At 44.2% G+C, this 283,834-nt stretch overlaps 3 protein-coding genes and 4 long non-coding RNA genes across 19 annotated transcripts; 4 read left to right on the top strand and 3 right to left on the bottom strand.

Moving 5' to 3' along the window:
• Positions 1–1,283: 1,283 nt before the first annotated feature.
• LOC116216423 (uncharacterized) lies at positions 1,284–59,341 on the bottom strand. Of its 2 annotated transcripts, XR_014882306.1 has the most exons (5): positions 59,148–59,341; positions 56,818–57,371; positions 51,188–56,096; positions 27,022–27,146; positions 1,284–1,576 (listed from the first exon to the last, which is right to left on the bottom strand). It is a non-coding gene; the product is annotated as an uncharacterized LOC116216423 (long non-coding RNA). The 2 variants fall into 2 exon arrangements; XR_014882305.1 differs by lacking the exons at positions 1,284–1,576; positions 27,022–27,146 and adding an exon at positions 41,699–42,295 and having other exon boundaries at positions 43,703–56,096.
• A 2,267-nt stretch (positions 59,342–61,608) lies between these two features.
• Positions 61,609–66,684, top strand: LOC146544601 (uncharacterized). 3 transcript variants are annotated; one of them, XR_014882174.1, is made up of 4 exons: positions 61,609–61,786; positions 64,258–64,442; positions 65,147–65,321; positions 65,901–66,684. It is a non-coding gene; the product is annotated as an uncharacterized LOC146544601 (long non-coding RNA). The 3 variants fall into 3 exon arrangements; XR_014882172.1 differs by having other exon boundaries at positions 65,147–66,684; XR_014882173.1 differs by lacking the exon at positions 61,609–61,786 and adding an exon at positions 62,004–62,090 and having other exon boundaries at positions 65,147–66,684.
• A 15,101-nt stretch (positions 66,685–81,785) lies between these two features.
• RREB1 (ras responsive element binding protein 1) lies at positions 81,786–205,111 on the top strand. 7 transcript variants are annotated; one of them, XM_085220257.1, is made up of 12 exons: positions 82,131–82,548; positions 133,545–133,670; positions 137,812–137,931; positions 139,227–139,429; positions 143,976–144,065; positions 145,422–145,585; positions 163,369–163,513; positions 164,662–164,798; positions 178,625–178,814; positions 179,751–182,490; positions 197,256–198,002; positions 201,418–205,111. In XM_085220257.1, the coding sequence occupies exons 4-12, from the start codon at positions 139,316–139,318 to the stop codon at positions 201,936–201,938; spliced, it is 4,848 nt and encodes a 1,615-aa protein (XP_085076383.1). In that variant the 5' UTR covers positions 82,131–82,548; positions 133,545–133,670; positions 137,812–137,931; positions 139,227–139,315; the 3' UTR covers positions 201,939–205,111. The 7 variants fall into 7 exon arrangements, with proteins under 7 accessions (XP_085076385.1, XP_085076386.1, XP_085076383.1 ...); XM_085220258.1 differs by lacking the exon at positions 82,131–82,548 and adding an exon at positions 82,619–83,217; XM_085220259.1 differs by lacking the exons at positions 82,131–82,548; positions 133,545–133,670 and adding an exon at positions 81,786–82,021.
• Positions 205,112–216,662: 11,551 nt separating this feature from the next.
• SSR1 (signal sequence receptor subunit 1) lies at positions 216,663–226,353 on the bottom strand. 2 transcript variants are annotated; one of them, XM_010708389.4, is made up of 8 exons: positions 226,156–226,353; positions 224,577–224,695; positions 222,993–223,080; positions 222,548–222,810; positions 222,024–222,100; positions 220,776–220,854; positions 219,903–219,996; positions 216,663–217,421 (listed from the first exon to the last, which is right to left on the bottom strand). In XM_010708389.4, the coding sequence occupies exons 1-8, from the start codon at positions 226,232–226,234 to the stop codon at positions 217,354–217,356; spliced, it is 867 nt and encodes a 288-aa protein (XP_010706691.2). In that variant the 5' UTR covers positions 226,235–226,353; the 3' UTR covers positions 216,663–217,353. The 2 variants fall into 2 exon arrangements, with proteins under 2 accessions (XP_010706691.2, XP_010706690.2); XM_010708388.4 differs by having other exon boundaries at positions 224,577–224,698; positions 226,156–226,352.
• A 510-nt stretch (positions 226,354–226,863) lies between these two features.
• On the bottom strand, positions 226,864–234,347 carry LOC146544600 (uncharacterized). The gene is made up of 3 exons (XR_014882303.1): positions 234,268–234,347; positions 232,585–232,733; positions 226,864–229,953 (listed from the first exon to the last, which is right to left on the bottom strand). It is a non-coding gene; the product is annotated as an uncharacterized LOC146544600 (long non-coding RNA).
• RIOK1 (RIO kinase 1) lies at positions 234,322–248,843 on the top strand. Of its 3 annotated transcripts, none has more exons than XM_003204751.5 (17): positions 234,322–234,481; positions 235,002–235,203; positions 236,389–236,479; positions 237,549–237,618; positions 238,043–238,085; positions 238,760–238,852; positions 239,769–239,881; positions 240,011–240,091; positions 241,282–241,368; positions 241,852–241,989; positions 242,303–242,406; positions 243,759–243,865; positions 244,390–244,455; positions 246,139–246,258; positions 246,435–246,488; positions 247,166–247,306; positions 248,639–248,843. In XM_003204751.5, the coding sequence occupies exons 1-17, from the start codon at positions 234,411–234,413 to the stop codon at positions 248,747–248,749; spliced, it is 1,692 nt and encodes a 563-aa protein (XP_003204799.2). In that variant the 5' UTR covers positions 234,322–234,410; the 3' UTR covers positions 248,750–248,843. The 3 variants fall into 3 exon arrangements, 2 of the variants coding, with proteins under 2 accessions (XP_003204799.2, XP_019469303.2); XM_019613758.3 differs by having other exon boundaries at positions 234,342–234,481; positions 235,013–235,203; XR_014882302.1 differs by lacking the exon at positions 248,639–248,843 and having other exon boundaries at positions 246,139–246,318; positions 247,166–247,307.
• A 26,048-nt stretch (positions 248,844–274,891) lies between these two features.
• On the top strand, positions 274,892–279,504 carry LOC146544599 (uncharacterized). Its single transcript, XR_014882304.1, has 2 exons — positions 274,892–277,347; positions 279,045–279,504. It is a non-coding gene; the product is annotated as an uncharacterized LOC146544599 (long non-coding RNA).
• Positions 279,505–283,834: the final 4,330 nt, after the last annotated feature.

Raw genomic sequence — 283,834 nt, 5'->3', positions numbered from 1 at the left:
ATGTCAGGGGGAAGTTTTTTACAGAGAGAGTGGTAAGGTGCTGGAACAGGTTGCTCAGAGAGGTTGTGGATATCCCTGGAGGTTTTCAAGGTTTTCACTTTGGATGGGACCCTAGGCAATCTCATCTGGTTCATGATCTACTGTCTGGGTAACTCTGTGGCAGGGGGGCTGGAACTTGACAGTCATTAAGCTCCCTTCCAACCCAAGCCATTTTATGAAAATGATCAGATCCATGGAAGAGAGAAGAGACAGTAGCACTGTGGGGCAAGAGGCAGGAGAAGAGAGAACCCACATGTATGAGAAGAGTGAGCCATAGCTGAGGTCTCCAGGAAACCAAGTGAGAGAAAGGATGATGACAATGAGTGTGGGTGCAGCACTGAGGCTGAAATGAAGGCTGTGAGGATGTGAGAGGTTGCCTGGTGGGGTTAAGGAATTCACCCAGCCTTATAGAGATGTTCGATTCACCCAAGAAGCAGAGATGCTGAAGATGTGACTCATCTTATCATGAAGCAATGTCAGCTAAATGGTATATCTACTCCTCTCTGAGAAGAGGACCTACTGTAATTATGCCAGAAGGCAGCAAATGCACAAAATGAACTAACACTTTTGTCTTCCAGCCCTCTGCTCCTGGGTGACAAGCAGAAGGGCAGACCTTTGGGATGAAGGCTGTGTGTGTGTTTGAGGGTGATCTCCTAGGAGATTTTCCCCAGGCTTGGGTGTTGCCCAAGGAAACATGAGCTGGTTTCTGCATTGCTTCACTCCCAAGCTCATCAGCAGGGAGGGCTCTCCTGAGCAAACTTCTCAGGTGGGTTTCACTTCTGCTGGCAGCACCTATCTGCACATGGATCTGCCAGTATCCTCAGTGTCACTCAAGTCCCCATAGCCTGCAGTAGTCCTGGTCACAGGACAGTCAGGCTTGATCTCCTTACAGAGATTAACAGCCACCCTCCATATGCCTTGAGGTCATGGGGAGCCTTCCTACAGGCTTGGCTCCAGCCCTAGAACTCATGTAGGTGAGCAAGGGGGAAATCATCACCCTGAGCTCAGACCTGCTGCCCCCCCAGCTTCCCACAACTGCCCACTTGCAGCGCAAAGGGCTGCTGCAATACCAGCCAAACCAGACCATCTCATCTGCAGAAAGCAGGAGGACCCCTGTGTGAATGAGGCACGAGCAATGCAGTCAGTGATGGCTCAAAACCTCGGCACAGCTCTTCGAAAATAGTACAAGGGAGTAGAAAGGGCTATGGAGGTAGAAGAAGTGTTTTTGACATTCCTTTATTAATAATCTATGAAGGAAAATATCCTGAAATAACAGCCAAGATTGGCAGTAGTTCTGTGGCACTTGCCAACTCCTCCTCCTGATCCTCTGCACAGATAGCAGCAGCAGGCAAGAGGTCAGCAGCTCGGTCCTGGTGGCTTCTGAAACACGCTTGGTGCCATCATAGGGCAAACTCAGCAGAGATGCTGGACTTCCAGGCAAGTAGAATGTTTAGTTTAGCACAGGCTTACATCTTGAAAGGGTCAGGGTCTTTTGGTCCAGGCCCTGGGTGCAGGCAGAGGTCCTGTGTATCTCCAACTAAGGCAAAAATATAAACCAGCTCACAAGATGTTGCATAAAGTTGCCAAAACGTGAGCTTTGGTACTGGCTCACCATCTGCATCTAGGTACATGTAACAACACAGTAAATACCGTTTGCATGTATTTGCAGATATAATGGTGAGATAAATGGTAAGGATAGTATGGAAAAGGTCTGGTTAGGAACAAGAAATGTTAAAAACAGGCATCTCCATTTTTGTTACTACTGCTACTTCATATAGAAATAATGCTTTCATTGATTTGACCAAAAGTGGTCATCACAGATCGTAGAAATAATCAAAAGAGAAATTAATAGGAAGGTTGTTATTTATTTTTATAAGTTTTTCTATAGCCTGAAGAGGCTGAAGAGCTGTCCCTGAGCATCACAGTATGATCTGATGCAGGATGAACTCCTTTGGAAATGCAGCAGCATCAGCCTGTTCAGATTGGAGTAGAAGGGAGAGTTTCAGAACGAGTCATGTTTGAGACACCGAACGGGAGACAAGGAGAGTTAAATCTTACCACAGGCATGTCCAACCAGTTACCCATAGGTAGCATGCCACCCAGCACTGCTTGCACTGCAGCTGCCCCCTGCCCCGCACCATCATGGTGATGGCTTTCCCTGCCAAGCAGCCTGGCTTGGCCCACAGCATGCATTTACTGCTCACAACAACCACACACACAGCAGTGTGCAATCGGCACTGTCTGAGCTGAAACCGAGGCACAGAGAGGGTGCAGCACAGCACTGACTCAAGTGATAGCATAATAATTGTATGCATTGTGATATACTGCCTAAACTCAGTTGTGTAAACAGTAAAAAGTGTGTGTTTTCTGTTTTGATCATGAATTTGAGAATGGGCTTCAAGATTGCTTTTTTTTTTTTTTTTTTTGCAACTCCTTTTTCAATTGACATAAATACATTACTTGTGAATTTTCAAATGGAATGTTTAGAGCTGCTATCAAAAATTTGACCATGTCTCTTTACCAGACTTTTATAAGCCCTCTCTTGCCAGAGAGAAACAGCCGTCACTTCATAACTACATCTTATTCATATCGTCACTTTTTGGCAGCGCATTTATGAACAATTGTTTTCAAGAATTAAGTACAAGAACAGTAAAAGTTCATCAAAAATCTCAAACACCTTGAGAGTTCACTAAGAATGGCAACCACTGCCACTGAACCAGATTGAAGCATTGATTTCACAAAAATGTGGTGAAATATCCTACTAGTTTTGTTTTCGTTGCTCTCTTTTTCATATGTTCTAATTAAAAAAAAAAATGCTAATTATGTAGATTAACTACATTATATATTTTATGAGGGCTTTGCTGAAAGTAATGCTTTCTATTTTATGATGCTGGCTCATGACATCAGAGGTGAATGTTGGTGGTATGGCAGTAGAGGCTGAATCTTCCCAACAATAACCCATTACATTTTGTTGCTGTGTGACAAATGGCAGCAGTGGGACAGTCTGACAAAATGGTGACTGACATGGAAGTGCATATGAAGCAAAGATGCATCATTACCCCTCCGTGCAGAAAAAGAGGCACACATTGACATTCATCAATACTTGCTGAACATTTCTGGAGACCAAACAGTGGATGTGAGCACAGTGAGGCAGTGGGTGGTGTATTTCAGCAGCAGTGACAGCAACAGTGGTCATCTCCACTGGTGCAGATGTTTACAAGTGTGGCATGCAGACTCTTGTTCATCACTGGCAAAAATCCAGATCTAATGGTGGTGACTGTGTTGAAACATAGTGTTTTGTATCTGAGAATCTGCTCTGGTAAGTAGTGTTACTGTACTGGTTGCCATTTTCATGGAAATTACTAGGAGGAATTACTTCTGGAGCAGCCAGTGTGGCCCTGAATGATTCCTCTTCACTCACTGTGGCCCAGGAAAGCCAAAAGATTGGAAAATCATCTTACCATCTTTAATGTGGGGTTGTAGACAATGCTTCTCTGTGATGGCAAACAACATTTTTCAGGCTTCTGCTTAAAACGCACACAGTCAGAAGAAAAGGAGTCAAGGACCATGACTGAAACTTATCTGTATTGCAGTATTACCTAGGCTAATAACCATCATAATTACTGCTCACTTATCCTCATTTCTCTTGAAGAAATGCCCTGCGTACAAGAGGGTTTTATTGTGTGGCAGCATATGACTGATTGTACACTTTCAGGATGTGATTCTACTCTAGATGTAGCCAGATCCTCAGAGAGAGGAGTTTTGTTCATCCCTCATATTGCTCCAGGGGCTCTCTTTGGTGTCTGGCACTTCCTGCCCCTGCAAACCATTGCTTCTTTTTGCAGCTTGCTTGTAACTGCTTCCTTTTATGCCTGGCTTAGCCTAGCTCCCAAATACAGGGGGCCAGTTCCCTTTCTGCTGGGGGATACTTCCACCTTCACATTCTCATGTGCTGGCACACTCTGGTTGCATTTAGGTTCCCAGCTTTGCACAGAGGAGTTTAAAGACCTTAAGATGTCCCCATGGAAGCAACACCACGTTTCAAGGGGATGCTACTATTCATGCAGTGCAGGGAAGCCCTTATTAAAAAAGTAAAAACAACTACATCTTTGTTCCTACTTCTCGACAGTGTCCCTTTAACAGCACTCAACAGCTGTTAAATGGGATAATCGCCTGTTATCCTCATGTCATTAATTCAAATGCTAATGGCTGTCAGTGCATAAGAGGTTATTCAGCCATCCGGCACCCCAGGTACGCTGTGCATGAGAAGGATGCGATTAAGCTTCCTTCTGGGACTCTAGAAACATTTAAAAGAAATGCTTCCAGATGAACTTGGAGAGGAGATAATGGCCAAGATGGAAAGAGAAACTGGGCAGGGAAGATGCCAGCAGGAAGGACTTGTGCATTTTGATCCTCTCAGGTGCTCCATCCATCCCTAAGCTGAGTACGCCAAGCCTGCTCCAGCCTGAGCACAGCCCCCTGTGCCAGCAGATATAGTCAAGGCTGACTTGGATTTCCAAATGCTTAACCCATGCAGCAGCAGTGTTCAGAAAGTCCAGCCAAGGTTTCGCTGTCCTGAGTGAACTACTGTCCCATTTGCACACTGTTGCAGCAGTGCAATGCTTGCTATCGACATGGATTAATTTACCCTGTGGATTTGGTTTCTACCACATCTGCCTCACCAGTACTTTCTGTTTGAGGGTGCCCTGATCCCAGACATTGCCATCACAGGTCTAGCGAGTGGTATGGAGGAGGAGAAAAGAGATGTTAACAGATTGATGTGATATCCTGGAGGAGTACACACAGAAGGAAAGGGGGGGTAAACAGCTGGGAAAGAGGGCAGCTTTTCCATGGCACTCAGCCATTCTCAACAAAAATGCCTATGACCACATTCCCCAGACAGATCAGTCATCAATTAGCACTCACATTTTTTGATTTCAAAGAATCTGTTTTGACATCAAAACAGAGGTGCATTTCTAAACCTGGTCTTAACCCCTGAAGGCTGCTAACTGTTAGGAAAGTTCCATGGCTAAAGCACATCCTAAGCTTCAGCGCCCATTCTCTGCTGTAAGTGCAGTAATCCTGAGCTCAGCTGCTCTGGCCTTGCACCTCCAGTCCCCTCAGTGCATCATTCCCAACAGTACAAACTCCACTTCTTCGCCAACATGTTACTTACGCCCCAGGAAAGCTGTTCTTCTTGCACATTCAAATATATATACATATATCTGTTGCTATGACAGTGGTGTGGGTTACAACCAACAATTTTAGCTGCACTAAGCTTAAAACAGCAACAGAGTTAACAACTGCTCTGCTTCCTCCCGGGACACGCAGGGCCGGATGCAGGCTGCCAGCTCACGGGTGCAGCCAGGCCTCTTCCCTGCGGGCTCAGGGCGGCCACCATGCTGCGGCATTCCATGCGGCCTGCGGGGCTGACCCAGTTTCTCCCTGGAGCTGTCATGGCAACCCGCACGGTTGGATCTCCTGCTGCATGGAAGCAAGGCCCTGAGAAGTGCTGGGGGATGAACGGGAGGGGGCTTGGCTTTTTGCTTCTCCTGCACGCAGCCTCCTTGGCCTGCCTCATTAGCGTAGCTAAGGGGCTGCCTCTCCTTGCTCCCATCCCTGTGAACATGGGGCCGTTGCCCACCCAGAGCAAACACAGATGTGAAGGCCGTCAAGCTGAGCTTTATCCTCAAAACCCATCAGCCTGAGTGGGAGGAGAAAAATGCTCCACACTGCGGGGCAGACACCCAAAAATTGCTCCTTTGTCATAGAGATGAGGCAAAGAAAAAAAAAGCTGGCTGTGAGGTTTGATTTATAAAGGGAAATTTTAGTTGCCCAGCCTGGCTAAGCAATATCAAGAACAAGGAAAGTGAGAAGCAGCCAGCAAGTGCCGGAAGGGCCCTGGCAGCAGGAAAAAAGGCACCAGTGTGCTTGCAGACAGCAAGAGGTGCAGAAAGCACACACTAAGTGGGAGCACAGGGATGACATTTGAAAAGGGGGAGATTTAGGCAGAACAGCAGGAAAGGCTTCATGACAGTGAGATCTATGCGCTGGAGCCGTCCCTCAGGAGCAGCCCTGGAAGCCTCATCACTTGGCATCCGAGAAGCGAGCCGGAGGAGAGCTGCAAGCCCTGGAAAAGCCTCAGCCAAAGCTTGCTGAACTCAACAGCCAGGCGTGCATTAACTGCAGGAGGCTTGGCTCAGAGAGAACTCTGCAGATAGGTTTGAGCCTGCAGAGACAAGAGGGGCTTTGGGAGATGACAGGGCGATGGAGGATCTGAGATGAGTGGCTTCCCCATGACGGGAGCTGGGAAGCAAATGGGGATAGGGAAAGAAAGCATCCCTTCTCCTTTAAGAGAGCATATCTGCCAGTGAGGAGCTGCTCTACTCTGGCCATGGCACAGAGTCAGGGCTCAGGCTTCTGTTAGCCTGGGCCCCTGGGAAGGCCAGCTGCCAAAAGGAAAAAGAAGGGCAATTTTGCTTTAGTCAGGAGGTAGAGCATGGGTGGGTGGAAAAGAAAATGAGGGAGAGAGGGGGTGAGTACACACAAGAGAGAAAACACATGCACCGTATGTCTCTGGATGCTGAGCAGCAAGCAGCCAGGTAGGAAGGAGTTTGGATGTGGGAGCGGAGGCAATGGATGCAGGCAGGAGCCACAGCTCTACTTCCCTCCTACCAAGGAACAGCCTTGCCCCAAAACTGTGCTAAAGATCCTCCTGAAGCTAAGTCACCAGCCTTTCCCACCACAACAGGAACTTCTTTCATAGGGAAAATCCTTGCTTGGATTGCCCTTAGGACTGGCACAGCCTCTAAAGCTTGATGCCAGCTTCCCATCCCAAGTGTTCCTCCTGTCTCCCAACAAAGGCACCTGTGCATGAAGGGCAGCCACTGAGTCATGCAGTAGACGGCCAGGTGTGGGCAATTAAAGGACTAACCAAGCTGTGTGTACAGAAGCCCTGAAAGTGCTTGGTGCCTATGCTACCCATCACTGCTTTTGTTGCTGTATCCCACTATTTCAGTGTGCTGTCCTGTCCATCTAAACAGCAAAATCCACAGGGCAGGAAATGACAGCCTGCACTATGGCCAAGCCAACAGAAATAAATGGCGTTAAAGCGGAAAGCCTAATTTAAGAGGAAAGCACGGTGGAGAGGTTACACTTATTTCCAGTCCAAGCATTGCAAACCCAGGGAAACCAGAGTTAAAGTTATGCCTAAAATAAACTCAAACTTGTAGAAGTGTGGCAGTGCAAAACCAAGAAGTACAAACAGCCTGAATTCTGCCCTGCAGTGACACATAACCATATGACTGTGATTAAAATGTTTTAGTACTTGTGCTCCTACACTAGATTACCCTGATAAATACAGCGTTTTTTCATATTCCCTTCTCTTGTCCCTGCTCCTGCAAACCTCTGCCCCAGATAGTGACAGCAGCACTGATTTTCCTGCCTGCCAGGAATGGCAATACATGTGGGGGGTACAAGGCATCTGCGATGGGAGCCTGGGGCTCACATCTCAGAGATTACATCCCTGCTGCTACTGAGCCCTGGGCTGTGGGAGGGGAGCTAAGCCCTGCATCAAGGCTGCGGAGAAAAAGGGAAGGCTTTCCCTCACACCTTGTGTACCACTGTATTCTACACCCACATTGTTATTTTACAAGCCCATTAAAACCTGGGTTTTAAAGTGCCGAGAAAATAAAAGGAAGACAAAGAAAAATCATCTGGATAAACAATTATGGCTTTTTGTCAAGGACTTGGGAGATAATCGAGTCCAGATATGTTCCATGCTCATATTTACATGCAAAACTGTACTTACTGAGCTAGAAAAAATGTCTGATTAGTATCAGGAGCCAGCTGTGCCAGCAGCTGGGTACATGCAAGCTCTGAGGAGCTAAGAGGGGCTTCCCATGCTAGCAGAGGGCATCACCTGCCCCGCAGTACCTGCAATGGCCATGTAAGGGCTGCGTCTGCCCCGGCTACCCTCCAGTTTGATCTGAAATGCCTCTGCAGAAGTCCTATTTAATAGGAGCGTGGGTGGCCTGAATCGTCCCCATGTGTTTAAATATTGGGCATGAAGTTACAGCCATTCCCTTGTTTGCACTTTGGCTGCTGGGCAGCAGGAATACCCTTGGCATTACTCAGAAGCAGACATATTAATAAGCTGGCAGATATTTCATCGTTTACAGTTTATCGTTCTATAGTTTGCATAAATACACACACGCACACCCCATCTCTGCTTACTCCTCTGTTGACTTCCTGCAAGTTATTTTAATTGGCCTTTCTCTATCATTTTACCAAGTTTTCTGCTGAGTAGAGGAGCAGGTCTTGTCATCAGCAGGCCTTTTGTATGTTACATGAATCCCAGTGACAGCATTGGTAGTATTATTTCTTTGCAACCTGTATGCCTAATGGATGCTAATTGTGAATAATTTTTATTAAACGAAGCATTAGAGCTTTTACCAAGATAATGCTCTAGAGTGGACTCAATGGGAGCCAGTTTGGATGTCATTTTTTAGTGTGTGAATAAAGCAGTTTTTCATCAGAGAAAAATGCTTTATTTGCTGACACTGAAGTTTCTTGTGGGAATGCATCACTTTTTTAATTAAATTTTCATCTGGAAGTTTTTTTTCAGGTCAAAAAAAGAATTTCTGGTCAAAACCATAACGGGAAAGAACACACAGGAAGCCAGGCTGTGATCTGAGCCCAGCAGATCCTCTCATATCCCAGAGATGGAGCCAACAGCTGCCCTGCCACACAGCCACCCATCAACTGGCCTCCCACACCCTGGGCACCAGGAGCATCCCCAAGCAGGAAAGGATCCTCTGCTGCAATATGATCTAGGAGAAGATGCCTGGTCCCACCCACCTTCCCTTCCATATTGGCAAACTGCTTTTAGGTAAAGCATCAGTCGGGCTTTAGCAGTGCCCTCCACACAACCATCCACATGGCACAGCTCAGCCAGGATGCGGGATGTGGGAAGTGGCTGTGACCTGCTCCTCGGTTCACCCTAGTAAGAATAAGTCATAAGCGTTGCAGCTCCTTCACTGCAGTTGAAAGAGAATTGAACATTGTCAGAAAGGATCAAAATCAGGCCTGGAGCATGTGTTTGTGCGTGTGTGTGTGTGTGGTTTCACAACACCTCCCTCTCCACCCCAGCAGCCACACCAGTTTCCTCAAAGAAAAGCAGAACAGTGGAGCACAGACCCAGTGCTCTGCCGTGATGTATTAGAGCCTTGTTTTTCCCACTGCTTGAAGAACTGACCCAGCCCCCTCAAATGTTCCCAGCATATTTGGATTGTGAGTCAGAGACCACAATGGAGATACTTGCCTGGCTTGACAAAGTTTAAGCATCTACTGCCAAGTAGTAATCGCTGATTTTTGCTCTGTCACTCATAAGCCCTGCTCCTGCTGCCCTACCCATGCAAACATATGGCCTCATTGAGAAAGCAAGGGCTGCCTCTCAGGTGCTTATCTGCAGCATCTGCAGGTCCTCACACTGCCTTTTGTGCAGAGCAAGATGGGAACCTGCAGGTATCCATGGTTAAAGCAAGTAAGAGTGAACATAGAAAAGAACAGCAGCAATACCGAAAAAAGAGGAAAGCAGGAAGGGCCTCACCTTGGCAATCAGGGTCTAACATTCAAAATAAAAAGAATCAAGATGGATTTCTTGCTCTTTGTAAGCAGTTCGCTTAGCAAAACATCCTAATGCTGAAGAGTTAATCTGTGAGGGACCATACGAACTCCATTTGGCCACCACGAGCAGCACTGCAGTAACCTCTGGCAAAAGGGAGCAGCCAGGAGCAGGAAACATTAACTGTGTCATTCGCCATAGATGAAGCCACCTGCTGCCATAAGATAGCATCCAAAGAATCAAAATATTTTTGCTGCTCTTTGCCCTGCAGATGCAAGAGGGCTGCAGCTGTGAGTAAGCCTTTCCTCCCAGCCATGCTGGGCTGCGGCGCTGCCACTCATCAAGAAGGCATGCAAGGTCGCTCTGCCTTCCAGCACATTAACCCAGCAGTACCCAAAAAACTTCATCTTCCCCGGCGTTTTTTCCTCATTGCCGTTTTTCCTTGCAGCACCAGCAGAAATGCTGCCATCCAGGGGCAGAGCTAAGAGCAAACACAATGTGGGGCTGGGCAGATAGGCTCAAGCACGTGCCCTGTCCAGAGCCAAGTCCTTTCAGTATCTAAAGGGGTGCTATAAGAAAGAAGGGGACAGACTCTTCAGCAGGATCTGTTGCCGTAAGACAAGGGGAAATTGTTTCCAATGAAAACCAGAGAGATTTAGATTAGATATAACAAAGAAGTTTTTTTTACAATGTGGCTGGTGAGGCACTGGCACAGGTAGCCCAGAGAGGTGATGAAAACTCCATCCCTGGAGACATTCAAGTCAGGCTGGACAGGGCTCTGAGCAGCCTGATCTCACGGTAGGAGACCCTGTTTGTTGCAGGGAGGTTGGACTAAATGACATTTAAGGGTCCCTTCCAACTCAAATGATTGTGTCCCATGAATCTGTGATAAGTCTTCTACTTTTTTTTTTTTTTTTTTAATTAGCTATTTCTCTTCTCTTTCTCTGTCACTGAAAGCCAAGATTCCCCAGCTATCAAACTCAGTGCTCTGTCAGGGAGGCACGAGGCCTTCCAGGAAATTCCCGTGCATCACCCTGCGAGGCTCCAGCTGGCAGCACCGTGCTGCTCCTTGGCACCCAGCTGTGGGGCTGTGCTGGGAGAACTGGGGGCTGAGAAAACACTCAAACACAACCAAACCCTCCAGCACTGCAAAGAGCTGTGTGTGTGTGTGTGTGTGCTTGCTTCCTTGTTTGATTTTCCTTTTCTTTCCACCACAGCTAGAATTAGTATTTCTACAGTGGTGCTATGCTCTTTCTTGCACCAAAAAACCGTGCCCATGCCCACTATCTCTTTCATTGTCAGGCCCAGCACAGCGAGCAGAGGCTGCCTGTGTTTTCAGACAGCTGGGCTGCAAGATGGGAGAGACATGGGAGCTTCTGGGTTCTGAGATGCTTGAGAAAGATGGAGGCGACTTCGGGTGTTCCTTGTCTTGCTTCACAGGAGCGCTGCTTTCATCTCTGCAACACCTGCTGTGGGGAGCACGAGGGTGCGACATTGGAGCAGCAAGAAGAAAAACTTTAAGCAAGATCTCAATTCTTTAACAGTTACCCTCGGGGAAAAAAAAAAAAGAAAAAAGAAAAAAAAAAAGCTATGGAAATGTGGGGGGTGAACAGGTCCAAGTAGACTTCATGTAATAAATGCAAACATTGCACTTTGACATCTCTCAGCTTTTCAGGAGGGGGTGTGTTTGACTGAAGTCATAGCTGAAGCCACAGACAGAGACCCAGGAACTTTATGATTTCCTTTCCAGCTGCTCCTCAAGCCTGAAGTTCCAGGGCTGCAGTGTCCTGATGACAAATCTGAGCCTTGTTAAAATGAAGATAAAATATTAATGACTCGTCTTAACCTCCCACACCCCAAGCATGTGCTGCCCTGAGCTGTGCACACACACTTGCCTCTCCCATTGCAGTCCTGTGATACCCAGACTTGCACTCCACCCCACAGGCTACCCTATAACGCAGGAGAACATCCAGAAGGAGCACAAGAGAAAGCAAAAGAAACTAAGCTGAACTCTGTAATGTGCAATAAGAGGCCGGATCCTAAGCCATACAACTCAGGGGGTTTCCAAAGCCTCTACTGGGCTTTGTCTGAAAACAGTAAAAACAGTGTTAAATACTGTGGCAGCAGGAATGGATCTTGCAGTCCTGGCTGATGGGTCAGAGGCTGGGCTGAGTGCTGAACAAGCCCACAAAGGGAACTTTGCCAGGATGGCTACATTGGGAAAGCCACGGAACCCTGCTCACTGACCTGATTACTGTGCAATCTGGTATCGTCCATGAGCAACAAAATGTGCCCAAGAAAAACTGCACTAGCTAGTGCTATTATCAACACCAAGCTGAGTGCTGTAGTACAACAGGAGGAAGGGATGCCACCCAAATGGACTTGAACAATCTGGAAAGGCAGGCTCATGTTAACCTAATGAGATTCAAGAAGGCCAAGTGCAAGCTGTTGCACTTGGGTAGGGGCAATCCCATAACGTGTACAGACTGGGAAAATAATGCCTTGAGAGCAGTCCTGCTAAGAAGGACTTGGGGGTCCTAGTGGATGGAAAGCTAGACACGAGCCAGCAGTGTGCTTGTAGTCCAGAAGGTCAATAGTATCACTGGGCTGCATCAAAAGAGGGGTGGCCAGCAGGGAGAGGGAGGGAATTGCCCCCCTCTGCTCTGCCCTCATGAGACCCCATCTGGAGTAGTGTGTCCAAACCTGGGGCCCTTAGCACAAGAAAGACATAGAGCAGGTTGAAGCAGGTTGAAGCAGGTCCAGAGGAGGACCACAAACATGATCAGAGAGCTGGAGCAGCTCTCCTATGAAGATATACTGAGCAAGCTGATCTTTTTCAGCCTGGTGAAGAGAAGGCTCTGAGGAGACCTCACTGCACTCTTCCAGTACTTAATGGGAGCTTATAAGAAGGAAGGGGAGAGACTTTTTACATGGTCTAATAGAGAAAGGATAAGGGGGAATGGCTTTAAACTAAAAGAGGGGAAATTTAGGTGAGATGTTAGGAAGAAATTCTTTATTCCAATGGTGGTGAGGCGCTGGCTGCCCAGAGAAGCTGTAGGTACCCCATTCCTGGAGGCACACAATGCCAGGTTGGATGGGGCCCTGGGCAGTCTGATCCACTGGGTGGCAGCCCTGCCCAAAGCAGATGGTTGGAACTGGATGGGCTTTAAGGTTCCGGCCAACCCAAGCTATTCTATGATTCTGTGATTAGAGGCAGGCCGAAACGGGAGGCAAACAGGTGTAGCATAACAGCCAAGCAAGAGGCCTTGAAGTTCCTTGCATCACAGCTCAAACAAGACTTGAGCCAACCAACCTAGAAGGAGAGCCTTTGCAAAGAGGTCTTCTACAGCCATCAGCATGAGACCACCCTCATCTGAGCTGAAGGGAAAACCCGTCTGTGCAGCCACAGTGAAAGACTGGGCCAGCTCCTGTCAGGGGATGCGGTGCATTTTTAGAGTGCACTATTCTGGGCAATGAGATTTGGAAAGAGTGTCTGGTGTTGGAGCCAGCCTCACAGTGCTGGCTCTGAAAACATGCAGTTCTTGAAAAAAATGTTTTAAAGAAATTTGGATTGCAGTCTGAATGCCAGCAGCTTTCTTTTCTCCCTCCTCAGAGGCAATGCAAACAAGACCAAGCAATGCAAGGGGCATCAAGTGGCCCTGGAAGAGCTTCAGCCCAATGCTTGGGCTTGTTCCTTGAGCCAGAGAGATTCACCCAGATTGTTCTTGGTACTGTCTGCAGAAGCAGTGGCTGCAAAGTTCTTTCCCAGGTGGCATCCCCCCTCTGAGCCATCGGCAGAGCAGAGAGATGGGCAGCTGCTCCTTAGCCAACCAAGTGGCTTCTGTTATAAAGTCTGGAAGAGAGATGGAAGCTGAAACCAGAGAAACTGCAAACAAGGGCTAGCAGCCTCCGGCAACAGAGCAGGAAAATCTGCCGACCAAGAGAAATGCTGGCACTTGGGAGAGTTTTTCAGTGTTGGGTGCTCAGGAAACAGGTGAGCACGGGCTCGGTGTGCAATGAACCACTAGCTCCTTGCGTCTGGTATGCAGAAGTGAGGACATTAGGGACCTGAAGCAGCAGACACACCTCTCTCCTGCCCTGCAAGCAACAGAAGTCCCCCCTCCAAAAAGCCACTGCCAGCACATCCATCCCCCAGTCATCTGCAGCAGCAATATGCCCTGACAGACGAGCTTGGCAGAGCAGCCTCCCCACCAAAGCAAGTTTTGTATCAGGGGCTAAAGATCAAACTCTATCTCTCTGAACACACCTTTGTTAGTTTTGGCTGCACCTTTTCAGGTATCACCTGCCTCCCCAGGCAAACACTTTCCTGTCCTGATCTCTGCCGGCCTGCTGCACTCTTCTGAGAGACAGTTCTGCCGTGTGGGCATCTCTGCACCCACCACGTCCACAGCAAGCAGCCAGAGAAGAGGGTCCTCAGAGCACAGCAACCTCAGCAAGGGCGGAGCAGGAGGAAAGAGAAGGAGCTGGAACAAGCTCTGCTGTCAGGCTGAGGCTGGAACCAGGATGGAAAACTGGCAGCGACATCCTGTCACCCCAACAAACAATACATTCATATACAGAGCCACAAAGCTGCAGAGCTACAGCGCAAACGATACGCCAGTCGTTCATCTGGAGAACAGGTTTCGCTAGCCTGGATTAAATGATTACGTTGCTGCAGCATGTGCTGCTTGCTGCTTTAGGAGATAAAGGAAGCAAAGCAAAAAAGAAAGGCCCGACCCAAAAACCCAGCTCCAAACTCCTTTGCACTCCAAAAATTAAGGCCCGCATCGAGCAGCGTGGTGTGGAGCAGGTGCCATTTGAAGAGAAGCGTTGCAGTGCCGATGCACTAATTGCCAATGCAGGGGAAAAAGTTTGAATTACAGGAGGCATCTAGTTTGACTCAAGTTACTGCCTCCAGATGTGCAGCAGGCTGAGCCTGTTCCCCAGCCTTCTGCTCCCAGTTCCCACAACACACAGAAAGCTGAAGGATGAGTGCACTTGAAGTCCAAAAGCACACATGCAGCAGTGACAGGCTCCACAGAGCACTGTGTCTGCATCCACAGAACCCCTGCTGAGTGACTCCAAGGATGTGACTGCAGTCATCTCCATTCCCAGCTGTGAGCACAAGTCTGGCTGTGGACATTGCTGCACAAGGAGGAAAGGAGCATACAGGAGAAAGTGCAAAACAACACTCTTCCACTCCCCATGCATTTAGAGTAAGGGAGATTTCCTCTCTAGCAAAAATTTCCTTGGCTGCCTCTGGCAGCCCTGTCAGTTTCCTCACATCAGTCTTTGGCAATGAAGAAAGGCTCACACCTGCTTAAGGCTCAAACTACACCCACGGCCCCTGGCAGCACCTCCAGAGCCTGCACAGGCAAATAGAAGATGCCCAAGGAACTGGCATAGCAGCTTTGGGTCCCCTAGGACCCAAATGGGCCGAACTCCAGCACCAGGAGCTGGCAGCGTCCTTCCTGCCCCGCACTCAGGAGAGGATGCAGCTGCAGCATGGGCAGTGGGCAGCATCCACCTCCCTCTCCCCCACCACATTTTGCAATGTGAATAGTAGATATTGCTTTTGCATGTGTCTATTTTGGGGGGATGGGCAAATCCACACAGAGGCCCATAGCTTGTACACGGGAACAGCCCAAAGGAAGATTTTAGGCCAAGCAGCTGCAGGCCGACAGACTTCTCAGGTATATCAAAAGTAAGGTCTTATCAATGAGAAGTGTCAGAGTGGCTTAAGCAACACCAAGATTTGTCCCCACATACAGTGGCCATGAACATGCACATAACACATCCAGTTGGGCTGGCTCCCAATTGGGCATTTACTCTTGCAACTGATGAGCAATTTTTTAAAAAATATAGCCACCAGATACACACAAAGGTATACTTAAATCCACAGCACATGACCAAAGAGGTGGGTTCAAGCTCAAGTGACTCAGTCTCCCAGTTACAGGAATAAAATTAGCAACCACTCATAGAAGCCTTAAGTCTGAAATGGGGCTAGATGGCACTGTAAGTTAGTGAATGCTCCAGCCCTTCACCTCAGGAGGTTTCACTTTGGTATATGATCAATGGAAAGCCAGGAAAGCTGGTGCTCCTGGGGTGTTTTCCAGAGCTGGACTAGCAGTGTGTGCTGACAGACTAATCCAACACGTTTCCTAGGTGCCTAGTTGGGAGCTGTGTCCAATAGTTTAGTCATTCTCTGGAATTTACTTATTTTATTTTTTGAGCAAATAATTCTTGGCTCACAAGCATTTAAACATGTAATATTTATTATAAAACATATGTTTTTCCCCAATACTGAGCCTACAGTTTCCCTGCTTTAATTTATCCCATTTCTCCTGCTTAACCCCTGCCCCCACCCCCGTTGTTCCCATGCTAGATGCCTCTACCTCTCCCAGGAGAACAATGATGAAATGACATTCGCCTCGCAGGCTTCCTGGCACATCACCCCTTCTCACTGGGATCAGCTCTACGAGGCAGAGAGCCCTCTGGCCTCAAGCCTCAGAATCACTTAAGGATGCACGGCTGAAACAGAGCAAGGCACAGCCACAGAGGTGCTGGCTGCAGCTGCCTTCAGGTTGGGGCACTCAGATCCCTGCAGCCTCCAGCCTCCACATGAGCTGCTTACGAGACACGAATGAGCAAGGAGCTGCTGCAATTGGAAGGCCAGACCTTCCGCAATCCCCTTGTGCTCCCTCCTCAAGCGAGCACGCTGCGGCTGATGGCAGCCTGCCATGGCAGGGAAAGGCAGCCACGTGCTTGGGGAGGGAGAGGGGGACGTGCAGTCCTGCTCAGCCTCCCGGGCCGGGAGGGGAACGGCTACCTCCTTAGTAGAGACCACATTGCCAGCATCTCCTCCTCCGATGAGTATCTCTCTCCCGTCATTTAACGAGGGGACCATCCCTCTGAAAAAACTTTTCCCAGCAGTGAATCTCATTGGCTTCCTGACAGGCTGGGTCATTCATGTCTGTGAGTCCGCCTTCCCTGTTCCTCAAGTAACAGATTAGTCACGTACATTTGCAATGGCAGCGAATCTGCCAAGTTGCTGGGGAGCAGGAGGAGGAGAGCAGCAGCATGGTGAGCACAGGCAGGGGAAGAGAAAGAAGAAAACCAATTTTTCTTCCTCTTCTCCCATGTCCCGTCAGTTCTGAACAGTGTTTGCGTGCAGAAGCTGCAACACAGCTGCATCCCATGCTGAGGGTAAAAGGCAGGCATGGTGGAGCTGGGAGGCTTGGGCATCCCTACCCCTGCTCCTTGCCTGCTGGCTGCAGGCCACAAGAACAAATAGCTCTTCTGAGGCTGTGACCAGAAGCATACCTACATATGGGTGGTATCTGGCAATGGGGAAAGGACTTCACTCGAGTTCCCGCCTTACAAGTGACTGACAAACGCCAGAGCCCATGAGGGCTGACAAAGTTTGAGCCTCACAGCGTCCTACTTAGAGGCTGATCCCTGCGAGAGGAACACATGCGTGTAAAAGGGCCCAAAATTCCAGCTCCTGATTAATACACGGCTGACGGGAATCAGCTACTTCCTTCTTCAGCATCTTGCTGGAAAAGTCACCCTGGCTTTCAGAACAGCAGTGCATGCATGGAGCCTGCGAGCAGGTCAGCCTGCACCTCGGTGCTAAGCGCTGCCCACGCAGATGTCAAGCTGCCCCTGCCCACACTGCCAGACAGGAACACCCCAGAAGGTAACAAAGAGGGAGAATCAAAGCAAAAGAGCACCTGAGCAACAGGGAAAAAAAAAATAAAAAACCGGGCTGTTTCGGGTCATGTGAGGTGTACACACATTCCCAGACATTCAGTCTGTCCCCCATAGCACAGGGAAATGCTTAATGGGCAGCATGGCCTGGAGGATTGTGCAGAGGGGCAGAGCAGGGTGCGCCTGGAGGGAGGCAGATGGGCAGGTTTTTGAGGCGAGCGTTTGCTGCTGCAGAAACAGATAAGGAAAAGGGCAGGCGGTCCTTGACCTGCTAATAAAAAACATATACTAACTCATAATACCTCTGAAATACACATTGGTTCTGCCAGCCTGTCGAGCACAAAACCACTTGCAGTGTGTCAGCGCCACAGGACTCACTTCAGCTATTCCATGCAAAGAGAAAAAGCATTGCAGGCCAAGTCCCAGCACCCCCTGTGCCATCCTTGTTATCTCAAAAGTGATGCTCCTTCCCTGCATCCCCCACTATACGGTGCAATGCTGAAGAAGGAGATTATTACTATCTCACAGTAACAATCTACTGAGCAGTTTATGCTAAAACACATGTGGCACTACAGTCTGGTTTTAATGCTAACTGGGGAGGTCCTGACCCAAACAACTACCCTTTCTAGTGAAGCAGTGTATTTTGGGAGGATTTTTTTTGGTTAGCAATTTCCAGAAATGCACTAGAATACTGTTTTGCTTAGGTTTTTGCCTCAACATATATTTTTTGTCTGTTTACTTTTCAATCTCAGAGTAAAAATGCAGAGCAGTAACCAGCGCAGCACATATTTAACATGCAACACGTGTTTACCCTTCCAGCTCACCCATGTCTTGTTCCTGTTCTGGGTATTTATTTTTGTCCTCCTGCGAGGGCTCAGATGTTCAGGAAAGATGCCGTTTTTAGAATCACTGGACCTCAGGCACTGGAGGTACAAAAACAAGCAGTGTGCTGAGGCACAGGGTGCCAACAACTTTCCTAGGTGGGTGGTTATCTCACAGAGCCAGGAGCACACAGCGCAGAGCCAGCGCAGGGGATAAGAGCACGTCTCTGTGGGATTTTTGTGCTCCACAGAGGTGCCTTCCTTACACAAAATCATAGAATCAGAGTCATTAAGGTTGGAAAAGACCTCTAAGATCACCTGATTCAACCGCCAAATCATCCCCACCATGCCCACTAACCATGTCCCTCAGTGCCACATCCACACAGCTCTTGGACACCTCCAGGGACAATGACTCCACCTCCTCCCCAGGCAGCCTGTGCCACTGCCTCCCCACTCTTTCTGGGATGGGTTACTGGAGGAAACTCCTTTTCCCCCAGATGCACGCTTAGCGTCTCCCTTGCTGCATGCACTGAGAAGGAGGTGTGTGCCACAAACTGAACAAAGCCAAGCAAAAAAGACAGTGCAGCCCTGCTCTGGCCTCTGCTTGTTTCACATGCCAGTGAGCAATGAAAACACGGCACTAAAAAATAAACCACACTTTTTCAAAAAGCCCTCGGGAGGCTATATGCAATGGTATCATCTTTTTTTTTCTGCTTCTTTCTGATTCTTTTTTTTCTGTCGGAGTTGACATCTTTTCCTCTTGCTGAACCAGCATTTCCTGACAGCAAACCATTGTCAGAAATTTTCCATCCAGCTCTCGAGTGGATTTCAACACCCAGTGTTTGCACATATGTATGAGAAGAGGCTAATGTCAATCTCAGAAAATTATCTACAGGATGTGCACAAGGGTACCAGCAGCAAGGAGCAGCACGTTTGTTTGGAGAAGTTCAGACACCAGCTGCTTTCTTTGCCTTAAAGTTGGTGTCAGCTCTGCTCTGCTCGATTACAGCTGTAATGGTGATCCTCTCTCGTGTGTTTACTGCCCAGCTGACCCGTCATTAGGAAAAAATCCTTCCGTGGTCAACACTGCCTTTCGTGACACAGCAAAGCTCCTTTCAAAAGCCCTGGGACATTCTGATGGTTTTGAAAGAAAACAGCTAGGAGAAGAGCTCTGCTCTCCCAGTGAGCAGCAACACAGGCTGGCCTCAGAAGTTAGACAAGTGAGGCAGGAGCTTGGGGGGTGACGTGCTAACTAATGCAACAGTGGGCTCTTTAATCACTGACGAGATCACTGCCTGTGTTGCCTGAGGACAATTCCTTATAACAGCTGCCCACTGAATAGCAGCAACAGGACCAGTCTCCACGTCTGAAGAACTTTAACCAGCAAAATCTCTCCAAAGATAACAATGTGCTGGGAGCGTATGCATGCCCAGGCAACGTTTTAAAGAAGTTAAAAAAGAAACATTCCCCACAGTGTCACAGATCTGCCATGCACGGTGCAGCCCAGGGTCATCAGCCTCTGCTTCTGATGTTGGCATTCTAGGGATGTGGACAAAACCCCAAGTCCTGAGGCTTTTAAGGGACCAGGAAGGGAAACAGTCTGTTCCCATTCATATTTCTGCAGCCAAAGCTGCATTCACATGCACTTACAGGAAGGGTGTCACAGCATCCCAGCAGCACATCCAGGAGATCACCTTTACTAAAGGGGAGGGCTGATTCATCACCCTGCTGAAGTATCATGAGCAGCCTCAGCTGCAGAGGCCCAACCTGTTTGGCAGCAGCCAGCCTGCATCAGCTGCCTCCTGGGGAAGGAGAGGGAAAAAAAAAAAAAAAGCTTTGAAATGAGAGAGTGAGCAGAGGAATGGAGGGGAAAAATGACTGGAGGACTGGAAGAGGTGGGCTTGCAGCCTTTGGTTTGGTAACAGGCTAATTCCCTCCTGTTCCCTGCCCTGACTCCATCTAATTACCTTGTTTCCTCTGAGCTGATTGGAAAGCAGCCTTGTGTCTGGAAAAGGCCGTAAGCATCTTATGTGCATCTGTTCCCTCTAATCCCCAGCAACCAGTGCCTGTGTGCTGGGAGAGGCCATGAGGGAACCACACGCAGCTGCTGCCACCGTGCCCCATCCCTGTGCCATATCATGCTTATTGGGGCTGGGGGCTTCCAGACAACTGCAGTTGTTCCTCTTCTGCCCATTTCACAACCCAGAGGCCTTCTTTCCTCCTTCCCCTTGCAGGAAAATAATAATAATTTGGAAAAAAAAAAAAAAGGGTGGCCAGGCTGGGGTGGAGAGAGGGACACATTTTGCTGAGCCCTGCTGCACTTCAGAGCCTTTTAAGCCACTCATTTTCCCCCTGTCCTAATCCTGCATTATCCTTCAGGAATGACGTTCAAGTCCTGAGAGCGAGGGGAGGCGAAAAACTGCTCTCCAGGGCCCTGCCTGGTTTGCCCAGGAATTTGGATTGCACTTCTGATGTACTGCTCTGGGAAGGGGCAGAGGGACAATTATGCAGCCGCTTGGTAGCATGCAGGCATATTTTCAGCAGGCTTCCATTAGCAGGAGCTAACTCAATGTAAGGAGAGCGTGGGGATAAACAGCTCCCTTCACCAGCAGCAGGATTGTCACATCTGGAGTTTACACAAGTTACGAGGAGTCAGGAGCCTCTATTTTGTTTCACTCGCACTGCATCGTAAAACATGTTAGCACGTTAAGAGCGCTGCAGCACCGACGCACGCAGGGTTGCATGCATCTGAAGGGGACATCTCTGTCTCACAGCCCCGCTGTGTCCTCACCCCACCTCCTTCACAAGCCATCTGCATCTCATTGAACTCACTCAGCTTTGCTCCGACCCCCAGAGTGTTGAGGATTTGGGCCTCCGGTGAGTCCTGGTTGGGGCCCCACTTCACGCCTCCATATGATGGCCCGGGGTCTCCTCATGTGGGATGCCAGCAGGCCCCTGCAGCTAGACAGCCGCCTCACCATCTAACCCAGGTGGAGGCCAACTGTTTTAAACCTGTTTCAGAAAGATTGCCTGAACCTCCGTGGGGCACTTATTTCCAAGCATCTTCCATGTTTAGCCAGCCAGCTTCCTGCTGCTTTCCTTTGGGATTTCTGCAGCTGCAACCACAAGCGCTCCTCCAAGGAGGCTTCCTCTCTCATCCCTCAGCAACAGCAGAGGTGGTGATGAGTCCTGTGGACTCAGCTGCATCTGCTCTCCATGGGAAGTCCTCATCCTCATCCTAATAAAGATGCTGGGCACCACTCACTCAAGTGGGGAGATACAGTCTTACACAGGCTGGGTCGATCTTGTCACTCCTCCCCGGCCTCAGCTCCCTTTACTGCTTAAATGCTGACTACAGGCAGTCATGGACTTCTCTGCCAAATTCTGCTCCTGGGAAGGTGGCCAAGTTTCCAGCAAGAAGAAAGCTGAAGTCCAGTGACGCTAGCTAAGTTTTAGGTCTTTGGAGCATCACACCTGCATGAAGCCCATAAAGATGAGCAAGCTAAAACTCATCAGCCCACCTTTCCTAATCCTTTTTTTTTTTCCTCATTTGTGTCAAGTACCAGCTACCCAAGAAATCTGCTACCTCCCAACAGCTGGCCTGAAGCAGGACATGCCTTCCCTGTTGATTTTGGGTCAGACTGTGGCACAAGCTGCCCTCAACTGCCATTCCTCACCAGCAGCTCTGGTCAGAGCCCCTGAGAGTAGACTCAGGAATGGAAAGCAGGGAAGCCTACACCTTCACGCAGACACAGATGTCCTCAAACCCCATGTTGCGGTCACAGTCATGAACTGTATTCACAACTGCAGATTGTTTGGGCCAATGAATTTTGTTGAAAAGCTAGGCTGGCCTGAGTGGGAAAGCAAGCAGTAGTAGAAAAACCGTCTCTTGGCCCATGGCAGGGGTTTTGAAACCTTGTACAGAGGTCAAGACCTGGAGGCTATGGTGTGGGAAGCAGGCTGTGAGCTATTTCCCTATCTCATCCTCCAATCACAGGACAACGAGCTGCCTCTGGGAGACACATTTCAACTTACAGAAGTCTGTGATGGCTCTCGGCCCACCTCTTCCATCAAGGAGGAGACACATTGCCCCAAGTCCCAGCAGCACTCACAGTGCCCAGGGAGGATGGCATGAAGCTGGGAGTCTGCTGCCCTCTGCTCCAGCTCTCGTGACTGGCTTAAAAAGTGAAGTGAAAGAGAGCTATGGGAAACTGCATAGTAGCACTTGGCCTTTAATGCTGTCCTCCCAGTTTAGTCTTTATTCATGTGTTTTATCATAAAGTTTTGTTTTCTATTTTCTCGCAGATGTTAACTGCATGAGACAGTTGCACTGTTTTAACTTCAGTTTTGTTAGCATGATGCAGAAGACACTTCACATCACTTGAAGTAAAATTAAAACCCTTGCAACAAACTAACAAACAAACCAACGAACAAACTAACTCTCTAAAACTTCCATTTTTAGGTACCTGGTAGGTGGCATAAATACTGGAAGTACCCAGAACCACCAGCAGTTTTTCTGTTAATTCAGCCTGTAGCACTGTGAAACTGGAGATGTGCTCGGTCATGTTGTTCTGGAGTTGCAAAGACAGCTTTGCTTAAGACTTTAGAAAGCCAGGCCATAGACACTGGGTTCTAAGAAATCACTGTAGATTCTGGCTTGACCTTTTCTTTTCCTCCATTCTTAAAAGAGAGAAAAAGTCTGAAGCTTCAGTTTGAAACTGATGTTGTTTGAGGATGGGAAAACAGAAGTAACCAGGGCATGGCTGCATATTCCCTCCAGCTGCCTGAAACCACACGTCTCTGTTACAGATGCTCTACTGCTAACCTTTCCTTTCCTGGAGCTTTTCAATCACAGTTAAGGCCAGAGGTCTGTGCTTACAGTTCTGATGACAATCTCACTCCTTCCTCCTCAATATCCGGCCAGCACCAGGTAGGACAAAACCAGCTGTGCAGCAAGCCGGAAGGTCTCCAGCCCCATGAGTAGCACAGCCTGGTAAACTCACACTTAGAAAAAAGAAAACAAACAAGCTGTTCCTCAAAAGCCCCACTGACAAGAACTCTGTCCTCTATTACATCTCTAAACGACCAGAGCTATGGAGGGTAAGTGGGAAGAAAGTTTGGCTTTAATTGATTTCCTCTATTAAGGAGACGGCACGGGTGAGCATTTACTTACATCAGGACACCTACTACCTGGTATTTCCATGTTGCAAATGGGCAATTCAACAGATGGATCGAGTGAGTAGTGCTCAGCTGTATTTTACACTCAGAGCAATCTTGGATCTCAAAACACTTCAAAACAGCTTTCTGTAGAAAACTTCAAGCCATCTGAGTGCAGGAAATGGGAAAAGTTGAAAAGAGAGGGTAGGCTTGGCTGGTCACAGTTAATGAGTAGTCAGCTGACTGTTCCCAGCAACTCTGAAGCTGTGTTTACAGTGCAGAGTTGTGATAACTGAGCCATCTTCACACAAACTCCTTCAGATGGAAGAGCAGTCAAGCTACAGCAACACAAACTTGCATTGGCAGTCCTTCTCACAGAGGCAAGAAAAGATAAATCCCTTGCACCCAATGCCACAGCAAGGAAGCTCATTTCAGGTTACTTTGAGAATCTCTATTTTGCTGCACTTAGAGCCATTAGAATTGGACCCTGTGACAATGTTCTCCAAGCTATGAAAATCAGTGGGGGAAAAACCAAAGACAAACTAGGTATCCAAATACTTTTGAAGATGCAGGCTTTTAGAGCTGGTAAAAAAACATTCCTAGCAATTACTTGCAGAGCTTGGGGGAGATATGCATGCACAGCCATCTGCACTTCCCATAGGAAGTATCTGTAGCAAAAGTGACCACAGCTGAGGAGCTGTGGTTGATGGTCCTGTGCTTTATGTAGAGATTTTCAATTTCTCTGAGACTAAGGCATTATACTACTTGACCAGACCAAATTTGCATGAACATGACCTGATCCAGATTTTGGCTGTGGTACCAGATACCCGTCTGGCTGGAGATGCATTACTTTAGGGCACATCGACTTGCCAGAGATCCACTATCCCCTTTGGAGCTATTGATAGTCAGCCAGGTGACCACTCTTGAAGTTTGCAGCTGAAAGAGCTTGCCCAGGGCTACACAATAAGTGAGTTGGCAGAAGCACAACATGAGCCTCCATTTCCCAATTCCACAGATCTCTTCTTTAGCCACAAGTTCTGTGGTAAAAACTTAACTGTTGTAACTTTATATAACAATTGTGTCACCACAGCACTCCAGAAAACACCTGCAAGATCCAATTAACTTACCACACCAATAAATAAATAAATGAAAAAAGGGAAAGGAAGGAAAGGGGATACTTAAGGTGGAAAGGTAAAGCAATGGCATTATATTTTCAAGTAGCCTTTACAGTTTATATTTTAATATAAACCTCTGGTTAAGCTATTAACTGAACCTTAATGCAGATGCTTGAGAACTTTAATATTCTTAAATGCGAAAATGTAATTGAGAAATTTCTAAAGCAAATATCAAACTGCTTTACAAATGATGAAGGGTATTTAGAGCATATCACAAACATTACAGACTACCCAACTGAGGGCCTGAGAAGACACAAACCCTACGCATCTCCATTTCTCTATGAGCTGGTGCAAATGATTCAGTTGATCATTAGCACAACAGAGGTCTAGGTGTTCTGGCTGCAGCTAATTCTGCTATGACTTAAATGTTTTTTCCACACCAGGGTGTGGGGGCTCCCAGGCAGTGATACAATGAGATAAAAGGGCAATTTGAGGGCTGTTTGACATTTCATCCTTACTTCTTCTTACCTTGCCTTTGCGGGTTTAAAACCTAATCTTTTTACTAATTAAATACATATGAATATTCTGTTGTCTGCACAGTGAATATATAATCAGACTCAGGAGAAAGATTACGTGTTCTCAAGCTGATGCTAACACTTCAGCATAAAGGTACCCCAAATACCAGTAAAGGAGTAACCTATGAGCTTCTGCTAATAACACACTGTCTCAGATCTCTAGGGGATTATCTTACTCCAGAGCTCTTACAGGAGCATATATTGAAAGGAGCCTGAAACAGATATCCTATCATTTACGACCATACTCATTCCCTTGTGAGAAAAGATGGCCATTGTACTAAATTGAGAGGATTTCTTCCATTCTCTTTTGGGGGGGGGCTGAAGTTAGTACACGTGATCTTCAGAGAACAGGAGGCTGCAAAGAACCTTTGGGTATTTTGTTGTTCAAGCTCCATTCAGGACCACTTTTCCTCCTTAGAAACATGGAGAAATATCTTAAATAAATCATACTAGTCGGAGACCTTTCTGCAGCTCACAAACTGAAGAAGCATGATGCTGCTTTATGCTCACAATGCACATACTTTGAAAGTCATGCTACCACTTGGTGCTATTATTTGCTATATCACATAGATATCACACTCCTATTACTTTCCTCTCTTTGGCATTCTTCCCATTGTTTTCAGGTTGCTGGTTTTGATTTTGTTGATTTTTAACAGAGGTTACCTTCTCAGCTCTCACATGATAATGCCTTTCTTTTCTCCTGTGTGGTTCGACCAGCCTAAACAAGTAGACAAATACTGTGGGGAACTGGCCCCTTAAATATCAAGTTTGGTTCGTTCAAGACTTTTCATGAAGGTCTTTATTTCTTTAAAATGTAGATGGTCTCTTAAGACAGAATGGAAATAAGCCTGTTGTAGTGAAATAGGAAAAAAGAAGAAAAATCCCCTCAGGATATTTCCTGTGGTAAAATGGGGTAAGGAATATTTCAGGACAGTTCCAGACAAATTCAAAACCAAATCTTCCATGAGGTTCAGTGAACTCTGCAAATTGTGTTTCCTCCAAAACCCCAAACCAGGCAATTTGAACTTGATTTTGGAATGGGTAGCGGATGCTGGCACTTCTATGCCCCTTGGCAGTTGTGAAGAAGGTAGGATTTTCTTAAGACGTGGCTTTTTTTTTTTTTTTTTCCAGAGCAAAACTTGCTTATAAAAGCAAAAACAAAAACAAAAACACAGTGGGCTAGCTACTGAAAATCAGCTTGTATCAACTGGTGTCAACCCAAGATTTAGACAAGGAAAGGAAAAGATTTTCCTGTTGTAGAGGTACAATCTCAGTGCAAGCAACACTCAAATTTCCTGTCATCATAAAAAGAAAATAATAGCTAGGCACCTCAGAGAAAGGCCAAGAAATAACAAGAGATGCAGCCTCAGTGTCAGCAGTAGCGATGACATTACTAGCATTACCCTCAAGTTAGCACAGTGTAATCTTGATGTGAAGAAGCAGTTTTCAACACAGATCAGCTTCACCACAAGAAACAAGCCTCCAGTCAGAAGTGCAGTTACCAAAACTTTATCTCTGTAAACCCAAAATGCAGACATTTTACCTGTTTGTGGGGGGCACAGACCTCAGTTCACCACTTTCATTTGTGTCAAATTACTGGCTGGACCAAACTCAGAAAGTCCTGGGGTAACACTGCAGTTCACACAGTGTTTGGCTATTTGTCTATAGGTTCTAACTCCTTAAGGAACTCCCTTCAACAGGAGACTGAATGACTTTAAAGAAGTTTACACTGTGGATAAAACATGTTCTCTGCTGTCAGAGGTTGACATGAGCTCAGGTTTAAATATGAAACTCTGAAGTTGAGGGAGGGGTCAAGAATGAAGCATGGATGTCCTTTACAGCCCCAGACGAGGCAACCTGGAAAGCACTGGGATGAAACAGGTATTTTAGCTTAAGAGCACTGTTCTCAGGTCTCATCTAATGTCAACTAAACCAAAATAAAACCTCTAGCCTTGGTGGTGCCACTCCATGCCACTCACCCTGTGCTGCTTGCAGGAATTTGATGATTGCAGGTACTGACTTGCATCCGCCTGTGCATCCAGGAGCCTTCATTCACTTTTCCTGAAGTCCTTTCCTTTTGGGAAGGAAAACCCAAAGTGTCTGCCTGACAACATGAAAACACACCACATAGATATCTCAATCAGAGCTGCTGAGGCAGGTTGCTAAACTTAATTACCAGTTCCAAGGGCTGAGGTTGTGAATGACAGGTCAATTCATGCAGTGAGTTAGCAAAGATTGCTGATAAATGCTTTCTAATTGGAAGGATGATAAAACACCTATTAGTCACCAAGAATACTGAAGGATGAGTTAGTCCTGGGGATTTCTTATTTCATGAAGATCAAGAAGTGCTAATCTCATCAGCACTCTGCCATCATTTCCTACCCACCTTGTCACTCACATGGTTCAGGAAGGATGGTGATACTGCAGAGTGCTGCTTGATCACTGCTCACTCACTCCTATTAAGGAGATGAATGGAAACAGGCAGGAGCAGCATGGCTGAAGTCTATTGTACTCTGGAGGATAGCTGACATTTTTGTGAGCTAGAAAAACAACGAAGAATAAAAACAACCTCTCTCATAAAGCTCCCTTGGAAAACTGGCTGTATTAACAACGTATCTTATCCTTTGCACAGTATCTTTTAGCCCAAAGAGGACTGTGCAAGCTAATAGGCATTAAGAGGCCTACCTCCTGCTATAGCAGCAATCTGCTGAATGTGAGCAGTTTGGATCTGGAAGGCTGGACTTTGCTCTAGAAAAATCACTACATAGGTACGTGTGCCTTTTTCCACTGACCAGGGCAATAGGACAGTAACTCTGGCAGTAGGACATGGCAAACTTGCAGGAAGAGGAACACTCTTGAATTGTCTCAGTGGGAAAGGCCCTGAGCATAGCTCTGACCCAGAAGTCACCTTCTGCAGCATTAAGTGACACAAGACTTGCTGCTGGGAACGCATGAAAACACCCACAAGCAGGAACCTACATTGCCTTGTTTCCATGCTGTGTGACCCTGGATGCATTTCTCAGCTCTTTCTGTTTCTCTTTCCCTTCTTGCTTTCTGATGGCCTTTCTATACCACGAGAGCTTTAGAGTGAGGTTGTCTCTTGCCGTGTATTTGCACGGTGCATGGTGCACAGCGGGGCAGTCTGGGTACATGCTGTCATGTAAATAATTACTCACAACACTCATGCATGCAATGTTTAGCTGACATGCAGCCACGCTAGAACTAAGGCTAGGGCAGGGCCAAGTGACACAAGCCACAGAGCACATATGAAATGCAGTTTTGTCATGAGTGGAAGGTCAGGCCATTTTCAAGTCCTTGAACAGCAGACATCACCTTACCTATTAGGATGCTTTATTTTTCCCTTTCTCTCCCACTAACATAAACAGTTTTCCTACGTGGTGTTTAACATCTACATCCTGGAGCTCAAGGTTTTCCAGGGGGTTGCAGCACTCCTGAAATTGTGCTTAACACATTTAACTGGTGACAGATTTACTGGCTCTACGTCTACAAAAAATCCTTTATACATAGAAAAAGAGCATTTCCCCTTTCAGCCTGGAAATGAGTGTTCCACGCTGAAAGGTCTGAGCAGACACTGGCAGGAGGAGAGAGATAAAATAGTTACATTAATTAAAGTGTGAAGGTGGTCTAATGACACCATGATTAGCGATGCTTGTACTTATGGACTCAAAGAGTATAGAAGCTTGTAAAACTGTTAGAATTTTTTCTTTTATTTTCAGACCCCCCAAACTCTGCTCAGCCCATATTGTTCTTGGTCAGATAGCTCTTATTGTATCTGTATGATTTGCCTCAGGCCAAAAGCCTCAGGCTATGGACAAACACCCTCTCTGATGGTCAGATGGACAGGTTAGATAATGTGACTGAAATGCACAAGGCAAATCAAATCAGCAGCTCTGCCAGTACATCTTAAGAGATGTAACTTGCAGAAAAAGGACAGTGATGACCAACTGTGGGCAAAAAATTATTCCAGCAGTTGGATCCAGGTGACAGTATAGTGACTACAACATTACACCGGAAACGAGCAGTCTAATTTAGTGCCTTGCCACAGCCAAAGGTCATCACATGCTACTTGCTTTACAGTGCACATCTTAGGCCTGTCCTCTATATACTCTCCACATGTTATAATTATGTACCGAATGTAGGTGGATGCTACTATATATATACATTTATAATTGATGTGATCTCTAAGAGTATTGCCTTTGCTTTGCAGGTACTTACACTGTTATAAAACTGCCTTCAGCTGATGAAATACAATATCTCTCTAACTAACTTGTGAATAAGCCTTGCCCCTATGGAAGCATATGAACAGTCAAGCTCACGCTCTCACTGCAAGATTTTATACAAGACATTTGGTATAGTACCCCTGTTGAAGTCACCCAGTCTGTATTTGATATGGTCACACAGAATTTTAACAGAGGCTCCAGTAAAGGCTGCCCAGACATTCTCACATATGCTCTTGACATATCTCTATGAAACAGAAGCTCTTCTTACCTCCACGCTCTTATCATCAGTGAGCATCCTTCTGATCAAAGACTGTTCTCAGATCCCAGGAAAGGGCTAAAAGCCTTACAGCTTCCTTTGCTCTGCCCTTCCCTGTGTCATGGTGCAGTTTAGGCATTTGATCCTACAACTATTAATCGGGCTGTATTGTAAATCAGATCAGGAAACCAATCTTTTTCTAATTTTCTTTTTTTTAAATGAAAATACCTTTCCTTCTCCAGGGTGTTTCTTTTTTTTTTTCCTTAAAACACTTTCTCAAGCCAGCTGCAGCTGCAGCCTCCATTTCAACAAACCACGGGTTGAATTAGCATCCATTCAAACGAATTAGAAAGATATCCCAAGTTTTATGTTTCATGCCTACTGCAAAGCTGAGCAGATGTGAAGCATGCTTACAAATGCAGAGACATTTTGGGTGTTGCCCTGTTTGATGTCTGGACTTGTTTTGTACACACTTCCTATATTGCTGCAAGTTCTCAAATGAGGATCCTTCTATGGTGACTTTAGTAAATGAAATAAAATGAGGCCTCCTTCTGTTTGAGCCAAAGGGAACTTGGCCTCAAGCTTTCTTTGCAGTTGCAAGATAGCTCTTCTTGCTTATATCTTACTGTGTCATCAGTAATTAGACATGTACAGGAAATCAATCTCAACAGGGATGTGAGAGTCAAAACCTGCCAGTAAGCGTTAGATAACAATTCTTTTTAAACACAAGCTCTTCAACTGGATACTTATTAGTGAAATACAGCACCCGAGCCAAGCTCCTAGAGAGCCTGACGATTATTAATTTTGTGCAAAATAAGCCTAAAGGGTTTCAGTGACCATCAGGGTAGAGACCACTAAGATAAAACCTGGCCATGGCTCCTCTAGGCTGAGAAGTATGAATAGGCAGCATGACAATTGCTGCCAATATAAAAACAAGCTCTTAAATGAAATTTAGGCCTGGAAAATTAATGTCAGCTTGTACAGAACTGTTCCCGTTAGCCTGGAGATTCAGGATGTACTTATCCTGTACAAAGCACAAGGGTTGCCTTCAAGGCATTTGTTTACTCTGATTGTTTGCATCAAAAAGCTTTCTCAGGTAGTTACTATAGCTAAGATTTCCCACCTGAGCACACAGGAAAACACAGGAAAGCACAGATAATTTGCGTTCATAGATGTACTTCCATTTCTCTAGCCTGACACTACAAATATTCACAAGTACACAGGTCAAATGCTGAGCTGCCAGGAGGGAGTGTCAATCCACTGATTGCATGCTTACACACATAACACTAGGTTCAAACACAGATGATGTAAATTGGAGATGCTATGTTTAAGTCAGCAGAGTTAGGCCTCCTGATGTTGATCTAAAATACCTGTTGTGAGTATACAGGTAGATCATGCCCTCATAAGTCCCAACAGATCATAGAATCATAGACTGGCTTGGGAAGGGACCTCAAAGCCCATCCAGCTCCAACCCCCTGCTGTAGGGCTGTCACACACCAGCTCAGGCTGCCCAGGGTCTCATCCAACCCGGCCTCGAACGCCTCCAGGGATGGGGCACCCATAGCTTCTCTGGGCAGCCTGTGCCTCACCACCCTCTGAGTAAAGAATTTCCTCATAACATCTCACCTGAATTTCCCCTCTTTTAGTTTAAAGCCTTTCCCTCTTGTCCTGTCACTATCAGATCACATAAAAAGTCTATTTCCTTCATGTTTATAAGCTCCTTTTATAACTGGAAGCCCGCAGTGAGGTCTCCCAGAAGCCTTCTCTTCTCCAGGCTGAACAAGATCAACTCCTTCAGCCTGTCTTCATAGGAGAGGTGCTCCGCCCTTTGATCATCTTTGTGGTCCTCCTCTGGACCTGCTCCAACAGGTTCACATCCTTCTTGTGCTGGGGGCCCCAAGCCTGGAGGAAGAGCTACAGGTGAGTCCTCATGAGGGCAAGGAAGGGAAGTATCCACTGAATCAGAGATAATTTACAGAAAGCCAAATCTGCCCTTTTTTCCTTCCACCTGCAGCCCATTAATCCATAAAATCTGGAAAATAATGAAGACTCACTGCAGTTTATTATTAGATCTAAAAAGTCTTGCAGATTGCTGGATTACTTGCAGGGGTTATGCTAGGGAGTTTGCTCCAACAACAGTTCTTGAGCTGTAGTCAGCAAACCAAGATTAAAAAAACAAAGAGCCCACAAACCAAGTCCCAGAGGACACCCAGCTACTTTCATTGCTTCTGATAGTAAGGTAGCTTAAGCCATGCATTCATCTGAGCATGTGTCCGTAGTGATTTTGTAACTGGAAAGGACCTAGTAGATATGTTGAATTGGGGTACTGCCAGTAGCTATTGCTTTCAAGACCTTTACACACTGAGATGAGAAGAATGTGCCCATGAAATAGATACTGGACTGTGTGTGTTTGTGCATGTGTTTGTGTGTCAGCTTCAGAACCAGAAAGATCTGAATGAGTTAGATCTGTAAACCTAGCTTCCTTTGGGTAAACTCTTCCTTCAGAAACCTAATACTTTTTCAGAAAACACACCTTCTTATTATTGCAGCTCCCTATTTTATAAACTGCGTCATTCCAGCATGCAGTGAGATCAGTGTTTACGCTGGATAAAGGATCCCTGCAATTATGGCATGAATGAGAAATAAAATAGCAAGATCATCCCACAGACACATTGAGATCTATAGGTAGGCTTAATAAACTAACATTCATGAGTAACAGTGCATGAGTACTTGGATACATCTTCCTTGCTCACAACAGTTTTCACTTAATGAATTATTTAAGCAAAGCTCTTCTATAACCCAAAAAGAAACACTAGAAGACACTCAAATTGAATGACATCACAATGCTCTCCCTTTCTCTTTCCATCTTGCAGCCATATCCTGTGATTTCGCTCTCACCTCAAAGCTGGAAAGAGACAAGACGCAGGGAGAAGATAACAGTCACTACGATGGAAAGATGTGGGTGGGATGGAAAGTGGTTCACAGGACATACAGCTGAACACAGGCCCCTCTGTGCTGACTGCAGCACCCCTGTGCCACTTCCAAATATTAGCTGTGGTTCACAGGCCCTTTCATCACGCTTAATTTCCAGCAACAGTCTGTCCTCGTGATTTTAGAGCTATCTGCTAGCTCTGCAGTAAAGGAGGCAGCCAAGAGGCTGGAGAGAGGCAAGTCGCGACCCTCCCATCCACTTCCAAAGCTCTCTAGACCAGCAGAATAAGGAGGAAAGAGTTCCTACCCCTCGTCCAGCCATGGCAGCTGAGATCAGCTGGGAGGCGCCTGCAGTCAGTGCTGCGTTCGACCCCTCCAAGTCCAGCAGCAGGGGTTTCTCAGATGAGTGCTCCTGCGCTGGAGCTCGCTCCCCTTGGCAGCTGCTCAGACCTTGAGTCTAATGACCTTCAGGGCACCATGCAAGCCTCATTCGTTTTGTTTAACATTCGATTAACTGTTTCTGGGTTTCTCCTGTAATTTAACCCAAGATTGAGGCCACCATAGCAATCGGGAATGAGAAAAAAAAAACTTTTTTTTCTACATTTTTTTTCTACAAAATACAGCATGACAGCACAATAAATAGAATGTACTCAGCTCAATTTAAAACAAAAAGCAATACTGAAATGCACGCAACAGAACAATCCTAAAAGTGACAAGCCTAAAAACACTGCTAGGGGTCTGCAAAAAGTTGGCTGGCTCTGTTCCAATCCTGGCAAAGAAACAGCACCGAACAGAGATACAGCAAAGGGCCAAATGAAAATGAACAATTAGTCTTTTTTGTAGAAACACCTGTTACGCTAGGGATGCCATAAATGTTTTTCTATTTCTTTTCTCTCTGAGCAGTTGCTAGAGCTGCTACAGAGCTATTTTGCAATTTCAAGTACAAAAGGAGGTGGTTCATCTGGCAGTCAAGATGTAGCTCTCATTATGAAAGAGTGAAGACTCTTGCATTGGCATGCGTATACCAGCTACTCCCTCATGTGATTCTTGGTGCTGCAGTTCACCCATTCTCCATTTTTCTTCCACGTAGAACTTTTTCCTAAAGTCCAAACTACTTGCCCAAGGCTTCAGATGCTCACTAACCACAAACAAACTGCGTCAAGGAATGACAGACTAGCCAAAGACTCATGTACTAGTTCCTAATAACAAAGAGGGGGGGTGGGAGAGATTTAAGGGAGTTTCAGTTTTACTTGTAATTTGACAGTTACTAATCATGTTCCAGCTCTCCAAATGCTTCCATCTCCTTCATAACTTGGTATATATCTGCAGAACTGCATGGGTTTCCAAGCAGCTGCACAAGGGGAAGAGGGAGAGGAGAGAAGGAGAGGAAGAAGGGAGAAGGAGAGGTTTGTTGATCTTTTCCAATGGTACTTACAATTCACATGTACCAAAGCAGTGCAGGGTTTGCTTTCAGAGTCAACAGGGCTGGAGTGCACTGCATTTCCTCAAAGATAAGAAGGAGGATAATTTGACACTTTACCCAAATTTGCAGTAATACAGCTAAGGTGTATGAATCATGATAGTAAATCTTGTAGTTCAGAAAAGACTACTAATTCAAAGTCTTCTCTGTAAGAACTTTCTCTGTCTCAAAAAGAGCATTATGGATCCCCTAGGTAGATCCCAGATAGCAGAAACCTACAAATTTTACCTAGCTGAAAGCATGTGTATACCCCTACTCTGAGGCAGCATTTCCAGACAGACATCAAAAGGCTTAAATGAGGAACAGAAGCCATCAATGAATGTGAGAAGGAATAGGCACACAGCTGATGAGAAAAGGGGAGGGAGGAGGAAAAAATTCAGCAGGAGTATATGGTGGAAATTTGAGTGATTCACAGGAGTAGCAGCTTTCACTCATTACAACTACTGAAATACACTCCTAGTGCTCACACCACAGCATGTCAGTGCTTACAGGAGGTGTCTTGGAGTTCACATGGCAGGTTGAGTGCGGGGCACCTTGACATGCCTGGAACTTCTCCCTGTTCATTTGATCATAGAGTCATAGAATTGCTGAGGCTGGAAAAGATCATCGAGTCCAACCATGACTTAATCATACTACCCTAACTCTAACAATCTTCTGCTAAATCATGTCCCTGAGCACCACTTCCAAATGATTTTTAAACACATCCAGGGATGGTGACTCAACCACCTCCCTGGGGAGCCTATTGCAGTGCTTAACAACCCTTTCTGTACAGAAGTTTATCCTGATATCCAACCTAAACCTCCCCTGGAACAACTTGAGGCTATTTCCCCTTGTCCTGTCACCTGTCACCAGTGAGAAGAAACCAGCCCACTCTCACTGCAATTACCTTTCAAGTATTTAAAGAGAGCAATAAGGTCTCCCCTCCCCTCAGCTTCCTCTTCCCCAGACTAAACAGTCCCAGTTCCTTCAGTTGCTGCTCACAGGGGATATTCACCAGCCCTTCACAAGCCTTGTTGCCTTTCTTTGGACCTGCTCCAGCACCTCAATGTCCTTTCTGTATGGAGATGCCCAAAACTGAACCCAGTACTCAAGGTGGGGCTTCACCAGTGCCGAGTACAGAGGCAGGATGACTTCCCTAGTCCTGCTCACCACACCATTCCTGATCCAAGCCAGGATGCCACTGGCCTTCTTGGCCACCTAGGCACACTGCTGTGATCTCCTCCTGTGATTCAGTCGACTGTCCATCAGTACACCAAGGTCCCTTTCCATCAGGCAGATTTCCAGCCACTCCTCCCCAGGGTTGATTGGGGTTGTTGTGACCAAAATGCAGGACCTGACACTTGACCCTGTTGGAACTCATACACTTTACCTTGGCCCATCAATCCAGTCTATCCAGGTCCATCTGTAGTCCCTTTCTCTCCTCTGGCAGATCAACACTCCCTCCCAACTTGGTGTCACCTGCAAACTTACGGAGAGTGCACTCAATCTCATCATCAGGATCACTGATAAAGATTTTGAATTCACCAAATAGCAGCACAACCCACAAGTGGAGATCCAAAGTGCTGCCTGCATCTCTTTGCTTCAGGGCTAGTCAATGGTAGGGATGGCTCAGGAGTGTGCTCCCACAGGCCACAGCTGCAATGGGATCTCGGCCTCTGTGTTGCTGCAAATACGACTTCGATTTTCTTTAATTTTCTGGCAGAAGTATGGCAGTGGGAAGGACAGAGAGGAAAGAGGAGATCACAGAGCGTATAAGCAGCCAGAGGTATCACTCATCACCTGGGAATCCCCAAACATTTGCCAGAAAATTAGCCAGCTCTCTGGGGCTCTGGAGCATCTTTTAGCCTGCTCTTGTTTTTATTGAGGACTTAGTATTCACTCTTTTAATTCACTTAATAACATCTTTCATTCACTTTCCACACCCAGTCATGCCCTAAAATCAGACTGACCTTTGTAAATATGTATCACTCTTTTCCTGGAAAAGCTTGGCATTATTTCCTAGTAATAACTGCAGAATCCTTATGGAAGAAGCCAATTAAGCAATAAAGCACAATAAAGTACAAACTATTATGCTGGCATTTCTATGGAGACATAATAATTCACACCTACAGTTTTGCTACTAGATTCACACCTGCAGTATTACGTAAAGCCAAAAGCCAGGAACTATTAAAACAAGCCAGCCAGTTTATTATTACAATATAATTTGTGCCTAGGGATACACTACAGATATTTATAAAATATTGATATGTATTTTTATTTGAGTGCGAACAAAAATCTGAATTTTAAAGGGGAAATAATCAAGTGGTTTAAGAGTAATATCAGATGTAGCTTGATTCATTTGAAACTATACAAGACAAAATGCTGAAAAGCAGCCTGAAGGCTGAGGGTCTGGAGGAAGAGAAAAAGGGAGCAGGTGAGGTGACGTCTCATGTCTCGCACCTGCTCTATGGCCCACTCTGACAGAACAAGTACTCAGCTGATGTGAGCTGAAGGATCTCATTGAAGTCAACAGAGTTATTACGTACACTGAGCTAGCTGCTGGGCTGGAAGCAGTTTGATGGAACAAACTAAGTGCTTAGTCACAATATCTAGCGTGCATTCCCTTTGAAATGTCCCCCAGTGATAACTATCATAATTATACTTCCTCACTCAGATTAGTTACAAAGCAACTAGACTCCATCGTCCATTCTTGCTCTGTGAATAGTTTCAGCTGAGTTGAAGGCATGGAACAAGGTACTATTCAGCTGTGTCAGCAGCTGGCCTCCCTATGCTAAAGCACTTCCAAACAAGGAAGAATTTAAGCCAACAAATCCAGAGATCGTCAGGACTCCTTCTCTTATCCCCAGTTCTTCAGAAAACAAGAAAATGCTGTTGTCTTAGGCTCAGTGCATGAGCAGGGCTGGACTTTCACTTTTCCCTTGGTGTTGACCCTAATTGAATCAGTTACAGAATATGAATGAGGCAGCTGATTGGCAATACGGATACTTGGGGCATTCCTTAGCCATCTAAAATGGCAAGCCAGAGAGCAGAAGCAGCCTGCTGGTGTTCTAACGCTTCTTAAGTACTGGGGAGCACTGGGGAGTTACCATGCCAGAGTTTGTTGTTTGTGCAACAAACCTGTAACTCAGTGCCTGAAGCAAGCCATGGTCTTGCAGGCAAAATGAGGTGCCCGTTCTCATGCAATGTCTCAGAAAACACAAGTATTAGCAGTGACTCCTATGACAGGCTGGACCGTAACTAATGAGCCCCATAGCTTCCATGTCTCCTCACAGATCTGCCCCGCCTGAGGCTGGTTGCCTCTGCTTGGCTGCCGCATCCTCCTCCTGCCTGACCTCCCTGCGTTCTCTTCCCCCCATCTGCCTAATGAGCTGCCACGAAAATAACCTTTCCCTCCTGCCGCTCCAGCCTTGTCCCCGGGTGCCCTGGGAGGCGAGGCACACACCAGCTCTGCTGTACCTTGGCTGGTAACACTTTAACTGCAAGCAGCCAGGCGGGCAGGGGAGAGGTCAGGGTGGTCCCCGTGCATTGCCTCTGCTGACCAAGTGAACCTCTCTCTCCCGCGTGCCCCCCACCTACAGCTGCAGTGTTGCAGAACGCTAACACCCACCCTAGCAGTAACCCTGCCCTTGTCTCAGCAGGGCAGGGGCCTGCAGGGGTGTGAGGGCCTCAGGTGGGCCCCCTCGGAGACCTCCAGGCCTCTCCAGGTCCCTCTGGGGGCCCACATGCTAAAACATTTGGGCCCACCTTTCTGGCAGGGAGCTGAGCACAAACAGCAGAATGTGGTGGGAACCCCACAGATTACAACCCACAGAGCTGCTTGGGATTATGCTGATTAGTTCAAAAAACCCTTCCCTGCTGGCATTTCTATGGAGACTCGTGGCCTTCGCCTCCACCGGGGGTGACACTATCCAACTGCTTCAGCAACGGTGTCCAGGAACAAACCAATGGCTTTGGGGATAAGTCTATGAAGGGGAGAAAAAGAAGGGAAAACAACAGTGGAAGCTGATGGACTTTGAGAAGAGCCTGGAGCTGCCCAGGGCTGTATTAAAATGAAAATTAGTGAAAATGGCTCAGATCTTTTTTTAATTTGTACACTACCTGTTTATGGGATTCCTCGAAAACTCATCACAACTAGAAGTGGGAGTATTTAATGCCTCTGAAAATAGAAAAAGAAAAGTAAACTCTTCTTTCTCTGCCTTTTCTGTGAAATGACATCCCTGTATAAGCACACTGTTCAGTAACTATGTCATTAAACTACCAGACATACACACAACTCTAAAACCTAGAAACACAGAGGAGAGGGGGGAACACGCTATTTTTTGAGAGAAGCCATTTGTAAAGATGTGGCAAGGAAAAAAAAAATAGACAGAAAGACACATTTTATATTAGGACCAGATGTGGAAAAGGGTGTGTGTGGGGGGGGGGGGTGGAAATTTGGTCTGTGCCAGCCAGCATCAAGCAGGATTTTTATGCTTGGTCTTCAGAGCTGAGCCTGCAGCACGCCGTGCCACATGCTGGTATCAGTCAGTCTGAGGGCTACGGCGTATTAGGAGCATAAGGCTCTTGCCAGCAGAGAGCAGGGAGCTGGTAAACTAACAGCAGCACTTCTCTCTGTGTAGCACTCGTAACCTTTCGGACAGTTAGTGAAAGGCAGTTCAAACTCTGTTGCAGTCCAAACTTCAAGCCCATTGAAAGGCTTGCTCTGGCCACAATCCAAAGTCCAATGTTTTATTACCAGGCTCATGTCTTTCAGTCCCTGCTCTTCTATTATCCACTTATTTTCTTAGCTTTTTAGAGAAAAAATTAATAAAGCATCCTTATAGTACAACTATCCTAACAAATTCTGGTACATGCCGTGGACCTCGTTAATTGATTCCACATCCAAAGCGCAAGACTTTGGGCTATTTTTGTTGTTCAGTGCTGTACATTGGCCAACATCCTCTGCATATAATTAACCCCCTATTTCCATGGAATCTCTGCATTAACTTATTACAGGCTCAGCTAGTAATGAACTCCCAAGAAAAGTCTGCATACAAACACTGGCCATTGGCTTCATTGCCCACATGTATTAAACAAAAATTAATCTCATCTATTTGGTTATTCATTTGATGTCTTTAAATTGGAGGCGTTTTTCTGCTTCGTTTGATGCACACAAAGAAAGAGGGATCTGGCTACTGAACTTTATCCAGAAACATCCATGTGTGGAGCAGATTAATGGGAACTTTTCATACCCATAATAGCTTTACAGCAGCAAAGTAGAACATGCAGTTCTCCCCGGGTGACTATAATGCTCTGGGAGACAGAGAAAACAAATGTGGCTAGAAGATAGTAATGTTTTGCTCATCAAGCACTGCGTAGTTTAGACATCATTAAAGTGACATGTTTAGAACCGAGCCTGGGAGGAAACTCAGCTACTAGGAGGTTTTTTTTTAATGCCTTTTTTTTTTTTTTTTTTTTGTGGTTCTCTGAAGCTTTTGGACACCGCAAGAAAAAGAAGGATGTGACAGATACAGATGTCCCAGAGCAGCTGCTGGTATCAAGTGACCATATGTAAAATGGTAAAAGGGAACTGACAGCAGAACTAGTAAGGAAAAGCAGCCCCAGCATCAGGGCTTACCCATTCCTCCTCTACCTGCTTCCCTCTGGAAGTTAGGCCTTCTAAATAAAGAGATCAGAACAGCTATTTTTATACCACTTACAACTTAACATGTTGCGACTACCTGGCTGGGACCCAAGACACCAAGATCCTCCTCGAAGCTTTACAATGAGAAAGGATAAGTCACTGTACAGCTGTGCCTCGGTTTCCCCATTGTTAAGCTGCAGTAACAATAACTGCATCCCCTGGAAAATGCGGTGAGAGATACCAGGGGAAAAGGCAGTAGGAGTGTAATGCTAAACAGACTCTTTTCTCCCCTGCCTCCTACCCTCCTCAAAAAGGGGACGGCTCTTGGGTTTTGGGGTTACCGAATGTACCACAAATGGTGATCAGGTGGGTGGTAATTAATTTATCAGCTTGCATGCCATTGTCCTTGCTGTTCTCACACCACCAGAGAATGCATTGCAGAGATCTTCCCTCTTCCTGCAGTTTTGGACAGCTTGCTTCATTATACCATATGGCCATCTCTAGTCCATTAGACTTACACAGAGGTGGCCTGAATGGATGTCATGGGACCTTCTGGTCTCCTCACTGCCACAACCAGAGAAGCTGACTCTTGGCAACATTTACTTTGATACATTAACATATCAGTTCAACTATGCTGAGGAGCTTCAACTTGAGAAAAACCAAATTCATGGCCTATGTTTAGTGGTCGGTACTAGCCCAATTTCTCAACTAAGGCAGCAGCGTAGCAGACTTGCCTTTTCTGCAAACACTCCCTCTCTGCTTCTTGTGCAATGTTTGTTCAAGTCAGAAAAATCTCATTACTTGAGAAAGTATTTATGCAAATTTTCAGTTGACAGCAGGGGCCCACAGTCCTATTTAAGTCAACTCCTTGTATAAAAGATGCTGTTGTTGTAGGCCCTTCTGGAAGAGGAGCAGACCTGGACATACACTTTGAGAACTTTCCTGGCCCAGATCAGTTCTACTCTTCTTCTTGCAAGAACCCATCAGAGAGCAGGATCTTGAGCTGACCTCAGAGGTAGCTTGAGCAATCTGGAGGACCAAAACCAGAGTGGAGTAAAAAGGGTATGCATAGCCCTGCTGCTGTCCAACCCAGCTGTGACAGGACACACAGACCCAACTCCATCACCTTTATACTTGCAAACAGGAGTGATAAAGACAAGGAGACTGCAGTGCCACCATTTTCAGGGTTAGCTCTCTTCAAGCTCATGTGGCAACGTGGGGACTCGTTCAGGTGGTTGGAGTTGGGGCAGCAATTCCCAGTCTGTAATCAGCAGAGCCAGCTGGATTACAGCCTACATGCCTCAAAGTCTCTGACGACCATACAGCCATCGCCTTTGACAAGCAGGAGCAGATGGGCCCAGGGGACAGCAAATGCGGTTGCCCAGCTCATTCTCTGAGGCATCACTCCCTGCCTGTCCCTACCTTTCCTGCCAGCATCTCCTATGTGTCGTGGGGCCAGGGCAGGAGCCAGCTGTTCCCCTGGCTGCTCATCTCTCCATAGTTTTTGTTCAGACTGACAGACTAATGACAGGACCATAAGTGGACACCTCATGCCTTCTGTGAGGTTATAGGGCAGGCTTTGTTTCCCTGACAGAGGTCTCAGTTTACTACTGAGTGCCTCCCACAGCCAACTGGCCAGCATCTCCTGCCAAACAAGCAGAAGAGCAGGAAGCAAAGGGTGTCCAGAAAACGGAAACCAGTCTTGAGAGCACAACACAATAGCAAGCGGGGAGGTGCCTGGGGCCCACCCATTTCTTCAGAGCAGTTTCTCAAGTTGCTGTGCCATCAGTATTTAGTCAGGCAACAAGTTCATCTCACCAGCTGAATCAGCAAGCATCTCCACTTAAACTGCACTGCTGGTACATTCTGAGCTTCCATGCAGCTGCTGTTAGGGCATTAGTACTGCTGAGGCACAGCTGGAAACTCAGGGCTCAGGGACCAACTGAGGCTATGCAAATGTGCAGCAAGGCACACAGTTGATCCAGATGCTGCAGGGCTGACTCAGTTTCTCCAACAGAGCCACCCCACTTGTCTTTTTCCAAATCCAAAGCATCCTTGCCTGGTAACAGCAAGCAGAGAACAGCTTTGAACAGCCTAAGGCACAGCAAGAAGACAAAGCAAAGCAGAAATGGCACTTCTGTTTACTGCATCAAAGTCAACACTGGAAGGACATTGCTGTAGTTGACTGTAAACAGCACAAGATGGTTTCTGCAGGTTGAACGTATCCAGGCCCGTGTTCATTACCAGCGTGGAGATGAAGCTGGTGGGATTCTCATGGTGCTGAAGTATTTGGCTTGGTACAAGTACACATTCTCACATATGAGCTTTTTAACAAAGTACAAAAACAGTACAAGAATTGTGTCTGTAAGAGCAGGATTGTAGCTAATCTAGCAGCCTTACTTTCTGTTAAAATTCCCATGAGAACAACAGTGTGATTGCCCATTCTTCAATATGTACTAATGCCTCTAAAATACTGGGAAGAATTTCATAAATCATTAATTTCCCTACACTTTATAAAGCAGATGAAATAAAATCTTAAAAATTATAAGACATGCAACAACCAGAGAAGGTCTATATGAAGTTAAGTAACCAGCCAGCAAAGTACAGCACAAAATTTTTTCAAAGGAAACTCAATAGCAGAGCATTGCTGAGGATGTGATGAATGAAGATGGCTGAGATGTCTTTAAGAAAGGATTTCGCTTCCACTGAAGTCAACTAGATCCTAGGGGAAAGATATAAGGAATTCATTTCTCATTCAACCTAAAGTGTTTTCAAAGCAACGTGCATATCCACACCAATACCCAAAACCTACAACTCAAGCACCTAAACTCAGACCACCCACAGCAGTCACACATGTTCAGGTCTCTCCAGCTAAGTTAAGGATCATCAGCTGCTTTGTTTCTTACTTCTCATATTCCCTGACTCTACAAACCACTCTCAGAATTGGAGGGAGTGAGAGGTGACCACCATACATCTCTGAACCAGGCACCTCATGATCTTCATCCACTTTTAACAAGATAATAATCAATCTGTAATCAATCAAAAAGTACTATTAGGCAGTTCTGGTGAGTTGTTAGGACCCAGTAATTCGTATAAATCACCCTTTGCTGTTTAAATTTGGGAAATAAAGGAAGAAAGTCTATTTATGGTAAAAGCAGGTGATGCTGTCTCAGGAAAGACTAGAACTTCCTGAACTTCAAAACATTTAACAGAATAATGTCAGCAGGGTTTTTAAAATGCAATCTCTCTATGTCAAAATTGTAAATTTACAACAGATTCAGGTACTTTTCCAAAGGTTTCTCCATGCACTCAGAAGGCCTCACACGGACACAACAAGTAAGTTCTACCGGCTCAACAAATAACACGATCTTTAAAGCGAGATACTCAGGCCAGTCCAGGCTCTGTGAACATTTACTTCACTTTTGGTTTATTTTGGTCTAGCTTTAAATTGACTTCAAAATCAATTATTCTGGTTTAAAACAAAGTTGTCCATCCATGACTTTGTAATAATTTTAAACTTTGTTTTCAGTCATGGAAAGCAACTTTCCCACGTATCAGAGGACACGACAAGTTTTAATTCACGCCCTTATTTATTTTAGAATTCCTGAGTGGAACTATTCTTCTTTTGGAATAAAAATAAAAGCACTCATGCACAGACTCAAGTAACGAGAGAATAAGAGCCCATATAATTATTTCTGAACATTTTGTGTGTACACCAGCATTGTAACAGAATGCCTGTTCTGAATGCCAATTCCGATGTAGTGACATAACACACTGTAACAAATTCTTTCAGAATTAAGACCAAAACAAACAGGTATTATAAGGAAAAAACATTGCCACATGAGGGCATGCTTCGTCTCTTTCTAAAGCTTTCCTTTTAGTCTTGGATATTTGAGGCACCTTATATTTCAAGACCTAGTTTTAGGAAAAAAAAACTCAGTTTTTAAACATGATTTACTAAGTTTCTCATGTATGAATTAAGTGCAAAAATTATCACAAACTTTGGGAAGAAATATTCTTCATTCCCAGCCATGAATATACTGCTTTTCCAGGCTGACAGCAGCACACACTTTGGTTTAAGAGCAGAGGAAATGAGCTATCTGGATTCATTTCAATGTGTAGTACTCACGTTTTGTAGAGTTTGGTTCCCTGCAGTAATAATAGGAAACAAAAACACACAGCTACAAAGGATCTCAGTTTCACCTTTTGCCCAATGGGAATGGTTTCCTGGTCAGTCAGCTATAAAACAAGAATAAGAGTGACATCTCTTTCTGTCCTCTTTCAAAAGAAAGAAAGAAAGAAAGAAAGAGAGAAAGAGAGAAAGAAAGAGAGAAAGAGAGAAAGAAAGAGAAGAAAGAGAGAAAGAGAGAAAGAGAGAAAGAGAGAGAGAAAGAAAGAAAGAAAGAAAGAAAGAAAGAAAGAAAGAAAGAAAGAAGGAAAGAAAAAGATAGGCAGGGCTGAAGAGCTCCCCAACTTTAAATCTATCTGGACCTGTCTCTTCCTAGGATCTATCATCTTTGAGTAAGCACACCGACAGAATCTTCAAATCACGAGATCATTCCCAAACCTGCACACCACCACTGAGGAGTCTTATGAAGACTCCAGAAATCCCTCTGTAATTTTATCAAAGCCCAAGTGTCCTGCACCATTAACTTTTAGGCAAAAGTCTCCACTTTTTAGGCAAAATAAAAGTCCCTCTTTCAAGCAAAACTGCCACCATCAGACTTCTGGATCCCTGGGCTGCCAATTCATTTGTTGTAACAACTCAGAACTGAATTAGGCTATACTGATGAGGCAATGAGAGGTTAATCTCTCCCACCAGAGTGCTGCACAAGGACAGGGAGGATCCTCAAGGTTGCCAACTTTCTCCAGTCCTCAAAGCAGGGTTTTGGGCCCATGGTGGAATACAGAGACAAACTAGGAAACATCAGCACACAAGCTTTTGAGTCACTAGAAGTAATTCTTCTAGTGAGTCACAGTATCCGCACATCCTTTCTTCCTGGAAACTCGGAGTACTTAAATATGCAATACCTCACTTGAGTATCATGTTGGTATCACAGAGATGATTCTTCAAAACATGAGGGATTTCCTGCAGCCTCGCGCTCCAGTCAATGTCCATGAATGCTCAACACACTACAGGCCTCGGCCTTGTCATTATTTTTTTAATTCAAATGGGACATTTTCCAGCAGCTTCCAGAGGAGCAGGGTCATGCATTCAGCTTCAGATGCCTGACACTTATCTGACCTGGGCTCAGTCATTCCTGCCAGAGGAACAGGAGCTCCTGTAGGATTCAACCTTAGCTTAATCCAGGTAACCAGGAAGCTGCAGAGGTTGTGGCTGTGACAGCACACAGCTTTGAATTTTGGCAGTCACAGATTGTGCTGACTCAGATGTTAGCGCTGATTATAAGAGCCAGCTTGTGGGGGAATCTTTCTTCAGTTTCCCCTTAATCCCAGAGATGGAAATCCACCACACTTGTCTTTCATCATCATGCTTATACTCCCAGATGATTTCATGTGACCACAGAAAAGACAGATGGAACATGAGTGCTCCAGCGCTTGTGGAAACAGGTGCAGGAAAAGCCAAAGGTAGTGGGATAAAAAACAACTGATAGATGGGTTTTAATCCAGTGACCTGGACAGTATTAACTTTACTGATGTTTTTGTTGTTGTGAATGTGTTTCTATTATAAAATTGAAAGATGCCAGGCTTCATGGCTTCATCATAAAATATCAATGGAAAATGCACAGTGATGTTGGATGGGAGTACCAGTCAGCATTCTGGGTTAACAGTGACTACAATTTTGTTCTGAGATTTTAACCAAGAGTAGTTTTGAATTTATGCATCAATACTGAAGTAACCGAATATTTATAAGCATCCATGGGCCTAGATAAGTTGTTTCTTCAGATAAGCAAAAAACCAACCCTGGCAGTTTAGGGAGGCCACCGCAATGGATTCTGGGTCTGCCCATGGAAGGGGCTGCTCCTGCTGTGAAGGGGCCTCCCTGCTCAGCACCAGGCCCATACAGGCAGGATCATAGGCGTGAGCTGACCCTGATCCAGGCTGATGCTGCCATTATTCAGGCAGCCTTGGCTGGGTGTCAGCAGAGGCACGACACACCCCTGTCAGAGGCTGGGGCGTTTTGCAGGCTGTGTGGGCCTCCCTGCAGAGTAAACAAGCAGGGAGATGTAGGAGTGACTTCAGTAGAGGGAAAGCTCTTCTTTGTCCTGGTTAGGCAGGACAAGGACATCAGGTGTTCCCTTTCCAGCAAAGTGCCTGCCACCTGGCACGAAACCCCTTCAAGGGTGCAGATATCCTCCTTCCCAGGCCTGTGACAGCTAAGGCACTCGCTTCCCCGAGGGGCATCAGAAGGGCTGCCAGGAAGAACCTCACACTGCTCCTCCTCCAGGAGGAGTCACTATGCTGATATGTCGTAAAATCTCCAAGCAACTGATGGCATCCATGTTCTGGCAGCCTTCTAACCAGCCCTCACTTCAGTGAGTGGAACTCCTGCTTGCAGGCCAGTATGTGCATTTGGAGATCTCTCTTGCTTTTTCTTAATCTTGAGAGATTCCCTGATGACTAGAGAGGATGGGAAATCACAACACCCTGAAGGTTTTAAAGGCAAAGCTTTGTCAGGAACTGGGTGCTGAAGTTCCTTTTGCATGCCTGCAAACCCCAGCCAAAGCCCTCAGGCACAGCGCAGGTGGGTTACTCCAGCTCACGGGGTGAGTACACCCTTACGCAGCCAATGCCGTCAGGAGGATATTTGCCCCACTCAAAACAAAAGTCTTTTTATGAAGCCCCAACTTCCTGATGAACCTTCACCACCAGTGCTGGAAGTGCTGACAAGCATAGCTCCAGCTCATCCAGCTATGGTGAGACCTCCTTATAGCCTCCCTGGCCACAGGAGAGCCAACCACCAACCATCCACAACCTGGCTGCATCACAGGCTCTCATGAAAGACTTCACCTTGCCACCACAGAGGCACAAGCATGCGTTTTGTTTGCCTGGCGGCTGTGGCACAGTGGCAACAAACACCCAGGTTGAGATAGCCACCACTTGCCAAACATAGGTGAGTCAAAGCCCTGACAAAAGAGTACATAAATGCCAAATGAACACCTCATGTTATACGAAGAAGCATAAGGCAAAAATCACCAAATTAAATGCTTGGCTTTCCATGGAGTCAGAGCTAAGCATGATCTCTTGCATCAGACAAGGAACAACTGTGCCCAGGCTCTGCAGAGGAGAATTTCTCTTTGACTGGGGAAGAACACAGGGAGCAGCACAAGGGGAAGAGCACATGGCAGTAATCACAAGAGAGTGGCAAACAGCCATCCTGACTGGTGGTCACAAAGCTGTCCAGCAGCTGCAGAGGAGAAAAAAAAAGGAAAAGAGCAAGAGATGGAGTGGAGGAGGAGGGGAGGAAGTTTTAAAGACAAACAAATTGAGGGCAGTCTCTCAAATAAGTCAAAACTCACAGAGATGAGTACGTTCTTCCTCTAAGTAAAAAAGTCCCAATAAAGCAGAAGGCAAATGAATAAAAAAGGAATAAAGCCTGGACAAGTAGGAAGCTGCAGTCAGTCAGCTTCATACATATTTAACAGGGATGTTCATCCAAATAGAGGCCTGCCTGTAGTGCACTGGAAGTGAGTCCGCTTCACAGGAGGGACACAGAGGAAGCCTCACTCACAGCCAGCCCAGGGCAGAAAGGGAAAGGATGGCTCACTGCAGTCAGAGAGGCCGAGAAAAAAGCAATCCCAATGCAAACGGAGGAGATGGTGGGGGACTGGGAGGCCCCTGCTCCTGTGTTGCTGAGATGGGAAAGGACATGCTCTCCAACCCAATTCAGGCGGACAGGAGAGACCGTGCCCTGCTTTGCAGAGGAAACCCCACTCTTGGCACAGGCTGTAGAGGACAAGCGGTGCTGCTACCTGTGGAACTGGAGCGGCTGAGTTGTGTCCCAAAACACAGCACAGTTACCCAGGCTGTGACAGTCCTCAAAAATTCTACAGCTTTATTTTCTTAGTGCAGTACATGTCAGAACCAATGTCTCTGCAAAGATGTGTCTTGTATCAGAGCAACTCCACTGGCAGCCCTTGACAACCCCTCAGCACAGGACATCACTCAGCAGATTGGGATTGCCCCTCTCAGTACATAAATGAAAAACCCACTTTATTAGCTTGGGAAATGTCATTGTGGGATTTCCCCTGCTTATTGTTCTCCAGCAGCATCCCTGTGAAACACAAAGACAATTCCTACCAAGACAAATTACCTCTCTGGCCAGCACAGCCTGTAATAGGAGTTCTGCAACCCCAGCTACGTCCTTGCTGACACCTGCTCAGCCTCAGAGCCCTCCAGGGGTTTGCACAAGCACGACTGGCTGAACTTTCCAGCAAAGCACAGGAAAACAGGCAGCCTCATCCTATGGGAATCGCTACAACCCTGTTGACACAGCTCATGGGGTTTCCAGGGCAGACTTCCCTTTCTTTGAGATGCAGAGGCTCTCTGTGGGGCAGAAACAATGGTTTCAGTCCCCCCTGTCACCTATGGCAAGCAAGCATCAGCCAGTCAAGGAGAGGCTCTCACCTGGCAGATGGGAAGCAGAACACAGCTAAAGGAATAAGGGAGCACACCTACAGCGCGTGATAGTAGTACGTGATATGTTCCAGAGATACATAAAAATGACAGTTATGAAAGAGACGGGAGAAAAAGAAAAAAAAAAAAAAAAGAGAGAGAAAATAGTTTCTTGGCTCATGTCCAGGGCGAAAGGTTCATTTCTGTCACCAGACTTAATGGTTGAGTCTAAGGAGAAATGCAAATGCCATCAGGTCCTCTCCTCTCATCCCAGAGAAAGAGCAGAACCAAAGACAGCCCCACCTTCCCTCCCTGAGTGCGTGCCATCTGCCTCAGCCTGACCTGAGGCTGGCGGTTGTCCTGAGCTGCCACTGTAGCCGGGTTTAAGGCAAGCAGCAGCAGCCCAGTAATTACTGCATCATGCAGGGAATCAGAAGTACTTTTGCCTCAGGCACCACGGTAAGCTCAACGGGAACCCATTTTCATGCGTCAGATGTATTACATGGATGCCACACATCCCATTTGGCAACTACCTTAACTTTTGCAAGCTTCTGGACAAAGGGACTCCCAAACTCTCAGGATCTGGCACAGTACTCGACGACTTGAATTTAGACTTACATTCTTGGCCAGAAGCCCTGACAAAGCGCTGCGAGGGAAGTGTCCTCGTCCCTCTCCCTCCTTCCCCTCCTACTCCCGAACGGAAGGCACATTGAATCGCTCCTCTTCATAGACCAGGAGGACTCTTCTCCTGGAACAAAACCCTCCGCGCTGGGAGCTCCTCCGCTCCTGCACTTCTCAAGCCATCAGAAGCAACACTGCTAGGATCCTGCTATGCTGGAGCCAAACTCATCACAAAATCCAGCTGATTTTGCCAGGATTTCATTCAGGAAGAAAACCAGGAAAACAAAGAGTTCCAGCAGTGTTGAAACATTTCTTTTCAGCATGTTTCCAGCACAACATGGCTTTTTTTTTTTTTTTTTTTTTAAAAAAAAAACTTCAACACTGCTGTCGTTTTAATTTTGTGTGTCATTTTAATTTGGTGTGTATGTATTGCATCAGGTAAGCTGCAAAACTCAAAATAAAAACTTGCAATTGAGCCAAAGCAAACAGAGGAGCTGGGAATAAAAACACAGGACACATTTTTAAATATGCCAGTTCAAATTCTGAAAAATAAAAATCTACAAAACTACAAAACTGAACTTGAAACTGAATTTTCATCATCTGTGCAAATGTTAAACATTATTTTAATATCAGTCTCAATCCATGGACTCTGCTGGTGGAGATAAGCCTCTGATACTAGGTAGGATTGGAAAAGTGGTGTATTGTGTAAAAAGCTGTTATAAAGGTGTTATAAGTCCAGTTAGGAGTTCTAGATGCACATCTAACATCTAATCTTATTGTATTTTTTTTTTTAAAGAATGTCTTCATCAGTAAAAGTATATAACCAGGGAAAAATATATCTTTACATCAGGATTTACAGGTTCAGGAATTAGATAATCCTAAATGACATCTCTCAGCATCAGTCCTCTAGGCCATGTGCTTTTCAAAATGGTGGAATTATTTCAGCATCCTGTGTTCTCATGTGCAGAGATGTAGTTCTATTCCTCTTACAGACTTAAATTAGTGCAGGATTTGGTCCTTCACATCTGTTGCCCAAACTGAAAATTGCAAATGCTTTGAGGAGAAAGTGAGCCAAGAACACTGAGGTTAAAGACACAAGAAAATCTCATAATACTGATAGAAGCAATGCTACGTGTTAACTTAGATCTAAATAAAGTATTTGGACTTCAGATGCCTGTTTGGTTAAGTACTGTGTAGGAATCACTGAGCTGAGCACTAAAATAAAGCCACTTCAGAGGAGGCAGCAACTTTAAATCTACAGAAAGCAGCTTTACATTCCAACTGCAGAGAAAGAGCAAAGAATACTATACTTAAGCAGAAATTGCAGGAAGCACGTGGGAGGCAATAGGCATCCTCCACACTAGGGTTTAGTGGAGGACAGTGACTGGTTCAGGGAAATCTCTGCTCCACAGTGGGATGTACCATCAAGGGGAACCCTGCTTCCCAAGGGCTTGCAGCCAGTCCAGGGGTGAGCTCCCTGGAATTGTGGGGATGGACTCAAAATTAGAACAGCCAGAAATAAAACACAAGATCTTGGACCCAATACAATAGGCCTTAAAGGTTGCAGAAGAGTCATAGGGATCAGATGTCACCCACTGATTAGGGGAGGGTGGGATAATGTCAAAGAGAAGGCAGGCTAGCTATGTAAAGAGGAAGAAAACTCCTTCAATTAAACCCTAGATCTATGAGTCAGAAGATCTAGTTTATACACTTGGCACAGCTGAAAACTTCCTGTGACATCTTCAGCAAATATGTCTTGCTCCGGGATACAACTGGATAATAATTTAGAAGGTCCAAAGCTTTAAATCAACTGAAGCTCATAGACTGCTTGGAGCTCCTGCTAGGAAGCACTCTTACCTCAGAACCCAGCAGTGAAACTCTCCTGCTGCCCATCTGCTGCACACAGTGCAGGCAGTCCCAGTAGGACATCATACGCAGCAGTGCTCACACTGATGTAAAACATGCTTTAGCATTTGCTGCTCAGTGCCATTAACAACAATAGCCCAGCATACTGCTTCCTCCTTTGCTTCCTGTCCCTTACAACTAGCTATATCCCACCGCATTCTTCATGAACGGGAACTGTTCCTATCATAATACCAGGTATATCCAAGTAAACAGGAAAAAAACAGATTTGTTACTGGGGGCTGTGGGAAGGGGAGAGGATGGTGACAGACAGTTTTGGCAGCAATGTCAATGGCGCCAGGTTTGGCAGTTTTGTTAACTACCACCCTATCAAAAAAGCCAGATCTATGGGGATTCCTATTTGGAGAAGACTCTTCGACTCTTATCTTGAACCAACATTGCATGCTGTTCATCACAGGCCATGACAGAAATTTTATCAGCATCAGCAGCAACCAGAGTAGCAGAATACCCTCTGTGGAATAAATAAACAACCAAAAAAAAACTTGCTGTTTACCTTGAATAACATCAGTTGTTGTACTGTTTGTAGCTTCCAGTTGTGGTTCTTCGGCTCTGAGCTGAAGAGAGCAAGTTCACAGTATCGGCAGGAAGGAGTACAGCATCCAGATGTATTTGACAGAAGTAAAAACCTATGTAAGCCCTACATTTCTTGTCTGAAAGTCATCACCCCAAAATAGCTTGTGATCAAGTTATTTTTATTTAGAAGAGCCTGTGCCTTGAGTTTGGATGCTAGTCCAAATTCCAGCAGAGTTTTGGACTGTTGTTAAGGTAGGATGCTTCATTCTGGCCCAGTTCAGAGACAGAATGGCCATCAAGGATGACCAATATTCTTGCTCTGTTTTGCCTGTGTACATGTGAAGGATTCTCCAGCAGTTCTGTGTTTTTGGATCTGGAAAACCTGCAAGAATTCCAGGATGTCTTAAAAACACCCACAGGTTTTCATCCCAGTTCTTCCCATTCCTCCCATTTCTGAATGAACATCCAAATGCATGAGCTTTCTTCTTTGCCCCAGCTTAAACATTTTATTTTAACTTGCTGGTTCAGTTTTAACCATAGTGGTATTAATATATTAATAACAATTTCTTATAAGAGCTCTGTTAGATATTATCTGTTGGATAATAAGAAACTCTTGGTTACTTGAGCTTTTGCCACATGAGGTACGTGACCCTGTAGGAGGCTGACACACATACATCATTTCAGTCACTCATGTAAGAAACAAGCATTTTATATATATTTTAAGCACAAGATCTATACAAAATATCCAAGCACATGTTCACTCATAAAAGCAAACCCCAAAACAGCAGCTGTTCCAGAAGATGTACCTAGCCCCACACACATGCCTCGCCCATCTTCAGGCCCTCAGGAGGCAATGTAGAAGCTGCCTGGGGCTGTGGGAATGCTCTGTAGGATGGGCTGAGGTCTTCTTTTCTCCTTTCTCTCATTTCCAAAACTCACAGTAATGTGAATGTTCTCTCTTGTAAAGGTAATGCAGTTTCAGCTGTTTTAAATAATACCACCTTTATCAGCACTTACAACTATCTGAGAGACTTCACCTGATAGATCAGGAAGACTTTGGACTACCTTTTCTATCAGCAGAGCAATGGGTATGGCAACCATCAGCAGAGGGATGGTAGCAAGCATCTGGAATGGCTGAAAGATCTCCAGCCAGCTCAGCTGTTTGAAAATAAATGCCTGTCCACAGCCCTTTGGAACTGAGCTGATACGTCTTCAGACATCCCTTACATCAATCTCCAGTAAGCTCAAGAGATTTATGATAAGCACTTGCTCTTTCCTTAACCTCCAAAACCTTTTCCACCTGCTGAATAACATAAAATTCTTTCCCCTCACCCAGCCTGTTCAATATCTATATAAAGCCTGTAGAGAAGATTCAGTGGCACCATGGAGTGACTTGTCAGCAGTACACATATGACACCCATCTCTCCATCATCTTCACCTCCCATGCAAATAACACCGTTACCCAGCTCTACAAGGGCTTGGCTGAATCAGCAAATGAATGAAGAGAAGTTGGCAGAAGCTGAATTGTTGCAAGAGCCTGGGCTGAAGATGGTAGAGGAAAGCATTTCACATTTCCATAATGTCATTCATTCTCCATCACTGGCATTAAGACAAAATGGAGATTTAATGTTTATCTGAACTCATTCCTTCTAGAAATCCTAACAGCTGTTGTTGCAAATACCTCCATTCTTCACTGCTATTTCTGATCAGATGACCTGCTAGATTGAACTTGTTCCTTACGCTTGATTTCTACGAACACGGTGGGTTTAGAAATGATGCCCCAAACAAAAATGTCAGTCTGTTTATTCAGCAACACAAGACCTCCAAGCAAGTTCAAACTCTGATCTTTGCTCTGCTCACCGCTTAGTCCCAAAGGCCTTATTTTCAAATCTTTCAACACCTCAGCAAAAATTGGTGTAAAGACAGCCACAGCTATGTTGAAATCTGGCAGTCATACTGCTCTGTGACACAGTAAATACCCAATTTGAAGGATAGGTGCACTAGGGACAGATTCTCTAGTGCCTAGGACATAACTGCAAAATTCTGACTACATACAGGGGAAAACCATAAATCTCAAAAGTCTAGAACAAAAGACAAAACTCCAGGTTTTCAACCCAGCCTCCTCTCCTCTATTCTAACTGTACCAAAACCACCAGTACTAACAAGTAATCCACGTCTGACACGTGTTGAAGACTGATTTCCAAGGGCCCACTCCCGTGCAGTTTCACTGATACACGATAAAAGGTGATCAGAGCTGACAGCACCAGGGTGGCTGTAGCACAAAAAAAGTCCTCTCCTGTACCTACCTAGCCCTTCTTTTTAAAGCATTCTTGGAACTTCGGTTTGAAATCTCAATTATTTTGCCAAATTCAGTCAAAAAACCAACCAGCAGGCCCATACTTTTGGGGAGGTTAGGACACAATGAAATCACATACACAGACAGACTTACACACAGAGCATGAATTCAGACACATTGTTTTACTGGGAAGCAAAATCATTGGCAAAACTAAGAAGTCCCTCAAGTAGAATCTAGGAGAAGTGAGAGAAACGCTGAAGATGCTTTGTGTTCATTTTTATAAGCATGTAAAATCATCTGAGGCACACAAATTAAGGTATCCAGGAACATCTTACAAGTCAGTGCCTTCCAATACACCAGCTACAGCCAGGCAATCACAACCTAGAGAATCACACGACCATCTTCAAATGAGCCACAGCAATATCCTAGATTTTTCAGAACTGAAAAAAAATGTATTTCCTCCTAAAGGAAATGCAAAGGCTGTTTTTCAATTATATGATATGCAACCCAAGGCAACGAGTCTAGGAGATACAACTGAAATGCACCTGAATCTGTGTTCTTAACTCAGTTTTACATGAGAAGGAAAGAGGCTTGTATGAAGGTCACATTTCCATGTTACTTTGAGTTACCTGATCACTGCTCAGTTGCAATGTATCTAACTATGTTTAAATTGCCTGCCAAGGAAAGTAAAGCAGAGGAACCTCAGCAGAGGAATCAATGAGCAGATGTTCTGAAAATGCAGAATCCTCCCAGCACATCTAGTATTGCATGATTCCTCCAGTTGGTTTCACTTGGAAGGGAAAACATGAATATATCAACAGGAATAGTATTCAGATACAGCACAACAGGCCTGTAATCCATCCTGTTTTCTTCAGCACAAAAAACAAGCTCTGAAGAATACACAAAGATATTTATTTCTGACAGCAACTGGCAATAGCTTGTGCACTTCAAATGCAAGCCCAAGAACCTTTCAAATGGTTAAAGGTTTGCAAAGGCTGAAAAGCTTAGAAGTCTTGCCAAGGATGATACAACGGATGAATTTACTAACCTCACATTGCTGTGAATTTTTCACCACAGCAACCATTCAACATGACATCTGCCTAAGTCTGCTCAGACCTTTGGGCTCACCTGACAAGAAGGAAATTACCAGGTGGATTGTCTGAAGAAGAAACTTGGAATGACCAAAGAGGCCCACTCAAAGCCTGTGCCACTGTGGGGTTATATCTCACCAGGCTCTCACGATGATTGATTTCCTCAGCAACATTTGTGTTGGCACACAGTGCAAGTGAGTCAGCATTTTTAAGTTACAACTGAGAAAACAAGTTAAAAAAAAAAAAAAGAAAAAGAAAAAAAGAAAAAATGTAATACTGGTTTCATTATTTGGTAAGGCAACCAGCGCATCATAGTGCGAGAGCCCAAACTTCTCTGCCATCCAACCTCCTCCCTGTTCCCTCCTAAAAGTTTGCCTTATTTTCCTAAGCTGAACCAAAAAGCGTGCTGCTGCCTTCTGCCTCGTGTCCTCTGTCCTGCTCACACATGTGCTCACCCAACAGCAGGCACCCAGAGCAAAACGGGATTACGTTCTTCTATTCTGGAGTGTGAGCACAGCCCGGGGTGGGGCTGTCGGAGGATCAGCTCTTAATAAGGTGTCCAATTTATAGTCTAGCAGGGTGAGGAGCAACTGCCTCACAATGAATAGCTCTTCTGTCTTACCATCTCCTGAGGCTGGCTGCCTGGCCAGCCTGCCTCATCCTTTTCTCTCTCTCTCTCTCCCACAGATGTTGCATTTGCACAAACTTTTTGCTGTTTCCCAGGCTGGAAATATAAAGAGGAAGGAAAACATGAAGTATCCACCCGTATCTGGTTGGAGACAGCAAACTGCGGCTAAATGCACAAACTGCCTTGCTAGCTTAATAGGAAATAAACCCCTGGCATTTGCTTATTCCAAGAAGGCAGAATTTCAACCTACAGTCGTGCTCCCAGGGAGTGCCTTCATGCCAAGAGACGTCTGTATAAGGAGAGCTCTGTACAGCAGTCCCGGACGTGTGGGACAGCAGGCACCAAGGCGTGCGGCTGCTGGGGAGAGCGGCAGCAAAGGAGATAAGCAGAGGGATGTGATGCCTTCTGCTAAAGAGAGACTAATTCTCTCTCACGGCTGGTTACACCACAGGAGTGCAAAGTTAATAAACCAACCCTTTTAAGTGCTGTTTTCTACACATGTTGCCTCGAGATGTACCAACCACGTTATCTGTGATGTCGACGTTTTTCTCCTTGCACATCAACACGGCCACAAACGTTTGCTTTCTCCAGAGGTTCATCAGACGGAGCTAACTAGCTGCGGGGCAACCAAACCAAGCAGCCTGGCAACCACAGCAGGGACCGGCAGGCATGGAGCTGCCTGGGGCCGCAGCCTCCCGCGTCCCTCTCGCATCCCTCCCGTTCCACCCGTCCCTGCCGGCCGGCGGCACGGCGCAGCACCCTCTGCTGGCACTCGGCAGCCGGCGAGGCTGGCTCGCACGCCGGGCTTCATCCTCCTCTTCCTCCACGGAACACCTGCTGCGGCCACTCGGGTGGGGAAGTGCTGGGGAAATGCCTGAAAGTGAATTGGGAGCGAGTTTAGGGTTGGAGTTGTGCCGCATCGCATCTCTTGGCATTTATAACTGTAAAAAAAAAAAAAAAAAAAAAAAAAAAATCTTCTTGAGATAAAAACCTGTCAGGCTGCTGGATCGAGCAGGGAGTTTCTGTTTCATCCCCAAAATAATTCATGAAATGCGTGTTAGGTACTGGTGTGAGCAGGATTCAGATTATGAGAGAGGGAAGGAAAAAGAAGATTTTGTTGCAACACTGCAACGAACGGTCTGAATAATCTCTGCAAGCCCTACGTGGCACTTTGAAGAAACATCCCGACTTACCACCTGGCTCAGAAATGACCCAAGAGCGGTTGCAGGAAGAATTAGTGCTTTGGTTCTGCAAAGACTTGCGGCTCAGCTCAGCGTCTATTCCTCCCTTCTCCGATCTGCAAAGTGACTGCCTGTCCAAAACTCACCCCGTGCCAAAAGACTTGCAGCACAGCCTCCTGCACCCCCCAGAGATACATCCAATGGATTTATTTTCCATGCTGATGATCTGACCTGACCTCTCACAAAGCATAAATCCATGGCACCCTGCATGTGAAAATTACAGTAATTGCATGCATTCTCAGACACCGATAGTCCTCCTTTTTGTCCCTACACCGGTGCTGCTTTGCATAGCACAACTCTTTCCATCTGCATCACTGAAGCAAAAATAAAATGCATCTCCACCTGAAAACTCACCATCATTCTGTGTTTCCACCCTTGCCAATGAGCACTGAAAGGCGATACCAGCAGCCACCTGATCAGTCTTTGTCAGGGTAGGGGGCATCTGGCTCTCGTAAGGCTTTTTATAAAAGCAGTCTGTTCCCAGGGCCATTGGCTCTTCTGCAACAGGATGCTTTTTTCTGCAGCTGCTTTAAGCTGAACTCTTGAAGATCATGTAAAAAGAAGAAGCAGGGAGTATGCACTCGACTTCCTGGAAAAAGACACGCAAGCCAACCTGATGGCCTCCCACAACCACAGCCTATCCTCACTGTGTGCTGTGGCTCGTCCCTGCACTGTGGGCTCAGTGGTGGTGGTGAGCAGCCCACAGCTGGCCAGGGAGCCTGTGAGACCGAGCAGTGGAGTGCACAGTGTTTCCAATTACCAGCCAGCTCAAAAGCTACGCTGTGGGCTGTGATCTTTAGCTGTTGGTCCCAGCTGTTTGGAAGTTCTACCCTCATGCATCTTCATGTATTCATTGCAAGAGATGGAGAGCACAAAAGGATGAGCTAGCTGGAGTACCCGTTATGTCACTGGAAAAAAAAAGAAAAGAAAATAGGATGTCAACAACTTCTACAGCCCTAATTGTTTCTTCTCAAACAGATTGTTAGCTTATGTGAATGGGAGCAGCTCTGCTGAGTAACCCAAAGAATGGAAAGGGGGAGGGGAATAGCCTTGGGTTCAGAAGGACACAATGTAGGCCTTCATCCACAGCAACCCCCTCACCTTCTGGCTCCTGAGTCACATTAGCTTGTTGCCACCTCCAGGAGATAGCGGAGTGAAAGACAGAGAGACATGGAGAAACAGTAAGGCTCCCCACCTGGAGAAGCCTGGCCTCTCCTCCCTCTCTCCCCAGCTCCTCTTCTTTGCCCTGCTGTTAAGCCCTGTCATGAAAGGGAACCACATAAAACAAATGTGATTACAAGACAGAAACAGCTATTTTCTGAGCCAGATTCCCTCCCTGATCTGGTCCATCTTACAGCCACGTGCACCCTGGACTAGATACAAGGGAACAGGTATAAAGAAAACATGACTGTTTCTTTCAGCATCAGTGCCAGCTTGAAATGTTCATCAAACGGCAGCCTTGTGAAACACTGGGAAATCCCACAGTGAGCAAAGAGAAGAAAGCTGTGCTTTAATTTCAGCAAAACATTGCACACAGACAAAGAACAGGCAGTGAGTGAGTGATGCAAACGCGCCCAGTCGGATTTCTCCACTGGACCTTCAAGAGAAAAAGAGGTAGAACATCGAGCACAAAGGGCAGCCCGAGTTCTCCAAACACAAAATCAGGACAAGCCAAATCCTGTCCAATTGCACAACATTAAAGGGTGATTCTGTGCTCTCTTACTTTGTGTTAAGGCAACAGCAATGTTCGGACCTGCAGTGATTTATGTGTAGTAAATTCATGCTCATAAACAAGTGAGAGGAACCAAAATCTCATGCCCTAATCCTTCCAAGTAAAACCAAACTCTTCGTGGGCATATAACCTTTAGCTGAGCTTTCTGTGAAGGAGGTAATGTTTATCCTCATTTGATTCTAATAGAAAGACGAAAACAAGAGAAACAGTGCTCAAAGAGCTCTTTTCCTTTACATGTGCAAGCAACTCTGCAAAAACTAATTAATTGCTTCACATCCTTTGCTAACCTTAATTAATTTAGCCTGATGTCTCTGCAGCTGGACAGGTGTTATCATCTCCACTAAACACATAAGCAAGCTGAGTAAGACAGGGCAGGCCTTGTTTTTCTAAGTAGCATCTAATTTTCTGTGCACTTTTGTGTATAGGCAGCTTCTGTTAATTTTGGCTGGAGCTGTAAGTATTAATACACGTGCAGGACAGATTCTGGATATCTTAAGCCAGAGGGCTAAAATTAAAGCCTGAGCTTGAAAATGTGCACCTAAAAGACTTACCCATGGCTGGGCAAGGCAGGAAATCTTTGCAGGATCAGGAAAATAAGCCAAGTCTTCAGATTCCTTGGGGCTTGTCTCCACAAGAAATGTAGGTAAGCGCTGTAAAACTGCAGCACGCCAACAACTGACTCCCCAGGTGGACCTTTTGGTGCTCTCTGCTTTCAAAGAGCAAATTTTAACCCCTCTATAAATTCATTCCTCACACACAGACCCAGTTCACACTGCTGAATACTATGTCTCATTGCCACTTTCTAAACTGAAAGGTGGAGGTGACAAGAGAAGGATGTGGTGACTCAGGAGGCAGCAATAAGAAAGCCCAGGGTGAAGTTTCACTTTGATTTAAGCAGAGAAGTTCCCTGTGAAGATGCTCCCTGTTTGCAGTCAACAAAGAAGCAGCTCACCTGAGTTTCATGGAGGGACAAACCACGCTGAGTGTACAAAAAGCTTACACCTGCCCCCTGTCTTCAAGGCAAACATAGATGAACCGAGTAGCTGCCCTATAAGCAGGAGCACAGTGGCAGCTGGAGGAGGAGCTGCGTGGTTTCACGCTACAAACGAGCTGCAGGTTCCTCTGCAGTCATCTCCCTAGAGATAATCTAACAAAGTCCACACAGGGGGCTGGGCTACAGATGCACGTCCTCCCAAGTTAATGTGCTGGTGGAAGAGGTTATCCTCCGTGCCTGTGGTTACAATCCCTTCAGATCTGCTTTGCTGAACTGTGCTTGAATGTTTTTTGCATTTTCTCAGCCAGAACAGGGGCAGGTTAGCAGAGACATACATTTTGTGTTTACAACGTCCCTCTCTATGCATGAGAGGAAGCTCTCACCCCACAGCCTGGACTGAAGTAGCAGAAACCTCCAGCACTGGGAGAAAGCCAGCGATGGTGGCTTCTGCCACAGCCTGCATGAGTGTCTGCTGCCTACGTGCACTGTGACAGTGTACAAAGCGTCCATGCTTTGCCTTGTCATACACAGGCTTTCACGTGGAGATAAGCCTGCTGCTAACACATCCAACTTGGCTAACATTTTAAATGTTGCAGGCTTAGCTTTGCCGTTATTTAAATTCTCAAATCGGTGTGATAGAGCTTCAGTAGCAAAAATCAGCATAGATGTGGTCTGCCAAAACTAGTGGATCCAAAGGAAGATGTTCAACACATCTGAAGCTGGGCTAAGTGTACACTGGTCAGGATTCCTGTGTGCCAGCCCACCTGTATGGAGAACAATCATGGTTTGTGTCAGCTGAGCACAAAGTGACCAGCCAGTACAGAAGCAGGAGCAAGGTTGCCTGATGGCTGTGGACCTGAGAAAAGTAGGAACACCACAACAGATGTAACACAGAGACATATTTTTGCCACTTCTGTTTATGGACACACCATCACTGAACCATGGAATCGCCAAGGTTGGAAAAGACCTCCAATATCATCCAGCCCAACCATCCACCTATCATCAGTATTTCCCCACTAAACCATGTCCCTCAGTACAACATCTAAAAGATGCAGACTGCTTCCTGTACTGCAGAGACTTACATCTGCAGTCCCAATCCACTGAGTCAAGAGTTGATACAGCTTTGCACTGAAGACTTTGTTGAAGACTTTTGGGTTAAGAAAAAAAAAATCACTTATTTTAAGCGGATCATTTCACAGACTTTGTTTAAAGGGCAGCTAAGCAGACAGCCAATGAAGCAATAACCTGAGGAAGCAGAGAAGAAACCACACCAGCAAAACAGCCTGTCTCAGTTGTAAGCTGGAGGACACCTAACTGCAGCCCAGCTCCATCGGTATTTTCCAGTGCATGTGGATTTGTTTTCTTTTTTCTTTCTTTCTTTTTTTTTCTTTAGGTTTTCTAAGGACACAAGGTTTATGCAATTGTTCTGCCTTCCTGCAACCCCTCCCAAACCTCCTAACTAATCTCAGGTAAAACTGAAAGGGTTTGAGCATGGCATGTCCCTTTAAACTGGCCTACTAGTTTTAGTGGGACATGGAGGATGCCAAGTTGATGAACTGGACACTCAACCTAAGAAGGAAGGAAGCATACATCAGTTTGATTACTCACACATAGCCTGCTTTAATTCTCACTTAAAAACTTTGGGCATGTAGACTTCAGTGTATGGTGGCGTTTTAAAATTCAGCATCCTCTCTGAGGTTCCTTCTGGAAGCTGCTGAGATGTTAACTCCATTTATTTATTTCTATGATATGATTAATTGTTTGAACAACACAAGTATTACAGCCATCTTTAGTGCACAAAAAGTGATATTTTAGTGCAAGGACTCAGATATACCATTTCCACAGTATAATGCCTGATACCTGTATTTATATTGCTTAAATGTGTTTTCTGGAGGGAACTCAAGACAAAGATGAATTCCATCTAACACGAGAGGAAAGAAATAACTTGCCATCCAGATAGGTTATTCATTGATTCATAAATCAGAGAGAAGAACCATGCATACTATATTCCTGCCTATTCCCACAGCCTCCTTCTTGTCATCACAGTGGTCTTTAGTATCCTGAAATACAACTTGACAATAAAAATTAATTGAAAGTGCACTAGAATCATTGACTTTTGCAGTTTCACAGTTTGCCCATCCTTAAATAATGCTGGTTATAAAATCCTGTTTGTGCTATAATTCCTTGGCTCTCTGCCACGTAGCATGTACAGAAATCAGCAGTGTGTGCAGCAGGGACTTAGCCGGCTGTATGAGTGCACATAATGGACTTTCGTCTTTAGCTCAGCAGCAAAATACTGACTCAGATCTAGAGACTGGTTATAGTCCCAGTGGTGTTTACTCCATGTAATTAACAGTATCAAGTGTGTTGTCTTTTGGGTAGTCTGATTGTTTCCATATGCACGAGTACCTTCGGTGAATGCACACGGGGCAAAAGGCAGACAACACTCAAAGTGCACACAGCGCTGCGGGAAGCACATATGTTTTAAATATATTATCTCTGCAATTAAAAGGAGATTATAAATTGGTCATATAAATCTTCAAGAACAGGGTCAGCGGGGAAAGGAAAAGATCTGTCTAAGGAGGCACTGCAGCTAGGTAAGAGCTTGCTCTGCAGGTCCTGCCATGGGGCAGATGTTTCCCCACTTGCCCACTAGTGAATGGCGTGGGTTGGTGTCTCAGGCTGAGCAGGAAACCTCACTCCTGAGCTGGGGCACGTTGCTGCGGGCAGGAGGCTGCTGGTGCTGTGCTGGGGCCCAGAAGAAGATCAGCCGTGTTTGTGGCGGGGCGTGCCTGGGAATGCTGCGCAACATTAATCTTAGGGGCAGGTACTTGTTGAAATTCCAGTTACGGAGGGAGATGTCTGAGGCAGAGCTGGGCCTTGCCTTCACAGCTGAAAGAGGTGAGCTTTTTTACCTCAGGGTAATGTTTCTGACCTATCCCAAGGTGAAAAGCGACGAAGCCAAGGAGCTGCAGCTCTCTGCAAGGCAAAGGAGGCAAGGTCAGGAACCCCAACTGGAGTATGCTGCTGGAGGAGCCTACCTCACCATACCAGCAGCAGTTACAGCAAGGTTAAAAAAAAATCCTTGAGAGTGAAATAGACAGGCCCTAACACCTGTTTGGAAATGTAAGGCGTAAAAGGTGTTTTGTCTGTGTTTTGGCCTCTTGTACTCCCTCTCCCTTCTTATGTTCCATCCTCCCCAGCAGCCAGCAGCATTGCTGGAAGACACAGGAAGGAGGAGAGGCCAGCAGGGCAATTCCTGCTGTGGCCTGGCTGCTCTGGCACCATGCTGCCTCGCGGGGCCTTCTTTGGGGTGCTCCCAGCTCCGCTCCCTGGGCAGGCACGCACCAGGCCTCACCTATAATGGTAACCTGCCTCACACTCTGGGGAACGCTGTTTTAGGTTGGACCCTCTTGTGCCCATCTCTAGGGCTGTGGCGGGTGTTTGAAGAAAGGTGATTTTAGATAACTGCCTCAGGCTCCTGCCCCAAGCGCAGCCCAGGCTGTGTGCTGTCCCTCATGCGGTCTCTGGGCTCACAGTCACCGTGGTGGTCACAGCCAATGGAGGAAAGCCCACTGCATTCACCTGGCTTAATAAACCATCACCAGGGAGCAAAAGCTCTGGTGCAGCCTTGTACTCCCATGCCTGCCAGTGGGCAGCTTTTCCCCACGATGAGTGAACTCATGTCAGGCAGAAATACCTGAGGAAGGCCTGAGTGCCATCCGTGCTTCCGTCAGCACTGCCAGTTCAGTGCTGGTCATACACAGTACATCAGGTCATTTAAACCCCACGTAATTAATACCTAAATGTGTTTCAAGGCATTTCTATATATGAAACATTACTTTAAATGAGAAGTATAAACATTTAGTTTGAATTTAATAATTAAAAACATAAATGTACTACATGTTCATTATCTAGAACATTGCTACATGCACATTTATAGAGAGAGTATCTGGAAAACCATGGTGATGGAAACAGTCTCCTGCTTCTGTGTCATGTTATTTTGAGTCATTATTAATCTATTACTCAACTAGTTTTGTTAATTTAGTCCAGCTCTGAAGATTTGGGGTCACATTATACACTAAGTCACCCCTCTCCTCTGATGCAAGCATGTGTGTACCATGTGCTGAAGCACTTACAGGAGCAGAGCAGAAGTATGTATCAAGTCCAAACTTGAAAACAGGTGGTTTTAAGTTATATAAGCACGAAGAGCAGAGAACTTTTTTTTAATTTTTTTTCCATGCAGTGTCTCAGGCCAGCAGCCTTGGGGCCACGGGCACCTCTCTAGGGATAGGCCGTACACACTGCATTGGCCAGGGCCCTGCAGCCTTGTGAGGAGGCCAGGGATGTATGGGGAGCCTCAGTGGTGGGGCAAAGCAAAGTGGGGCACAAAGGCTCGCATCTGCCCCTGAATGGCGTGAAATCCCTCTGCACTGCCTGCGGGGAAAGGGAGTGTTGCTTACGGAGTAACAGATGGGTGCTGTGAGCAGCCACCAGGATACAGAGCCGGTCATGGGCTCCCTCCTTTTACTCGCCCAGCTGCCCACCATGGGTAGGAGGGGGTTTTGCAATATCTGGGGAAAGGGATGAGCCCCGGGAGGATAAGAGTGGGAGCGAAATGGCGAGGTTACATAAAGGAGGTGGGCGAGGAGAGCAGGGCAGTCAGACAGGCACACTGAGGCTAATCCAAGGAGAAGAAGGAGTGCTGGGGAGGGAGCAGGGTGCACGCCCAGCTTTCTATGCACCCACCAGGAGAGGAGTGAGGGGGAGCAGCCCTACACTGTGTGTGGTGTGGGTGTATGAAAGGCCTGGGCAAAAGAAGCACCATCACCACACACACAGGGCCTGGCTTGCTGCCGGGGAAACCTGCGCTTCTGCCGCTTGCTAGGAGACAGCACATGGCTCGGTGGCTACGGGTGTTGGGAGCTTTGCTAAATGGAGGGAGGCTCCTGCTGCCCTGCTGGTTGCTGCTGTGCTCTCTGAGAGAGGAGGAGGAGATGGAGGAGGAGGAGGGAGGGATGTGAAAGTGGGTCAGGAATGTAACCAGACTCTGCCCCCCTTGTTGCAGGCACAGGCGGCGCTGCCTTAGCGATGGAAAGCAGGCATTTCACTGTTGATGTTCCACAGTCATATGGCTGACGGTTACTAGGGGATCCTGAAGGATGTGTTTCCCTGTGACCCTTTGAGAAGAAAAACTTAGTTGCCGCAGTAACCAAGTTTGGCTTGGATGCAATGATGCAGTAAATATCATAGGTGAGCCTCGCTTGTGGAGGAGGAGAAAACTGGAGCTGCATTGGCTGCCTAACTCTTGCAGTCAGTTCAGGAAACATTTACAAAATATCCCAACAAACTGTGTTAGTTAAGTTCAAGGCTTACATTTCCTGCTGCAGTAAAATGTTCAGATTTTATCCCCCACGTACTGTAAACCATTAGGAAAACAGAGATAGAAATTAACTGCCTTACTGTGTAGCAGGAGGTGCAGAGATCACCCACAGTCTGTAGCAGCACAGCCTCTTTGCAGAATCAGGATGCAAGTGATTTTTGCTTGATAGCCTTACTTTCTGAAAGTGAAGAGGTGCAAAGGAAGAAAAATATTGACTGAAACACTTAATTTTGCATCCATCTTCTTTTCAGTATTGCTACTTTACATTAACAACCTTCAGTATTTTTACTAACAGAGAGAATTATCAACTCTCCTGCAGGAAATCCTCACACTAAATACTTTCAAGGTGGAAAACAAACTAAAAGAGCAAGCAAAAAATAATTCAGCATGAGGCCCAGTCACACAGCGTTCAACCCTATTCCCTCCAGCTTTTGTTGTCTGATTGTCATCTTCCTCTTGTGGAGAAACAGAAACAGTTATTCACTAGGGTGGGGAAGTGCTGTTCAGAGTGAGAATTAAGAACTGAAAAGAAATACAGAGGGCAGATACTGTGATACATCATTTTCTTTTTTAGCTTCTTTCCAGCATTGTTTTTCCTGAAGCACTTCTCTGAAGAAAATCCAGGTTGCTGTATGGGACCTATTCTGCTTGCAGCCTGAGCATCAGCAGGGGAGGACTGAGCAGTCAGACCCACATCAGGAATCAGGAGATGCACTGTGCATCAGTGGGGGCCACACAGCAGCAGATAGGTATGCATCCAGTCTGTGGAGGAGGGTATGCATGTACATTTCTATGGGAACAAGGTCACTGAAGTAAACTGCACAACTATTCCTTTGTTACCCGTTTGAATTATTTGTCAAGGAGGTATTGCTATAAATAAAACAAACATCCCTTCAGCCTCATTCATCTCTGAAGGCTATTCAGTTTTCAAAAGTGAATCTTACTGTTTCGCTCTTTATGTGAGATAATGTATGATGTTGATTTCCCAAATCATGCGCTTCTAGAAGCTAAATGTAATAATTAAAGCTATGTAGAAGTAAGCAAACGATGGTAAAACACAGCTAGTCTATTGTAACATTACTCCTGCTTTAAAAAAAAAAAAAAAAGTAGGAAGGGATAATGATTTAAGTGCTGTGGGGCACAAAGCTCTTACAAAAAAATCAGTGGCCAACCTGGGTGGTACATCGGAGATGAATGTAGCCCATTGCCTCCAGTAATGGAAAATATTTTGACAATTTTATCCACAGTTTTAAGATCAGTAATTGTTTTGGTATTTTATGCTTATTGTTTGTGGACAAACCACTTGGTTTTATGAACTCTCCTGGCAGTAGACACAGTCCTTCACGCCACCTGCTTGCACAGGCCCTTGCCTCCATGGAAGCTTGCAGATCTGGACATGTGGATCCCATGAGCATCCCTCGTTACTGGATGAAAATGAAAGGTTAGAAAGTTTCCTGTTCGGACACAGCGACAGAAAGTCTCAATGGTCACACCTCTAATCAGCAAACTTCAGTGTGAGCTGAGGCAGCCTAGAGAGCTGGGAAAACGAAACACGACAGAGAAGTGCTTGTCTTAGCAATCATTCCTTCACTTACTGGAAAGGAGGATCTGATTTCATTGTTATGCTGGGCCTTTTTTGTGCCTCTCTGGGCAAGCAAAGGGGGTGCTGAGCCTTACGGAAACAGCCATGAGAAAATTCTCCTGCGCTCACAGTGGGACCACAGTCTTTGCTATCTACTCCTTTCACTCCTTTCTGTAGTGATGCACGCTATGGTGTGCGGAGGGAGGTGTGGCCAGCAAGTTGCTGCTTTCTAGCTATTCTTGGCTCTAGCAAAGGCCTTTCAATTCAAGGGTAAATGGCAGGGACCTTGACGCTGCTCTAAATCTGTGTTGCTGCCTTAGCGATCCCCAGAAGGACCAGATAATACAGCAAGACATGGAACACAGTGTAGGTATAGTGGAGAATTAGGCCCCTGGAAGCAATTTGATGGTGGCATCTGGGACTCGTCCTTTACTGCCCAACTGTGTGTATGAGCCTCATCCACCGTGGGAGGCTTGTTAATGCAAAAGTATGGAAAGGAAATATGGAGAAATTAAAGCTCTGCTACCAGAGTCTGTCTGTCTGTTTGCTTTGTTTTTGCTTTGTATACTGAAAAAAAAACAGGAGGAAAAAGAAAAGCCTAATTAAAAAGGCTTTTTTTCTAATTGTGTTCAGTCAAGTCCTCATGTCTATTAGAGGGCAAATAAGATGTATGACGTTTTACCACATCATGTTAACACTGTGCTTGGTTATACTTATTCACTCCATAACTTTTCTGCACGTTTTGGGTCCAGAAACCATCATTTCCAACACAATTAATATTAGTGACAAGAAGAAAAGTCATTAGCTTGTCTTGTTTCCACCTTGCAGGGGAATAATTTTACATCAAGTGGCTGTTTCGTTTCAGGAAAATTAAAGATCGGGTCCTATTAAGATAGATTTAGAGATTTGGCCACATTGCTATTTTTGGAGCTTTATTTCCTTAGTTAACATCTTGTTTTTACCAGACGGAATTGCTGAAACTTCTTTGTAAACAGAATGAAACAATAGCAGCAAAGGTAGGATTCCACAGAAGGCTGAATAGGGACCTCAAAAACCTTTTACCATTTTGATGATGGCATTGTTAAGCAAAGTAGACTCAAGACGCAATCGTTTACTTCATTAAGAAAAGCACGCTGTTTGTTGAATGCTTTACCTTTAGCTACCAAAATACAGCAGTGTCTGCCTTTCTTCGGAAACTCGCTCGTGTAGTTTCAAAGCTGTTTGCAGCTGAGGATTGTCAGCCACTCGCTGTACTCACAAAACAGGTTTAAAAGCAGACACGGTTAACAGGATGTGACAGAGGCTCTCTTCAGAGCACTACGAGACACATCCCTGTTCTTTTCTAATACCTTTGAAAGCGTCTGTTAGAGCTTGCGATGCAACTACTCTCCTCCAAGCCTGAGTTCAACTTCAAGTTTTCAGAAAGGTATATTCCACGTGCATCTCAGAATTATTTCAATGAACTTTTGCTTATCAGCCCTGAAAAGATGTGTTAAAACCAGTCTGACGACTTTTTTTTTTCGTAACACCGTGTGCTGCAGGGCCTTGAGAAAACAGTTTGGAAACAATATCAGAGCTGAAGTACCGAAATGCTTTGAACAAGAAGAATGTTCATTAAACACATTTCCATGATTTTTGTAGTGTCCCAAGCAACAAAAGCCAGGCATTTAATGATTTATAGCCCCTCTTCCAGTGAGATGCTTCAGAAGGAGAGCAGAAGATTTGCATCTTGCAAGTAAGAACATGGTGGACTTAAAATGCTTAACCTACCCTAGTTTTTCAAAACGTTAGCAGTGGATCCCGTTTCAAAACATGCATACTGAAGTCTTAATCACCCACCCAGCTCCCTTATCTTAATTCACTCCAATTCAGCCGACACCCACGGGAGAGGCTTTGCAGTGACTGGACCACGGGAAATGTAGGGTTTTTGTACTTCAACAGTCAGTGTGTTATAATCCTCCTTTCTCTGAGGCCCCATTAAATAGAACTCCTTGAAGTGAAATACGGTTTCGTTGCCCAAGGTTGTACTCTTTCCCACAAAAGGGCTGTGCTTCAGGTCACAGGGCTGAGCATAGGTCCTCCTGCCCCAGCCCAGAGCAAAGGTGAGCACTGACAGAACACTTGCTCTGCTGTGTGGGCTTGAGGAGGAAAACTGTGGATGCATACAGTCTTTGCAAAGCATGCTAGCATCATCTTCCACCTTTCCAAATGCAGATCACTCAGTACTTCACAGCACCTCTTTTTTTGACATGTAGCAAAGCACTTCAGATCAGAATGCGTTATTCAGCACTCGTGAAAAACAGTTGCATTGTACATGGCTTGCTCTGAGAAATCAGAACTGAATGACATAAAATGGCGTAAAAGTATTTCAAAGAAATCGCTGATGTCATTCTTCAAGATAAACTCATTCTAACACACACACACAAAAAAAATGCAAACAAGTAGCAGCATCATGTTAGAGCATGAGGAACTGGGTTTGATTTAGCCTGAAACATATGAGCTCGAGACAAAAAAACATTTGCTAAAGATGAAATGTCTTGCATTGGCAGTAGTATAAGATTAAAATAAAAAGCAAAAACAAACAAACAAAAAAACCCAACAAGGTATTGGGATAACTGTACATCTTGTGTTAAAAACATACAGAGTGAAACTCTGGCAATGTACGTGAATCACTGGGGATGCTTCCTGAAGTAGTTACCCAGTAGGGAATGGTAAACGTAGAAGATTCTATGTTCAGGGCCATGTTTTGAAGAGCTGTTGCTGCTGCTTCCTCCTGGCCATTCCCAGGAGCTGTGTCTAGCACTGCTTTGGTAAGTGGAGAATAGATGGATCCTGGTATTGACACGACCATTTACACATGTCTTGGTATTTTCTTTGAAGTCTTAGGTAATAGCAAACAAGAGTCTCTGTAGAGGTGACTTTTGCAACACAGGAAACACCTGTACACCCTCCTCAAATTATTTCTCTGCGTAACAAACGCACACCAGCTCTGCTGTGTCACAGGGCCCTCTCACCCCCAAAGCCGGGGTCAGGAGCTACTGCAAGAAAAAAAGCCTGGACAAGGCAAAATCTTTCCCCTAAACCTCCCCCTCCCCCTCTCACCTCCCACTCTGTTTTAAATTCTGGTTCCCAGCTTTTTTCCTGTGTATACCTCAACCCCCAGCTTGCTTTCATAAAAGCATCAATCCATCATTCCCTATATTTATCTCTCTATCTATTCCTGAGTGTCCGAGGCATGGCAGATTCTTCTTTATTACCAGTGTGCATAGAGTCCAGCTACAGTCTGGTTTGCATTCAAAAGCTGTAAAAGTAGAAGTGTGTCAGCCAGCGATGCGACTTCTGTAATTTCTAATTATTTTTTTTTTTCTTTTAACATGGTTGTATGGCTGACAGCTCTTCCTCCTTTAATGACAGCCTGTTCTATTTCCTGTGCTGAAATGAGTGCTATTGATATAAGCAGGTCTGGAGCTAGGAGAGGCAGCTCTTGTTCCTGGCCTCTCTACATCTTGTTGATTAGTTCCCTTCTCATTGCTTCAGTTCCTTCAGCTGCAGAACGGGGCTCACAGAACTGACCTTTTTGTTACAACGTACTTTGAGATTCATCACGAAGAACATGATGTGAAATTAGGCAGCGATAGCTGTTGCACAAGTATTATGCACCATTGTCACTTCATGGGGGAGTTCTGCCACGTTATATTAGTATACAGAAAGCAGCAAAACTTTTTTCACAGTTAGCATCTTCCACTCTCCAACCTGGCAAGGGTACAATAGCATCTCAGATAAGAAAATGTTTGTGTGGTGTGATATCTTTACTGTGGTCTTCTTAAGATCTTGTCAGGATCCTGGCAGAAGTGAGGATCAGATATTTTATTAAGGGAAGAAAAGAAAAAAGAAATTTCTCTTTTAACTGATTATTAACCTTAAGATAGTCTGTATTTATGAGGAGGTAGTTAAATGCCTTAAGCATAGTATCTTTTCTCTTGATCTGTGAAATCAGGGTGGTTTCTAATCATTTATGCCTTGATATTTTATTACAAAGTGCTACTGTATTTCTTTCAGTTTTTTTGCAGAAAACCGATAGAGAGTGAACTGCATGGTTCTGGAATTCCTTACAGTTGGGTATGTCAGCATTTTTGTAACTTCATGTTTTTTCAGAGCAGGAGTGAGAAGCTATTCTTGGAGGATGTCGCTGACATTAAGTAATTCGGAAGCAGTTTAATGAGCATTTAGACCACTCAGCCACACTGCCTGATTTTCTTGCTGATGAACATGCCCACGTTGAAATTGAGTTCGTTTTGAGAGAAACTCAGAGTAACTTAGTGTGAAAATCCATCCAATTAAAAATAAATTAATTAATTGCGCTGAATCATGGGCCAGTACAAAACTCTGAGTCTCTGGTCCTTAATCTGTTATCTCAATTTACTAACTGACAGCTTTCATTTTGGTTTCAGTGTAACTTGAATAGAATCATAGAATGGCCTGGGTTGAAAAGGACCACAATGACCATCTAGTTCCAACCCCCCTGCTGTGTGCAGGCTCGCCAACCAGCAGACCAGGCTGCCCAGAGCCACATCCAGCCTGGCCTTGAATGCCTCCAGGGATGGGACATCCACAGCCTCCTTGGGCAACCTGTTCCAGAGCTTCATCACCCTCTGTGTGAAAAACTTCTTCCTAATATCTAATGGCCTTGGACTGGGTCAGACACTCATTGTCTAAAAGAATGCCCTGGAAAGCCCTATGTGGGTGATATTACCATTCCGCATATTCCTACAATGGAACAGTGTGTCTGTGTAATGGGACTGGGAATTTTGCTATGGAGAGTTAATGCAAATGCCAAAAGATAAATAAAATGCTGAAATGGAAAATAGGCCCTAAAGAAAGCATTGTAATAAGACAACATTTACCTTTCTAACTGTAGGCCCTCTGAAGTCTGCAGAAAGGGTTTATGGATGAGACAATGACTGGCAGAGAGCACGTAGGATCATCGTTAAGAGCAGATCACCAGAGTTTTGTAGAGACTCTATCACAAAACACAAGGCTATTTAATGTTCAGGTTAATAATTCATAGAACCTTGTGATATTCAGAAGCATTTGGCAAACATCTCCTAATATTACTGGATTGTTTAAAGATGTGTGCAGGTCACATTTACAAGTGGATGTCTGTTACCTGGCATTTTTTATATGCAATATTTTTAACAACTCTCTTTGCTGTTATCTGCACACTACCTCCTTCTCTCTGCACTGGGAAACAGTATTCCATTCCATCCCCAGACAGCTGACTCCATCCTCTCACTTTTCTTGCATAATAGCAAAAAGTCATTTTAGGAGACCATTTTGTTATCCTGTTTCCAAATCCTTATCATAGGTGCCTGATAATCAAATAAAACATTTCTAATCATATTTATCTTGAAATTATCTACATAAATAGTTCTTGTGTCACTCCTTTAAATTTCAATCTCTTACTCCTTTACATTATTTTCATGAAAGCTGTTTGTTTCATGCGCTCAGTTAATTGCAGTGGCCTCCATCACTTTTCCCAACTATTCAGAATCCGCTGGGAAGAATTTAACTTATTTTCTTAGTAATAGTTTTTCAAGTGTTTCAACATGCTGCAGCACATTTGACAAACTGCACAGGATTCTCAGAGAATACTTCTTACCAAGTTTCACTTTTAAACTAACTTCCTGGTATTATTCAGAGCACAGACTATTGGTAAGTAGATTTGCTCTGGAATTTTTCCACAAATTTTCAAGGTGCAATTCTTTTACATCCCTTTTTTTTTTTCTTTTCTTTTTTCACTTTAATGTTTGAGTGCTTATTAAGCCTTTCTTGGGAGGATTTCTTGAGTCAAAGCTGACTCATACGATATCCCAGGAGTTTGGGCAGTTACCTGGGTTGCAGAAAAGTGTTTCCATTCATTTTCATTCCATTTTCATCAGAGATCTCATGACTAGTTGTGAGCATTATGGCATTTTTTTTTTTAATGGAATGATTTTTTTTAATGGATAGATTTAAATTGGACATAAGGAAAAGATTTTTACAATAAGGGTGATGAGGCACTGGAGCGGGTTGCCCAAAGAGGTGGTGGATGCCCTGTTCTTGGAGACATTCAGGGTCAGGCTGGACCTCTGAGCAACCCGATGTAGCTGTAGTTGTCCCTGTTCATTGCAGGGGAGTTGGACTAGAGGTCTTTAAGATGGTCTTCCAACTCATATGATTCTATGATTTTATGATTCTCTGACTGTAGTTTTGTATCTAACCTGTACTTGTGAACTTCTGTTTCAGGGTTGCTCAGCAGCCATAGAAGTGAATGTGCTCAGCATCTCTGAAAATCAGGCTGTGTAGGTGCCTAGAGAACGTAGAATCAGATATCTAACTGCCATTATCCTATCTGGAAAAAAAAATTGCTGGCCTTTTTTTTTCTAATTAATTGAATATGGCTAAAGTATTGGTTCCCACCAGAAGTGGAACATATGACCTAGTGGATCTCTTGCTCTTTTGGGTATGATAAACCTGATACATACATTTATGTTGTCCAGCAAATGTCATGCTTTTGCTATTTCAGAGCTAAAATGTGGTTACTGAATTCTGGAGTCTGATTTTCAACATATTTGTTCCATTTTCTAAATTCTACAGAAGCTAGTGCTACATTATGTACAATTTGGGTTGGCAGTATGAGTTGTGACATGACATATTTTCCTGAATCTGAAACCTTAGTTTAGGGCCTCCTAATTAATTACGTGAAGTTCCCTCTTCTCACGTAGCCCTGGGATAATTGGGTGGTATGGCAGCCTAAAGCCTCCGGGATGCTAAAATAATCATACATTAACCCTACAAACATATTCTTGCTTTGATGTTATCACCACTAGCTGCTAGAGGAATAATTACAGTTCCCTTGTGATCAGCTTTCGTATGATAAGTGTGATAGCAACGATAAAAAGGACGAAAAAAATTGCAAGACACTTGGCATGGTTTTAGTTTATATGAAGAGTGGACATAAATTCACAGAAACTGATGTGGAGGATGCCATGTAATGAAATCTTTTAGTACCATTTCATTACTGCAGGCAAATGGGGCTCCCAGTGGTGGGGAGCAGCCACAGGTTCTGGTTGTGGCTCACTGGCTGAGATAAGTTTATGCTGTTCCCTTTGGCAAATCATTGTCTTTTAAATTCCTCAATGCTCTGTTCAAAGTACAGCTGTGTTTCAATAATAACTTATTTCTGTATAATTCCAGTTCAGTGGTTTTTTATTACATATGCTGCTAACATTTTCACACGAGTACTCCAGCTGTACACCAGTTCTCTGCAGTCAGCACTAACCCAAAATCATGCCAGGAACTGTCTCTATTCGTTTCCCTGTTACTAAACTTTTGTAAGCTGAACTGTTATACACCACTCTCATCTTATTTTCCCTTCATTCCACTGTTGTCTTGACTCTCCAAACCTCTGTTTTTTCTTCACGTTTAGCCCCAGGTTGCTGCCACAAGGTTTTGCTGTAGCTTTTTACACACAGTATTACCCAAGCACCAAGATTTAAAAGAACTGTCCATTTCCAAATATGAAATCTTGTGCCCTCTCCTTATTTTCCAGTATGATTGGGTAATGTGGTGTTCATAGTAGAACGGGACTAACGATATCAGCTCTGTTTAATCACCACATACAAGTAGGCACGGTGTATATTTCCTCTGCTTTGCTGTGTCAGTAACCGAGCGTCTAGACCAGAAACGTCATCTGCAGATCTGTCCTTAAGATTAAGCCAAGAAGAAAGTTCAGACTGTGGTGAATTGTGTCCATTGGCTGATGGACTGAGAGTTTAGCAAAAACAAGTGTTTCTGTTGTTCAAGCCTGTGCCCAGAGAACGACAGGCTAGATCTTCTGAGGTGAATCATTCCTGCTGTTATAACAGAAACCACAGTTCAGAATGCTTCTCTTTATCTGTTTTTTTATTACATGTAACTACAACCATAGCAAAGCCTCAATAAGTGTAAGTTAAAAATGAACAGGGAAAGAAAAGAAGGATTAGTTTTCAGTTTGAGACCTTTAATGCAACTTTCCAGCCATATGTGTGGGATAAGCAATTGTGGAGGACACTGGTGTCCTTCAACAGATTTTATTACATGTATTTTAATACGTGGACCGCTGCTTAGAAAACACGACAGGGAATTCATCACATTCATTTTTATGTGTATAGAATCAGGCTTTGTACCCATGTCTCTAGAGGTAGAAAGCCAGTGCTGTAATCCACTGTACTATCAGTGTTCTCCTCAGTGCTTCTCTTGGGTTGCCTTCTGTATAACACTTACTCTAGTGAAGTTAAGCTACAACCTCAGGTCTTTTCTGTTTGTTTCGATGCATTTTATGATTTTTTTTAAGGTAATTTTGCTAATCTATTCAGACTGCTGATTTGCACTCTAAGATACACTTTCAGCTACTTCTGAGAGGGAAATGACATACAGCAAACCAGCTTAATCAAACAAATCCAGTAGGACAATGTGAACTGAATACATCAGATACACAATTTTAAGAATGGAGTGCCTTAAAGTATATAATTTAATGAACTGAATTCATAAAATTTATTAGAGAAAACTTTATTTGCAGTAACCATTTAATCAAATGCAATAACCAGTGAATGTAGAAAGCCACAGCAGTCTGTTATCAGTTTGCAACAGGTTGCAGGAAAAATTTTGCATGACTGTTAGGATCTCAGGATGTTCTTACAGACACAAATCTCAAATAAATCCTTTGTTGTAGGGACCCAGACCACTGATTGCAAGCTGAAACTGTGGACTTCAAATGTCTTCTGGCCTTTCTAATCACTCTGAGTTCTCTTGAGGAAGACGCAGATGTCTGTGCACTATGCTTAGAAAACATTTCTTTCAAGATTCGAGATTTCCACTCAGTGAATCATTTCAGGTAACAGCTCTGTTATGCTCATTTTAATAATAGTGGTTTGGGGTTTTTTTCATTTTCAAGTTTCAGTTTAGATAGAGCAGAGTCCCATCTGACCACCAAAGTCATTGAAAGGGGGGAGGGGGAAAGATGTATAGTAGCATATCTACCCAATCTACCCTCTACCAAATCTTCCCTCTCTCATTAAGAGAGATCTCATCTTACTTGTATCTCACTGAAGGAAACAAGAATGTGAACTTATTATCTATAGTATAAGTTGAAGACCAAAATGAAAGAAAATTAAAAAAGTTTTGAAAATAGTTTCTTCTTGATTATCCTTTATTTAAAAAGCAAGACAATTGAATGATAAATGAAAATAAAAGTTTCAATAATATGACTCAAATCCTTTCATCCACATTTTCTTAATGTTCAGATACTTTGCAAGTACTGAGTCTTCTTTTCATGGCTAAGTATTTTCCTATATGAATGCTCCAGAAATGATTGAAACCACTTCTCTATCGTAGGCCCCTCTGGTCCACAAACTGGTGTTGCTCTGCCATGAGAAACCTTCTGCTGACAGTTTTTTGTGGTGGCTGTGAAAATAATCTCATCGTATCAGCAGAAGAATTCTTTTTACCTGTCTTAATCCTACCTCTGCTATGGGCAGTCTGATTGTACCTATGTGGGTGACTGTTTTGACAAGCATAGAGCTCTACCAGCGTAGTCACATCTTCACGTGCTGCAGCACAAGTATATCTACCCTAGTTATAATTTCCATCAGCAATATTGTGCTTTTGCCAATATGGCTTATCTTATCATTGTCTGAATGCTGATGAAAGTGTAGCTCTGCGCACATAACTGTGAACATAAGCTGCTTTTGGTAGTGTAGCTCAGTTTTAACACCAGCTGCAAATCATACCCTTTTGTACATCTGCCTCTTCTAAGTAGGCCTGCACAACTTTACAGCAGAGACCTGGCCCGAGGCAATTTTGCCTCTGGTTTAAGGAGGCACAAATTTAAGTAGGTACAAAGCACAAGGGGCCCTTTTCATGCTCATTTACGGGACAGTTTCTTCTGCTACCCCTTGATTCTTTGTTCACTGCATCCTCTGGCCATTTTTTCCCTTTTGTTGTGTTCCTCTCTTCTCTGTCACTGCAACCTCTCCCAAGTTATATTAATCACTGCCCTTGAAAGTTGTCCTGCTTTTCCCCCCCCTGCAGGATAACTGCTCCCTTGCATACTTTCTTCATGACTGCTGCCTCACTTCCTATTTCTTCACCTCTCTGCTGCTTCCTGGCCCTGTCTGTTTTCTCCTGCTTTGTGGGCGCATCTCAAAGCACCGTCTACCGTATTTCCCCTGGGCTGGTTGGGGTTTCCTTCTTCCCCACACAGTTTTCTACTAGCAGCTTTTCAGCTATATTTAGCTATGGCATGAAGTTAAGAAAATAAAAATGTAGGCTGAAGCGATCAAGGAAAACATCCTAATGGTGGCATCTGCAAGAGTATGGACCAAGCTCCAGAGGGAAGCTGCTGAATACTCCGTAATTGAGGATACTTTAAACTAAGATGGTATTGCATAGAGCTATACTGTGGCAGTCACATGGAATGAACAGCAGGTATTCTTAATTTTAGCAGGGGGTTGAACTTGATCTCCAGAGGTCCTTTCCAACCCCTATGATTCTGTGACCTGCTATAATGCCAACAGATAGTAAATAATACTTTAGGTGGATGTTGCTGCCTTCCTTCAGCTCCTGGTGTCTCTGCTGGTGCTAGAGCAGCTTTTGAACAGCTACAAAATGAATAAATGGGCATTTGTTTTGTTTGTGGGGGGTTTCAGAATCGGCTCTCCATAACAAATTGGACATAGGGAAACACACAGCTGGCTCACTACTTGCCTACACTAGGGAAAATAATCACATTTAAACTAACAATCAATTAGGTGTGAGAAGCTGGGTGGTCAATAAGATTGAAATATGTCGTGCTCACTACCAAAGCACAAACTGGGCATTAAATGTTAACTTATTTTTCCACGCGCGTGTTTTTTGCATTTCCTGGCAGCAAACACTTCTCAGCAGCAATGTAGAGTTTAAACGAAGCAGAAGTATTGCAGTGGGTGGCTTTGCTTACCGCTGTTCTTTTTTTCCCACTCCATGGGAAAGTTGTATAGCACGAGGGCTATATAACTTGTTTCTGAGGCTGTACAGTAGTGATCAGAGAACTGTTTGAGACTATAAATGTCAAACATCTGCTTGTTTGTTTGTCACGCTACAGTATGGAGCAGTTTAGGCAATAAGTAGGCTGGCCATTCCAAAATTTGCTAGGCAATTAAGTATGCACAGGTAGATTTTACTTGGTTTTATCCATGTAAAACACTCTATTTTTTAAAATCATCCTCTTTTGAGAATTTCAGTTATTAAAATTGTAATAACACTCTTTTGTGCTCCTGCTGTTCTTTTTCAGTGACAGAGATCAAGGACAGGCTATTTGCTTGCACATCACTGTAGCCTGTCTCTACAGTTACCATTTTTATATAGGAAATAAATCTTAAAGTTTCCTGAAAGAATGGGTTGCATCTTCCCCAGAAAGGATTTAGAAACATTAACTATTGCTAAAATGGCTTTGTGGAATACTTTATGCAACTTTTTATGCCCTGAAAAGAATGGCTGGGGAAGGGACTCCTTCATCAAGGTGGTCCAGTCCCGGGGCTGCTCTGCATTGCATCTGCCAGAGACTCCCACAGTGAAAGGAGAGGAGACGGGACAGCAATTGAGGCAGCCAGAGGCTCCCACCAGTCCTACAGTATGCCCTACACTCAGTGGTACATGGGGGAAAAAGCAGTCTGGGTTTCATGCTGCCTTTGTATTTCCAGATGAGTCCTCAGGCTAGAGGTGTTGTTCTTAGCTGGCTAGGTGAGTCAGCTGCAGGTCTGCTTTGCACTGCTGAAATGGCTTGAAGCAAACAGGGAGCAAACACTTCACATTCGAGCTCTTCTTTTTGCTGTGTGTTATCAGTAAAATGCCGTCTGCTGAGGATAGGACATAAAGCAGTGGGGATGGCTCTGTACCTGAGAAAACCACACTAGGATTTTGAGGAAAAGATGAGTCTTATTTCCAGTCCTGCAACTGCTATCCCGTTGAGATGTGAGGCAAACTGCTTAAACACTGTGCTACCCTGAGTTTTCTTTCACCCGCCAAAGGGTGATAGTAAGATAAATTTGCACTGAAGCAGTGGCCTTGACTTTCAGATCATCCAAATCTGCCCTTGGAGATATGGGTGGAGTGGCTGCAAGAGCAAGTTTCACTGCTCTGCCCGTATCTCCCTGGCTGCAGGATTTTCAGAGGCCAGGATAGCTGAGCATGGTGGTGCATTACATTTACCCACATATGGAAAATGGGGATGTTGTATGATATCGTGTCATCTGACAAATGCTGTGAGAGTGTCTGCTGCTGGTACTGCATGGTGTGCCATCTTGTGTTGTTTTCCTCTGCTGGAATTCATCGAGCTTAGCCTTCCAAGCATTTTGCAGGAAATATGTTTAATTGAACTTCCCACTTTTTTTTTTTTTTCCTGGATAATTACCCTGCCTGTATGGTGGACACACTTGACAGTTCTGCTTTTACTCTCAAGGAGTTTTTGATTTAAGAAACCTATATTTCACTTGGAGAAGCAGCCTCTCAAAGCCAAAACAAAATCCTAAACCTAGAGGAGACCTAACAGTGGCATGTTTATTCATTTCAAGAAATACTCGGTTGAAATGTAAAGGAAATTTGAGCATTTCTTTTGGTCTTAAGGTTTATAAAGACTTATTTCTCAATGCCCTTGGGGCAGCATTCTCTGTTCCTCCAAGTACGCTTTTCCTTGTGTTAGGATGTCAGCTGAATTCTGCCTCCTGGCAGGAGCGAGGCTGTCAGGAACAGAACAGGGGCAAGGGGACGAGGAGATGTCAGTTTTGCTGCACCGGATGCTGTGCAGGCGTAAGCTGGAGCAGCGGATGGGACCTCTGATACTGGTAATCTCCTCTGCAGCTGGGCAGGGAGAGGAGCTGGACTCACCCAGCCTTTGGATGCAGCCCTGGAAGTCAGGGCCTGCTCTGACTCCTGCAGCATGTACCTTGGCTAGTAAGAACTGACTTACACATAGCTGTTTTGGCTGAGAGTGATAAGTAAGCATTGCAAGAAATTAAAGTAACTTCTCAATACTGTGATCTAAAGCAGAAGACACTGGCAATGTCTAAGAAGAGCAGAAAAAAAACTGATGTTCTAGTTAATCTTAACCTCCTCTTTTAATGCCAACATTTGCTTTGGTCTCCTCACTTTAAGACATCATTTTATCCTCAAGCTGCAGCCTTCACGTAAGCTACACATCCTGTTTGTCTTCTCTCCTTGATCACCTTTAATCACCATCTCTGATATTTGAACTGTAGGTAGGGGAAGAGTTGTCCTTTTCCTGGGACTGCAGCAGGTGATATTCCTGTCAGCAATATGGCTATGTCACCCCGTGTTTTTAATGAAACTAATAATACAGAAAATACCATCACTGAGCAACTTCTTGTGTATGCACTGTTGTTAATGGTATTTAACAATGCAGCGTAGGAGCAGAGAGGTGTGTGAGGATGTGTAGGAGATGAAGAAAGTCTTCTTGCTCCTTATCATGTTTACCATCACTGCTGAGAATTGCTGTCACGATATCCAAAAGTGCACTCTTAGGAAAACAGCGACTTGGTACTTTGGTTGTACAAATAGAGGAGATGGGATGAAACACAGAACGCAGATGGAAGGAAACACAGAATGAAAGGGTTATCTGTATCACTTAAGCGAAGCAGTAACATTTGAGGGAGTCATTTTACTCATAAAAGTGGTTTCTATTAGGCAAAAGTTATATCTACTTTCCCTTTCGCTGGAATGAAAAAATGAAAACTTTTGCTCAAGATTTCACATGCAGTCTGAGACCGCAGTGGGTTTTGACTTCTGTAAATGGTTCATAAAAGTTCAAATGATGCATTTTAATTTCTCTTGCCCAGTGATAGCCCAGACTCAATTCCTAAGCTGTTAAAGACATAGAACTTTCGGCTCTTTCATAAACTTTGATAGTTATTGTTTTCCAGTTATTACATAACTTTTTTTAATTTACAACATTAACATAACATGCACTGATTCACTTTTCATTATTACATTTTTTTTTCTGCAAAAGAAGAGGTGCTTGTAACATAAAAATGTGTGATTTAAAAATTCATCACATCTTTTCCCCAAGCACTAAAATCCCGTTTTTCTTTCCAGCAAGAGATTTACAGTACTTGCATTATTTGCATTTCCATGCTTCTAGGGCAGATTTGAAATGCTGAAGTGAACACAGATCCAGTTTCCCTGGCCAATCCTCCTGTGCGGGGTCTGCCTGAGCACCTTGAAGGTAAGAAATGCAGAGAGGGTGGGTCAGAAACGTGACGGAGAGATGGCCTGAAGCTCTTCAAGGAGCGTTCCAGAGGCTTTAGCCACAGGTGAATTAGATGTGAGGTGCCAGCCTCTAGAGAACACCGGTTGAAACGACAGCAACATATGCAAATATCTGTGCAAACAAGGCCTGAGGTTGTGAACTCTGGGCCTAACCTAAGGCTGGTTTGTATGAATGTGCATCTGAGCTGAAACCATGGCAGTCTTCTAATGTGAACATAAACGTTCTGAGGGCCAAACTTGCAGTGGACAACTGCAGTTCAGTTCTGGGTTTAATTTGATGCCTGAAAGCAAAGATAACTCAAGTAAAGATGTGAGACACCTGCAGTGCTGTTAGATTTACTTTACACCTTTACAGCTGCAGGTTGGCAGCTGGAATAGGGATGAAAAAGGTGAAGGCACTTTGCACTGAATTTATTTTTGATGACTTCTCTTCGTTGTCTTTGTTTGTTTGTTTGTTTTCATAAAGTGAGAACCTCACAGCCAAACAATCGCACTTTCTAATGCCTACTGTCTGGTAGGGTAAGCTGCACACAGCTGTTCTGTCAGTCATCAGTTTGGCTCTGATGGATCTGCTGGCACTGAAATTTGCACACGAAGCTCACAGGTAGCACTGCACAAAGCCCAGTTGGCAGCAGTTCAGCTTGCTAACGTGGCCACAGCAAAGACCCATAAGGTAAAGCTGAAGTTCTGTCTTCTGAATACACCTGTGTGCCTTTGCAGTTTTGACATTTCCAGATCACCAGAACAGCAGATGTTTTACTTGCAGCCTGAAAGGGAGGATGGTTATCCCTGGCACAAAGCACAGCTCACGTCTTCAGTGTGGGCTATGCGTATTCCTGACAGGGTGCCTTTATGCGGGATGGGCAGAGTTAAGGCAAACTTAACACCGATGCCTCGCAGGCAAAAGAGCTGGTACTTGGGATGCCTCCCCCTCTCCATGTGAATCTCCTTGCAAACTGAGCTAGGCTACCAAGTCTCTGGCACAAGCCGCGTGCCCCCAGGCCACGCCTGGGCTCCCTTAGCACCAGCCGGTGACTTCAGGTCCCACCTCCCGAATAGCAGCGCTAACAGGCCAGGCTTTATTAGCTTAGAAATAGCGTTAATAACCATTTCCTTGAAGAGAAAGCCAGCTCCTCATTGAGGCACTCCTCACAACCGGTTTTATTTGACTTTTTTTTTTTTTTTTTTTTTTTTTCCCATCGAGCTCTCGGGATGGAGAGTTTACACATTGTGAGTGCATAAAACTAAAGTATTTGCCACACAGCTCTGGACTGGCTTTCCAACCAGATCCCCGTGACAACCTGCCTCCATCACCTGTTGAATCTTCCAGCTCACACTGCGGTACCAGCGACAGAGAGGAGCACACCCCGCTGCGTGCACGCACTCTGTAACCAGGTGTACCGCACAGCCCCCGCTCACACACAACGCGTTCTTGGAGTGAGGTTTTGTTCAGCCTGTTCTGTTTCATCTGAGAGACTCCTGGCCCCCGCGAGGACCCAGAAACGTGCAGGATGAGCGTTCCGTGAGGTAAAAAGTTAAGAAAAAGGGGACGGAAGGCAGCCGGCCGTGCCCGGGAGCTGCCTGGCGGCGGCGGCCGTCACCTGACGAGGTGCGGGGCCGCGCGGGCGCGTTGCGGGGGGGCCCCGCCGAGAGCCGCGTGGCAGCGGCTCCCCCCGCCCGGGGCACCCCGCGGGCCGGGCCGGGATGCTCCGCGCCCCAGGCGGCGACGGCGGCGCGTCCCCGGGAGGGAGCCGGCCGCCACGTGATGCGGTCCTTATCGGGCCGCGCGGGGCAGCGCGGGGGCGGGCCGGGGGCGGGGGCGGCCGCGCAGCGCGGCGCGGCGGGGTCCCGAAGCGCGCCCATCGCTCCCCTGCGGGGAGGCGCGGAGGACGGGAAGTTAGCGCGGAGTTGATGAACTTTGCACATCCCCAGAAACGCCATTTTGATTCCTTTTTCCGGAACAAGTTCGTGGCTCCCCGGCGGGCGCGCTGCCCCCGGCGCCCATCCCGGCGGCATGTCGCGGCGCAAGCAGCCCAGCCCCAGCAAAGTGCGCCGTAAGTACCGCGGGCCGCGCGCAACGCGGCGCTCCCCGCCCGCTGCTCCCCGGCGGCGAGGGGAAGAGAGGAGAGCAGGAGTGCAGAGAAGGAAAATAAACTTTTCTTTTTTTTTTTTTTTTCTTTCTTTCCCCCCCCCTTCGGGTGTGCGGGGGGTGGGGAGGGAGGAGCTCGTGGTGGTGCGAATTTGCAAGCGCTTGTCGGGGGGGAAGGAAAAGTTTCCTTTTAAAAAAAAGGGGAGGAAAAAAGTTTGGCTGCCAGCGGTGGAGATGATGATGAGTTCGTGCAGCCTCCCTCTTCCCTTCCCCCGCTCCTCCCTCTCCTCTCCTCCCTCCGCGGCTCCTGGCTTTTTTTTTTTTTTTTTTTTTTTCCCCTTCCCTGTTGCAGACTTTCTACCAACCAGCGGCACCGGCCGCGGCGTTCTGCCTTCGGGACCTGATGCTCATCCATATTAAACCGTCTGAGCTCAGGAATCCGGCCAGATCATCCCCCCCTCCCGCTGCAAAGTTTATTTTTAACCAGCCAGCGCCGCGATTGGGATGGGGCTGCGAGGAAGCCACCTCTCGTAGCCCGGCGCCGGCAGCCCCCGGCCCGCAGCCCTTTAACTTCTCCCCGGGGCCCGCCCGGAGGCCGCAGCGAGGAGGCCGGGATGCAGGCGGCCCTCCGCAGGTACCGCATCCCCCCCCACAACTTTCCGTCCCCCTCCCTCCCTCCCTCCCCCCCCTAGCTCCCCCCGCACCTCCTTTCTCCCTCCTCTCTCGCTCTTTTTTTTCTTTTTTTTCTTTTTCGCTTTCCTCCTCTTCCTCCCCCCCCCCCCCCCCAGCGGGGACGTGTCTGTCCTTCCCCCCCCCCCCCCCGGGGAGAGGGACGCTAAGACGGCAGGGTGTCCCCCCGCCCTCCGCCGCCTTTGTGCGGAGCGGGGCCGCATCCGAGCCGGGAGGGTCCCGTTCCTCCGACCCAACCCGAGACAAAGTTTTGGGGCAGCGCCGCCTCAGCCTCCCCCCGCCGCCCTTCCACGGTGTCCCCGGAGCCACGCGTTGTGGGACACGGGGGGGTCCCGTGCCGAGCCCCGGCGAGGAGGGGCCGCGCTGTTGTCGGGCAGAGTAGGGCCGCGGGCAGCGAGATGCTGCAACCGGGTTTTTTTTCTGCGAGCAGAGGAGGGAGGGCGGTGGATTGAACTTTGTCATGTCGCAGATAACTTTCCTCTGGCTTCTTCTCCCTCTGCTTCTCCCTCTACCTCTCCTCTGCACGCACGCGGCTTTTTTTTTTCTTCTTCTTTTTCTGTATTTTTCATTTCATGTTATTCTTTTCTAAACTTTTTCCCCCGTCCCACCTCTCAGCTTCATCCTGGTGGGGGGAGCCGAGCCCTCCTCAGACCACCAGGCCCAACCGCTGATGCCCTGCTGCTTCCCCGAGCCGCCAGCATCCTGCCTGTGGCAAGCTGCATTCGGGGCGAGTGGGGAACAGCAGTGCCATCCCAACTCCTTTTTGCCTGCCTGCACCTCGCCATGGAGAACAGAGTCCTATGGCCGAGTTTGGGGCAGCACGCAGTTGCTGTGCGCTGCCATTCCAGCGCTCTGCCTTGGGGAAAAAAACTCTGCTTATTAACAACAGGAGCAGTTGCTAACTAAGGCCGTCTTGTCACCCTGCAGCGCGCAGCTCACAGCTGTTAGGGTGGCTGAGGCTCTTGCATCGAGGTCTGAAACGAGCCCTGCGTTTTGTTACCGCAGTTCCTGTTTTCCGCCGGGTCAGCGTGTGTGAGAGGGATGCGGTGACTCAGGGTCAGGCCAGCCATATTTGTTTTAGGTTCTAATTTTCCCTTTGAAGATTTAGGGGTATACAGTCTTCTCTTGGTGTGCCTGCATAATGCCCATTAGCCTTAACGGGTGTTAGGTATGTGCAGGGAAGAATGGACCCTTTTGTTTGTTAGAAACCTAGGAACAGCAGGAGCTCATCATCCCATCAGCCCAAGGACCAGGGCTGCCCTCACCTGCTGGTGGGATGCAGCCCCTTTGCTGCTCCACCTTCCTGCTGCCGGCATCCCACCCCTGGACAGCACTGCATCAGTGGTTGGAAACACACCATCCTCTGAGTACAGTGCAGAGGACAGCTCAAACCTTCCCTTTAACTTTCCGTCTCCTCAAAATCCCAGGCTGGATGTGGCTCTGGGCAGCCTGCTCTGGTGGTTGACGACCCTGCACTCAGCAGGAGGGTTGAAACAAGATGGTCATTGTGGTCCTTTTCAACCCAGGCCATTCTAAGATTCTCTGATTCTACTTTGCAGGAAGCTGATAGTTGTCGAATGGTTGTTCGTCTGCCAGTATTGATTGTTTTCCTAGCCGCTATTTCCCATTGCCTTCGATAAGTAGTGACCCTAAAAAATAAGTGTTTTAAGGCAGAAAGTGGCAGGGTGTCTGCTGGTGTTTTTTTCCCTCACCCAGAGCTGGGCTGTGCGGATGTTGGAGCAGGAGCTCTGACTCAGCTCTCGCAGGTTGTGCAGCTGTCCTTAATACCTTGCAACACGCACTGCCCCCCTGCCCTTCGTGTTGTGATTTTGAGAGTGCAGGAGAGGCTTGATGTTTCAAAACTGGGCAAGCCGAGTGTCTTAATGATCTTTGAGTAATATCTGTAATCTTCTTCGGTACCGAAGGCAAGTGCAGTGTTTCCCAAGGCAAACAGACACCACCGTGAGTCCTGCTTCTCTCGGTCCTTAAGGATGTTATCGCTTCTGCATTGAAGTTGCACTGCAACCATAACAATAGCTTGGCTTCAGCCAACAAAAGTTTCTTCTTAGGCAGAAATGCAGCTTGGATTGCTTTCAGTAGGATTTCTTATTTAAGTATAACCTGTTTGTGTACTTGCATCGTATAGATTAAAAACATATAGATAAATCCCTTTGGTTATATTCATTATCCCTTGTAAAAGTAGGTGGTGCTTAGAAGGTCATAGGATAAGTGTTGCTAAGCAGCTAAACAGAAGGATGCTAAAATTAACCTGAGTGTTTTTGTAAGGGATTCACTTTTTAAGTTGCAATGGTTTCTTTGATTGACTTCAAATACAAATTTTAGATAGTAAAACATCGGACAGGAATTACTTAAAAGCACGAAAAAGGCTTTCCAGAGGACTGCGTCGAGCAGTCAGGTTATCCAAGCACAGAAGTAATTCCACCCTTCTCCAGTACGCCTAAATGTGACCAGGATTGGGCTCTCTCTGCCCTTTGCAAATGTCCTTGCAGAGTTATCTGCTGCTCGCTTCTCCAGGAGCATCTGATGCATGTTGGATAGCAGCCTGCAGGGACTGCGGAGGCTCCCCAGGAACGGGCAGAAAACAAGTAAATCCTGTTAGGCTCAACTCCATGCGCGTGCAGAAAAAGCCCCTTTTAGCTTTTTGATGGATGATGCCTGGGTTTGGAAATGTGTGTTTTAGGTGTACGCTCTTGCAACGTGTGAAATCATGCCTGCTGCTTCCAGTGCAATGCAGGCTGTTGTAAAACGAGCGCATTGGTGGGCCGCGCTAGCAGCGTGAGTCGGCCGCCTCGCCGACCTGGTGCTTTCTGTCTTGGAGGTAATTGTCCTCCGAGGGGGATGGCAGCGCTGCGTGCAGGTCTCCCGGCGGCAGTGGGAACTCCTGTTGCTCCGTGTCTTTTCCCTTTACTTCCTTTCTGAATCTGAGCGAAGTGTGGGATTGCAGCTTTAAAATACTCTTTCTTCAGGAGTGTTCGGCACATTGGAAAGGAGCCAGGAGCTGTTGCACGTTCCTCTGAGTGCAGGTTTATCGTGGATGTAGTGCTCAGGTACCCTGCAACTCTTTGCAAAAGGATCTAAAGGAGCAAAAGTAAACTCTGGGGGTGAGAAGAGTTGCGTTTTGAAATGACAGACAGCGAGTTGCTTGCTGCTAGGTGAGAGATCTGACTTGTCAAGTTGTTGTTCAGAACTTAACGCAGGTTTTCTTTGGGGAGGCATAAGAGGAATCCTTTCTGCGTGTGTTGGTTGGTTTTTAATACTCTACGTAAAAGAGCAGCTGTGGGAGCTGCCTCTCCCCGCCTTCCATTTAAGAGCATCTCTACAGGCAGGGCTTGGGTACCCTCAGTGCATCACCTGAGAGCGATCTTTCCAAAAAGTGAGCTGCTGCGTAGGGCTGGGAAGGGCCTGGGGCTTGGAGAGCTTTGCCGGGTCAGGTTTGGTTATCAGTGTTCCATTACAAATGAAAACAGGTGAGGTTGGGATGGGAATTGCTGGTCTGGCTCTGGGGTACTTCTGAACAGGAATTTCAGGAGCGTTGCCTCTTTGCTTTTCAGTGCAAGAGCTCTGGTGGCTCATCTTTGATGTCTGCCAGCTGTGGCATTTTCCCACCTGAAGACCTTCCCTCCCCTCCGGCCGTCCCTATCGCAGCCCTGAGGGCCCGGGACATGGCAGTGAGTGTAGGGCAGCAGCACCAGAGCATCCCATTCTCTTTCCCCTTCTGTCTCACTCCCAGCAGGGTGACAAAACTTGCTTACAGCTCCTGCTGATGTTTTGTGATGAAATGTTACAAGTGCCAATAATTGCCAGTTGGAACATATGCTGTGGCTTCGTGTTGGATGGCTGGTTTGTCTTGTGCTGCTCTCTTGCAACAGTGGGAAAGGGTCAGAACAAGGAAAAGGGCCTGGACAAAAGGGAGAAGAATCAGTGGGATCCTGGGCTCACAGCTGTGCCTCAGATACTTGCTGCAGACAGAGATGAATTGTCTGATGTGACTGAGCGACACCTGGACCTGTGCTTCCTTTAGAAATTGCACGGGTGCTCTGCTGTATCCTGTTGTGCTTTTTTTTAATAGTGGTATTTCTGCTTTCAGGTTGGCCAGCCTAGCAATCAATAAAGGTGGCTGCCTTTGAATAGGTGCTTTACACAAAAGAAGGAGTTGATGGGTGGAGACTGTTTATTCAGAGTGATTCAACTAAGTAATGCTAAGGGACTCTGAATGCCTCTTTAAAGATGCAGAGAAAGGCAGCTGTTTTAACAGCAGGATTCACCTGAAGAGCCCTGGCCATCCAAGAGATGCTAGAGGGAGGGAAAAGAAAAGCTGCCAGAATCCCCCAGGGGCGTTGTTAGGCTCCTGGACTGAAAGAGGTATTCCAAGGACCATTAGGGAGAGGGGCCTTTAACACCTTGATGGCCATCTCCTTTGCTGCACCTGGAATGCAACTTTGAAATTCCATCGTTCTCCTGCATCTAACCTTCCTCGACAAAAAAAAGTTTTGTCTTCAATTTATTTACTCATTTAATCTCATATGTTTAATCTTAGGATCTTGATGGACACTTTTGCCTTTGAAGAAGGCATCCCCTGGTCCTGGTGCCTGGTGTTTCTGTAAAGATCTGTTTGCACAAGGGATGTTACTTTGTGTAGAGCCCTCAGAAAGTGCTGGGTGAGCACTCTATGGCTGAAAGACTTGACAATTCAATTGCTGTCGGCTTGGAAAAATGAATTTCTGACTTTTAAGTCACTTTTTAAGTAAAAAGTTAAGCATCTTGAGATATCTTCTGTGCTGATGTGTCTGGGTGACTTGCTAATTTGCCTCTGAAAATAAATGTATGTTGTGGTTAATAATGGAGGTGCCAGTCCCTGGTAGATGTAAGACTTTTCCAGTTGTCATCTTCTGGTGGAGATTTTAACAGGTGCTATAGCACATGCCTTCTTGATACAGTGCAAACTTGCTTGTAGGTGTTGTAGGAAGGGGCTGTCAGCATCATCCATCCTTGGAAAACAGGATGATCAACCGCTGACAAAGTTTTTTTTTTAATTTAGGTATATACCTGCTCCCTAAAGATGAGGGGGACGAAATGCTCAAAGCACGGCTGCCTTTCTTTTATTGTGTGCGATTAGCTGGTTTGAGTGAGAGCCCCTGTTAGTCCCGTTCCATACAGCAGGTGATGTCAGTGTGCAGATGTATCAGTGCCTGGGAGTGTTCTGCTTGGAGTACTTGCATCACAGCAATAAATTCCATTCCTGTGTTGAGGCCGTGCTCCTTCACACTGTTATCACTGCTGCTTGGACAAGGGAGAACTGCTTTGTATTTTGCACATTAAGTAGCAGTACTTCCTTTCATTTCCTTTAGGGAGCAACGTCACTTTTAATTTGGTCCACTTGCAGCTTTGGGCAGGGGAAAGAGCCTAGCTTAAGTTCCTTGTTCACTACACAGAATGTGTTTTCTTCATCAAATTAAATTCAGATGATTAAAATCATCTCTCAGCAGACGTGGAGCACCAGGATGTGAATTCCAGTGTGCTGTTCTTCCTCTGTGTGTGCTTTTTTTTCTGATGGTGATGAAGTTGTGTGTGTATTGAGGACAACGGGTGGCTGGGGCATCTTGTGCATGCATTTGCCAGCTTTGTCCCTTCCTTATTTCCAAAAGCCTGAAGATATCCTGAATTGATGTTCACATCAACTTGTAGAGCAACACAAATATTTTGCATTCTATAGGTCCTAATGCTTTTGGATAGGAGGAAGGAGAGCTGTGGGAGGAGAGTTGCTTTTCAGGTGAAACACTGCTGGTCCAGAGAGTGGAATTGCATGCTGTGGGAGAGATTAGCTGTGTTACTAAAGGCTCCCTTTTATGAGATTTGTCTGTACCTTCCAGGGGAAGAAGTGTGAGTGCAATGACAAGTGCTTCTCAGTGAAGATACAACTTGTGCCTTGACTTGGAGAATGTATTTCTTTTGGCCTCTTTTTCTAACAGCTGCAGGTGTTGATGGTTCTTCCTTATCAGGTGATCCAACCAGGCATCAGTACAACCTACCAGTTTCCAAGTAAGTTTCAAAACTGTGGTCCTGGGCAGCTTGTGGAAGAGGTCTTGGCTCAACGTCCAGCTTTCACAGCAGATAGATGGCTTTTCTGCTCAGGAAGGTCTCTTAGCAGTACTTGAACTGGCAGAGCCTGACTGCCTTGTTGTGAAATGGCTGAGAGCTTTATCACCACGCTCCTAATTCCCTGGTGTAAATGTAGGTTATTGTTGGAAACTATGCTTTTCTTTAAATTGTGAAGAAGTGGTTATTTTTGTATCAGCGTTACCTGCACTTCGTGGGAGGTCTGTCTCCACTTCCTGGGGGTGGGTGAGGTGATCTGTACCTCCCCATGGATGCCAGTTACCCTGGGAACAAGCCATGCCCATTGTGAACTCTGCAGGAAGAAACTGGGGGATTCCATGAGCTCGGCAGCCCTGTTAAAGACACCTCAAGCCATTCCCAGGCTCTGCTTTCCAAGCTCCTGGAACATGTAAGCTCTTTAAATCTAGTGACTGAGGATTTTCCATGGTTCTCCAGGCAAAAAAAAAAAAGAAAGATTGGAATAAGTGGTAAGGTTTCTCATCTTAAATGCTCAACAGTCAGCAAATGAAAGTTGGGGTGTTGGCAGAACTATCAAGCGGGCCAAGCTGAACACAGATTGTGTCTCATTCTGGCTGCTTTGACGTGTTTAATAAATCAATAGGTGTGTAAATAGCATGTAGAGGTGGAAAACATGGCTTCATTCGAATCAACGTTCTTTCAGATTTCACTGGATGAAGGCTTTATGTGGGGTATATACAGCTAACAGCTCCCGAGCATTCGTAGCATGAAAGATGCCAGGAAACTTTAAAAAGCTGAAATACTAACAGTACCTTTGTATTTTTCTGGTGCTCGAAATTCCTACAGGTGTACTTATAAAATCAGTGCATCTATTTTAGGACTTTGATAAACAGCAAACTGACTTTGAGCTATAACAGTTTTTTGATGAAACTGTCTTCTATCTTGGGTTTGGATATCACCAAAACAGCATGGGCATTGCTGCATCCCTTTTCTAAATTGTATAGGCTATGCTTTAGTTTTTGTGAATGCATTCCCCCTGATGAGAGGGAGGAGACTTATCCTTCCCAGGCCTATCCTTCCCCCCCAGGAAAAGGGGAATGTGGAGAATTTTCCCCGAGGATGCACGTGGGGCAGACGGCCCCTACATGTTTGGGGGCAGAGTTTTTATTTACACCCTTGCGTAACTCTCAATCTCCATAGGAAAAGATGTGGGTCAGTAGATGGGGAATGCCACGGGCTTGCCTGGGGCTGCAGTTGGCCCAATAGCCAACATGTGCTGGTGCCTCCCTGGGGTCAGCCAGAGCCTCAAGTGACCTTGTGCAGGAGGAGCTGCTGATGCCTGGCTTGTGACTGGGCGCACTGGCAGCCCTTCTTGCCAGCACTGCCTCAGTCGTGTGACTTGCATGCAGTAAGTGCTTCTGTTTGTGTGCTCACTGGCTTTCTTTTCAGAATGATCTCTAAAAGATATTTGGGCCAAAAATGATTTACTCTAAGCAAGAAGATGTCAGCACACTGCACAAACTGCACACAGTGTTTGCTGTCCCGGCAGGTACGTCAGACACAGCTCAATAGCACAGATGTGTAGTAGGAAAGTCCAGGGTGCTGATTTAAAAATTTCCGCTATTTCTGGTAATGGATGTTTATACGAGGTGTAGTCCAGAGATCCTCAAAGTGGTGGTCTTTGTTTAATTCCCAGTATACAGATGCCAAGTGTTACGCTTTGATTTCCTACGCTGTAAACTCTTCGGGGCAGGGATCAGCATTCAATTACCGAGTTTTGAAAAGCCACCTAACACACTGTGGAACTGACCTGCTCAGCACTACCTCAGTATAAATGTTTAATTGTAACTATCTTCTTACGTCCTAGCGAAGGCTTTCCAGATATCAAGGTTGAGGCATGCTGGGAGCCTGCACTGCTGCTGCTGAGGTGTCTGCCTACGGACAGGGCTTTGGTTGCAAGGCAGAATTCAGAAAGCTTTCATCATAAGTGCCTGGTCTGCACACGAGGGACAAAGATTCAGGATTGTTTTCTAGGTAGTACTACACGTATATATTCAGGAGATGGTGTGTTGCTTGGTTTAGAAGCAAAAATTCTCTTCAATTTAATACTTGTCTTAAGGTATCGTGATCAGACCACGTCCTTCTCTTTCATTTTAACTATACATCAGTATATAGAAATGGCAAATGTTATGATTCTGAAATGCAGAAATTAGAAGAAGAAACTGAGAATAGAAAGGAATCACCCCCCTTGATACATCATGTTCCCAAGAATGAAATGAAGTGCGGTTTCTGGCTCTTGCTGTTCAGAACGTAATCTAGTTGTCCTGCCTTGAGTGACTTGCATTGTAGCTTTAAACTGGATTCTTAAGTCACCCCAACAGTGATGTATGTATCATTTGTTATGTTTATACATCATGGAAGCATATGGAGTAATGGAAACAGCTAGAAGTTAGACCTCCAGAGAAGACTCCCATTTTAATCAGGTTTCTTAGATTCTTGGATTAAACCAACCCAAATTTAAAACACGTGGCTCACGTAGTGAACTGGTTGCATTTTCAACACGTTGGGGGTCCGTCTGGGCGACGTGGGTGCATTGCAGTAGCCTGTTGCTGTCAGCCTTGTCGGAGCACTTTGGTGTTGCTAAGGTTGGAATAAGCTGATGTCAGATTTTTGTCCGCAGCACATAGCAAGTAGAGGTCAAACACTCGCACAGCCGGTGATACTATGACTTGTTAAGAATGTACACAGCAGGTCGCTTTTCAAAACATCTTTTGAAAGCAGCCTCTCAGAGCAGTGCCATGTGTAAGAGACATGCATCTTCGTCTGGCATCAGCAAATGGATGCATCCTATCACATTGGGCTGCTGAGCATGTTTAGTCATGTTACTGTAATAAGCTCTGGGAACAGGAATGGGTTTTGCCCTGCTGCACTCCGTGAAGATTTGAATGAATTTGACTGGTTTGTTCCAGAGGAACTCGTGCTGGTATCTGCTGTGTTTGTTCGGGGTACGTAGAGGAAGGTGATGATTTGGTTTCTTGGCTGAAGAATGTTTCTTTGCAGCTTAGGACTGCTGACTTTGCTGCACTTAGGTGTACCTCTTCTAAGGATTAATAACTTAAAAAAAAAATAATCATAAGTGACACCTAAAGTTGGTTCTGGGGCTGATGGTGTACGTGTCTGTTCAGCTTTGAGGCTCAGCTTTATGCCTCCAAACCAAGGGTTGGGGTCCCTCCTCTTGCTTCCAGCTGTAGCCTTTAGACATCCCTACTTCTCCTGTCCCAAGGAACCGTCCTGCCTCACGCAAAGATAGAACATTTGCTGTGGAGGGACTTGCCATCTTTTTTTTTTTTTCTCCATCGTAGCACAGCTCATCCTAGTGGCTCTTCGGGTATGTTTAAAATGTGCTGGTGTGCGTGTACGTCGGAGGCAAGCGTGGATCATGCCAAGCGCTGATCCTGCAGACACTTCAAACATAGATATAATTCTACTTAAGGAGGTTGTTCCATTTAAGTCAAAATACTGGCATGGGTGAAGCGAAGGGAAGTGTTTCAGGACTGGGGCCTGTGTTTAACTTGCAGAAAAAGTATTCATGACACAAGCCAGAATCTTTAACCCATGTGAGCTGCAGCTCAGAGCGCGTCTCTCTGGCTTTGGTTTCTGACCTACTTGAGAAAGCACTGCTCAGCTCGAGGCCGTGCGGCTGCTCTCGTGGCCAGAGAGGGGCCGGCTTGGAGGAGACGCGGTGACAGCAGTGGCTCTGAGCTCAACTCCATCCACACACGGTGCCTGCAAGAGTTAAAGCCGAGCGCTGGGGCAGCTCATGTGTTCTATGTGTGTGCATACTTTCCTAATCTTGACATGGGGTCTGAGCTGCAGGCTCTCAGGGCGTTCGCGAAGTTGGCTGCCACCTTTCTTCTCCCCGAATCTGGCTGCGGCTCAGCGCAGGGATGCTCCCCGCTGCTGGGATTGCTGGCTGCTGAAATCTTGTGCCTGTGGGGTCAGCCGGGCCAAAGGGTGCCCTGGCACAGCTCACGCTGCCTTCGCAAGGGAGTGGCAGAGGGAAGGAGAAAAGCTGCAGTGCAGCCCCTCTGCTGCTGCTGGAAGATGGCTGGCACACAGGTCGCGCTCTTGGGCGAGCTCTACTGCTCTGCTCTCAGCATTTGCCTGGGGAACAGCTGCCTCTGAGGATGGGGTCTGGTTTAAGACAGGGCAACAGCTGTACGGAGTGGGGCTCTGGGAAGAATGGGGAGAGAAAGAGTGTGCATTTCTCTCCTTTAGGTGGCAAAGTCCTAAGGGCAATGTGGGCCTCAGCCATCCGGGAAGGAGAACTGCCGTTCCTTCACCTCACAGCATGGCTGTCAGAAGTCACTTCTGGACCAGAGTCTGGAAATGAAAGCTGCTCTTTTTTTTTTTTTCGCTTTCGGTCTGCTCAGAGAGGCTGCCAGTGACCACCTCGCCCCACCCTGCAGACGTGTGGGTGGGAGGGGGGCAGCCAGCAGGAGGGAACATCACCAAACGGCAGAGCAGCGCCTTGGCTCGCCGCCACCAACAGGAGCAGCAGCAGCTGCTGGGATGGCCCCCGGAGCCTCACTGATGTCAGCAGAACCAGCGCTCCTTAAAGCCCGCACCGCATGCGGGGGGCCGGGGGGCACAGCTGGGAGCTGCAGTAAGAGGAGAAGGCAGGGTGTAAAAAACATTACTGCCTTTTTTTTTTTTTTTTTTTTTTTCTCTCTGAAACAGACCTCTGCTTTCTGTAGGGATGGGAATGTTTTGCATGAGCGAGTGAGAGTTAGGAGAAATGCGTAAAAGCAGAGCAAGTTACCAAAAGCAAGAAGCAGAAAGAAACACTGTAAGGTTTGTGTGTGTCTGCAGTGTTTGCTGCTCGCTTGCTTTTTTTTTTTTTAAGAGAAATGTGGTTGGGAACAGTTGGGTGCTGTTGGGTAAATCGTCAGTGCCATTCCCTTCTCTCTGTCCCACATTGTCTGTGAGAAGTTGCCATACTGTGGCAGATCGTACTTTCAAACATCACGCTGTGTTTTAGAAGTATCTGGCTTGCGTCGGGATGCTGAATGAGATACGGCAGGTTGCAGTCCTGCGTGTGCTCTCTTTCCCTCCTGCCATTACTTGAGCAGGGGAGAGGAGTGCACATCAATCACGCTGCTGTTGGCAGCTCCCTTCCGCTCCCCTTTGCTGCTGCAGAGATGGCACCCGCACCGCTGGTGTGGTTTACTGAAGCTGTCTTTCCTTGTGTGTTAATAGCAAGAGTCCCTGATGGTGAAAGGCTCTGCGAGTGAGGGCTGTGGGGCTGTCTGACCTCTCAGAAGTGGGATTCACGGTGCAAAATTTCCTGTGATTGGTAATGAAGTGAATGCAAGTTGCTCTCAGGCTGTAGACGATGACTCCTGGTTTAGCGTTCGTGCAGTTTCCCAAAGTCACAGCATGTGGTTTGAAATGCTGAGGGAAGAGGATACCAGCTTTTCCAGAACTGTGCTGCTCAATCACAGAACAAGGTTGGACTGGACGTGAAACTGGATTTCAGGGTGACGTGGTGATTGCTGTCTTCACTGGCTTTGCTTCTTCCCACAGCTGGGGAGTTGATTTTCCCAGTAGGGCTGTGCCAGCTCAGTCTTGCTGCTCGTATTGTGGTGTTACCCCTGCACAGAAGTTGTATTTGAATGGCTTACAAGGGCTATCCAGTGCACCAATACAGTTGACAGGGGTAAGCCAGCCTATCCAGGCTTGTGGCAAAGCTGAATGTGCAAAACACTGTCTCCATCAAGGCCGAAGTAATAATAAGTTGCAGAGAGTCTGTCTTGAAAAACAAACAGCGTAGCACAGGCATTTGGGAAGGACTTCGTGCTCTTTTATATGGCCAATGCTCTTTGTTAACTCAGGTTAACTTACAAGTTGGATTAACATTTCCTATGTCATTTGGGTATTCTTGGAGTAATTAGCAGAAATGACACAGGGTCACAGCAGTTGTATGAGACAGAATAAGCATCTGCTTGTGTTCTTTTCAATCCAGACAATGGGATGAAAAACACGTTTAATGAAGGTGACAGAGACAGTAACAGAGTCAGCAAAAGAACCCAAATGCTGTATATTCAGTGCTGTGTCTTCACCATTAGATCACGCTTCCTGTCTAGGCAGATGAACCCACATAAAACCCCTGGTTCACAAACAGATGACTTTCAAGTACTACAGTGTGGTAAAATATAGCTAGGGCTAATATATTTGCTCTGACTTTCATCTTGAGTGCCTGGTGGAACACCTGTAAGTATTTACATTTTAACATGAGCTTTTGTGCTTGTGAAAGCAGACAGTTTGACAGCAATGACCCCTCACACAAAAGCTTGAATAAGCGATGAACTTCCAACAAATCCATGACCTGAACTCTGCTGGGTGCATATTGAAGGCGACAAGTTAATATGGCCTGTGGCCATATCAACAAGGGGCCTGGCTTTGTGTTGGAATCTTCTGATGGAGGTGGTCTGCAGACGTGTCTCTCACCACTATCCCTGCCCAAAGGTCTTCACATAAGCTCTGGAAAATAAGAGGCCCAAACTTGCTACCCAGGTGAGGGCCTCAGGCAAATGTTTGGTGTAGAACTGACTTCAGTGTTTCTGGAGGTTTCTCATCCTGCTGCTTGCTCTGGCCCCAGGTGAAGGGCTTGGTTAGTGTAGATGAGAAGACAGAAGGATGAACGTGTCTTGTGCCTTCCGTGTGCTGCACTTCAGAGTTTGCTGTGCTTGAATTCAGCTGAGTTGAACTGGCAAGCATTGTAATCTGGCCATCGGACGGGGAAGACAGCTGTGGTATGGTAACCTCTGGATTCATCCTGACCTGAATAATGCTGAAGCTGCAGTTCTAGTGATGCTTCGCCAGCTCTGCCCTGTCCTGGAATGAGCAGTTCCTGGTACCTGCTTCTCCACTGAAACTTGGGGTCAGAGCAGGGAATGCCTCTTCGAGCTGGTGCTGGTGCTGGAAGAAATGCCTCTGGATTTTTGGCTGAAGGGTTTCCGGCCTGTGGAGGAAATCACGCTGCATTCACCTGCAGAATTGAAAACTGGAGGGAATCCTGTTTGTGTCTAGTAACAAGTTAGTCCAGAATCCCCTCTAGCTCAGGATGCCAACTGATGTGGATTTACCAAGATAGAGCGTGGCAAAGGGACACCTGTTGTTGATGCTTTTCTGGTGTAATCTTCCAGGCACAGCTTGTGGAATCTTGAACCAGTGAATTTTTAAAGAAGTTCGGTATTTAGGTTCAAGAATCCTTTCTCCTGAACTTGGCTTTTTGAACCTGCACAGACACTTGGCATGTTGTGGTGGTGAGCTTTGCACTTTAGCTACGTGCTTTGTTGGAGAAGGATAAAAACCCAATTTTCTAAACCTGCCATTGAATACTTCCACTTGATATCATTTATGACTGTGGGAAATAATGAGTAATGCATCACTGCTGACCTTCTCCATGCCTTTCAGGACTGTGTGGATCTCTGTTGTATCAGCTCAGTGGCCTTCCTCCCATGCTGGAGTCTCCATCTGAGTGTCAGTGATTATACAGAAGCTATTCCATGCTCTTGATTACGCTGCTTACTTGTAAAAGCTATGGTTTGCCTTGTTAACATCTATCACAGACACATGCCAAAAATACTTTATTTGCCTACATATTTATTTCTGTAAGACATATACTTGGACAGGCTTAAAGATTTACAGGTGCTGCCAGGATTCTTTTCTTCAGCAGTTTTTTTGGGGGGGAAACTGTGTCAGTACTGGCACGTAACAAACAGGAGGTGCTGACTGGTGTTTGAAGATCTGGCTCAGTTGCTTCCATCCTGATAACTTGAGAGCTGCTTGTTTAGATGATGCTTTGCTCTTTGCCTTCCTCCCCATGTACACTCCTGGATTCTAAGAGTAGTGTCCCTGCATCCCTCCACGAAATATCTTTTTACTCCTACAGATGGCAGCCTGAAGTGTACCCTGCACATCTGAAACTTTAGCGAGTGGAATTCATCCAGAGACATGGGCATCAGTCCTTGCCAGCTGTGAGCGTATTTGCAACCAAAAGTTAGCCTGCTTTCCTTGTTCATATGCTGTACTGCTTACTAGGAGTGGTAGCTGGGATTCATCCGTCTGTATGGTCTCAGCAACTGCCAGAGGAATTGCTTTGTGCTCCTTCAAGTGAATTGCTTATTGCTGTAACTGTTATATTCTTATCCCCTTCTTTCGATGATCTCCCGACCTATTTGTCCACCTGTAGGATTGCTGCCTGTTGCTGAACCTGACAGTTTTAACATTTTGCAACCAGAAGAATTTTGCTTCAGCACTAAGCATACTGCTCATGTTTACTTATGTTAGATTGCTCCCAGGGCACTTTGCAAATCGGTGCCTCCACTGCTACTGAAATGCAGTCACTTCTGAAGTAGAAAGTAAAAAAGGAGAGGTTGAGATCAGGTCATGCTAACCCTTTTCTCTGTGTAAAGTGCTGCACATTCTTCAGTACTGACAGCCTGAAAGGGAACCACGGCTTTTAAAGCCCTACCTTACTTAACCTGTGTACCAAATTATGTGTGCTACTTGATTTGTGTTTAGTTTGTGAAAAAATTTTATTCCAGCTTGCCAGAACTGAGAACTTCATTGCAGGTAATATGAACGGTGACGATGGTGATTTCAAACCTTTTAGTAAAGAAAGCATCTCGCAGACAGAAATCAGATTTGTCTAGGTTACATATTCCCTTTATTAAGCATCTCCAGATTTATGAAATATAGCAATCTTGTGAGAAACCCTATTCATCATGTAATGCTGGCTTATAATGATAATCTTTCAGTGTAGCTGTGTATAAAACCATTCTAACGAGCTGTTGAGCACTTAGTCCTGTGCTCTGTGGGCCTTGTGATTTATGTTGTGTTTGGAAGTAGCTAGCATATCTGTTCAGAGAAAGGAGGCTGGGGCTGTCCTTTTAAACTATCAAGCTGTGTTTGTAGCTCTGACTGTTGAATTTGAAACTCATCTTGTAGTGCTCCACTGCTGCTCTATGCGTTTACTATCCTACATTTAAATATAGCATCCAAGGCGTTGCATAAGGACCAAGAAACGTAGCTCCAGTGTGCCATATACTTTGCAGGCCCTTTCTGCTCTTGGGTGTTAAACCAGGAAAATCTAAAAGCTAGTGTGAAGTCATGTATATTTGAACAGGAGAGCATGACTGTGTTACTTTGATTATAATCTTGCAATCATAGAATCGTTAAGGTTGGAAAAGACCACTAAGATCATCTAATCCAACCATCAACCCTTCACCACCATGCCCTCTAAACCGTGTGCCTCACTGCCACGTCTGCGTGTTTCTTGAACACAGTGCTCAAACCATTGAAATGGCCACATCTTCTAACAAAGCAAGGGGCAGGAGGATAAGTGGAAGGACCAAGGAGAATTTCTTTTTGCCAGTTTATCTTTGCTGGGTTCTCAAATCAACCTTAGATGAACCAGAAAGCATTGCTTGCTGGGATGGATCCTGGACTCCATGCAGCTCTGCTGCTGGGTTGATTAATTCCTGCTCACAGAGCCTAATCCAGGCTCTGCTCCATGGGTGGGGGATCATTAGCTGTGTCTGTTTTATCTGTCTTGGTGTATAGGAACTGCATCTGCTCTGTTTCTCTTGCTGGGCTTAAACCTTTAGTGGCTTGGAGTTGCAATGTGGAAAGAACTGTATGGTCCTTTTAAAAAAAAAATATCTGGAAGGTGTTTTATTTTTAATTTTAGTATATTCTTATCTTCACTGTGGCTTCCAGCCTCACTGAAGGTAAGTGTGAGCATCCACTCCATAGTTGTTATCAGTAAAGCACCGAAAGAGTGATAGGCTTATGTTAAATAGTCACTTTCCCCTCTTTTGCCCCTTTTCTTTTCCCACTTGGCCCTGTCTTTCAGGTACATTGTGGTATTTGCCTTCAAAGATTGTATTTAACACCATTGGTGTTTAACGCTTTTCCCCCACCACCACTTCAAGGCAAGTATTCTTCCAGGTATGTGACTGCAAACAATGCAAAGGGAACAGTCTCAGCAGAGATCTGCACGTGATGTTTGTTATCTCTTTGAAGCTACCTTTTTCTTACGACTCTTTTGATATTTAGGTATTTCCTTCCCTCTTTCCCTTTTCTGGTGCATCTTTGCCAGCATAACTAAAAGGCTAGTGACAAACTAGTGTCGAATTAGTAACCTCAGAATTATTTCCTTGGCAACATGAGTGCGCATTTGACATCACAGCATGAAGAAGCAGTTTATAATCTACAGCAAAAGCAGCTTAAGCAGGGGTTTCTGTTTCTGTTTTCCATCATTTATCTCCTCACCTCTAGCTGTTTGTTCCTGCCCATGTACTCTAGCTTGCATCCTCTTCAGAGGTGCTGATACAAGTGGTTGTGGGCTTTCCTCTGGAAGTGAAATCACGGAAATGGTCTGAGTCGACAGTCCTCTTCCATTTTTTCTGTCTTACAGCAGTCACACCCTGCAAACTTTTGTTTTGGTTGCTAAAAGGGAAGCAAACTGTAGGCTTTCCCACTATGGGAATGAGCAGCTGGGGAAAGAGGAAGAGCTGCTGGGAGGTGTTTACCCTCAGTACAGGGATCACAAAACTGTGTGCTGTTTGTACAAATAGGCTTCAGAGTTTCAGCTGTGAAGCTGCTCTCTTCTTCCCACTTTACCATGCATTGATACAAAGCTCTTTATTGCATTAGCTGTGTAAAAAAAATTTGTTGCTTCTATAAATTGTGTCGTCTTTGGCTGTTCTTTCTGCTACCAGAGTCATTTCCATCATAAGAGAATATCTTTCTTAATTACGCTTGATATTGTGTAAGGAAATCGTGTTTCATCATGTCAGATTGTGGTCCAGGTTTTGTTCTGGCTGAGCTGGTACAAATCTCACGCATCTTTGCCAGCATTGGTGTGTAGTGGGGGAAGTCAGTTTGCATAGAGGATCAGGAGCAGAGTATCAGTCACTGCAGAGAGATTGTACTGGTGGAGTTGAATTAACAGTGAGGACTGACAGAGATTTTATCAGAGTCCAAACTTCTCTTATACATTTAAGTTAAAGGCCAACTAAATGCTGCGACAGCACATTTCCAAGTAGGTTGCCATATTGCGAATGAAGATGGACTGTGAAGGGACTTTGTGGCATATACACATTTGGTCCAGGCTCATTCAGCTCCTGTCATCAGTTCCAATAGTCCATTTGTTTTTAGATTTCTGAAGTTAAAACTTTTCCAGGGAGCAGCATGTAAAACAGGACGACCTGTAGAAAGCTAGAACTCCAGCCAAAAGACACCTCCTTTTTGTGTCTGCATGTTGCAGCTGTCTATCTCTTGGCAGCAGGCAGCATGGTGTAGAATGTGATGTTTCAGCGCTGAAGCATGAAAGACTGAATTAAGGAGTCCAGGACTTAAAATGGTTTTCTTCTCTAGGGGATTTCAGCCTTCATCATCACTTAATTATTTGGAGGCTATTTGCAGAGGTGTTTATTTCTTTCAGTAGTTCTTTATACTCAAAATATGAGAAACTAAGACAGGTCACTAACTCTTTTCTCAGTTGTTCTACAGTCTAGTAATCAGATGAATTGTAGTCAGTTGCATTGGTACCCAGCTGGGAGGAAATAAGAAAAAGAGGATGTGTGTATTTCTTAAGGGGAAGAGAGGAGGAAAGAGGAGGCTTCACTCTCTTGAGTGTTATCAGTGAAATAGACTCGTGTATAAGCCAAATACCGTTTTGGTTTTGGAATGTCAGTGCAGGTAATGTCATTTCAGTGTTGGTTATGTTGTTTCTGTAAAAACTATGGATGGCATCATAACTCCTTTAATCTCCTCTACTTACACCTGGAAAAAGAGAAAACTTTGCAAAATGAGCCAGCATAGATTCACTCAGTCTGACAACATGACACTGGCAACACTTGTGTTCCAGGGCATGTGGGTGTCCAGCAGAATGGTATAAGAGAGGTGAGATGACCCACTGCAGGGTTTCCAGGTGAGAGCTGTTTTTTTGTACAAGCAGTCAGTTAGGTGGGTGTTCTTGGAATGCTGCATGGACACGGTGTCTGAGGAGTCTGAGTCCACCATTCCTGCACAAAGGGCTGGAGGAACATCGGCCATCCATGCAGTGCATAATCTTGCACCAACTCCTTGCCTTTTGCCTGGGCTTTTTGTTATTCCAGCCTTGTCCGGGATACTATTTCCTTTTTTTTTTTTTTGTAGAGGTACAGTTACCCACCTGCACTGTTGTAGTCAAGTAGACCTGAGTAGGCAGGTGGGGGCTGGTTGTGCTGCCTTTGTGCTGGCCAGGATCGCACATGTCTGCTTTGAAGATGGTCGCTCAACTTCCGTGAAGTCTGTAAGTCACCTTGGAGAGATGAGAAGGATGAGCACTTGGTGCCTGAGGCCCAGCTGTTAGGCTGCACTTCCCTTGCGCAGTGCAGGGCTGCCTGGCCACGTTCTTGCGGCAAATGGAGGAAGTGGTGCTGGCAGCAGCCCTCATGCTGGATCTCCTTGCACCGGGGGACTGAATACATACAGCACCAAGACGGAGACAACAGGAACAATCCAAATTTGTGGGCTATGGGTGAAGTGAGACCAACTTTCCAGAACACTTCACTGTGGAAGGACAGAGATTGTTTCTGCAGACAGGCAGCGTGGAAAGTACCACGGGAAGGAGCCGGGGAAGGATGGAGGGGGCCGGACGCTGCTCTGCCTGCTTGCTGACTAAACAGTTATGTCAGCTGGCAGTCGGAGCAGCCTGGGGATTTGCGATAGCTCCTGGAGGGTGGGGGCGGGTGTGCGGGGGGAAGGGAGGGGAAGGGAAGGGCCGGCCAGCAGCAGCAGCAACTGCTGCTCCTGCTTGCCTTGACGCAGGGGACAGAGGCCTGGCTTCAGGCCTTGCTGGGAAGCTTTCACAGCCTTGCCCAAGCAACAAGGAACGTGCTTGTTGAAACAGTCACAGCATCTCAGAGAGCAGCCTGCCACAAAGTGCAGGAGGGCCTTCCAGCCTTGCCTGCTGAGCTGCACACACGTCACACGTGGCACAAGGAGCCCAGCGAGCTGGGTGCTGCTGCCAGGTGCTGCGGCAGCACTGTGGGATGGAGCAATCCCTGTGTCCCCCTTTCCGTGCTCACAGCCATCCCAAACAGTGGTGTTGAAACTGCACAGAAGTGCTACCTGCTGTCCTGCCGCAGGGACAGCCCTCCCCGTGTGAGCTGCTGGAAAGTGGACTGTGAATCCTGGCTGCCATTCAAGTTAAGTGTTTCCTTCCTTGGCCTTGAAGGCAGATGGAGTCCAGGCTAGTCTTTGGGCAGAGCAGGAGGCATTTATAATGATTCCTGCAGGTTGCTGGTGTTTAAATCCCGTTTTTCTGTTCTTGTTTTGTTTTCCATAAATCGGGTGCTGTAAAACTGGAGTAGCCTTGGAGCAGCTGTGGCTTTTCACTTGTGTGCTTTCCCCTCCTCCTCCTCCCCCCACCAGGAGTTAAGTGAAGGACGGGTTGCATGTGAATCACCTCTGCGCCTACCTAACTTCTCCTGTCCCAGCAGCAAAAGACAGAGAAGGCCCCTGTCCTGACAGGCAGAAAGGGTGTGTGTCTCAATTGTGTGAGGTCAGCTGAGTTAGCTGAACGCAGTAAAAAAACACAGAGCCCTCCAGATGCTCCTTAGGTATAGCCTGCCGTGTCTGAAGCCGTGCTTGTGGCTGTGTGAGACCATCTAATGTGTTAACCTGCGTCTTAATGAACATTAAGGTGGATTTTTAGAAATGTTAATCTGACTCAACTGAGCTAACATGATGGTAGTTCTCAGCGAACTTGTTTTGCCCACATGGACAAGCTTACTTAAGTTAGCAGGACAAGCACCAGCCTTTCTAATGGCCTAGTTAAAATGATTTAAGATGATTTAAGATGATTTGTCCCTTTTTTTTTTTTTTTTTTTCTTTTCCACAAAGGTAAGTGCACCATGCGAGATGAGCGAAGGCCATAGGAAAAATGTTCATATTTGTGATGTTGAAATCTATGGATCTAAACCAGGAGATGCTTTGTTTTTGCCTTTGTGCAGCTCTCATCACCTTGGTGCAGTTCTCACATGGGTGTGTTGTGCCTGGCACTCCTTCACAGCACACCTGAATGCTATTCTATGCACGAGTTAAATGGCAGCATGATTGCATTGTACCTTGAAATGCTTTGCTGAGCGGTCTTACAGATGACAAGGGCAGCTGAGCTCCTGGCAGTTTGTTCAGAGCTATTTAGGAGTTTGCTAGTTAGTGTGGCAAGGGTAGAAGGCACTAAAATACCTATGTGATACCTCAGTCTTTCTTCTTTTAAATATTCCACTTATGACAGACCAGAAGAGCAAGCACTTGATGAGAGAGTATTAAATATAATAAAATTTGAACCCCTAAACATCTAGCTCTTTTTCCTGCTTATAGTAAGTAAAAAGGCTTGGTCTTGTTTTGGTTTTATTTTGAAGCTGGGGAAAAAGTCTTCTGGAGATAGGAAACCACTCAGAAGTTACTGTTAAGCCAGCTGCATATTGTCTGGTTTTAAAACAGTCAGGTGGTCCATGGTTCTATGAAGGTGGAATGACTTTGAAATGAGGGGTGTGTAACTGCTTGAGTACTTGGACACAGGGCCTGAAATGCTGAATAACTGCAATTCCTGGTAGCTTCACAAGGAACGCTTCTGGAAACGGCTCTTGATGCACTAGGTACGAAGCACTACAAGTGCAGGTAAATAGTTCTCTGAAATATTTTGGCACGCTGAGAAAACTTCAGTGAGTGCTACTTCGAAGCTGAACGCTGGACTTTTCGTGGCTAAGATCAGTTTAAATAGGTGAGTTTTTCTAACTTCTGTGTGTACAAGAGAGGGGAACAGAAGGGCAAATTAAAAAAAAAAATTGGAGGGAAGGCCTCACTGCTGACTTGGGAGATGTGTTTGACCTCCTTAGCCTTACGCTCTTGTCTGTGGTTTTCAGCCAAAGGCTCCCACTTTGAGAGAGGCTTGCTTCTTGTGCTGAACTATTTTTTGACGCAGTGAATGAATGCAATATGTTAACGCTCCTGTAAGCCCCAGAATTGCTTGGCTGCCCCTTGCCCTGCCTGCCTCATACTGGCTGAAAAGGTACCATTGTTTGTTCTGCAAACAGAGGGTGATGTTTGTTTCCAAGGTGACTGTGGCTCTGTTGCTGCCCTCTAGTACAAAATTAAAATGGCTTTAAACACCTGAGAGCATCCCACTGTCACCAGGGATGGTGGGAGGGAGAAAAGAGCTGTTTGGTATTGATCTCTGGACTGTTTATTAGAAAAAAGACAGGAAATTTCAATTAGCTAAGAAGTGGCAATTTATGCATTTGAGTTATATTATAAAACATTATTCATGAATAGTACACAGACACAGCCATTGAAACACTTGTTAATACTAGGGATGCCAATGAACGTAAGATCTTTCAAACATACTGGTCAAATGTTCATTATTGTTTCAGTTTACAGTAGGAATATTCTGCTTTTTCAGTTACTTAAATCAGACGGTGCATCGAAGATATTGCTCAAGTGAAGATGTATCAGCTTCCTGAAAGGAAAGCTGGAAGGGAATATTAGCAGTTCTGCTAGACTTGTGGATTTTCAGATTGTTTTGGAAAATGATTATTTGGTGATAAAATATGTATCCCCAGAGAGAAACTCCCAGCAGTCAGTTCTTCCGTTGCTTTTGTGCATTCTTGCATTCCATCATTCTACGTATATGATTCTCAGAGTAGTGCCTTGCTTTTAAGCATCCAGGTGGATGGATTAGAAGCATTTTAGTGTGCTCTCCCTGTGCTGCCTGCTGATCTACTGACATGTCTGTTCAGTATAGGGGAGAGTAGGTTGAGGAGAAGGAAAACCAAACTTTTTTTAATTGGTCACGGATGCTGCTAGCAGAACTTTGCCTTCTTCCCCATCAGGTTTAGTACAGTTCATACACAGGTTTCAGTAAACATTAACCACTTTTATCAGGGCTCACAGCATGCTGAATGGTTAGCAAAGAGCATGTACTGAGAGGGACAGAGAAAATGAACAAGTCCAAGGTCAAAAGGATGGTAGGTTTTTCCTTCAGTAAAGTACATGGTGGAGAAGGTTGGTGATACTTGGTGAAAAAAGTAGGTCTGTGTAAGAAACCTGGTTCTTGTCCTTTGGCTTTTGTCTGAGTTGGGTGTTCTGCAAGGAGGATGTGCATCATCAGTATTTTCTCTGCTCTAATGGGATCCTCAGAGGTTCAACTTTCTTCGTGCTTATACTCAGGGCAACACGAACTCTTTATGCCTTGGACCAATCCCGAGCAAAGTATGATCTCTGCTATCACTGTCATATCCTTATATAGACCTGCTCCTGCCCAGCATCCACAAAACTTGCATTGACTTCAGCAGGAAGTCACAGGCAACAGGAGGTTGTGATTTCCTCCCCTCCCTGTCTGCATGAAGCAGTGATACAAAGCCATCCTGATCAGAAGAGTTGGCTAAGAAACTGTGTGGTTTAGCAGTCTGCCTCACCTTTCTTTCTAATGGGTGGCTTGGATGTTTTGTTATTGCTTCTGAAGGGTACAGCATGCTAATTTTGTTGCAAAGTGATTTGCTGTAGTGATGAAAAAATAGTTGATCAGCTTAGCAAAAAAAATGGGAAAAACTGTAGTTAATTAAATGATTTGAAGTTGAGACGTGAAAGTTTTGTAAAGAACATGTGAGCTACCTCAGTGAACTTTGTTGAAGCATCTCATCACAGAATCAAGAGTTGTAGGGGTTGGAAGAGACCTTGGGGGGGTCAACAAGTCCAATTCTCCTGCTAAAGCAGGTTCCCTGCAGTACATTACACAGATAGGTGTTCAGGTGGATCTTGAGCATCTCCAGAGAAGGAGACTCCACAACCTCTCTGGACAGCCTGTGCCAGTGCTCTGTCACCCTTAAAGTAAAGAGGTTGGTTTTTTTGTTGTTGTTTTTTGTATTTTTTTTAAGTTCAAATGGAACTTTCTGTGTTCCAGTTTCTGCTCATTGCCCCTTGTCATGTCACTGGAAAGTGCTGAAAAGAGCCTGGCCCCATCCTCTCGTCTTCTATTTTTCAGATATTCATAAGCACTGATATGATCCTCCCTCAGTCTTTTCCAGGCCAAACAGTCCCAGGTCTCTCAGCCTTTTCAAGGCTCCCTTTACAAGGGAGATGTTTCAGGCCCCATCTTGGTGGCCCTCCACTGGACTCCAGAAGTTCCCTATCTTTCTGGAACCGAGGAGCCCAGATGTGGACTCAGTACTTCAGCTGTGGCCTCAGCAGGGCAGAGTAGAGGAAGAGAAAAACTTCCCTTGAACTGCTGGCATATTCTGTAGTTATTTTTAATTGTGCAAATCAACATATCCTGTCCCTCCTAACTCCAGTCAAATAACGTTTTGCAAAAGAAAGAAGGAGCAGCGTTCACCTGTGCGTTTCCTAGAAGATAAAATTATTGAGAGGTTGTACGCACTGGAAAAACACAGATTTCCTCAAATGACACATCAAACACAAAAGAAATCCAAACCGCGTGTGAATAATCTGACAGTAGTTTGAGAAACACCCTCTGCTGCATGCCCCTCAAATCAGAAACGTGTGCACACAGTTAAAAATCTCGTCTTTGTGGTGACACAGATGATTCAGTGCAGGAAATGAGAAGAATCTCATTCAGCAGCTAAGCATTTGTGGGGTGGGGGTGTGAGGTTCGTGGTGCTCAGCACACCCAGCTAGAGAGCTTCGGGCTCCTTTCTCTCCTGAATTTTCTGCTGATTTAAATCAGAGCTGCTACCTGAAGCATCTGTGTGAGAGGCAAATCTTTTCTTCTTCATTATACTTGGATCAGCTGAGAGAGCAAAGAAGGGAATCTGTAGCTGTTGCTTTTTAAATTTTAACTGCAGGTGTTAGCAATGCCTTGTGATGAAACGTGCAGAGTGGGCAAGCTGGTGGATGGAGACTGCTGCTGCTGCACAGCTTGTGGCTCATGTCCTTCCTCCAGCAGAGGCCACATGTCCAGCACCAGCCCTGTGCTAGGGGTGATGGAAGGAGAGAAGCTGTGGGTGAGGGCTTGCAATTGCAGCCTCTTCGAAGTTGCTCTCGTTCATCTAAATATAAAATATGGACTGTGGTTTTGGTCTTAAATATTTGTGGGATTTCAACAAACCACTACAAAGTAAACAGCAGCTAAAAGTGACACATTTAAGGCAGGATTTCTTTTTTATTTTTCTTTTGTAAGGTGATGTGGACACTCGTATCCTGTGACTCAGTGTTCAGATTGGAGACATTTTCTGAATTTGAGAAATTCTTTGTTCATCTCCTATTCGCAAAATTCCCTTAAAGAGCTTTACAGTTTTTCAGAAGGCCGGTGTGTAATTTTCTTTTTAACTCTACTTTTGTTCTTCCATAGCTGCCCAAGTGATTTCTCCTCCCTCTGTGAATAACACGAAAAATCTCCCTGCCTTTCTTAATAAGCAGGTCATGTGTGGTATTAACAGCTTTTGTGTAAGTCTATGAAGAGAAACTGAATCGTATGTGCAAGGTGATTGTCCCCCTGTAATCAGCATTTCAAGTACTGTGTTCGATTTTGGGCCTCCCACTACAAGAAGGACATTGAGTCCCTGGAGTGTGTCCGGAGAAGGGCAATGAAGCTGTGAGGGTTCTGGAGCACAAGTCTTATGAGGAGCGGCTGAGGGAGCTAGCAGTGTTCAGTCTGGAGAAGAGGAGGTTCAGGTGAAGCATTATCACTGTCTACAGCTCCCCGAAAGGTGATTGTAGTGAGGTGGAGGTCAGCCTCTTTTCCTAGGTCACAGTGATAGGATGCGAGGTAATGGCTGTAAGTTATGCCAGGGGAGGTTCAGGTTGGATACCAGGAAGAAGAAAGAGTGGTGAGGCAGTGGTACAGGCTGCACAGGAAGGTGGTTCAGTCACTGTCACTGGAGGTGTCCAAGAAACATGTGGATGTGGCATTGAGGACATGGTTAGCGGGCATGGTGGGAATGGTTGGATTAGATGAGCTTAGTGAACTTCTCCAATATTAATGTTTCTATGATTCTATGAATTTGAATTCTAAAATATATTGATTTAGTACTGAGGGCAAGTTTAATGGGAACATGTGTGTAAACTTTTGCCTTATCTGGAAACTTTCCAAGGAATAAAGCAGGAAAGACAGTTTTTAGATTGTTTTAATGCCTCTGCAAAGGCATTAGCAATTATGTAGCTACTGTTAGTCCTCAACTGATAACAAGCACTAATGAAGTGGCTTTTCATGAAGTTTTATTGAGATTATTTATGCAAATACAGTGCAGTGTTTATTGCAATAGCAGTTATTTACAATTCTCAGTTGGTAAACCAAAGCATTACCATTCATCTCTGGTACCTTGATACCCTGTAGAAAGCCTGCTCAGTTTTCCCTGCTATAACTGGCTGGGTGTGCTCCCGGCTTTTGTTCCTCATTTCCAGCAGACTCACAGGTTTTGTCTGCTCCTATCACAGAGGCACAGGAAGGGCTTGCTCTTGATGAACCACTCATCCTGTTTTTAGAAAAGAAAAAAAAAGTTCTGTGGAAAAACACGTATACTGTCAGTGCCACAGTTCTGTTTCATGAAAGGATCTCAACGAATGGTCAGGTACAGTGTGGGCAGGAAGAATTACACCTTTCTAGATACCCTTGCAGAATCTTCAGTGCATTCTCTTAAATCTTTGGTGTAGAAAGTCCTTTGATAGTATCATGTAGGGACTCGCTTTATCAACCCTTATACAAACTTTCTGTCATCTGTCCTTTAACTGGGTCTTTCGTGTCTGGGAAAGACATCTCTTTACTCCATAACTACTGTGTTCAGGCTCAACTTACTACAAAACTTTTGTCTTCCTGTAAGATATGAGAGACTTCTGTGCTGTGCAAATGCTTGCAGGAAACACAATGGATAATGCCTTGCTGTAGCCTTGGGGCAGCCAAGAGTGATTGGTGAGACATTTCTCATTTTTGATCAGTTTGCAGACAGGCCTCAGCTCATTTCTCTTAGAGAAACTCTGACTGGCCTTGCCACTGAACTTCAGGTACAGGCTGTGATTTTTGGGTTGGTTTTTAATGGCCAGTCTCAGTAGAACAAAGAGGTTGTATGCATTTATTAACATACTGTACTTTTCCATTTAGGAAGACTTTTATGTTCACTTCTGTGGGTGTCTCACGTATCTGAGGTCTAAGCAGGATTTGACCTCAGTGCTGCAGTTTGGGGAGGCCTGGTACCCACTTCCTGGGATGAGGGCAGACAGTACGGTACAGTCCCATTCTGCAACAGGACCTGGGCACTCACAGATACTGTCTGCACACAAGGGACATTCTGGGACTTTAGGAGTACACCCACAGCCTGCATCTGGCAGCCCTGAGGACAGGAGCACTGTGAAGTGGGAAACGTAAGGCGTATGACCTGCCGTTCCTGCAGGAGCCTGGTCAGGGCTGCCACTCTGGTGGGATTTCTTCATCCTGTGGCTTGTTGGTAGGCACCCAGGTGTGGGTTGTTGACCAGGTGAATCCTCCTGATGATCCATACAGGGCCAGCATCCCCATGATGAGTTAGTAGGGGGCCCGGAGAAGTTCCCCAGACAAAGTGCCTAGGTTGCTTCAGCCTTCAAGCTTTGGTGGAGGGTCGTACATTGAAAGCATTAGCAACTTCTTTGTTAGGATGCAGACTCTTTAAATTTTTATTAAAGGGGTTGTCTGTGCTGACATTTAGCTAGCACCAGATGTTGGCTTTTCGTTACCACTGTGGAGGTGGCATAGCTAATAAAGGCAAGGGTAAGAGACTTGTGTGAAGCTGTCAGATGGGGCTTTGTGTACTGCAGCCTGCATGATGTCTGTCGTGTCTTCATGGGCCGGTGTTCTACAAGAAGTGTGGTGTTTCTCTTTCTTTTGCACTCTTGACTGGCCAAGTGTTTTCCAAGTGCTTGTCTTTTTCAGGTGGCGTTGCTCATTTGTGCTAGCTAATGCAGTCAGGGTACAAAGGTAGCTCAGTGGCAGTTTGTTTTATTCCTCGTATTTTGATATTTCTTCTGCACATAACTTTCCTGTAGATCATACTTCTCCCCCTCAACCTCTTTTCACCATCCCCTCCCTCAGAAAATGTCAGCAACTGATTGTTTCCTTTGCAGAGCTTAGAGCCCCTAGACAGAGGCTTTCCCAGCTTTATGAATGCACCGTTTGTTGCTGAGGGCACAACTGTTTGATATAACTGGCTGCATCCCACTCTGCTTTGGACCAGCATGCACTACAGCCAGTCTGTGCATAAACCAGATTTTTGTATTAAATGGCACCATTTTGTCCACAGCACCAGTCTGTCTGTCTTTTGTGTGTGCGCGTGTGAGACTTGCAGCTTTCAAATGCAAAATGTATAAAGAACAGTAGTTCTGCAGAAATAAGTGCTACTCAGTGAGCGTACATTGCCACTCGAAGGCTTATTTTTCTTGGGGAGTTCCTGATGAGTGATATTTCTTCCTTATTTTGTGTAGGTGGACCAAAGCAAAAACAAGTTTTTAAATGTTTTATGAAGTGGATACAGAGTGTAATGTTACCAATGTAGTTGTGTTATCAGGGGCACTCTCAGTTATAACTTCATTGGAAATGCATTTAGCACATTGAACATGTCTGTGCTTATTTATGTTTACTCTATTTCATTGAACTGCTCTATTTCCTCTCCTACACGCTTCTTATTTTGCTGGTGACCGAATAGATGTAGCGAATTGAAGATGCTGTGTGCTTCACTTATGTCTAGGAAGTGGTATCTGATGTGAAACCCGGTGCTTCTCTTTGCTGCTCTCCCCAGTTACTCCCTGCCTAAGGTCAGTGTAGTTTGGCCATGGCACAGGCCTGCAGCCCTTAGCTGTACTGTGCCTGGGGCAGAAGGAGGGGCTGCGTGGCACAGAGCTCCATCACATCCACAAGGGAGGCTGTGTGAGGCTTTGACCCCAGCAGTTAAATCGCTGCTCGGTCCACACTCTGCTTGCTGCCATTGTCACAATGCCTGGCATTTCTCCTCAGAAGCACAGTGCCCTCTTCTCATCTCTGCTGAGTGCCTCCAACAAATAAGAACACCTTCAAAGCAGCCCCACCACCTTGGAGCTTGTACTATCTAGAAATCCTTTCCATGCTCCTCCGCTGTATTTAATAAGCAGGGTAAACTGGTAGCACTCACTTGTAAGAAGGCGGTGGTGCAGAAGATGAGGATTCCCCACCTCACCCTCTTTTGGATACTTATTCTGAGTATTGGGCAGGTTTGACCGAAACATAATAATGCCCCCACCAAAAAGAAATATGTACAACTTTACAGCCTACCCTCACCGTGTTCCTCTGTATATTCACTGCCCACACAACATTACCCACGGGATGCGGGTGGGAGGAGGAAACTTGTTCTCTTTCATGTGACTGCAGCACAGTTAAGAACTGCGGCAGGCTTCAAGACCCAATGGATTTCTAGTAACCGGTGGGGAATTTCTCATGCACATCTCCATGTCTCAGCTTCCTGGTGGACCCCATGGAAAGATGCAGGTCTGCTCTCTGTGTGATTGCTCATTTTTTAGGAGCTGGCAAGAGCACAGTGTGCAGAGATAAAGGCTGCCCTGGCCTGAAAAGCCCCCAAAGACAAGTTGTGTAGTAAATACATCTGTAAAGCTGCGTTTGAGTTACAGGCTGCCTGCAGCTCACGCGCTTGCACTCCATCTCTTCCCCTTGCCCCTTACTGCCTTAAAAAGGGATGGCAAAATAGCTTGATAAAATGCAGCAAGTGCTAAACTGTTGATATGATTAAAAGAAGAAAAAAGAAGAGTCTTAGCCGACGCATATGTCTGCAGCACTTTAATCTTTTATGGATTGCATACTTGCTGTGGGAGTGGAAGGGGATGTTGCAGGCTTACTTTCAATGCACACAGAAATCTTTCCCACAGCACGAGAACTCCCTGGAAAACATATGAAACAAGTGACTGGAAATCAGGATGTTTCTTGTGCCCAGCACTCATTGCTCTGAGGGATTTGCTGTGCTCTGAAGGTTGTTTAATCATTTCTCTTCTTTGTTGGTTTCTTTCAGTGCATTTCATGCATGCTGCTGCTGCGATCAAGCCGTGAGTGTGTTGCTGAGCTTTTAGGGGTCCATGTTTCTGCCCCATGTTTTTGCGTCCGGTTCTTTTATTACTGTGTTCCCGTGATAACTGCATCTGTTCCTTAAAATGGCTACTGAGCAAACCCACATTTTTGCCATCGGTCAGAAACTGTTCAGCCCATGTCAAACCCCCTGCAGAGCTTTGAGTTGATGCCTGTGTTGCTTAGCTTAGGTAGATGACTGATCTTTGGGCTGTCCATTAACCCTGTGGGTACTGCACACAATGAAGACATAAGTCTGCTGCAGTGATGAGAACGTGTCCCAGTGCTACCGCCCCTGCACCAGCTCTGGTTAGATTTTCAGGGCATACAATCTTCTGAATGTGTAGCTTGGGGTTTTCTCTGCTTTGCTTCCCCACTTCCTTATTGTTTGCGTAGTTTTTATTTCTGAGGTGCTAGAGGAGCAGCGATGAAGGTGATGGGCTGGCACCGGAGGGCTGGCAGTGTCGCTGAGTTGGTCAGGTTGCTCCTTTTCGCTGTCATAAAGACACCACATGTCCAGGATCAGCCTGTGTTAGGCTCAACGTTTCATTTTCTGGCATCCGCTTCTCGTGGGCCAGTGTTCGTGCTGGAGCGTGACAGGGTGTGAAAGGTGTTGGAGCAGAGAAGGGGCTGCAGCTTGGCTCCAGCTGCCAACAGAAAAGCAAACCAACAAAACGAGAGTTAAACGGAACATACCATAGAACAGGTTAGGCAGGACTCTGAAGCCAGATACGAACCTTCTGCTGTGCTGTAAGGCATCTTTAGTCCACCCTCCTCCCTCTGCCCTTTCAGGATTTTTCTCCCCCCTGTTATGAAATAAGCCTGTGCGAGCTGGGCTGCATCGCCGGCAGGCGGGGAGCTGCGGCGTTGGCTCTCCTGCTGCCAGCTGTTTGTGAAGAAGGAGCGGGTGCACTTGTCTGTGCCCATCATCCCCTCTGCACAGCACGGCATGCGCCTGGCTGCACGTCATGCCCTCCGCCTGGCTGCCTTGTGGACGGCCGGTCCCCGAAGTACCGGAGGAGGCAGGGAGGAGATGGGGAGTGCAGGCGGGTGGAGCTGGCTGGGCTGATACTCCCCGCGGTTAATCATTACTCGCAGCATAACCTGTTCCTGTTTTCTAGAGGTTTCACTGGCACCCGTGAAACCTCTAGAAACAAGGGGTATGTGACAGACTGCTTTCCAAGCAGCAAGCTCGGTGTCCGGTGCACAACATCAGTCCTTCTGTAACATGTTTATGCCTAATCCTTCAGTAAACATACCATATATAGCCTGGTGTGTGCTCGCTATAACACCCTGCTGCAAGGCGAGTTCACTGGTACAGCGTGAATTCCTTAGCTCCTGGTAACCAGCTGGCAAATAGGATGTCACCATATGTAACGTAAATATATCCCACCAGTGACTTTTTTTTTTAATCATCCTGTCCATAGCGCATAAAGCACATGTTTGGGATCACGACAGCCTGAGATCTGGCACTTTGAGAAATGAGGGGGGTTACACAAAGTTATCAAAGGATGGGCTGAGTCCTGTGTGTGTGCTGTTGTTGCAGAGTAAAGATGCTGCTCTTGCCATAAATGTCATACGAGGCTCATGTTTATGAATCAATGGCTCAGGGACTCTTTTTGAGGCGTTTTCCTTTTCTCCCTCTCTGTTTCAGATACCTGTTGCTTCCTAGGTGATGCTTAAGGTGTGATCCATTGAAAGCTTTCTCTTTTCATTTTGGCATCTTTCATAGAATTTCTTCCCTTCCTCTTTCTCTGTGCCTTCCTTTTGCTCACCTGGTGCCAGCAGTGTACTCAGTGCAGCAGAGAATGTGAGAAGCAGCACTCAGGCTGGATTCACAGCTTTCTTCATCAGCTGTTACATATGGATTGCCTTCAGCTTTTTTCTTTTTTTCTTCTAAACATTGTGAAATGGCGTTAGCGTTGTTCTGACTCTTTCTGAAGTGGTTTGGGAATAGGAGATGAAGCCTGTCAACCTAAACTGGGGTAGGTTTTGTTTGTTTTTTTGTGCTTTCTACTTCTTTCCCCATTCCCTGGACTGTGAGGTGACAGTGAGGTGGTGAGGACCCCAGGTAACCTTGTGTGGAGCTTTCTGTCCCTGCCTGGTGGCAGCTCTTAGCTCCTGGCTCCAACAGCTTAGTGCATGGCGATGCCTTTCGTACCTCTGAGATGGTTTCTCAGTCAGAGAGAGTGCCAGTTAGCTGCAGGGGGGTTTTCCCCTGGCGGCCTGCTCCTTATTTAGCTTGCAGAAGAGAAGAGTTTGTGGTGGGGGAATGTTTAGGTGTTACGTAAATGGACAGGACATGCATTTCTCTGACTTGTCTCCCATTGGCCTCGTCAGAGTGAATTATGTCTGACTGCTTGGCAGTTAATTGGACCATCCTTCCCATTTCCTAAGCTGATAAGCCCCTCACTGTCTGCCTCAATCAGGCTTCTTTGTTTGAGAAGTTACTAATGCTGCAGAAGAAGAGAATAACGACTTTCCTACGTACTGTAACCAACTGATGGGCTCTGATCATTTGGGTGCTCTGATAGTCCGTGAAGATTCTCCGTATTTCTTCAGCAACATCCTTTCATGAGAATTATTTGTACTGTAATTCGAGGGGGGGTTGGCAGGCAGTGAAAAGTAGGTACAGCTGGTGTATTTACTACGGATCTTGTCACTTTTTGAAAGAATTGCGTTCATGTTTAAGGTATCCTGTGAGCAGCTTTGTTCTGGTGGATCCCGGTAGCTGTATCTGTTGGGATCGGGTCTCAGAAATGGCTCCCTTTTATGACAGACCCTTCAGATGAGGACCGTCTTCCTGATGTGTCTGGACGGTGCCTAGCTTAGAGTGGGTGTTGCCAGAAGGTGAGTAATGAACAGTGATTAATCGTCTCTGCTCTGTGGATGAGTTAGTATGAAAAAGCACTTGGCTAAAAGCTGTGCTTCAACAAACTCACCAGACTTAACCATGCAGGAGTCAGTAGTGTATCATCCCAAAGGCCTGATTCTTGTGTCTCTGATGGGTTTTGTGTTGACTGCCGTGGATTTACTACATCTGACTGGGGGAGAAACTTGTCTCCTTTTGTCTCCAGAGTTAAATGATAGCCGTACTATAGGTTGCAAATGAGCCGAGTGATGTGGAATCGTATGTACTAAAAGTAGGCATCCTTTGGTCGGATTGTTTAGTAAAGATTTTGATGCAGAGGTATGATTATGAACCTTGTAGGTATGCTTCCTCATGTTTGTACCATTGAGTCTATGATACAAATGTACAAGAAAGATGTACAGATACCAATTTGTGTGAGATTATATTTTGAGTTTGAAAAGCTATTTGATTGGGAACCCATTCATCCTTTACTGTCAAAAATGAAACTAAATAGAAAACTTAAAGCTGTAGTGATTTCTGAAATAGTTTCCATTCTGAGTTTTCATATTGATTTGAGCAATGCATTGCATGTGTTTGATCATAGTTACTTCTAAAGCCTTTTTAAAGCAGGATTAATCACAGAAAACTTCTTTCATCCGCCATCCTTCAACTGTTTCTGGCAGCTTTCAGGGGCCTGAGCACACAAAGGGAGTACTGGAGGATTTGTTCCCTGTACAGAAACTGGAAGAACTGGGGATTTTTGTTCTTTCTTCCTTTCAAAAAAAAGAAGAAAAACAAAAAAAAAACAAAAAAAACACCAAAGCTTTCCAAGACATAGGGGATGTAAAAGTACACAGAAAAAATAAATATTTGTGCACTGCATTGTGAACCTGCATTTGCAGGTACGCTTTGACCTCAGGAAGTGACCACCTCTTTGCTTTTATTTGTAACTTTGAGTTTGCACTGCTGAGCCCCAGAATGGTAGTGCTATAGCTGGAGGAAGAGAAGTTGCATATGCCATCCATGGGGATTCAGGCTGCCACCAGTGATGCTCAGTGATGATTCATTCATTGTGTCAAAGAGGTGCAAGGACCACAATGAGCTGAACATGGGGCCCGGTCATCAGGACAAGGTCTTGTGGAGAGACTGAGGGGGACGGGAATTTAGAAGCCCCATATGTCCCACAGTGGTGGCTGGGTCTCCATCCCCTCCTGCCAAGGACTTGTCATCAGACCATGGACAGTTGGCTGATGGCTTCTCTTGCTGTGACATCTTTTACTGACATTTCTATTGCCTGACATTCAAGAAGATGGGCAAAAAATTTGCATTTGGATTTTAAACATTCTTCCAAGAATTTTACACTTTGTATCTCATTTGAATCTTAATGTTGTAGCTAACAGCCATTCATTGACACCAAAGGCCTTGGGATCTACTGCGGGGTCCATGAGCTGTAACCTTTCAGAATGAAGGTGATGAGGAAAGAGCGGAAGAGGTGTTCCTGTCCTGAGAGAGTTGAAAAGGAAGAGCTGGAAAACAATTGGCTTCTCACTCAGGAATTCTTGGAAAGAAAGTATGTATGTAGTAGTTAATGCAAATTGCCCTCTGTGTGCACAGAAATGCAAACTGGCTCAGTGGCTTATCAGAGGGCAAGTCAGGATGCTGGAGTGCTATTGTTGCAACAGTGAATTGGGAGCATTTGGGAGGCAGTCTGACTTCCATAAGGAGTTACAGGAACATCAGGGACAAAGAAGTTTAAACAGTGTTTAACCTCATAATTAGGGCAACTTGAAAATGAATTAACTGCTGGGCCTGTAGTGATTTTTGTTCTTAAATGTATAGGACCTTAAGCACAGAAAGTATTGGGATGAGTCTGGAAAGGGTCCATGTATAAGGAATGTAGTATTTCTGGCTTCTGAGATAGCTTTTTGTGTAGACAGCATGGAAAATGATTACAAAAACAAGTATTGCAAGACACTTAATGAGATGGGAAACTGGAAGTGCTAAAGCTGTGGCTCTTGGGATGGAGTGATTGTGAGAGAAGTGCAGCTTTTTTCTGCTTTGTTTTCCAAGCAAACATTTTTTTTTTACTTGTGAACAACCAACAATGGAGTTTGTCCAATGGACTCAAAAGTCAGCAAATCCAAAAATGTGCTGGACATCTCTCTTGAATTCTGGGATGAGGAGCTAGGACAACAACTGGACTAGAGGAAAAAGATATCTGTAATATTTGCTGGCAGTTCCACCATTGTGGTTCAAGACTTCATTTCACCTTTTGAGAGGATGTCAAGCTGTCAACTTTCACTGGTTTGGGATGGGGGTGACTGGGACTGACTAGACCAGTTTGTGAGGAGCTTAGTCAGCTTCCTAATTTCAAGGTAGACACAGAGAGCGAGCTGGGACAGTAATGCTGGTAAGTTCCTCTGCAAGCAAGAAGCTGGGCTGCCACGAGTATTTCAGTCACAGATCACCGGGCACCTTTATTCTAAGCCTTCTTTCTTGTGTTTTACTTGCATGCAGCTCTACTAAGCTTTAACCAGTTGTGCTGGAACACCACATTTCAGGTGTTTAGCTTCAGGCCACGTTTGTTTTGGTTGAAAGAAAAATAAGTAATAAAACTAATAATCAAAAAGAACTTCAGCCATTTCTAAGTATGCAACTAAGGGAAAATAACTTCAGGTTTTGAATTCTTTTTCATGTCCTCTCTCTCCTTACTAGAAGAAAAAACAAACCTACACTACACTAAAAAAAGGGGGTGGGAGGTCAGTCTGATCATTTTTTCTAGTCCTCAAAGTTCTTCTGCAGGAGTGCTGAGATGTGGGGAGGGGGTGGGAGATTGCAGGTACCGTGGTTGATGGAATAAACTGGCGGAGGTGTCAGCAGCAGCGTTTACTCTGTTCTTGATGCCTGTTGCAATATGTGTGGAGGAAAAAGCCTGCACATGGTCCCATGAAAGCCAAGCATCCTCTTGTCCTTCTGACTCCAGACTGGAGTAAGCTGGATCAGCTCTGTGAATGCTCAAGTTGGGAATGTAGCCCTGCATCTTGATGTAGCAACGTAGCAGCTGTGTACCTGTATATCTGTGTGCTGTTTCACTAGCAAACAATGTGGTGAATGCCCAAATATTTCTCCAGTGCTGTAACAAAGAGGTATAGAATTTCTGCATGAGGGGTTTGCTGGTGTCAAAAAAGCTGTTCTGCTGGATGTATTTAACTTTGCTGGTGCTTCTGTTCCATGTAAGCGTAGCTTGAAAGCTGCCTGGCAAGGTTTGCACACCTTACCAAACACAGACGGTCTCTTTGGAGAAGAGAAGGCTATGGGGAGACCTCATTGTGGCCTTCCAATACTTGAAGGAAGCATATAAACAGGAGAGGGAATGGCTGTTTACAAGGGTGGGTAGTGATAGGACAAGAGGGAATGGTTTTAATCTAAGACAGGAGGTTTAGGTTAGATATTAGGAGGAAGTTTTTCACCTAGAGGGTGGTGACACATTGGAACAGGTTGCCCAAGAAGGTTGTGGATGCTCCATCCCTGGAGGCATTCAAGGCTGGATGTGGCTCTGGGCAGCCTGGTCTGGTGGTTGGGGACCCTGCACATAGCAGAGGGTTGAAACTGGATGATCACTGTGGTCCTTTTCAACCCAGGCCGTCCAATGATTCTTAAATTAAAACAAAGGCCCAGAAATTCATAAATACTTGGGCACGTAGTGCATGGTCCTGGTAGCCCTCCATTGCAGACCACAGCTTGCCCAGAGACCCTTTGACAGTGGCTGTTTGAAGCTCCTGTGGAAGTTAATGGGTCTCCTCAGTAGGAGGAGACTGAGGCCTGAGTAGACCAAGACTGAGGCCTTGGTTTGTCCTGAGCCCTTCAGTGTGGTTTGCGGAGGCATTGCATGCATCTTAGCTCATAATGCAAGAGAGAACAGAGTAAGGCTGCAGCACTGCTCACCGTCTCTTCCATTCAGGAGAAACTACAGCAGCAGAAAGGAGCAACAGCTTGCGCTCCAAAGTGGGTCTTGCTGGGCTGCAAGTGAGAGAATGAGATACCACTGGTGCTGGAACTATAAAAAATATGTATATGAAAATGGAATTAGAAGGTACTGCAAAGCTGCATTTGCAGGTACCATAGCAAGGACATTTTTCGAAGCAAGGTCAGAAAGATTTTGCAGTAGAGAGTATTTCAGGACACTCCCTGACCTGTTTCGTTTTCTTTGCTGAAGTGTTACAATAGCTCCAGGTTTCCATAGTTAAAGCTAGCAATTAATAAAACATTTCAGGATAGTTTTTTTTTGCTTTGATTATGCGCAGCATGTATTGTGTAGTGTGTGTTTTTAATATACTTTTTTTTTTTGCTTGGTTATGGAAGTAGATACTGTGGAAGGTGTTTTCTTTGACAAGACATTTGGTTGAGGATATTCATTTATGATAAGCACCAAGGAACAATATTGAATAGCTTTGCTCTCTTCTGTTTTGAGGAACTCATCAAAATGAAAGAAAAATCACTTTTATTGTTTGCTTCCCAAGAGAAAAAAGATGAAGTTTGAGAAGGAGTTAAATAGTGATTTGTATTCCTTTTCTGACAAGCTCCCTTTTCCCCCAAAACCCAGTGCTCTGGTGCTGCCCACAGTATTACCGTGCTGCCGATTTCAGGGGTGAGTTTACATGATTGTTTTGAAAAATGTCTCAATCTCTGGTAATCCACCAGGTGGAAGCAGATGTGTAGGATGTTTGTAGTTGTAAATCTGAGGTTGTGTGGAGTGGATTTCTGAGAGAGCAGCATCTGTGGAATGGGAAAGAAGGAATCTTCCTTGGCGCAATGCTGTCAGTAAAGCAAAAGTTTGCAGTTAACCACCGGCTTGATTCGTTGGTGGTTTTTGTTGATGCGGTAGGCTGGGTGACATTGTTTTAGCCAATTCTGATGGATGGCTAGAGATCAGCTGCCTGGTTGCTCTGAATGACAGTAGGGAGCGGGTTGTCAGGAGGGAGAATCGGTAGGAAGTGGTTTCTTAGAACTGGTGTTCTGCTGGTGCTAACAGAAGTTCTGGTCTGCTGGCCACCAGCACGCTTCTCTGACCTGCTAGAGCACAGCTGTGGCTCATGCTGCACTGGTCCCTTCCTGCCACCTTCCTGATAAGCACCTTGCATCTGGGTGCCTTGCTGCTCATGCAAAAAATGGCAACTTTGAAGTTCGGGGGAGGGGGAGGGCATACCTTTGTATTCAGCCCTCACGGGGATTCTGCTGTGAATGCATCTTTATCTAGAAAAGTGCTAATGTGTCCCTTCATTTGTTTCTGTTAAGGGATTGGTGGGGGTGGATAGGGGGAGTCCACACTCTAGCAGGAAGCTGTAGGTATCTACAGAATAATCTCCTGGAAGCATCCCTTGGCCTGCAGTCATTTGGAAGGAGTCTGTGCTATCTTGGTTTGCGCTGCCTGTATTGTGTTGTGTAACATACAAGATTTGTGTGCATATTTCAAGTTCTTGGTCAGTTCTAGTACCATTCTTGTTTTTCTGCTGATGTGTTGTACTAAAATTAATGTCACTATCTGACAGATTGTGCTCTCGATAACTTAAGCTTCACGTGCAGGGCAAAGCTTGGACAGTAAGTTGTGTTGAATCATTGGCTTAAATCATTTCCTCACTGACGTGTCTGCTTTGAGCTTAGCTTAATTCTGAACGTGGTACAGTAATAAATTGCCTAAAAGTTAAACCTTCCCTTCCAGCTGTACCGGTGAAGATATTTGCATTTTCAGCCCAGAGTTGCAAAACCCAGCCCTGTGCTTGTACTTTGTGCGTGTTAGGACAAAAATAAAATGGAGAAAGAAAGAACTGAAGGAAACCGTTTGCATCAGCTAAGGCCCAGTGCGAGCTGAGGGTCAGGATCACTGCAAATTAATCAGTTCACCAGAGAATATGATAATACAAGGGAATGATGATATCACAGTAAGATTTTCTTATTATTTTGTTAGTAGCAGAATTATTTTGTTAGTAGCAGAAATTTTAAAAAGAAAAGAAAGCATAGGAGCAGAAGCGGCCAGCAGGGGAAATCATAGAATCACAGAACAAGAGGGATTGGAAGGGACCTCTGGAGATCATGTAGTCCAACCCTCCTGCTACATGACCAAGTCCTGCTTGGAAAGGCAGAGCATGATGGTTCAGGAGTGCTGCTTCAGTGTGTTTGTCTTTAGAATTTCTTTCTGTATTGGGGAGAAGAGGCAGATCACAGCCATATGAAATCTGATTTCTTAATGCTGTTTTGAATAAAGCAAAATAATGCTGGTCCCTCCTCTTCTCTGGATGACTGTGAATCTAAGCAGGGAATTCCAGGCCTGCAGAAAAGTGACAGTAATTTTAAATCTGTAAGTGATATGCAGCCTTCGTTGTTATTTTTAATGAATTAAAGCAGTGCAGAAATCTGCACACGCAAAGTTTGGTCCTGCTGTACCTCAGTGCAGTAATTATAATGCAGAAACAGCTGATAGTCACGTCTCCAGTCCTGCACAGCGTTATGACTTGCTACCTACATTCCATGTTTAGCTTTGAGCGATCAGATGGTGCAAGCAATGTGAGCTAGCAGCGCCTGAGGACACGCAGCCAGGCAGCATGTCCTTGCTCCGTGCAGCTTTGGTTTCTTTTCTCCACTTCTGTCCCATTCCATCCCTTTAAGGTGATGCACTATGCAGTAAAGGCCACTCTCTGGAGGCGGTCAGCTGCCAATGTGGGAGCATGTGTGCCATTCCCACTGCGCTGCAGGTTAAGTCCAAGGCTCCAAGGTTTGTAAATATTTTTTCTAAAGTACCTGAGAACTCCAGGTGGGCGATTTGCCCTGCTTACCATTCTGTAGCTCTGGTTGAGACACGTAGTGGCACATGGTGGCTGACTGTGCCAGCATTGTTACTGATGTAGCTTAACGAAGCATGAGTTGTTTTTTGGGGAAATAACTTTGTGCATGGGGACAGGGTCATTTACAGCTGCTTGTGAACAAACAAAAATGTGGAAAATGCAGTTTAAATCAGCCCTGAGAACTCTGAGGGAGGCTGAGGGTGGAGATATTCTGGACTTCTGTTTGCTTTGTGCTTAGTGCTGCACAAAAGGTACACCCAGTCCTTGATCTGGGAGAGATTGGATAGACAAGCAGTAAAATGACTGACAGACTGCCTGGGACTGCTCTTGCTCTCTTGCTCCCCTCTTCCAGGGATGCCGTGGAAGAGATGCAGTGCAGACATTTTAACTGTGGTAGTATGTTTTATGGTGAACTTATTTTCACTGAGTAAATTGGAGAGCTGAACTTCAGGTAGAATTTTAAGTGGTAAGAGATGTTTTCTATGACAGAGGGACTGCAAGTGAGCTCTGAGCTGGAGGGAAGGGAGCGAGGGGAAGCGGGAGGAGGGAACTGGCTGAGAGTTTGTTCCACGACATCTTTTCATCTTTCCCTGGTACTGCAGCACCACAGGAATAGAGTTACAGACAACATTCTTGCTCAGGTCTCTCATCCCGCACTCAAATAGAGGGTGTAATTTGACGATGCTTCAGCTACCCTGTTTGAAGGCTGTTGGTGAAATGTTCGTGTGCATGTATAGAAAAAAAAAAAAAAACAAACACATCACAAATCCATGACCGGTTCCATGATCCCAGGTCGCTCCTAGGCATGAGGGAGAAAGGTGCAGCGGGAGCTGAGGGGTTAAGCGAGGACTGGCTGGCTGTCCTTCTGAATGACAGCCATGGCTTACATCAGGTTAAATCAATCTGTGCTCTGCAGACTGAGGCAAAGCAGAATGGATTAAAAACTGTTTTCCACATCTAGCCTTGAGATTCCTTGCAGCTGTAGTTCTAAATCATCTTGTGGGGGGACATGTATCACTGCATCATAGCAGCAAGATGGGGTGTGAGGGGCATCTTCTTCCAGGACGGTCAGCAGTCAGCAGTCAGCATTGGCTAAAGTTTTTCTTACTAGCATGTCTGTATCCACAAGTTCCATGAGTTGATTTTTAGCCTGGGTTTGTCTGCCATCCTTTTCCCCTGATATGGGGTGGAGAGCAGCAAGGCCTGCTGGGCCACACGGGAGCCACCTTGTGCTCCAGCGGGCTGGCTGGCACAGGGCTTCTCATTTGGCCAAGGTTATCTTGCTGCTGACCTTGTAGCAGAGCTCAGCCTCTCTGTGGCATGGTAATTGTGAACATGAGGGGCTTTGAAAGAGTCTGCACAGACTGATTCTTTCTTGCTTTTGTAAAAGCTGCAGTTTATGCGCATCCCTGCTCTGAAGTAGGAAAGAAAGCAACAGAGTGTTTTGTTCACAAATTCTGAGGAGGTCCCATCTGAAGATTCCTGTTTTCTAAAATTCACTGTGGAGACTTCCTAAACTCGACATGACAGGAGGCTACCATGCCACGGCTCGCCTTAAAAGTCCTCTTTTGGTCCTGTACCTTGTCGGCTGTTTGCTTACAGGGCTCTGATAGCTTGCCGTAAGTGATACATGGCATCTGATTTCTTCTAGCTGCCGACTTTCATGCAGGAATGTCTTTGCCTTGGTTGTAATTGGTTCAGTTTACTGAACTAAATATGTTTGCATGCTTTTGGGATGAAGAGCGACTTCTGTTCACTGTGTAACAGAATGAGGCGTGGGGATTAACGAGGGGGAGAGGGAGGAGTTATGTGGGTTTTCTTTTTTTCCTGGAGGCATCAGGCTCCTCCTGTCGCAAGGGAGAGCATAGTACATCGAACCTAAAGACCTTTAAAGTACATGCTGAAATGGATGCTGGGAAGATACAGTACAGTGCTTGGGCACAACTCCAAGGCTCTCAAGGCAAGTAATATTTAAACAAGCTGAACAGCCCCTTTAGGCAAGCAGCAGGAAATCCAGTGCTGAGCTTTGTGTTGTTGCATGGTCAGCAGAAGATAAAAGCTCAGGCTATGCAGCTGGGGTTCCCTCCTATCACTGGATGGCAAACTGTTCAGAAAAGATAAAAGGGCAGAAACGAACAGGGGGTCGTCTTATTGAAAAGCATTCCTTCATATTTTAAGCTGTCAAAGTACTTTGCAATTTATTGTGCCTGATGTAAGTCAGAACCTATACTGTCACTAGCAGTGGTGGTGTGTGCTGGAGCTTCTACCTCAACTGGCCAGCGAAAGATGAATTTGGCCCTCGGCTTTGCTGGAGATAAATGTTTAACGCAGGCAGGATGGTGATACACATAGGTGCCTTGCTGCAAGCGGGAGCCTCCCACAGCCCTTCCAGGTCTCTCTTTTGGCAGCTTATTCTTGACTGGGCGCAGTTTTAACAATGAGGAAAACAAATTTAACTGAATGAGATTACTATTTCAAGTCTTCTAATCACTATTTTCAGTATTCCTCCCCTCCATTCCTCCTCCTTTTTTCCTGCATCATAGCGCTGGTGTCTTGGGAAAGAAAATGCTTCAGAGCATTTGTTACCAATTTAGCAGCAAGTACGTGCTCAAATTTGGGATTTCTGAGATCTTTGTGTGCCATATGTAGGCAAAGCATAATCTTTGCTAGTTCCAGTAGAAAGGAGCAAACACAAATTTGCTGTTCTTCAGATAGTATTTCTTTAATCTAGTGAGACTTACATTTGTGCAGCCTTTTTGTTTTGGTAGGACAGTTAACTGTCCTCCCTGGAGTTCCTAATTGCTTATCATAGTGTAATCAGTCTCCTGGGTATATGAAGGGATGAAACATTGCCAAGATGGAGCCCCTGACTTCCCCCAGAGGTCTGATAACCCTCCCAACTACTGAACCCTTGTGGGAGCTTGCTTACTTTAAAGACCTTGCTATTTCAGAAATTATCCCTGTTTTACCACGTTTAGGGAGTTTTATAGGGGCATATTTACTGAGGATCCTCTGAACTTGTCAGCTTCCATATTTTTTAATGTCAAATCTATATTGAATAATGGTATAATGTCTTGAGTTCATTGTGAAATATGCTGAACATGTTGCTGCTCCTTCTGTTTAAAAAAGTGTCTACCTCCATAGCCTCTTGTGTTGTGCAAGACCCTAATAGATGAGGGAAGGCCCCTTTCTGTCTTCAGCTGTCAGTAAGTCAGGCTGGCAAAATCTTCCAGCTTCAAAAACCCTCTTTGAAGTTCAGATGAACAAACAAGTGAAACAAATCTGGTGACTGTCTTCTAGTTTTTGGTAGAATTATACTTCCACATTACCATGTGTGAAGTGAGTGGGTAGGCTGAGAAACGTTTTTCACCTTACAGTGAAAAATTATTTATTTAGCTAGTGGTTTTGTTTGGTTTCTCCTTTAGTTTCTTGTTTAAACTCATTAAAATACACACTTGTCTTCTCCACTGGTGAGACTTCTACTAATTCCTTGAATTCTTCCCTTGCACCTCTTTATATATAATATTTGAGCTCCTGAATGCTTATGAAACTTTGTGCAAAGCAATAATGTCTGAACTGGAGAGATAAATAGCTCCTGCTATTTAGTATCTGAGGGGAAAGTATGAAGTGAGATTTTCTGCCATTGAGAGATGTTCTGTGTCCTTTACTTCTGCTCGGAATTAACATCTACTATGTATGAAGTTTGGAGGGACTTTGGGTAGAAGTAAATTTTGTGCCTTTGAAGAGTTGTATCCTATTCAGAGAATCATGTCTGATGATTGTTTCTTCTTTTGTGTCTCTCTTAAAAGTCCGTTGGTATTGTTCACCTCTTGTTGTGGAGTAGATCCTAAGTGGCCTTGACAGAATTAGTGCAGGAGTACACGAGGGCTGCTCAAGAAGTAATGCCTCCTATTTTACGATGTAGGCCCACAGCGTTAGAGATGGATGTTGGTGGTATGGCAGTAGAAGCTGAACCTTCCCACCAGTATTCCATTCCATGTTGTTGCTGTGTGACAGATGGCAGCAGAGGGACAGTCTGACAAAATGGCGTCTGATATGGAAGTGCATATGAAGCAAAGGTGTGTCATTGAATTCCTCCATGTGGAAAAAATGACACCCACTGACAATCATTGATGTTTACTGAATGTTGATGGAGACCAAACAGTGAAATAGTATTTTGTAGCTGAGAATCTGCTCTATCAAGCAGTGTTATTGTACTCTTTATATTGGTTGTAATTTACATGGAAAGAAATAGGAGGCATTACTTTTGGTGCAACACATTACCACAGTATGGACTGGCTTAAAACTGTAAGGTGATTTCATTATTGGAATTAAAACAAAGTGGCTGTGTGGATGTGTATATATATATATATATATATATATATATATATATATATGACTAAGAAGACGTTCACATGGGAACATCCCTCATGAAAATAAGTATGAATTTCAATATCACGTGTCCTACTATGATCCTCTAATGTTCCTTTGCTGTGTGTGAATATCTGAAAGAGATTAGTCAAGGTTCCTCTTAGCCAACTCTTGCTATCCTGCTGCAGAAGTTGAGATGGCTGTGAGTAGATGCACAGGTCACTTGATCTGTTCTGTGTGTGTGTGTTTGGTTGTTTTGGAGTTCACCAGGAGTTGGACTCGATAATCCTTATGGGTCCCTTCCAAGTCTATCCAGTTTATGATTCTGTATTTTTTTTGTTTTTTTTTTTCGTGGTTAACATTTTCAACTACTACACAATTCAGAATAATGTTTTGGGGTGTGCAATATTATCTGTCAGAGGGATTGAGCAGAGGGGAATGAGCTGCTCTTTTCATACGTGAGTTGTAGAAAGAATTGTCTGTATCATCTGTTTGATGGCAATGTGTGAAGTAGTAGAACTGTTTTTTTGGAAGAGGAGGATGGTTTTGGACCAGCAGCAGGCGTTTTTGGCTGGAGGAACAGCAACTTGAAACTTCATTTACTGAAGAAATCTGTTCACAATTTGGTCTGTTTTCTTTTTTTTTCCCTCCGCTTTCCTGAAATAAACTTCCTGCAATTCTTTGTGATGTGCAGGTGTCCAGACTCCCCTTTACTCACAGTGACTTGTACAGCCTGCCAGACAGCTGAGGGCTGCACCTAAAATTTTGCCAATGGGGCCATGCACTGCAGTGGTCTTGACAGAGTTACAGTGGGTACCTTTTACACCTGCAGGCTGCAGCATCTCCCTTTGTCTGAACAACTGAGAATTGCATTCCGGGAGGCTGCATGTGGGTAGGACTGCCCATAAAAGAAAAAAAGAAAGCTGCAGAGGCTGTAAGCTGCTTGCCTAATCCCTGCGGCTGTTGTGCTGAGGAGCTTCAAAACTTTGCTGGATGGATCTGGAGGCTCGTTGCAGAGCAGGGGGTCAGTCTTGCCAGTATTTGCAGTTATTAACGTTAGTGGATGTTTGTTCGTTTACTGTGTTTTTTTGTTTTTCTCTGAGCATGTAAGAGGATTGTGGCCTTGCCACCAGAATGCGCCCGTTCAGGGAACTTAAGACTGTTCCCGCTGACGAGCTTTGAAGATCAGCAGGCATTTCCTCTTGGTTTACTGCATTGTTGGAGGAGCCCACTGCTGCAGAAGTCTTTAGGCCCATCCACCCGACTGTGGGCATTCCTCACCCCACCAGTACGTGGATTATGCTGTTTGCAGACTGTCTAAGCTCCATGATGACCTCCGTGGATTCCTCATGAGCTTTTGCAAGGCCAGGCCTGTGTACTTTGTAAAATCCTTTTGAAATGCCTCCTAGACTTTTAAAGTCCTAGAGCAAAAACTATGTGGCAAGGAACGTAGAAGATCAGCAGCTTGATATGCTTGTAGATGAAGGGGATTTGTGTTTGTGTGAGTGTAGGCAATTCTTGGCTTAGAATGCATCTTTTTCAGGTCAGATGGAGAGAGGTCTTTTCAGAGGAAGCTTCTTCTGCTCATCTGGTAAAGGAAAGAAATTGCAGAACTGGATTCCTGTGCTCTTTTTTAGCATGTGTGTTGCAGTCTATGAAAATTAAGAGATGCTGTTTCGTTTTGTCAGTGTGCAGGAAATACCTCCCACAGGTTAGTTTCAGCATATTTACTTCAAAATAGAAAGAAAACTCATACTGAAGAGTACTATTGACAAGTAGCATTGTTGTTTAAAATTTCCCTGGTGGCTCTTCTGTGTGGGTCTCAGGTTGGAGATGCTTTGCCTGTTTGCCAGCACAATCTACCGCTGTAATTAATTTACCTAAGACAAACAAAAAAACAAATACTGACTTTCAGAATACAAAGCTCTCCAAACAATGCTGAAGCAAGGCTGCCTGCCCGGCTGCTGTAAGCAGTGCTCACAAGGCTGCGGCAGCGTGTTCATCAGCAAGGGGGGAGAGACGTTTTTCTCAAGGCTGGGTTCTTTACCATGAGGAAGTGATAAACCCCACTTTGAGAGATTTGTGGTACTCTGGCACCTATGGCTAATATCTGATTAGAATGCTCCAGGTTAAATTGAACAGCTAGCTTGTATCTTTTAGTTCTGGTTCAGAATGATGGGAGAATGGCAATCGATGGTCATCTAAATTTAGTATCATGTGATGACATCGGTGGTGCATATCTGTTTCTGGTCATTTACAGACTGTAGGAGGTGGCTGACTTGAAGCCTGTTGTGCCTTGTGTGGTGCAGGGCAGGAGTGTGGCTTAGGCTTGTGGGTCTGTGTGAGGTCTGCCTGCTGTGGAGATAGAAGTACGAAGCAGCGCTGCTGGTTATCTCGCTCACAAAAGGCTGTGTGGCTGCTTTGGATGTTGTACTGGAGAGTGACATTAAAAATGCTTTCTGAGGTGGACAGAAGAGTGAGGGTTGCACAGAATATTTCAGAATCCCTTTGCTCCAGCACTTCTCTCTTTTCTCCGTGACATGCGGTTCCCCCTCCTAAAACATCAAGCTAAAACTCTGTAAAAATCTCTTTCAGTGTGCGTGTTTCTGAACATTTTAAATTGACTTATAAATGTTTTGTTTATTTGTTTGGAAAGTGTGATAGAGGGAATAGTTCCTGTGCTGACCAGAAACAGAAGATGGGAAGATAAGGATGTTAACAAGGTGGAGTAGAAAAGGAGATGTTTGTTTAGAAGAAGCCTGGTCTCCAAAGCCTGTGGAGCAGAGGAACCCTGCTGATAACACAGATGAAATAGTCTGCCTCTTTCCTAACTTAAGAGGAGTGGAGCTTTGTAATAAATGGCTGCCATGTGGCAGCTGTCTCCCAGCTTCGTGAGCCTGGCAGTAGTTAATCCTGTCAGCAAGTCATGCTCCCTGGAAAAGAGCAGTGAGGAGAGCTGCAGACTCTTGAATCATTCTCTCTGCAAAACATTTGCATGTCGAATCCCTTTCTGCTTAAAATGAGTTTGGTGATTTGGTGGAGGCTCTCATCTTTAAGTAGGACTAGGCTTTTAAATGTTAGAGATGTGTGGAGATGTTGCGATCTTTTTTCCCTCTTAAAAAAGAATAAGCCATTTTGGTTTTGGAGGACATGTTCCTGGGTATAAAATATGTTGTTTTGTAAAGAAGGGTTGCTCTGTGTCGGTGTTGTTTTGTGTTAAGAAGTTAAAGGTTGAGCATCTGAGGTCATGATTATCCTTAGGAGCGTGAGGTTTTAAAATATAAAAGCGTTTACCTTAATTTGTTTTTTGTTTTGTTGAGCATGTATAGTTTCTATCCATTCTACATAACCTGTAAAACTAGAACTTTCACTGAAAATAAGTTGGAGATTCTTGTGCAGTAGTGTAATACCCTCAGTTTTTCACAAGGCTTGCAATGAGGTTGTAATGATTGACAGCACCACCATCAGGAAATGAGTTTTATTCACTGTAATTTCTGACTCTTTTCTCACGTTGTGCATTGCATTGCTGGAGTACCTTGTGTGGTGTGCAGTGCTTTGGCATGCTGCCTGGTGAGGTGCTGCACAGAGCGCACTGCCGTTACTTGCAAAAGATGTGCTCTTTTGGGGCTCTGCAGAGAGCAAACCAGCACTGTCCCCTTTGGTGGGTGAAACGCTCTTTTAATGCATCCCTGGAGGAAGAGGATCACAAGCAGCATACTACGCAAGATGCAGGGCACTAGCACAGGAGATTTTCTGTCTTCCTCTGCATGATTCATCCTGCCTCTCAGTAATCCCTTCCAAACCTGTCCTGCTGCACACATGCAGCTCCAGCTCTGTGTGAAAAACAAGCATGAGGCAGCAAAATGCTTGCTCGTTTCTCCCACCCCATCCTCCAGGGATTTGCCTGGGACCTTTGCCTGCATCCTTGGGTCTGAGGCTGCCTTGGGCCAAGCTGTGGGGTTACAGGCCCCCCCCCCTCCTGACCCAACAGCTGCAGGCACCGATTGCCAGCGAGCGGCACAGCCGCATAGCTTCGTGGCTTTTCTTCCTCTCACTGCTGCTGTTCCTTCTTGTTTCCACAAAGCCATGAGGAGGAACAACCAGACTGATTGTCTCCCCACCGGGTGGGTGCCTGGGCATCTGCAAGGCCAGTTGGTAAGGCACAGAAGCCCCTGTTTTTTAAGTGACACCGGGGGCTATTGATTGCAGGCTCGAGCTGTGCTGCTGCTGCACAGATGCTTGCTCTTGGCCCACCTTAAAAGGACAAGATATCCCGTAGTTCAGACGGGCTGTATATTGCTGGGGATGCCAGCATCTCTCAGCAGAACTGAGTGTCCCACTTCACCCACACTGCATCCTGCAGCCTTTTCTTCTCCAGAGCTGAAGGGCAGTGCAACCTGCCTTGTCTGGAGGGGAAGTGACTTTTCTTCCCTCTTACATCGAAATGTTTTCTGTCTGGTTCTCCCAAATGCAATTTGTCTAGCTCACCCCTCAGGCACTGGGACAAGCACCCCGTTACCTCAGCAAAGTGCTTGCTTGCTTAGCCATCTAAGTGATGGCGCATCAGTGGATAGATTTTTTTCTTTTTCTGGCCTCCAAGGTATGAAATTCACTGGGTTTGTGATTCTACCCTTTGGCACAAGGCAAAAAATTAAAAGAAATCACACCATCTATTTGCTACGTTTCAGATTGTTTCCTCTCTTTACCTCCCTTGCCCCTCCGAGGCAGCAGCAGCAGTGAGGTTTTGCTTCTCTGAGAGCTGCTGGGGGAGCTCAGGCCCACCTCCCACCTCAGCAGGGAGCCTTCAGGGATGGGCTCTGCAGCCCCTGGCTTTGAGGAATGTGCTCCCAGACTCCCAGGCTCTCCTGCATCGTGTTCCACAGTGTCTCCTCACACAGCAGGATGTGGGCCAGCCCCAGCCCGATCAAGAGCCTCAGTCAGGCTGGAGAAGGCGCATCCATCTGGGGAGAGACCCTGTGCCATGTCTCGAGGCATGCTGCTGTCCTGTAGCCTGCCAGCCCAGGGGGACGCGGAGAGATTTTCTTGGGTCGCCACTTCATCTAAGGCAAATAAACTGGAGTCGAAGCCAAGAAACACATCAACTTCCTGGAACTCTGCGAGCCGTCCACACAGCTGTCCTAGCTTGCCGAACACATGCAAAGCAGAGCTTATAAGGACAGACAGTATTGCTTTTGTGTCCCTCCTCGGCACGCGGGGAGGGAGCAGGGCAGGGCACACTGGGTAACGCTGAAGGTCTGTCTTGTCCAGCATGCTTCCTTTGCCACTGTGAGCCGTGGGGGCTGGACAGCCTCCCCACAGGCCTCCTGCACCCCACTGGCTGTATGGGAAGCTGGCAAAATGAGGATGGAGGGGAGTTTGTGGAGGGATCTGTGATTACATTTGCTGGCTTTTACTTTGCTGTTTTTCCAACTTAGTTTTTTTGCGTGTCTGAAATCAGCTCTTGTGGCCCCAGGTTTGTTCAATTGTCTTGAAATCTTAGTATCCCTTTTTGTCTGAACACGTTCTCGAGGCTGACTGCAGTTTGGTGACAAAGGCTTCCTGGAGGGCCAGATGCTAACCCACAAGCTGATAGGGAAGATGAGGATGAGGAACAGCTTTTAGATAGGTCTTTGATACGAGGGAGGAGGAAGATGATGTTAGAAAATCTTGGAATTCATCAGCAGCTAGTCAGTTGTGTGATGTTGCCATCCTGGGCGCAGTGATGCTGGGCAGGAGTTCATTGTGGGTTTGGACCAGACCCTCAGATGTGCAAGGCATGGTGGCAGAGAATAAAGCTTTCCCATCACAGGATGGGCTGTCAGATTTTGGTTTCGCTCTCGGCAGTGCAGCAGCATGTGCTTTGCTTCTCCTTTCTAGCCTAGCAAGACCGCAGGCTGCTGCGTGTCATGCTGTCCTCACTGCGTGCAGGAACAGATGGGAGTGTGCTTGCTCTTCAAGTTAGCAAACTGCAGGGCCAAGAAGACAGGTATGAATGCATCTTATATTAACGCTGCCATTGAACCCATTGAACAATGCAGGAAAATTCCATCCAGAAGCCCCTGCTTTTCCAGCACAGCATCTCACTGTTACATCAGTACAGCTTCCTCGTTTTCCCTGTGACTTCACAGCATTGTACCAGGGCATCATGGTGATTCAGAGTTGTAGTTAGCTTAAGGCAGTAGCAAAGTTCAAATTCTGATATGTTTCATGGAGAGATGCTTTTGGTCATCCAAGCCAAAGTCCTGAGGACTGCTAATGGTCCATAGATCATGAGAATGCAGATTTCAAAACTTACAGAAAAACCGAATCGCCCAAATATCTCATCATGCATGCAAAGGGGTGAAACTGAAGAAGTAAACACCTTTGAATATTCAAAATTTAGGCTGTTAGGTGTGGTAGCAATAGTGTACAAAATAGACCATAGATGTGGAAGTCTTCTTGCTCTTATTTGTCCTGTCCCTAAACAGGTGGTGCACTCCAGCCCTGCTTTAAGGCATGGCGATGAACATGTGCTTCACTTGTTTATTCAGTGTCTGTGCCTATCTGCCAGTGCGTGTGTTAAATTAGAGGAGACACGTGGATGTGGTGGATTTGTAGAGTTCTTCTGCAGAATGAGGTATTTCACACATGTTGACACGGATAAAACAGCTATATCAGTATGAACCCCAAGAGGTCATCACAAGATGAGCGGTCTGTCTTTTAGTGCCCAGAGAGCGCGTGTCCTGAGCTGTTGCTCCTTTGGTTTGGTGTCTTTGAGGATTCGTTTGTTGTTGGGTTTTGTATGGTTGCTTGTTGTTTGTTTTTTTTAATCCCAGAGGAAAACTTCAGTTAGAGTTGCAAGTTCAAAAGCTTTGGGGCAATATCCTTAGTGCCTGTCTTGTTCTGAATACTAAGCTAATAACCGACCACCAGCTATTCCCATGCCACTGTTTTTTTTTTTTATGCTTGTCTTCCTTTCCCCATAGGCTGCCCTGTACTGGTGCTCCAGCAGTGGTGACAGTGAGGTGACGCTGCCAGTATATTTCTCTACCGCTGGGGTGCCGAGTCAGCACCAACACTTCAGTAGCAAGGGCACAGTTGATATTAAAAAGGTCAGTTGGGAAGACTTTTTTCTTTTGGCTTTCCTTTGCATTGAGGCAGTGGCTTTCAATGGTATTAACCCCTTTTTCTTCCTACACAACGCATTTTCATCCTCTTTCCTTACTGCCAGCTTTGAAGCCAAATCACATTCAAAAAGTAGTTTGGGTGGCTGTGTGCATCTCTTGGGGATCTTTTGTGCTTGGGAGCGTCTCTGTGTGCTCCAGGAAGGAAATATGCTCCTCTGGTGCAAGCTCAGTACAAGACCATTGCATCAGATACCTTTCTGAAAGTGGTATAGTGATTCTTAGGTATTATAATCTCAAGGGTAAACGGTAAACTTTTGTTTATTCAAATGCAATCTCTCTCTTTGAAGTTCTGTTCATCTCTGAATTTGTATACTAGGAAGGTCTGGCCTTCATTTAAATGATCCTTGGATATTTTTTCCTATCACTAAGAAGACAAAAAAAAAAAACAAAAAACAACAACAAAAAAAAACAGTGGGAGTAGGATAATAGCGTTGCTAAGATGGAAATGATGAAGAAGGCTCAGGATTCCTGTTTGGGCCTCACAGGAAAACGTGGTTTGAAATGCATGTGTGTGGGGGGTGCATTCCTAAAGCCATCATTTGTTTCCCCTGTTTCTGCTCCTCCCACCGTGTTCTGTGCTGCGTTCTACGGCATGTTTAATGAAACCAATAAAAGTATTTGGCTGAGAGTGTTAATCTTTCCCTGGCCCAATTAGTGCATGGCTTCCAATTTAACATTGATGTGAGCATTTTTTTTAAGGCAGAACAATGAGCAGCTTTGTGCTACACACCAGGTTTTCCCCCGCCTTGCCTATATTGTGTATTTCTTTCTACCTATTCCAAACAGAGAGCTCCTGTGCAGAGACAGGGGAACAAACCAGGGCAGGGACTTGTACCAGCTCCATGTTAGTGTGGCTGTCTCTCAATGGCAAGTCAAGTGACCGTGACTCTCAAGGCTCATCATCTCTTCTCCTTTCTTCTTCCTTCCTTCCCCTGTAGCCCTTGCTGGCCTGCATTCTCCTTCTTGCTTCATCTGTGATGCTCATAGCCAGAAGGAGGAACAGCTGTAACAGTTGAGAGTGGTCTTTAAAGAAAAAAATTAAATATAAATAAATGCACATAAGCAGAGGGGGGAAGTAGCTGCTGATGGACTCAGCTTTAGCATACAGTGGAGTCACACTCCACTCTGGGATACCAGAGGAGGAAATAGGTCTAGCAAGTGTCTTCCTGTACAGACTGAATGGGAAGCAACAAGGATTTTTCCTTTTTTTTTTTTTTTTTTTTTTTTTTTTTTTTGAGCCCGCTGTTTCTCAGCAGCTCTCCTGTTATGTGTGGCATCGGGATGGGCCTCCAGCACAAGGAGGAGCTGAAGGCCCTGCAGCCTTCTGTGTGAGATTGCAGTTGTCCAGTTTCATGGCTTCGGAAACAACACCAAGTGGAGGGAGCCGGGTCCCTTTCTGTGGCCATGGATGGAAGGCTGTTGAGATTTTGTTTTGTTTGTTGCCTGCTCACATGTATGCCCTCTGCTTTCATAAGAGAGGGTGACTGTGATGCTGGGGGAGGGTCTCCAGAATAGATGACTTGAATGCTTGTGACCAGTTCCTTGTTTCCTAGAGGCTTTGCTCAGATGTTGAATGCAACCTGAGGCCATGCTGTTTGCCAGCCTCTTTCCTGTTTGTCTCTCTTTCCTGGAGGTCTTTGTTCTCTTTTGGGGAAAGGGAGGAAGGAGGCTCCATTGGTGTGACCTCCCAGCTGGGGTGTTTAGAGTCCTAAGGGCAGGGCCACAGGGCATTCCTGCTGATCACTGCTTGTCTCATTCCTGGGATCTCATAGGTGCCGTGGAAAAAAACATTTCCTCATCCTCACTGATGCATTTATTTAAAAAAAAAAAAAAAAAAAAAAAAAAAAAAAAAAAAGCTGCGAGAGAAACCTCTCGGTATTCTCTTGCCTGAAGGCTTTCTGCCATGGGTTTTCCCACAGGAAGGAGTGATTTGGCCCAGTATCCTTATTGTTTCTATATCCTATTGCAAATAGAAAGTTATGCCTCTGAAATCAGTGTGTCCTGCTCATGTGGTTATCTTTGTTTAAGTGGTACATTTTTGATTCATGCAAGAAAATGGAAAATACATATGTGAACAAAAGCATGCGACAGTAATCCTATTTTTGCAGAATTGAATTTCAACCTTTTAACTGCTTAAAATTAAGAAATGCAGAATCTTCAGAGTTAGACTATAGAGTAACTTTTTCCAGGATGTAATGGTGGTAACATTAATGCTAGAGGCATTGACTGAAAGAGGAAAGGGTAAGTGTACTTCAGAAGGAGAAGCTGGTTTTTCTTGATGTATCTGTTTGCTTGTTTTTATGTAGTAAAGCACTTACTTGCATTGTTTTAACAGAAGTCCTTCCAAATAATATAAACTGGTCATTGTTTTTGGTACTGAGCAGATACAGCAAGCAACTTGGAAGTAACTCTTTAGTACTTGTTCTCTTCAAGATTAAATCACTTATGCAGTAGAAAGAAGTGACTGTTGCTCTTAAATGACCTCTTTTAAAGACCCTATCAAATCAGCAGCTCTTATACTTGTTTGAGAAAATACAGACGGATGGATGCTTGGCCTCTTGAATCAAGCAGTCCCTTCCATCACAGGGAACATTAGTGCTTTGCTTAGCAGAAAAGCATACAAAAGTAACCTTCAAAGAGTTATCTTGAATTGTTCAGGATAGCATCAAAATAGTCTTGGTTTCTGAAGATGCAGACTAAAAATGGTGTTTGAAGAAGTTGATTTTATCTGGAGCCCTAGACTGTGGCTTCAGTCAGGCACACGTATGTTTCATCTCCAGACTGTGCTGGCTCACTGTGTCAAACCACCAGTGTGCTGCTCCTGAGAAGGATGGCAGTTTGACACAGAGAGCTTGAGTCTGCTGCTTTTTCTTGTGTTGAGTGAAGCAAGGAACTGCATGACACAAGTGAAGAGAGCAGAAACTGGGCCCTTTCTCTTTGTCAGATTTTTGTTGTTCACTCTGAAATGTCAGTAGGTGGGATACCATCATTTCTTGTTTGCATATGCTGTTCAAAAAGCATTTGAAGATACGTTTTGTAACTGATTTGCGTCATCCTTGAGAATTTGTTATTTAAAAGGAAGAAACCCTATTAGCCATAAATTGAGAGTGATGGCCTCTGCTTTCTGAAAAAAAGGAAAGTCTGTATTAAGTCTGCTGGATGTGATTTGGAAACTTGAGATGATGAAATGTCCTCAGTGTGTTAATTTCCAATACGAAGTTATAAAAGTGTATTTCTCCAATAAAAAGATATGGATATTTTCAGTGTTACGAATCATCTACTTCAGAGGCTGTGACCATGAGTGCCATGAAGAGAACTCCTCTCTTTGTTAGGTGTTGATGATTCACCTTCACCTCTATCAGTGATGTTCAACTGCATTGTCATTCTACAGCCAGAGCAGGAATCCCTCCTGAAACCCCAAGGATAGCACGATAAGGTTGTGGTCTAGAAAGGGGTGTGGAGGAATTCTGTCAGCAGATATGGTGGTTGCTTGTCTTCTGTTCATCTAAAACCCTTGGGCAGCGGGTGTAAGGAATGTGCCAGATGGCCCCAAAAACCTCAGTACTCATTTCTCCATTGCAGGAAGGAAGAAGATTGCTCTGAATTCATCTATTGGTGTAAACATTAATCCTCCAAGAAGAGAAATTGAGGGGTGGGATGGTTGTGAGTGAAACTGAATTACTTAGTGAATCTCCAGCAGCAGAATACTCTTCCAAGTTCTTTACCATATGTCATGAGTGTCAGTGGCACACTAGCTTCTTCAGTCCTTTGTTCCCTATTCCTTTTTTTTTCTCATGGTTGAATGCTGGGGACCAAGCTGAGTAAGGGTTTCCTCTCTTTGTTTGCCCAGATTTCACTGCTGGTGGCAGCAGCAGTATCTCCCATTCCTGTGCCAGGGTGCTTGTGGCTACGGGCGCTTGATTACATTGGCTCTGTTGACATGCTTCCACCATCAAACCTACACAGCCATCAGTAGAGCACTCAAAAAACTGGGGCTTTAATCTCTACTAAAACAACTTTCACCGAAATGTAATCTCATTCTCTTTTTCCCATCTCCCTCACACAGTGCTAGAGGGTGCTACTGAAGAAGAGGCTGAAGAGCCTGATGCTACTAAGCCTGCTACACTAAGTGAGGAGACCAGCAAGCAAGAAGAGAGCCACAGTCAATCAGGGAATAGCAATGAAGGTAACTGGTCTGACTAGCTCTGAGTGACTCTTTAATTTAGGGCATTGATGAAGGCTTGTAGAAATATTTCTTACCTAATCCATAACCCTTATCTGTGTGAAGGGTATAATATACACTGAGCAGAGGCATAGGTGCATGCTTTTCTTTCCTTGTCCCTAACCTTTATCTGTGTGAAGTATATAAAATATGGTGAGCAGAAGCATGGGCACATAAATACTCAGCCACTACTGTAGGCTTCCAAACTAAGATTTTCTTGGCTCCAGGTAGCTTGGCACCACATTACTTAGTCTCAAAAAACACCTGTTTGTAGTGCTCAAACTTATCTTCCAAAGTCAGTATTATGCAGAGATGAAATGTTCACAGGCAAATATGTTTCTCCTTGTTCACCCTCACATCCTCTTGTGTTAGAGTGACTCACACACACATGAAGATCCTATGCTGTCCACCTGAGATGACAGTTGTAGACTTGCAGGGTGTTCCTATTTGGTTGGGAGATTCTTTTTTAGAGGAAGGAACGTTCAGTTTGAAAGCATTTTCCTTTTTAACTCTTAAGGGGAAAGTGGGGGACCTTACCAGTGTGTTTGACAAGCTATGTACGAAATGTGATGGAGAAGTCTGAATCTGAATAGCTTTGCCTGCAGGGCGGCATCAGTCGTGGCTGTAACATATACTCTATGGACTGATAAGAGTGGGTAGAACAAAAAGAAAAAGATAATTATATCATTGCCAGGTGTGGGAGTAAAAATGTATTTTACGAGATTTGAAGTTGGATTTTTTTCAAATTTAGCTTTTTGCTTCTACAAGGCTGACTTAAGCTATGTGACAGAGAAACTGGTATACTGTGCTACTGATGCCTCAGTTGTGCAATTCTGCTTAAAATACTTGAATGCTTGCTTGCTTGCTTGAATGATGGTGTTTGCCAGAGCATTCATTCATTGGTACTGATGTGATAGTTCATTGCGATTGCAAGGTACTGCAATTAATACCATTTTGCAGCAAGAAAATTTAAGGTAAATCACTCCATAATTCCTGTACTGAATTTAGTTTGGAAGTCAAGATAATGTGAACATCCTTTAAGAAGAGATCTGCACCTTGTCCTATACATTCCAATAGGAGAAGCTTTCACTACTACAAGAAAATCTTCAGTTAATATGAGCTGTTGTCCATGAAATCAGGCAGTGTGATGTGAGTTGCAGGCAGCTGAAAATACATTGGGGTTTTGCTTTTGTGTTTTTTTGTTTAATTTTTTAGATGGCCTAGCACCTCTTATGTGCTCTTTTTCTTTTTAATTCCAGAGAAGCAGCTGGAAACCTTAAACAGTTACAAGGTGTCACCAAGTTCACCAAACAGTTCGGACGGAGCAGACTTGTCCTCCATTGATGCCATGATGTCAGCAGTAATGAATGTGGGGAAGATAGCTGAAAATGGGGGGACCTCTCAGACTGTCAAATCTCCCTCGAAGTCTCCTGCACCAAATCGGATTGGTAGGAGGAATCAGGTTTGTAAACTCAAGTACAGGGAGATGATGGGAAGTCAAACAGCTGCATGGAAAATGATGTGATTATGTTTCGTTGGTGGTTTTGTCTTTTTTTCACTCAGTGAGTTTGTCTTGCCTCTGTTATTGCTTCTTTTTGCATGCTTCCTGATGGCCCCTCAGAACTTAACTTTAGAAAACTGGGGATGGAAGAGGTCTGCTTGCTTGGGCCCACATGTCATACAGCATGTCATGTCATACACATGTCATCAGCAGCAAGCTGATATACCGGATGACACCAGCAGCAGCAAAACGAAAATTGCCACTTCTTCCCTGCTACATCCATTATCCATGTTCTTGCATTTCCCTGATTTGTTGAGAGGGACAGTTTGTTTCATTAACCTAGGAGAAAAGTATCTGGAATTAAAGTAGTTCAGTGAGGGATGGCCTGGCCAGGGGACTCTGGGGCTTGGCTCGGTTGTTGAGAGAGTACCTTCATGAGGTATTGCTCCTGCAGAAGATCTGAGTGATTTAAGGTTAAAGGTGGTGCTAGAACAAAATGTCCATAAAGGCACTCAGTTCACACAGTTGTACTGTAAGGTGCCCTTATTTGTTGTTGATGAAAATGTGAAGAACTGTTGCAGAATGTTTTGTATAAATCTTGTAGCTTTTATCAGTTTGGTTTTTTTCCATTTACCAGTTGATGACTCCATATGATAGCTGTATTGATCTGGAGAAGTGATAGAGTCAGTTCAAGCTGTGATTATTGATATCCATGTTTCTCTTTTGCTGAGTTAAGCCTTACTAATTAAGGTGTTACAGAACAGCAAGAAATCCAAGTCCCTCCGTCTGTTTGACTTTAGCACAGAGAATTTGTAAATGAGTCAAGATGTAATGGGGATCAGAAAGGTTGAGAAGTGTGGCTGGTGATGGTCCTGTAGTATTTTATTAATAACTTGCAGAGTGGCTGCCCAGTTGACATACTTATGACTTGTCTTGAATTTTCTTGCTTAAAATGAGTTAAAAATCACTAACAATATATGAACATAGGAATTCTTATTTGAAGAACCTTGGCTGTGTATGGGCAACTGTGTTGGTGGTGTCACACTGTCTAGCATCTGACTTCAGGGTTTATTTGCAGTGTTCCCTGTTAAGGGCTACCCTGGTTCCTTGATTTCATCGTGTGAAGTACAGACTGGAGTTGAGATGAGGCTCAGTGGTAGTGCTGTTGCACAGCTGTCCGCTGGAACACCACGTGGCTTGGCTTCAGGGAAGTTTATTAGTGTTAGTGACCTTTATTCCACCTGATACTTCGATGGGCACTGAATCAAAGCAAGCTTGAGAGTAAATGTGACAGGATTAAGAGGGATTCTTACAGTGTAAAAATAAATAAATACATTGAAAACATAGTAAATCGCTTATTTGTTAGTAGGCTGTAAGATCATTATTGCCAGAGGGGCAAATGGCTCCATTAGTGAGATATTAGAAGTGAGATGTGAAATAATAAGTGGGTACCAATCTGTTTAACAACATCTAATACTGTGAATTTCCATTTTCAGCATAGCAGCATGAAAGCACTGATTTGTTTCAGTGTTGAACAGTGCCCAGATCTCCAATTCTGGTCAGAATGTGCCCCTGATTTTAATTGCAAGGATAGTAACAGTCTAGTTTTCTGGGTCTGACTGCTGTTTCTTGGCAGCAAAACACTTTGCTGTGAACCTTTGTCCTCAGTCTATGGTTCTCTTTGTAATGCTGGCTTTATCTTTACTCTAGTCTACCTATAGTCTAATAAACATGTTCTCTCATCAACCTGCATCCATTTTAACTTCTCATTTGCTTTGCTCTATAAGAGAATAAAAAAAAAGGTGGCAAAGGTGAGCTGGAGAAAAGCAGCCCTTGTGCACAATTCCCAAAGCATTTGCCATCAGTTGAATGCAGAGCAGTCTTGCCAGGCTGACTGAGAAGAGGATGAGTAACAAATTGACTGTTAGTTTTATCTTTCAGTTCAGGAAGCGTGCTTTCTCCACCCTGGCTCCACCGAGGTGGCTGAGTGCTGTGTTCTACATTTGTGAATGGAGGTGCTTTTGGAGTAGAGATGCTAATGTATTTTGGCCTGGATCGAGTCAGTCAACAGCGTTCCTCTTGTAGCTAGCCTTGATTTGCTTGAGCTGTGTTACGGTATGCAGCATGTACCCTGGGTGACCACTGGAGAAAGTTTAGGTTTTAGTTAATAATAAACCCCAGATTCAATACTAATCAGCTCTGGCAGAGCTATAGTGTGTTTCTGATCTTTGCTTCAAGGTGAACCAGCAATTACTCTATCTGCTGTTCATTTGCTGATTCGGAGAGCAGGCAGTCGAGAAAGCAGGCTCTGAAGCCATTGATTGCATCGTGTAGAACTGTGTCACTCATTTAAAGGGGGGGCGAAAAAAAAGTAGTAGGTTGATAATTTCACATAAATACCCTGGGGATTAAACACGATCTAAACTGTCAGCACAGCTGCAGGGATTTTCCTTGCAGCACAGTGTGTTTGTTCTCTGTCCTGAGCCAACTTTAACAGGATTGCAGTATAATTGGAGCTGAACACTGCTCCGCAGGCTGGTTGCATGTAGTAAAATTAAAGTTGTATCAGTAGGATGGAATGTGTGTGTGTGAATTGTATGTGTGTGTGGGCACGAGGATAATGTGTTTTAATTTTCTTGGGGTGTTGAGACTTTATAATGGCAGCCTTTCTTATTTACTTTCTAATGTTTTGTGAGTAACAGGGCATTGGGCCCTGGCCTGTGTGTGTGGCCTACAATGATTACCTTCGGGATGGAGAGCCTTGCAGGGGAAACAAGAGGGGGGGTTGGGAGAGCCTAGCAGTTGCTGTTCCTGATACTTCTAGAAGGGAGGTCACTCGCCTTATTTACTTGAGGCAAAATGAGAAAATAGCTTTGCATCCACATCCACGAGTCACTGGAGTTAATGGAAAAATATCATGACCCCACTTCTGAAAATGTAATGTTACATTTTAGTCAGGAACTCTCTATAGAGTATTTCCTCAGATTATGTTGAGAGGAATATCGCTTTATTAAGTTGAAACTTAGGGGAAAAAAAAAATCAACAACAAAAAAACCTTTTCTAACACTGTGTCAGTGTCTTTCCCCTTGAAATGCCACAGGATTGATGACAGAGGCCTGGGCCAGTCAGCGCTCCGCACAAATGCTTGTGTCTGATGGTCTGGAAGTGGTCCTTTCTCAGTTGATAGCTTGTACGACAGTGAAGGGGAAAAAAATTGTTTAGAAAGAGGAAACAGATAGATATATACACATCAGCTCCCTCCTGTTTCTGACTAAAGAGCTACTTAGGTTTGGTGGATTTTTTTTTTTGCTGTTGTTTGTTTTTTTTTGCTTGTTCTCACTAATGTTACCTAAAATAGCCAACAAAGAGATTCAATAGAATGCATCCTTTTAGCATAAATATTATAGCTTCCCATCAGTCATGCAGAGGTGGTTTTTGTATTCTCATCACCACGAGTTTAGGTAACAAATGGTGAACCTCTAGCTGGTAAAGATGTGCATAGTTCTACAGAAAACAGGGGTTTCATTTTCAGTGCCAGATCTTCTTGCTCTGAGTCACACAGGCTTTGGTTCAGAAGCCACATCTGGTGAAAATGACCGTATGTCATTCAGTAGCCATCCTTGCAGACAACTCAGGCAGATGCCTTTGGTTTCTGTGAGAGTGCCATTCCATCCTCGGCTGTGCAAGAGTGGCGGCTTTCCCCAGTGTCTCAAGGGCATACTTAAATCAGACTGAGCAATCCAGGTCGGGTCTACTGCATTGTTTGTACTCATGGCTTGACCGTGGTTACTCCTCCTTCTCACCTGGGTGGAGGATAACCGGGTTCATAATGTGTTCTTTTAGAGTCACGTAGGCTCCCACATTGTCACCTCTTTCTCGTTATGACCTCATCAGATCTTGCAAGCTTAAGAAGGGTTGGGCCCGGCCAGTGTGCCTGGATGGGATGCTTCCAGGAGAAACACAGGATGCTCAAGGAAGTGGTGCTGGTGATTCAGTAAATGCTGCTCTTCCTTCTGAGTCAGAGCTCTGAGAAAAGGGCACTGGCCTAACGACTTGCCATTGAGGTGGGGTGGAAAACCCAAAGTCCTGAAGACTTGTGCTTCCTAAAGATCTTTTTGGGAGATTAGTTGCCTTTGCCAGCATATTCTGGCAGGATTCCAGTCTGGGTAATTGCTTTCTGCTCACCTAAATTCCTCCTGGCAGTTTGAGCTGGTTGCAGTAATTGCCTTCACTTCCTGTCCTAAACTGCTACTGCTGAGTATCTGTGCGCTGTTAAAACAGCTGCTGTTCTTCTGTGGTGGTTGAAATGGCCCCTATTTATAAATTCAGAAGTTTTTGAAACTTCCCTGAGGGATCTGCTGGGATGATAAATGCACATACAAGTCGTTCTGTTAGCAGTGGCCTTTTGTACTGGAGATGGCTTGTACTTTTTCCATCCACAGCAGTAACAGCTTTCCAGTTCTTTAATATCTGTATTCCTTCTGATTTTTTGTTGTTTTCTTCACAGGAAACAAAAGAAGAGAAGTCTTCCTATACCTGTCCTCTGTGTGAAAAGATTTGCACTACACAGCACCAGCTAACTATGCACATTCGTCAGGTACGTAAATTAGAGCTCTCGATTCCCTATTTTATTAAGTGTCTCAATTGCCAGTATGCATTTTGCAGTAGTGAAAAACAATTCCACGTGCAAATCAGAAATGCTTGTATATAACTTTTCACAATTGTTTTGCTTTTATTTAAGCTTTCCCCTGGTATTAATTAAAACAAACAAACAAACAAACAAAAAATCCATCACCAACCAAGAGATGGATAAATCTCCTCTCTTTCTCTCCTTTCCTTCCCCTCCCTACTCCCCCAGTGGCTCAAACAAGGATGTGTGTCCTGTTCTGCACAAGTATCCTAAGGTATCCTAAGGATCCGGAAAACCAATTCCATCATGAGGCATAAGTCCTGTTTTGTTATCCAGTTTGAATACAGTTCCCTTTACTGTTCATGCAAATAAGAAGCAGGAAGAAACAACTTTAAAATCATCTTGCTGTTAAGATCCTCTTTGTCTTTTACAGCGTACAGCAATTTTGGGAGGTAGAATTTAAAGTATGCATTTCAAATGTATGATGCTCTTTATTTTTGTAGATAACAGGCCTCATATTGCTCCTCTTGAAATACAAATATGTGTTACGAGGAGCTTTGACTTTTTCTACGTCAGAAAGTTCTCCTTGGGATGTTAAAGTTGTGGTTCACCACTCTGAGTCCACTAGATATTCATTACTTCAGTTTTCCCTTCTGTACTGTAACTGTTACTTAATTTTTTTCCTTATTCTCCATTTGGTTGTTGGGTTTTTTTTTGTTTTTTTTGGGTTTTTTTTTTTTTTTTTTTTTTGGTATGTGAAGAAATGTTCAATTCTCTCAATGCAAGCAAGAAAAAGTGGTACATATAATACAGTAGCTGATAACCATGTTTTCCCTGTAAAACAGAAGTATTTGCTTCTGTTTTCTTACTACACAGTCACTTTGAAATTAATACCTTTAAAGAGTATTTTTAAGCGTCTTCTGAAATCAAGTTTATAATTACATTCTCTTTCTTTTTCCCCCTTACCATTTACCCTACCCCAAACTGCTACATAGCTTAACGTATTCCAAGGTACCACTTGTTGGATGGGTTTTGCCAGATCCCTTTCTATCCTTTTCTGCTACACACCCAGTGAAAGTGCAGCATGTGGTGGGCATTCCAGGCTGCACAAAGCAGCTGCATTAAGGAGTTAAAAGCAAAGGGAGGGGGTGGAGTTATGGGGGAGGGCTATGGAAAAGAATTGGATATGGGGCACACCTTAATATAAGGTATTGTGTCACGTGGCTCTCTGAAGCTGCTTTTAAGATGTTTGCAGTTCTCTCTGATATTTTACTCACACTATGTAAGAGTCACTCAATGAAAAAAAATCGTTGCTTTCTCTAGCATAACACTGACACTGGAGGGACAGACCATTCCTGCAGCATCTGTGGAAAGTCTCTGAGCTCAGCGAGCTCCCTTGATCGCCACATGCTGGTGCACTCAGGTGAAAGGCCTTATAAATGTTCAGTGTGTGGACAGTCCTTCACCACCAATGGAAACATGCACAGGTGAGTGCTGATTGTGACCCAGGTGTTTGGAAGGCACTACAGGATAGAGGGCTGGGTTTGATTCCTTGGAAGAGCTTTGAAGCTAACTAAAGACCCTTACATGGACTGATATATGAGTATGGTGTGACACAAACTCACACACTCTACAACTGCTGGGATGATTATGTTGTGGAAGGGAGCCAAAATTGAGAAGGGGCTTCTAATTCTCCTCATGCAGTATTCAGTTGTTGTGGATATCCAGAAGTTTTGCTATTTTGGTTTTATTATTATCATTATTTTGACAAACAGGATGGATTTTTCTCTAAGGATAAAAATACATAGCCAAGCTGTAGAGGAACTCCTAATTGTGTAGCTTCTGAGTAGCAGATGCAAATGGTTGTACTGGGGTGGTGGATATTAAGCAGTGTAGTATCCAAATGCCACTGTGAAGATGCCTCTTCAGAATAATCAATCTTATTTGTAAATACATACATCACTACTTGCTCTGTAGTCAACTTACTGAACTACAGATCCAGGAAATTATCTGTGACCAGAGTGTCTGAACATAATTTGTGTGGTTTCTTTCCTAGGAATGTAGCAGTATGCCAACAGTTGACAACTAGGGAAACAACGTAAAATCACACAGAGTCATAGAATATCTGAATTTGTTGTGGTCCCATAAGGATCATCAAATGCAACTCCTGGCTCCGTACAGGACCAAATAGAATTTACTGGTTAGTTACAGTTATACTAACTGTAACACAACTCTAGGACAGCCCTATCAAATAAAATGTAATTTTATAGGACAGAGAAAGTAGGGATTTGTGTTTACTACACCAGCAGTGCCTGGAGCATCCTGGCTGGGGCCATCCCACTGGCTGGTGCCTTCTTGCTCCATGGTGCCTTCCTGCAGGACGTGCATTTCTAAAACTGCTCTGGAATCATAGAGTCGTTAAGTTGGAAAAGACCCCTAAGGTCATCTAGTTCAACCATCCACCCACCATCAATATTGCCCACCAAACCATGTCCCTAAGTACCACATCTACACGTTTCCTTTAACACCTCCAGGGGTGGAGTCTCCCCTGCTTCTCTGGACTACCTGTTCCAATACTTCACCACTCTTTGTATGGTCCTTCCCCTCTCACATCTCCCAGTTCAGTACTCATTTATTTGCATGGGTGGAGCACCTCAGAATTGATTAAGAGTTTGTGAATTCCCAAGTAGCTTTCGCCCCCATCTCAAACAGTTTACAACCTACAAAAAACTGGAAGATAAGTGGGGGAAAGGAGTGTAGCTTGTAAGTAACCTGATAAGAGTGATGGTTATAAATGGATTCTGTGTGGGAGGGAAGATAGCTTGTTTCACTGTTACCAACAGTTTTCCAAGCAGTATGCTATAGGTGGAATGAAAGGAGTTATTTCAGTGAGGAGAGGTACTATAATCCTACCCAAAGGAAGCAGTATCTGCTTGCAGCTCTGCCTCTTTCTGGATCTTATTGACAGCTTAAGCAGTCACATGAAAATGGAGAAATAGGAATGTGTGCAATTTTGTATCTCTGTGTTCATTTAACCCACACTCAATCAGAATTGAGGAGAGATGGAGAAAGAAACATCAGATGAGAAGAGGAAGACATAAAGATACTCAAAGGAGATAATAGCTTTGGGCATTGAATAAATCATGTCTGACTCAACTGAGTCAGTTGTGAGCCACATTTTCCAAATTGGGTTATTCCTCAGGAAGGCAGGGCAGCTTCTGAGTTGCAGCTGGTGCCAATATTGGCACCAGAGAGTGAATTTCAGCACCCAGACCCTCATATTGGATACCATTGTGTCCTGTTCCTCACTAGGCTACTTGCTGAAGGGTTGCAGGGTTTGTTTTAGCTTTTTGCTCATTAGGCATCTCCTCATCCTCACCAGAAACAGGGAGACTTCCTGTGGGACTTTACTCCAGGCCTGCCAGATGTTGATGTAGTATCCTTTGCTTATCGAGGTTTCCCTGTATAGCAACTCTTATCGTGCTTTAGCAGTAAATCTGCCAGACTGAGTGACATGCCCAAAAGAAGTAACTATAGATCAAAACCTTCTGATGACAAGGTTATTCCTTTGAAATTTTTCCTCTTAATGGGATTTTGCCTGATGTTGCCAGGATAGAGTGCTCTGTTTACTGCCCATGCTAGGAAGAACCTAAATTGTGCAAGGAACAGATTTCTGTTGCAAGCTCTTTCCATCTGACAGATGTCAGTTCCTGTCTGCTCTGTAGAACTCCTCTTTGTGTAGGCTTACACTGCAGCAGCAGAACACTGCAAAGTTGCTGAGCTCACTGACACGGCACCAGGTGGCCCCAGGCCTGTGACAGGAAACATCTTGAGCCTACTGAAACAGGGTAGTTTTGCTAAGGAAGAGTACTGGTGGGCAGGATGGTGCCAAACCATTTGCAGTGAATAACCATTTCTTGATGCTGTAACAGGATATGCTAGTGAATCCTGATGCTGTAGTGAAAAGCATGAATTACAAGTAGGCAGATGAGGATAAGTACAAAGTGAAATGAAATTTGTTATCTGGTACTATGACGAACTCAAAAGGATGATGTTGATTTTGCCCACTAGGTACTTCCTTCAGAAACAGGTATTTCTGGTCTGAGATGGTCTGAAGGAAATTATTCCATAGGCACCTCAGGTCTGGCTGTAGCATCGAGTCTCAGTGCTATGGATGAATGCTTTTCATATCACGTTCAAAACCTGCTGCCCCAGGAACCTGGAACAAGGGCCTGCTTGCCAGGTCCTGCCTCATGGACTGCTTCCAAAGGCCTTGCTGATGGTGGTACCATATCTGTTCTTCTGTGCCAGCTGGCCGGTGGGGCAGTAATGCCAGCTCATCTTTCCCTGCTGATGCACGCAATTCTTTTATTCCTTGCTTTCATGTTAGAGTATCCAAACAGTGGCAGATATATGCCCAAACCAACAGAGAACAGGGTTTCTAATGTCCCCCTCCAGAGTCTCACAAAGTGTGGAGCTGGGGAGAGAAGTGAATTTAACAGAAAGCTGTGGAAGTTCTGCTAAAGAATCAGCAGAGCTTGAACATTCCCACGTAGTGCCGGTTTTGCACCAAATATGCTCATTGCTTGGGATGGAGTGAGGGAGAATGTAGTCTACTGGGATCTGAATGGGAGCAGAACATATCTACACATCTTGCATATATTCTGTCTTCTCTTTCTTCCCCATGCCTTATTCTGGCTTTTACTTAACTGTCCATACTGTCTTTTTAAACTGGACCTTCTAAAATAACCATTTAGGGGTAAAAAATCCAATGGATTAATTTTGTCAAGGGCAGTGCTGTGCCACGGGAGTGCTTGCTTCTGTTCTGAGAGGATGAAATTTCGGATCCGTTTTTCCACCTCTAGCAGCCAGGCCATTAGACATTCAGCAGAGCAGAGGAGGAGGGGAGAAAAGTTCCAGATGCTTTTTTTGCCGTTAGGAAGTATCAATGCCACAATCTTCCTAAGAAGTAATTTTTCTCTCCCCTCTATTTATTAAGTGGAGGGATTAAAAACCCTCCATAGCTCTAATTTGTTGCTTTTTTTGCATCGCAGCAAGATTTTGTTGCAATACCTACTTTTTGTCAAGTGAGATCACTGTTTTCTCTGCCTTATTCTAGCTGTGCTGGGGTGTTGCATGCACTCTTTACCTGTTAAATTGATGCTGCCCTTCCTGACTCCCACAATACAAGCAAACACTTCATTTGTAAATGAGTCAGAGCCTCTCACATAAGGTCCAGTTTCTTTTTGTTGTGCTCCTTGGCTCCTTGTCAACAAGTCGAGTTGAATGGGCACTGCAAATAGAGGGGTGGAGAAGGAAGGTTCTGTGTGCAGCACCATTCAGTAAAAGAGGTTAAAGCCTGCTTCCTTTTCTGACCAGTATGACTCTTGGCCAGGATTTTCAACAAGGAACTGTGAGCTCAGGGCATCTCAGAAAGCTCTCTTATTGCTGCCAGATTGCTCCAGAGTGACCTGAGCCTCCAATGGGGACAGTCACAGTTGGAGAGAGCAAGGGTTTCTGGAGAGTGCTCAATGTATAGCATGAAAAGCTGATTTCCTCATTCCTTTGAATGTGCTGTCAGCCTAGGTGCCTCCGTCTCAGTGCTGCTGCTCCCATTTGAGGAGGGTTGTTGCAGTGTGCTGTGATAACTGGGAGGTCCATCCATGTCTGGGATCTGTACCAGAAACACGATTTGCTGAGAAGAAGTACAACTGGAGAGGACGCTGCCTTTTTTACACAATTTTTTTTCTGAGCAGAACTAGAAGGAGCAAGCTTTGTAGTGTCAGGGCCTGATGTGGGGCTTGGATGGCTTGTTTTCTTGGGACTTTTAGGAATTCAGAGGAAGGGAGATCACATTAATCTTGAGTTCTAAATTCCTGTAACTAGAGTGGCACTGTGATCTGTACATAAGAAAACGTATAGTACAGAGCATGCTAATCCTCACACTTCTCCACCAGAGACACAGACTCTGCAGCTTTGTCTTGTTCACAGTGAATTAAAGCTGAATACTCTCAGATCTCTAGCAGGAGCATAAAGTCTTATGGAAAGAAAGTGTGTGTGTATAAAGAGTTTTCTGTGACTCTGAGAAGTCTGGGGATTTCCAAAGAAGTGTCTGAAATCAATAGCTTGCAGTTACTGAAGGCTCTCCATCTGTACTATCACTGTAGCTCTCTATGGAGTTGATCTGTGAATCACACCGACTCTGAGGAGCTCTTTTGGGTCTTGATTCTGCTGCCAAATAGGAAGTTGCAAGCTTCTTGTTCTGTCTCCACCACTGCATGTCCCCAAAATGTGAACAGATGAGTTAGTCTGCTGATGTGAGTCTTGGTGGTGGTGATTCATAAGCTTTAGCAAGGGGCCTTAAGGTAGAGAAAAGAATTCGCTTGACTTACTGTGCTGTGCTGCACTCCAGTAGAACATGCAGCTGACTTCAGGGGGAAGAGTGATGCCTCCACTTTCTCCAAATGAGTTTCCTTCAGGGTAGGAGACACTGCCAACAGCTCTTTTTCTGTTTCTGTAACTAAGGATGGTCTGTACCTATCACTTTAAAATCAGATTTCCATCCCTGCCAAAGATACGTTCTCCATGCAACTTGGAAACATTAATAGGATGTAAACGCCAGAAGAGAGATGAGAAATGACCTTCCTGCCAGTTTCCAGTGGGTTACAATTACAGGCTCCATGGCAAGTTTGAAAAGAATTAAGGGATAATGCATTTATTTCAACCACAACTTCTGAAGTTTGGTAAACTAAGCTGCAGTGTCTGTGTCTGGTGTTCACCAGGCTGTATGTATGTGTGATAATGCAAACTGACTGAAGTGTTCTGTATGAAACCAGAATGCCACAGTTATTGACCTTCTTTCTGTCCTTCCTCCCTGCCTGGCAGAATTTTTCATAGTGGCATTTTAGTTACATCTTACTTGTAGGCTGTTTATGTACTGTCTCAAGAACAGGTCTCCGAGTTTGGAGATTTTTTTTTTGGCACATGCAAAACACCACATGCAACAACCACATGCAGAAGTCTTTGAAAATCAAATTGGAAGATCTGGATTGCAGAAGCTACGCTTTGAAGCATGCTTACAAAGGGTCCTATCAAAGAAGGTATTTCTTCTTTTAATTAAGAAGATTCTTTCTTTCTCAGTCTTGTTCCCCGTGTTAGATAATTTTCCCAAACTTTGTTGTTTTTTTTTTTTAACATTGTGTCAAGAGAAGAACTGGCTTTGTTACCCATGCATGGTACTCCTCTGCTATTGAAATTTTTGGAACAGCACCTCGTGTGTATGCACATGTTGCAGAGTGAGGGTTTTTGAAGAAAAAATGGAAAATGCACATGCTGGAGGGGAACCTGTGAATGCTGATGTTTTAGTCAGCCTCCTTCACCAACAAGTAAAGACTGTAATATACTGATTGGAAGATGAATGTTGTATCCCCAGAAAAGCACAGGGATTGAGATTCATAAATTTTGATGATTTTCCAGCTCTTTTTAGCAAAGGCCTGTCTTTTACAGACAGGCATGCTTACAGGCTGCCTGTCACATCCCAAACATCCAATACGCAGAGTGTCTTCAAGATCTGGCTAAATCCATCATCTCCCTGTGTTCCACCTGTGAATTCTCCTATGTTATTTATGATGCTGGCTTGCTTCCAGTAAGCAGTGTGTGCTTTGTGGGGTGCAGTGCAGTAACAATGCCCAGCTTCAAAGTACAAATAGGATCTCTGCAGTGTAGCACATGCGTGCAGTCTGGCATTTGTTTAATATGGAGATTTTTGGAGGCAGAGTCTAGCCAAATGGGATGATGAACTGTTTTTGTTGTTGTTTTGTTTCTCAGAAGGGAACTGTCTTATTACAATGTTGTTTGTTTTCTGGTGCACAGATGGCCAATTGGAAATTTGGTGTTAAAATTTTTGGTAGCTTTGGGAGATGGGACACATAAAATCTTGAAGCTAAAAGCGAGTGCCTAAGAAACTCGCCACACTGAAAATGACTGACACTTCACATGTGTGAAAAGGCCCTTGTTTATTGTCTTGCACAATAGAAATGTCTCTTTGGTCATCTCCTGAGGAGCTTTTATTTCAGCGCCCTTAAATACGAAGGAGGAGGATGTATTACAGGCTTTCAAATCCATTCCTTACATGTGGGGGATGATTTAACCGCTGTCAGCATGCTAGTAAAAGATAAGCTTCAGCAAATACAAGTGCCCTAATTCTTGAGCAGGGATAACTAACACAAAGGACTAATTGCAGCTTCTAGTAATTGATAACTAGAGCTGTAGAAGGCAAGTGAGAGATGATACCTGTTTTAGTTTTCTTTGTGGTTAAAAACTGTTTCTTACGTTTTCATTAATATGTTTTGTAAATAAAGGTGGGGAAATGGAGAGAAATGTTTTTGGTCTCTCCTGTCAGCAGGGATGTCCACAGTAAATGTTTGGTACCCTGCTGAGACCTCTGTGTTTTGAAGAAGATTTCAAAAAGGAAGAAAAAGGCCAGGATTTTTCAACAGCAGCGTCTAGCAGTAAGAGTCTGTTTCTCTGTGTCTTCGGTGAGAATGAGAAGGACAAATTATTTTTAATAGTCCAGGCAGAAGCTTTCGTCTGTCTCACTGTTGCTGAGTAGATTGATCATCTTTGTAAAGATTAGACATAAACCATTTTTTAATTCACACGATGCGTAAATAGGATGCTCCAAAAAAAAAAAAAAGTGGATATCTTCAGTTGTAAGCTAACCTAAAGGAGCTCTTGTGTCACAATACCACTGTGAGCCGTGAGAACTGTAAGGAGATGCTATGATTTCAGACATATTAAAAATGGCTTGTAGCCTTGGACAGTATCCCCCTTCAGTTATCATTAAAGACCAGCTAAGGAAGTGAACACAAAAACAGTAATGTTGAGATCTGATTAGAATCAAGCGAAGCAAGGAAGTGCGGAGTTAAGATTTATATGCTAACCTTAATTAGCTCTATTGTTCTTGAGAGCTGAAGCATACACAATGAGGAACATTATACTTGCATCTCCACAGCTCTTCAGTACCTAAACATAAGAAAGAATCCACTGTGCTTTTCAGCCCTAGATTTCGTGTGCGCTGCCTTTCATTACTATCTAAATCTGCACTTGTACTTCGTAAGGTTGTGGATTCTTAGGCTTTAGTTTTCTGCAGGCAAAAAGGGGATGCTGCCTTCGGTGGTGAGTTGAGGTTTGTGGTGCGAGTGGTGCTTGGAAGGAAGGTGGTCTGACATCAGAGTAATGCCACCCTCCTCACGGGCAGTAACATAAATCTCCATGTAACAGAGTGCATTCAGCGTAGCTTAGTGCTGCTTTGTTAACCATGTCACAGTTCAAACGAGCACAAACCACTTGACAGATTAGACCCTGGTTGCAGAGCACATGGCTGCAAGAGGCCTTGATCTTTCCGCATTAGTACCCTTTTGGGAACATCACCTCCTCCAAAGGTTTTTCTCAGGGATGCTACCTCGTCTTCTCACCTTGAGGAGTTACAGAATAAATAGAAGCTTTAGCTTTGCAAGCGCTAGAAAATCCAGGCGGTCTCAGCAACCAGTCCTTTGCCGTAAGCCTGATGGTAACGTGAGGCTCGCAGAGATGTGAGCTCTCAAGGTTAACAAGCGGTGCATTGTCTGGTTGGCTTTTTTGGAGCAATTCTGTATAGTAAGTGCTGGCTGCTGAGAAAGTTTGCTGCGAAAGTTTGTATGTTAAGGTCATCTTTGCTTAGCCTGTTGTGTGTGTGCATGTCGGAAATACTTGCATCGCTTCCCTAATGAGTGTGTGCTCAGTGTTGTCTGAAAAGACTCCTGGGCCAAGTACAAAGAGAAGGAGGAAAAAGTCAATCTTATACCTTGTTTGTGGTTGCTGTCGTTCCACCTTTAATGTATATCTTCCAGCTTTACCTTTTCTCCCCCCAAGTATCCAACCCGCTCAACCTGTTCTAGCTCTGCGTGCTGCAACCAGTACATTGCAGTATGTACCCCCTCTCCGGGTCAGTGGGTTATTTGCCTTTCTCTTTTTTCCCCTCTTTTAAAAATAGGCTGTTCATTCATAGCAGACTGTCAGCATTTGGGGAAACTTCTCTAACTCTAAAAAAAATGGTCTTAGCCAGGGCCTTCTGCTCATGTTTTTTAACTGCAGTGCTCACCTGCGTGATGCACAGCTTTGGCAAAGACATGATCAAGAGCTCATGCCATGCAACAAGTAAACAGCACACTGTACAAACACTGCTTTCACTTTCTTGAAGGCATCAACAAGTGTGTTGCCTTTGTCAGGCTGCTCTCTTAGCTGAAGTTTTCTAAATGCTTGCAGTGATTTCTAGTGATTTTTCAACATCAGTTCTCCAGTGCACTGCGTGGAGAGACATCTCAAAATCCCCACATTCTGCAGCGGTTCCTGCTGATTCCTCTAAAGCAGCGCTAGTCGTGCAGGGACTTCTGTTTCCAGCTGCTGTGCTTGTCTAAAGTGGAGCTGTGGAACAAGATGAGAAACCTTTTCCTGGTGCTGTGAGATCACCGCTGGTGAGGAAGGAGGACCACATGTTCAGGAACAGGAGAGGAAATGGGCTAAACACGTGAAGCCTCGTGTGCTGGGGTTCTGTCCTCAGCTCTAGCAGAAGTTTGCACAGCTCGTGCGTGCCCCGATAACCCTCACTTCCTTGCCCCTCGAGTTGCGTGGTGACTGCTGATACCAGGGTAACGTGGAGACCCTGCTTTCATAAAGATGTGCCTCTGTTATCTCGTGCAGCTTCCTTGTTTGCAGGCATGTGTGCGGGGGGAGGTACTAAGCTCCATCTGCGCGGTGTCCCCAGCAGTGCTGTGGCCATCTATTTTTTCCTCCTTGAGCTGTGTGACGCAGCAAGTTGTTCTCTGCTGTGTGGTGCCATCAGGATTGCTCAACAGTGGAGTGTGACAGGGCAGCAACTGTGGGAAGGCTCTGCCTGTTTCTGGGAAGTCATGGAGGCCTATGTTTGCTTGGTTGTTCAAGGGGTGCGGTCTGGGGGGAGGCAAGATTTACCTGGGACTTCTCCAACCCTGTTTGCTCTTAGGACAGACCGTTTCCTCCTTCCAACATCCCTTTCTGATTCTCTCTCTCTTTTTTTCCCCGATGCTATTATTTAATACTGCTCCAATTGTCCTTACTAATCACACTTGTTTCTTTTTAATGTGTAGTTTAAAATCAACTCTGAAGTTACTGAGTAAGCTTTTAGACCATGATAACTAAAGGAGGTGCCTGAAAATCACACATCTCCAAAAAGACGAGAGAAAACAGCGGTTCAAAATGTCCCAGGCCAGGTTTTTGGTACGCTTTTTAAAACCTTATTCCTGCTTAGTTTTACTGTTGTTAATAAACTTTTGTCTCCAAGCTTAAAGAAGTACGGGGGCCTCAGAGGGATCTCGTTTAATACTTATTAAAGAGTTTCTTATGGCTTAGAAGTCTCCATGCGCTATTTGGCACTGCTGATTTGGGTCTGCTCTGAATTTAATGCAGGCTGCAGGCAGTTGGGTGCAGTGATACTGGGAGGCTCGCGCTGCATTTCTCGCCTCTTTTGACCTCACTTATGCAAGGTTTGATGTGAAGGGCAAATGGATGCTTTCTTTTGCTGTCCTTTGGTAAGCTTTGCTTCACAGGCATCTTTTGAATCACTTCCCTGTCACAGCATCATCAGGCAAATATTTGTCTCCCTGTTTTCCTTTGAGGTGTTCTAACACTTCTAGTAGAGAACAGGAGTGACTTTGAGCCAGGCTGGGAATGCAGTTGTATCAATCTCAACCTGTTCTGACTTGCTGATTCTGCATAGCAAGTAGTTGCTTAAATATCTGTGAATACAGCATAATTATTCAGAAATGGTACCTCCCCCCCACATTCTGGATGTGTAGATCGGTATCTTACCTCTCACACATGCATGCAACTTGCCTTTATTCACAGCGAAGCAAAATTTTATTCTAGGACAAAAATACAAAATGCTTTGTGTGCATGTAGATGTATCACGTATCCTTAGGTATCATGTATTGGCAGCTGCGTGGCACTGGTTAACTTCGCAGACCATCCTGGTAGCGCTGAAAAAGGATTTCTAGGCTGTCATGTGAACGTAACCACAGGTGCACGCAGGCAGTCTCGGCACAGCTAAATAATAATGCTCACGTCACCCTAATGATGCTGCCTGCCACCCCGCTGCGAGGCTGGCACTGCTTTGCCTCATTGCATAGGCCAGGGGAATAGCTGGCCTAAGACGGCCCAGAAGGCTGCCCGGAGGACGCCGAAGGCACGTCAGCATGGCCTCATGGGATGCATCAATTCCCAGGGGTGCTGAGGGGAATGCTGCTGTGTGGGGAGGCTCGCGGGGCCCTGCAAGCCCTGATAGGCAGGCAGCTCACAAGCGCTGGGGCCTCTGTGGGGATAACGAGCCGTGCCACTGCGCCGCGAGATTGCAGGCCGGTGAGCGCGTGCTGGAGCATCTCCTGCTTGCAGGCGTGCGGCTAAAATGAGTCAGTGCTTCCTGAGCCGATCCTCCCCGGGACCTGCTTGCCCCACCCGGCTCTTTCGACGGAATTGCTTGTGTTGCAAGGGCTCCCTCCCTTAGCGCTGCTGCTGGTCCCTTACCGCACGTTCGCGTTCGTTGCTGGTTAAGAGTAGATTGCTTGGTGGTGCTTCAAACCTGTTTTGTGTTATAAAAAGGCATTTCCCAAATGGTTGAGCTTTCGGTATTGGCATGTCTTTCGGTTTGCTCTGAAGTGTGCATGCATGTCTGAGGGCTTCTGGGGTCATTTTTGTTGTTTTGAGGATAAAAATAGTGAAGGAGCCAAGAAGAGAAGACAAACAGAAACTCATCCAAGTACAAATCAGGTCTGATTTGCAAAATTACCTGCGTCTTTCTGGTTCCTGTGATTACAACTGGCAAGAGCTGAGTGAATTGCTCTCTTAAGTGGCTTCTGTTTGTAATTAGCACTGGAAATACACTGTCGATACAGATTCTCTGCATGTTTTAACAAACAAACAACTGACTAAACTTTTTAACCCAAGGGTATAATGTTACTTTTGACTTAAGTTCCAGTCATGTTCACGAGACACACAGGAGAGGGTTAGCAGCAGTGTATTAAGTGATTGCTCCTAGAAATGCTGCTGCTCTGCTTTCTGTTTGCCTAGGATTTATTTCTCATGTATGTCAAATGGCAGAAGCTCCTTGAAGAGGAGCTCCTTGTTTTCCTACATTTCTAGGCCATTTGGGCTGAAGTGAGATTTGTTAAGCAGAACAAAACAACACTGACAAAGGTGTCATGGCACAGAAATTGCTCAGTAGAGACATCAGTGCAATTTTGAAGTCTGTCTTCTCTTACTCTCTGAGCCTGAAGAACATCACAGTCCAATTTTCAACCTGCTTTCACTCTTGATGATTCTGATACAGTGGCACAAAATTGAAGCTTAGACAAAAGATTTGTGTGTATATATATATATATATGTATGTTTAAACAAAGATAATTGTTCATCTGTTGAATGATAAATACGCTATTTACTGGATATTACTAAAGATACGTTGTTTTGATTCTCCAGGGAGTATTTACTGTTACTTGAAATTAGCAAAGTAAGTGAAAGATCTCAGGGAAGGTAACAATGGAAGAGGTCAAGCAGTTATATCAGTTAAACTGTACTTTGGGCATCTGACCAGTTCAGTCTTCCCAGGCTGGCTTGGTGAACTTGAGCAACTCTTTACTCTGGGGAAAAAAAAGTAATATTATATTTTAAATAAAAATAGTACTATATTTTACATAAAGTAAAACATAGAAGGCATTGGTTTTTACGTTCAGTCTCTGAGTGGTTGGATATGTCTTTAGATAAGTATCAGATGTGTGAGAATCATCCTCTAGATTCTGATACCAGACTGCTCAAAAGTCATGAGGGAGATGAGGAACCGCAATGTGCAACAGTGTGTAGGGTACATCTAGTGGTAAAGTGGAGAAACTCAGAATAATATGTGGGATATGAAGCCAGAACTTGAACTTGATACTGTCAGATGATCGCTCTGGGCTGATAATGCCCAGATTCATTGGCCTCCCCACTGCGTTTTCACAGGAGTGGAGTTGTGAGGGAGGAGGAGGGTGTTTATACATGCACTGGATCCTGTGCTCAAGAATTAATCTTGATTTAGATGCTGGGACTTTCCCAACCGGGCCCCACTGAAATTGCTTACTGCTCCCCTCTGGACACGCTGCTCCTTCTAATCAGACCTACCTGGCATAAACCTCTTGACTGAAAGCCAGCACTGCTTGTGCTGCTGTGGTTAGAAGGGAGAGGCTTTAACTGCGGTCCCTGCTCGTAGGCTGCACATCCACCCTTTTGTTCCACACCATCCTTTTTGCCTGGGCTTCTGAGGCAGGCAGGCCCTTTCTTTAGGGATGTGGAGCACATCAGCAGCCGTGAAAACTTGGGGTGCAGTGATGGTGTGGTTTTTCTCCCTGGAGACTGAAGTGAGGGGTTCCCACACATGCTGCAGGATGCTTCCTCCCTAGGAGCCAGAGGGGTGCTGATGGGGTTATGTGCATGCAAAGCAGGAGCTCCTGGTTTCATTCATAGTTCAGTGGGACCTGGAGCTGGGAGCAGCTGCGTTGTGCAGTTGCCTCTTTCAGGATGCTTTGACTCCTTGTTCTAGCCTTGAGCCAGCCAGTCAAAACCTTCCCACGTTCTGGTTTTGGCATCGGAGCTGTGGGCTGCCCTGTCTTGAGTCTTCCAGAAGGCTTATACGATCAACATGCAAATCCCCTCTGCATTAAGAAAATACAGCAACCCTTTTTGGAGATGCAGTAAAGATTGGGATGTGACCAATAGAAACTGCTATCGGTTCAGCAGGACACATGCTCTTTTTTTCCCCTCACTGTGAGTCATCCTCCCTTAGGCGCTGATCCAACAGCACCCGAGGGGAAAAAAAGGAGTAAAGCACTTGAGCTCTGCATGTGTTTGTTTTCACAAAAGTCTCTTCTTCAGTGAAAAGTGCTGAAGTATTCACTTGCCACTATTCTGGTCCAATATTCACCCTTCCAAAGTCACGCTTTGCATACAGTGTTGGGAGAGAGAGTTTTTCTGCCCGTTTGCTTTTTCAGAAGCTAGGGGAATTCTGGTGCAACTGTCATCTTACTCATTCTGTTCACATGACATCGGAGGGAAGAAGAAAGTTGTGGCACAAGAGGGGAAGCGGAAGGTGATTCTCCCAGGGAGGATGAAATGAAACACGGTGAAGCAGTTGAAAAATATGATTATTCTGGGCAAGCTGACTGGCACACAGTCATAGCACAGTTGGATCCTCTTGGCTCACCTGTGAAATTCTTTTAGTGAGGGGGAGGGAACAGATCATGAGAACTTTTTCACATACAGCTGCGCTGTGAAAAGCAAAGCCTGTAGTGAGTTATCTGCATTTTTTGCATAGCAGTTCTTAAACGTGGAGAGTTCAGAGGTGAATCAGATCTTGTGTGGAAAAGATTTAATTTTCTCTTGCCATTTCAGGATTATTCTTTGCAAATTTTTCTGGCTCTGTGTCTGAAATCATTCTAGAGTTCTACCTCTTCCTCTGAGATAGTATTCAAAGCTAGCTAGCTCGTGGTACCGGGCAGTCTGTTCAGCATAAATTTTTCTCTCCATCACTTCATCTTGTGAATCATAGTAACATTTCAGTATTCCACCTTCAGTACTGTCCAAGTGTGTGTGTGCATGCATGCATGCCAAGGAGATTGGTAACCGCAGTTGAAATGCAGTTTTCTGGGCTCTACACCATCCCGAGCTTGTCTGCCTCTCTTGGGTTGCTCTGCAGGGCGGCTCAGAGCCACAGTTTGTCAATTTAAATCAGAAAAAAAAGTGAAGTTCCATCAGTCGCGGCTCTGGATCTCTTGAGTCGAGGTAGTGGTCACTTCAGTGCTCTGGCAAGTATTACTGCAACACAGGTCTGTGGCTGAATGTGAGCATTTCCATGCATGTCCTTACTTTGCATTCCATTTTCACATAAAGAGTTGAGTGTTTATCTTTCTTTTTCTTCTAGATTTGATGAATGTCATATCGTTTTCCTTTATCATTGTATGTGCTGAAAAGCCAGGCTGACTTACAAGCATGGCTTTCATATTCAGAGTATGCCAGTGTCTTTGGGCCAAAATATGTTGTTATAGTCACAATGGGAAAATAACTTCTAAGCACAGCTTTGTTCCTGTTCTCCTTGTGTCTTGGCAGGCTAAACAGTGAAGTTGAACATTTTCGATGTTAAATGTAAGATCCAATCAAGGCAAACTTTTCTAAAGGAGGATAAGGGATAAGGCAGCACAAATACTTTCATTAATTCCCACCTTTCATTTTAGTTAGAAAACTTTTAAAGTAAAAGGAGCCTTGGTGAAGGGAGTTGAACAGAAAGGTTATGGATGTGACTTGGCATCTGCTGCAGTTCAACTGAAGTTGGGTGATAAATGTTTTCTCGAGGCAGAATGACATCCATGTTACAAAGTAAAAGAGAGAGATGAAGATTGTGTCTATCCTTTGTACTGCTTGGCTTTATCTTCCTGCTTATCTTGGGTCATAGCTCTAGTAATCTTTTTCCTCTCCACCCTTGACTTGATGTAGTGAAACTTGCTTAACCTGTCAAAGGAATAAACCTGCTCACTGTAACGTGGGCAGGTTGCAACTCTCCTCGAGAACTCTGGAACCTGCTGCTTTAGTTTCAGATTTTTCTTTTTCCTAATGATTGCATGCAGAGAGCTGTCGTGGTGTCTGTGATATCTGACCTACGCAGTAAAAGTCAAAGGTGCAGTCAGGGTGTCTTCCTGTTTATAGCTCAATAGCTCAGGCTGCTTCCTTTCATATATGCAAAACCAAAACACGAAGGGGTTACCACATTCCTTGCTGTGGGTATGGATTCTGGCTCCTGCTTTCCGGGCATGGCAAAAGTGTGCATGAGTATGCAGGAAGGAAAACTGCAGGCTGAGGGCAGCTGATGGCTTCAACACCAAGTGTAGCTAAGCCCAGTCACTGCACTGCTGCACCCACGTTAACAAGCCCTGCCTTATTAGCAGTCATTTTATTGCAGATGTGGCTGGACTGCTTTTGGAACTTGCAGGAGCCAGAGTGTTTGCATATATTGTGTCAAGGCAGGCAGAGGTGGCAGGCTGGACTTGCAGTTATCTGCAATTACCAGCAGTTTCTCCTGTTGGTACACACATGTGGATGTGCCGTTGCAGCCTTCTCCCATAGGCGCAGCTCCATCAAAACAGGCAGAGCTAAGCAGATGGACAAAGAGCAGGGGAATATAACTTAGCCCTAAGGAAGCTATTTTCAGTGGGTATCTACTAACAGGAATTCTCTCTGACAGGCAGGAGACTTGAAAATAGAAACAAAAAGTCCCATACTTTATGTATAGCAGTATTTTTGTTGTCGTTTGTTTGTTTTCTGGCTGAATAGGATTTAGCTTGATTGCTTTCATTCTCTCCCTCTCTGAAAGTGACTGGCCAAATCATACTGGCTAGACACCAGCCAAACTGCCAGCAGGATAAGCACACAGCCCATGTGTCTGTCTGCCTCTCTCTGGGGTGGGGGGACAGACAGGCACATGCAAGAGGAAGATTTAATCAAAACTGGAAGGCAATCTTTATCAAAAAGAAGGAAGTGTATTTAAAAAAATACTGCAGCAAACTACCTTTCAGGTCTTGTTTTGCCTCCAGAACTGGATACTGCCTTTTTGGCCTGTTGTTTCCCATTGCTTTTCAAGTTTATCTGCAACCATTGTAGGCATTTCTCTCTTACCAGCCTGCTGGGAACATCTGCATGCAGATGTTCTCTTCTTCTTGAGCCTTACACAGTGCAAGCAGCCCACAGCATCCGTCTCTTGTTTTTGTGGCCTGTGAGAGTTGCCTGGGAGCTGAATTTGATTCCCCAAAATGCTGGGGGTAGGTAAACAATATAGGCACTTGCTGAACAGCCATTTTAATCTTGCAGCAGTTCTGCTGTGTTTGGGTTTTTGAATGGAGGCTGTTCCTGCATAACACCCTCAGGAAGCTGGCTGTAGTGTGAGACAGTAATGTAGTTGCCTTTTCTTAAAAGATTCAGGGATTGTGAAAGTATTATGCTGGGAGACACTCATCTGGCAGCCTCTGCCCATGGGTCAGTTTGGTCCAGTGTTATCTTGCAGCAATCACGCCCTTGGCATCTAAAACTAAAATTGATTTTATGTCATAACTGCCAAGCAGCTGTGAGGACGTGTAAGACTCACCTGGCTTACAACATTCTCTCATGTTTGAACATGATGGTTTGCAGTCAAGTGAAATGGCACCATCCTGAGCTGGGCTGGTGTGGCTTCTGAAGGAGCTTGCCCAGATACCATTAACACAGACTGCCTTGTGCTGCTTTGAAGTCAGTCAGATGCACAAAGGGCACTTCTCTCCTGCACTCCCAGTTGTAACTATTAGAAGTGAAAATTTCCGTTGCATACTGGAATGAAGGAACGTAAGTTTGACTTCTGTCAAAAGCACTTGACTACTATCAATTTGAAGCAAAAAGCCCTACATCTGGTTTTAAAAAAAGTACAAGTTAAGCATTGAATACTCAGAAAAAAAAAGGTGAAGTAATATGTGTCATCTAACTGAAGAGAACTGGGTGGGAGCGTCTTGCTTGGTTGCAAACGTGGCAAACTAAGAGGCAAGCGGGCCAAGTGTATGGACATGAGATTGCTTCCTCAGCCACTTTGTTCTTTGGGTTTATGTGCTGCACCAGAGAACCAAAGAAATACACTAGGTGTCTCAGTCACTGCTGAGGTTGAGAACATCCTGCAGTGATGGTACTTCTAACCTGGAGCAATATAAGCAGGCTTTGTGGAGCCTTCTTTTCCTCTTTCCAGTATCACTGTGACAGTAAGTAGTCTTTGTCCTGGGGATGTGGGTTTAGGAAGGCATTTTAGCAGTACAGAGTTTCACAAGCCATGCTTGCTGCAGCTTCACAGTGTTACCAGTATTATTTCCACTTTATGTGTGCAGTTGAAATTTGAAGGGCCTGGAGGTGATGGGGGATGGATGCAGGTGCAGGCGCTAGTGAGGTGATGGCCTACAGCCTCACACAGTCCTGGGTGCTGTGAAGAGCCCACACTGGGTCATGTCCTGGCCGTATTTCGGGACTGTCAGGACCGCAATGCAGTTCATGGGATCTCTGCTGGGATCATTGGAAGGCAAAGCTTGGAAGTGGTGTTGGCATTAAAATTGGGGCAGACTTCCCACCCCGATTTGCCCGCTGATGGTGTCTTTTTCCCCCTCCTGCTCAGGCACATGAAGATTCATGAGAAGGATCCAAACAGCACGGCGAGCACAACTCCCCCGTCTCCGCTGAAGCGCAAGCGATTGTCTTCAAAGCGGAAGTTCAGTCAAGATGCCGAGATGGACAGAGAGGAAAGGACACCTGCAAAAAAGGTTTGTTACCAGGCGTGAAGCAAAAGCCTTTCCTGACTGCCTCCTGTGCTTTTGGCCGTTGTGCTCGTGCAGTCAGCACTGGAATATTAACATTTGGTCTCATTACGGTGCTGTGTGATTCAAGATACCTCTGTTTTTCTTCTTTACCCAACAGTGCTGTCTGAAATGGAAAATGCATTTCTAATTCAGAAATTGAAAGAATTATTCTTTGCTTAAATTTCTCGTTTTGTATGTTGATCGCATATATGCTTATTGATTGCAAATATTAGCTAATGTTGGATGAGAAGATGACAAACTATTCTCTCACTACTGCTGTTTTTTTTCCCCATTTTATTTCCTGTTTAATTTATAGTATTCTTGGAGGGTGGTGATTGGAACTTCAAAAAAAGTGTTTACTTAAGAAACAACTTAAGTGCATTTTTGTTATGACTGAAGAAAAAAAAAATCTATAGTATGTTTCCCTTTTGCAGTAGCATAATCCTGCATTATTTGAGTTGCAAGAGCAACCAGAAAATATTTATGCGAAGGCTAGACATTTCCATTAGGGTTTTGTTTATGAAATATTTTATTGCATTTTAGTCATTTATCCAAAACGTGTGGTGGCTGCCAAAATTAACTCGACCCTTTCTACTTCGTCTCTAAATGGCAAACTGGTAGCAGCTCCATGTAGCTCAGTAGCCTTCTTTCCGTGCATGCTTTTCCTCCCTGTAATCAGAAGAGGGCTATAGAAAACATGCAGAAGTTCATTGCTTTTCCATGGACCACTTGAGTTAGCAGTTGGCAGTATTTCAGTGGCATAAATAATTTAGGCTGACAGCTCGCCTGGCTCTCTGAAGGAGGAGGAATGCTGGTTCAGTGGTACATAAACATGCGAGTTGTTCAGATCGCAGTTTCTCATTAGAAGTGATGCATCTGTGACTTAGCTGCGTGCTTCATCTCTTGTTGAGCCTGCTTCCTGCCATGTGTATTCTCACATGCACTGCCTCTCGCACACTGTTGCCAGAATGAGCAATTTCTGGTCACCTGCGGCAAAGCTACAGATGGAAGTCACTGCTCTGCTTATAAGAGGAGGACTTGGAATGGGTTGCATGTTTGGTTTGTTGCTTGAAATTCAGTCTAGTGAGGGTTTTTTTTTCCTTTCTCTATAGGTTGTCGAGGATGGTCAGTATGGTGAAGGGGATAGGAAAGAAGATGACGCTTACCATTGTCCAGTATGTTTCAAAGACTTTTTTTGCAAGTATGCGCTGGAGTCCCACATGGAGACACATCCAGATAACTCACTGAGGTAAGAAGTGGGCTTGAGAGCATTTCTGGTTGCCAGATGGTCTCAGAGAGCCTGCTGGGGAGGGGAGAAAAACCCAGCATTGTTCAGACCTCTGCACCGTTAACTGACCCCCATTCTGATTTTGAACTGGTTTTGAATCTTTCTGCTTCATCTTTTGTCACCAGGGTGCTAGAAGGTTTGTTCTATTTATTTATTTATTTATTTATTCCAAATAGAGGATATTTTGCCAGCTAATAGCTGGGAATGTTTTTAGGAGAAACTAAAGCACCCCGTCCTCCCTTCCAAACTTACCACAGTTGTTGTATAAAATGGCAGATGCTTAAAGCAGGAAGCAAAGCTAGATAAATCCATTCAGGTACCAACCTATGAGGTTCTTCTGCCTGAAGTTTTGCTGCTTGTCATGGGAGTGAGTGGAGATAGATGAGTTTCTGGTTCCAAACCTTCTGCAAAGTTTGTAATGCTTTTCTGCCTATTGAGGTTAGGGAATGTTTTGGGTTTGGGCTTAAATCAGCATCTCTTAACAAGGAAAAATTAGCTATTAATTGTTTGGGAAGGTGCTTGGGGTTTGTGTTTTGGTTCAAGTAATTGCTCCTGAGATCTCTGATGCTTTTTATTTCCTGTTTGTTTTTTTTAATGGAAAATAACTAGAGCCAGATAACATGAAGATACAAAAGAGATATTCCAAGTTTAGTTTAAACACGTAGAAAAGCTGCTATTTTACAAAAGCAGGTTATCCATTTGCAAAAACTTGTCAGTGCTTCCTTCAGGCTTGTTTAGGACATTGGACTCTCAAGTGATCTTTTCAGAAGGTAGCAGAATTTGACATTTTGGAGTGTCAACATTCTTTCCTGCAGACATTGTCTTAATAGAATGGGATGGAGCAGAGCTGGGGTTTGTTATTTATTTATTTGTTTATTTCATTAGAAAAGATTGGTGAATACATCTAGCACCTTTTTTTTTTTTTTTTTTTTTTTTTTTTCTTAAGGCATTGTAATTGTAATTAATGTGGAGGGGATTTGGAAAACTCTTTCTTAAACTTAGTCCAGCAAATAATAGTTACTTAATTGGAGTTTGCTGCTTTGGAAGTAAATCAAGTAAATTCTCATTACAGAACAAAATTGAAACAGTTGATCTCTATCCCCACCGAAAGACCTCTGAGTTAACTTTGCAGTACCCTTTAGGCTTTAGAGAAAGTGGCTGTGTTATTAGGCTTGACCCAACACTAGCCTCACTTCTATGTTTCTGCAAAGATACAACATCTTTGCTAGGCTATATGCTGTGAAGCTGAGTGGATAGGAGGATTCTCTGGCTTTGGGTGATGGATAAAAGCCAATTTAATAGACACCCTTCTAACTTGGGAGCTTTACAGTCTGTTGCTGCAAAGCAGAAGGACACTGTCTGTGCAAGCAGTCTCTTCATGTACCTCTTCATGTAGCTCTTTCCCTAGGATTAGCAGAGTTACTTTTGGGTAACATTCTCCTGACATGGATTTTGCTACCCATAATTGTGTTGAGCAGCACAGGCTAAAATGTGTCCCTAAATCAAAGGTACGATTGTCATGCTTTGTAGGCACGAGTTAAGGGTAGTGCTGGGTCTTTAGGGCTTGTCTAGACAATGGCAAAGGGTGTTTTGTCAAATGTTTGCTTTAGCAACTTAAGACATGTCAGTAGAGATAGGGCAAGACAAGGAAGCCATGGTTTTTCCTGGTCAGCTAACACATTCAAATGCAACTTGCCTTACCTATCTGGCTTAAAATATACCTTTTGTCCTCGTCTAGACGAGTCAGATGTCACTGTGTGCTTGCCCCAACCTATCAGAAAATCATCTGGTAGGCAGAGCAGCCTGGGCTGCTGTTCAGGTGGCTGTTTCATCTCTGCAGGATGAAAGTCCTAGGCAGGCAGGGTCTGCAATACCCTGGATCCCAGAGTTTTGCAGGACTGTTTGCAGGATTCAACAAAATGTGCCAGTTGTGGTGTGCCGTTTTCAGCCCTGAATTAACGTGACTGAAATGATTCCTTTTGTGAGGCATGAAGGTGTCTTTTTAAGTGAAGGAGCTGAAGAAAAGAGAAAACACTGCTAGAATAATAGAGCAGGAGGTATGTGTGTATGGGTGTGTTTGTGGCAGGGGAGCAAACTGCAAAGTGTTAGAAAACATTCATCAAATCCCGGTGTTTCCTTATTGTAGAAGACCAAGAGGAAGAACTCTACTTAAACAAAGTTCAAACAAACGAAAAAGGAGAGCAGCTGTGCTACGAGCAAAGGGCAGGGAGCAGAACACACTCAGTCTCTTTTTACTGCCAGTGTTGTAAAATTCAAGTCACTTGATCAGGACTTCTGTGAAGCAGGTATCAGATGTTGTGCATCCTCAGGCCCCAGATGCTCTGGCTCTGGCAGTTGGTTTGCAGCGGCTGCTGTGGGCAGCCCTGGACAGACTGTTTTGTCATAACCAAGAAATAAGTGATGCTCTGTCAGCCTCAATATACTTCTCTTTGTAAACTGTGGGGCAAACAGGCGGTGGCCGTGCTGTTGGGTAACTGCAGCCTCTCACTCCCACAGCATCTTCTGTCCTGTTCCCCCATTAAGGAACGGCAGGGCTGTCTGGCAGCCCCTGGGTCTGCCTGGGAGCAGTTCATTCACAGAGTGGGCCTTTGCCCTTCCAGATACTGTCAAATGAGCAACTTGAAATCGCAGGGTTAGCTGTTCAAAGCCTGATGAAAAGCCTTGTGCTCCCTGGGAGCACTTTTTCATGCAGAGCCACGAGCTGGGAGTACCTCATTGTTTACTTGCAGCAAAATAAACAATGCTTAATCCACCGATTGTGTGAGAGAGGCTCCCGCTTGGGAGAGTCTCTCCCAGTTATGTAAAATCCCAGATCGGACATCTTTGTCTTCTAATTACGGTAGGAACTGTCCTGCTGGGGGAGCCAGAATAGGGCCCTTTGTCCCACTGCAGTGGGCTGTGGCCCTGGGCTGTGCCCTGTGCATCCTGCACGCATCACCCCCTGGCCAGTCCATGTCCCTTTGAAGCCCCACGACCTGCACCCTAATTAGTGACAGGAATTGGTCCCAGAGAGGCTGCCTGCACCCCTATTAGCTAAGGGAGGGGACATTCTCTGTGCTTTCTGCCCCCCCGCCCCCCTCCTTGTGCCTCCCTACCTGGATTATTTAAAGCCGGCGGCCATTTTCCTGCAGCCAGGGCCTTGAAACACCATCTATTTTGGGGAGGAAGTTGTATCTAAGCATTGATATAATTACCAGAGTGCTGAAGCACTGTGCAGCCAATAGGGAAAATAAGAAACCCCGCAGAGAAGGGTAACTCCTCTGGAAACTTTTGTGGCTGAGGGTTGCTGTCAGACATGGTAACGTGCTTCTAAAGATTGCCTGACAGACAGCTCTGAGCAGCAGCAGCAGCCCAGGCTGAAGAGATGGGAGGATTTCCTGAGGAGAAGCCTCTCGAGGCGCTCTGTGAGGTTTCCCTTCTTTCCTTTGGCAAGTACAATGGAACAGACTTAAAGTAAAACGTGTGGCTTTTTAAAAAGTACATGCACTGTAAAATTCCTCTGTTGAGTTTCTCTGTAACTAGAGCATACCCTTTTTATTTTCTCTCCCTCTCCTCCAGAAGGTTTTCTACAGTACTCTGTGTACCAACAGCTGAGACTTCTTAGTTTCTCCTTTCTCCCAGCTCCAGTGAGACGTTTATTCTGCTTCTTGTGGCCCTACATCTTTCTGAGGAGAGGAGGAGGGAGGTGGTGATAACGTGGCAGCTACCACCTTTCATAGAGGCACGTTTCAGCATTAGTTCTCAGCAAGGGTAGCTTGTACAGGTTGAAACATGGTAAAAGCTAGTATCTTTATGAGTGCAGAGTGCCCTTTTTGATCACATCTGATTCAGCGAGTCACTGTTTTCAGTTACAGGATTTGGGATTTTTTCTAAGTGTTTTTTATAGGAGCTGAGTAGATAGGAGGAAAAAAAAAAAAAGGCATTACAGGGTGTGAAATGCACTGTATCCCTCAGGCCTTGAGCTGACCTATAGACCAGTACCTGTAGATGCCTGTGTCCATGAATGGATTCAGGCTAGATGAAGTTTTCTGACCTTTTACAGTGCATGTCCAAACAGTGATATAATATATTAAGCTTTGTAACTTGCCAAATCCCAGGCATATTTTCACTAGGACAGCAAAAGCAGTTCTCTTGCCCCAGGATAATGTGCTTTTGTAAAACTTCCAAGAAGCCAAAGAAAGAAAACCGAAAGCCATTCACTGTCTACCTTGTTCTTCAAATCAACTTAGCCAAGTTTGGCTGAAACTTGTAAAGTCAGGTGTGCTAGAGGTTGAACGCCACCGTAGAAAGCTGTTGTTTTGAACAGCTAGATCAGTAAAAGACATAGCAACAGAAATGCTCAGGACCTGGAACGAAAAAAAATGTCAGGACACCCTGACCATTGGTGTTTGTTGTCATCCACCTCCAGTTTTGCCAGGGTAACCTGAGCTTGTGTTTCTGAAAAAGCTCCTTGGTAGGAAATGCTGCTGTTGTGTCTTGGTGTTACATGGCTTCACTTGCAAAGGAAGCGTGCAGTTTAAATACTGTAAGAATGAGCCCCTGGACTCTACGGGTGAATTGTTTCACAGTTTGTGATTCAGTCAGTGTGCTCACCAGACTCCCCCCTCTGCCAGCACGCTGCCATTCTTCAGTGCATGGTGATGAGTAGCGAGATGTGCAGGGTACCTCGACCTTCATCTCTGTGTTAGTCACTTCAGCTAATGCATGTGAGCAATATATGTTAAGCTAAGTCAAAATCAAGTGGATTTTAAGTCATAACTATTCCAGCTACTTAAAATAGTACATTTGTTGCCCAGTTACTGTTCATCACAATAATTCTCTACGTTGGTTTTGAGGAGATAAAATAACCAGGAAAACAAAATAATTAATTTTTAAGTGTACTAAGGTTATTTCAGTCCTTACCACCAGTAGAAAAGACTGCTGCAAGAGAAAGTTGTGTGCAGAGCAGCAGTGTGACTGAGTGAAAGTACATTATACAGGATGTAAAAGAAAAAAAAAAAGACACCAGAAAAAGCCCCTTAAGTTTCATTCCCGTTTCTGCCAATGCCTACTTAAGCAACTTCAGGAATTTACTTTCTCTCCTTATATAGTAAGAAATAATTCTGCTGACTTAATTTTTGTGAAGCATGCTGCTTTCTACACATGGTCAGCATTTTGTAGGAAGAGGGTGTTATAGACATTGCAAAATTAAAAGAGTGAATGTGTTTGAAAAGCAAATGTCGTATGCTATTTCTTATTGCTTATGTGCCACTACTGTAAGTTTGTGGTGGGGAGAGTAGGTTTCTTCCTAGCAGCTGACATAACTGTTATTAGAAACAACTAGTAGTCTTCTTGTAGCATTGTGAACTGTTGTACTACTTTTACATCTCTGTCACAGCCCTTAGTGTGCATATAGTGTGCACTTGTCAATGCTTCAGAATGGGAAACTCGTCTTCTTTCAGTGCAGGCGGTTAATGCTGAGGTTGTTGTATCCTACACGACTGTTGAGTATGGGGGGAGAGTGAAAGCACTCCAGCACAGGCATGCCTGTGTACTCTTTGACCTTTGGTTTTGGCACACTCTAGCCCTGATGCTTCCCTTCTTAGTCATTGCTCTAGGGTCATCTGCTGGAGTTACCAAGTACTGACAGAGTACCTTCTACCAAACTTCTTGCAGCCAAAGACAGAGGTGCACAAGGGTCAGTTAGTTGTATGGCAGTGCAGCCTGGGCCGACTCCCCTGTTACGTGTGCTCAACTGCTCAACTGCTTGCTTGGTGTTTGGTTAATACAAACTGGGAAGTGAATCCTGATCACAGTTGGTAGTATGTTCAGTGTAGGAGCAATTCCATGAGCCAGCTGCTAGCACTGAAATCCAGCTCTGGTAAATGCTGGGACCAAAAATATGCTGTGGTACAATACAGCTCTCGATGCCCATAGGGCAGAGGAGAGGACATCAAGAAAGCTGGATTGCATCTTTTACTAAGCCAATAAAATAGGGAAGTAAAATCAGTGGGCTGAGCATCTGACTCTGTGCTGACTTGCAAAAGCAAACCAGAACTGCATGTTAAGTACTTTCTGAAATTTCTGTTCAGAAAAGAGAAATCAGAAGAGAGAAAAGAGAGATCATCAGAAGAGCAGCACAAATCAACTCCATCCTAGAAGTGGTCAGCTCACTGAGGGAGCTCATTGTGTAAGAAGGCTGGGAGTCAGGAGCAGGCAGGTAAAAATACCAGATAGTGAATGGACACAGGGAGTGAGGCTCTCAAGCAGAGCTGTGTGGTGTGTCACATGGCACTGAATATCTTAGCTCGGGTACCGAAATAGAAAGTGGGTAAAATGCAAAGCCCAACTGCAGAGGAAAGCTTCTCGTAAAAGGGAATGCAGGAGGGAAAGAGGGCTGAGCCAAAACGGGTTATTAGCATGCCTGTCTGATCCTGGTGTCCAGGGTATGTTTATACACACGCTCTGTCAAAGTACTGGGTGCTGCTGCTTGTGTTAACAGCCATGTCTGCGTGCTGAGCATAGTTTACCTGTGAATGCAGATAAGGGCAAGTATGTTCCATCCAGATTGGGCTGCACCTATTTGTGTACTCTTCTGTCATCAGTAGATGGCTGTAGGATAGGTGTGTGCCTGTAGATATGTTTCTTCTTATGTTACTTGGTGAAAGGCAGTGATTTTTTTTATTTTTTTATTTTTTATTTTTTTATTTTTTTATTTTTTAAAGAAAACTTGATAGGCATTTATAGGTCTTTTTGTTCTTTTGCTTTTGAGAAATGGCTAGCAGACAGGAAGAACTTTCCTTTTCTTTCCCCCAAAAAGAATACCAGAAAACTCATTTGAGTTTGTATGTACAAATAACTTTTATTCTGTATCTGCACAGCCTGGAATTTTGGTAGCTACAAAGGACTGCACTCTGCAGGCTTCTTTTTTCAAGGTACACCTGCCCTGTTTGTGCACCCTTCATTCTTCTGTATGTTGATCTTCAGCTCTCACTCTGATTCTGTCCAGCTACTTTCTTGACACTTCTGGTTTTCCAAGCTTTCACCTTTATTAAATGGAAAAGCCATTATGAAAAAAATGAACTACTTTGTGCAAGGGTGGGCCATCTCCAATTTCCCTTTATTTATTCTTAGTTATATGCTTATTCTGTTGAAACAAATGGTAGAGTAAGCTCCTCTTCCACTGGGGCTGAGATATTAAAACAGCACTGTTGAGTTGTTAGTGCATGCAGTTCATTACAGTGTTAGGAAAAGTGAGCTCTTTTCTGATTTTCATTGCTTAAAAATGAAGAAGGTAAAAAAAATAAAGCTGCAGGTGGAGGTTTGTACCAAGAACGGCTTGTGCCATTGCTTGTGCCATTGAGCCATGCGTTGGTCAGTTTCACTCTAGGTGCTCTGATAGCAGGAGTTACAACACACCAGGACTGATGCTGGCTCTGCAGCTCAGTGACACATTTCTGAAGCACAGCAGCACCCTGGCTTGTATCAACCCTCCATGCTACTTTCCCCGCCCGGACCAAAGCATGGCTGCAGGAATGCACATGGCATTGTGCATCTCCCTATAAATAGAAGGTTTGCTAGGGCCGCTTCAGCCTTGGCTACAGCCGAGGATGAAAGAGCAGGCACACTGGCAACAAAGTGGAACAAAGCAGAGACTGGGCTCCTGTGAGGTTTGTTTAGTGCTGGCAGAAGGAGGAGGTGCTTGGTTAGGGGGAGATCAGAAAGCCACAGAACCCTCGGGGTGTGGTGCCCAGGAGACCTGCAGGGATCCCCAGGGAAGGCAGGAGCAGCGCCCACAATACTTCTGCTTTTCCACCACTCATCTGCAGCAAGTGGGGGAGATAAGTGCAGCTGTTGGATGTTATTTCTCAGGGCCCAGGGTGTGGAGGCCAGAAAGGGTTTTTCGTCCAAAAAGAGATGAGTATCTGGTCTTGGGTGGGGTTACACAGGAGCAGAAACCAATTTGCTCTCTGTCATCTCCCTCCCTTTGCCTTGCCCCAAACAAGTGAGAGGGAGATTGAGAAATCCTTTCCTGAAGGGCAGTACTCCTGCAACTTGCTAGTTTTACTTCAGAGGGGATGAATGCCCTTCTGTTTAAAATGATTGTTTCTCCATCTCCTTGTTTTTGTCTTTCACGTGCAAACAGGGCTGAGGCTAGGGAGCTGTTCTCATCTGTGGAGCAGATAGAAGTCAGCTGGAGGCAAGTGCCCATCCTGCTCTGGTGCCTGCTTGTTCTGATTTTAGATCAGGATTGAATTTTCTTTGCTCATAAGGAAACCCATGCTAATGTGAGACAGAAAGGAGAATAATAACAACAAGAGTGTAAATCTATGTAGGCTATGTATTAGGGATTTAAGTGGGAGGAGTTGGATGATTTAATAACCTAACCGTGTATTAACGGGTTCTGTCTCAGGATATGTTTCATCCTTCTGTTTGTGGCTATTGCTAAAGAGCACAGCCAGGAAAAGAACAAAAAAGTACTCTTTTTGTTTTTGCTAATGCCCAGAAATTAACAAGAGTTTTACTTGTGCAGCACAGTGTTAGTGAGCTGCATGAGTGAAAACTTTGGGTTTTGGTCTGCTCTTACATGGCATCAAGTGGATGAGAACAAGAATGCTAAATGCCACTTTCCCTTTTCCAACTAATGCTTGTTGAATTTCTTGGTAAGAATAATGGGATATAAATATTAGGCCTTTGAATCTTGACTACTAAAATACGGAGTTTGGAAGGATCAAATTAAAGTCATTGCAACTTGACTGCATTACCCTTAATCAAAATCAATGCCAATTAATTTTGCTTAAAATTTGGCTCTTCATTTCCTTTTCAAAATATTTTTTCTTATCTTAAAGAAAAAAAAGTTATCATTTCTATTGCTGTCAACTAAAAGTTGGCTGAGAGGGGAGTGTAATGCAAGGCAGCAAGCACTACTCCTGTAAACTTTTCTTGCGTAGGAGCCTTTTGTCATAAGTGTAGCAAATCCTGCCTTGTCTCTTGAACAAGCTGTACAAAAGAATGTCTATTAAGGCATATTAAAATGCTTTTATATTCCAACTAGCATTACAGATTTCATTCAGTCATCTTATTTTAAAATAAAGCTTTTTAATCCTGTGTTTTTAGATAGAGATCTTGGAAGTGCAATGATGTAGTATTACGCAATCATAGGAGGTGGAAGGGACCTATGGAGTTCATCCAGTCCTACCCCTGGCTAAAGCAGGTTCCCTACAGTAGGTCACACAAGAGCACATCCAAGTGAGTCTTGAATACCTCTAGAAAAGACTCCCCAGCCTCTCTGGGCAGCCTGTTCCAGTGCTCTATCACCCTCAAAGCAAAGAAGTTCTTTCTCATATTTGTATGGAACTTCCTGTGTTGCAGCTTTTGCCTGCTGATCCTGGTCCTGTCTCTGCACACCACTGAAAAGAGCCTGGTCTCATCCATTTGGCTCCTGTATTTTAGGTATTTATGTGGTGAGATCCCCTCTCAGCCTTCTCCTCCAGGCCTAACAGCCCCAGGTCTCTCAGCCTTTCCTTATAAGGGAGGTGCTCCAGACCCCTCATCATCTTTGTAGCCCTCCATTGGACTCTCTCAAAAAATATCCTGTCTTTCTAGGACCAAGGAGCCCAGAATTGAACACGGTACTCCAGATGTGGCCTCACCAGGGCAGAGTCAAGGGGAAGGATTACCTCCTTCGACCTGCTGGCCACGCTCTATTTAATAAACCCCAGGATGCCATTGGCCTTCTTGGCCACAAAGGCACACTGCTGGCTCATGGCCAACCTGTTGTCCACCAGGACACCCAGGTCCTTCTCCTCAGAGCTCTTTAGTAACAATTAAATTCACATATGTGATAGGCAGACTGAGCTCTGAGGTCAGCCTGGTCTTTGTACTGCCATTGCATGGATTCTACTTTTGTGTTTTAGCAGTTCTGTTTTCTCACCTACTTGTTCTGTGCACCTCTGCCAGCAAGCCAGAGCTCTAGTGCTGAACTGGCTTTGTACAGGTGTGAGTGACTCCTTTACATACAGAACTACTGAGAAGGGTGCTCAATGTAAAGCAGTCAAAGCTGCTAACAGCAGTTTTTCCATTTTTGCTTACAATGAACTTTTTAGAACCAAATGGCTTTCTTCTGTCTGTTCTGTAATCATATTTACAGAAGAATGGAGAGCAGTAGCCAAGACTAGCAATCATGTGATAACACAGCAGCTTTTATTTGCTACATTTGGAAACTTACCTTGCAATCACAGTGCTTTTATCTGTGCTCAGGTGTTGAGCTATTGCTCTGCCTGTTCTCCTCAGAATCTGTTCCCATCTCAGCTCTGTGCAGTCACATCATCCCTGTTTGACTTGGCACTACGCTGGGACAGACTTGTGAAACTTCAAGGAGAGAGGATTTGTTTTGTTTTGTCTTTAAGCTCATCACGAGCAAAGTATTACCACATGGCTCAGCTGCCTCACTTGATATGCTGGTTTTTTTGGACTTTCTAGATTAATATTACATTTTTAGAAAGAAATTCAAGCAAGATGAAAAGATGTTCGTATTATGTGAGATTCCTTTCTCTTTTGCTTCTTGCTGTGTTTCTGAACTTAAAAGCATTGTAAGTATTGCTATTGTTTAAAGATGGAAAATAGTACTGATGTCAAAACTGGCAGATCAATTTTCTTAAAAAAAAAAAAACAAAACAATTAAGACTGTCAGTTAATGCTTTATTTCACATGGCAGCATGCTCTATTTTAAATTAACACATGTTAGTCAGTGCCACACAATGATTGCCTTAACTAGTTTTGAAGCTCCGTAGCCCTGAGTTTTCCTTGGAGGTGGTACATATCCATATCTATATCAGCTACACTCATTGTATTTGAACCCAAGAAACCTGAGTTCCCTTAGTAGTTGAGATGCAGGGAAGGTAATTTAATAACAGGAGAAAAAAAATGTGTGAATGGGCTGTGTCTTGAAAGCTGCAGCCCCACTGGAGGCGCTGAGCTGAAGCAGCGCACTGACATTCCCTGACAGGCCTGACTTACCTGGGTGTTTCTTTATTCAGCCGGGAGCTTGGGTTTGACCAAATGGTAAAAGAGTTTAATCCTTTTCCAGATTTTTGTTGTTGCTTGAGAAAAACACGGGAGATTGCTTAATTCTATGCATTATACAAGAGAGAAGGGGCATAATGCCTTTTATTAGGAGTTTTGTTTTAGGGGAGGAGGGAGAGAGGTTCCTTTTGCATGAAAACACCATTTTTACATTGCAGATTTTTACTCTCCTGGGGCATAACAGTTGATACAGGTATACCACGAAGGACTTTCACACGGGTCTCTGCCCTGAAAGGTTTTGTTTCAAGCTTTTGGTAGGAGCCCCAAATAAACCAGTGCTTAAAATCAATCTGTCACACAACTGGTGGATGTGAGAGGGTAGAGGAATGTGAGATACGTGAGACATAAGAGGCACTGGCACAGTCTGCCCAGAGAAGCTTTGATGCCCCAGCCCTGGAGGCACCCAAGGCCAGACTGGATGGGGCTCTGGGCAGCCTGAGCTGGTGGGGGCAGCCTGGCCCACAGCAGGGGGCTGGAACTGAATGGACTTTAAGATTCCTTCCAACCCAAACCGTGCTATGGTTCTATGGCTTGCTTAGCCCAAATCCCAGGGGTACGGAGCAGATCCTGGCTGTCTTTGTGGCCTTGCAGTCCTGTCAGCAGCGGCTTTCTCTGCCCTGTCAAACATGAGGAGACACAGCCATTGAATTTTGTTGCTGTCCCAGGGAGGTCAGGCACACTGGGGACTCCCAGAGCTGCCTCGGGGCAGCCGAGGAGAGGGTGAGGATCTGCATGCCTTCACAGAGCAGCCAGGCCTGCGAGCCCTCGCTGTCCATGTGCTGAGATACCAGGAGGAGTGTGCCAGAAGCACTGCTGGCTTTCACACCAAGCTTTTTCATCGCCTCTGAAAGAGCATTTGTTTCAGTATCTTGCAAGTTCTGGAGGTGACTGTTTTAAGCCTGTAATGCCCTCCTTCCCCCAGTGGTTTTGGTGGTTGAGTGTTTTTGTTTTCACCCAAGATGAAAGCTATGCATCACAGATAGGTACTGCCAAGTGAGCTGGAAGAGTGCCGCAAATCCTGATGCTGGAGGAGCGCTCTGCATCGGCATTCCCTCGCTCCACCAGAGCCGGTTGTCACATTTAGCAGATCTCTTTAAGTAAACACTCGCTTTGTAAATGGCTGCAGTTCTCTATTTAATGGAATGCCAGCACTATGCTGGCAGTAATTATAAAGGTAGGATGCAAGTGAATTGACAGGGGAGATAAAACAGATTAAACCTCCAGTGCATAATATTTATGCCTCAGCCTTCTGGGTACCATGATAACACAGGCAGTGGTACATATACTTCACACTTGTTTCTTTCACCACTCAGAGACTGTGAGTCCAATTGTTCTGTGAGTGACTTGGTTATCTCTTCATTTTCAGGGAATAAAAAGGGTCTGTGGAAGTTTATGTAGTGATAATAAGAACAACAATGGGAGTTTGTTAGTGACAGGACAGGGAGGGGGTTGTTTCAGGATTTTGTCAGAAGTCATTTCTAATTGCAGGATGTTTTTTTAATGAGTAGGCACATGTCCTTTTCCTCGATGGGAGGGCAAAGACAGCATGGGGAGATGTGAAGAACTCCAAGTGCAGATAATGCTCTCAACAACTGTCTGCTTCACATTCTCTGCTAGTGGCTTCTGAAAAACTTGTGTTTTGGTTACAAGCTGGAGCTGTAACCATAAGGAACCATTTTGAGTGAAACTGTGTGTCATTTGTTGGATTCAGAGTGGATATAATCTGTCCTAGTGCAGAGCTCAAACAGCAGATATTTAAAAGGCGATAACATTGTTGACATGTTGGCCAAGTGTTGCTGTGTACTCCTTACCACCTGTAGCTTAGCTCCATTTCCAGCACCTTTGATTGTCTTAAAGCTAGTCTGCTGTACATAAATCTATGATTGCCCGAATTTGGGAATAGAACTGAAATAAAACAAATCATAGCCCCAAGTTGTGGATCAGAAGAGTTGTTGCTTCTGCATTTTTCAGAAGGCACGCTGGCTGTGAAGGAGGTATATAAGTGTCAGAATGTCAGAAGTGTTGAGCCTGTTTCAGATCTTCCTCCTGACCTTTTCCCCTCCAAGGAGCAGTCTTTTTTCTTTTAAAGAAAGTATATTTCTCATAACAGCTTAGTGAAGAATCAGTGGAAGTTTATGGAAAAGCAGTGCAGTATAAACATTTGGAGAAAAATTCATACACAGGTGTTTGAGTGGTGGGCAGTAGCACGTCTTAAGCTGTAGTTAAAAAGGTGTTATCTATACATTTGCAGCTGTGTGCTATGTAGGTCTGATTTAACCTTTCCTTGTTGCTGATGTTTTTTTTTTGTTTGTTTTTAAAGTCATTATCTTAATAGCACTTTTTAGTGAAGAATCAGGAAAATAAAATTGTATGAAACCATTGAAGTACTTGGACAATGGGAAGGTTGTCAGAAATCTGCAGTCTCAGCTTCTTTTACCTGTCTGTTCACGTGTGACATTCATTTCTATATTCTTTGAACTTCTGGTGAACTTAACCACCAGAAACTGGTAGAAAGTGGCTGTGATTGAAATGGCCTTTCTGTGATGATAGATTTTTGACATGCCAGGACTTTGCTCTGCATTTAGCAGATTCTTAGTATCATGAGGCGAGGGGAAGGAGGCTGGCCTAATGTGAGAAGAATGCTAGTCCTTATGCTTGCAGCAGACAGTAATTCATTTTTATTTTATTCTTTTCCTTTCCAGGTGTGACATCTGTTGTATTACCTTTCGTACTCATCGGGGCTTACTGCGCCATAATGCAGTTATCCATAAGCAGCTTCCCAGAGATCCCACTGGAAAGCCTTTCATTCAGAACAACCCTTCAATTCCAGCAGGCTTCCACGACTTGGGATTCACAGACTTCTCCTGTAGGAAGTTTCCCCGCATTTCTCAGGTACGTTTTGTTCTTAGGAGCTTAAGGTACTCTCTGATACAGCGTGTATCTTCTGAATGTATTGAAAGATTTGATCTGCCAGAGACAAGGCATAGAATATTTTGTGGAGCCCATATTACTACTGTTTGCATAGGATTCAGACACTTCCTTTTCCTATTTTTCATTCTTCTCCTCCCTTTCCCTAGCCCTTTCTGCTTTTTTCTTTTTCCCTTTTCCAAAGAACACTTGGCCTTTTTTAGTTTCAGGTGTGAAGATCTATAAAATTATTTTAAACAAAAATGTTGACAGTGTTAGATCCATGCCCCTCCTTCCCAGCCTTCCTCAGACAATTCCACATCTAATGCTACCTGCGTAGCATTTAAATATTTAAATATGGTATTTGGATTCACAATTGTTTTCAGGTATAAAATCTATTTGTGAGCATAATATTTTTCTTGGAAGAATAAATGTAATCAGACTCCCTAATCAAAAGTCTGACTGGTTTTGCCTCTGCATTTTATTACTTTGATTTTGAGGGATGATATTTTTGGTTTTTTGTTGTTGTTGTTGTTTACCCTTCTTAGATGCTTTTTTTTTTCCTTGTAGTTTCTTTGTAGTAAAAGAGCCGAAGGAGGTAGTCTTACTACCCATCTTACTGAAGTTAGCTGGGTAGTCCTCCGAGGCTCCTGTCCTGTCCATGAACAGAGAGAGGTTTCTGGAAGGGCAGATTAGAGTGGAAAAGTATTTTAGAGCCTGAATAACTCTCTGAAGAAATTTGCCTCTGTAGAAAAGAACTTCTGGAGAGTGAGCCCCTAATCTAGATACACCACTTAGGTGGCTGAAGGGCTTCTCTAAACTCCAGAAGAAGAGAGAGTGAAGTGGTTTAGTTGTGCAGTAATATGTGATTGCTTTGCCAGTTGGGGGTGTCTATTCTAAATGTTTTTGCATGTCTTGCAGGTCTGGTGTGAAACAAATTTGCGAAGGTGCATCAGTGAATTCCATCGGTTTATTTGTGAGACGTGTAACAAGGCATTCCCCATGCTTTCAGCGCTCAAACTGCACACAGAAACTCACGTGATGGATCAGGGAAGAGACAAGCACAAGCTACAGTCCACATCCCTACCCAGTGAGAACCCAGACCAGAAAGCCTTCATGGCATCCTTGGGCCTACAGTACACCAAAGACATCAAACCTGTCAAGCAGGAGGACGATACACAAGACGAGGTCCAAGAAATGCGGCTCAGAGCACTGAAGAGTAACCTACCTCAGGAACCCGGCAGCACTGGCCTGCTCAGCCTCTCTCCTCTGGAAGCTGCCTCTATGGGAGGGCCATTTTCAGTCCTCCCACCTACGAAGGAGAACATAAAGCTCCTCTCGCTGCAGCCTTTCCAGAAGGGTTTTATCATCCAGCCTGACAGCAGTATTGTGGTAAAACCCATCTCCAATGAATCTGCAATTGAGTTGGCAGACATTCAGCAGATCTTGAAGATGGCTTCTTCCGCTCCTCCTCAAATCAGTCTTCCTCCACTTTCTAAGGCACCTTCTGTCCCCGTGCAGTCCATTTTCAAGCATATGCCACCACTGAAGCCAAAGCCTTTGGTAACGCCCCGAACAGTTGTCGCAACTTCTACACCTCCTCCTCTTATCAGTGCCCAGCAAGCCTCCCCCGGCTGCATTAGCCCAAGCCTCCCACCACCTCCTCTAAGGCTGATCAAGAACTCGGTGGAGACCTCCTCCAACTCTCACCTCTCCCAGCCAGGAGCCAAATCAAGTCCTTCCTCGCAGTTGCTTCTCCAACCCAAAGTAGAGCCTTTAACTCAGCACGAGATGAAGACACAACTGGAGCAGGACAGCATTATTGAAGCTCTCCTGCCTCTGAATATGGAAGCGAAGATCAAGCAAGAGGTGACAGAAGGGGACCTCAAAGCCATCATTGCAGGGGCAGCAAACAAGAAAGCCCCAACAATGAGGAAAGTCTTGTACCCCTGCCGTTTCTGTGACCAGGTGTTTGCCTTCTCTGGTGTCCTGAGAGCTCATATCCGTTCTCACTTGGGTATTTCCCCATACCAGTGTAACATCTGTGACTACATTGCAGCTGACAAGGCGGCGCTGATCCGGCACCTGCGGACACACAGTGGGGAGAGGCCTTACATTTGTAAAATCTGCCACTACCCATTCACAGTTAAAGCCAACTGTGAGAGGCACCTGCGAAAGAAGCACCTCAAAGTGACCAGGAAGGATATAGAGAAGAACATTGAGTATGTCACCAGCAATGCTGCAGAAATGGTGGATGCCTTCTGTTCCCCAGACACTGTGTGCAAGTTGTGTGGTGAGGATCTGAAGCATTATCGGGCCCTCCGCATCCACATGAGGACTCACAGTGGCTGCCAGAAGAAGAAGCCGTTTGAGTGCAAGGAGTGTGGCACAGCCTTTTCAGCCAAGAGGAACTGCATTCACCATATCCTGAAGCAGCATTTGCATGTGCAGGAAAGGGATATTGAGAATTACATCCTGGTGGTGGACTGCAGCGCTCAGGAGAGCCATGCAGATGCTCCTTTATTGGAAGACAGCACTTACATGGACTGCAAGCCCATCACACCTTTCCTAGAGCCACAGAATGGCTTCTTGCCTGGGACACCATCTCATGTTCCCATCAAACTTGAACCTACGGGCAACTTCCCGATGGATTTTGATGAGCCATTGGATTTCTCTCAGAAGAGCAAAAACCTGAGTGCTGTGCAAGTGAAGCAGGAGAATCTGTTTGTCTCTTCTCCCCTGTCCTTCTATGACTGTTCCATGGAGCCCATTGATCTGTCCATCCCCAAAGTCCTGAAGAGGGATAATGATATCCCAGGTGAGGCCAGGAATCAAGAGCTGGCTTCTTCTGTGATCATTGATAATGCCTATAACTGTCAGCAGTGTCCTCTGGGCTTTGGTGCCAATGGGAACTCAGAGAAAAACAGGGCTGTCGGACATCCCCAGCCACTGAAGGGTTCATTGCATTTGACTGTCCCAATCATTTCCCCAGCTCTCCTTGGCAATTCTGCCTTGCTGAGACCCTTGAGGCCTAAACCATCACCGCAACCTCTCTTGCCAAAGCCTCCAGTAACTAAAGAGCTGCCACCGCTGGCTTCCATTGCACAGATCATTTCATCTGTGTCTTCTGCTCCTGCTTTGCTGAAAACGGAGGCTGCAGATGCCAGTCCCAAGGCAGCGAGCAGCTCCACTGGGTGCGACAAATCAGGGAATGCCAAAGCAAAAATGACAATCGTGACCGCCATTCAGAGAGACTCCAGCCTTCCCAGTGACCTGACTCAGGCCTGTGATCCCGAGCCGTCTCCCATTGCTGACACTGGGTTGACTAAGAAAAGGGGTAGAAAGAAAGGAACAAAAAACAAACCTAAACTGAGCAGTGGTGTGGATCTGGAATCAAGCGGGGAGTTTGCCAGCATAGAGAAGATGCTGGCTACTACAGACACTAATAAATTTAGCCCGTTTCTACAGTCCACTGACAATTTCAAAGAAGAAAGTGGCCAAAATGGAACAAGTGAGGATGAGAAGGAAACTGCTGAAGATAAGCTGCTGAGAGGAAAGAGGAACACTTACTCAGACTGCCCACAAAAAATCTCCTGTCCTTACTGTCCTCGAGCCTTTTCGTGGGCAAGTTCCCTACAGCGGCACATGCTCACTCACACAGGTAAGAGTGCCTTGTCCTTCAAGTGGATTGTAGTACCTGAGTATTTTCCTCGCTGAAGGCACCTGAAAGCAAAGTCTCCCCATGCTGGAATCTTCCTTTCTCATCTTCCCTCTGATGTCCGAATCTTTTTCTTTTTTTTTTTTCTGTAAAGCCTCAGCTGTTGCTGTTGCATTGTGGTGGTGTTAAATTTTTTTAGTAATGGAGTAATCTCTGTGACTTTGAGTATCAAGAGGGCAATTTAAGCTGCTAAAACCCATTTGAATTCAGTGGCGTAACTTAGCATACATGGAAAAAGAACTTGGTTTCTGGTTTTCTATTATTTCTGTCTCATCTTGACAGTGAACATGTGTTGAATATTTCGTTCTGCCTTACATGGTTTGTTTGGATTCTTCCAGGGACAGTTTGTCAACTTCAGTAATGATAAAAATATGCCATAACAATGAGAGCAAATAAGTGTAAAACTGTGTCAGTGAAAGAAAATAATGTAGCATTTAGCATTTTTTTTTCTTGTGATGGCTTTTGTTTGACAGAAAGAAGGAGGATGTGAGAAATAGCATCCTGAGCATTACGTAGTAGTAGTTTCCCTCTAGGAAATGTTTCTTCTTAGTGTTAGACAACTAAAGGTGGGCTCATGCCCCGAGGCATGCAGTTATATATGGAACCTTTAATATCGTGCCACTCTGCAAGTAACCTCAAACCAGGGATAAACCAAAAGAGGAACTGAGGGGCAAGATTTACTCTAAGTTTGAGGTTCTTTTTCATTCTTCATTGGGAAGGAAGGGCTTCACTGATTGCTGTGTCAGTCTGAAGTGAACTCCTTTTTCCACTCACGCTGTAATAATTAGTAAGTTCTTACCCTGCTTGGAGTTGGGAAGGAAGAAACTCTACTTCTTTTGCTCACTTTTAGGTCAGTGGTAGTTGTTAATATCATTCTCCTCATTATGCAGTCTCAACCCCTGATGTAAAAAGTCAGGAAGATTTGTAAGAAATTTCTGGGAATTGAGTACAGCCTCATAAGAGATTTGTTTATTTATTTATTTTTAAAGAATGAAGAGTTCATGAAGCACAAGATCCATTTCAATACTAAAGGGGAACCCTGAAGAGGTAAAGAGTTAGCTAAGAGGTTTGTAGGGAATCTGAGTTGCAGAGCAGTTCCTCTTACAGTTTGCTCTGGGTGACACGAGGACGTAACTTGAAGGTATCCGTGCAACAGTGAGGCTATTGTTTTCTGGTGTGCACAGCTCAAGTTCTATCATCTTATTAAGCGTACAGTGTGCTTTCAGCGGTGAAGGAGAGCTCTTTATTCATTTCAATTGTTTTCTAACACCCTGCCCTCCAAAAATAATATATAGTTACTGAGGAACTTTTCATGAGACAGAAAACAATAAAGAGAGGCTTTGCCCAGACTGAGGGGGTTGACCTGCTTATTGATGTCAGGCTTCCAAGGTAGCAGTACTGCTGTAAACCCTTAATGAAGACAGGAAAATGCACTTCTGGTAAAACCTGTCTCCCCTGCCATTGCTGGGCTTGGGAGGGGATGCCATCCTTTAGAAGGCCTGCACTGCTGTACCCACAGGGAAAACAAACCACTGCAGCAGGAGCTAGGTTGTGTCCTCAGTGCAGGTCCAGGACTTCGGTGATGCCACAATAGTGGCACTGATGAGATTCAGGGCGTTGCACTCTGGCATTGCTCATACTGAGAGCTCTTTCTAATCATGATTAAAGCAGTATGGAGGGAGACTTGGCGCTGGAGAATCACGCTTCATCAGGTTTGGGCCTTGGATCACCTCCTTTCAGGTGACACTGGTTCTCTGTTTCTCAGCTGAGAGTCCACAGCAGCTCCCCTCTGACAGCAATGTACATACAGCTTACAGGAGAGGAAAGGGGAAGGTAAGATGGGAAGACAGAGGAAGTTTAGCCTGGGAAGGTGTTTCCAAAGAAAGTGCTAAGGTGCACTGGGATCTGCTAGGATGCTCTGGGATGGAATGGGCCCTGTGTTACTGTGTTGGCTCTCAGGTGCTGGTGGCAGGGGCAAAATCTGTCAGCTGTGTGATGTAGCAGTTTGCTGGGTTTGTATCCTGCACAGGTTTCTGGTGGAGACATCTACAGTGTTGTAGTGCAACACACTTCTGTCCCCACCTATCACACAGGCAGTGACTTGTTAGTTAGACTTGCTTTTTAAAAGGAGGCAAGGAAAGATTTTGATCTCTGATCTTATTGTATAGAGAAAAAGGGAATTTTCTGTCTGAACTTGGTGGCTGCTCTGTGACTCGGAAGAGAAGAGACGAAGATAAGCCCACGTGCATGAGAGGGGTGTTCTGCTCCCAAACTGTCTGCGTTGGGAATCTGGTCTGTAGTGAATCGGGGAATGGCTTGGACTGGAAAGGACCTCCAAGATCATCTAGTTCCAGCTCCCCTGCCATGGGCAGGGTTGCCAGGCACTAAATCAGATGCTAGACTAGGCTTCCCAGAGAAGGTTTCATAGAATCATGGCAGTGAAGCTGACCATGCTCCTAGATCACTGTAGTATAGTACACTGCTATCAGAAGACTAGTGCAGTCACCTGAGCAAAGTGTGCAACTAGCTCTTTTCCATCCACTTATAGTATGAAAATTGGTCATGGGAAAATGTGTCTGGCTGAGGAAAAGGTACACTTCATTTTGAGCATTTAAATGGTATAGATACTACCAGTTTTAAACCTCTGTCCGTTTACAGTTATGAAAAGAACTTTGCAAGCGTATCTTTCATGTTCAGTAGAATTTCAACATGAAGAGCTGTCAAGATTATTTTTGTTTTTTGTGAAAGGGCACAAACGCACGTGCTATGAGTAACCCATATCCTTCACGCAGCCAAAAGCCTCTGATAAAAGCCTTTGTGTTGCTCAGTCTTGCCTCAACACTGCTATGTGTTTTTTACTTCAGAAGCATTTCCCTGGGAAGTATACATCTTCTTCATTGGTTTTTATTGTAATGCAAAGCTCACAAGTGGGGCTCTGGGAATTTGGCACAGTTTGCTTTTAAATAGTGTTTAGCACTGTACCTGTGTTTTGTTTGAACATGCTTGAACACTTGCTTTTCATACTTTCTTTCTCTTGATGTTGTCTTATTTAATTTTCTATGTTCAACTCAGTTTACCTTTCTTTCTTGCTCTTCTCTCCAGCTCTTGACTTTTTTCATTCTCAGAGCAGCAAAGAAGATGTGCCCTGCAGATGATGCAGTTAGTTTTTCTCCCTTTATAGTACATGAATCAAACGGGGTTCTATACAAAATGAAAATAATGGTCTGCGGCCATTAGTACAGATAACCTAGATGTGTTTGCAGAGAATCACTTGAGGGTGTTCTCCCTCAGAGATATACTACCAAATCATATTTGGCCCAGCATTACTGTTCGTAAAAGGTGAGATGCAGTGGCAATGGTGGTTCTTCTTTGGTTTTGTTTTTTTCTGTGCGATTTGCTTTTGTTTTTGGTTAGTTGTTTTGTTTTTTTTTTAATGTGTGTGTGAGTGGTTATTTTATTTTATTTTTTGCAGATAAGCTGTTGCTTGTCAAGCATTCAGAATATCACGGAAATTAAATGGACGGGAAGATATCTTTAAGCAACAGAAATTAATTAGTTAGAAGAATACAGTTATGCCTAACCTGTGAAGCTGGGTGTTTCCTATTGATAGGTGGATGCAAGTTGTAAAAAAGAGTTGGAAGGGGTTTTATTCCTTGTTTGTATGACTTGAGTCAGTGGAACTGTAGACATCTTTACTTTGCAGAGTTGGTCCTCACCATGGCAGTAATGTGCTTCAACTGCTACAACAACGGCACGAGATACATTAATTAAGCAATGCTCTTTTGATGTACTATGCTTGCTTAGATGACCTTTTATTTCAAAAGAGAGTCTGTTCAAATGACTGGCTTCCATGAGATGTCCAGCCTCAAATAGTCTTGCTGTGCTGCTGAGTTTTGCAGTCAGTTCTGAGTCAATACACAGCTGCAGATGTATTTTAAGCCACGATCACTCATATGGAGATAAATAAATAAATAAATAAATAAATTTGTGTTTAAACTATAACTGCCTGGGTGACCCTCCAGTGAGTAAGCATGTTTTATCTGAAGAGCAGGTGCCTTTGAGGGACAGTATGGGAAGCAAGGAATACTGCTTGTTTGAATTATATAAATTATATAAAAAGTATATGAGAAGGTGGCATTTGTGTAAAGCAGTGCAGTTTCTTTTTGGGAATAGGACTGTAACTTGGGGTAGGGAAATTGAAGTTTGTGCAGTAAGCAGGATTTTTGTTTGAGTTTTGAGACCTCCAAATAGGATGTTTGTGTGGAAAAAAGATCTTATCTGTTGTAGATACTGGTCTGTATGACAAATATTTGGTTGATAGAAAAGCTTTAAAATCTGAAGATATGAGAAAATTGTGACCTGAGATGCAGGTTGAGTTTCAAGCAATTAATCCCCAGCTAATCCTGTCATTGCATGCTTGAAAAGAAATGTGAAAAGAATTAGGCTATCGTGAAGCAAAAAGATTTCTGCTGAACTTTGAAGTTCTGTTTTGTATTTGCATTGTGAAAGAAGCCAAATAAAAGTGCAGAAAGTGGTGTTTGTAGCCATAAATTTCTGGTTGATTTAGCAGGCATCTAAAAAGAAAAAGTGAGTAACTTGAAAGCCTACAAAAATCAGTGTCTTGATGCTTCTAAAATGTTGCGCTGACACAGTGAGGAGAAAGAAATAACTGAAGTGAAATGTATCTGCAAGATGTGGGGAGTGCCTCGTTCAGGCTGAGGTGTTAATTAGAACCGAAGCAACTTGTGGCAGATGAAAGTGAGGGAAGTACCCACAGTGTCGTATCGAAGAAAGGCTGTGAGTCTGGGGCATTGTATGTGTGTGTGTTCAGGGGGTTTGGATGTGAGGGAAAAGGTGTGACAGGAGCTGGTCTCCTTTGACTTGTAACCATCCTCACAATCTCCTCCTCCATCACAGAGACATCTTGTGGGGAAGCTTTCCTCATTCCAGTGCATGAGCCTGGCTTTTCTTCCTGCTCTTCTTGTACGTGGCCTCTTCCCTTCTCTTAGTCGTTAAAATGAATTACAGAGATGAAAAACTTTCTCCTGCAGGGAGTTAATACAACTGAAGTCTATGGGATCAGGTGCCCAGTGGCTTTGATGGAAGTTTTGTCAAATTCAAACACGGACATCTCAAGATAACATCCTGTTGAGGAGCTTGCAACGAGGATGTTGTAGTAAGTCACCTTTGACTAGGGAAATTAGGGTTCTTTTCCACTGAAACAGATTTGGTTCTGACAGGCTGGTCTCAGAGATTACTGACAAGGAGACTTGAGAATGAAAGGGAGGGTGAAAGCATTAAAGAAGGAAAAACAAACAAAAAAAACAGCCTGCCATACCAAATCTAATAAAATTTGTACAGATTCTGCCATCTGATCTCTGGGGAGAAATAGATTTATCCCCCAGACTAAGAAAAGGGATGCTGGATCTCACAGCAGCACAGCACTTTTCAAATGGAATAGAAAGGTCAAGCTGTGCTAGTAGGGCTGAACATTGCAGAAAAGCAAAGCATAAAGGTGAAAGAAACAGAATCATAGAATATCCCAAGTTGGAAGGGACCCAGTAGGATCAAGTCCAACTCCCAATGCCCTGCTGTGTTAGAACAGTGGTTCATGCAGCTGAACACTGTTTCCAATGGTATTGGTAGGATCTGCTGCTTTGGGTGAGCTTGTGGGCCTGGTCACTTCCTTCAGTCTGTTCCTCTTACACTGCCAGCATCCTGCACTGCTGCATTAGGGCTGCATGTTAAAGGTCATGTCGCTGCCTGCTCCCTTTAGAACTTGATCATAGACCAGCTGTCTCTCAGTCTCTTCAGTTGCTTTCTGAACCTGCTGATGCTGTCTGCCTCCAACCTCACGTGGCGTCAAGCTCCAGAAGTTCACTACCTGCTGTGTAAAGAAATATTTTTTAAATCCGTTTTAAGCTGATCCCCTGCTAGTTTCAGAGAGCCTCCCTTCATTCCAGCATTGCAGGATTTGGTGAATTGCAATTCTGTGTTTGCTCTCTCTGCTTGCAGACCTCAATCATAATCACCCCCTCTCCTCCAAAAATGAGGGTCCTCAGCCCTTCTGCTGTCATCCCATTTCTTAGGTTCACTTTGTGTCTTCTGCAGCCCAGCTATGTTCCTTCCTGCAGTGCTGAGGCCAGAACCGCACGCACAACCTGTAATGAGGGCACACCAGGCCTGTACACAGCAGCAAAGGGATGCTCTTTGTTTTTCTCTCAACGCCCTTGCTTGCAGTACGCAGCGTTTCTTGGCTTTATATTGGCTGCTGATGCAGGGCAAGGCAGTGGTCCTGGAGAGCTGTATGCAGCGGCTCCTCTTTCATGAACTTACAGCATCTTGAAGGTTTGCTTTCGGTGATTTTTTTTCCGGAGTTTTTTTTACCTTAAATTTGTCTGTGCTGATGTTCACCTGTCATTTTCTTGCACGCTCAATTTTGAGACTTTTTCAGCAAAGGAAATTGATTGTCAGATCGCACGAGGCTTTGCTGTAGGCAGGTGAGTGGCATTTAGCAAAAAGGGGCGAACTGGCATCAATCTGTGGGTGAGTGCAGTAGTTCAGTGTTTGTCTTTGCTGACCAAATGGGATAGATGCAGGAAGGAAGCTCAGTGGATTGGTACATTTCCCTTGCCTGAGAAGCTCTTGTACAAAAGAGATACCTCCAGGAGAGAAGGGGCAGATTTTTGTCACTGATTAGGTGACATGGAAGAGCCGTTGAAACAGCAAATCTAAAAGCAGCAAGACCTTTGTTTGGAAATGTCTGCTGTCTTCACAGCCTCTCATACTTTCTTCCCTTGTAATGGGCAGGTTGTATTGCAGTGATTCACACGCAGTCACACAGGTCTCAGTACTAGTCTGGCAGTAAAATCTGCCATGCTAGAGACATGTTGTAACGTGATTTGCTCTTGCTTGCCACGAAGGACGAAGATGTCTTGTTACCACGCTAACAGCCCGTAACTCTGCCGGGCTGGAGCACGTTACCCGGGGTGTCACGTGAGCTGGTTCGGCCTTTGCAGGCAACAGATGGTTGTAGCATGAGAGGGGAAGACTCGTGTTATAACATGATCCCGTAGCAGAACAAAAGTCTTCAGAAAGGGCTCTGAAAGTGCTCACCTCTGTGATCTTTGCAGCAGGATGAAGTAAAAATGCCCTAATGGGATCTGCTGGAAACTGTAGTCAGAGGGATGCTAAGGCAGCTCAGCTGATTGATGAGGTAAGGAGGAAAGGGTTTCTAAAGCCAAGTGTGAGCATGACACATTCAATGTGCAGGACACCAATGGAAGGTAAATGCTGTTCTTAGTTCTTGTGCAGCCAGTGCTGGGCTGGTCAGAGTGGTTCATCCTGCCCCTGGCAGACAGAGCCTTGGGCCACGGTTGGATAACACAAAGCACGTCTCAGCCATACTGGCTCAACCTGTTCCCAGCTGTTCATCCCCACGTCTGTAACTGACCTAGCTGTCCAAAAAAATGAAAAGGGCAAGGGGAGGGACCAGCAGTCCTGAGATCAGTTCTCAGATCCAGCTCATGTTGTGACCTTGAAAGAGTGTGTTGATGCAGCAGAGTGATGGAGCTGGCAGCATCTCCTGGGAGAACTGGATGGATGCTGCTGAAATTGGCCTTACCATCAAACACTTTTTTTCTTCAGACAGCAGCTTCAGAAAGCAAGGAGCTTCAGAAAGCTCCTATGTTGGTAGCATTACCATGAGCACTTCATTGCATGGCTTAGTGTTCTTAACAAGCTTTGCCAGCTGGTGTTTAATCACAGGCCAGAATCATTCAGCATCTTTGGACATGTGGTCTCACTCCATTGCACAAGAAAAATGGATTTCAAAATCAGTGGAAGTAAATTATAATTTGAAACTGTGGCTCAGTTGAAAAGGGGGGTATTTCTCACCTTGTGCTGGCTTTAAAAGGTGGGCAAGTGGCATGATTGGGGCTTACAGGAGAAGCCTTTCAATAGCTGTGTCTGCAAGTGGGTCATAGTCTGGATTGCTGCGCTGTGTGCTGAAAGGGAGATGCTTGGGTGGTGTTTGGTCAGCTCTAAATGAAGCAGAGAGGAAAGCTTTAAGATGAGGTGTAAGACAGGAAGCACAATTCAATGGAGTGTCACTGGGAACAGGTTTATAGAGGGTTTCTTTTGGTCTTGTTTTAAAACAAAACAAGAAACAGGATGGTGGTTTTGAATAGAAGTCGAAGACAGGGAATCCGTGTGAGTGATGGAGTTTGTGCGTGTCCTTCCTTCATGAAACAGGAGGGAGCAGCCTGACAACAGGGCCCAAAACATCTTATGCAGGAGGGGCAGCCTGTAGGGCTCAGAGCGGGGCAGGCTGCTGCTGCTGCCCTGTGGAGCAACTCAATGAATCGTCCACTTCCATCGCATTAAAGCAGCCCTGCCCTCACTTTCGTAGGGCTTTCTGAATGCTTCTGTCTTACAACCAAATGCCACTGATGGAGGAGAGATGTTGGGATGGGAATGGGGTAATGGATTGTCTGTTACAAAGTACATAAAGATACTTTCCTAAGAAGAGGTCCCTTTCTTAGAGAGGCCTGCTCCTGATGTGGGAGAGTCAAAAACAACTATTCCTGTGTTAACTAGGCAAATATTTACAAAGTATGCTCAACAGTGAATTTTCTGATTAGTGTTTAAGCCAAATTCATCTTTGCTCTAGAAATCTGCCAGTCTGTGATCCCTCCAGAAATCATGTGAGCCCTGGTTATAGTGGAGGACTTGTTGTTTTTCCAAACTGTCATAGCTGTCTGTACCTCTGAACTACATTTGTCGCTATTTCCTAGAGGACAAAGGGCTTGAAACTGCAGTTTCAGTGTCAGGCAAAGTTTAACAGCCACTCCAGAACCATAGCTTATGGCAAGGCAAGAGTTGCTTGGCAAAGGAGTGAGTGGCAAATGGAGAGAAGACGCTGAAGTTGGTCTGAATGGCAGAGTGGTTGTGTTGAAGATACTGAGGAGATGATATATAACTTGAATGTATTGCCAGTTCTGCATAAAACCCTCTTCCTGATAGACAGGAGAATTCACTGTGAACTGAAAATCTCTGGGCTTTTTCTCCCCAGTTCAGTGCAGATTTCCACTTGCTAGGTGCAGTCAGAACTAGTCCTGAGTGCCTTTGTTTGTGTTGGTGACTTGAACTGTTCACTTGAAGGTCTTGGAGGGGACCATAGGTTGTGTCAAAGGCAAACAGCATGGTGCTATATCTCTCTTCTCCAGGGTTTTAGTTGTAGTTTTAACTATCTGCTTTTCCAGAATTGATCCTTTTCCCAAAGGTGTACACAAATTCCCTACACTTTTTTAAGAAGTCATCTGTCTTTTAATGCTTTTTTTTCAAGAGTCATGTGCATAACAGCTGAAGCTCCCTCAAGCGTGGGCTGTTTAAGTATTTAACCTTGTGTGTGATATAATGAGATGTAGTAAAGGTGGCAAAATGTGTGTTTACAATAAAAATGGACAAAGGTAGCCCCCATGTTTTTGCAAGTTGACTCCACAGGTTGAAGAGATGTTCTCCAAGTTTGGATTTAAGTAGGAGCAGCACTGTGTGACCAGTTCATAAAAAGTGCCAAACTTACTAGGCTGCTTCCACCTAGTGGTGGCTGTGTCTGTTGTAAAATAAGAAAAAAATATATGTATCTGAGGTTATTTTGGTTAATGTAGGGAAAATAGAAAGTCTGACTGGTAATGCCAATTGCTTGTCCAACACTTATTTCTAGTGCTCTGTCTGCTCTGCTTTTGAGCATTATTTATGTGATGGGCTTTCTGACACTTCTATGGGGATGTCAGGAATGTCTGGCAATAAACATTTGCTTTAAAGTCACAAAATTGTTTCCACTACAGCACCCTGTTTTATCTAATAACACCTCAGCATCTCCAGCTATACTCTATTCCGCCTTAGTTCCAGAGGAAAGAAATACAAAGGAAAACAGAATCAAACCAGCATCCTCCCCGCCTTGATCTGTATCTGCTCTTTTATCTGAAATTTTCCATGTTCAGTGTCTCCCTGGACAATTGTGTTTGTGTATACAGGAAAGCAGTTTACTTCTCATTCTTGCCACCTATAAAAGATGAAGTGGACTGTTCTGACTGGGCTGACTGAAACCTTCAGCTTGAATTGTAAGCAAGCTTCATCAAAACGCTTTTCTTGCAACAGTTAGAGGGAAAAAAAGTAATCTTGGCTACAAGTATATAGTGGTTTCTTTCATGCAGGAGGAAAGGTTTTTGCATTCTCAGATGGAGACCTTGAGGTTTTGCTTATGAATATATCTCCTGAGAAGTTTGTTTCTTTCCCAGACGTTGAAGAGGTAGCAGCTGAGCTGCAGCTTCTCCTTGCCTTCCTCTTCAGGGCCTCGCCTCCCTGCTGATCCCCTCTTCTCCTTACATCTCCCAAGCTCTTTAGCTTTGTGTCAGAGCTGACTCCATCAGACCTTGACACCTTCGTGTCCTCACCTCAGAGGAGCGACTCAAACTGTGCTTCTCTGGGACAAGGCTACATGCTTGGCTCCTAAAACTGAGGTTTAAGAGTACCTAAACTGAGATGCAGGTGCTGAGAAAGTGGCAGTGGGCAGGGGCCTAGGTAAGGGCAGTTCTGCTCTTGTCCTCTCCAAGTTTATCTGCAGGGTAACAAGCCGACTGGAGAGCATTTTGAGCATTAATAAGAGACAGAAACAGCAGACCTTTCCCTTGTACCATACCTTCCTCACTACCTCTAATACATTCGGCTGCATAGCATGATAAACAAATGAAATCATGGAGCCACTGATTCTGGAAACAGGAGTAACCCATGTGTGAGAGGAGCTCAGGCCCTTTGGAGGAGTGTTTGCTCAGATCTGAAGACTTGGTTAGAATCCTTCCTTGTGCCATACAGCATTCTGTGTGGCCAGCCAGGTTTTCTCAAAGAGACCTGTAAACAAGTTAAAAGCAGCAGTGTTGGCCTTGCAGGAGGAGCCCCACACCAGGCACCAGTGAGGCCATCCTCACGACAGTCCTCTTTCCCACACACCGGCCCTCACTGCTCTTCCAGTTTGTCCGCAGCAGAGCAGGGCTGGTTCTCACCCATCCCCAGAATCAGATTTTGTGCAAAGCAGGTTACTTTTTCACCAGCTGTGAAACCAACCGCACAGGTTGGGGGTAACCACAGAGTAGCTTGACTAGTCAGGAGCTGCCATTTTGTGATATGCATGTAGTTTCATAAGGAGTCTGGGAAGCTCTTCCTTGACAAGAAAGGCAGCAGGTCTCGTTAGTGCAGGTGGGAAGGAAGAGCGCTCACCCAAGCCCGCACCTTAGGATATTCCTGGCCAAGTCCATAACTGAATTTTGGAAGCGTTCATTCTATTGTGATGTGCTGGTTTTGGAAGAGAAAGTGTGTGTATCCATGCTGCTGGTGTCTGAGGTCTTTTTCCTTTCTGAATGCTGGTGGTTAAGGTTCATATTTTTTTTCTTAATGTCATCCTCACCCATTAGCCTGTGCTGGTAAGGCAACACCGCCTACATCACCTGTCCCACAGGCCCAATCTCTCTTCCACATGAAAATGTAATTGTGAGCCAGCAACACAAGGAGGGAATTACAGGTTGGAAGGGCACAGGGGAGAAAAAGGAAGACAGAGTTTGAGTACAATTAATTGAACAATTTCCTCTTAAAAGAAAAAAAAATAATACATTGTGCAAATGCTTAAACCACAGCAAGGAAAAGTTAGGGGGAAAAAGGGGAAAAGTGGGAAATGATGCACGGTATGCAACATGCTGAAATTAAAAGTTGACAAGGCTTTTGTGTTTGGGGTTTTTAAAACAAAACATTCAGTTTTTGGCCTTCTCTGGTACTCCCCTCCTGGAATGCTTCTGGTTTGTATTCCCCTCCTGAACATGGCTCCCAGTAGTTCCTGTCTGAAGAGTCATCTTGCTCTGCATCTGCTGCCTTGTGTTTGGGCAGCAAGGAGTTACATAATGTGGCTCTTGGTGTGACAGAAGTGAAGCTCCCTCCATCCTGGACTCTTCAAGCTTATACTTCTCTCCATCTTAAGATACTTTCCTGCTCTCTTCCCCAGTAAAGCCCTCCTTCTCATTCTGCTTTCAGTTTTCCTTTGGCCTTACACACAGTTTCCACACAGGAATGTTTCCTGGCCTCACCCATGCAGCTCATCTTGTTGAGGGTGAGCAGCAGTGTTGGAGTGCAGCAGCCACGCAGGTGCTTCCCATGGACATTGTTTGAAGATCTCTGTATCTCAATCTACTTTGACAATTTTGTCTTTTCATCCATCATTCACAAATACCTGCTGCTGACAGCAGCAAACAGGGGCTGCTGAGAAGGAAAATCATCTGTGGTTTCCCTCCCCTTTGCCCTTGGAGCAGTAATTGTGGGGTCACTTCATTTCCATGCACCCCAAATCCACATTTCACCCCAAATCTATGCTGAGGTGAAAAAGACATTGCTTGCTGTGTGGTGTGTGAATGTTAGCACCACTATGGTTGAAGTAAGAGTGGGTGGCCATGGTCAAGGACAAGAACCCTTTCAGCAGCAGCATGGAGTCACGTCTCTCGTCATTAATCCTTCCTTTCATCCAAACTCTTGGGCTAAGCTGAAGCATTTCCAGTGAGACACAGATGTGCTGTTCCAGTCCCCAGAATGCCATGTGTGGAAGAAGGCAGCAGGCCAGAAACCCACAGGAGTGCTTCCTCTGTTTTGTTTTGTTTTGTTTTTTAAAACATTTTCCCTGTATGGATGTGGCCTGGGTTTGGGTTCTGATTTCACTGCTTTGCCTGCAACATCAGCCACAAGACCCTGCTGCCTTCACATTACTGAGAATGCTGTGTGTGCCCCCTGCTTTTCATCCACGCCTGTCTCACATTTCTCCAAGTTGTAAAGCAGTGCTGCTCCTTAATTATTACGCTTTGAGATTTCAGCTGGGTTTTTAGAAATGCCTCCTGATGTTTGTAATAACTTCATTTAAATTTTTTACCTTAGTTTATCCAGGCAAGAAGCAATGAGTCAAAACACAGAATTCAAATGCAAATGTGTAGGGCGCTTGTAGGTGACCTTTTTTTTCCAGATGCCCTCAAATTCTCCAGTATTATACACCGATTAGGGCATAGTTGCATGTTTTAATGGGTAGATAATAAGACGAGCAGCGAACTTTGTTGAAAGCTTTTGTGCATACCAGTCAATATAAACTGATCTGTTTTGATTAAAAGATGAGATATTTTTTTTTTTGACAGTTCACTCTTTTCCTCCAGTCCACCCCACTCAGACTTCCTCAGAAAAGGAGGCGTGTCAAGGATTATGCTGCATTAAATGATAGTTCACAATCTGGAAATGCTGCTTAGCTGTGACATCTGTTCAATTGCCAGTGATTATCACTTGCAGTTGGACTGGATGATCTTGGAGGTCTTTTCCAACCTTGATGATTCTGTGGTGATTCTAAGAAAATGAGGTCAATGCAAGTTATATTGCAAGGCTACATTTGAACTTCAGTTTGCCTGAGAATTACCTTCATACCTTCTGTGATTACTCCTTGCTTGCAAAAAAAATCCTGTCATAGGAAATCTGGGCAATGCAGGGACATGCACATGTTGTACTGTGTCAAATGGAGGACTTAAACTGCTCATCTGGAGTTTCTAAAACCCTGCAGTTACCAAGCAGCTATTTGGCTTGCAGATAAATGCTGCAGTGACTGTTGTGTGGTCTTGTTGCCTCAGCTACACACTGTCAACAAGAAGGAGATGGGGAAGGACTTAACACAAGGAAAGTTTGAGCTTTCCTTGCTAAGCTCATGTCCTGGAACAATTGCTGGAAAGCGGCACATGGGATGCATTGTTAGCATGAGCATCCAGATTCAGTCCTGCTTATTTCCACTTTTGATACTTACAGTTTTTGTATGGAGCTTAGAAGAGGTACAGCTCTGTCCCTTTGTTTGCCTTACTCATTTTATGTTGCTTGAGTGTGTCGTGTCTTCAGCGGTGGTAATGGTGCAGACTGATAGGGGAACAGAGAATGTCATTAAGGTGGACATCTTAGGCATGTTTTGTCTTTTTTGTTGGAGGGTTGCTGAAACAGCAAAGGATGCTTCCTACTACTGCTTCTTTGCTTAATGTTTTGTTTCCAGGTGAAATCCAGGTGAGGTCAAAGACCAACATGTAGACAAACTTCAGCATCTTTTGCTTATCTGATACATAGCCAGTTTTTTACCCGTCCTGTGATAACCTTTGACATTTAATTGTACCAGTTGGTGGCACGAGGCCTTTATATTCCCTTTGGAAAACATTTCCCACTGCTTACAATTTTATCAGAGTAACATGAGGATGTATGTTACTTCAGTCTGTATCCATATTCTGTACACCTGTTTACAGATCCATGTGTCTCTGGTGCAGTATATTTGTAGCAGTAGTGACCTAAGCTTTTCTTCAGTGTTGCAGCATTTTGTATTCTCTGGTAAAAGCAGTTGTATCACACTTGAAGAAATTGCTAAGGGTGTGAGTTTATTTTAGAAAATGAATCCATTTTTAACAGATTTTTAATTATCATTCTGATTGGTTCTGTGATGTTTTGATCTCTTTTCAGCTGTAAGTTACTGAGTGATAGATAGGATAAGGCAGATGTTCGGACACTTGATCGGCAGCACTGCTTGTGGGTCTGTGAATCCTCACCGCTGGTACTTGTGTGTTAGTGGAGTGTCCCACTGAAAGCTTCTCTCTGTTTGCTTGCAGACAGTCAGGCTGATGCGGAGGCACCTGCTACAGGGAGTGAAGTCTTGGACCTGACATCTTGTGAGAAGGAGCAGCCAGAGGAAGTCAACGAGCTACCAGGGAGTGAGTGCAGCCCCAAGGAGGAGCCAAAGGCTGATTCTCCACCAGCAGAAGAGGATGCCGAAGGAAAAGCTGATGAATATGAAGAGGGCCCTGAGGAAGATTCTGTAAGTAACAAAAGTCTTGACCTCAATTTTGCCAGCAAATTAATGGACTTCAAGCTGGCAGAGAATGACCAGAATGCAGGCAGCAATTCTCAGACTGAAAGGAAACATGCCTGTGATGTTTGTGGCAAAACCTTCAAGTTTGCTGGCACTCTTAGCCGTCACAAAAAGGCCCACATTCGTGAGGACAGAAAAGATGAAAGGAGCAGTGAGGATGAAAGCAAAAGCATCCAGGATGATGCAGGAGCTCCCTCGATGCAGGACTCCAGTCTTGAGCAGGAAGAGTCTCCGATGGACTTGAAGGTAGTGGAGTCTCCTCTGGACTGTGAGGCGACAGGAAAGGAGAATGAAGAGAGCGAAAGCATCTCTGAGGGGGAAGGCACAGAGAGAAAGTCCACTGAGAAGAGCAGTGATGACAAAATACCAAAGACTGATGAGGCTAAGAGTACTGCAAAAGCAGACAAAAGAAAGAAAGTCTGTACTGTGTGCAACAAGCGTTTCTGGTCTCTGCAAGATTTGACGCGACATATGCGGTCTCATACAGGTAAGAGGAGAATTCAGGGCAGAGCAGATAATGAGCAGATCTGCCACCACAGTGATGCATCTTCTCTGTAGATGCACAATTACTGCTAGTGCATGAAGTTGGAGACACTGCTTTTAGTCACAAAGGTAGCTGTGAGTTGTCATCTTTTCCCCGATCTGCCATTTAAAGCACCTATTAAAGGAGCAGGAGTAGTTACACCGCCACCTTATCTTCAGCTCCCAAATGGTTTTCCCCCATGTTTGCTTACAGTGTTTGAAGGTTAGGACAAGTATTCAGATCTCCACACAGTCCAGCTTCTCACTCCCTTCCCATTATGTGTGTGTGGCCATATCTCTTCCCAGTATTTTGATAAGCAGTGGATAAACATGGCAGTACGTAAGGCTTCATTTCTGAGTGAAAGTTTAGAGAGAGCATGTGGTTTTGTCTGATTATCTGGCCTGTACTGATTGTATGCTGGTGATACACGTGACCTTCTGCTTGAGTGAAAGGCACAGCTACAATTTGTATTCTTCTCTTCCTTTGGCAGAGAATGTGGAATACAGGTAATAAAATCTTTGTCTGATTACTCAGTAATTAAAGTACTAGGGATTGCTTTATGCAATAAATTTCAGCAGTGCATTGAGAAGGAGGTGAAGTCATGAGCTAGCTCAAGAGCGAATTAGTCGTGCATCCTCATTAATGATGTATTTTACCTCTCAGAGGGCTGTTCTGATGCAGGAAAATGGAGCAGTTTGACATTTCATGTATTTTGAAATGCTTTCTGCTGAAGATGATATCTTTGTGATTAACTTAGGCTACAAAATATTTGTGCTGTAATTGAAGAGGATGTTTAATAAACTACACTAAAGACTAGTGCCTTAGCAAAACTTTTTACCTTTGTAATTGACTTCTCAAGTGCAAAGATGACCTGTTTTCATCCAGTATTGAGGATTCAAAACTTGAGTGAAACAAGGGATGGATCCCACTCTTGTGGCTATTTTCATACTAATTCAGAAGATTCGGGAAGATTATAATATCTAAAATGCTGAACGTTAGACCTAAATGATACATTGTTGTGTGCCTGTGATTCCCTTATTGTGTGTTTTAAAGGCAAGCTGAGATGCACAGACCATATCGATACATCTATTTTCTTTCTTATTTGACTCTGAAGGATGTCAGTGTCATAGAGAAACATAGAATAGGTTAGAATAGAATAGAAACCTGGGTCAGTTCTTCAAATGTAATAAATTTAAACACCACCACTGTTTAGATAATGTGTTTTCAAATGCAGATTTTGCCTCAATGCTGTGGTTGACTCAACACTGGTTGACCTTCCTCCTTCCTCTCTCCCTCCCATCCGCTCAGATACATGGCAGAGTGCTGTCTTTGTGTAATATTGCCTATACTTCGGTTTTAACCATGCTTGATTCAAGATGAATATAGAAAGCTTTTGGAATACTTTTTGGAATACTTTTTCTCAGAAGAGGAACTTCTGGGGCACTCTAAAGTGTGTAAGGAACCCCTGGCACACTGCGTGCCTGCTGAATGGCAGTCAGGCTGAAACATTTCCTTCATCCTGGCTTGTAGTTTTGGGGAGCTCTGGGGTCCCAGTCACAGGGTGAGCTGCAGAGCTGCATTGTTTGGGGGTGGGCAAAGGCAGCTGACCAGAAAAGCTCCTGGCTGGAGCTCCAGGACTGGAGCCCTGTCCTCTGTCAACAGCAAGGAGAAACTTCTCTCAGAAGTGTCATGCTTCCCACGGACAGCAGGACTGGCTTACTCCACATTGGCGATGTCCTGATGGAATTGCACCACTGAGAAGTCTTTAGCAATGGCAACCAGAAACACGGGATTAAGCTGTCAGGGTGGGACCTTTGGTTCTTCAGGACTGGCAGGGCAGTGGTGGCATGTAGCAAGTACCTTGGGCACTGTACTTGGCCAGGATGTAGGGGCAATTTTGTCAGCAGAGGCATGGCTTTGTTTTTCAAGAAGCTTATGCTAAGGAAACTATTGAAACATTTCAGATGCAAAAAGTGGTTCTGAGAGCACATTACAGCATAGGATCTGATCTGCAGCTGCTCTGAGGCTTAGGGCTGCAAAGTAAATGGAAAAATTTTGTCTGGACAGTAGCATTTCTTGCACAGGTGTGAAGAGGTTTCTTTAAGAGCTTTCAAGTGTTTCAGAAATAGGAGTAGAGCTCCAGCAGGCTGAAGAACATCAACAGATTTTTAACAGCATCCCAAGGCACATGTTCTCTATAACTCCCTAAAAGGAGGCTATAACAAAGTAGGGATTGGCCTCTTCTCTCAGGTGGTGGTGGTAGGATCAGAGGAAGGGCTTTAAGTTGCACCAGGGAAGGTTCAGGTTGGATATTGAGAAAACTGTCTTCTCAGAAAGAGTGGTGAAGCAGTGGCACAGGCTGCCCAGGGAGGTGGTGGTGTCACCATCCCTGGAGGTATTCAGGAAATGCGTGGATGTGGCACTGAGGGACGTGGTTAGTGGGCATTTACAACCTTTATGATTTTATGATTCTGTGATTTTCATTTGCTCAGTAAACATTGACCACTGCTGACAGACACCTTTAGTGTTCTGTGAATGCCTAATAAATTTGGCTCCTTTAGTTGCTCTTTACATTTTGAAACAGCAGTGCTGTCCTTGTGCTTCACAAAAAGAGTAGCAGTTGATCTGTCAAGAGCAGTTCATGACACCTTCTCTTTGATTTAGGTAAACAACTCATCTTCCAGTATCTAGGAGAAGGAGATATTCTCTTATGTACTATTCAGTTTGATTCAGTTTTTAAGCCCTGCTGACCACAGATCTGTAGGTAATGTCCTCCTATCTCAAATCTCCTCTCTCTGCATGTGGCAGGGGCTGTAACTCTGAGCCCCCGTGGTGGGCTGCTGTAGATGGGATGCTAACAAGCACCTGGGGCTCATGGCCTTCCTCCCTCCCTAATGCAGGGCCAAAGGAAAAGATACAATGGGTACACCATGTGGTACCCTGTGGTTTTACTGTGTGACTATGGAGATGATATGAGGAGGTGGGATGGAAAGCCCACTTTGATCCTAGAGGGTTGCTGCCTCCAGCCAGGTGGAGGAAAGGGAAAATCAGATTCATTGGACTGTGTGGGTTCAATGGCCTGGCACATCAGAAACGCAGGATTATAAAGCTCTACTGGACACCAGTGCACAGTGTACTCCAATCTTATCAAGTTATAAAGGGACAGAACCCATCTCTATTTCTGGAGTTACGGGGCCCCAGGGCCTTTATATTTGCTTGCATATCACGATAATACAGAAGCAAAAAGACCGCATAGAAGGAACACCAAAGTTTGATGAAAGTACTGAGCTTCCAGTGTGGAGCATCTTAAGCTGCTTGAAACAAGAGGGAGGTGTGTTTGTGACATTGTGGCTGACCTCCTATTTTCATTCTCTTGCAGGCGAGAGACCGTACAAATGTCAAACCTGTGAACGGACCTTCACTCTGAAGCACAGCCTGGTTCGTCACCAGCGCATACACCAGAAAGTCAAAAATACTCGAAACCACGGGAAGGAGAGCGACAAGGAGGAGACCCAGTCGAGGTGTGGGGAAGACAGCGAAAATGAGTCTAGCCACAGTGGCACCAACCCCATCTCAGAAAATGAGTGCGACTCTGCGGGGGTTGTTGGCAGCCACCCATCCGGCACCAGAAGCCGAAAGGAGTCCCTGGTCGGCGCGACCAAGGACGTGCTCTGCGAAGAGGAGAGGCCAAACGGGCAAGGAGCCGGTGCCAGCCTTGTGGAGCCCGCCAAGAGTGCACAGAAGCAGCCCGCAAAAGACCAGGAGCCTCGGGGTAGCTCTGAGCTAGAGAGACCATCAGGTTTCATTCAAGACTTGCTGGAGATGCACAACAAAAAATCTCCCATGAATCACATTCTTGCCTCTGCAGACAGCACGCCTCAGCTCTTGGGGGTAGAATGACTTGCGAGGAGGCTGGGCCCATCCCAGCACACAAACTGAAGCCAGCAGAGCAAGGTTTCCAGGGTCTCGTTTCAGAAGAGTGACCTACAGCTGTGGGGAGAGTATGGCAGACTGGATGCAGTGCCATATGCCTTTCAGTATAATAATGCAAGAGACTACAGTATATACTGATTTGAGTGCCTTACTACTTTATTAGATCTTTTGGTATCATAGATTTTTTTTTTTTTTTCAAAAATGATTTTTTTTAATATTTTAATGAATTATTTGGAGAGGACCTTTTTCATTTAAGCATTAATGTTACCTTTTGTATTGGTGTGTGTGAGCTTGGTCTTGTATATCTGATAGTCTCTGTGTTTGTTCTCTGAGCTGGAAACGGGGCAGTGGGGTGGGAGGCCCTTGGATACCACAGCCAATAACTGGAAGCAATTTATGTGAATTTCATATGGAACAGTCAGAGGAAACGCAGACGAGATGTCGGTTGCTGTTTTCTCAGTAGATGTTCTCGCATTTGCCACACGGTGGAGCATTAAGCCTATTCCAGGCATTAGCAGCGTGGCAGCCGAAGGTGTTCGAAGTGGTTGGAGCCAAAAGCAGGAAGCGCAAAGAATTTCAACCTCATACTTGTTTCCACTTTTCAGCGTTAGAAATGGTGTTCTAGATACTAGGGTTTTTCTTCTGGCCGTCGTGGACTGAGTGCGTATACAGAGAAGAGTTACATAGCAACGTAACCTATGGAAATTATGCACCCGCTGTTATATATGTTTGATTTGCTTCAGTATATTATTATTATTATTTTATAATTATTTTATAAATTCATCAGTTTGCTTGTCTCTGCAGTCAGCAGAAACCAATGGGCAATATTTGCCCACGCAGACGTATAACGCAGCTTGGATCCCCTCTTTACATGTTTTGACTTCAAGCTTTCACCAACTCCTCCTCCTATGTTGCAGCTCTTCTACTGTACTTTAATCGAAACCCTTCCTCTGACCGGAGAGTCAATCAGAGGCCAGCAGGTTGTCATCACAGCCGTGCAGGGGACGCCCCGCTGCTCGTGGTGCACGTGCCCAAGGACGGCCATCTCCGTGCCGTCACCCGGCGGCAGCACGCCTTCCTTCGGAGCCAAGTGACTCAGTCTTCCAGTCGAAAGCGAGCAAGAGAGAAATGCGAGCCTTACCATCGTCTTGCTACTTACCGTCATGTTCTGGAGCAAGAAAATACTACTGGTGATAAAACTACAGATAAAAGACATGTTAAAAAATAAATTAATTAATTAAATTAAAAAGAAAAAGAAAAAAAAAAATAAATAGAAATTCTTCCTGAGATTTTGGGGTTGATGCTTGAAGACTTGAGGTGTGCGTCTAAATTTCATATCAGTAATTTAACCCCTTTAATGCTGGGAGCTGGGATTTCTCCGGATGGCTCCTGTTGCCGGCAACAGGTGACACTCCAGCCGCCAATGTTGAAGGGGTTAAAGGAAATGTCTCCTACTGTAGCTGCACGCTTCTAGGAGCGGGCGGCGTTTTTGTTGTTGTTGTTCTTGTTGTTGTTGTTTGTTAATTGTCCTTCAGTCATGACCTCTGGGACAGACAGAGCCATAATAGCGATGCCGGAGCCTCACTGTGCTATGCCACCACTCAGCCCCAACCCGCACTGTGATCTCCCCGCCCCTCAGATCCGCTTTTCCTGCTTTCATCAGACATGGAGGACGTGGGCCTCGGACCCATGCTATATTATATAATATATATCTATATATAGCTATATCTATATTAAAAATTCTCCGAAAGTTTCTGGAGACTGAAATGTAACTGTCTGGAATTCAAAGGAAGACAAACTTTCTTGAGTAATATTCTTTCAGATAGAATAAGAAAAAAATGGTTGAGGTATATGTGATTTCTATTTTTTGCTTTGTTGTTGTTTTTTTTTTTAAATAGGGATGTTTGAACCAGTTCAGAAACGAAGCTAACGCCAGAGAGTCAGTCAGAACCAATGATTCACTAAATTCACTACCCAGGTGCATTCTACTTAATGAAAACCAGTTCACGCATCCCTTAAATCGTTATTACTATTATAATTATAATAATAATTATTATTATTATTTGGGGTATTTTTTTGGTTCTCGTCGTTTGTTATTTTTTTTTTGTTTGTTTCTTTGTTTTGTTTTATTTTTTTTTAATTTGTTTTTTGTTGTTTTGGGGTTTTTTGTTTTTTTTTTTGCAACTCTCCACACTAAACTGCGCAATACTGTGGGGGAGAAGCCATTACTAAACTATATGCTGCAGAACGATGTAGCACGTAATGAATTCCCAGCAGCCTGCCGGGACATCTGCTAGCAATAATCACTATTGAGTTAAAGCTTTATTTAGCCTTTATCTGTATCCTAGTAGAGTATAAGGTCTTGCCACATCTTATTGACATTTTTATTAGTTGAGTTTGACTGAGAACTGTTGCTGTTGTTGGGTTTTTTGTTTCCCCTCCTCCCCCAATATTAAACTGTGAAGTTTATAATGTGTTTAAACTATGGGTGAATCTTAGGCTTTAGTTTTGCATGTTCAGCTAATTTGTCTCTATACGATTTTTGTTTGGATCTTTTTTTTTTTTTTTTTTTTCCTCTCTCAGGGCTTTTACAAAAAACAAACAAACAGAAAAGGATCTTCTGAAATTCTTTTGCCTGAGTTGCAATGGACTTAACGTGGAGATAATTCAATCACTACATTGAGCACTTGACTGTGAAAGCGCAAAACAAAATAAAGAAAAAAGAAAAAAAAAACTAAAAAAAAAAAACTAAAAACAAAAAAACACCTTGTTTGAGGCAATTCTGAAATAACTTTTCGGGGCTATGTGAGACTGATTCCATTTTCAGAATGATTCGTAATTTTCTCTCTGTGTGTCTCCTTTCTCTCTTCTCTCCCCACAAAGGAAGGTTAATCCTAGTGATTTCATCCCATGCAGGAAACAGTAATAAATATGTAGAATTCATATTTTTCTAAAGGGAACTTAAACTGCTGCTACGAATTGTGTACAAGACTGGTTTATGCCACATGAACAGAGAATCACACATTTGTTTTGGTACTTTTATTCCTCTTTTTATTCAGTTGTACAGTACTTCCAAATTCAAAATAAAAGTTGTTCTGTATCAAACCATCTAAGCAATAAAATGTTATATTTAAAAATTAGAGGTTCCAAAATGGACGTGGCTTTTTTGTGGGTTTGTTGGCGCTTAGTTTTGAGCTGGAGGACAGTGTGTGAAGCAGAGGTGCCCCGCAGAGCAGCATTGCTGTTTCTCTTCCCTCGCTTGGACTAAGTCAGAGGCAGCACTTTGGCAACCACATGCATTTGCTGTTCTGCTCTCTGGAAGCCAAAACCCTTTGAAATGGCGCTCTGCTTTGAGGGCATCTTCTTAAAACAGCAACTGGAAACAGAAGAGACCATGTTGGTGCTGATTATCCCATGCAGGTGCTGGCTCCATTGGCATGGCCTTCCGTTAGCTGCAGCCACACCTGTGCATCCCAACAGCATGGCACGGTGATGGAGAGGTGCTGGGATCTTCTCTGTGTAAATGAAGGAGGTTTTTACCATCCTGGTTTTGGTTTTGCATAAATGTGTACGGCTGTGAAGTCTTCAGGATATACAGGGAAGCCACATGCAATTGTCAAAAAAAGATAAATCCTTTGTTGTAGCTTGTTGGAGCCGCCTTAGCTACATTTTATATGCTTTCATATAAAGAAAGTGCATTTCACAGGACGGTGAGGCAAAGAATCATCCGAGTTGCATATCCAGTTCTGAAGTACAGAGCAGCTGAGAACCTGCGTCTCCTTAACTCCTGGTGGGATGAGTCTTTCTGGTGGAGAAGGGAACCAGAGTCAGAGTTACAGACCTAATGGAGGGCGCTGCATGCCCTGCTCCTGCCTTCCTTCCTCCAGCCTCTGGCACCCTCATGGCAGCAGTTACAGTTCCCCACGCGCAGTCCTCTGGTGAGGGCTCACTACCAAACACGGACACATTTTCTTTCCTGTCAGTCAGCACTGCCCCAGTCAGGACATCTGCTGAGGCATACTGCAAATAAGTCTGGGTGGACCAGAGGGACGGCAACAAGATTTCTGAGGGAAGAAAACCGCAGAAGATCTAGTTGCTGCTGTACCTCAGGGTCAGCAGCCCTGTGCTTGCTGCAGGGTGCAGAAGTTGTGCAGGTCTGAGCCCTCTGCCACCACTGGACTGCACACCCCCGTGTGTATTTACTGATACTGCAGAGCAAACTGGTAAAGGTAAAGACAGAGGAATACAATCGTTTGCTCACCGTTATCCAGCTGTTGCCCAGCATAGAAAACCTGGCACTATCTCTGTGTGAAGCAGCCTGAGAAGCTCCAGGTTTTATCATCCTCTTGTAATACAGGAAAAGATGAGGATGGAAAAATGCATTGGGGCTTTTAATGAGGATTTGCCTAACTGCTGGACTGCAAAAAAAAAAAAAGTGCTACAGTGGTGTCCTCCAGATCTGGGCTACCTGAGTGGCCTGCAGATGTACCAATTCAGCTTGCAGGTCTGGGTTCTGGCCTTTCTCAACATGGCTGACCTGGCATCTTGCCTCAGCTGAGGGCTATTACTGGGGATGTGATTTTAGTTGAGTGAAATCTCCCTCCCCAGGCCTGAAGGGACAATCTGTCCCACACAAGTAGCAGGCATTGCTCCTACTTGTCCGGCTGTATCAGACACTGGTGACACATGCCTTTGGTCCCATGAAAAGCTACAGACTTGTCCTGTGGCGTGCACAAGTTTTCTTAGGACTTACTGGAGGACTGTTGGGGCACAGCAGGAGACGCACCAGAATTATTCAGTGTTTTAAGGATCGCCAACCAATTGCACCAGGTGCAAGGGCTGCAGCAAGACCAGCCCCAGGTGCTGCCAAGGCCATCAGCAGTCCCTATTTATAGGAGCAGGTGGGGTCTTCTTTCTGTAACAGCATAGAGAGCACTGTCCTGTGCTTTACCTTATGCTCTTAGTATACTTTCACAAAGAAATTGTATAGCTTCTGCTTCTGAAGGTTGTGGAGGATACTATGAGCCCAAAAAAGAGACAACCCTTCCCTGAACTCACTCTACTCTAGCTGAGTTCCCGTGACTGAGGGACTTCCTGCAAAATACAAGGCCTTATGTTCTCGCTAGACCTCTTCCACCTTCTTTCTGCTGTCTAGCATGTGTAATCTCAATACTCAGCAGATGCAGTAAGGCACCTAGGCCACAGTTTGTGACAGTTGTGGCTCCTTTGGTAAAGTTTTTTGGCGTGAGGAGGCTTCCAGCTGCTAGGATCTGCGGCAGTGCTGGGAGCCCAGCATGGCAACACCAGGATATTGGTCTGCTCTGGGACAGTCTGGAGGCTGTAAGATGATGGAGGCTGTTGCACAGAATGGGGTACCTGTGTGCTGTGGGACTGCATCTGCTTTGCTACTTTGGTTGCCCATAATCTCAGGTAAGTGATGCTTATGTTAGTTATGGTGTTGATGGGGTGCGTAACGGAGGAGAATGCTGACTTGAATTTTCTGGGGAAGTGAAACATGGCAGAAAGCCTTGTGGCAGTCCTCCAAGCAGCAGGAACTAGAAACAGCTTTCTCCTTTGCTGTGCTTGCTTATTTCTCTTCTGCCAGACCTGTGTCTTACTAACGCTGCCAGTAATGTGCGAGGAAACCCTGTATGATGGTCATTTGCAGTGTGCTATTGTGAAATAATCTGAGCTCCTCTAGGGCCTTTCAGCAAGGAATTGTGAAGTAGTTTACAAACGTTAATACTCAGAATGTTCTAAGAGAGAAGCTTGCTGGAGAAATGGCTTCTCATCGTTGAAGGCCCAACCTGTGCTCACAATCTCAGGGCCAGTGGTTAGTGTGGTTGAGGCAAGCGTTGCTATAGCCATGCTAGCAGTATGCTATGGGAAGGTTGGGACAAAACGTGCTTGTCACCAAGCGTTCTAGATAACAGTTGAAGTGGCAGCAACAAGAGGAACAGCAAAACATGCTCATTTGTAGTGTGCATTCACAAAAACAGTTCTTACTGTGTGTGTACCCAGAACCAGCAACTCCTCCCCTAATGCAGGAGTTCATCTTCCTTTGGGAAGCTGCTGCAATCATAGACACTTTTCTGTGGACCCAGTTCAGCTGGCAGCTGAATGCTCTCATGTCCCACCAGCACCAAGGGCCTGAGAAGAAGAGGTCCAGGGCTTTGGGAGGTTTCAGTGGGCCAATCCTTTTGAACTTAAAATCATAAAATCGCTAAGGTTGGCAAAGACCTTGAAGATCATCTAGTCCAACTGCCAGCCTATCTCTACATGCCCACTAAGCATGTCCTTCAGTGCCACTTCTACATGTTTCCTGAATACCTCCAGGGATGGTGACACCACCACCTCCCTGGGCAGCCTGTGCCATTGCCTCACTACTACAAGAAGAAATTTTTTCTAATGTGTGCCTTGAGGTGCTGATGAAAGCTGTTGATGTTTCTCAGCTTGCTGGAGCTCTACTCCTGTTTCACACTTACACAGGAGAGACTGACCCCTACCTTGCCACAAACTCCCTTCAGGGAATAGGAGGGTAATAAGTTTTCCCCTGAGCCTCATATTCCCAGTTCCCTCAGCCACTCCCCCCAAGCCTTGTGCTTCAGGCCTTTCACCAGCTTCATTGCCTTTCTCTGGACACGCACCAGGGCCTTGATGTCTTTCTTGGAGCGAGGGGCCCAAAACTGAACACAGTACTTCAGATGTGGCCTCAACAGTGATGAGTACAGGGGGACAGTCAACTCCCTGCTCCTGCAGGCTACATCATTTCTGATACAAGAAAAACAAAGGATACCATTGGTCTTCTTGGCCACCTGGGCACACTGCTGGCCCATGTTCAAGCCAGCTGTCAACTAACATCCCCAGATCCTTTTCCTCTGTGCAGCTTTCCAGCTACTCTGCCCCAAGTCTGTTATGATGCATGGGGTTGTTGTGACCAAAGTGCAGGACTCAGCACTTGGTCTTGCTGAAGTTCATACAATGGGCTTCAGCCTATACAGATCCCTCTGTGAAGCCTTCCTACCCTCAGGTAGATTGACATCTGCTCCCAACTTGGTGTCATCAGCAAAATTAATGTGGTTCTTCACCTGTAGGTACAACGCTGCATGTAGTATGCACAGGCTGGAATCAACACTATTTGTAGCAAAATTCTGCTATGGCATTCACACCAACTCTGCTGGTCTCAAGACACTGCAGGAACCCACTAGCTCACAGCTTTGTAAACCCAGTATCTAATAGGGAGAATATGCCAGTATGGTATGTGCTAACCTTTCCTTCCATCCTGTTACATGATGGTACAAAGAATGGTTAGGAAAAACTTCTTAAAGAGTGGTGAGCAGTGGCACAGGCTGCGCAGGGAGCTGGTGGAGTCACTGCTCCTGGAGGTGGCCGAGAACTGTAGAGATGTGGCAGTGAGGGACATGGTGGAGATGGGTTGGTGGTTGGGCTATGTGATCTTAGTGGTCTTTTCTAAGATGATTCTTAATGATTCTATGATGACAGCTTAAATTGGCACCAAAACCTAAGTGTTGTTTTCTATAAGCAAAATTTGACTTATAATTTGATTATTACTACTATTTTTTTTAATAAAAAGCACACCCAAATATATATTTATTTATTTTAGGGTGATGACAGTGCTAGTTGTGTGATGTAGGTCTGCTTTAACCAATAAACACTTCTCCTAAGTGTTTGCAAGTCAAGGACTGCCATGTGTCACCAAGACCTGGTTTCATCTGTTGCCTTCATACTGTTAACAAGTCTAAAGCCTTACATGATTTGAGATTATGTGTATCAGGTCAGTTATGCTTCACAGATAGAGTAAACCAAAGCACAGAGCTGTCTGTGCAGACACAGCAACCCATCAGAAGCCTGCACTGCAACACAGCTGGTTTAACTTTTGATCTCCCACCCAGATTGTTATCTGCCAGTATCTCACAGAGCTAAAACCACAGCAGCCTTCTAGCACAGCTACGTTAAACCTGGAGATGGCACTGAGCTGGTTAGAAAAAGCTGCCAGGGTTGAGAGATAAAAGAAAAGAATGGATCTGAAGAAGTGAGCATTTTGTGTATTGAATAGATAATAGATTTTAGCGTTAATGTGGAGCTGCCCACTGCTTTTAATGCATTTGGTATTGCTTTGGGTGAGTGCGCCTCTTTCAAAAATATATATATATTTATTTTTTTTCCTGAATTAAACCATTCTCTTTAGCAGCTGTAAAACACCCAGTTAAGAATGAAGGCACTTAATTTGAACACTTAATTGAAAGGGATAGCAGCACCTCCCAGGGCTCCTTATGGCAATGTTTTGAAGAGCAGCTGGGATGCTTTTGCGGTTTGTCACCAGATCTCTGCCCTGAGCGGGGCTTACGAGGCAGCCTCACCCAGTGGGAGACAGAATAACTCAACCCAAGTTCATTGTTGTACAGCAATGCAGCTGCTGTGCAATACTCTGTCCTCACCTTTCAGGTGCATAGGGCAGGAGGGTGTTACAGTGTCACAACCCATCATACTGCTGCATAGGAAAGGAGCTTGAATGGATTGTGAAGTACAGAACAAATCAAACTGGGTTCTATTGTTCTGAAAGACTGCCTTGCCTGTGTGTGTGAAGGATCAAGAATGTCCTAAGTCAAACACTGGCTTTAGGAAAAAACAATGCATCATAGTTAGGGTTGTTAAGGAATTCATACTTCTAAATATAATCTCTTACTTCAGCGATAATGTTTGCCATGCTGTATGCAGTAAGTCAGAAGATGTTACTTGAGTTGTAGCTTTTTCTTTCTGATGGATTCCTGCAGAAAGTGCTTTGAGACTTTCCTCCTTTCTATTTAGATTCCTTTTAAGTGAGCCAGCAGAGCAGTTGGCTCTTTCTGTCTCTCTTGAAAACTTGCTAGTGGACTCAGTGGTCAAGGTTGGGATTTGGTATGCTGTCAGGTTAAGCTCCAAGCTTTGTCCCCATGTACTGTTTGTGGCCATAGCACTGTAGAGCCAGGACTGTGACAAAAAAAATATGCCTCAGTGTTCTGGAAAAAGGGGATTTCACCCTCTGGCTTGTTTCAGTAAGAACAAAAGACTTCAGCTGAAAATAGAATGTGAACCTAGATGTAGATGAACATAGTCAAGAAGTGTGTGGATTTGACAGGCCCAACTTCAGGGGTAACTTCTACAACAGGAAACCTGAAGAGGCCTAGGGCTAGGAAACCAGGTGACAAAAAGGAAGTGTGCACACAGTGCCATTACTATGCCTACCGTTCCAGTCAGTAGCCATAGCCTTATCTTTTTGGAAGCAAAAGCAGTGCTCAGACATCAGTGACCAAGATATAGCACTACTAATATATTTTATCAAGAGTAGTTTTAGTTTTTCCCTGTAGATGCTTTGGGAGATCCCTCAGCTGGCAGCTCTTAGTGGCGGTGCTGACTGTATTCCCCCTCCACCTAGTGAACAGGGCAGGGGCAGTTCTGCCAGATTAAAAACTGAGCTTATCTTCTCAAGTCCTCTGCTCTTACACTTCTGTTTTATAATGTTAATTAAGAAGCACTACTTACTGAGTACTGAGCAAGCTCAGGTACCCATGTGAGCTGAAGAAATGATGAATAGTGAGGAAAGAGGTTAAGTTTCAGCTTCCCTTTACCAACTAACTGACTTGAGTCTTGCAACACTGGAAAGGTGCTGCATCTTGGTTAATATAAGCTTATAATCAAGACAAGAAACATGAAAGAGGACAGCCTACTGAAATGATTGCGTGGCCAGTATGGAAAAAGCAGATACCAACACGAGATTCAAAAATAAAAATCTAATCTTTTCAGAGAAAAGAGAGACTTCAGCTTAGGGAGTTAGTTACTTCTAACTGCCAGAGAATGTGAAAGTCAAAGGGAAAAGTTGCAAGTGGATAACTTGCTTGCCTATAGATGTAATTCACAAATATGGTCTCACTCGTTTGTTTCTCTTAGAACTGCTTGTCTGATATGTGAACTCATCTCGGATAACAGTTGTGGTATTAGAGGCAGCTGGACACAAGAGGTAGCAGGGAAATTATTTTAGAATCAAGGCTATTGGAAAACATCTGACTTCTTTGTACAAGGTTCCTTCTCTGCTAAGCACAAGCCAGGTTATCTTCTGCAGTTCTAACCCTGGGGGGTAAAAAGTCAGCCTCTGCCCTACCTAACAGTAGGTGAGAAGCAAAGGAGAGCCTAAGTGCTGTTTTTGGAAGTGGCTACTGCATCTTGGAAGCAGGGGTGAGGCACAGATGTTACTATTACATAAAGATGCATCAACAAATAGACACTGGAAGCCTGAACCAGTGAGCTACATTGCTTGAAGAAAGAAAAGGCTTGCTTTGTCATTGCCCTTTGGCTATCAGTTTACATTTATTCCCTCTTGACTTTGTAGGAAGCCAGTGGTTCACAGCACTTTACACCAGAGAGACTTTAGGTGTACAGTTAAGTGAATGCCACTGCCTTATGCTACCTGCATTAATACAGGTATCCAGTACCTACAACAGTGCAGGAAATAGCACTGCAGTGAAAGATTACAGGATTTAAGTTACTTGCAACTAGCAAAGTAACAAAGTGAAGGATGAACAAGAGATTTCCCTACTGACTGCTTTGTCACAGCACTAGTGAGAATCCACACCTACACAGAAGATGTAATGAAGTATTGGATTAATCAAACTTACCTTGCTTATGGGTTAGTTTGCCCTTTTCCAGGAGGTCTTACCTCATCCTCCCTGAACTGGTATTTTCAATACTGCTGCTTGCAATGCTGTTTGCATATGGTACAATGGTACAAATCTTAAAGCTACAGGGATTTGGCTTTGTTAGCACTCTGCTTCAGCTGCCTTTAATCATCTTAACAGATCCTTTCCCCACTGCCTAGAGGTTATTCCATGTGGGAATGCAGCACTATGGCTCCAGTTCTTAAACTGATTAGAGAATGATTCTTCTCAGGCCCTCCCTTATTCTTCTTCAAGAAGGAATCTTCATTCTAATATCTGTCTGCTGTTCAGAATGCCACAAAATACCTCCTTATTCTTCTCATTCCAAATGCATTCGCAAAATGGCTTCCCAAGGACAGTCTATTTTCATTCTTCTTGAGCATTTGCTACTAGAGGTTGCTTATCAAGGAAGAGAGCACCCAGGTACCACTCAGGCTTTTTGGTGCCATACTCATGCTTTATTTAAAAAAAAAAAAACAAAACAAAACAAAAAACAAACAAAACCAACAAACAACACAGCTACAAGATGCTAAGAAAACTTCAAGTTTACAAAATACTTGCAGCCACTTTAAGAGATCTGATCTCGCTTATAAATGAAAACATCACCTGCTGGTTAGCTTAATTCAGTTGCAATACATCATCTGAACTTAATCATCCAAAACAATCAGTCATTCTTAAATTGTTGATTGTGTGTACAAGAACAATCATCTGTATTACTTTGATTAAAAAAGTCCCTGGGAAAATTTAAAGTTACATGGAAAAGTGTGAGAGGAGAACTTACTAAAGCCCACCTTTTGGCTCCTGCAGAAACTGGATGAGCATGCATTCATTGTGGCTTTGCCCTCCCCTGTAAGTTGATTGCAATTCCTCTGCATATTTAAAAGAAGTCTTGCTGAAGTTGCTCAGCTCTTTCCAGTGAGGGAGAGAAACTGACAGAACGTGAACCTGTACAGTTGCCATCACACTACATCAGTGCTATGTCCTACTAGCTTTATGGAAGCATGTTGTGCAAGTCTCAAGTAGCTTGAAAATAGCTTGAAAACACTCCTGAAACAGCCCTTGGTCACTCCTATGAGGTAGTGCTGTCTTCCCTTTGGAGGAGAAAGAACAGACTTAACTGCTGCCTAGCACACCAGGCACACTGAAAAACATAACTAGCCTACATTAATTGACTTTCCCACTACTTCCCTGAATTCAGAGCTTTCAAATGCAACATTTTGTTTAGCACCATGCATACCAGAAATAAAAACAGTGAATGATGCTTTAGATTACATCCATTCCAAGACACTCAGCCTACCTGAACTCAGGTGTTCAGCCCACCTGTTTCCAAATAAGCTGAAGTAGGGCCATCATTACCATGTTTCACTCAACTCCACAGCCTACAACTGAACTGATTTGTACATAAATGATCAGACAAAGCTTAATCCTTTCATCTGACAGCTGCCACTCATCTTTCTCATATTAGATATTGGAAAAAAGCTTTTCACAAAGACAGTGTAGTATAGAAGACTACAAGTATCAAAGTACAATTCAGATGTGGCCAATTAATGCTTAGCTATTAACAGACAAAACAATGCTGTGCTTTTTTTTTTTTTTTTTTCCTGACCCCACTGGCAGCCTCGTGAAACCCTCACAATTTCCCTAATTAGTTTATGAAATACAGGAATGAATTAATAGCCGTCTTTCATACTAGGGCCATAATTTCTTCTCTAGTCTAAAAGCATCTCTTTCCAGTAAGATCTTTCACAGCTCTTACTCCCCATAAGCTCACATGAACAGGTGTGTGACAGTGCAACCAGCTGGCAAGGCAGCTGATGAGAGCATGCTGGATTACACAAGTGCTTGTGCCACCAGAAGTGAAGGGGCAGCACAGACACAAGCAGAACTGCTACTGCCATCCAGTTGGAGTGAATGAAACTATACCCTGCTCAGCTATTTATTGGTATTAAGTAATGTTATGTAATGACATTAAATACCACCTATGGCTAAGTTATTTAGTTTCAAAACTGAGTAGAAAATTCAAGTATCAAAATGAAAATTACTACACTCCCAGCCACAATGCAATAAGCACTTTCTCTCATTTGTAGAAAGCTGAGTGTAATGGACACTTACTAGAAAGAACTAGAAAGAGATGCCAAAGTTCAACTGCTACCACACTAGAATGAAGCTTGGTTACAGCAACTAAACACAATTTTAAACTGCTGCTTCACTTATCACAATAGCAGATCACTAGCTACTGTTCGTATGAACTAACAGCTCCCAGCCAGAAAAGTTACTATGAACCACCCAAGGTCAGTGCTAAGTCCTATGATCAGTCTTATTACAAATGTCCAACTGTCAGCTCCTATGCAAGTTGCTAAACTGTTTTCTCTTTCATGCTCAGAACATTTAGATGTTAACTACTAAGTGCAGACAGGAAAGCTGAAACCTTAAAAATTCTCCTTTCTAATCTAAGCACAGTGCTGCAGTCCTACTGCAACTTCTCTGAAGTTCTGTTCAGTGTAAGATATTGAAGGACTAACTTGCTCCAAGACTCCTCAGAGTTTAGCCCTCACTGATGAAACAGAACTTAGATACCATAAGTTGCTGTCCTGCCTTCTCATCCTTTGCTTTTCCTCTTGGAGCCCCACTTTATCTACAGCAGCTCAGATTTATTATTGAGGTGCTTCCAAATCTTGAAATTCAGTGAAAAGTTGAATGCAGTTTAAGATTACCTATTCCCAGAAGATGGGGATGAACCAAAAAACCCATCTTGATTTCAGCTGAGAAGCATAATCCACAAAAAGGAGCAAGAAGTAAAACTGAGTATGTCAGCCCCTACAACAGCTATAGACTGTACCATACAAACCATTTATTACACGAACATTTGGCTGAACCAATGCAAGACTGAATATAGGCTTGTAAACCTACCATAGAGGCAACCCTAAAGGCAAAGTTGTTGCATACAATTTGAGTAGGCAGCTGTTACAAAGTTACTCAATTTGCCAAATGACCATTCAGCAATCTTCTCTACTAAAACTATTCTACTTAGACTGGCATGTCATGAAACTGATGAAAGCATGACTAGGGGTTGTTCTTCCCATTCTATTTCCCCCACACAGAGATGAGTCAAGAACATCTCTGCAATTCATTCTGGCACTCTGTATAGTAAGACAGCGTGAGTACATCAGTGCAGGTAGTTTCAGAGCTTAGATGCCTCCAATATATTACATGATTTATAAGTATTGCTCAACTCTTGTTGGTTTAGAAGCTCAGTCCCTGCAGAACAAGACCAGACCCAAAAGCCCTTCTGCACAGGTGATTTTTTTTCTCCTTCCCACCCCGCATCTCAAATCAGTGCCTATTCCTGAACAAGCTTCCAGATAACCTTCAGACACAAAGAACTGTAACTGAGATGGAAACAATCTGAGCTTTCTCAAGTACCAAACTGACTTTGCTTTATCTGCTTTCCTCCCCCTCCAACCTACAAGCCCTGAATGCAATGGACGCAGATCAGCATCTGTGTTCCTGCTGTGTAAATCGTGCCTCTACCACAAGAAATCCCATTTTGGCTACGTACAACTTTTCTGTTGAACTACTGAAGTAATACGTATTTAATGGAAATGCTTCTGTTTTTAATGAGAAAGCCAAGGAGATAAAAACTTAACTCAGAGTTGTCAGTAGATTGGTCTAAGTCAGAGGTTTAAAAACTGTAAAGGTTGAATTTAACAATTTGTCATTTAAAAAGATTACGTGAAGCCAAGTGCTTTTCTTATTCAGTTTCAAGTGCATGGAATATGTCCAAGTCTTTGCTCCATGTAAAGCTTGAAGAAAATTCCACATGTTTTGATACAGACAGCATTTGAGTTTTTGTGAGAGTACCAAGAACGTACTGGAAAGTTGTTCTGGCTTATTCAAAGTTATTTGGGTAACACTGCAGAGGTACCACTATATTGAGAACACCTGAACTGTTGGAATGACTCAATAACCATTTAACAAGTTGGGTATAAAAAAAATTTATGTAGTAATACCAATTCAGCACACAAATTCCATGCTTCACAAGTTCTGCTGCTGTGTAAGAGTTGTCCTAACATCTATGCAGGTAAGTTCAGATGTTTAGGTCACTGCATGCCCAGGTCAAAACAGCAGCAAAAATATCTACCGCTACAAGCAGCTATACCCAATTGTGCCTTTAGAATGCTAACTGCACAGAACTCCAGATGATGAGTGCCTGGAGCAGGACTGGACACACAAACTGGAGTCTGTGTGCGCAATAGAGAACAAAGTTACCGAGAAGAAAAACGTGTACAGATTCTGATACAGACAGGATACAATCAAGACAAATTAAGTCACTAGACATTCAGATTATGGGGAGGGGAAAATATCCTTCCAAGTATACAGAGGACAAGCCAGCATTTAAAAGAACTCTAAAGGCACATTTCAGGTAACATGGTTCTGTTAAGACCAACTGCTTACACACGCAGGCACAAATCTTAATGGCTCCCCCCAACAATTATTTAACAAAAAAGAGAAGTGCATTTTCAGTAATATTAACACCATTCAGTTAAACTGTTCAGTCCAAATGTTTAGCAGTATTTTCCTTGTGCTGATACGGACTCCGCACTACTCCAATCCAAAAAAAACCCAACAGGCAGGATTAGTAAAGGTTCAGTTGTTGCACTAGTTAACATTTACTCATCAGAGCCCACTGATCTCTTCTGTGCCCTCTTGCGGGGCAACCTCCTTGGTGAAGCCTTATCTGAAAGAAAAAAGGCAGTGCATCAGTTGTCTCACCTACTTTGTCTTATTGTTACATTACTGCCCTTCTAGCACCGTGCATCACCAAAGAAGCCAGGCTCAAGCATCTCAATGCTTAAAAAAAAAAAAAAACCCCACAAAGAACACTACAAGCTATTTGCATCCTAGATAGTAACAAAATAACATTCCTATTCTCTAACAGGCAATTCTAGAATGAGTTACTAAACCATCAGTTACTAATAAGAAAAACCACCAACACTCTTGATGAATCTGCATGCTCCGCTGTTGTAGAAAAGCTCACACCCAGTAATTATACTTTCAGAGAGTTAATGAATGATTCATTACTGGTTTTAGTTTACCTCCCTGAAGAATGTGATAGACCCTCTCTCTATAGACAGCTTTGCCTTATATGAAATATTTCTATATTCATACAGATTAAAAAGTGTGTTAGCTGTAAAAAAAAAATCACACCTGTGCAAAAACCACCCACATTTAATTAAGTGAATGTCACTTTGAAATCAGACATCCTAAGTGGGGAAGCCACAAAGATTTAGCTGCATGAGCACAGGGCACCAGAAACCTGTTTTTTCCATTGAAACTTAGGACAGGTTTACAATTGTCCTTCCACAGTGACAGTCCTTACATAGGCAGTATCTTCAACTCTTGCATTGTCATTCCTACTGTGTATGAAGAAAGAGGTGAGATGATTGCTGAGCATTTGCTTACAAATGCTCTTTTCTGAACTAGGCCTGCTCACACTAATCTAGCTGTTCAGAGCATGGGCAACCAATGAGCACCCACGGTGCCATTACAGGCCATCAGTACACTCTAATGCATCTTCAACAGAAGAGGCACGAAACTCTGAGGATGCTGAAGGCCATGTTTCTCAAAGCATTCTAGTGCAGAGCTCTAATTTAACCTAACTAGGAATTAAAAGCAATTAAAAACTTAAGCCTCATTTTTCCTAGCCTTCAGGTACTGAGATGAATTAAGTATAAGCTTAAAGGGGGATGAGGGTAGAACTCAAACACTGACAAGATGAAGCCATTTCAAGACAGCTGGCTCTTCAGAGAGGTTTATCATTCAGAGCTTGTACTCCCTGCTAGACTGAGACATCTTGAATTTTTAAGCCTGGATTTTTACACTGTCATTCCACTGTCTTGTGTGGAATATATGAGAAAATTGACATTTTCCAGATGTAAAACAAGTCCTCGTACTCATGTAATAGCAGTACAGTTAAAAAGGGATAAGGAATCAAAAAGCTTAATTCATAACTGCCTGTCACAACTTGGGTGCAAGATCTAGGGCCTGAAGGTCTTCTACACTAAATAAAATGGTCAGGGTAAGATCACTCAAAAATGCTTATTTAATCAAAACTGGAGTATTTGTACAATAAAGGTAGTTGCTGCAAAGGGAAAAGCTTCTTTTAGAATGTGCTTTGTTTGAAATGAGCCTAACTCATCTCAGACCAGCCAACAACAGCACGTTAGTGATGGGAGTTTAAGACCCAGGGAGAGAAATCTGCCTATAAAGCCATTATACTCCAAATTGAGGCTTGTCTCTCACTGAACCAAGATGCACTCAACCATCAGACACGACCAGCCCTCCACCACTTCAACAACAGCTTGCCACTACACCAAGGCAGAGCACTGCACTGTGGGTAAGGGGGTCTGGCAACTGTTAAGAGCAATATTTTGCTCTACTGCTCAGCAATATTTTAACCAAACTGCACCACTACAATATAACCGAAAGGTATTATATATGTATCATATTTATATCTAAAAATGTATGAATTTATATGCCTATAAAATGTTTGGATGGTTGAATGCATCTGTTCTGTATTTCACTGCTCATGCTACGCCACCAGTCATTGCATGCAGGGAGAAAGGTTTCTATCCATGCCTAATGAGCACACAGACAACGCATTTAGAGCTTCCACTCTTCATCAACAGGGTTTGCCTCACCTCTTCTACTTTGCACTGAAGCCATGGGAAAGCAATAATAGAAGAAACAGCAAAAGAAGTTAGAAAAATTCCAACATTTTAAAGAAATCAGATACTAGCTTTGTTTTTGGCATTTCAGAGCAGAAATTTAGTCATTTTGGACATAAAGACACAAATTTCAAGTTGAACTTTGGTGAATACACACCTGCAATCCTTACTTAGAACTTCAGTCTATAGGTAAGCTTCTAACCAACTTACAGAGACTTCCAGGTATTTGACTGTTAAAACCTTTTGTGATCCAGGTTTTGGGTAGAGATGTCATACTGCTGAAAAAGTCTATGAAGTGTGAGAACAACCAACTGCCATTATCAACCAGGCAAGTTTGTTCTGCATAGAACCAGGCTGTTAACAACGTAACCATTAAGCCCAATGCTTTAGACAATTTCCCTTGAACGTACATAGGTGTTTGGAAAATCAATATTAACTACTTGTGAAGTTAAACTATTTGAGTGCTTTATTTTGTGGCAGAGACTACTTACTTATTTGATTTAAAGTTTCCTGGGGAATCCAGCTCATATCAACATCATTCTGATTTGATGTTCCCATCTCAACTTTCTGTACTGGCCTTTTTCTCTGAAAAGTCAAGGAAGAGGTTTTTGCCTTCCACAGTGTTCTGACAGCACAAATATTACAAGTAATCAACAGTTCTTTAATAAACAAACTGCAATTGTTTCACTATGAGACAAGCTTAAGGTTAGGCAATAAATGATGCTGTCTGGACCCATTTAGCAATTTATTCGCCTAGGTTTGGTGTTAACACTCCTAAGGCCTCACAATAGTTACTCTACACACAGATGTTAAGATTTCATGCTTGCTTAGAAGAGTTCATTATACTTGTTGTGAAAAAAATAGCTGTCAGTAACCCAAACTAAACAATTGTTATGCTTTCTTAGATTGGCACAGTATTCTTCTATGCAACACTGCAAACTGGAGTCTGAATAATAACAGTAATTCCATGGGAAGCTTCTTAGAACTCCATTAAGAACTAGACAGCCATTTTCCCCCAGAGTTAGAACTCATTTATCGTGAAATACAAAGAGACAGCAAAGGGAAATCTACCTAGCAAGCTTTGAATCAGCAGCTGCACACATCCAGAGACGAAAGAAAAGCCTTACATTCTGACAGTCAAGTGTTATGGTAAAGATGATTCATAAAAAGCACTAGGCAAGTCTTCAGTTCTTATTTTAAAGTTTCTATAGATCAGCCCAGTAACCCTTACAATCTTAATTCTCAAAATATATCTTCTGAAGTTCCACCTGTACCACTGAACACCAGAAGAGATCAATACTTCTCCCTCCTCCCTGTACAGCAAGGCTTTGTGCTACTAACAACACTCACAATGCACTACTTACCTTCCTAGATTCTAGCAACTGATGTAGGCCAACAATAACAAGTAGACCAAGTCCAGCAAGGAACATGTACATGAAGATCCTTAAAAGAAATTTTAAAGTCGTTAACATTATTAGTATTTAAGGAAACGGATAAGCAGAGACAGAAACTAGCAATAGCTTCAGCCACACGCTCACCTGATCTCTCCCAAGACATTTTGTACATGCGGGGGTAAAAATGAACCTGAAACCTGGGTGTTAACCAACACTGAGTAAATTATTCTGACTGATATCAGAAACCAATCCTAACTTTAATTTTGAGCAACAGGACATTTGAAGAACATTATATAAGCTGGAAAGCTACATGCATGATTAGTGAAATTTAGCACCTGCAGTAGCGCTCTCAAAATATCATGGTTCAAGATGTTGGGACACAGACGTTTGTTTTTTTTTGACTGCTTTAATCACTTGTAAAAGCATCAATGAACTGCTTATTCACTGATGCTTTTCTCTTTGGCAAATATGATTTCATAGAACAACTACTTTTAGTTTAGTTTTTTTTTTTTTTTTTTTTTTTTTAAGGTCTTTAGGGATTTGTGAAGACCTTCTTTGAACTGACGTGTTTTTAACATTTCTCTCCTTTGCTAGAAAATGTAAAAGCATACAAGCACAGCACGTTTGCAAAAATATAAGGTATGATCAGGTCTAGCTGGTCTTCTAAGAAGAAACACTCCTGAAAGAAGCCTGCATCCAGCAGGGGAAGTGCAACAAAGAATGAATACGAGTTCCTCTATTTCCTACTCAAGGCATCTTTCAGTTTATATAAGCTTGAATTATACTGGAGTGCTCCAGAAGCCAATTGTTCCAACAGAACCCAGAGCCCAATCCTATAGATCAGTCCAAGCCTCAGCAGCTTCTACTCAGAGGAAAATGGCACAGTAGCATTACAAAAGCTTAAAAGCTTTGAATTGCTATTTAACTGTGTAATTGTGCCTTATTCCAGACTGAAGTCCTCTGAGCAAAGTAGTTGCATGAGGTGCTCAGTGAGATAATAAAAATGCTGAAGATCCCTAGTACTAACACACATCTTAATTTGGGGGAAAAAGCTCATTTTCAATCAACACTGCAACAGTCAAATGCCTTCTACACCATCAACAATATACAGCAGACCTAATATTCAGTAAATCAAAGGTATGAGAACTATTTTCATTGCCTCCTCATCAATAACTTATTTTGGTACACCAACTAAATGTTAATTTTCAGTCTCCTTACGTTTCTCCATCCAGTCCATCTTCTTTTTCAATAATTGTAACCGTTTGATTGAAGACAGCATCTTGAAACATATTGCCCTATTAAAAAAGTTTCCACATTCAATCATATTCAACATACAGCTTCTATCTCTTCTTGGGAAAACTCTAAGAAGAAGCTAATCTTGCACCGTTCATTTATTTGCTCATAAAGTCAAGACTGCAGATGGGATTCAGGCTGTTAAGTTTGTAAACAAAGCCCAGTATGAAAAACAAAGTGGAATTCAAGCTTCCCTGGAAGCTTTTCTTCTTTAAATGAGTATAGCCCACTACTACACAATGCAAAAGCATTCTAGCTTCCATCACTAATACAACATATACAGCATAAAATATGCACGTTGTCAAAGATGTAGACAGCCTGCTTATGCACCTACTGATGTGCTTAAAGGCATTCACTGTCTGAAGAAATAGGAACTTGACTAAGCAGTTCCTTCCTGATGCTTCCACATGAGCTAAAATCACTGCAAAGAATTACAATATCGTGCTTACATTTGCATCTCTGTAGTTGAGATTGATAACTAATCCAAAAGGACGGCCACCCATAGGCTCAGCAGGGATGAAAGAGTACTCAAATGTTGCTTGTCTCTGTGGTGGAACTACTGTATTCAGGGGCAGAGCTGTGAAGTTCTGGATATAAAACTGGTAGTCTTGAGGGTACCGGAACGAAGCATCAAGAGACTCAACAATGAAGTCTTCTGTACCTTTGTTGGTGAAGCCTACCAGGAATTTCACAATGTTGTTTGCTGGAAAATCTGAAACAAGAATATTTAACTATTAAAATTTCTCAGTCAGCAGACAATGTCCCTGCTTCTACAGTCAGATCCCTTTTTTGTGTTTTGATTATTTATTTATTTTTTTCCTAAGAGCCTCATTGCTTTAACCAATAAATTCTAAGCGCAGTAAAGAAAATGGTAAATTGGCACAGGACACTTACCTTCACCTTTGACAAATAATATTGTTGTATCAGCACTAGGTGAGGCCTTAGGTTCTCCTGACAAGTCTTCTTCCTCTTTTTCTTCTGTCTAAGACAAGAGACTTTTTTGAAAAATCCTATAGTGAACAGTGAAGGTAAAGACCGTGCTTGCTTTCTGAGAATCCCACATGATACATATCAGTGTGCCAAACCATACCATGACAAGCATTCGTACCAATTCCTTCAACAGTAGAATTAACACTAAGTCTGTTCTCCTCCTAGATTTGATCTGCACTATTTTTAGTATTTATCCTTCTCTAATTGACAAAGTGACTAAATTCAGCTGCATTTGATCATAATTAAAAGTTTTCTTACCTCAAAGCAAGAGTAAAGTTTTTGTTCAGGGATGGAAGGAAAAGAGTAAAATCTGAGTATTCATTGTTCACATCACTAAGCTAATTTCCACTTAGATTTCCACTTAGAAATCATGGATAACCATAAGGCAGGTGAGAACCATAAGGCAGATGATAATTATTTTCACTACAGATGGTGTGTATTCAACTTTAAGTAGTACTTTAAGAAGCGTTATGTTTGTCTGGAAACAGATTTCTGGAACAAAGAGAGTTTATGAGTTTATTTGTTCAAGCTCACCTTTGTGATGACTTTTTAATGTGGCAATTAAAACCCTTAAAGGTGTATTTTCAAAAGAGGGGATGAAGGAGTCATTATCTTCTTCATCAAATGAAAACAAGATGGTTTTCACTTTGAACTGCCTGCTGAAGCAACTGATTTGGAATGGGGAGGCTGGTGGCCCTGCATGTGGCAGGGGAGTTGGAGATTCATGATCCTTGAGATCCCTTCCAACCCTGGCCATTCTGTGATTCTGAGTTGTACCATTTGATTCACAGCTAAAACAACACATGAGGCAGCATCTACCTACTGGACCAGCTGTGCATGCACCATTTGGTTGGGAAGCTGTGAACATGACCCTAAGTCAAGAAGCTAGGCTCAAGGTGCTACGCAAAACTACCTTGTTTCAGTGACATATAAAACAAACTGCCCAAAAAGGATTCCATTTTGTACTTTGCTTAGTTATACACTATTTTTTTAAATTACATCTAAGATTATTGAATGAATTCTATCAGTACAGAATAACTAGCACATCCTCCACCGCTTCGCAAAGCTGGCAAGCCATAAGCTCACAAACAGTAATAAGACTAATAGAATCACAGAACAGTTACTGGGATTTTATTTGTACGGTGCAAGTTTTCTCCCTCCTAACTATGCCCCGAACTTTCTTATTTTATGCCAGGAATTTAAGAATTCAACCATTTTCTCACAGAAGCCCCTTATTTCTCTTGGAGGTCTTTTCACAAACTGCAGTTCTGGTAACAGGAACCTGCATTTCCCCCATGTGATGTGTTCCTCACAGGTAATTCAGGAAAAGACAAATCCTTTTGAAGCTTCAAGAAGAATGGAAGCTTAAAGGAATTCTGAAACAGCTACTTAGAAACATCAATACTATTAAACGCACACTTAACTGTGCATCTTCAAGCACTTTTGGTCCAATTCCTACTTACGAAAAAAACATTCATATACACTTACCAAATCTGTAGGCTCATCTTCTTCAACTTCAGCTTCATCATCTTCATCTTCAACTACAGTATCTTCCACAGCTTCCTCATCTTCTGTAGCATCCTGAGCTGCAGCTAATAAGCCTGAACCTACTGAAAAACAAGATGCGAGCACAAAAGCTTTTCAGTATTTTCTTAACCAACAGAAAATAAGCAATAGAAAACTGATGCAGTATGCAGAGAGCAACCATGTTGCCCTGAAAGCTACTGAAATACATCGTTTTTTATCATTACAAATGTATAATCTAAAGTGATTGCTATTATCAGTAACATAACTTTGGGAGTTATGTTTCTTTTAAGATCAGCAAGCTTAGTAAATGATTAACTACCCTTTTCATTTGCCACTATCAGAACATTACACTTTCACAGGTAGCTGTAAAACAACTTTACATTAAGTTTTCATATCTAGGAAAGCGTTTTAATGTGATCTCCTCACTACACCAGTACATTAACGTGCTCAACAGAGCTGGATTGCCAGTCAGAAAAAAAAACACAACCTAGAACAAGGTAAGTGCAGTCAAGCAGTTCATCCCTTCTCTACTTTCATGGTGCTGAGTCTCATACATTCAAACACTGAGCAGGGCAGACAGGCCTGAATCCAGCAGTAGCCACAGGGCAGATTTATGCCTGTATTTAGAGTATATATCAGTTAGGCAAATGACTTTTACTCGTATTAGGAAAAATGTATCCTCCTAAGGGTGATGAGGCAGTGGCACAGGCTGCCCAGAGGGGCGGTGGAGTCACCGTCCCTGGAGGTGCTCAAGTGTGGATGTGGCACTGAGGGACATGGTTAACGAGCACGGTGGTTGGACCAGATGATCCCACTGGTCTCGTCCAACCTTCACAATTCTATCATTCAGAAGACTACAGAGTTTCACTGACTCTTTTTCAATGAAGCTAACGCTTTCCAAAAGCAAAGGAGCAGAAATGAATGGACGATGGAATTGCGCAAGCCTGAAGCAGCTCACAGCTCTGAGCACACACGCTAAGCAAACACTCAGAAACTTTCACGTGGAACAGAAATCCTTGACCAACGCTCTTATAGTTCCAGGATTCCTATGACGGCTGGAAAAAGCCAATAAAACCCCCTCTCTCAGACTCCTTAGGGGTCCCACTCAAAGACTTCGCCCGATCACACGCAACGTTTAAGTGCAGCGATTTCATCTACTGAAGTTTTCGCAGACTTTAAGCCCACAAGTAACGGATTATCCAAACCCCTATGGCTGAGGAGGGCAGAAGCGAGCTCGATACATGCTTCGCACGGAGCCCACCCTCCCGACCCCCCAGCTCGCAGCAGACGCCAGGAGGGCTGATGATGTGGCAGGAGCGGGAAAGGAGTGGGAAAGGAGAGGAGCGCCCCGCCGCGCGGGAATGACCGAGGCGGCCGCCCGCCCAGGCGGCGGCACGGTTGCAGCCGCCACACGGCGAACGAGAGCAGCGACCAGCGCTCTGAAGGACACCGCGGCGGGAGGGCCGCGTGCCGCCAACAGCCGCCACCAATAGTCACTGCCACCCCCCCCAGCAGCAGCCCTTCCCTTCGTCCCCTTCACCTGCACCGCTGCCCCGGAGCAGCAGGGTGGCGGGAAAGACGAGCAGGGCAAGCAGCAGCAGACGCGGCGCGCTCCTCATGGCGGCGGCAGGCCGGCAGCCCCGCGCCTTGCGCTGCGGGCGTTCTAAATGGCGGCCACCTCCATCCGGGACCGCCCCGCCTCGCGCCGCAGCGGACGTGGCTCCGCCGGGGAGGAGCAGCGCGGTCACGCGGGTTTAGCACACGTAGCCCCTCAGCTCGCCGCTCGCGCGCATGCGGCAGACGGTCGGCTGTTCTCGCTTCCTGGAGCCGCCTCTGCTCTCCGTGCCCTCAGTGCGCGTTCCCGGCGCCTCCCTCCCACGAGCCTAGCGCCGTGTGGTGAGGCGGGGGCACGCGGTTTTCTTTAGGTCAACTGGTGTTTGGTGGTTTAGTTGAAAAAGCTACAAAGCATAATGGGCGACGTCTTTGAAAGCGACGCTTTATTCCCGAATATCTTTCCCAGATTTCCCAATCAAAAACTCAGTGAAAGCCCTAGTCCCAAAACAGCCCCCAGGCTTCCTCTTTCCCTCAGGGTAAAGTCAGACCACAATCAAACATAAGTAACATTTAATTGCATTCAGTGTTTTGCAGTAGCTTTTATTCGTCATACGTGCATGTGCAGCTTTCTGGTTTGGCAGTGGTAGCAGGCATCTTCCTCAGGATTTTCACTGAATCCATTCTGAACCTGGAAATTAAAAACAACAGCAACAAAAAATGCCTTTTTGGGTAATTTCTGTCTCAGTCTTACTTTAAGCATGCTGACAAAGAAATGTTTACTATCGGCTGAAGCATGAATATGAAAACCAGAGACCATCCATTGCTACAGGACTGAGGAAGTCATCCTGCCCCTGTACTCAGCACTGGTGAGGCCCCACCTTGAGTACTGGGTTCAGTTTTGGGCATCTCCATACAGAAAGGACGTTGAGGTGCTGGAGCAGGTCCAAAGAAGGGCAACAAGGCTTGTGAAGGGCTTGGAGAGTATGCCCTATGAGGAGACACTGAAGGAACTAGGGCTGTTTAGCCTGGGGAAAAGGAGGGTGAGAGGAGACCTTACTGCTCTTGTCTTCAAATACCTCAAAGGTGACTGCAGTGAGAGTGGGGTTGGTCTCTTCTCACTGGTGACAAGTGACATGATGAGGAGAAATGGCCTCAAGTTGTGCCAGGGGAGATTTAGGTTGGGTATCAGGAAAAACTTCTGTACAGAAAGGGTTGTTAAGCACTAGAACAGGCTCCTCAGGGAGGTGGTTGAGTCACCATCCTTGGATGTATTTAAAAACTGTTTGGATGTGGTGCTCAGGGACATGATTTAGCGGACGGTTGTTAGAGTTAGGGTGGTATAGTTAGGTTGTGGTTGGGCTTGAGAATCTTAAAGGTCTTTTCCAACCTGAGCAATTCTGTGATTCTATGATTTCTGTTAGAAATACCTACTCAGTGACAGAATGTTTTGTTCTGTAGACATTTGTATGCTGTTTAACATAATCTTTGGTCAAATGTGTCTGACTTAACCAATCATGGCTTTTTGAAAAAGTAGCCAAATATTTTTGCTTGGGGGAAATAAAAGAGCAAATACTGGCTGGCTACAGGAGGTGTTCTAATTAGCACAGTCCGGTATGAAACAGTCTGTCTTTTAAGTATCAGCTGGCTACAATACGTGCTTTTCTTCCATTCAAGTTAAATGGCCTTGCTGTCATAAATTAACCTGTGTGGTGCTCTTACTGAGTTTACATGTGGTGGGTGCAGGGAAAGAGCATGTAAAAGTAAGTGAGATATGTTGACGCATGTAGTGGAAATGCTAAGTCACAGCCTGAACCGGTGATTGAGCACCTGGTGGGAAGGCAGGGCCAACACAGGGGAGCTCAGATGCAAGCAAAGCACTGAGTGATTGCAAGGGGTGGAGCCAGGATCCACCCTTTCCCAGACCTCATTTAAGGACTGGCAGTGGTAGTAAGGATGTTTTGCTGGAAGTCTCTGTATACCTGAGGCTTTCTGAAGGTAAGTAGTTTTTCTTCTTGGATTTCTATGTTTATGGTTGCTGTATTTGGTTTTGCTCTCATTTGCTGTAGTCTAGGAGTGTGCTACCCCACTGTTATTGTTGTACTTTCTATCATATTGTCGTATTACAACCAGTTTTAGTGAAATCTTGTCTCCTTCAGACTGTAATACTGTAGCAGTGCAACAAGGCTTATCGAGCCACGCTTCTTCTGTGTTAAGTCCTATACCCATAATGAACAACTTATAAACTGAAGGAAAATAAATAAAAAGTCTAAAGAAATAATTAAAGTGAACTATGGGGTCTTTGTTGAGTTTGTTTTTTTGGGGGGGAGGGGAGGGGGAGCTGGAAGGAGGTCAGACTGTACTGAGGGAGTTCACATACATAAATATCAAGTGTTAATAGTAATTACCATTATTGCCTTTCTTCTATTTGGCAACTTGTATGCTGGATATTGATTCTGAGCATACTGGAAGGAACTTTTCCCATTACCTATGTGAATGCTGAATGTGGCTATAGCTGCATGCAAGCAATGTAAACTTGCATTAAAAAAAATCTTTTCAGCTAGAATTTATTGTTGTTGTGGAAAGTGCCTTACTTTCATTGCACGTATCACAAAAAGAATTGTTTCTTACTATCTATGGTTATAAATTTATCTCAGGCTTCTATTTTCTATTTTGGACTTCTGAAATGATTCTTGCAGGTGTGAGTTTCTTTTTCTAAGCTACCAGCAAAAGACAAAGCACTTTATATATACTTAAAAAGAGCATATTACTTCTTCATCAATATTTGCATTTTGTGTGGCAAGTAGTTTAAGAGTTCACTGGGCTTCCTCTTCAGTATGTACTCTGTGGCTTGTGTGAGATGGATTCAGCAAAGGAAGGTTAAAAATGCTGTCATACATAAAATGGCTGAAGTCAAGAGATATGGCTTCAATTATTAGGTTTGTCTATGTCCTGTTTCTTGTGTAAATTTGGGAAACAACTTCCCTTCAGGTCTCTTCCACATTTTCCTTTCCTCTAGTTTGCCTCTGGTTTTGCATTGGGACTACTACAAATCTGGGACCTGATCCAGTTTTCAATATATTCTGCCCGGCTATCTGTGGTCTAGCTGCAATGGAAGCCCCTTTGTTGTTAGCTTAATTGACATGAATAAAAGCAATTCTATGTGTTCAAGGTAAGGTACACTGTATCAAGGATTAGCTCTTCATTATCTTTTGTAGTTCATTATCTTTTGTAGTTTAGAGAAGTAGTATGGTTTTTCCTCCTAATTAAGTAGTAATATACTAGCCTGTAGTAATAGGACTTCTCAAAATGACAGTGTGTGGCAATTATTAATTATGGATTCCAGTGAGGATTGCCAGTTTCACTTATGGATTATGCCAGTTATGATTATGGGTTCCAGTTACACTTACACCTATAAGGTACCTTTCTACAATATTTGCATCGAACTCCAGTGGAGGGTCTAAAGACTAACCCTAACTCTAAAGAGCATCATTGCCAGATTCTGGCCTAGCTATAGTACTCTTACCTTAAAGCAAGAATTAAAACAAAGCGAAACGAACAAAAATCAAACAGGAAATGAAAATTGTTCAATTGGCTAAAACGATTGTTGAGAATGAAGAAAATAAGAAGTTTACAATAAAGAAATAAGAAATGTATTTTATTTGAAGTAAACAATCTGGGAACTTTAGTGAAGATGCACTGCCCCATACATTCAGAACTCAGGCTCTGAAGGCCACCTCTGGGGTTCATCTTGGGATGGGAGCTCTTCAACTTCTTTATCAGTCATCTAGACAATGGAATTGAGTGCACCCTCAGCAAATTTGCTGACAACACCAGTCTGAGTGGTGCGGTTGATATGGCAGAAGGAAAGGATGTTGTCCAAAGGAATTGGACAAGCTTGAAGTGGGCCCACGTGAACCTAATGAGGTTCAACAAAGCTAAGTGCAAGGAGTTGCACTTGGGTTGGGGCAATCGGTGATATCTGTACAGACTGGGAGAACTCACTGAGAGTAGCCCTGTGGAGAAATACTTGGGGATTCTGGTGGATGAAAAGCTTGCAGTGAGCCAACAGTGTGCATTTGCAGCCTGTACGTTCAAATGAATTCTGGGCTACATCAAAAAAGAGGTGGCCAGCAGCTCTATCCTTCTGAAGTCCAATCTGGAGTTCCCAACACAAAAAAAGAGGTGCAGTACTCCTCTTTTGTGTGGAATGGATCCACAGAAGGGCCACAAAGCTGATCAAAGGGATGGAGTACCACTCCAGCAAGGGAAGGCTGAAGCAGTGGGGCTTGTTCAGCCTGGAGAAGAGAACACTTGGAAGACCATGCTGGCTTTCCAGTACTTAAAGGGAGCTTATAAATAAAATAGACTGACATCTTACACAGTTTGATAGTGATAGGACAAGGGGGAATGGTTTTAAACTAAAAGAGGAGGTGTAAATTAGATATTAGGAGGGAATTTTTTAATCAGAGGGTGGTGAGGCAGTGCCACAGGCTGCCCAGAGAAGTTGTGGATGCCCCATCCCTGGAGGGGTTCAAGTCCAGGTTGGATGCGGGCCTGGGCAGTCTGATGTAGCTGGTGGCAACCCTGACCACAGGCGGGTTGGAATTAGACAATTTTTAAGGTTCCTTCAGCCTAAACTATTCTGTGATTCTACAGTTCTATGATTCTAATTCAAGGTGCAACACCAACAATTGCATTTGATATTCTTAATGCCTCTCTTTTATATTATACAGCTGGGAAGCCCTATGTTCACATATGTAATGTGTATTGTACTATCTTATAAAGTACCATTTTGAGAAAGGTACTGTCATCATTCGAGACTCAATTGAAACAGCAGAAAAATCTTACCATCACTTCTTGACTAGAAGTTTTATCTATCTTCAAATTATATAGTCCAGAAAACTTTATTAGTATCAAAACTTGAATATATCTTGAACAGAGACTTAGGTGGATGAATGAGAGTCTTCAAAATGCAACCCAACAATGACTCCCCCATGTCTGTGAATGGCTTTTCATGAGGATCGAAAAGGGGCATAACTGGTAATTGTTCTGGCTGTGAAACTTCTCCTCTCACAGATTCTTGCAGTTCTTTTTTTAATAGTGTATTCTCCATTTATGCTTTCTTCTTGCCAGCCCAATATTCTCCTTTGATATACTGGATCTTTTCTGCCTATAGATTCCTCCTCTGGGAAAAATGTTGTGCCTGCACCTGAAGACTCCCAGCTGGCCACACAGAAAGGTGTGTTGCTTTGGCAAGTGTTTCTGTGACTTAGTGGCATGGTTGTTTTCTGGGAAGCATCTTGGAATTTGATATAGCACCAAAAAAGAATTTCTTACGACTGCTTCAACCAATATTTGTGGAAATAATATAAATACAGTTACGAAGAAATACTTTGTTTGGAACTTAATGTGATGTATAGATCATTCTTTATCAGGAGCCACCTAGCCAATACACAATGCAACTACATCATGTTCACAGTAGCACTGAAGAACCATATGACTAGGTTTCTCCTTCTGATGTGTGTGCTTCTTTGATTTAAACTAAAATGTGCATAAAGCTGAAAAATAGCCTAGCATATTGGATTATCAAATGATACAAACATACTGCATGAAATGGAGGAGATCCTCACCTCCTGCTGTGCTTATATAGGGAATAAAAGTAAAGGGACTGCAAAAAGCAGTGCAGCATTAGTCTTAATGTCCAAGACAGCACAAGCAGGATTTTTTTGACATCTGCATTAACTTGCTTGCTACCAGTCTTTGATTTGTCACTGTCACTGCAGTGAAGTCAGATCCTCAGCTTGGCAGAACCAGCTGAGGCCAAATCTCAAAAACAGGCTATTTGCTTGGTAGTTATCTCCTCACAGCTATTAGTGCTGTTTGTCTTGTGACAGCTTATTATGATCATGGACAAGAGAGGAGAATTCACAGCTTGGAAGAAGGTGCAAGGACTCAGCTATTGAGGGAAGTACTTCACTCTTCATTCTACTGGCAGAGTAGAAAGGAAATTTGTCAGTTACAGCAGCTTACTTCTAAAGCTGTGAGTGAACTGAATGCTGCCCTTACAGTTCTTCTCTGCATGATCCCTGTTCAGCAGGGATATAGATTATGTATATTTTGTATATTATTTCCTATATTCAGATGTTTTTTTATGTGAATGACCTAATTTTAAGTCCCTTGACTGTACACTCTTCCCCCTCCTGTACCTCTTGTTCTGTATGTTCTCTATTTTTCTCTCCTTCACTTATGCCACACCAGTAAGTTCTAGGTAGCTGAACTCAAAACCAAATGGTGACTGTTGATTTCATTAGTCTTTGTATGAGCCCAAGGTCTATGAGACAGCACTGCCTGTGAAAAACAAAGTACTGCCCTGCCAGGGGAAAGGGGTGTGATAAGATGTTATAATGACTTTTACCTAGTGCACGGCAGTTGAAATTCCTCTCATGTTGAACATCACCAACTGAAGCATACCACATGTCACATTTTCCAGGGTGGATTTATAAATACAGGTTCCTCCATGAAGCTAGTAGTCTCTTTTCTTCCCTTTGTATTCTGCATTTCGTCCTACACATACAGAAAGTGAATGTGCCATGAAAGAGTAAGACTGCAGTTATCCCAGAGCCTCTGGGCCTGTGTACCCAGTTTCCAACTGCTTGTAAATCAGCTATATCCCTATTGTAGGGTATAGGCAGTGTGAAATACTTTCTGCATACTTTGTGCATCTCCATGAGCAAATAAATGTCACGACCCCAAATCTTTTGGAGACATAACTTAATGCAATCATAGGCAGAGTAAGGGAGGACAGTTTTATTTGAGGAGAAGCACGGAGTTGTAGTGATCTGAGACAAGTATGAAGATGCCTACCTAGAGATTAGGGGTGCTAATTGATAAAACTGTCACCTCTCTTTACGCGTGCTGGCACGTGGTGACAGCCACACAACTGTTATGCTGTTCCTCCCCTCCTGCTAGCTTGTGTGGTGCTCAGTAAGGAGTGGAGGGCCTGAAATTCCTATTTTTTTCACTGAGTACCTGCAGGGGAATACTGAAGTTATCTCTTCAGCAAGATTGAAGGCTGAGAGTAGCATCCTCCTATTCCCTGAAGGGAATAACTGCAGGGTATGATTGCCTGCCTCCATCCTTCTGATCATGTTGGATGCAGTTTATCTAGACAGCTAAGTGACTCGTTCAGTACATTCTAAATGGCAATGCATTTTTCTTCCTTGCTTGGTGTGTGAGCACTAGAAAAATGAAAAACTACACCTCTTCTTTCAAAGATGATAATTAACAGTGAGGTCCTTAATGTCCAGTTTTTGTTCAGCATTTAACACACAGTACAATGAAACGCAATGATAATTTCTCTATCATACAATGCAATAAAAACAGAGCAGTTTACTTTCATAAGGAATCTACTGTTCTTCTTCCAGACCTCCCTGGTGACAAGGCTGGGAACTGACTTAGGTGTATTAGCAGCTGCGAGGAGCAAAGTGTCCTTCAATGTAACTCCTCCTCTGGCTGAAACCACCAGTATCCAAGCAGGACAGTGGCACGTTCTTAGGCAATCAGGCCTTGTATGTCTGTCTGCAGCGAGCGTAGCCCTTTGGAAAGCAATTGTCCTGTTTGTTCACAGTGACGCTGTTCTGCAGAGAGTGGTAACATGGAATCATAGAACGGGTTGGGTTGGAAGGGACCTCAAAGCCCACCCAGCCCCAACCCCGTGCCGTGGGCAGGGCTGTCCCCCACCAGCTCAGCTGCCTGGAGCTCCATCCAACCTGGCCTTGGACATCTCCAAGGATGGGCCAGCAGAGTTTCTCAGCCTGCACCTCACCACGCTCTCAGGGAAAATTTCCCTCTGACGCCTAATCTAAGCCTCTCTTTTACTTTAAAGCCATTCCGCCTTGTCCTATCGCTATCAGATTGTGTAAGAAGTCGCTCCCCCTCCTGCTTTTAAAGTGCCCTTCTCTTTCCTATTCTCTTCTGCCTTACCAGCTGAAGGGCACTATTTTTATATTTTCTATGTACCGTTTTCTTACTCCAGGGGTTTGAGGACGCAGTGCTTCCAAGGCTGCGTTACACGGCATTAATGACCCGCATTCCTTACCGACAGCTGCAGCGCTGACCCACCCCCTCCACTCGCCGCTCCGCCGGCCTTATGACGTCACGCACGTGACCGTTCGCGCTCGATGCTTTCTGTCCCTGTGCAGCCACCGTAGGGCCTGTCGGTAGTGCTGGGTGGCCGCCGCCATGGATTACCGCGCCGAGGTGATGAGGCAGGCCGTGCCCGGGCAGTTCGATGACGCGGAGTGCTCCGACGGGTATGTGGGCACGTAGCCGGGCGCGGAGGGCGCTGGGCTTTAGCGAAGCGGGGCAGCCCCGCTGGAGCCGTTCGGGTTCCTTTTGGAGTGATGGGGGTCGTGCTGCCAAAGGCCGTTCTCTCTCGTCCTGTCACCATTACCCGAGAGATGAGGCCGCCTCTCGCCTCGCCACAGCCTCCTTTCTGGTAGTTGTAGTGTGCAGTGAGGTCTCCACTGAGCCTTCTCTTCTCCTGGCTAAACAATCCCGGTTTCGTCAACCGCTCCCTTTAAGCCTTGTGCTCCACACCCTCACAGCTTCATAGCCCTTTTCGGGACATACTCCAGGGCCTCCGTGTATTTCTTGTAGTGAGGGGCCAAAAACTGAGCACAGTACTCACAGCATTCAGTACTTCAGATGGATGAAGTGACGAGCATCTCCTGGAGAGATAACATCCCAGAATTGCTTGCTGGGGTAGGTATACTGAATTTGTTGTAACCGTAACAACCATTTGTAGTTATATCAATCTGTATTTGTTCCAAGTGACCTTACAGAAGATGCAGAAACAACTCAGGAAGATGAGTTTGCTGAGAATTGCCGGTCAAGCAAAGGAATCAACATGAAGGAAGGAGATAGTGATGATGACAGTGCTGATGAAGAGGAAGATGATGATGATGACTGGGACTGGGATGATGAGATGGGAAGACTCATGAAATGCCACACTGCTGCTGGATGCAATCAGCAGGTATGCTGAAGGCTATTCTCTGAGTAACAACGGTGTCTTAAAGCATCAGAGACTAACCCAGAGGTTTTGTTCTGTATAGTACTAAGTATCAGTTCTAGTGGAAATTTATCATTGAGAGAAGCCTATTTCTTTATATCTGTTGTTGTGCCATGCTGTTTGTGTAGTCAAAGCTGCACTTGGCTTCCTTGTCTTAAACCTTTTTGCTGGGTTCTCCATGTCTTTACAGTTTTCCTTCTGGTCCCTAACTTTCTCAGCCTTTCTTCCTTTGCTCACTCCTATCTCTGTTGATATTGCTTTTTTTCCTGGAATTTGTCCTCTGTGATTTTTAAATGACTTCCCCACTCTTCCCACTGAATGTTATGACAGTATCTGCTTGTCACATCCATGAGTTATGCTTTGGACTGCATTGTTGTTTAACACTGACAGGTAGCTAGGTACCATGGAGCCAATGTGTAGGTCTCTTCAGCAGGACAGGGAGGAGGAAGAAATGAAAGAAAGAAAGAAAACAAGAGCCTTGTGGTTTTGAGATAAGAGGAGTTTGATACAAGAAAAATAGCAGTAATAATACGGGTGGAAGAAAGTGCTGGAAGTGGGTGGATTTAGACTGGATGTTGTTGGTTTAGAAACTTTGTCAGAATGTAAGGCCCATGAAGGTGTGAGAATTAGAGTCCTTTGTCCTCTCAACTTGGCCAGTAGAGGTTCAAAATCTCTCTGGTATCAGTAATAGCATAACAGAATAGCTGAGATAAATTAGAGTGGTGCTGATAGTGGTATATTGTCTGGCACCTCTGTGACTTACTCTTGCTTATCAGCATTTTTTGCTGTCTGGTGTTGGTGAAAAAGTGTTCAGATACTGTGTGTTTAGAGAAGACCATCTAAAAAAAAAAAAGCACCATCTTGGGAAGTTCTTTCTGTTCTTCATCTTCTCATTTTTTTTGTTCTTGTTTCTGTCTGTTACTCCCTTTTATTTTAAAGATGAAAGAGTGTTTATAGTTTGCAGGTCAACTTTCTACCAAAAGTAACCCTGAATTGGGGTGCTTCTTGGAATTCATTTCCTTGCTCATTCTGTTTTTCTGTTTAGAGCTATAGGCATAGGCACTTGAGCTGACATTTCCAATGGTATTGTCTGTATTTGAAGGGACTGTTTAGAGAAGGCAACTTACACTGACAAATCCTTTGTTTCAGGCAAATAGGCAGACCCCTAGTTGCTATTCTGCAAAAATGTCTACCCCTACAGACAAGGCTTTGAGGAAATTTGAACATAAAATTAATTTAGGTGAGTATAATTGTGTTGTCTCCTTTTAAGAAAACAGATACAACTCTGTGAGATTCTCAGGCTAATTCTGCTTGCTTTAAGCCAGAATTTACTGGAATGGCAGCTGACTGTTGCCAGATAAATTATTAAGGGCTTTTGTGTACTTGAAATTGCCTTTAGTCTTTGTTAACCACCTGTCATATCCCTTTTCTACCCCTTCAGAGCCAGAGAATTCTTTTTCTCTTTACTTCCTCAAGTCACACAAAGTATTTGTTCCATAGCCTCTCTGTAGAAGCAAGTTGTTTGGGATGAGGGAGACCAGCAGCTTTCTGCTGCAATGCACTGGTCATTTTCTAAAGTGCTACTGCAACTCAGTTTTTTTAGAGGATTGAGGTTCCTCGTGATATTAATGTGGTACTTCATGCAGCAGTTATCTGACAGAGTTTTTGAGACAAGTAAAGAGATTTCTCTCCTTTCTTGTGTACTTGTTTATTATGTGATTAAAATGGCTGCTCTGTTCAACCTGTCAAGAAAAGTTGTAGCTGTGAGTGGGGCTTTCTAATGAAACAGTAAACAATTGCATTTCCTTCATAATTAAGTGGTTCTAAAATGAAGGCTGCAAAGAGTGGTATTGGTATGTGTAGCCAAACAGCAGTTTTATGTAGTTAACAGTCAAGCACCATTTTGAGTATGCTGTGGGAACAGAAACTTGAAGACTGCTGTGTCCTCTGGCATTGGATTGTTTCACAGAAGGTTTAAGAGAAGGGCAGATGAGTGTAACAGTAAAATGTCATCCAAAGAACATTACTTCTGGTTGGCATTGCATCTCCAAGCTCATGAGACTACAGTAGTTGTTGTTATGTTGTAGTCCTGCTTTGGAGTGTAGTCAGAGCAGATAGCTAGGTAAACTCATGTTTAACTAAACTTCTGTGATAAGCTGCTATCTTCAGGCACCCAATTGGCTTGTTATACAGAGATGCATCTGTGTTTGAACATTGTGTTGTGGCACATTGACTGTCAGGAGAATTGCAGAGGCAATTCCAAAGAGAAAAAAATTTCTTTTCCTCTCCATATGTTATGTGTTTTTCAGATAAGCTGAATTTTGATGACTCTGTTATAAACCGAGTCACAGAAAAGTCTAGACAGAAGGAAGCAGACATGTGAGTATTACACTGTCTTTATACTCATTGATGTAATTTGAACTCAGAAGAGTTCTTATTCCCTGATTTGATCCTGAAATTTGAATAAATTTATTAAGGAAAAGAAAACCAACTTCTAAGCAAGCAGTCAGCATGCAGTTTGCATCTCAGTCTTAAACTTTTTTGATTTCCAGATCAGTTTCCTAAGTTATTTCACAGTTGTGATCTTCTTGTCCCTGAAGTGGAGACAAGAAACTATCTGTAACGGGGAGGGGCACTGATGCTTTTGGGTTTCTTGTTTTTTTTCTTGCCTGTAGGAGAAAACTTTGCTGTTGTATGAACTGAGAGCCTTCTTTTTTGAGGCTGTCATCTTCTCTTTGAATCAGAATGGTGCGTTTTACTTTGTTAAAGTTTATGTGGGTTTATATTACTTTACTTTCTCTAGGTGCCGAGTCAAAGATAAGTCAGACAGAGCAACAGTAGAGCAAGTAAGTCCTTAATGCATCAAATTTCTCTTTTGACTGGAATAAATAATCTGAAATCTTGAAATCATTGGTAAAACAGCTAATGTAGGAGAAGCCTTGCCTTGGAATTCAGTTTCCCCTCTTATCCTAAAGAAGCCTGTTGTTCCTTTCTTTCTTATCTGAAAGTTGTGCTTGCTCCCATAGCTGTTTTGGAGCTCATTTTTGTGCTTAGCATCATGATTTGATGGTATATACAATGCAGAATTCCATTTTAAGCATTTATTGAATTCTGAGCATCAACAGAAAATGCTGGGTTCGCTTTCTTCCCATTTTTTTTTTTCTTAAGGAAGGCTGAACTGTTACTGGCCCAAGGCCATATAGCTGCTCCATTTATGTCTGCTATACCATATTTTACCATCTGGTGCAACTCTAAGTGGGAAATCATTCTCTTAAGTCTGTTGTGAAGCTAGCTCAAGGACATACACTTGTTCTAATTTTTGATTTTTTTGAAATAAATTGAAGTTCTAGAATCATGGCAAAATCCAGTGTGGCAGCTGTTTGTGCTATGGTTTGATCCTTAAGAATAACCTGATATCATTGGTCCTTTATTATAGTACTAAGGGAGGGGCTGTAGAAGTAAGCAAGCTTAATTCTCTTCATAGAGGGCACTTGTGGTGACTGTTCTTTGTTTACTTGAGGTGTTGGACCCGAGGACCCGAATGATTCTGTTCAAGATGCTGAGTAGAGGTGTCATATCAGAGATCAATGGCTGCATCAGCACGGGGAAAGAAGTAAGTGTTGTTACAAATGATGTGACAGTCTCTTTCTCAGCAAGCTAGGTAAGGTATACATTGAAATATTTAGTTTTCCTGCTATTTTATTTGTTGCTCAGTAGGAAGTTATTTTTAAGATGCAGTTTACGTTAAAGGAAGTCAGTTTCCCTGATGATAAAGAATTTCTCAGAATACTCAAATTTGCCATTCGTTCTGTGTTGCAACTGACATTTTTTACAAACTCTGTGTGTATGTATAATATTAAACAGTGCCTGAAAGGCATACAAATGTAGGTAGTTCTTCATGCAGTATTACTGCATGTGGATCATATCAGTTCTGTGTCTCTCAAGGAGTGGGAGTATCTAATGATGTAACAAAATGTAGTTTAAAATACTGTTTTACAAAACTAGCATGTTTATGCACTGCTGTTATCAAGTTATATGATATAATTAAAACCAGACCAGAGTTTTCCAAGTAAATTAATAAATGGGTTTTAGGATGCTTTGTCTCTGGGCTGATCTGGTTTTCTTCCAGGTTCTTGGATGCTGATTAAAGGCATGCTTCTACCCTGTGTAGTGGTGTCAACATGATATGCTTGGGCCATGCTTTAGGGCATAAGGAGTGCATGAGTTCCAGTTAATGCCTGCATAAAAGAGGTTGTTTGAATCTCAAAACGTGGATGGTGTGGAATTCTTTAGTTTGTTGTTCCTTCTGTTCTGTGTGCATGCTCACACTGTTGCTGTTTTAGGTACTTATTTCTACCTAATCTCTGGTAGAAAGAGATTGCAATTGCATAAAATCTTACAGACTCAGCTGAATGCCACATGGGGGCTGAAGTGCAGAGGCTTCTCAGATATTTTCCAGAAGAAGAAAGCAGATTGTGTCAACTTAAGGCTTTTCTTCAATGATGTTTCTTCCATTTTTAATCCAATAGGCTAATGTGTACCATGCCAGTACTGCAAATGGAGAGAATAGAGCAATAAAGATTTACAAAACATCTATTTTGATGTTCAAGGATCGGGATAAGTATGTGAGCGGTGAGTTCAGGTGAGTTGGAGTTTGACCTCATTTTGTTGAGCAAGAGAGGTTGTTTGAAAGGCGATGAAATGACTAATATTAATACTGCATTGATTTGCTAAGGGTCCTCTTTATTTTTTTTTATTTACATGTTTTAAGATTTCGTCATGGATATTGTAAAGGCAACCCAAGAAAAATGGTGAAAACGTGGGCTGAAAAGGAAATGAGGAATTTAATAAGGTGATTCTTCCAGTTTTTATTTCATCAAGGGTAACAAACTGACATTACAGGAGATGTTCTTCTATTGCTTGGTCATAGATGTCACTGCACTATGGTCTCTCGAGTATTCAGGAGGGTGTCTTAATCTTCCCTATGGGAAGGAAGAGAAGGGGAAAGATGAGTCACAGAATGGCCAGGGTTGGAAGGGATCTCAAGGATCATGAATCTCCAACCCCTCTGCCACATGCAGCGCCACCAACCTCCCCATTTAATACTAGACCAGGCTGCCCAGGGCTCCAGCCAATCTGGCCTTGAACACCTCTAGAGATGGGGCATCCACAACCTCTCTGGGCAGCCTGTTCCAGCACCTCACCACTCTCTGTAAAGAACTTCCCCCTGACATCCAACCTAAATCTTCCTTCCTCAACTTAAAACCATTTCCCCTTGTCCTGCTGTTATCAACCCTTTCAAAGCGTTGACTCTCCTCCTGTTTGTAGGCTCCTTTAGGTACTGAAAGGCTGCAATGAGGTCACCCTGCAGCTGCCTTTTCTCCAGGCTGAACAAGCCCAGCTCCCTCAGCCTGTCTTTGTAGGGGAGGTGCTCCATTCCCCTGATCATCTTTGTGGCCCTCCTCTTGACCCTCTCCAACAGCTGTCTTTCTTGTACTGGAGGTTCCAGACCTGGACACAGTACTCCAGATGGGGCCTCACAAGAGCAGAGTAGAGGGGGACAATCACCTCCCTGTCCCTGCTGGCCACCCATCTTCTAACGGAGCCCAGGATACCATTTGCTTTCCGAGCTGCAAGAGCACACTGCTGGCTCATGTTAAGTGAAATAAAGATACTGCTCTCTCTGGCTGTTTGTGCTCTGAGCTCTTTGATGTGTACACTGACTTGACTGTGAAGAGAGGAGGAGCTAGAAACAGCTGCTGCTGAGTAACAGCACACTGTAATACAGGTCAATCCTAGATTAACAGTGCAAAGATTCTGTCTGACCCAGGATGCTTAGAGAAGAATCTGTGCAGAATGCTTGTGGGGGTTTTTTTGCATTCAATTTTCGGTTAGTCTTTGTATCTATGAGTTCCTTGAGCAGAAGAGCTCTTCCAGTGGCTGATGGTTAAAGCAACAGAGCTGCTGTAGGTGCTATTGCAATGCAGATAGTAGAGTTAGTTTGTATTTATCTTTTTTTATGATTTTATTCCTGTACTGCAGGTTGAATACAGCACAAATACCTTGCCCAGAGCCAATTATGCTAAGAAGTCATGTGCTTCTCATGGGCTTTATTGGTAAAGGCGATAGGTATGTATCCTTTGAAAATCAAAATGATTCTTCTTACTAGTAGCTTTCCATAAAGATTTATTAAAACAAAGCAGTTAAAAACAAACCAATGCTTTATGTACTATTTCTTTAGGCCTCTGAATTTAACATGTTGCTCTTGTGTGTGTATGCCACCTGTAGAGTATACATGTACCAGATCTCTGCCAGCTACTGCAGCAGAAAGTCTGCGTAATTCTGGAACAATTCTAACCAGAGAACAAGGGCTAGAGAAGCTTCCTAATTTCATCTGAAGACAGAGCAAACATTAAGGTAGCACAGCCTGACTTCTTAGCTCATGTTGGAAGCAGCGCTACAGTATCTTTGGCAATCATGTATCAAGCTTTGCTGCCTTTTATACTAATTTGCTTGACGTAGGGAGTGAAAGGATCAGGTACAGCAATTAACATTTGTGGCTGCTATGAAGAAGAAGTACTCACTTTCTATTATTTCTGTTGCAATTTTAAGGCCTGCTCCTCTGCTGAAGAATGCTCAGTTATCTGATTCGAAAGTCCGGGAGCTGTACCTGCAAATCATCCAGTACATGAGAAGAATGTACCAAGATGCCAGACTTGTTCATGCAGATCTCAGTGAATTCAATATGCTGTATGTTTTTAACCTTTGAATTGTGACATCTGAAATGTATGTGTTGGCAACCTCTTTGCATAAATTTAGAGAGTACTAACCTGCCTGTGAGGGAGGGTGGAGTCCTTTTTATGACTGTTTATCAATTTATCAGTTATGTAGCTTTTAACCCAACCCCACACCACTCTGGCCTTGTATGTGAGATGCATGCTTGAGAAATACATTAAGTTTGTTTGCTGGTTTGTAAGATTGAAACACGCTTTGTTCCCTGTCCCTCAATAACTTCCCATGTAAGAGTGCTGGATTCAGTGCAGCCCTGCATGTTTATCCACAGGTACCACAGTGGGGATGTGTACATCATTGATGTCTCTCAGGCAGTGGAGCATGACCACCCACATGCGTTGGAGTTTCTGCGAAAGGATTGTGCCAATGTTAATGGTGAGCAGGCTGCACTTGTGTGCTTGTTCTGATGGTTTTGTCAGTGTTTTCTTTGTGTGTGTGTGTGTTTGTTTTTAAGAAGGTGAACTGTATTCTTTCTTACATTCTTTGAGTTATATGTAACTCTGGCTGTAGAAGCTGCCTGCTCTCCTTCCTAGGTTCTTATGGGTTGTTTAGGGTGCTGTCTTCTATGCCAAGTTCAGCAGACAGTGCAGCCTATTTTGCTAGAAATCGTCTGCATCTCAGATTTACAAGAGAAAGAAGAGGTTAGAGTCCTAGTCTGCAGCAGCACCCACACTGATCTTAACTTCCCTTACGTTTGAAGGACTGTGCAGACATACTGATCTGTTTCCTTCTGTGAGCGTGTAATCCACAGCTGGAATTCCTCAGCTGGCGAGAGTTGTGTCACAAAGTTCCTTTCCCTTATTTGTCTGGTCAGCTTAGAAGGTAAAGGCATAGAGTAATTTATTAGAGGTCTTAGGGTTGTCGTAGTACTTTTGATTAACAGGGTACCTGTATGATATTTTTTTCTTCCTTTCTTCTTTGCCCTCTCCATTACTCCCTTCTGACTCAGATGTTTGCACCCTTGCTCTTTTTTTTTAATGTTTTTGACTTGTTTTCTTTAAATGCTATTGCCACAGTGACTTGCAGTGTTCTTGGTTTTTTTTTTTTTTTTCTGCCACTGCAGCTTTCTCTGTGCAGTTCTACAGAGGCTGTAAAAGACACCTTCTAGCTGTGGGCATCGCTAAGACTTGTGGTTCCATGAGCATGGAGAGCTGCCACCAAACTAAATTTTTTTGTTGTTTGTTCTATGATTAATTTCTCATGGGGGAGATATCTTCTAAGATCGTTAGTAGGGAGCAATTACGAAGAAGTCCTTAGTGTGTTTCACTGCTGTTTTGCAGTACTGAAGCAAAACCTCCAAAATCATTTATGCTTGACTCAAGAGAGCAATTCTGACCACGGTAACTGAGAAAAATTCTGATATGTTAGTGTGTCCCATGTGTCTTTCCATTCAGGTGGATTATAAGCAGGCTGTACTGTTTCAGTGGGTATTTCAGATGCTCTCTGACAGAAGTTTGAGGTCTACGTTCCTTATTTGAAATAAATTTTTCATCTCACCACTGCAACTGTTTACTTTTATCTCAAATTGTTTACTTCCTTCTCTTCACCCCCTGCTCCATTCACGTGGTTCCTACTGAAGTTGATTTGACTTTATAGTTACTCGCCTTGATTCTTTCAGTATTTATCACTTTGGGAAAATTATGCTGTTATGTTGTTGTAACTATCACTGCTGCATATATTGCACAACACTTACAATTTTTTTTGTCTCTGCCCTTGATTTCTGATAGGCTTTTTCCAGAAGCACAATGTTGCAGTGATGACTGTGAGGGAACTGTTTGAGTTTATTACTGATCCTTCTATCACAAGTGAGAACATTGATGACTATCTATCAAAGGTAAGCCCACATGGCATTGTTGCTCACGTAGGTAGACTTGAATGATAAACTTAGAACTAGTTCAAACCCCTTTGTTTTGTTTGCCCTATATCCTGCTGTTGAAGTTGACTGGTAAATGAGATGCTGGATGTTGTGCAGATGAACGCAGGGTGGGCTGAGAAGAGAAGGGGGTGACTCAGAGCAACATTATTGGGGGGGAGTGGCTTTTTAAATGGTTTTAAACTGAGACAAGGGGAGGTTTAGGTTAGATATTAGGAGGAAGTTTTTCACACGGAGGGTGGTGATGCACTGGAACAAGTTGCCCAAGGAGGTTGTGGGTGCCCCATTACTAAAGCAGATCTGCAGTTCTACGTGTTCTTGCAGAAACGCTGGTTACCATTAGGTGTCGCTCAAGGCATTGGCATAGGGAAGTTTTGTGAGCGGGACCGAAGCACGGGGAGGAATACATACAGATGGGAATGGTTAGTTGGATTAAACGATGCGATTCTAAAGAGTGATAACTGTATTGTTTTGTATTTCTTTAGGCAATGGAAATAGCATCAAAAAGAACAGAGGAGGAGAGATCCAGTCAAGATAAAGTGGATGAGGAAGTGAGGATTTTTGTTCCTGCTATGAAATGAAAACTAGCCTGTCCTCTTCTGAACAATGAAAACTGTTCGGTTTTATTTGGCAAAATGCATCGTTGGTAAACAAAACACTGTGATGCTGATATGTCCTGAACTAGTTGAGATATGAAGGATTGAGAGATGCAGTGTGTAAAAGCTTACGTGACATTGATCAGGTGTTAAAAGGCAAATACTCAGTTACCTAAACTGGTGTTTGCTTGTAGCTAGGTCCCTTGATGAATCTTCCACTTCAGATTTAGTTAAAAACAAGTAAAACCCAGCTAAGTGGAAATCTATTTTTGGGCTGGTGATACAGACCAGGAGAATTCATATATTCAGATGCATGCATTGACCAAATTGCCTGTCTGCCATTGTTCCCAGTCTACTTCAGTTCTTCCACATACTATTTCCCTCCCTTGCTTTTACATTTAACAGGAGCCATCTTAAGTCTTTTCTGCTGGTATTTTTGAAAACTACTAATGTTCTTGATGTAAAGATGATGTAAAGATGAAACAGTCTTAATTTGTTTTTTTAATCTTACCTGTCCACTGAGAAGAGTTTAAAAACAAAAAAATCATACCACACACAAATAAAACAACACCTTAGTGTTGGGCAGAGCTTATATCAGCAAGAACTTCTTTGTTCTAGTTCACCCAGCATTTAACCTTGGAGTCTATGTGCTTGATATACCAAAGGCATTTTCTCTTGGAGCTCTGTAGGTTTCACTGACTGCTTCTGGCTCAAGCTTGGCCAGTTAAAGGTTTTAGTTTCCAGAGATATCTTGAGCATACAACCCCTTTTGAATTAGTGGGTCAGATGTTAGTTTTTTATTATAAGTGCTTTTTAGCAAACAGTTTATCCCTTTGCATATGTGAATGTACTGTCCTGTAAGAGATGGTTAAGTAATAGCAAAGTTCAAGTTCCCTCTGAGTTCTCAGTTTAGCTAAACTAGCTTGTACCACTGCTCAGAAGAACAGATGATTTAGAGCACACTCTTTGGAGACAGGGTCTGTGCTGTCTGCACCACACTTAATCTAGTAGTTAAGTGTGCTTAATTTGTTCTAGGATTGAACTGATATTGTGGAAGAGAAAAGTAAAATACATCAGTCTGATGTAATGATTTAAGTTTGCTGCAGGACGCTTGGAAAACAGTTGCCTGACAAATTTTAATGTGGTGTTGATGCTGCAGTTAGGCTCCTGCACCAGTATAGTACTGTAAAACCTTTTTGAGTTGGAGTGTATGTTGAAGCAGGAATTATTACATAAAGACATTAAGTTGTATCAGCATGTTTTAATGGAATTGCCTCCTGAGAGCTTTGCAAACATAACAGTAAAAACACTGGGGAAAATTCTTAGAATATGAAACTCAAGTCGGTTGAGAGGAAGTTGGAAGGATTGGAGAAGTTCCTATGTGGCTGCTAATAATGATACTAACATAGGGGCCTTATTAACAATGAGCTGCAACGGTGCATAGGTTGCATGTGAGGAATGTGTTCCAGCAAAATAAATAGTAGTAACCTGCAATTCAAAAGGTGGTGTGTGACTTTGTGTTTGTTCTCTGAGCTATGAAATCCCTTGTGATAATTCCTTTAGTAATGCTTAATTAGTATGGAAGAACATCATGAAATTATAAAAATCACTAAATCTGTTTTCCCTTTGTTTTCCTAGGTGTTTAAGAAGGCTTACATACCTCGAACTTTGACTGAAGTTAAAAACTATGAAAGAGATGTGGATATAATGATGAAATTGAAAGAAGAGGATTTGGCATTGTGTGTTCAGCAAGATAATGTATGTGTCTGTATGTAGAGTGTAGAGTACTGAATCTAGTGTCATACTTCCAATTCTCTGGTTAGTACTGATGCTTATGTTGCTATCTTTTTTTGAGGCACTCATTTTCCTTGGGTAGAAAGATGTAAGGCTTGCATTTTGGTAAAAGAATTTTCTTTCTGTCTCTCTGAATGTAGATTCTCTACCAGACCGTGACAGGATTGAAGAAGGATTTGTCTGGTGTTCAGAAGGTGAGAGGGCCTCTTTGAAATCCTTCATTTTAGCCATTTTCATAAAAATACTTAAAAAAAAAAAAAAAAAAAAAAAATAAAAATAAAATACAGAGAATGCCTCATCTTGCAGCTGTGACCACAGAACAAGCCTTTTGTCTATGGAGTGACTGTTTCTGCCCATTATGTGGCAGTGGTGTAGGCTAAATGGAAGTGTAAATCAGGGAAGGGATCAGGCTGTGGCGCAGTTTCTAGTGTTGTTTAAGAGTAAGTGTGTTTTGCAGTGTAGATGCTTGTGTTTGCACTAAAACCTAGGTACAGTGGCCCCAAGGTAGATTTTGGTATGATCCAACTGTAATTAAAAATTGGCTTTCATCTGTGTTAGCAAATTTCTGTATAACTTATGGAAATCAGTGTGGGAGTGTCAATACATCTGTGCTGTGAGCCCTAACCTTCAAGTTCCTGTGTTGTATATTTTAGATATTCTATTCTTAGTTTGAATTAACCTTTTTTTTTTTTTTGACTCTTCTTGAGACTCAGTGATAGCTGTAGTAATAGGAGAAAAGACACAAGTTTGCTCAAGAGTTTCTTTGTAGAAGATTATAAATATATATTTTTTAATATATATGTCTATATATTTTACTCTTAGGCTCCAGAGTTTGGGTTTGAGATAAACTCTCTCTTGATACATCTTGCAGATTCCTGCACTTCTAGAAAAGACGGATGAGTCAGAAGCAGGCTCTGATGATGATGGTGGCAGCTCAGAGGACTCTGACTCAAGCTGTAAACAATCTCAGCATCCCAAAGATCTTCCTGCTCCAGTTACTATGGATAAAAAGGTCAGTTATCCAAAAATTGTGCATTTTTTTCCTACATCTGCACACATGACAGGAAAAATCTACATCTCGTTTGTCCTAGTTGTAGTCTGAAACAAGCTGTGAGCTTTTTCCTCTCTGAAGAGCAAGAGCAGAAAAAGCAAATTTCATTATGGATGCTTTATTAATGATATTTTTGTCAAGAGGAACGTTATACCATAGCATTCTCTAGCCTAAACAAAGCTAGAAGAGAGATCTCTGCAGAGAGCTTTAGGGCTATGCAGAGCAGAGCTTAGTTAAACCTGGGCTGATCTTCAGTCCTTCTGGCTAACATTCCAGCTTTGGTGTGCAGGTTGGTGGACGTGGCTCCTGGTGAACCACTCTTTGTCCAGGAAACTGAGACCACCTGATGCATGCAGCTGGAGACTTGGTGACAATGTACTACAGTGGCTTTTATCGTACTGTTGGTATAGGCTGACAAGCATTGCTGCAGGGAGAAGACTGAAAGCAGATGTGCAAGGGAAATAACATGTTTTTCAGGTTTTGTTTTCCAAACTATGGAACTTAGTTCTTGTGATGCTGTTCTGTGGAGTCACCCCCATGGGTGAGAGCCTTGTGGCAGCTTTTCAGGTGCTGTGCAAAAGAAAGATGAAACTTGCTAAGTTTAAGGTATTAGAATTGTGGGGGTTTGTTAGATTTGTGGATCTGTTTATATTTTTTTCTTTTCTCCCTTAGGAAAGATAATGGGTTTCAAATCCATGAAATAAGATGGTAGTGCTCTTTTAGATGCTTTTTGTACCAATCTAAAGCTGCTACCTTTCAGATCTGAAGCAGGGAGGTCTTGGTCACTTCTCAGTCCTATGGATAAGTCTTTACTGCCTAGCAGGAATTCCAGTGTATTGCAGTCACGTAGCACCCTTTCTAGCCAATCCTGATGATGATTGGATTGCTCTGAGTTACCAGAAGTTACTAGATCAGTATTTTTGTTTGAGTAAAAACTCATGCTACTGTAGCCCTAGGGGGAGCAGAAAACTTGGATCAGATTTCCTATTGGAATCTTTGCTAAAAATAGCATGAGTTGAGTGCATCTTGTTGCTTTTCTTCAAAGGCTGCATGAAAGTCAGGTTTTAAGTAGTTTGAATTTTGTACTGTCATTACCAGTGTGCAATTCCACCCCCACATTATTCCACCCCCACGTTATACTTCCTTTTTCCTTTCCTCTCCCCTCTCCCAAAGTTATTTTCATTAAACCTGCATTTTTGATGTGATGTATTAATTAACTTAGAGATTGATAGGCCTGCTCACAACCTCCTATTCCTGCTGGCTTTGAATGAATGGTGTTTTGGTTCTTCATAGGAGAGGAAAAAGATGGTTAAAGAAGCCCAAAGAGAAAAGAGAAAAACCAAAGTCCCAAAGCATGTGAAGAAGCGGAGAGAGAAGACTGCAAAAATGAAGAAGGGCAAATAAGATCAACTTTGGCTTGGGAAATGGACTGATTTGTTTCTGGTTAATGAGTCACCTTCTTTTATAATTAAAAATCCTTTATTTACATCATACAGTACTAACTGTGAGGGTGGTCTCAGTGGCAGTGTGGTGTGATTATTTGAACAGAATTTATGCTGTGGCTTTAGCAACAGGAAGGAACAAATTTAATGCGTTTGAGCTTCTAAAAATCCTTTTCATGTGCAGATTCAGCTTGTTGTTAAACTCACATTGATTTGTTTGTAGCATCTTCCTCTCTCCTGTCTTACACTACGTGTGTACTGGCTCATTTTGTTCCAGAGCGTTGATTTGATTCAAACAGATTCTTGGAGGAGGGGGAGAACAACAAAGATGGGAAAACTACTTCAAGTAAAGGCCTGTGCTTCTGTACTGTGAAGGCAGTAACTTAAGCTAGCTGTCCTCTGCAGGCTGTTGCAGCTACCTGCAGGTAACCTTGCTGCCTCTGTGCTTTCATCACCTTTTGATGTTATCTTGCTGAAAGCTGAGTTTCATGATTTGGGAGGCAACTTTCCTCACTGCCCTGTTCCCTTTTGAAGCAACCAGGCAGGCATACCTAAACAGACTAAAGCTGTGATATTTCTGTGTGTGTGTTGACCCCAGCATGGGGCAGCGTTGCTCTTAAGGGAAATAGGACACACCTTTTTGTAGGCTGGCCAAATGAATGTTTGACATCAAGATTGCATTTGTTCAAATTCAGGGTGGAAAAACTGTGGTGGGAGCTGTTTGTGGTGTGCCTCAGCATTACCAGTCTATGTGCTAAGGTGTGTACAGGTCGGAGCTGGCAGAGTTTGAAGAGTCCTTTGTGTTGGAGCAAAGGTGCCATATTCAAAACATCCCACCTCTTCTCTTGGCAGCAGCTACTTGGGCCACTGAGTCTGACAGAAGCCTTGAGAGGGGTGTCGTCCTTGTTCATCAGTCATCTTTCCCTGCTGTCAACAGTTTCAGGACTCCCTGTGCCAGCACAGACAAAGGCTTTGAGTTCAGTAAAAAAAAAAAAAAATTTTTAGTTGTTTTTTTTGTTTTGTTTTGCCATTTTAAGGGTGGAGTTGATGCCCTGGTGATTACACTTATGGGACACACATTGTTTGATGATAGAAAAAGGCTGTTATCCGTCAGCAGTCATCAAGCAGTGATGGGCTGGCCAGAGGCAGGGTGAAGCTTCCTTCTCTGTTCTTTCCCTTCCGCACCCATAAGAGATTGCAGGATGGTCACAGGCAAAGACTGAGATGTTGGCCAATTGCACACATGGTTACTCCACTAAGGAGCACGTTTCCTCAAAGAAATGTGGTCTGGTTGCACTCCTCAGCTTGACCTCTACAACCCCTTATGTTCCTTTGGTTAGAATTACGGTCAGTGCTTCCAGATACCTCCCTCCTTTTCTCCCTGTCCCCACAGGGACTGACAGACTGTTACGTACAGTGTTTATGTAAGTGTAGACGGGATTGCTGGAACATGTTGGGAAGCAAGACTGGTTTTGCCTCAGCAAGTAGAGATGTTTGTTGGAAGCCCATGGAAAAACACGTTTTTGGAAAACGACATTACATTGGGTGCAAGAAAGGTGACTGCCTCTAACTTGGTAGTGAAGGAAGGGAGGAGCATAAGACCTATGTCCTGAGATGAGCAAGTACTGTTGATGGCAAAATTAGTCCTACTTGCTGCACTGACGTATTTTCTACTTTTGCTTGCTGTCATGGGAACTTGCATTGTAACTATCAGGCAAGTTGGCCTTCATGATATCTGCAATTAATACGGTTGGTGGTTGTCGTCTTGAATGCAAAAGGTCTTGTGCACTTTGCCATTGAATCATATTGTATCAGTCACACTTCTCTGCTCACAAATTAACAACTCGGTGATAATATCCATGTTTCATGAAAGTGATGCACTGGAAAGTGAGGGGGGGAGACTGGTGGCGTTGGCAGGGAGTTGTGTCTCTTCTGTTGCTTTCCTCTAGCAAGGAGTTGTGCACTGGGCAAACCTCAGTGTGTTTTGTGAAGTGGGCCAAGCCTGAGTGAATCTGACAAACTCTGCATGCTCTAAGTTCAGGTAGGCCACTAGTGGGCTTCTTTGCTAGAAAACTGGTTTGTGGCTGGCTGTGAGCCTAGGGGTGCCAGATGCAGAGGCAGCCACGTTTTCTTTGGGAACTGTGTGCTCTAAAGAGGAGGGTAGATGCTGGATCTTGGCGTTGGGCCTGGAAGCTACTGACCCAGAGCGTGTGTGCCACTGAGGGCTTTTGCCTTCCTTATCTGAGGAAGCCCTTCAGAAAATGGAGGCTTGAGGGAAGAACAACTGTCCCAGCTCACATAGCCTTGTCTCCCCTCTAGGCTGTGTTGCACAGCCTGATCAAGTTTGCCCAGCTCTAGCCATCCTGTAGTGTGAAGGTGGGCCTGTGAATCAGCTGTTTAGGAGCATTGCTTGCAGCTGTGTGCAGCAGGACTACCCGAGAAGGCTATGCAAAACTGACTTTCTGCCTCAGGTGCTTTTCTCTAGGTATATAGTCGAGCTGTTTGCAAAGCATCTGTGGAGGAGCATGCCAGAAGAGCCTGTGTTTTGCAAGTGCAGGTGACCTGAGGATAACTTGCAGCTGGGTATGCATTTGCTGAGGTGGGCTGTGAGAACAGTTCACGTGCCCTGGCTACTGCAGGCTTGAGGTGTGGAGAAGTCCACAGGCATTGGGTGGGCCAGAAACTCTTTGGGCAAGGACCGTGAGGTGAGCCTCCTTTCTGGTGAACCCTGTAGCAGGGAATAGGCCATTAAAGATACATCAGGGACGCGTAACTACCTAGCAATATCAGTCTAGTGGTAGGTGGAGTAGATGAGAAGGACTGGTATTTGTTTGTATCCTGTACTAAAGAAAAACTGAATATCCTATGCTACTTTGAACTTGAAAGTTACGTTGTATGGACATCAGCGTATGATGAGGTAGGGTGTTTTTTCCTGAATAATAGGATCTGAAGAAGCCTACTTGCTTTGCATTTGCCGTAGCAACATGTTTATTGCATGCCCTGTCACTGTTATCTCTGCAGGTGGAGTATTGCTAGGGTAGGAATGACAGTACCTCCTATAAGAACTGGGTCGCAAGCAGCTCAAGGTAATGCTGCTGCTTTATGCTTCCTCTTTTTCTTTCCCTCTCTTATGGAAGTTACTGATAGGGCTGTGGGATCTCCTGTGGAAAGTGTAACACCCCTATGGAGCAACATGAGTGAACAAACTGTGTAGAGGTTGGCCATGGGGTAACTGGTGGGCTGTGGCTGCTGCAGATGGCTGAGATGGGTTACAGCAGTGCTGAGGCTGATGTGATAACTATCTCTTAGGCGGTGAGAATTCCTTTCTGTTGACTGCAGATCTGCTTCTCCTTCATTCTGTTGCTCACAGGGTATTCAAGTGTCAAAATGTAGCATCCAGATGAGTTTCTTTTCCCCTTTTGAATGAAAACATCTGCACTGCTGTCATGACTTGAACTCAGGCTGCTTTGTCACCGTGGCTTTTGGAATGTTTCTGTAAGCAGGACTATATATTGTCTGACACATTTGTCGAAGTATGCATGTTTTGTTATCTACATTCTCCAAAAATGGATGGGAACCCAGTTCTGTCAGGCAATTGGTATGAGTTTTTACAGCTGCAAAAAAAAAAAACAGCATGGCTAACTGTGAACTGCTTTAACGCTCTTTTTCTGGCTACAATATAAAGACTAAATATCTGAAATACCACCTATGAAATCAAAACACCTATATGTAAAATGTTCAATTGGAGAATCAGGTAGGGTAATTTAAGAGAGGACTATAGCCTTGTTTGGGGGAAGTATAGTGAAGAAGATGCAAACAGCATTGTGTCTGACCAAATCCTAAGGTTGGTGTTTAGTTCTGCTCGGAACATGAACCCACAGGGCATGCTTCTGTCCCCTGATCTGGTGCTGCGTGTGACATCAGCTGCCATGTGAGGAGGTTGTGGTAGCATCACCCATGGTCATCCCAAGACTGGTGGCTCAGCCCTGTGGTGTCAGTGCAGGGAGGAGTGCAGCCAAGGCGAGAGCTGAGGCTCCTCACTTTGGACAGGAGAAAGTGAAAAAGCAAGATGAGAGGGTTAAGGAATTATGGAAACATCAAAGAAAGTAATGCTCAAGTGTTGTTCACCAAACCCTGCAATAGTAGTTAAGGAGAACTTAACCTGGTGGAGGGTTGGTTTGAAGCAGGTAGAAGTACTTTTCATGGGACAGCCCACAGCAGTGCAGGTAAGCAGAGGTTGAAAGTCAGCTCTCTAATCTGAGGTGCTGTTAACTTTTTTAACTTTGTATTTTTAGACAGACTGAACATGTGGAAGGCGTCAGATTCTCAGATGTGGGTCAGATACTTGGAGAGATGCATTTCTTGGAATTCACAACCAGAAGATTTAGTGATATTTGAAAGCATACGTACATACAGTGGAAGTATTTACAACTGTGCTATCAAAGACAAAAGCATAAAAAAGCAATTAGTCCTATTGTAGGACATTCCAGAGCAGTCTCAACTGCCAGTCGCTGAGCCTCAGTGGGAGGGGAGGAGTAAGAAGGAAGTACTCTCAGCAGGTGTCTTCTGTTCCATAAAAGTTGATCTGTGAGGTGTCTGAGTTTTCTTCACTTTTTTTTTCCCATTCTGTCCATCTTCCTAAAATGGTGTATGGCCAATTTGCCTTCTGAGCTGTTGTCTCAGTCTCTCGGTTCTGAGGACTTCACCAGTCCTTCAGTCTGATATTGATTTGTTGCTTCTCCCATGCTGCGGGTCTCACAGTACACAGCAACCGAAGGACTGGGAGGTGAAAGCTGTGGATTTAGTTTCCCCATGGCGAGGCCAGTAGAACCAGCTTTGCATGTAAGGAGCGGCTGCTTAGAGGGTTTTCATTTCATTTCTGTGCTGAAATATTTTGGTTGAACAATACAAAACTTGCTGTGGCAGGCCTCTTACAGCTCAGGCACACGCTTGCATGTGGCATATGTGCTCAGACAAGAGTCGCAGCAATGGTCCCTCAAGATATAAAAGAAGTGAGGCTGCTGTTTTCTGAGGATGAACGTGCCCTGCAGCTTTTGTTCATGGCCAGTTGAGATGCTACTGACGTATGGCTGCAGAGGTGGGAAGAGGATTCTACGACCATTCCATTACTTTATTTAGAAATGGGATGTTGTAAATGTGAGGCACCAATACAGAACATGTCGAGTGCTTGCTTCTTCTCAGCATATCCTTAAACCTGTGGGATGCTCCCTGGAGATGCTTGCAGAATGATGAGAGACTGCAGGAGTTGGGAAGTGTGTAGAGGTCTCCCATCTGTTTACATGGAATTGCCTGTCTCATTTCTTTACAGGGAAAGCATTTGGACACTCAGTGAGTGAGGAAGCGCTCAGAAATAGTTTTGTCATTTTTAATGAAATTTAAAATGTTGTTTGGTAAAGAGCATCACAGATAATTTAAATACAGTAAGCTGAATGAGAACTCATTTCTGAGTTTCTATGGTATTGCTGTAAAAAACAAATACATAAATCTATAACTTGCTATTTTTACAGTTGTACTTTTCATCCTTCTACAACATCGATAGACTTTGAAAGCAGTACTACTGAGCTCTACCTTAGTGTCTCATGGCTTTCCTTGTCTTGATGCGATCTTATTTTTCTTGTGCTTATTTTCACGTCCTCTAGAGGGAGAAGTAAGCTGCTCGGGCTGTTGGAAGGTCTGCTGAGAATGAATTAGTGCATGAACAGTGCTAATGATATAAACTTTGGATCTGTATGTGGCACCTAAGCCTTTTAGTTCTCCTGAATTTGTAGTTCCTGGGCAAAGTGTTATGCTCTCAAAGGTGATAGGGTCATAATTTGTTCTGGGCAGAGCTCCAGCTGGTGTTAATGATGGATTTAGGATGAGACTGCAGGCAGCACATGACAAACTCCCAAGGAGACATTTTTCCTGGGTGTATGAAGACCTGTGGTGAGAATCTAAAACATCCTAAGGATACCACTCTGCAGCTGTTCAAACTTGTGGGCATAAACTACAGTCTTGTGTAATGCAATAGACAGTAACTGCTTTCCCATAAGAACTAGCTTGTAAGCACAGTTTGACAGTTGTTACTCTTTTCCCCTATGATTGTTTATTTTCAAAGGGCAGAAATAAGGACAAACTTAGCCTTTCTTCATGGCATGCAACAACCCGCCTCTGATCTCTGCGGACTGTGTGGACCTGTAAGCTCTCCTAAGAAAGAATGTGAACATCAGACCTAGCCTACAGCACTGGATTTAAGATGCTCTCTAACCTAGCCTGGAGATTTAAGTCTGCTTTGAAGCTCTCAGAGGCCATGAGGCTGGGATTGTTGAGCAGGAATGGCTACTTGCAATGTTGCTTGGTGTCTGATTTTTGTTGTGTATTTTGATTTTGGATTGGTGGGCTTTTAAAATTGTTTTGTTTTAAGATATCTGGTTATATTGGGCTGCTGCAGCTGGAAGGCTGTGACCCTTCTCTTGGTATTAATGCTGGGCTAAGGGAGTGATGGGGGTGGAGAACAGAAAGCTTGGCCTGTAGCTAGCTAGCTTCTGGAGGACACTTGAAGCCAAAGAGTTTACTTGGCAATCCTTCTCTTAAGCCTTGCTTTTCACCTCCCTTTCCCTAATCTGACCCCTGGCTCTTGCAGCTTGACATGAGCACCGTGCTTGAGGCAGAGAGATGTTGCAGACCATTACCAGTTTGAAAAGATTTCTTTATGGATTCTTCACTATGTAATTCTGTGTCTGTGAGGTATATGAGTTACAGCAACCTTACCAATATAACTTTTATATAACCAATATAACCTATAAATAGTCAAAGCAGGTTGGAGTCCAGGTTTGGAGAGGGAGGGCTGGATAAGCAGGCTTCTCACAGGGTCTGAAGATGAAGTGTTGAGGTGAGGTCAGGTATGTAAAGCTTTTTTTTTTTTTTTTGAGTAATGTTTCCTCTGAGGTGCCAACCATTCCAGTTTTGATGTGCGTGCTACTGCTGGTTTTTTTTTGGGGGGGAGGGGGAGTGGGATATGCAGATCTTGCAGAGCTGCGAGTTGGCTGGAGTACATGAAGGTGGATGCTAACTAAAAATGCATAGCACAGGGTTTGATTGTCTCTGTTCAATTCATTCTTATTTGTGTGCTTAGGATGAGACATTCTCTTAATGCTCTTATGCTACAGGTTAGAATAGAAACCTGAGAAATTTTTGTCCTTTGTCCTCACCAGCCTTCTCATTCTGCAGCCCTCTGATGTGCACGAGCTTGCAGAGTATGAGTTTGCGTGCCTTGCAGAGTGTTAGGTCTCTTTGGGTTATAAATTAGCCTCAGTGTGGACTTGAGAGCTACTACTATGGATGGTAGACCTCAGGTCTATCACATATTTGGGCCCTCGAGGGAATGTAAGGAAGCAAAATGATAATGCATGGAAACACTGTTGGTACAACTTGTTTTGCTGTAATAGTGGTGAATATGAAGAACAATGGTTCTTTGGAGGTGGTGACAACTCAAATGATGGAGGAAGTCTGGATGAGCAAAGCTAGCAAGGGAAAGAGCAGTTGAAGAGCAGGAGCTGTCATATGATTCTCCAGCACCTTCTGCACTATCCCTTGTTCTGGATGCTGTCATTAATGTGTCTGCAAGTTGTCCTTACTGGCCCTTCCTTGATTGATCAGTGCAACCCAGGGTGCTATTCATTGTTGAGGATTGGTAGGAAGCAGACCAAGGGCTTAATCCTGTGAAAAGCTTGACTCCTGGTGGAACTGATGAGAGCTGAGAGATGGGAGGATTAAACACAGCTAAAGAATTCCTATCTGAGCAGGGGTGAAGGACGTGTTTCTTGAGGATGTCACACTTCTGATGTTCTATTATGTTAGTATTAGTGGAAGAGAAAATAAGTAGTTCTTTCAGAGTTCTAAAGAAACTTAACAGAGGAACAGTTCCAAAGTGTCAGTTATGTGGCTTTATTTTGTCAATTATCATTACTACTTACAGCACTGGAAAGGACTGTAAAGGAAGAAAATACCCTATTCATAATGTTCTCTTTAAATCTCTTGCATTAAGATACACTTCAGCATTGTATACATCACAGATGAGGCATATAATCTGTGAGATCATCGCAGAGAAAAGCCAGCTTTTTTTTCCTACCGCTGTCAATCAAACTCTACTCTGCAATGGAGCTACTTTTCTTTATTTCTTTAAAGGGCAAAATTTGGAGTCACAAACCAAGTTGAATTTGACTTCATGGCTTTCCAAATATTTAGATGGATTTAAAGCTTTCCTAAGATGTTGTTGTACTAAGGAACATGGTTTAATGGGGAGATATTGGTGGTAGGTAGGTAGTTGGCCTAGATGAACTTAGAGGTCTTTTCCAACCTTAGTGATTCTATAATTAGCAAGCCCTTGTCAGACATGTTGTATGAGCTTCTTTTCCCTTCCATCGGTGAGCCAGGAACTCCCTCTCATCATCTTCATTTGGGGAAACCAGTAGCAGTGCCCAAAGATGCTTCTGCTAAATGATTTCTACTTAAAGAAAAATGAAACATCAGCTTTCTGTGACCAACCCGTGTAATTGATGGACTCCCTGTAAAAGAGCCGGAGTCCCCTGTGGCTGCCTGTGTATTGCAGTGTGCAGAATTAAAGGATTTCTGTTTGTATTGGATCAACAATACCTGTACTGTTTGCTTTGAAGCATGTTTAATGAGTCCATTTTATTGATGGTAAGCCTGGGTGGTGCTGTTCTCTTCCTTTGAGATGCTGGAAGTATTAGAGATGGGAACTGAGAGTAATGAAATGAATTTGGTGGTGAGGCTTAAGTGAAAAGAAAACATTTCATTGAAGCTTGGAAGTAACCTGCTATTGGCACTGAATTCTGAGCAGCCAGGAGAAACTATCACATGGTTTGTGCAGAAGGGAAAGAGGACAAGTGAGAGAGGAAATAATCTGGCAGAAGTGGGATGCTTCAACACAAGGTGCAGTTTATGTAGAGCTGTCAGCGTGCTCTGTGCTATCAGCGACGTGTGTCTTGGGTAAAAATGCGTGATAAGGGCACGTTCAGACTTGAGCCAGCCTCCTTGCTGCTACTTTTTGCTATCTCATAGTTATGTCAGTCAGGACAGTGAAGAGATAGAAGTTCCCTGACCAGTGTGGCAGCTCTTGCAAAAGCCTCAAGATGGTGATATCTTCTGGCAGCTTGCTTCATACATAAGGGGCAGCACAGGCAAAAGATGAAAAGATTTCAGTGGGAAGGAAGCTAATAACAAGCACATCAAAACAAGCTGCTTAGGAGTGGTTTTAACGTAGCAGCACAGGGAGCAATTGTTTGCTGATGTAACGGAGTCCAGCAGAGGTGTGCTTGGGCAGCATGATACACTACTGATTTATGCTGTAAAGACTCCCAGGGTAGCTGTAGCCTTGCATCTCAGGGGAGGTTTGGGTTGGATATTAAGAAAAACTTATTCTCAGAGTGGTGAGACACTGGAAGGGGCTGCCCAGTGAGATGAAGTCACCATCCCTGCAGGTGTTAAAAAAAAAAAAAAAAAAGTGTGGATGTGGCACTGAGGGATGTGGTTAGTGGGCATGGTGGGGATGGGGTGGTGGTTTGACTAGGTGAGCTTAGTGGTCTTTTCCAACCTTAATGATTGTATGATCACGCAGTAACTCCCAAGCTACAGAGTCTGGCTGCACAAGGCATGGTGATTGAGCTACCTGTGCTTTGGGTGGGTCTATGATTTCCCCCATGTGTCTGCATTCATACAATTTTTGGCTGTTGGGTCAAAGGTAATGATGCTGTATTGGTGTATTTGAAAGAAGCTGCAGAGTGCTTCCAGCCTTTGCCAATAGTAAGACCCAAAATCTGAGTGAAACGAATGGCTAGGTGGCATGGGTAGGAGCAGTCGCGCTGGTTCGGACTGCAAAGTGACTTCTGGAACAGAGTCCTCACAAGCCCAGTTCAGGAGCTGCCAGCATTTTGGAGAGGTGAATGTAAAGGAGTTGTTTAGAGGAGGATAGATGGATTGACTGATGCTTGGAGTCTCCTTCTTAAGGGAAGAACTTATAACTCCTGCAAGTAGGAGATGGACAACTGAGAAGGAAGTGTTTCCTCTGCTGTTTGGAACTGGGGACTCTTCCGCATCCCTCTTGTAAGTTACAGTGAAACCCATGCAAATGCTAATGGCCAAAATTCTGTTCTTAGTTACACCCATGCAGCCTTCCTGAAGTCAGCAGTTGTCTGTTTTGCAACCATTGCCTGATGCAATAACTTGAGGGCTGTGTATCTGGAAGGTTTAAGCCGTGCTTGCATTCCCAGCTCCGTGACAGTGAACAATGTCTGATGTGAAATTGTTGCAGTCTGAGTAATTGGTGAGGAATAAGTGAGGTCAGTGGCACTTCACAGCAGTAGCACACAGTGCTGGGCCAGGGGTGTTCCTCTTCCTCCAATACCTGTAAGCGCAAAGGGGCCCAGCACAGGCTGACCCTGGCTCTCCCTCAGGTTGGAATGCCATTTTCCCACATCAGACACTCCCTGTGCTAATTACACCCTTCTTAGACTCGCCCTTTAGCAATTACTTGTCTAAGCCCTGCCTCAAGCTGACATCACTGGAAAGTCCAATAAAAATACAGCAAGCTTTCAAACCATCCTAGGAAAGCAGAATGGTGTATTATTAGTAGTAGTATTTCAATGCAGCTGTTTGCTGCTGATTTGCTTAGCCTTATCTCATAATAGGAAGAGTTTGGGCTCCCTCCTGGCAAATGGCCTCCAGGGTCAGCAAAGTCCTTGTCTCTTCTTCAGTGATGTGCTTGGCTCAAAGCGCTTTGCAGCGGCTCCTTTCTTTGCTTCTCTTTAACTCTTTTGCGCAGTATCAAATGCTTTCTTTTGGAGGCTCAATCCTGAGCTTCCCAAACCTTGAGATGCCATCCCTTGAAGTCATTGATCATCATCTTTGTTGCTCCCCACTGTACGTCAGCACATGTACAACATACATCACCAATGCATCTGGGGATGATGGATTGATGATAGGGCTAGATGACCCTAGATGCCTTTTCCAACCTTAACGATTCTATGATCTGTATTCCCTTCTATTTTTTTATTCTTATTTTAAGGTTGATCACCTCCTTAAGATAATACAGGTATTTTCAGAACTTGCATTTGCTCAGGAAGAAAGGAAAGCAAGTGGCAACTTGCTGTTTCTACTCTAGTATTAAATGTAGAGGTTGGCAGCCCTGCCTGCAGCACGGGGGTGATCCTTGATGATCTTTGAGGTCCCTTCTAACCCAAGACATTCTATGACTCATTTACATATTGTGGTTTTTATTTTTTTTAGTAATACAACTTCAAGCAATTCCATGAATTCTCTAAGGACAGAATTATCACATTTTCTTTTTTGTTATAGGTAAAGCTGGAAAATTGGACCTGAAGCAGAGCAAACAGATTTCTTTTTTTTTTCCTTCATTATGATCCTGTCTTAACTGGTATATGGCCCATGACATCACGGTTTGTTTTTCAAAAAAAGCTCTTGGTTTGCATGGAAACAGTAGTACAGAAAATAACTTTCCAACTAAATAATAAGAAAGGAAACTACTTGTGCACACACAGCCAACAGAGGTAATTGGAAATTTTTGCAGGCCAGGATTCCTGTTCTGTAACACCTGATGATGGAAGCATGAGGCTTTGCAGTTGTAAACATAATTTCTTTCCACCCTGCTTGGCAGTCATATTCATTTTTTGGGTGTAACCCTTTCATATGCACAGCTGTGCGCTCCATTCCCACAGCCAGGCATGCCGGGTAAACCTTTTGATCTCTCATTCTGGCCTTCTCTTGCTTGCACTGTGTTTATTACAGCTTCATAAAACTCCTCCAGACCAGGGTGTGATGGGTGATCCTCGAGGAGCTGCCCTCCTTCCAGATCTCTCTGATTATATCGAGCTGATGGTTTCTCCCTGACAGGTGCAGGCAAGCTGATCCAGAAAAGGGAACAAGTCATTTTTGTAAAGTACGGCTCACCTGGGGTTGTCTCTCTGCTGTTGTGCTCGGGTTGGGAGAGCAGAGGCTTTGCTCAGCTTCCAAATCATTGACTCCCAGTTTTGTCTCCAGTACCATAAGCTCTTTGAATCCCAAATTGCTGCCCTTGTGCTTGCTCTTGCCAATTGATACCAACCGTGGCTGTTTCTCTAGGCACAAGGAGCTGGAACAGCCCTTGGAATGTGTCTTTACCTTATTGTTTCATTGGTGTTTTGCTATGTCTGGTTTTTATTTATTTTTTTTCTTAGGATACTGATGCACAGTATGCAGTAGGCTCTGCAGGAGGTGTTTTTCTTTAAAGTTAAGCTATTTGTACACTGAAATCCCTGGTTGAGATAAATCCCTGTGTCATGCCCCACATGCAGAAGGTACTGCTGTGCTGGAACAGACTGCCCAGAGAGGTTGTGGATGCCCCGTCCCTGGAGGTGTTCAGGGCTGGATGGAGCCCTGGGCAGCCTGGTCTAGTATTAAAAGGGGAAGTTGGTGGCTCTGCATGTGGACGGGGGTTGGAGATTCATGATCCTTGAGATCCCTTCCAACCCTGGCCATTCTGTGATTCTGTCCTGCAGCTCCCTGGCCCTTGGCTGGCAGGTGATGTGCAAGCATTCTGCCTGTTTGCAAAACACCACAAGTAAAAACAATTGTCTGTGTTTTGCTCTGATTTAAGTAGCATGAAAACCATGGGCTCCCTGCAAATCGTGGTGTGTTGCCTTGCTGTTGCAGTGATTAAGAGGAGCGGGTGCTCTGGAAAGACAAGTACCCTTCTCCATTCCCTGTGCTTTGATATGGGGGAAACTCTTTAATTTTGGAGGTGCTGCACATGTGCTCAGTTCAGTGTCATGGAAGCATCAGAGCTGCGGTGTAGGACGCTGAGATCTCTGATGCGTTTCCCATTTGTGCACATGTATTGGTCAAGTGTAGGTCTGTGATGATGTGAAGCCATTCTCTGCATGTGAGACATGTGAAGCACTGTTAAAAAAAAAAAAAAAAAAACATTAAAAATTTGCATATACTTTCAAGATGTGTTTTTTTCCTGTATTTCTGAGTGTGTATGCATCAACCGAAGCTGCACCTCTCAGAAATACATTGTGGATTATCTCCCTTTTTGTAAGGAGGAAAAAACAAATCATTTTGCTAACCCACCGTGATGCCTGAGGAGTTAGGATCGAATCTTACTCTGAGAGGCGATGATATACAAAGCCCATGCGTCAGCTCAGCTACTTTTTTAATCTCTGTTCCGTGATTTGTCTGTGCTCAGCAGCTTTCTCCTGGCTGTAGCAGAAGCCAGCGCGGCGCTGGGGGCAGAGGCGTCACCCAAGCTGTCTCTGCTGACGAAACTGAAGCTGCTTCCCGAGCGTTCCTGTCCTTGTGTGCTGCTGGGTGAGCCTGCTGTGCAGCTGGGGCCCATCTGGGTGTCTGTAAGTGATTTACGGTGCTCAGAGCTGCAGCTGCTTTATGTACGGAGGCAGCTCTGGGACCACCGCTGTCAGCCGTCACCACCACTAGTCAGGCTGAGAATAAAGTTGAAGAAAAAGAGATCATTTTTTTTTTAATGGTACTTCTTGGTAGCTTTTTCCATTTATTCTTTTATTAAAAGATGGAGGGCTCTAACTCTTCAGCACATCTGAGCTTTGCTCCTTCCTTGTGGTTGTCTTTTGAGAGTGAGTTACTGGGAACTGACAGGAGGAATTGCAGGGGGCTGCTGTTCTAAAGCCCATGCAACGAATTCCAAATAGAAATATAAAAGTCTATTCTTGGTACAGCTCAGGCCTGGATTAACAGGGGTATTCATTAGGATGCATTCGATCCTGATGATTTGAAGGCAGTAGTGACAGTGATGACAGAGTAGGAATCCTGTCTCCTTTGCTCCCTGCTTATGCCCTAACTCCCCAAAAGGAGACTGTGGCAAGGTGGGAATTGGCCTCTTCTCCCAGGTAACAGTGATAGGACAAGGTAATGGCCTTGAGTTGTTCTAGGGGAGGTTCAGGTTGGGTATTAGAAACAGTCTCAGAAAGAGCAGTGAGGCAGCGGCACAGGCTGCCCAGGGAGGCGGTGGAGTCACCATCCCTGGAGGTGTTCAAGAGCTGTGTGGATGTGGCACTGAGGGAAGTGAGTTAGAGGGCACGATGGGCATTTGGGATCTCAGTGATCTTTTCCAATCTCAATCATTCTGTGATTCTATAACTGCGAATTCGGAAGGTTTAAGCCACTGTGATGTTTGTTGACAATGGAGTGTGTCTGTGTAAATGCACATAAAAACAACACTTGGTATCAACATTACCAAGATTCCTGAGAGTTTTACTTAAAAAAAAAAAAAAACTTGAATGCTGTTGGTTACTTGATAAAGAAATGTTGTTTATGACTAGTGTCACAGGGACATACAGACTATGAATATTAAAGGGATTAATGTCCATTTTCTTTATGTAGAGATGCACTGATCTTGTTGATGCTGATTTGAAGTAAATTATAAAAACAGCCATCTTCAGTCTCATAAATTAATGTAAAATGAAGTTGGAAGAATACCATATTTCTTGTTTTTAATAAAAACAGATGGTATTTTCCAACTCTTAAATCACTGTAAGAAAAAAGACCATTTTTGTCTCTCTCTCTTTCACTGAAATTGTGCCATAAATGTACTCTTCTTTCCAACCACAGTCTAATAATGCAAACCTCATGAGTCTAGTACATGGGGCATATCTAGCTATGAGTGCTCAGATAATTAAAAAAATCCCTTTTGATATTTTCTTCCGCTGAAATTTGAAGGTAATGAAAATAATAATGATGTATTTACAGAATTCAGTGGTCTTGGAAAAAATACAGAAGTGTCCTAAAAGAGAAAAATGTCTACAATTGTGTAGCAGTTAGTGTGAGAGCATTCACGTTTTTTGAAATAAATAGATCTCAAATAACTAACAAATACATGTTTACGTATGGAGGCGTATCACACCATAGTAATCACACCATTGATAAATGTGTGCAGGCACGTGATTAACGTTAGGATGTATGTTTGCAAACTCTGAGTAGTTGGGAGGAGAATGCGTGGAATCTGCATGCCCCTTGCATATTTCTTGGACGTGAATGTGCTTCTGACTTTTCCTCAATCTGATGACCTTTCCATGACAGGAAGGCCCGTCTCTTGTATGTGGACACTGTGCAGGCACTGAGCGCCCTAAGTCTTGTAGGAGAAGAGCATTCTTCATGGGAACATGGAAGCATATTTCATCTGTGGTTCTGTGTCTTATTGCTAGTGCTGGGGGTTGAGCAGCAAGCAGTCCTGAAGGATTAATGCCTTCAGGGCGGCAAAGGCCAGGTCTCTTCAGGAAGGGGGCTGGCTGCAGCATGTGCCAGCCACCACTCTGCTCTGCTCAGTGGCTGTTTGCTGGTGCTGTATTTACAAAATCAGTTAACAGTGGCAATAGATGATTGGAGAAGTTTTAACTTTGGGTCTTGTGGGAGAATGAATCCTTCAGAAGCACCACATAGAGTTCTATGAAAAGCTTTATTGAACTCAGAGGTGATGTGGAGCAGTGGATGCAGGTTTGCCTTTTGATCTAAGTCAGCAGTTGGATGTAATATGAATTACAAGATTTATAGGTACTCTGGTGAATCCATTGTCCCTTATGCCCATTACAGCCATAAATATCTGAAATGATGTAATTACTGAAGTCAGTTAAAGGGAAGATCATGACTGAAAATGAAGAAGCCTCCATTGATTGCTATTGCTGCGTCCGCCCTTGGGGAAGGTAAAATGGATGCAGAAGTGTGGCCATGGAGAGAAGACATTGGTGGAGTCTCACACAAGTCTCAGCTGTTCACTATACCCATGCATGATCTGGGAGAGTGAGCAGTGAGTTGACAAAAATCATCAGAGAATGCTTAGGGATGAGGAGGTCAAGAGTTAACTGCAAGGGGCTGCAGAAGGACTTTGTGGCACTGACTGAATGAGGAAATAGATAGTAAACTACAGTGCAGGTAAACGAGGCATTTGATAAGGAAGAGGGGAAGCAATCCCAATTTTATATACTGCAATTGGTACCAAATTGGTGATTGCCAAGCAGGAATGAGTTCTGGGTTTATAATGGAGCTGTGAAATACTCTCAATTTGTATTTAAAAAAAAAAAAAAGCAATTCCTTAAAATCCTTGTATCTGAGTCAAAACAGTCATTCCAGTTCGCAGGTGTAGGTACGTATCCCAAACTACCCAGTGGAGTCTGAAAGCTGATGTTGATTGACCAGCCTTGTGTTTTCCATATAAGCTTTTTGTTCTCAGTTACTGTCACTCAGTTTCTCAGTTCGTACTACTGTATCTGCCTCAGGCGTAGGAAAAGGGATCAGCCTGAGACATGAATTAAGTGTATAAAATTAATCTCTTAATGTATCCCCTTCCATAGCAGTTGGTGCTAGTACCTACATATTGGATTGGACTGTACTCTGTGTTTGGAGAACCAAAGAAAACGTGGTGTCCTCTTGTTTATAATGATTTTTGGTATCAATACTGGAGGTTTCAGGTGCTAACAAGCATTTTGACAGCACTGTCAGTACTTTGCAATTGCTGGGCTGGACTGCCATTTCTTCTGCTTTGCCACAGGCAATTCATTCATTGCCTGCAGTGACTGTTATTGACCATTCACTAGGTTTATGTTCCAGACTCTGTGAGCTAACGTTGTTGTAGACGTGGACTTGGGAAACACTTGTTTCCCTTGTAGGACACCTTTTACCTACAAAGCAGAGGGCTTATGTAGAGCTCAATGGGACTTTTTCTCATTTCTGAAGGATGCAGAGCAAAGGGAAAGTCATATGCCCATCCATATAGGTCATCCATTTCACACTCCATACCAGAAAAAGAAAATGTGAAGAACATGCCTTGAAAATGGGAGTTGCTTAAAGAAAGCATCTATCTTTAGCTTCTCTCTTTATTAGTATGCTTCTTGTTCTGAAGATTGCATGAGCATGGTGGGGAGAAAGGAGCTGGATATTTTCCCATGCTTTTTACAGGCAACTAATGGATCTCTGCAAGGTGTAATTCAGCTGGGGCCTGATGGGAGCTGGGGCACAAAGGACCTGATGAAAGAATGGCTCAGCATCTTCCCTGACCAGGTTTTCAGGTGAGAAAATGTGTGAAATAACTGAGGAAATCTAGCAGGAGCTGGGAGATGCTGCTTGTTGCAGTGGGGAAAAGATGGCAAAAGGTGAAGGCAGGATTGGGCTTGTGAACATAGTGTCTCCAGCAGGTCAGGATGAGTTTTAAGAGCATGCTTGTTCAAATAAAAAATTAATACATGAGTGAAGATGGGCATCTTCACAAGCAAAATCTAGGTGCTACAGTGATGGTTTGGGTTTTCCCTCCTTCCCCTTTCACCTGCTGCTTCGTTTGTAATCTCAATGGGCAAGGGACAATGTCCATCTTGTTTTTATTGTTTTTCATTCCTCACTATCAATATTGTCTGCTTGGATAATGTTGTCTTTTCAGGCAGAAGACACTGCCTGTGGAAAAAGCACACAGTAATAAAAATAGGGGAACTATAAATGTGGCTTGGCCCGCTCCTCAGCTGCTGTAAATTACTGTGTGGACAGTAACTGTCTGATAAAGTATTGCCTGATAAATATTGCCTCACTACGTGGCACAATAAAAGATACGTATAAGTAAGTTTCTGAGGAAGCATAAATAAATCATAGAATGGTTTTGGTTGGAGGGAACTTAAAATTCATCGAGCTCCAACCTATTGCTGTGGGCAGGGTTACCACCCACTAGATCAGGCTGCCCAGGGCTTTGTCCAGCCTGAATTTGGATGGATGAAGTTAAAACCAAGTGGTGGGCCATGTAAAAAATGTGGTTGGATATAAAAAGCTGATGTCTCAATGAGCTCTGTGCTGCAAAACCCAGCAGTGTGATGGCCCCTCTAGGCTTGTTCCCTGGGGCGGTGCCAGAGAGGCCGCAGCCACTCCTGGTTGCACGGCTGGTCTCCAAACTGTGCTGGTGTGTGCAGGCCGCGGCTGGCCCTTCAGCATGGTTGCAGCTGAGCCATTGTCGAAGCTGTGCCTGGCAGTTTGCTCTGCTGTTGTGGCACATGAGGAAAGGGAACTGCAGGGAGGAAAAGGCAGGCTTGGCTTTTAAAAGCATTTCTTGAATAAGGCCGTTGGGATCTTTGCACTCTGCCTGCGCTGATCACACACCTTGTGATGGGAAGGGCAGCTTGGGAGCAAGGCGGGACTGAAAGCTGGGCACACCTGAGAACAGCTTGGAATTGGCAGGAAGCATCAGTAGGCAATGGCATGTAACACCATCAAAGGACATGCACCGACTGCATTGTTGCTCTTTGGCAGTGGGCAGGGAATACTGTTTTGGCTCTCCTTTGAGTTGGGCATTGAACCTGTCCCTGAGCTTCCTTTCCTTACCATGGTATGCTAATAAAAGCCCTGGCCTGACTCTTTCATCTCATCCCATGCTTTGCTTTGTTGTTGTGGAGTAGAAGCAAGGGAGGGGGCTGAACAAAGAGAGATAAAGCAGGTTTGTTTATGGCTGAGTCAGAGGACAGTCAGATGGAGTGTTTTCCTCCTCACCTAACAGCTGCATTAATCACTGGCACTGCAGCTACTCCCACTGATGGCCAGAAAGAGGCCTGGGTTTCTCACAACTTTGCTGATACCAAAGGAGTTCTCTGCAAAGGCTTCCTCTTAGCGGGTACAATTATAGTGTTTTAATAGGCATGCAAGATGTGGAAAGATTTTTAATTATTGTGCGCTAAATAGAGCTTAACCTCAGCAGAAACAATTGTTCTGAATAATTTCAGATTAAATGAAATGATTTTGTACTAGCAGTGAGGTAATCAGAGCATCGCTGGGCAGCTGAATAAGAGTGGCTGATTCTGCAAAGGCATTACAATCTAATTATGGCATTGTGTATACTATTGTGGGGCTTGCTGAGGGCCAGTCAGTTCAGTATGGTCTAGGTAAAATCATGGGTCCAATTTGCAGAAGCCTTTGACTGTACGTGCTCAAACGCTTGCATGTCAGGATCAAGTAAATAAGACATTTATGCCTATGTAGGGTGGGACTGAGTAATTCCATGACTGAAACTTGCTCTGATTTTGGAGTAATGACCTCAGCTCCTTGATGAGGGCATGGAGCATATCACTGGCTGTCTCTATCCTTGTGCTTCAGGGCTGTGTTTAGGAAGGGGGAGACGATGTTTTTAAACATAGAAGGGGTTCCTCTTCTTTCCCATTGATGTCCTTTAAGGTAAGATTTCCCTGGTGAACCATTTATCCCAGCAGAGTGAAGTTCAGCACTTTCCCCTTTAAACTTCACCACAGTTCTCTGAGCTCTCATCTCTCAGATCCTGCAATACCAAGTAGAGAATTTCTAAAGTACCTGCATGAGTTACTATAAATCCAAGTGAAAACAAATAGAGCTTGTGCTCCTAAATTACTATGGCATCTTTGAAAAGCTTCCTCTTAGACTGATGGGAAAAAAAAAAGAAAAAGAAAAAAAGTGGAAAGATAAGAGTGGCAGATTACTCATTTATCTGAGTAGGAATAGTACAAAAATAGGGGAAAGGGGGGGAAAAGATCACAAAAACCTGACCACTTTATTTCAGTCCTTCTGACCACAGAGGTGCTGCCACCCCTGTTAGGCCCACAGTATCTGAGCCCTGTCTTGGGGAAAGGACTACAGAGTCATAGAATAGCTGGAGTTGGAAGGGACCTTAATGACCGCCTAATTCCCACCTCCCTGCTGTGGGCAGGGACACCTCCCTTTAGATCAGGCTGCCAGCGCTCCATCCAACCTGGCTTTGAACACCTCCAGGGGTGGGCATCCATAGCTTTTCTGGGCAACCTGTTCCACTGCCTCACCTCTGTCATTGTAAAGAATTTCTCCCTAATACCTAATCTAAATCCACTGTCCTTTAGTTTAAAACACTTGTCATGTCGTTACACGCCCTAATAAGAGTTCCTCTCCAGCCTTCCTGTAGGCCCCCTTCAGGTACTGGAAGGCTGTTATCACATCCAGAGCCTCCTCTTCTGCAGCCTGTACAGCCCCAACTCTCTCAACCTGTCCTCATAAGACTTGTACTCCAGCCCTCTGAGTGTACATATGGCCCTCTTCTGAACTCTCTCCAATAGATGCATGTTCTTGTGCTCCAGGTGGGTTCTTGCAAGAGCAGAGTGCAGGGGAACAATCACCTTGCCCTGCTGGCTGTGATCCTTACAATGCTGCATAGGATATGGTTGGCTTTCTGGGCTTCAAGCATGTGTGCAAGCTCATATTGACCTTCTCATCAACCAGCATCTCCTCCTCCTTAGGGCTTCTCTCATTCCATTCTCTGTCCAGTCTGTATTTGTACTTGGGATTGCTCCAACCCTTGCAGCTTCTCCTGGGCTACTGCAAGGCTGAGCAGGTAGCGACCTCTCTGAGGCTGGGAGCTCCTACTGCCTTTTCCCCAGGGTATGTCTACAGTGACATGTCACAGTTCCTGACTCTTTGGGTGTGCTCAGCCTCTGCTATAAGCAGTGGCATGTTCAGTTGCCTCTAACCTTGGAGCTTACCATGTTCATTGTGGGGTCTCTTGCTAATACCTGCATGCTCAGAAGTACAAGAAGTTGCAACTGTTCCCCCAGCCTCAACTCCTTGGATTGACCTTGCCCTTTGCTCTTCAGCATCACTAAGGCTTCCCATTTTGCCATCTGTTCTTGGCTTTCCTCTTTGCCTGCCATGTGTTTGCTTGAGCAAATTCGACGTCTGCAGTATATATGCCACCCAGGGTTCAGAGTTTCTGTTTATCTGATTGCCTTGTGCACATTCTCCTCACGCTTCCTCAAAAATGTTATTTCTCCTCAATCTTCACATGTCCAATGTGTGGCTGTACCCTCTACTCTTACCCATCCTTACTGCAGTAGGTATCTTTTTAATGTATTTTTCATTGTCAGAGTGATTGCCAAGCCAGGGAGTCATTTTCTGCTTGGAAGGCAATGGTGGAGAGAAGCTTGAGGGTGTAGGGTGAGGCAAATAAAGAATGGCAAGTGTTTTTGGCACCCATAATACAATATAGTGACCCATGGCTGCTAAGGGAAGAGAGCATTTCCTCATGTTTAGAGAGTGAAAAATGCTCTATTTCCACAAGTGGTTGGCTGTGTAGGTTATTTTCACCCTTTATTGTGGTCTGCAGCTTGCTAGACCCATAAAAATAGTACCCTGTGTTCTCTCTATGGCTAACTGCTAATTACCGACAACCATCACTTATGGAACAAAACCAGGCAGCCATCCAGACTGCATGTTGCTACCTGTGACATTGAGCAAATCATTTCAAATTCATTGATAGGAAGGGGGATGGGAGAGTGAGAGCCACCTGCCTTCCCACACCCATCGCCAACTGCCAGGACAGCCTTGTGGGAGCTGGAACCTGCATTAAGAAGCAGAGAGGCACAGTTGCCTACTCCAGAATAAGGGTGTGCCCTTCATAAAGCTCAGATCCTGTGAGACTTTGAAAAGAGTAAATGGGAGAAAGCTTGTCCTAGGGGTGCCTAACGTAGACATTGATGTGGCTTCTTGGGAAGCTGAAGGCTAAAGCTGTTGACTGGTCAGCTTGAAAGTCCTTTACACTCAAAGCGTGTGAAGGAAGTAGCTTTGGACAGTTTCTGCTTTGTGATGACATTTTGGAATACGTGGAGACTTGCAGGTGCCACATGCTTTCCATGTATTCTTTGCAAGCTTACTCTGTTCCCAAACGTCACTTACCAGAGGCTCTGAAAGATTTCCACCAAAAGATGGATTTCTAAACCATTGCTGTTAATTTCAGATCACATATAACTAGTATGGAGGAGAAAAGGAAAACTGACCCAACCAATTCTTAGTTCCTTCATGCACTATTACACTCATACTATTTAGGCAATTAACTACAACTTTTTTTTTTTTTCTGTTTTTGATGAGATTTTTTTTCTGAACCACTGCAGGATAGAGAGAGCTAGAGCTAAATAAACAGCAAGTCTGGGCCAAATCTGGAGCCTCTGTGCACGTGTTGAATTTGCTCACCTCAACTTTCTCCATTTTTCAAGTTCAAGCACCTTCTGTTTTCATATTTACACACCTTGCACCTCCTAGGCAGGTTGTAGGAGTCTGGGGAGTGAGGTGTGGGTCTTCATTCTCCCAGGTGACATGAGTGGAGGCAGAGGGACATTTCCTTATGCCCATCTCATCTCTTTTAATTAGCAAGAACTTCACATGAAAACAATCTCGGTCCTCACTGAAGTATTGAGGATGGAGCCCTACCTCTGGTTCACAGTTCTCCAGGACTTGTGTTAAGGTGGCAGACACAACCTGGGTGACCACAAGTGCATTGTCTTGTAAGAAGAATGTAAGTTATCATGAGCATAATGCAGCCTTGTGCCAAATTCTTCCATGTGAGCAACAAACCTATTTCACTGTGAATTAAATATTTCTCCAGGCAGCATGGTTGTACAAACCAAGGTTATGTGTCAGTCACTGAAATTAGTCTCCAGTTCCTTTGTATCTCAGAATGCCTTGGTGTGCAGCCACGCAGAAGTGGAAGCACTAAAAACTGGGTCTACAGTATGGTAATACATTTTATTCCAGACTTAAATACAAGAATACCTAGCTGATGCCAGACAGTGCCTCATCTTGTGATAAGTCTTCCCAGGTGCCATAGGCATGAAGTGAAAGATGGAATTCCTTTTCTTTCTTTGTATTAATGATTGGAAACCTAGTCAGACAGTTCCCTCCATACCACTCTTGACCAACAGTATTTTGGCTGTGCACCAGCAATGATCTGTTTCCAGCTCATGTCAGAGCTCAGAAGAGATGGGAGTTTACCTCCGACTGAAGGGATGATGAATGCAAGGGGAAATCCTGCTTCTTTAGGTCAGAACCTTTTTATTGCAGAGGGACCCTATCGCTGGAGGAACACCATGAGGACTTCTGGCTTGTGGCCATGCCCCTTCTCACCCCTCCTCTTCTCAGGAGGTGAGCTTGGCAAGAGCTGACTTTCTGATGTGCCAGGACTCCCTCATGTTGCATTGGCTGCCCAGGGCCATGAGGGAAGGGCCTAAGATATGGCTGTTTTCAGCTGTGGCAGCTTCTCTGGGATGGAGGAAGCCCAGGAAATTTGTAACCACAGATCTGCTATTAGCTGCAACAAGATGAAAGGCATGTTTAATGAAACAAATCTATTCCAGCATTACACGTGCAAGTCAGGAGAAAGACAGCACACATATTACTGCATTGCCTATTTGTTTGTATACATTATTCTACATGTAGGGATCAAATGTCTGTTATTTATGCTATGCTGATAACAGATCTCCAGACCATGCTGTCTGGCTGTGAGCCAAACAGTGGGGCTATAATATGCTTTGGTCTATTGCTGTGGTTTTCCCTTTTATTGAAAGACTTTTTTTTTTTTTTTTTTTTTGGTGAGTACTGTTCTCCAAGGTGAGATGCAGGATGCAGTTGTAGAGCTGTGGTAGATGGCATGATTTAAGAGTGAAGGGGTAAGAAAACCTTAAGAGACTAAAAATCTTCTATCAGATCGAGAAACATGGCTGAAAACTTTCTAAGCTTTGCACCACAGCGTCCCTCTATCTTGTCTTTTTCCCACTTGTGCTTTATCAGCTGACCCAATTCAAGATACCACTTCTCCTAGCAAGTCTCCCGCTCTGCCTGTACGTGGGTAAGACTGAAGTGTTCCTTCACTGCTTACAGATCTGGAGACAGGTTGAAGTTAAGATACCAAACTGGTGGACCCAAGATCCAAAATGAGCCTTTGAAAATGATTTTTCCTCTTAACCACTCTTCTGCACAGTCATCTGAAGTAGGATTGGGACTGCCTATCTTTCTAAGAGCTGCTCTAACTCAGCCACAGAACACTACTTTGATTCAAGATTAGATTTACAAGGTGAGATTATAGATTTTGCTCTGCACCAGGGACCAATTATATCAACAAAACTGTTCCTTCTGGCTTTAAAAAGTTCATCTCTGTGGAAAATTGAGAGCAGGTTTTTGACTATGCAGGCTATAATAGGATTTAGAAAATGTTTTCTCTGTTACATGTCTTGCAGCCGCGTTGTGCTGCCATATCCAACCTGGCTTTCCTGTGAGGCAGTGGTCTGAAGTGTTTGCGGGCTTTTGCAGATGAGGGGAAGGAGTGGAAAGCAGCTCCTTGGCTCAGTGCAGACTGGAATGGCAGCAGCTGCAGGGCTGGCAATCCCCATCTGGATGAGCAGTCTGCTCGCTTGTGCTGGGTGCACAAACTATGTGTTTGTAGCTCATCCTAGCATCCCAGCCAGGTCTCAGCTTTCTGTAAAACTGCTGTATCAGACAGCTATGAAGTCTGCACTTGGCCACATGTTTCTCTGTGCCTTCTTTCCTCCTGAAATTCTGAACTGCACTGTTTTTTGCTACCAAGTTTTATACTGCGCCTCAGCTCCACTAGAGTTTAAATCCTTCCTTTGGGGGTGAAACTGCCTTCTGCTAAGTGAATATTAGAGAAAAGCATGAGCATTTCATGCATAAATATGCTGTTTTGTTTCTTTCCATTGAGCAGTTTTTGGCCTTCTTCTTGCAGGTGTTTAAAAGGAGAGATGATGCCAACAGGTTGGGAAGGGCAGCTCTATCTTTCATGCACTTTTCTCAAATCCTTTTAGGAACAACTAAACATATTCCTTTAACAGAAATTAGCTAAAAATTGCGGGCTCAAAGCTGTTCATTAGTCTTACCTCCCTTTTGGTAAATTCATCAGTCGTACCTCCCTTCACTGCTCATTCGAAATGCATCTCTCTGCTCAAGTCAGGCTCCCTTCCTGCCACACTACCTCTGAAACACTCTCCTCTCCAGATTTTCCTTGTTCTCTGTGCGGTTTGGAGTCTGCTGACACCACAGCTGATGGCCTGTGTGACCTCTTCTCCCTGCACCTCCTCACAAATTCCTTCCTTATCTGTCTTTTGCTTTGCTCCAGATTCCCTCCCGACCATAGACCATACGTGTTTACAGATCCCAACTTTATGCCTTCTAACAAAGCTGGCTTTCATCCTGACACTGAGTAATGTGACTTTCCTCTTCTCTGCACAAAAACCCTCTGTATACGCACGAAGCCCTTAAGCAGTGGCATCTGAAACGTTTATACATCATTCTCCACGTCTGTCTGCTTATATCATCAATGTTTTTATTAAGTAGTTGTTACACTTTTCTGAATCTGCTCTAGCTGTATTTTGACTAGACTGTGGTGACCTTCGGACCCTCTGCTCTGTATGTTTATATATCACTAAATACGTTGTTGATGCTCAATAAAAAAAATTCCACACCTTTGAAATTACTTTTATGTGAGGAAGCAGCTTCAGAAAAATTTGTGGAATGAGAAATTGTCACCTCTAAATTTGATGGAATTCAGCCACAGGGCGTTTAGGGCACAGTCTTAATGACGATTATTGTCAGCTTGTAGTTCTATGTTACTATCTCACTTTGTCATTCTTTGCTATGTGGATCGAACATTGTCCCTGTAAAGTTCCCTTGCTTTTTAAAGTTGCAGATCTCAGTGATTGCTGAGTTTGTAAAGTTGTTGCTCAGAGAAGCAGTGGGTGCCGCATCCCCAGGGCCAGGTTGGATGGGGCCCTGGGCAGCCTGATCTGGTGGGTGGCAGCCCTGCCTGGGGAAAGGGGTTGGAACTGGATCCTCTTTATGGTCATTTCCAACCTAAGCTGGTCTATGATATGAAATACTGGTACATTTTGCCCGTTAAAACAACTTGATCTCACTGAAGCTTAATTTTTTTTCCAGATGGATTGTATGGGGCAGCACCTTATTTTTTGGGGGTGATACTCAGCTTCAAGAAGAGCTCTGCTGTGGCAAACTTCAGACCTGCAAGAAATCCTATTGTTTGTCAATGGGAGAGGCCCCACCTCAACTGTAATTAAAGCCCAACTCATGTCATGAATCTGTTGGCATCCTGAGTGAAGCCGGTGTTCCCTGAGATTGAAGATTATCTGTTTCTTTTGCTGCTAGTCCTTTGAACTTCCTGTGGTCAGGGATTCCTAGTGTTTTAAACTAGAATAACAATTATGCAACTCTCCCAGCTCATCTGGCCAGGGTTCGTGTCTAATTAATTTTAACAAGAGTCATAATTTTAAAAGTGATTTCTCAAAAGCATTATAACTTAGAACAATTAAGTCTTGAGAGAAAGAGCGCGAGACAGGGAGGGGAGAAAAACAGAGGCACTCCTTGGGGCAGGGCACTTCATGAGTATTAAACAGCTGTGACTCATTCCTGCCTCTAGTCCCAGTACAAGTAAGACCTTTTGAATAAGTTCTGCCAGCTAGATAAAAACTTGTTTGCTGGTACAAAAATCCTACAATGCATGTTGGAACAAGCACCTTTATGGGCTGTTCCCATTTAAAACAATTACACAGAAATGGATTTATTTTTCGATCTGTTGGTGCAGTTTTTTTAGTTGTGGAAACTCGTCAGTCTGCGGAAAGAGGGGAGAAAGGGGAAGGAAATGCAGACCAAAGCATGAATGAATTAACTCAGTTGCCCTTGTGGAGCTGGATGTTTTTATTATTATTATGCATGAAATGTATATTAGTATGTATGGAACAAATCCATCAGTCCATTTGATGGGCAAATCCTGATCTTTTTGAGGATGTGAAGCCAGCAAGGAGACTGCAGTAGTATGGAACAGCAGCATGAGTGAGCCCTTGCTCTGACTTGTGTCACCACCAGCGCTGATGGAGATGGGCTCTTGCTGGAACAGGACTTAACAGCCTCGATGTGTGCCCTCAAGGCTGGCTCTGCACCTATGCAGGGCAGTGAAGGCTTGCCGTGCTCCCACTGAAGCCACTCCAGCAGCTGCTTCCACACCGGGGATGTGCGACCTGGTGTAGGGAACCTGCTTTGGCAGGGGGGTTGGTCTCGATGATCTCTAGAGGTCCCTTCCAACCCCTACAATTCTGTGATTCTGTGATTCTGTGAGATCCTTACAGACGGCAGGGAGATGGTGGCAGGGAGGGCTGCTGACATTGTGTGTCCTTATGGTGATTACCATCTGTTGTGCAGAGCATGCCCACGCTGCAACCAAAGGTGCACCTGCAATATGGGTGAACTCCGTAGGGCTGCTTTCCATGGGATTGGCTTGGGTGGCAGTGACAGTGTGATAGTAGCAATATAGCAGCAGCATGGAACATGGGCCTCAGCCTGATCAAGATGTATCCTTCCTTAAAAATACTGAACAGCTGTGGTATGACTCCAGGCTCTGCCTCACAGTCATGTTTTCTCCCCTTGCTGAGAAGTCAAAGATTTCAGCCATTGAGTGCTTTGGGTTGTCCAGTGCTTTACATCCTTCAGCTGTTCTAACAGCTCCTAGCTGCCCTGTAGGAAAGTGCTCATCTACTTTAGATGAAGCAACATAGTGAAACGAGTATCTTGGCACAGTGAGACTAAAAGCAAACCTACACCATTGCTGGGCTTCTCAGAAAGTAAACCTGGACACATAGGAAAGAAAAATCTGAGCTACCATGTGGCAGAGTGACTTGTGTCCCTGAAGCCAGGAACTGGGAATTTTGTGCCCTCTGGGAGGGAGCTGGTTGGCTGTCTCTGTGTGAGAGCCTGGGGCAAACCAGCATGAATGTGGTATGGACACCAAGAGGACCAGGAGTGAAACAGAGTAAACCGCTATGATAGCGCGCAAGTATGCTAAGGATGATGCTTAATAGTTTTACAACTTGTATTCTATAAGTGATGAACATGAATTTCAAGTTGTGTATTAATTTGCTTAAAGAAGCTGATTTTATGGCCTTTGGAATAAGTAACATTCTATGGTAGGTATGCTGTTTGTGCTGTTATCAAGCCTCTCTGAGGGATAGTGGTGAAAGCTTTGCTACATGAATGAGATGAGGGTGATTGGGAATAGCCTACATGGATCTCCCAAGATTGTATTATGAATCACAGATGATGTAGGCATTGTGGGACCTCTAGAGGTCTCTCTTCCCACCCCTATCCAAAGCAGAGCAGATTGCCCAGAGTCTTGTCCAGTTGGATTTTGAGTATCTCCAAGCTGGAAACTCCACAGCCCAGCCCTCTTGGATACTTACTGCAGTGTTTACCCTCATTGTAAATTAATTTTCCCTACTGAGATGAAATTTCTCATTTGAGCAACATCTTTGTATCCCAACTGGAACATACTGGTCTAAATGAACAGATTAGTAGATGAGTGAATAACTATCTTGTTTGTTGAGCTTGATGAGTTAATATTGTACTTGGAGGCCTTTACAAGTACAGTTCTTACAGGTTTATTCTGGCGTGTATCTGATTTACCACTTTTGTCAGTGATATGCAGGTGGAGCAAGAACTCACCCTCATCATGTCTGCAGCTGACACCAAACTGGGGACAGCCATCATCATGGACTGCCACTCAGAGGAACCTGGAGGAATGGGCCAACAGGAACCTTACAAAATTTTCTGCAGTTTGCTCTGGCAGGGAGGAAGATCAAGAGCCTGATGCAGCTTGGGCTATATCAGAAGGAGCACGGACAATGTATTGAGAGGAGTTAAATTGTGAGTATTCCCTTCTATGCAGTATTAATTAGATCTCATTTACAATCTTGCATCTAGATTTCAGCCCTGTTGCAAGAACTAAGTTTATAAAGTTGCTGCTAAGCTCCCCTAATGTTTAGGATTTGGATATCAGCCCTGTGAGGAAAGGCTGATGGACCAGGACTTGTCCAGACCAAGGATGAGATATCTTCATGAAGTAAAGAGCAGCCTCCACTATGAGGCAGTTATCAGAGTCACCAAATCTCCTCACAGTGGTATGTGGTAGGAGGACAACAGACAATGGAGACAAGAGAATGACAGATGGGAGATAAAGAACCTTTTTGCTATGAGATCAACAAGCAGTGGAACAGACTGCACAGTGAGGCTGTGCAGGCACCATCCATGGATGTGTCCAACTCCAGCACTGAGGAGCTCCCTTCAGGCACAGTGTATTGCACCACTTTCCATACAGCAGCACCAGGTGCTCCTGCCTCTCCTGGAAGATCCAGATCTCGTTCTTATCTGCATCAAAGGAGAGTGCATTAGCTACAGAAATACAAGAAAGCACAGTGTTATAAACAGATGCCCAGTCCATAATTATTGTCTTATTGCTTTCTCACAGACAAAACTGGCACTTTTTCAAAGATGTGGCTAGAGTCTGTCCTGGAGGAGGGGACGTACCTGGCATGAAACTGGCAGGACTAGACTTATTCATAATTTAAACTCGTACTACATTTAGCAGAGTAGTGTGGACAAGTGAAGTTTTATCCCATTGAGGGAAATCATGTCTAGAGCGTGTAACATAGCATGGTCTTTCATTATCTGCTTACAGCTGTTTTGAGGACTACCTCATGGCAATCTAGAGCTTCCTCACGAGGGGAGTAGAGGGGCAGCACTGATCTTTACTCTCTGGTGACAGCAACAGGACCCGAGGGAATGGCATGAGGCTGTGGCAGGGGAGGGTCAGGTGGGGGCTAGGAAAAGTTTTTTCTCCAGAGGGCAGTGGGTATGGAACAGGCTGCCCAGGAAAGTGGGCACGGCCCCAAGTGCTGGAGTTCCAGAAGCATTTAGACAACACTTTTAGACATAGGGGCTGGATTTTGGGTAGTCCTGTGTGGAGCCAGGAGTTCGACTTAATGGTCCTTGTGAGTCCCTTTCAACTCAGACTATTCTATGATTCTATGATACTTGAGCATGTTTAACCTGCTAAAATGCATGTACAAGGAGGCATTGTTACAGTGAGGTGATCTTGTTTCCTACAATGTCATTCAGAGGTTATTTCCACACAGAAAATAAGACCTCAGAGCTGTTGGAATAAGGTTAATGTGTAATGATGATGTTATCCTCAAAAATGCAAGAGATTTGCATTTTTATGGAAACAGTTATGTCCTACAGAGATCTAAGTCTTCCTCACAGAAAGGTGGATCTGAGCAGAAAAAGAAGAAATTAAGTTATATTTTTAATTCCTTACATGTCTGATTTAGACCTACTCACATAGAGAAGACATCGTAGATGCTGAAAGACATATCTAAATCACATGCAGAGCTGAGAAGAAAACATTAATGCAAAGTAGTTTCTTTAGCATCTCATCTCCTGTCAGGGCTCTAATCTTCTGGTCTCTTTATCAGAGTTTTATGATCGCATGCAGCATAGAAAGAGAAGGCAGAAAATTAAATGTAATAGTTGTTTTTTTTTTTTCAACTATAAAATCTGTGTAGGTGTTTCGGAAAAGAAGGCAAAGTGCACAGGAGCAATAATTGAGGACCGAGAAGGAAGAGAACGTTTCATTATAAGTCTGAGTGAAGTTTACACATCTTGAGAGCTGTGATAATCACAGATGGTTCACGATTCCCAGTGGCTGCCTGATAGTATTCTAGTCTTGCTGATGACAACCTGTCAAGTTTGCAGTGGGTTATGGTGCTGTCTCTGTATTTGTAGTGGGGAGGAATACTGTTGTCATAAAAGAGCTTCCCATTTTTGTCTTTCTGTTTAACATGACTCAGCTGGATAGAAGAGAAAGACTTTTCACTTCTGAATTCATCTTTAGAGAGTTGTGGATGTGTGTGGCAGGGGGAAGCTGCCTCTTTTTTCCTTCATTGCATACTTTATGGTAACAAAATTCTCTGTTCACAGTACAAATCACAAATCCCTGATCACAATAAAAAGACTTCTAGGAAACTTTCTTATGTCAAGTTTTACATGTTCAAAAAGGCTTTCTCGGCAAAAACAATTCTTAATGCTGCTCTCACTGCATAGCCAGATTCTTTTGTTTGCATACCCAACGTACTGGTTGGCTCTATGAGCAAGCACAGCTTGAGCACACAATGCTGTGATAGCATCTGAAGTTTGTAGACTGGGAATCTTGGTAAGGAGGTTTCCATTTCTTCCAGGAGATAAATCACCCTCAATAGCCTTGGGGTTTTGGAGAAAAAAAAATGTCTTGTAAGGATGACACCTCCACTTCTCAGCTGGGAGAAGAAGAGCTTCTGGCACAGTGAAGAGCTAAATCTTTATCATTCCTGTTTGTTATCAAAATAGCTTTGGTATGCCCCACAAACTGAACACGAAACAAGTCTGCTTGCAAAAACTAATGCAAACTGAGCTAACTGCCATCCTTTTGTATATATTAAATCAAATTCTCCACTGTCCTCCACAGCCTGCAGCCATTATACTCTGTAAAAGTTCAGCACAGGGGAGATGTGCATGCAAATCTGTTTAAAAAGTCCTACTTTTCTCCATTAAGTTGGTAAAGATACTTAGGATCTTTATAACTGCTCTGATCTGGTTTTCCTTCTTACAAGTTACAAGGTATTCTTAATTATGGTGGTAGCATTTTAATAAGACTATCAGTGCCTCAAGCCAATGCCATAATCCAGTTGTTTGACATGCTGGGATGACAAGCATCTGTTATAAAGCTCAGCCTTGCTAATGGAAGATTCACGCTAATGAGGGGAAACCCTGGCTGTCTATAGACCTACTGTTGCAGCTCCCATTTGATCCTTCACTCCCTTTTCCAAGAATGAGGACATGAGCAGAAGAAAGGGATGGGTGTCAGTCATGCTCTTCATCCCCTTGGGCTTACAGGTACCTGGATGCAAATTAGAGCAGCTCTGGTGTGAAGTGCCTGTGAAGTTTCCTGGAGAGCTTCCCGTCCCATTTCTGATACTGTGTGCAGCCCAGCTGCACTGCAGTATCTAACACCAAATATCAAACTGAATAATGAGGGAAGATGCACTCTTCAACAGAATATGAACTTTTGGTAATAATTCATCCTCACGAATGAATGCATATTGCATGCATGTTATTTGGCTGAAGAAATGTTTGACCCACTACGACACAACAGGTAGGCAGAAATAGCCTCATATTGCTGCCAGCACTATTAAGTACCTTCCTATAAACTTCTCAAGCTCTGGCAAATGCCAGCAGGTGTTGATGAAACATCATTGTAAAGGGAGTTTTTAAAGGAACAGAAATAATGCATCATTAAATAATTGACCTTGTACTGTCACTGTTAGGTTTCTCTGCTTGCAGCAACACAAACTCAGGAGTTGTGTAGAAAATATTGCGTGAACGATCAGTCGTGGCAGGACGCTGGTGGGAAAAGGATGTCGCATGCCATCTCCTTCACCTGAAGCAAAGCAGCAAGGCATCCTGAAACTTTTTGTCTGAGTAGTCAGTCAGGTTCGGCAAGGCTGACACATCCTTCACCACACCCTTTACTTTTGCATGGTAGAGAAAGAATTTTGCAGACCTAGGATGCATTTTCTCCTTGAATTCAAATAGTTTTTTTTTTTTTTTTTTTTTTTTTTTTTTTAACCTTACTAGAAACTAGTAGTGTAATACTGTCTAAAAAGAACACAGTTTGTGTTCAGGTACCTGGGAATGACAGCCCTTTGCAGACAATCCTGGGCTTGGCTAGTTACAGGGTGATATGGAGAACCTCATGTCAGTCATTCCCTGCCCTTCCCAGCCCCTCCAAACACTCACTGGGCATATCTACCTTTTCAAATGGATTATGCTGCAGGGCGTTATAAATCTGCCCATAATTAGGCAACAGTTGAGTGTATATAAGATATCTTCCCCATGACAGAGATATATTGGAGTAAGTTGTCTAAGTTCTCTAGCTTTGTTATTAATGACATTTCAGGCTGCAGTTGCTGTAGAGGTGTTACCGCTGGTGCCAGCTGGCGAACCTTTTTTCCCATTAAGAGAAAAGCTCAGAGTAAAGACTTGGGATTTTGAGGTCAAGTGAAGTGAGGAAGTGGAAATTCCTAGGACTGGCCTTCATTTCCTCAGAAACAGAGACTTTGTGAGTGCTGCCACTCAGGCTAAGCTGTCGCTTCCCAGGCAGTCATTGCACAGAAATCACGCTACAAAGATACGTACCCAGATAAGTGGCCTGCACGTGCAAACTTGTCCTTGCCACGCAGAACTGTAGGAGGTAGGAACACGGAAGTCACATTCTGTCTTACTGTGATGATTCGGTATTTGTTTGGAATTCTAGACCTATTTTTCATAAGCAACAGGAACAAAAATCAATGGCCAGATCATATTCACATTGCTGCTTTGAATGTCTACTACCATCAGTTATCAGCGTGTTTCAGCTATTTCAAATTTATTTGGTTCTTCTCCATGCAAGGAAGGTATCAAAGAGAGGATGGTATTAAATAAACTCACAAGATGGCATGTGAAGTAGGAGGAGATGGCAGCTGCTGTTATAAGCTAATTAACAAGCCATGGAGAGGAATTCAGCTTATGAATTAAAATATCTCCCTGGTATAGACAGAGACAGTCACCTCAGGTAGTACCATGTATTTGAAGCCTGAAACACAGTTTTGGGTATATCACTTGGAGTTGAGAAATAATTTTCCACAAAACCTAGAGAGAGAGAGAATGCATACCCCTAGTGTTATGAATAAAGCAGCTTCCCTCTGTTCACTAATCTGGTGTTCAGACACAACTGTATCATCTTCACATCCGTGTAGTGGCATTCTGCTAATTTATGCAGTTCCAGAGGAGGTGAGTTAGGATAGAGGACTGCAGAACAGACCTTGCTTTAAGAAGCAAGGAGGGAATATTACATCTACTTTAGGCTGACTTGCTTAAAGACAGTCTTCTAAGACCCAGACAATTTTCTTGAATCCATGTGTTAAGAAACAGAGCTCCACATTCTGCTAAAAGGCATGAGAAAGAAGCTCCAAATTACTGCATCTCATTCTCTTCTACAGGGAGTTTTTCTTGGAAAGAAAAAAACACTAAGGCTTGCAAAGTTTACAGTGCATTCGGTCTTAGTAGCACCTTGAAGAAAATCAAGGAACTTAGGATGTGGCCTCAGGTATGTCAGGGCTGGCCCTTCCTAACAGCAGTGAAGCAAGATCAAAGCAGTATCTTCAAATTATAACTGATGTTTTCCCACAGTAAGTAGAGTTTTAAGCTATGCCCAGGTCACTTGTTATTGTTTCAAGGTAACCAATTCCACCAATTCCACCCAGGGTAGCGCCTACAAAAATTTACTTTGTTTCAGCAAAATAAAAATATCTGTATTTACTTATTTCTACTGCCAATGCATGAAAATAGCTTGCATGGGAGCACTGAGCTGTTCTCAGTATCAGTTCAGTCTAATTCTTTCCTCTGAATTCCAGCGGGGCTAATTGTGCAAGAAGGACCAACAGAATCCATTTGCTACTTAAGCACATTTTTCAACATGTCCAGGTAACAATGACTCATTTGGGCCTCTGGGTGTATCACATACATGCTGTCTCCATCACAAATAATGGAGTGTCTCACTGAGCTGGCACACTAGACCAAGCTGAAAAAGGTGGGGCTGATTGGAGGTGGTGCTAAAACTCAGCAAGAATGCCAAATCACTGTAATACTTGCAGATTTCTAAATACACATACATATAAACAGACAACCTTCAAAGGGACCTGCTGAAAAAAAAAAAAATGCATACCATTCGTGCATTTATAAATGCATCAGCTCTTGAAAAATCTGACTTTTAGATATGCAGGTGTCACTAATGCAGTGATTTCTATATCTGTGTAGTGAAAACTTTGGATTGTATTTGTTGTTCTTACTCAGCCTTACTGTTTTTGTATTCTGCTCCCTGATGACTTGGAGTGTAACGTCAAATCATGAACTCGTGCAGATTTATTCAAAAAAGCACCCTAAATCCACATGAATACATATACCTGTATTGATCAATTGATATATGCACTGCTACATAATGATTCAATAGTATGGAATACATATTCCAATATGGAAGTCACTGTATGACTTCACAAATAATGGCCAACTTGCATTTTGCCACTTTGTAGCACTCCATACAGCCCCAGGCAACATCATATTTACTTGGAACAGCTCTTAGCTTCCACTGTGCTACATCCACCACCACCTGCAGTGGCAGGTTAGGTTCTTCTGTCATTTACAGTGGCACTGCAGAGGATTTCAGTTGTTTTTTGAATAGTTCAGATGTGTCAAACACATCAAGTGTTTGAGTTGGGATGTG

The sequence above is a fragment of the Meleagris gallopavo genome, chromosome 3 (assembly GCF_905368555.1).
Source record: "Meleagris gallopavo chromosome 3, MGAL_WU_HG_1.1, whole genome shotgun sequence".
Lineage (NCBI taxonomy): Eukaryota > Metazoa > Chordata > Aves > Galliformes > Phasianidae > Meleagris > Meleagris gallopavo.
The sequence above is the reverse complement of the archived record's forward strand: the minus strand, read 5'-3'. Positions and strand labels throughout refer to the sequence as shown.

Excerpts from the sequence above, each read along its gene's own strand:
- SSR1 (XM_010708388.4), bottom strand. The coding sequence starts at position 226,234 with ATGAGGAGCGCGCCGCGTCTGCTGCTGCTTGCCCTGCTCGTCTTTCCC. Across the intron at positions 224,699-226,155 it reads GCTCCGGGGCAGCGGTGCAG|TAGGTTCAGGCTTATTAGCT; the intron begins GTGAAGGGGACG and ends CTTGTTTTTCAG. Across the intron at positions 223,081-224,576 it reads AAGATGAGCCTACAGATTTG|ACAGAAGAAAAAGAGGAAGA; the intron begins GTAAGTGTATAT and ends CTCTTGTCTTAG.
- RIOK1 (XM_003204751.5), top strand. The coding sequence starts at position 234,411 with ATGGATTACCGCGCCGAGGTGATGAGGCAGGCCGTGCCCGGGCAGTTC. Across the intron at positions 239,882-240,010 it reads TATGTGAGCGGTGAGTTCAG|ATTTCGTCATGGATATTGTA; the intron begins GTGAGTTGGAGT and ends ACATGTTTTAAG. Across the intron at positions 246,259-246,434 it reads TGTGTGTTCAGCAAGATAAT|ATTCTCTACCAGACCGTGAC; the intron begins GTATGTGTCTGT and ends CTCTGAATGTAG.
- RREB1 (XM_085220255.1), top strand. The coding sequence starts at position 82,509 with ATGTCGCGGCGCAAGCAGCCCAGCCCCAGCAAAGTGCGCC. Across the intron at positions 145,586-163,368 it reads ACCAATGGAAACATGCACAG|GCACATGAAGATTCATGAGA; the intron begins GTGAGTGCTGAT and ends CCTCCTGCTCAG. Across the intron at positions 164,799-178,624 it reads CATCCAGATAACTCACTGAG|GTGTGACATCTGTTGTATTA; the intron begins GTAAGAAGTGGG and ends TTTCCTTTCCAG.